This window comes from Argiope bruennichi, chromosome 4 (assembly GCF_947563725.1).
Source record: "Argiope bruennichi chromosome 4, qqArgBrue1.1, whole genome shotgun sequence".
Classification (NCBI taxonomy): Eukaryota; Metazoa; Arthropoda; class Arachnida; order Araneae; family Araneidae; genus Argiope; species Argiope bruennichi.
In genome coordinates, this window is record NC_079154.1 from 77,456,601 (window position 1) to 77,744,958 (window position 288,358).

At 29.0% G+C, this 288,358-nt stretch overlaps 1 protein-coding gene across 1 annotated transcript; it reads right to left on the reverse strand.

Moving 5' to 3' along the window:
• Positions 1–55,178: 55,178 nt before the first annotated feature.
• Positions 55,179–196,738, reverse strand: LOC129967074 (uncharacterized). Its single transcript, XM_056081736.1, has 3 exons — positions 195,147–196,738; positions 101,801–102,099; positions 55,179–57,622 (listed from the first exon to the last, which is right to left on the reverse strand). Exons 1-3 carry the CDS (start codon positions 195,913–195,915, stop codon positions 56,834–56,836), a joined length of 1,857 nt encoding a protein of 618 aa, XP_055937711.1. The 5' UTR covers positions 195,916–196,738; the 3' UTR covers positions 55,179–56,833.
• Between the last annotated feature and the right edge of the window lie 91,620 nt (positions 196,739–288,358).

Below are 288,358 nucleotides of genomic sequence, written 5' to 3' on the forward strand. Positions count from 1 at the left end.
CCTTTCTATCTCACACGATGGCATAACTGGATAAAGCTTCTTTTAGAGCTTTCTATTCCACACCTAATCCGATACACCGTGAGCTCTTAAAGCCCCTAGAGTGAGCGAAGAGGGGCAGGGAGGGAATAGATCGTCTGCTAAAGAGGGAAACCCGACCGAAGTGCCTTTTCTGCCGATTTTTCTCATCCATCATTGATTATTGACCTTCTGGGAGGCAGACAACCCCCCGAAATGGCTATTATCTCCTCTTTTGCCGTAGAACAGGAGATTGGATGTAAAAACTATTTCCTATCATCACGAGTAGCAGTTTTTCATGCTACGCAGAAGCCTTGTTCCAGTCGACGTTTCAGGGAAAAACTATTAAGATGTCAATGTTCTGAGATCAAGTGCTGCTAACCTATATGTAGCCATTATGAGAATGATGTGTGCGCGGTTGATTGGAATGCGTCCGGAAACACGGAAAATCGCTTCCTTATATCTTCGTATAGGTATTTTCGGTGAGATTAAGTAATGGCGTTTAGAAATGAAACAATACAATGGTCAAATTGGGTCATCTTTTTTCATAAAAGCTACATGCTTTCGTCTTAATGGAAGATTAAAAATAGTTTGATTGATGGTTAGGTGCTTTTTTGATATGGATCTAAAAGTCGCCAGAAATGTAAATGAAATTTTATGTGCTGCATATTCGGAACTAAACACACTGTTGTAATAACTTTTCAATTTTTTTCCCTTGGTATCTCGCTTCTTAAAAAGACAAAGAAATTTTTGAGGTGGTAAGGAATGCCCGTAAAAATGTAATAAACAACTAAAATCAAATTTGCATAATGAAGTCCATTCATATTAAGCACGTCAAATATAGCTAGACCAGAGGTTCCCAAACTTTTTTTTCTTGTGGACCACTTTCAAAGTTTTGCTATTTTCGGTAGGCCCCCTGCTGCTACATTTCTACTGTATTCCCCAAACTCCTAAAAAATATCACCCTAAATTGGGGGTGTTAAGAAGAAAAAAAAAGTAGCACATTTTCTTGTCTCCTATTTATTAAAATAATACTTGTGTTTATACAAAATTATAAACATTTATTATTACAAACAATCAACAATTGCCAAAAAATCAACAATGAACTCTGAAATGTAAATCAAGAATAAAAAATAGTCATACTTTTAATGAGACGGATGTACTTGATGAATTGACAGCAAATTATCAATATTTGGCTTCAGTTTTGTAAGAAGTAATCTCAAATCTCCCCGTTCTGTGATGTTCAATCTGCTCCTTTTTTTTGTTAACAGGTTGGTAACGGTTAACTTCTTTCGACAAGATATGACGAGGGAAACGCTATCAAAAATTTTCTCGCAATTTCTTTGCAAGTCTCGACATGTGGTGTACACTTGTACTATTATCTATTGTTCTATTCAATTCTGTGTTTGAACTGAGTCGCGAATATTTTTGAGTACCTACCTAGTGAATGATTCTACCTGCCTAAGTTGATAGGTAAATCCAAGCCAAAATTTATGTTCTTTATTATGAAAACCAGAAAAATTTTCGTGCACCCCCACTTACAACTTGTGAACCCCTGTTTTCTTTTCACGTCTACGTGGACCCCCGTGTGGTCTCCTATGGACCCCTTTGGGAACCTATGAGCTAGACAGTTTGATTTTTGGACCAAGAGCATATCTGTGAGTTTTATTTTGTCCAATTATATTAGCATCCTATTTTGAAACTATTCTAGGATGAACTGATGACATCACCACACAACATTTAATAAGTTTATATATTATTTTGCTGCCAAAGAAGGCTTGTTTATAAAGATTTGAATATCACTATTTTAGATGGTTTTAGAACACTTCAGTGGTCGCATCTAGGAAGATATGCCAACCAGTTCAGGGCATTTGCCCGAGGTGGCCGTTAAACGGCATAAAGAAATTCAAAGCCTTATAAATTGGTCAATTTTGGTCTAAGAGAAATGGTTCATGCGTTTTATTTAAGGAAGTTGGTGAAGATTATTTTACTAAGAATAAATAATAAGATCAGGGATTATATAAACATTTGGACATCAAAATTTTTTCAGCAGTCTATTTATTGGCGTATACAGTATCAAATATAATTATTTAATATTATCATTAGCAAATCATCTTCCTAAGCTTCAATTGAAAGTATATCCTGTTTTTAACGGTTTAGAAACCAACCATTAGATTCACGATTTGAGCGGATGTTCTGTTTTTATGAGTATCGTATGGAACCTTAAATTTCACATAAGGTTCTGAAAATACTTCTCTACTTAGTCTACTATAAAATAAGCACAACCCAAGCTTTAGAAAAACCACCCAGAAATATCATGATTGACAATAAAACTCATACCTTTTTGCTCATGATTATCTAATATTTTATTTAATATTCTTTATTAAAATTCTTTACATTTAACTTTTAAATAATTATGACTAATGTTATGCGTTTATGAAGAATTTTTTTTAATATAAGGAGCTTGAAATGGTATGAAAAAAAAAAGAATTATTGTAGAGATGCAACAAAAGAATGTATTTTTCAAATGGGAAAAAGTTTTAAGTTATGTAAGAATTTGCCTTAGATCAACATTTCGATTCGATACGATTTCGGCAAAAAAAATTTGATATTCATTTAAACGTACTGCTTTTAGCGACTAGCTCTTCGTCCATCATATTGATAACAATACTTTAGTAATGCCAACTTACTTTAATGAACTACAGAGCTAGTAGATGAACTATTTGATGAACTATTATCATACCAAATAAAAGTTCAATTTTAATTTATACTTGCATAATGAAGATGAAGCCTTTTAATTGGCTAGCTATGAAAGCAAAGCGACGAAATTAATTGGCGAAATTGGTTCAAATACTGAGCTTAGGTGTTGTGATTGGATGTTTTAATTTTGAGATATCTCTCTAAATGGAAAGTAAAGGAATAAGGAGGGAGCAAGGAATCGTTACTGTATTTAGATATTCTGAGGTTTCCAATAAATTGAAAATTGATGTTGGAGCTGGGAAATTCTGTCATGATCCCCACCCCATAGAGATTGCGCTATGAAATAGAGTTTATGAGATTTCTCTTGAAAACAATGAGTTATATGGAATTGTTGACCATTGATGATATATCTAACTACCATAAACTTTCATATGAAATAAAAATTAGGGAAATCGGACCAGTGACTTGAGCTGGGAGTTGATATTTCTTTTAATTTTATAAAATATTTTTCTGCAGATTCTTAATAATTATACCTTTAGGCAGATTCCAGAATCTAAGACTTAATATGAAATAATTATGCTAAATTTTACAAAATTATTGAAGAATAATTTCTTGAAATTGGAAACAAGATATTGCTTTGCAAAATTTCCATTTTTGTGTATTCATTCCTATATTACTTATAATAAAATTTAAAAGTTAAAGATACAACAAAAGTATTATGGAAAAGGGCTGATTTAGCTAGTAAGTAATGTACACAATTATTAAACAGCTTTACAGCTTTGGGGGTAGAGAACTCGGGATGATTTTCTATAATCCCATAAATAAATTTTGTGCACTTATTTATTAAACAAGGTCCATGAGTTCTAACATTTAAATTGAAATCAAGCATCGTTAAAATTTCAGAACTGTTTATTGCTAGGAGTTTATTTCTTCTTATTTTTAAATTGGCTTGCAGCTCAGTGCCAATTTTTGTGAGGTTGGTTGATGATTTATAAATTAATATTTTTGGTAAACTTTGTTTTAAAAGTATTTATATTTTGTTAGAACATATTCAAATGTTTTTGCTATTTTGTTTAAATTAAATTTTAACTTTGATTTGTTTTGTTAGAGAGATGCTAAAATAGCTTGATGATAACGTGTAATTAACAATTTTTTAAATTTAATTTACTTTATTTGCAACTCTAAAAATTGCTTTTAAGATATATATTAATTTTAATACAAATAACTGTTTTTGGAAATTGAAGAGGAGACTCATTTTGAAACTTGACTACCTACCTTACAGACCTGAATTCGGTCTTATTAAGGAGATGTTTCACAATCAACTGTTATATAAAGAAAAAAAATTGCAATGCAAATGCACTGCAGGATGAAATCCAAACTAACTTCATCTTACGGCAACACTCTTTTGCATCCGCCAAAATATTCTTAACTCTATTTATTTGTTTGTGCCAGTAACTTATACTGCAATAACCTTAAACTTGTTTTCCAGCAACACTTTATGTGCACGCTTCCTCCAACTGATTGGTATTCACTAAGGGAGAGGGGGGCATGTACTTCATCGACGTGTGAATGCCTACAAGCTGAAATTCAGTTTAATCAGCTATTTCAAAAAAATATAAAGCTATCAGCTATTTCAAACCAAATTGTTCTGTTTACTAATGGAATGCCACAAATTTTCCTATGAAGCCCTTTTTAATTCAAATTACATTATATTTCCCATAATATGCAACAAGGTATCCCTTATTCATGAATTGTTACTGTCAGTTATGTAACTGTGCATTTTTTACATTAAAAAATACCCCTTATGTTGCTGCTTCAAAATAGGATATTTATGTATCTAAATTAAATATCATAATCAAAAGGTGTATTATTTCTTCAACTTTTTCGTGTATTTTTAAATAAATAAGAATCTTCTTTTCGATTCTCCTCGTAAAAGGATGCATCCTCTGAATGTATCGGGGGGGGGGGGGGAGGGTTAGGGATAAGGAGAGAAGCTGCAAACAAACCCTCCAAGCTCATGGTAAATCCTGAAGAGGGAATATTCTTTCTCTACCTGTCTTACGTGTGCTGAATCATTACATAGAGTTTTGTGTTCCGTAGGATTAAAAAAAAAAAAAAGAAGAAGAAAGAAAAGAAAAGAAAAGAAAAAAAGAATTTCAATAATTTTTCTTTCCGCTGAATGCGTCCAGATTTTTATACATATCGATAATTTTTGTCATAAAACATCATGTCCGACTTTATTACCCTAAACCAGTACATATTTGAGCTATTCTGTGCATGTACATGCGAGCAAATAGTCAGAACGAATGTTATCCTTTTAACAGATTGAACTAACGTAAGATTTAATATACATCTATTATTTTGACGGTAAAATTATGTACCAAATTTTATTTATTTAGCTTCTTGTGTTTTTGAATTATTACATTCACATACACATGGGCAGACGGACGCTTTTCTACAGTGTATTTTTTTCAAAGTTTGACAGAAAGTTTCGAATTTGGCATTGATACCACATTCGAAATTTCTTGCCTTTAGCTTAATACATCTGCTTATTTATTTTTTCCAAATTGAAGTATGACATAACTATAAAAATGTGTTCTTTTGGGTTTAGGGAGGTCTAAAACGAGATGATTCATCAAAATTTCGAAGAAGATTTTTTTTTACCATTACAATATTTTATTTTTGGGTACTTCATATGAGAAAAATTTTTTTTTTAAGTGATTAAAATTTTTAAGCGAAAATTCTAGAATCATCAAGTGAAATAATTGTCCCTCTATGTTGCTGTTATTTTAAATTTTAATTGGTTTCATTAATCAAAATAATAATAGATTTCTAAAATTAGAATGAATATAGAAATATTAAAACAAAAACTATTCTTTCGGTATCTGTTCATCCTGGATGCATAGCACTGAACCCCGAATAAGGCAGTCATTTGAGATTCCCGATGCACATGGGTAATTGGGACAATAAAAAGGCAGAAATGCTTATCTGGAGGCTTTCTCAATTAAACTCTATTCATATAGCATATTGGTACAAGAAGGAAACAGTTTCCATTTTTCCCAAATTTCTCCTTTTTTAAATAATTAATACACAAAAATTAATTCACACATCATCAAGAATTGAACACTAGATATCTAAAATATATTTTGAAATTACAAAAGCTCCACTTCTGCTTGAACGTAAAGAAGAAAATTTTGCCATCGAAATCGAAAAAATGTAACTTTTCCGGAGCACAAAATTTACTCAAACCACCTGCAAATACCACTCTCACACACTACACTGTGACATTTGCAGCCTCGAGAGTGGAAATGGAGAGAAAGAGACCGAGGAAGAGAAAAAAAAAGATAAAAACATAAAGAAGGGGCCCCTCCTGAAATCAAGTAAAACCTTCTCCTCCAATATAAATCCGCATGAAGCATATAAATAAGAGAGCGGGCAGGCGAATGATCAGAGAATCCTCCGGCGACCGGCTTCTCAAATGGCGAAAATAGAGCGGGCTCTCTCCCCCAATTTCACCTGTCGCCCTCCCTCGCCTTAAATGGCTCTATTTCTGCCGAAGATGAAGTAGAAAATGGAGCATCATTTCCCGCGGGCCCATCACTCGCTGGCAGAAGCTTGACTCGGCACAAAACAAGCAAATATAAACACGCCGCCCTGATCCGTTGACAGAGCAAACGTTTTACCTGAGGAGCCCGCTTATCATCTCCCCCTTCAATGGATATGGCGTGTAGATGTATTTCTATCTGTGTGGAGAAGAGTCATTTGTCTGCTGCCGGGCTTCTTTCTTTCACGGAAGTGGTTTAGAGGAATCCGAATGCGTTTTGTCTGAGGGATCCAGTGCAAATCTTCACCAGAAGTCCCCGTCCTGCAGCATGCACAGCAAGAATTCAGGTTATCCATTTAGAACCAGTCTTAATTAGAGTTTATCTGAATTAAAGAATTTCACAGTGGATTTGATAGCAGTGTATTTAAGTGGTTTAGAAGAATCAGAATATGTTTTGTCTGAGGGATCCGTTGCAAATCTTCATCAGAAGTCCCCGTCCTGCAGCATACACAGCAAGAATTCAGGTTATCCAGTTAGAACCAGCCCTAATTAGAATTTATCTGAATTAAAGAGTTTCGCAGTGGATTTGATAACAGTATATTTAAGTGGTTTAGAGGAATCCGAATGTGTTTGGTCTAAGGGATCAGGTGCAAATCATGTCTTGGAACAAACACAACAAGAATCCAAGTTATCCAGTTAGCAACAGTCCTAATTTGAGGTTATCTGAATTAAAGAATTGATAAGTATAGTGTATTTAAGTGATTTAGAAGAATCCGAATGCGTTTAGTCCGAGGGATCCGGTGCAAATATTCACGAGCAGCCCTCGTCCTGGAGTATACACAGAAAGAGTTCAAGTTATCCAGTTAGAACCAATCCTAATTAGAATTTTACCTGAATTAAAGAGTTTCGAAGTGGATTTGATAACAGTATATTTAAGTGGTTTAGAGGAATCCGAATGTGTTTGGTCTAAGGGATCAGGTGCAAATCATGTCTTGGAACATACACAACAAGAATCCAAGTTATCCAGTTAGCAACAGTCCTAATTAGAGGTCATCTGAATTGTAGAATTGATAAGTACAGCGTATTTAAGTGATTTAGAAGAATCCGAATGCGTTTAGTCCGAGGTATCCGGTGCAAATATTCACGAGCAGCCCTCGTCCTGGAGTATACACAGAAAGAGTTCAAGTTATCCAGTTAGAACCAATCCTAATTAGAATTTTACCTGAATTAAAGAGTTTCGAAGTGGATTTGATAACAGTATATTTAAGTGGTTTAGAGGAATCCGAATGTGTTTGGTCTAAGGGATCAGGTGCAAATCATGTCTTGGAACATACACAACAAGAATCCAAGTTATCCAGTTAGCAACAGTCCTAATTAGAGGTCATCTGAATTGTAGAATTGATAAGTACAGCGTATTTAAGTGATTTAGAAGAATCCGAATGCGTTTAGTCCAAGGGATCCGGTTCAAATCTTCACGAGCAGCCCTCGTCTTGGAATATACACAGCAAGAATTCAGGTTATCCAGTTAGAACCAGTCCTAATTACCGTTAATATGAATTAAAAAGTTTCATAATGGATTTGATAATTATAGCTTATTTAAGTGGTTTAGAGAAATCCGAAGCGTTTTGTCTGAGGGACCCAGTGCAGATCTTCAGAGAAGTCCTCTTCCTGGAATATACACAGCAAGAATTTAACCCTAATTAGAATTTATCTGAATTAAAAAGTTTCATAATGAATTTGATAACTGCTGAGCATTTAAGTGGTGTAGAGGAATCCGAATGCCTTGTCTTTAAATGATCCAATGCAAATCTTCACTAACAGTCTTCGTCCTAGAGCATACACAGCAAGAATTTAGGTTATCCAGTTAGAACCAGTCCAATTTGAATTAAAGAGTTGAATAAAGAGTTTATTTGAATTAAAGAGTTTCATAATGGATTTAATGACTATATAGCATTTATGTGGTTTAGAGGAATCCAATTCGCTTTGTTTGAGGGATCCATCACAAATTTTAGCAAACATCCCTGTTCTTGAACGTGCACAGTAGGACATTGGGTTATTCCGTCAATACATGCGATAATTAGGACTTATCTGAGCTAAAGAGTTTGAATGAACTTGATGTCTGCAGCTTGTTTGAATGGTTTAGAGAAATCCGAATCTATTCTGCCTAATCGATAGGATGCAGGGCTTCTGAAGCAGGTTTACTTGCATAGCATGTACTTACATGGTTCTTGAACATGCATTGCGGGATTCGGATTATCCTGTTAATACTAGTCTTAATCAGGATTTATCCCAATTCAAGAGTTTCATAGCTAATTTGATGTTTATAGCATATTTGAATGGTTTAGAAGAATCCGATTGAGTTTTTATTTGAAGAGAGTGGTATACATCTTTACATGCAGTATTTGTCCCGGGAAATGCTAAGCATGAATACTGATGTATATGATTATATTGTTGATTATAGTATTCCTAATTAGAGTACATCTGGATTCAAAAATTTCATAGCTGAGAGGATTTACGCAGATAAAAAAAATTCAGTATGAAGATAAAAAAAAAAATGCATGGTATTACGGAGCATGCATAATCTTTAAATAATTTTAGTAAAAAAAATTAATCGAATATAAATCAAAGTTTAGAGGCATTATTAATTTATAAGATGAAGAGTTTTGTCAATCAATGAAAGCTTTATAATTCGAAGTAAATAAACATGTAATTTTTCAGTATTTTTCAAGTGTGATATTTGCTGCTTCAAAAACTAAGGGTTTTTTTAAACTACTAAATATTATTTGGACAATAACATCCTATAGTTAGAGCACATCTAATAACTGATAAGATGCATTAATTAGTTTCAGCTACCAAGCTTTGATATATTTTACAAAAAATTAATTTAATAATAATTTAGAATGCATTGAATGCATGAATATCTTTGTCATTCATTACAAAATTATTATTTATGTAATAGTTATTTTGTGGCATCTTTACAATTAACTGCAAAATTACAAGCAAACAATTTTTACAGGAACTAATTTAAGAATAATTCAGTGTGACAGTGTTAATATAACTAAGACGGAAATTATAAATATGGAAACAGTGCTGATAAAAAACAGCAAAATTAATTTATTGTGATGTACTATGAATTATTAATTAAAATAATTATTTATGTCTGTATTTGCGAGATCAGCAAATTAAAAGATAACAAGCATTCACACAGAAAATTTTTTGATTAACGTCTTGGACAAGCTAGACTTATATTTTTACATGTACAACAAACATAGTGGTTTTTATACATGGAAAAAAACTGACTTGGTTAAAAAATATAGTAATTTTAGACAGCCCGGATAATAGACTATTGAAATAAAGGCACTATATCATAACAATATACTACTCACTATAATTGATACATTTTCAAACCTATTGAAGTGAAAATCGAATAATATGATCAAAATCCTTCATGAATAAAAAGTGATATATTTTTTCTGAACTCAATTATTTACGTGGTTTTCAATAAATTAACCCAAGAAGAAATTAATTAATTAATAAAAGAAAAATTATCTTTCAATGAATTAACATTCTTTGAAATCACCTTTACAAAATTTACGAAATTTTCACACAAAAAGGTTATTACGTTCATGTATTATTTTAAAACATTTCCATTAACCATTTTCATAATAAGTTATCAATATGATAAATTTGATTCAAAAATAATTGCCGTCAATTTAACTTTCAATGTTGAAATGACTCGATGAAAACCAATTCCAATAGAATTGATGTTAAGAAAAATCAAAAATATACTTATAATATACATACAAAAATATACATTTGTAATACACAGACAATCAATTTAATAACTGATATTTGCATAAAGTTGTCTTTTACATGCTCACATAAATGGGATAACTAAATATTGACAAGTTGTACATTTTGCATGGCATTTTTTTGTATGTACAAAATATAATTTTGTTTTATTGTGTCATAATTATTGACTGAAACGAACAATTATAATAATGATACATTACTATGATTTATTAATGCTTATTTGGTACAAATATATGAAATTATTTAAATTTAAATGACAATAACATTAAACTAATTTAAGTGGATCGTTTTTAAATAATTTACATATCTTATATGGATTTTATATGTAGAGAAAATCGAAATTACAAGAAATTTAAAACTGAATTTTTTTATATTTGATACGTCTATATTTGAAAATTCAGAATTTTGGCTACTAATTTACTGATTAGTTTTGAAATTGAAATGAAAGCAATAAATTTACAAGAACACAACCCATCAATTCACTAAAACATTAATATATCCTGAAAGACCTGATCGCCCCAGATAGTTATATTCAAACTGGAAAATACGCTAAATAGAACAAATCACTTATGCGTTGAATCTCAAAGAAAGTGCTTTCTGTCATTGGTAATGCTATCGTTAACATACACACCATCATTAGTGTTTTGCTATAAGAATTAAGAGCTTTCTTACTTATTCAGCATCTTTTAGTATCTACTTGAAGTATCTTTCCGAAAGCTCTTGATTTTAGTTTTCCTCTTAATTATACAAATTACTAAAATTATCCGATTATATCTCGAGTTAGAAAAATTGTGGCAGATCATGAAGTTTATAACAATAATGAAATGTTATTTTTTCTGTCATATACAGGAATTTTAAAATATTAAAGGCTCATTGTTCCTGAAAGGCTCATTAGTTCCTGAATAATGATTATTGTAATAATTACCCTCTTATGCGACATTATTGTAATTTTTATCATAATCTTCATGATTCATTTAGTACTATATTAGTATCAAAATAGTATGCATCATTATCCAATGTTTATACATTCAGCTAAGAATAACCAACCAAGATATTAGGAATGATAGATCCAGATATTAGAATTTTTTTCTCTTAAAAACAATCGATATAAATTTTTCATAACAGTATTAACTATTCAAGAATGGATACATACTTTCATTTCAGAAATGACCTTCATTTATGACCTTCAGAAATGACATACCTTCATTTCAGAAATCCTTATCCAATATTCATAAACACCGCAAATAATTACCATTCCAGATATAAAGAAATGATGGACTCAAGTATTAGTATTTTCTTCTTAAGTGATAGTCCTTGTAGATTTTTTAAAACTATAATATACATTATTCATGAAAAATTGCATTCTTTTTAACTATAAAAGAAACTAAAAACTATAAAAAATCATTTCAAAATTATTTTTGAAAATTGAATTTATTCGTAAGACATGGAGCAACTTCTGATTCCATCAGAAACATACATAAATTCAACAAAACTACATATACATTTCAACTTGATATTCATATTATATGATCAAAAAAAGAACACCATAAGGTCTTTTGATATATTTTAACCCCAATTTTACATGAAAGTACCTCAAAAAAGTACCGTTTTCTACAAAGTACAGAATTACTCTGACTTTCAAATCTACAATATTAATCTAGTATCAAAATAGCATTTAATTTTCAACCAAATGTTTCATTAAAGAAATGAAAGCAAGAGAATTAACTGTAGTAACTAGAAACTACAGAATTTTAAAGAGAAATAGATTCACGATTAATTCTGCAGAATATTAAAAAAAATTAAAAATTGTCTGTCATATTTTATTCTAAACTAGACATAAATGATATATTAGTTACTTGGAAGGAAATCTCATCTTTACACAAGTTTCATAAAGCAGTTATATAAATTAACACTATTTGTTTAATTCTAATTTGAAGGAATTTTCATTTTCCTGTTTATTCTGTTGGAATTTTGAGACTCTTAAATTATCCTGATAAAAATTTCAGTGAAGATAGATTTATTTTTACTTTTTAATATTTGAAATTTTAGAATCTGGATCAGGTTTCTGTATTGCAGAATTAGATTTATTTTTATTCACATTTATTAAGAATTGAATCTATATCTGGTTTTCCGAGCTAGATAATGATTAAAATTGATATATTTGATACTTTACCTATTAAATAGGTAATTGATCGCTTTCCCATATAAATTAAACAAAGTCTGTTAAGTGATTTTAACTTTGCTGATTATTATCTATGCCAGATTATTTTGTTATTTGTAGATTTAGTTGTTAATTTTAATTTTACCCTTTTTTTAAGCGTTGTTAGAAAGCAAGTACATTTGTTGTAAATTTTTTTTTGTACGTTGTTAGAAAGTAAGGACATTTTATAGCTTATAAAACTTAGAGTCTAGTTTCAGATTTTTAAAAACGTTTTTTTTTTTCATAAATTTATATTTAAAAACGTAAATATTTTCTTTTTAAGAGTATTTTTAATCGTTAAACTCTAAAACTTCTATTCATATTATTATAAACTGTGCGATGCCCCGACCTAGCCAGAGGCCATGCGGGAAACTTGATAGAGCCACCGAAGGGCAAACCCACCTAGCACGAAGGAACAAACGACACCTGACGACACAGGACCCTTGCAAGCAATTTTATTTGTATCCCGTTGCTAATATTTACTTGTTCTTTGATTAATATGTTTATTTCAAATAAAAAAATGTTTAATGCAAAATTAATTTATTTATTGATAGAAAATCCTATAAATCATGTATACTTGATAAATACAGAAAAATGTTAAAAAACGCACGGGTTAGATGTAATTTCATTCTTGGTGATAGTAAGAGATAATATATAAATATATAGGTAGTTAAAAAAATACAATGCTTGCTAATAGAACCACCGAGGCAGAACAGTTGATTAAAGATGGCTATTACAGCATCCACCGATACTTTGTATCAAGTTATAGTATCACCAGACCAAAAGATAAGATACGAGATAATTTAGCGACATCTATCGAGTATTAGAATTGACGCCAAATATCTGATACTTTTCACCTGTATCAGTTTTGTGTACCTGATACTTTTGCGTACTACGCACAAAATATTATCCAATCTTAGATTTATTCATAAAATTATTAATTTTCTTTACTCAAAGATAGATGAAATTAGACATGATAGAGGATCAAATATTACTTAATTGCAGGATTAACAGTAAGAGAAGTGTATATCATTTCAACTGACGAGTGATAGCGACTTTAAGTACTCTAAATGTTTGTTGTTGATTCTACATTCTACTTTTTGATTATCGTATCGGTCAAACTTGTAATGATATTATTCGTGAAATTGGGTTATAGTCCTACTGTAAATAGTGATCCATTAAATCTGGATTGCATATTTAATGAACCATTGAGTATTTGTATTTTACTACTTGTTTTATATAATGTATTCTTTTTTAACTTAATTTACAAACAAAGTGTTTCTTGTTGTAAACATCTTTTGCATTTTAATCTTTGCTCTTTAGAAAAAACGATTTATTTCTGTTGGTCTAATCTACTCAAAATTTGTTAATTACATTTCAGGATCTCCTGTGTATATGTTATTCTTGTGATACTTGGGAATTTGAATTTCTGTAGAAGCATATCTTTTTTCTTTCATATTCCATGCATTCTATACATGGATTATAATAAGTTTTATTGCGAACAAGGATTAAAGCATCTAAAAACATTCTTAAACTGATAACAAAAAATTCACAATTCATCTTTGATGTACACAAATACTAACTTGCTAATTTTCATAACCATAAAATAATATGTCATAGGAAAAATAATGAAAAGACACAAGAAAACTCGAGAGAATAGCTATTACCAAACTGAGTCATAGGGTTTTTTTTATCCATTTTTTTTAAATATATCGACAATTTCCGCCTCAAGTAATGGCAAAAATAATAATAATAATAATAAAGGAGGAAAATCAGTTTTCTACTGATGAAAACAAAAATTCAGCATGGAACATTAAAAATGAAGCATAATTTTTCTACAAATTCAGCAAAACTTTTTTATAAGAAGGAAAAAAAATTTTTTTTTTTTAAATAAGAAAGAGTAGAGAATAGAAGAAGGGGCGAAAATATGACACCATTTACAAGAAAAAAAATGTAAAAAATAGGCGGTACTATTTTTCACTCTATTAATAATAGAAAGGCCTTTATTTATTTTGTGAAAACAAATTTTTAATAAAAATTTCTTCAATTACTGATTTAATATGCTTCATATCTTCCGAATAAATTATTTACAAATTCATTTCATTTGTTGATGCTACAAATTCATTTTATTTCTTAATAGATTGTACGTTTTTTCTGAAACAATATATGAATTACCTTCATTTGTCACAAAATAGAATCTAAATTATTTTTGCTTAGAATTTCTGATTTCCTTAGCAGATTGAATCAAATCATGACGTTGCATGCACATGATACATTCATTTACGGCATGAAAGTAACGATGGCATATTTACGTCATATCATTTAAAAATTGCTATTTTGAAAGATTAAAAAAAAGAGATGAAGAGGTAAGTGAAAAACAAGATAACGTGCAGTAAACCAAGAGCTGACAAACATCAATGCTAGTTTTTCTAATTATCTTTTTTGTTTATCGAATAGATTTTTATTAAAAACAATATTACAGTTGGACGGAATCTCATCAAAAATGCAGTCGAATTTCGACATGTTCTTTTGGGTGGTAAGCTCAGAAAAATCTTATTTCATACTAAAAAAGTGGAACATAAAACACCAGAAGCAATAATCGGCTGTTCTACGACCGAAGAAACAAAATCTAATGCTCTTTCTGTCACTTTTTCAACGACCCCTTGCAAGTTAACCGTCTGTGTTCTCAATGTGTCTCCCATCGAATATTATGACAGAGTCATTTCTTTGCACACGCGATAAAAGGGGGACTAATCCCCTCCGGACCACCTTCCCTTTCCAACCCCCACCCCTAGACCAATTTCTAGGCTTTCACTCCTTGCGACGGCCCCAAACTCGGAGGAGATAGCGTTCAATTCATTTTAGAAATGCGATGCAGGAAAGCTTCGAGTGTATACGGGGTGAAGTATGTGGGAGAGATGATTTTCCCAATTTCTGTTTCGAATCTTCTGTGACAAGCTCTTAAAGTCACGCGGAATGGAAAGGATAACGATTGCGGTGATATAAAAAGAAAGTAGGTTCTCTGATCTGATGGCGCAAAAGAAGATTTAATTGAAACCTCGTTTGTGTGACGCCCGAAGTGATATTTGTTTAAATGTGTTGGTTGTTTAGTTTTGCTGGTTGTTTTTTCGATCATTATAGGGGACATGTTCCAGATGAATATTTAATACTTTTTGTTTGGTTGTCAAGCATTTTTTTGAATTTCTTCCGTTTTAAAATAATTATTAAAAAATCTTAAAAAAATTATATACTTATTTATCGTTTTTTAGAAATCATACTATTAAAGGAAATCTTGTGTATTTAAAACTCGGTAAATTAGTAGATAGTTTTTCAACAGCCTCTGTATGATGATAATTAGATTTTATTTGATGTTACAGCTATTTGATTTCTTTATCCAAATATTAAATGACGAATCTTGCAAAATTTGGCATGATTTTGTTGTAATGAATAAGTTATTCAATACCATCAGATATTAAAAAAATTTGCATTTTTGTTATACCTTCATATATAAATTAAGAATGTTGAAAATTCACCTAAATATCAAATGACCAAATGTTTCATTAATATTTAGAACCAAAATTATTCAGTCGAGTTATTAAGTCGATAGTTATTAAAGCTGCCAAAAAAATTTGCTTGAAGTATTAAAAATCTCTTAAAATTTTAGCTTTCCACTTATCTACATTCTGTGTTATAAATTTTAGATTATATACTACACATACAAATCTTCAATTATGTGTAGTAAATCAAGCGAAAACTCAAAAATATAGTTGTTCAGAATTTGGTATGTTATTTCCACAGTTAATAACCAAAAGAATCACGTCATTGGAAATCATATAAAGTCATTGTCATGATTTGATGCAAAAATTTTTGCTGAAAATTTACGATGATGAATATTTCTTAACAAAATAAGACTTTAACTAACGATAACATGCTCAAAACAAATTTCTGCCAATTTTAATTCTATAATTATTTTAATTTCATGCTATATGTGCATTTTTTCCATTTATTTCTTCAGTTTCCATTTTTATTTTGTCTCTCTTTTATTTAGTATTTTTTAATCTCTATCTCTTTACTCTAACACACACATATAGGCCCATGTACGAAGAATAAAATAAATGAATAAATATAAAAGTATCCAAACTTTCAAATTTTGTTTTTAGACTCATTTCTCCTAAATAATCAACAGTTTAGCTTAAATTTAAAACGAAAATTTAACCCTAATTTACTTACATAATAATGATTAGAGATCAAAGCAGATTTGTGAGCTCTAACCAATGTTGGTTTAGAGCTCCTAAATGTGTTTTAAAAATGTTTAGTGAGTTTTAAAAATATGAAGTGATTATTTTTTTTGAAACTATATATTGTTAAAGAAATAATAATATATACACATTCTAGAAAAAAACACATTCCTTTTCTTTTTTATTTCAGTTTAGATACTAAGGAAGCGTCTCTATCCTTTTTACAAAATCTTGATTTTTTAAAAATAGAAATTTGGGATTATAAGTAAAAATATTAAGAATAATCGAAATATTCTCAGGTTTATTTATATATTTTTTACTTTAGCTTTATTTATATTTGTCATATTTTTTCGGTTTATTTATATTTGTTTAATTATATTATATGCTATAAAGGAATAAAAAAATAGAATAACGCCAGGAATAAAATACATCGCAGATTTATCTTCTATCATTTTCCAAGCCAAAATTTGGTCTATTAAAAGCAAGTACAGTCAGTATTTTCGTCAATTTAAAATGGAAGTTTATATTATTCTTATTATTAGTTATGATACGGTGACAACAGTGCGATTTAATTCCATCTATTTGTTTGTGAAAATTCCATTATAAGCTATCCACTCTTTGCTGAACATTCCGATTTTTATTTATATAACTAGCAATCGGATGAACTTCAATACTTTTTCTGTCTACCACTTTTCTAAACCGTATCAATTAGAAATGTAGCCATAAAATTAGCAAAGAAAAACATCACATATAAAGAAAAATTGATTTGGACAACTTTGAATTTTATAGATTTTTCCACGGAGTCCCATTCTCCTCCTTTGTAATGCCGTCTTAATATCCTTCACAAAATAACGTTGAACCCACTCTTTTAGCCCAACCTAATTGCTCAGATCAGGTTCCATACTACACACTCCCCGTTTCTTGTTCCTTCGAACTAACCCTTCCGAGTGTCCAATACTCTCCTCAGACCTCATCCAACCCTCTCCCCTCTTTAAACCACCCTCTCTTTCTATGTTACCCAATCTATTCGTCGTCCCCCCCCCAAACGGAGCAATATATCCTCAGCCCCCCCACATCCAATCTAAAACGCTTTGCCTGGCCGCCCCCTTTCCCTCCCCACAGCGCGCGAGAGAGAACCCGATGAAGGATTGCCCCATGGATTGCTCACCATCCATTCCCAAGGACAGGGTCATCCAAGTACTGGCTAATGATGCTCCTCTGGGGAGGGGCTTTCAAATGGTCGCCATTAGTCCGGCTTTAAAGAGAATCATAAACGCGTTTTGAGTTATTATTGACTCGGCGGTCATTGATTATGATTACGGACGCTCAAAAGGGACGGCAAAAGGTTCGAAATGTCGCTGCTGCGATTAATATACGGAAGGCCGACTATTAGCCGACGACTTTGTATTAGGTTAGTCGGGAATAAAGGCTTGACCGGGCGCGTTTATTCGTCCTATTGGTTATTGGACGGTTAGGATGGAAATGGTTTGGAGGGCTTTTATGGTAGAGGATGGAATGGGCAATTGATGAAAGGATTAGTTAAGCAATAGAAATGTAGGACAGTTTCCAGGTTGTGGGATTGTATTTTAGTAGCAGTTTGGAAAACGTCGTGGCAAGAAATAAATGAACATAAGACAAGAAAACAATTATCGGTTTAATGTGACAAAAGGAAAACCGATATTGAGAGCAACTGTGAATGATTAAATTTGTTGGAATTTAATTGCCTTGAAAGGCATAAAATCTCTCAGAAAGACAACTACTTTCGAATTCAAGGAATTGGTCTTTGAATTAGGAAATAAAATACAATTTAAGAAAAATTATTGGAATAATTTTTGTGTAAGAAGATTGAATATGCTATTGTTAAAGGATTAGTTAAGCAATAGAAATGTAGGACAGTTTCCAGGTTGTAGGATTGTATTTTAGTAGCAGTTGGAAAACCGTCTTAGCAACTAAACAGTTATTGGTTTAATGTGACAAAAGGAAAACCAATATTGATGGCAACTGTGAATGATTAAATCATTTGTTTGTATTTAATCGCCTTGAATTAATTTGCTTGAATTTAATCGCATAAAATCTCTCAGAAAGACGATTACTTTCGAATTCAAAGAATTGGTCTTTGAATTAGGTAATAAAATGCAATTTAAGAAAAATTATTGGAATAATTTTTGTGTAAGAAGATTGAATATGCTATTCTTAAAGGATTGGATGTGTGATAGAAAAGTAAGATAGTTTTATGTCGTAAGATCATATTTTAATAGAGCTTTAAAAGCTGTTGAGGTAAAAAATAAAACTAAAAAAGAAAGAAATGAGTATGTAAAAAGTTAAAGTTGACTAGAAGAAAAAAAATAAAAGTAAAGAATGAATGAAACAAGATGAATTTGAAGCGATGTATGCATGGATGAGGACAACTACAAACCATTGAATTATTTTACTGGAACTGGGTAACTGGGTGCAATATATGAAATTTTTCAAAAGTACAGTTGCAATCGGATTTAAAATTGATAATTAAATTAGAAAAAATAAAATTTAAGTAAAGTATTTGGCACAATAATGTAAAGATTATCATATCAAGAAATAAAGCAAAGTTTCGACTATAAAAATTAAGGATTACCTTATTGTTCTGAAACGGATTGCTTTGAAATGCATGAAAGTTTCAAAAAGATAATTGCAATCGAATTCATAATTGATAGTTGAATTAGAGAATGAAATATTACAAATGTATTTGTTTTAACACTTTAATCAATGGTAAACACACTGTCGTAGCAAAAAATAAATCAAAATCCGTCTAATAGAAATCGGTGAATGATTAATTTCTGTTTTGAAACCGATGGACATGAGATATATCAAATTTTCCAAACAGATGATTATAATTATATCGAAGCATTTATAAATGAATTAAATAAATGGAACGCTTTTAAATAAAGAATTTATCTAGCTTTTATGTTATAAAATTGAAATAACAGTTTATTAAAAAATTATTTAAGCAACAGAAATGCCGGATAGTTCCCACGTCTTGGTAATGGTTAGTAAAAGAATACTTAGAAAATTAATTAGAATCAGTAAAGGCAAAACATTAGAGCACTATAACAGGTAGTTAATTATTTTTATGAAACTGATTTGCTTAAAACGTAATTATAGAATTAAAAAGAAAATTATAACATAATTCAAAAAAACCATACCATAATTAAAAATTAATTTATTTAAAGTATTATACAAAATTCATTAAGAAACCTAATAACATAAGGTCTTTGTCAAGATGTTCTGTTTCGTTCTTGAAAGTTTGTTCAATACGTTTCAAAGACCAAATAATTAAAAAAAAATGGCAAAAAAAATCCACATTAAATAAATCTAAAAAAATATTAAATTAATTTAAATTAAGTGAAATAAATAAATTCCCTCTCTGACAGGATTACTGTTCATCCAGCACTAAGGATTTCTTTTCAATACATCAGAATAAAATGTACTCTGTCATTCTTTACTAGACAGCCCAATGTAATAAATATTGTAATAAATAATGTAATAAAAATAAATATACACACTATTTTCAGTGTTTCAGGATGGTTTTGAAATGTACATGGTAGTATAGTGAAGAAGAGTCTCTCAATGTTAGTTCATCTTCCAATAAAACTTTAAATTTAAAATTAAGTTTTTAAAATTTTTAATTAAGAAGCAAATATAATTATATGAAAATCAAAGGAATACTAAATAGGCGAAATTCAGTAGCAAGGATTTTCTAAGGATATCCCTTTTATTTTACGAGTAGTATAATAAATATATGTATTAATTGATTAAGTATGTATATTATTTGATTAAATATGTATATTAATTGATTTTAAAATATGCCCGGAGAAAAAAATTACCAATAAATTAAGTTGCAAAACAGAGGCATTTGAGGAAAAGTAATTTAAAACACATCAGTATAAAAATAATTATTATTGAAAAGAAAAGTTTATGATTAATTCACATTTCTTTTGCTAAATTACAATACAATGCTAATGGCTGATTAATTTCAAGACATTTTCATTAAATTTGGCGAATTTGAATTAATTAAATTTGGCGAATATTTTGAATTAAGTAAAGAGAGGGAAATAAACTCCTCTATCTTATTTTATGCTAGGTTTTGCAGATTTAAAAAAAAATTCAATTCGAATATTTTTAAAATAATAATATCCCCTACTCATTCATGGAAGAAGTTAAATTCAGAAATATACATTAAATGCAAAATTAAATTCTCCAAAATCAAGACAAATTAAAAATGTTACTTATAGAATTATAATAAAAGAAAAAATAATGAACAATGCAGAATTACTTATTTAATGTGTTTGAAAGCAAATCTTTTATTTCGAACAAACTTTACATAAGAAGTAAAAAAGAATTTATAAAAAAACTGTTCCATTATTATTGTTTGAGGGATTTAAAACTTTCTTGACACATTTCCGAAATCATTGTTTGAAAGTTTTTCAATTTAATGCAATTAGAAGAAGAAAAAAACTTTTTCTTCTATGAAAAGTAATTAAAAAATGTATTTCGCAAACAAATTCGTCTTCCTTCCTTTTCTTCCTTCAAGCTAGTTTTTCATTCTCCCTTTGATACTAGCTAAAAAGACACTTTTACAGAATCAGTGCCGAGACAAAGCCTCTTCTGATCTTTAAGATTTATTTATTTTATTAACGTTTGAACGATCATTTGTCTTATTCAACAGCGATTGGCTGATAAATTTTTAAATTTCTGTTTATGCGCTATAAAAGAATTATTTTTACTTACTGAGTTTCTAAGAGTTGTTATGATGGCGATAGTCAGTTTTTGATATATTTAAACTAAAGTTCCTTAAAGTTTTTCCGCTAGTGATCGCTCTTTGATTTAAAGGGGGAAGGGGGAGATATAAGCTCTAAAAAGTACGTACCCTTGAGGAAATGTAGTCAATAAACTCTTCAAAAATATTAATTAAATATAATTAGTAAATATTTTTATGAAATTCTTTAGATAAAGAAGGGGTTTTGTGGTTTTGTGATCTTTTTATTTATTAAAAAGAGTCTAACAAAGATTGAATCTGATAACCTCGATCGATAAATATTTGGGTTTCGAGGTTTTTTTAAAAACTGATCTCAATGTCTTTATGCTCTAAAAATATATATAATGTTAATTTATGCTTGTATGGCCTTGCCTTGTAAGATATGGCAGCAACGTTATTTACTTTAACCTGTAAAATTAAGTTTAGTGTATAAGCATGAAATTAAAAATCATTTTTCTCATTAAAAAGTTTTCAAAATAATTTAAATAAATGGAAAAGAACAGAAACACTCCTGTGGTCCCTACGATTTCAGTAAATGCCTTTTTTACCTGCTACTGCAATACTGGCATACAGATGTAATGCTATATGATGACTCTTTATATTGGATCGATATAAAGAAAAATTGTGTTCGTATTTCAAAATAAGCATACTAAATATAGTCAAAATAAGTTTAAAAATTATAGGCCTCTGTAATGTTTTGACAATTTTCGTGCTATCCCGACCAAATTCCAGAGTTTAAAGAAGTCCTAATTTAAGCTATCTAATTTGCAAATAAATGCACTCTCATAAGTGTGGAAACATTTTCGGTAAAAATTTTTATATCACTGGAAGTTGAAATCTATAATTTAAGAATTCTTGATACTTAAACCACCGATTTTCAACTGTAAATAAGCTTACTTATAAAATTTATTGATATGTTATAGCTATTGTAAATGACATTGTGTCAGAATCTTCTTTCTTTAATCGAAAAATTTCGAATCTAACTACTCATTCTGTAAAAATTTTATACTATTTAAAAATTATCAGTGACGTAACGAGTGCATTTAAATATGCAGTTAGACCACTTAACAATTGAAAGTAGCCTCTAGATTGTAATATTAATTTTATGATCCTTGATTATGTTTTGTTTTAAAATGTGGCACAAAATTCTTAGTTTTTTACTTCAATAAAATTTCTTAAGATAGATGCCGGAGCTGGCATTTATCCTTCTCTCGCTACGCCACTGAAACATGAAATTCCTTGTTTCTGTAACAAGATGAAAAATTTTCTTTTCATTTGCTAGGTTAAATTTGCGTTTATGTGTTCCTCACCGTGAAACAAATCAGATATGATAAACTAGTACACTGGCTGGTTCTCGCTTTGCGCGTGGATAGATTGAGGTTGTGGAGTGAAATTACCTCCACTTCTATGACGGACTTATCTCCTAGGGAGGCCATTATATACTGTTCCGAAGTATATAGTGGCCGTTAGGGTTCAATTTTAGTTCCAATTTAATAAACGTGGATATTTCTTCGGTTGGGGAAAGACAACTTAGAAATGCTTCGTTGCTTTTTTTGTGTAAATATTCTGTTTTACAAATACATAAATATATTTGGAGCAAACCTTTTTAAATATTTAAAAGGTTTAATATATCACAGATAATATAAACCCATTCATATACACAAGATTTCTTCAATGAAACTGAATATCGGCCAACGGGCAAAATTGAACTTGATGTTGAGTCTTAGCCTTAGTCCTAATTTTATCTAAGCCAATTCAATTACTAAGTTCCTTTTTTTTTTAAATAGTATTCGAAATTTCAAAGATCTAAAGAAATGCATCAAAGCTTGTAAAGATGCAAGCGGTATCTTCCCGTTCCTTTCAAGGATATTAAATAACAAAGCTGTTAAGAAGATGCGAAATTCCGATTTTCTTAAAGAAATTGCATAATTTGAATGTATCTCTACTGAAAGCTTAAAAAGCTTTCAAAAATAAATTATTAGTCTTAAAAGAAAATGCTTTTCCAGCAACAAGTATTTTTAAAAGGAGAAAACAAAAGCGCATTAGAAAAATAAAAGTTTTATTCCACAAAATTGAAGAGATATTGAATAGGAATTTAGCGATTTAAAACCTTCTGATTCAAAAATTGCCGCAAACCATCTGCTTTTCAGGCAGCAACAGCGCGAACAAAAACAGCGAGACTTCAATCGAGACTTTCACAAAATCAAAATATTTGAATAATGTGCCAAAAGAATCGAGTTTGGAGCAAAGTAATTGAAAAGTAAGTAGCGTCTCAGCGTGCGCTTTTATTTACTGTCGTCACTAAAGCCAAATTTTTGCGAAAAAATGCATTGGAAACAAGACGCAAAGAAATCCCCGTATTATAAATATGCATTCGTATTTGAACTTATATCGAGATTTAACGTTTTCTAAGATTATGTTTTAATTAAACGCTCTTCTATTTGTTTATGTGCATTTGAAAGAACTGCGAAAGTATTAGCTAATTAACGAAGGTGGATATACTAATTGCTCTCATTAAGACGGTAAGGCCCCCCAAATCCTTCAGTAAACAATTTTCTAAAACTTACGCAAAGGAACGGTAAATATTTACTAAACTGTATATTTGTTCTGCAGCTGATAATTTAAAGATATACATAATTTCAAAATTATTTTTTTTCTAACACTCCGAATTAGCATGTATGCTTGTATGTTTTTTTTCTCTCCTGAAATCCGCAACTGAAATGTTAGATTTCAATTAGCAAGCTATTTGCTGTAGAATACTGCTGCTGCTTCTACGTTTGTGAGCTTCCTTTGCATTTTTTAAAAAAGGAATTTCGAAACGCTTTGCGTCTTTCTTGAATTGAATAAGGAAGGAAAAAACCTCGCGAGCTGAATATTTATCTCTCAATTAAGGCTTAATTAGTAGGAAGAAATCTTCTCTGTGCCTTTCTAATTTCTAAACGTTATTTTTTTTCTAAAAGCATCCTCCTCCAAACGTATTAATACACACTTCTGGCCCGTCTTTTCCATTAGTATCGAAACGATACATAATATTTTCACTTTATTTCTTTAATTGAACTAGCATCACTGTGGTATGTATGCTAGTGTGAGTATGCTTTGGATTTCCTCTTCTTAATTTTTTTCACCGTTTTTAACATTAAGGTGTAATTAGCAAAAATACAAAAATGCAATTTCCGTTTTATTCTTAGGTGGAGAGAGAGAGAGAGAGAGAGGTTCGTTCGGAAAGCTAAAATTTTGCTATAATTACTTTCAGGGAGGGAATGAAAAAAAAATTATCTCAGGATATGTTATCGAACGTTGCAAAATAATTGTATTATTTTCTTAATAAGGGTATATTTGCAGCAAATTATACCTATGAAGAAGATGGCGTTTTTTGCCTGTTTGGGAAAATTACACGTTATTAAATCAAAGAGTTTCAATGCTTCTTATGTGCCATTTGAAGTCTCAAAGAAACCTTGGAAAATGTCGTTGCAGTTCACTAAGGGCAGGAATATCAAAAGAAGTACTTATAATAAAATGATCGGCTGCTTAGGATAATTAAAAGTCACCGTTAGTAATTGTTAAAAAGGATAAAAAGATCCAGCATCCAACGAAATGTGTGCAATTAATATAAGCAAGTCTAACCGAGTTAGTTTTCTTATACATTTGCTTGATAAATAAGCGGCTTTTTTATTTTGATAATTACATCAGTTACAAATTATGCAAACGCCTACGTTGATTTCGATAGCATTTTATTTTATCAGAATTAATTTAAAGCTTTGAGAATTTCTTTTTTTTTTTTTTGTAGAAATAAAATTAAGATGACTTTTTAATTGAAATTTTTTTTTTTTAACTTTCTGAAAGATGGAGCGATTATGATAGAAATAAGATGATTTTTTTTTTAATAATCCGTGCATTTACTGAAGTGCTCTTTACTAATAATTTAGATTTTGGATTTAATAAATAATTTTGATTTTGGATTTTAAAATCTTACATTTAAAATATAAGATATCGTAGCACTGTGATAAGTTGGTTCTCTGAATAGAAATTTAAAAATTCGTTAAATGTTTGGATGCTGATAAGAGTTAGATATAATAATCTACTAGAGATAAGTCAGCCATCTGACTCTCCGACCCGCCACGAAGGCACACGGATTTAAACCATAAAACTGAATGACCGGACCGCCGCAACAGCAACACTGGAGGGAACTGTGGTTGAGTCCTAATGGCCATCACCGGCCACGGTACAACCTTCCCCGAAGGAAGTACGTTCCGTCATCGATGGGAGGAGTCAGATTCCCCACCTATTTGTGTACCCTCCAGGGTGGCGAGATCCAACCACCATGCCGGAAGCATCTCTTCCTCATTTCGAGGTGTGTTCCCGGGGGTTTATCTACTAGAGATAAATCTAAAATAAATCCATGTTCAAAAAATATTAAAAAGAAACATTAACTTCTTTATTGAAACTTCTGCACCACACCAATGCCAGAGCAATTTATCAGATAAATGTGCATAAATATACATTGATTCCGATTTCCAATGAATCCTGAATTCGAACTTTAAATCCACTGATCTTAGTACAGAGACACAGTTATTTCTATTACAATAACCCATTCTAAAAGCAGGTAAATTTGATGGTTGGCAATTTGAAGCAAACATGAAACTAATTGACAGGAAAAATCGGAATGAGCGATGATAAATATTTCTGATAATAATAATAATACATCAATAATAAAACGTATAATCATCATTTTACTATCATTTACTGACAGAAGTCTTGACTTTTACCAAACTTCAAGTATGTTAGTTATGAAATTTCGAAGCACATTATTTACACAAATTTCATTTCACTACTAAGTTGAGAATTGATTATGAGTCAAAAAGTTAATATTTGAAATTTTTGCATTTTAATATATATTAGACAAAGATGCATGTTATTTTTATTTTATCAACTGCTTCCATCACTTTTTTTTTTGTTACTTTTAAAAGAACGCGAAAATGGGACTTACTTAAAAATAAATAAATGTCCGAATGTTTATTAGGATCAAACCTATGATTCCATCTTCTAAATCAACTTCACTGGGCAAAGAAAAGGAATTTTCATCTCTTGAAATCAGACGATCAATTTTATACTAAGCAAAGAATTTTAAAAAAACACATAAATTTTATAACATACGAAAGCGTATGTTAAGAGGAATAGTAATTGTTAAAAGAAAAGCTAATGATAGTAAACTTCTCTCGATTTTTCATTGACTTTTGGAAGCACCAGGAGAGAGAAATTTCTGGAAGAAGAGTCTTGCTGCTTGTAGAGATAAAATAATGAATTGGGGTCGAGATATCTCTATTCCGATGACAGGACGTACCTCTAGCGAGAGGATTTCACAATAGTCAGTCATATCAGGCAAGATTTTAACTACAATCCTGGTCACTAAACATCTCAAGATTTTGAAATTAATATTTCTATCCTAACCCATGCAACAATACGAATACAATATATAACTATAACTGGAAGTATGCTCTTAAGATATTTGATAAGACACGTCCGATTTTATAATATTTTTGAAACCCATACATTCCATCTCAAATGTGGGAATATTTTTTATTATAGGTAAAATTGGGAATTTCCAAGAAAAATAAATATTTATTTTGTAGTAAGATCAGAACTGAACGATATCAGAAGATTTTAAATTATTTGTCTTTTAATCAATATAAGTAGCTGTTCCTATTTCTCATATACAAAGATATTGACTTCAGAACTTTGGCAACTAAAATTTAAAAAAAAAAGAAATCATTTGCAATGTGTATGTAATTTTCGTAAAAATATTGTATAAACTTATTGATTTCTGAATTAATTAATTCCAATTAAGGTTTACTGGTTTGATTTTCCTGTAAAAGTGACTTCCCAGCATAATAAAGATTTATGCAGAAAAATTTTAAATTTGAATTTTAATTCTTTACTTTTTTCGTGCAAAATAATACAGAAAATTGGTCTTTTCACAATGATGAAAAAAAATCAAAACTGAGCTTACTTAGTAATTAATTCAATATTTGTTTGAACATTTTATAATCTTTAGAAGTGAATCAAAGTATACATAATTTTTACCTTATGATTTCACAAAATTTAAAGTGTTAATATCTAAAAGGAATGTTAAAATATTGTTCAGAAAAACTTCATTCTCAGAAAATACTAAAGTATATGATGGCATCATATTCAACATTTTTTGTACCATTTATACAATTTACATTTTGAAATAGGTTATTTATTGATTATAAACTCGGTACTTTTATTAGAAAACCATGTTAAAGGGATTTTCAGAATTAGACATGGATTTTTAATTAAAATTTCTATATTCGGAGAGTGTTGTCCTTCAGGAAATGAACTGATAAAATATCCTTTTACATATTTTGCTCAAATTTCAAATATTTAGTATATTGTTCAATTTAATAATGATAAAGCGATATTATTTTTAATTTATAAGTTCAAACTGCCAGACGAATCTACATTCGGATGATAACAATTTCGAAATGCATCAAACATTAATTATTTATTACAGAAATTAATATTTTGCGCAATAAAAAATTAACTGTGATTAATTTGCTAAGTGGTTTGTCATTATATTAAATGAATTTCACTTAAAAAAGGAGTTGATTAACGATCATCAAAGTTTAATTATACAAAAGTGAAATTATAGATTTAATAAAGTTTTTAACCACTTTTAAATTTAAATATAGAATTGCAAGAGGATTTATATAAGAGTGAACATGCTAAGGGGTAATTAGCATGTTCTGTTGGTTCTATTGGTCACATCTCATATAAAAAGAAATTAAATTATAATTATAGTAGATAAATTAAGCAGATGAAATTTTAATTTCTGATATCAGTTTATAATAATAAAACCATTTAAATATATGTTTAATTAAATCAATATAAATTCAAATTTATATAATCATATTTCTCAGTTTTTAATCAATATTTGAGACTAAAATATGCTCTGCTGTTTTCATTTTAATTAATTCACCCTTATATATTTTAAGCATTTTTTTTTTTTTTTTTACATTTAAAAGAACTCACTTTCAAGTATTGATGCAAGATTTCATATAATTAAGATTTCTTAAATGTTTCACCATTTAATTATTAATCAATAGCAACTAAACATTCTATCAAATGTTAAACCCACGTCATTGTTAATTTCGATGTAAACAGAAATCCGCTATGAGCCAGCTTCCTACTCAATAGCAATAAACACAAAAGACACATATGTACTCTCCTCCCAACCAAAACCTATAAAACTCTGTAGCATTCAAAATCTGAATGAAACTCAAGGCAATAAAATATATAGATTTTGCAATCTATATATACACCTAACGCAGATTAATGGACATGCAGCAGCCGTATTACTTATCCGAAAACTATTTGCGTGCGTGATCTCTTCACTTCGTTTCAGTGTCCCCTTTTCGGAAACTTCCTAACCGTCCGAACTGACCCTTCAATCTCCCTGCCTCCCCTTCCCTTAAGGGAGGGCACAACAAGGTACAGATGCCATCGCTGATGATGATGATACAACGGCCACTCTCATTAAGATGGACTTGGGCTACTCAATAAGCATCCAGGCTGCCTTTAATTAGGCGAGCGGGTGTGACAATAGACTGTGTATTCTCTTTCTCCCCCAACACTGAACTATTAGGCGGCCGTTATTACAACAATGGTCCTCTTCCCTTCGCCGTGGACTTTATTAATCTAGGCCACCTGCTTTTAATGTAGGCAGATAATCTTCGGGAAAAGGCCGAGGGACGTAGTTGATAAAGGCGTGAAATGCTTTAATTGTGGGCCACCCCCCGAGATGACGGACTTAAAAGCTCGGGCTGGCTTCGGCTGATAGTCTATAGAGGCAGAACCTTTCATTTAAGCATTTACTGAGAGGGCACTGTTTGGTTTGCAGGTGTCTTTGGTGCAGCAATCTGCTCCGTTGACAATCTTAGAAGAGAAGATAGAGACAAAGAATACTTCCGAAATAATGCGACAGGTTATCAATATTTAAAAGGGTAAATATATATTACAGATTCAGAATACCGAGTATATATTAAATACAACATTATAAGCTTTTCACACTTCTGTATTATGAAAAGAAAATTGCTTGTGTATTTAAAAAAATAAACAAAGCTTCCAGAATGTTTCCTTTCTAATTTCGTATTTCAGTGAAAAAATTCGAAAATGTATATTAGACCTTGATAGGTTTAACATACATTTTCGAATCTTTTCATAGATCAGTCGAATCCAAAATATGATAAATTTATTATATTTATATAAAAACCACATATCAGTTTTCGTTTAGTACGTTCCCGTATATGTAGCATAGAAAAAATATAGTAATTGTCAAAACATATTCCAACTCCAGATTTTGAAAAATTTTCACGTTTTAGACCTCTCCGAGTTCGAAAAACACATTTTTGAATAATGTCCGTCCATCTGTTTGTCTGTGATAAAGATAAAACAAACATGCTTTGATGAATAAAATTAGGTATACTTATATATATATATATATATATATATATATATATATATATATATATATATATATATATATATATATATATATATATACCAAATTTATAGATTTCTGTCAAATGTTGAGCAAAATTCTACTTAGAGGATGTCTGTCTGTCCGACTATTCGAAAATAATTTAACGCGATACCTGCAAAACGAAGCTAAATAGATAAAATTCAATGCGCAGAATTAAGATCTATAGTAAACTCTTTTATCAAATTTTGAACCGAATCCAACAAGAGGTTGACCCTCTGTTCGTCTGAACTCCCAGAAGCATGTATACCTGCTAACTCAAAAATGTAATGATTTGAATATATATAATACGGTAATTATTTCTTTTGTCTACAAATTTAGTTTTGTGTCAAATTTTAGTTTCAATCGGTTTGGAGAAACGCATTTAAAACATAGATACGATTTTCGGATTCTATTACCGTATGCCAGAGATGAATCGCCAAATAACTCCTCAAAGATGACACATAGAGTTAGTAAAAATGCTAAATTTACGGGAAAGGTAACTGTTTCGCACTCTGGTGTAACACTTTCATTAAAGTGTAGGCGAAAACGTTTTGAAGGGACCATTCCCTGTGGTCTCGTGACTGTAATTGCAGCCCTAGATCTAAACCTAGGAGAAGGTTATAATTTTGATTTACAAAATGTTTAATAAAATTCACCTTGTTGCTATATTAGCTTTCGCATCCATAAAAACAGAAATGAGTAAACCGACAGTCTGTCAATCTGCAAATGGATTTGTTCAAAAATCCATTTACAAATCGGCGTCTATTTTTCTAGAAAAAAGAAAACTGTATGTAAGTTCATCTTTTAATTGATTACGTTCCTGAATGATCATTTTTTATATACTCATTGGGAAACTGACAGGCAGATTTGAATTTGAGAAATGTTATTTAAAATTTCCAACAGTATTGACGTAAAGACAGGATACCTCATTTCAGCTTTTAGTTTGCTGCAGATTTGAGTTTTGATACCAAATTTCATGCATCCATTTGATTTCATTTCTGAATTGTCATGTTCCCATATCAATTGATGAACAGACTTGCAGACTTTTTCTTTGACAGATTTTGTTCTTTGAAAAATATTTAGTTATGGTGCAAAGGCGGGACATCGAATTTTAATCTCTATCTTGCTATAGGTTTGAGCTATTATACTCATAGGAGAGCAGTAGACAGATAAATATAATTCTAAAGTATTTTTTCTTCCCTTTGGGATTGCCTGAAGCTTAAAGATTCCTTAAAATCTCCAGCCCGAATTCTTACAGCGATTAAAGAACTTTCTTCCCATATGCTACGTATATGAGAAAAATGAAATAATATAAGTACAATATTTCTTGACATAAATTATATATCACGATTTGAAACTCAATAATTTCGCCAATGAGAAGCGGCGAAAGCAATAATTTCGATTTCGATTTAGAATATTAATACATAGTGAAGTTATATTTCACTGTAGAATATATCGCTTGTAGCAAATGAAATTTAATTTCCACAAATATTTAATATATGAAAAGATTATTTAAAAATTTGTTGACAGAAATGAAGTATGCAATATAATCAGAAATGAATCTGAAGAGTATATGATCATTAATAGTTCGGAATAATTGAAAGTTTTTAGACTTTTAAAAAAACTAATAAGGAAATAAAAATAATCATTTGTTGTTGTTTCTAATGGCTCTTGTCTAGACAAGCCCACTGACTTTAAGAAGTCATTTGTGGTTTAAGCCAAGGGTACGTCTCTTGTTTTTTCAGTAACGCCATCTAGGACTAAGAGAGCGAGTTAGCTACACACATGTCACAACCCTTTTTACGGGGCGGACTTCATTCACTCATCTATGGATCGTAATTTAGGCCTGAACCAGAGAGCGATCACCCCTGATCCAGTACCCTCAGTGGTATTACTCTCGACATAGAGGACTTTGTGACCACGACAGATTTATATGCGCCTTAGCCGCCAAGCACGAGGGGAATCTTCGGTTGGCGGGGTTCGAATTCGCAACCTAATTGACGCGAATCCAACGCCCTACCAACCAGGCTATCCCGGCCCGAAATGATCATTTAGTAACACATAATCAAAATTTTTTTCAAAAAAAAAATTACATTTTATTTTAAATTAAAATGAATAAAATTATTTAATTTGAAATTAATTTTAATTTAAAATTGAAATCTTTAATTATAATGACAATGAAGGTGTGTCTGTGTTGTCCCTCTACTGGTTAACCGTTTAATCTACAACTACCGAAATGGCGCATATATACCTTGGGAGGTGGTAATATGCAACTCGTAGTGATTCTTTTTGGAAACTTTAATTAGAATTTTAACTGATTAATGATTAAAATGAATTTTGAAGTTTTCCAACAATAACTTCAGAAAATATTATCGCACAGACATGAATTTTACATCACTTCAAATTTTTTAAAAATGTCTACTTAATAATATCAATTTAAAAGCTAAATTTTGGAAATTTTAAAAATATTTTATTCCCAATTTCTAACAGTAAAATAATTACATTGCTGCTCTGAACTTCAAGCCATTTTCATTGTTTCATAAATTTTCTGATCACGTGATTTTCTTTCATTATTAAGAGTTAAAGAAGAAGGATTCTATTTATTATATGTATAGTTTATAAGACAAATAAAAGTGTAAAGTTAAAATATCATGAAATTTAGAAGATAGATGAACTGGATATTTACGTTTTAATACCACTATGATGTTATGGATTTATCTCCATGAGAAAGGTACATATGCACAGTGAACAGTTTATATACAAGACAATTAAATTAACACGGAATGTCAGACAGTTTGGAGGAATCAAAGTTATAAAAAAAAACGATTTATCTAAAATAAAATTATTTAATATTCCAGCGAATCAGTAAGTTGCCTAAGGCGACTAATTGAAAATAAACTAAAAATTTCTCAAAAATGTGGGACGAGTGAACATTCAAATATGGAAGAATACTACAAAATTCTTAATAGGATGTAGCAAGTTTGAGTTGACTTTTTGTGATCTGAACAATTTCTGTAACCTTAACTATTCCAAAATCAGATTTTAAGTGAAAATCAGATTTTAAGATCAGTGAAATAAATTTATTGCTTGCTTTGATGTTCTAATTTCTTCTTGATTATTTTTTTATAGAGTTACTTGAAACTATTAATGAACCACATCCAGCTTGTATTTTTGTCCACTTATTTCCGTTTCCATCTAAAATAAATCGCATAATTTTGCATAGTATGTAATGTCCAGAGATCAGGTATGTGTTACAGATATCGAATCTCAGCATTGAGGGTAACTCTTAGCACTCAGGAAATTTGTTCTAATTTCGTTCATTAATTTTAATTGCAGATATCTTCAAATTCAGGTAAATTATTTTATGGCTATTTTTTGCATTCAAAGATTTCAACATTTTGTTGAATTTGTTTTCTTCCGCAGATTTTATATTTTGCAAATTTATATTATTAAAACGAATTCTAACAAAATTTTTAAATTGTCTCTAAAATTATTAACATTTGGTGCAACTATTGAAGTGTTACTCTTAAGCGAAACATGGAAAAAAACTTGATATAAGAAATTTCTTAAATTCTTTATCTTATTTTATTATTATTTATCTCCTTTAATTAATTTTCCAAAATTGTTTATCAACTTCTTTTCTATGATAACGTGAAAGATAAAATCACGAGAAAAGTGAATTCTTGCTAAATATTTATTCTAATGATTAGAAAAGAAAATTTTAAAATCTATTCATATTTATGAAACAAATGCCAAGTACATTTGTCCAGTTTGTTTTTAGAATCCATCGCTCATCTTGAAGAAGACAATGGATGATCTACAACACAGTAGTGTAGCCTGGGTTGGTAGGTTATCTCATGTCTTTTTTAAAGCTAAATATGATGAATTACGAAATAGTAATATCATGCCTGAGCATAGTTACATATTTAAGCCAGTGTTATCAGTCAGGGGAAAGAAAATCATATTATGTATCAGGCACCACTTACCTTCACTACGCCACCTTCACAAAACAGTATAAGACAACATATAGTTAGAAATCATGCGTAGTTTCGTTTGCCATACGACTGTGATATCAAATATATTCTTCAAAATAATGTCAACATACTACTTATTCAATTTTCTCTTCGTTGTTCACTTTTAAATATTTCCAAACATCTTAATATGCAATAGATTACATTTGTTTCCTTCAGAGACAAAGATTTGTTACTAGATTTTACAATTTTATCAAAATTCATTAAACTTGATAATTCACTGTTAAGTATCATTTTTCCATTTTCTCTTTATAAAATGAATTTTATTTTAGATAAAACATTCTGAAAGAAAACATTTCTTTTACATTTAATTTCTGTAAATTCTGAATGTTTTTAAATTGTAGATTATTAATAAGAGCACAATATGATTTTTTCATCTTACTAATTAATTAAAAAGCGCTATTTGGATATTCTTACGAATTTGTAATATTGCTTCGCTGTATAGCAATTCTCTTGATAAAGGTATGGTTCTATACATATAGCAATAGCTGCTGATTGAATTGCAAATCAATAATCCTCAGCATTGGCCGGAAATTTTACAAGGATTTGGCGACTTGGCGAATTTAGTAACAAAAATGGAAAACATAGAATTCTTGAGAATCATAGAGATAGTTCCATTAGGACTTGAGTTCCGCATTTTGTTCCAGAACATTCGACGCCCTGTTATGGAAACTATAAAATATCGAGAGTCAGCTGTGTGGAGTCTATTGAGAAGAAACCAAGCGAGTGATTGAGTGAAGTTTCCAGCGTTCTCTCTGAACTGTTTGTATTATTGCGGTGCTTATATTATTTAGTAGAGATTTTCTTCTTGTTTACAGCAAAAGTACTGTTTTTGTGTTCATTTCAGTTAGAGTTTCGTGACCATGTGTTCATATTTTCATATAGAATGAAACGTACGGATGAACTTTGATTTTTCTTTAGCGATATATAAACATACTCCCTTTTTTGTACGAACTCTTGAGTTATTTTAATGAGGATAATGAAAACTATTAAAGTAAATGATAAAAATTTGAGCAAGATATCAATACTTTAGATATTAATAAATTCCACTCTTTTTAATAAATGCAAAAATAATGCACAGCAAAAATATTTTATCATGAATAATAAAATTTGAGCAAATTAAAACATTCTTTCAATGAGGTAATATAAACTCGGCCATTATTTTTTTATTTTTACTGCATTAATTGCAAAATATATCAGATAGATTTCAAACATATTAAGACATTTCAATAAAAGATAATCCTCCGAGCCTTTGTGCATGCTCCTTTCGGTTTTAATTTTGCCAAAATAAGGATGTAATAATGAACAGAGAAAAAGATGTTTATTTTTAAGCAATATTTAGAAATGTTATAGAGTTCCAAGTTCAGAAAAATAACACAATAAAAAAATAATTTAATTAATTAATAAAAATTAACAGCGGAAAAAAAAGCAAAAAGATTAACTACAGCTAATTCCTTTTGAGGATGGATTTCATTACCAATTTTCATAATAATTTGATAGAGAAATTCCATTAACGTATATGAATACTTCAAATTCATTAATACAACTAAACACATTCAAATTTCTAAGCATTCAGACGTATTAACAAATGTTTGTGAATTTGAGTAAATAAATTTGAGTGCCTGGTAGAAAATATTGTTCAGAATTAATAAGCATATTATTATGTATCTGTCCCGCTGGTGTGATGTGGTGTGGTGTGGAGAGGGGGGGGGGGTGTCAGCTCAGGTGTCATCCTTTTCATCTGACCGCGGTTCAAAATTACGAGATCTGTACCAAAATAACGCTTGTGTTGCTTTAAAACGGGACGTTAATATAACTAAACTATTATGTATCTGTAATAAAGTTTCCTTATGAAGTAAGTCATTTTGTAAGAAAGCGAGTTTTACAGATAGTTCTAACGGATGTTAGATCAATAATTCCCGGCCTTGGCGATAATCTTGGTAAGGAATTAGACGTCAGGAACGAAGATTGCCAAAATTACTACTTTGGCAGTGTTTGGATTAGGCAACATCTGTATTTTGTTTTAATAAGTTTCATATCATTGAGTGACCAATATATACAATGGCAATTCACTATAATGCATTGGTATGTATTTAACGAACATATTGACTAGATAAGGAATTTATAAAATGTACCAAAATGTCTGATGCATTTTAAAATTAAATACAAAACTAATTAATTGATGCAGAAAAGCATGATTTGCAAAAATCTTCTCATTCTTCTACGAAAATATAAGAAAAATATTATTTAAAGGTATTCCAAACTTAAATTTTGTGAAATCAACTGCTTTATTTCAATGCGAACGTCTGTATGGATAAATTGCATTTAAATAGTAGATTCAATCCATCTACCCACTAGCATTGATTCTAAAAGAGAATTGAATGTCGCTTGAGAATGTTAGAATCTGAAAATCCAAAAAAACCTCATACGTAAACATACGTAAGATGTGTCAAGGACCTTTGGCATTCTGAAGTCGACATTAACAATGCTTAGGTGAATTCTTTCATTTGATATATAATATTCTTTTAACTCAAAATTCCGATTTCTGATATTAAAAATAAATGAGTCATTAAATTATACCTTTAAATAAGGCTTAAAGGCAATAAGTAGCCGACCCCTCGTCTCCTCGATAGAGCCACATCCGAAATCCGTCCTGAAATTAGGATGCGGCTCAGCTGTCAGGTTGTCAGCGCCCCCCTTTCAACGAAGAAGGGGGGAGGTGTTGATGAAGGCGGGATGCCTGGAAAGGATATATATATATATTTATATATATATATATATCCCCTACGAACAGAAGGGGGGGAGAGGAGTGGCCTTGGCTAGTGGTCAGTCGAGCGGAACAGAAACTGGCCGTTAGTTCTCTGTCGCGGAGGGAGGGAGCTGGAGTGTCCGAGAGAGGGGGGAGGGGATCTCTACAAGAGGCAGTAATTACTGCAGTGCCGGGGCTTTTGGTAAGGGGCACGGATTTATATTATTGGAATCGTTTGGAATTTCGTGATAGCATCGCGAAGGAGGGAAAATATGTTTTTTAGAGGTTTTTTTTCCTTTGCTTTGCTGAAACTTCGGCAATTTTCGCTTTTTCTTTTTAATCTTGTTGTTTGGTATCCATCGTATGGCTTCGCGTCTGATTCTGATTCTTAGAAAAGTGGGAAAGAGGGAACGGCTAATAAGTGAGAAGAGAGAAAACTTGTAAGTTGTTTTCGAAGTGCGCTAATCAATCAATCATTCCCACTGGAGAGTGGGTAATGCCGAATTAGTATTAATAGAATTGCAATTCCGGGTTTTCCTTTTTCTTTCAAAGAAGTAGTGAAAGCTCTGGCTTGTCATAAGTGAGATACTTATTCGATTGAATCTGCAAGAAACATTCCATCTTCCAAGGACAAAAACTCATAAACGTATGAAAAATTAAATTCATTTTAAGACTACTTAAAAAGTGCAATTTCTGTGTTTTTTTTTTTTTTTTTTAAATATTAAGTATTTCATTGTCACTTGTCGATTAGTTTGGAAAAAGAAAAGATTAAAAATTATTATTCTGAAAGTTTAAAGAATTCTTTTACACTAAAAAAATAAAGCCTAAAGAATTTTTGATTTAATGAAAAGCAAAAATGGTTCCAGATTATATGTAATAAAATTTATAGATTATTATGTACTAAAATTGATAGATTTTTCTGTCACTTTAACGTTATCGAACAGATGAAAAACAACACATTTACTTTACACGGATTTCATTCAACCATTGATAAATTTTATTATTGTATAAAACCAGAATTTTCCCTGAAATAACATGTACAAAACTCCATCTATCTAGTTTATTATCTTCATCTATATAGTTGTTGTTTTCACAAACAAACAAATATACTTATTTTTAAGTCAAAGAAGTCTTAAACGTGGAAATCGATATTGAATGGCATTACTTTTTTATATTTCGTATATGAAAAGGTAAGAATTTAAACAATGATAAAAATTCTAAAGATTCAAACTCACGCAAGTAAAAATTCGCTATATTTCTTTTTACCGAAACGTTTGTTCTCTAATCCATTCAAAAGAACCCTTTGACCAGATGTTGCAACTCTTGTATCACAAAAAATACTTTTGATAAAAACGAACATCGTATGTTACTTTATATATGCCGTCGTTATATAATGCCCCTCGTTTTACACAATGTACCCGAATGCAATAACGCGGAAGTCGTTCCCGTGTTTGCTCTGGATTTTAGAAACATCCATAGTAATCTTTCTATTTGTTTAAATCTACATTTCCCCTTACCTTTGGCTATTTGATTACATAAAATAAAGCAAAGAAATCTTTGAATGTCGTATACAGGTAAGACGGAAAATGTGCTTTCCTTTTCCAGTTGCTGTTTTTTCTTTTAAATTTTCGATGGTCTTTAAATGCGGATTATATTTTTAAAACTTTTATAAGACTTTTCAAAGCATTTTTTTTCTATCCCAAGACGTTTGTGTGTGAGTGTATGTGTGTGAATATAGCTTTGCATTTGACCTACCTACCACATTATATAATCATTTCATAATATTTCAGCAACTGGTTTAAAATATATCTGAAAAAAGCAATTTTTAACTCACAGGAATAATATTCTTGAAATAGTTATCAAATAGTTGAACATAATATAGTTAAGGACAACTCAAGTTAAAACTATACACCGCATTTATCATGAAAGCATCATGAAAACCACAGTATTTTTCTTTAATTAAAAATTTATCTTGTTCCTTCGCATATGAAAATATAAAATTTTAATAAATCAAATAATCAATGGGTATTTAGAAATAAAATGAATAAAATATAAAGTAAAGAAAATAACATAATAAATAAATAAAATGAATAAATAAATAAATAAAACGTAATTGAACCACTTCGATTTACCCGGAGGCGTACGATTTCACTGCATGACCAGAAATCCGTGACAGCATAGACTGGAAATATGGTTGAGTCCTAATGGCCATTATCGACTACAGCACACCTCCGCCTGTAAGAGTCACGTCCCGTCATCGACAAGAGGTGATTCGAACCTACACTGTTATTATACCCACTAGGATGGCTAGAACAAATTCCCATAAGGAAGATTCTCATTTCCGTTCTTGAAATGCTCCCGTTTATATAACTTATAGTCCCGTTGCGACTATAAGTTACATAAGTAAATACATAAGTAATACATAAGTAAATGCATAAGCAATACATAAGTAACATACATTAGAAATACATGATACATAAATAACACATACATGAACAAGCTTGAACAATATAAGAAACAGGTGGGAGATAATATATTATAATCAGTGATAATTCGAAGTTCATACCGCTTCTCTTGCAGTCTAATAGACGAATTCATAACATTTTTAATGAATATAATCAAATAGACGCACAATACAGTCAGTGGCAATTCAGCTTAAAACTCATCCTGCATTGACGGTGAATGAATGCAGGCAAGTAAAGAAGCACTGTGTTAGTCAGCGACAATTCAATTTGACAGTATTTATTGCATCACCAGGAATGATGTAATATATATTTTATGTTACGTCTTTACGCTTACAAGCTCGTAAGCGTCTTAGAATCCCAATGAAATTAAGTATACTTTATTATTATTCTCAAACAAACGATCATGTTCATGGTATGATCATATATTGCTATTAACCTGAATTAGGACTGGCTATTAACTGTATACAAAATCAACATCGTTTTTTATTAATGGCAAGATTTGTTAAAAAGTTAAAAGCACAAAATTATATATATATATATATATATATATATATATATATATATAAGTTTAGTAGTTGATTATAGGATTTAATCTTGTTTTAAGTCTAGAAATCATTCCCAAATGTAAAGGATAAATTTCAATATCATTAAGCAAAACGTAAGAATGCATTACATATATTCATTCTACAGTTCTATCCATTTGGATTGTCATTGACTATAAACTGTACACAAAATTAACATCATTTGTAATCAATGACGAATTAAATTGTGAGGTAACCTGATGCATATTTCATCTTGTTCGAAAATTATCAATCTGGACAATCAGTAACGATAAAAGATTTATAATCAAATACCAAATATTAAGATAAATCAATTTCTTCACAATTTCGTCTTAACTTGTTAATAATTGCAATTAATTATATTACGGTTTTGCTTAAATATTTAATTTCATGAAATGTTTAGAGTTCGTATCAAAGATAAATTATGGAAATAGGCTATAATAAACGTTAACTGTAACAGTTCTTTTAAAATTAAATTCACAACTTTAGCCTTGCATCGCTTGATTTCTATGTTTTAAATAAATAAAAAGGAAGGGGAAAAAAAGAAAGTAAGAAATACTTGAACATTTCAAATTATCCATTGATTCAAATGATTCGAGAGTATCGGTTGTACATCCGATTTTAACAAAAAGAATATTAAATGAAAAATTGATTGATTTTATTTTTCATTTTCAGATTGATTTTATTTTTTATATGTCGTAAATTATTATTCATAATTTAGCTCTTAGTACGACAAAATTTAAAAAAAATCCACATCAATATTTTTCTTCAAAATGCGAATTTCCAAATCTGTTTAAGTAAAAACTAAAATTTAAAAAAAGTACTTACTAGTCAACTGGCAAAATTCCTTTCATGCAAAAGTGTAAGACTATATGAAAAGAAGCCAGCTAGAATAATCTTATTTATTACAACAAAACATTTATCGACGGATTTCTCATAGTTGTAGTTCTATTTAATTTTTTAACCTCAAGTCAATAAAGCAAACGATATTTAATGTATTGAGCAAACGATATAAAAGCAAACGATATTTTAATGTATTGAGAAATCATTTAAAGAATCGCTTGCACTTTTTCATTTAATGATAAATACTTATTATGACACCGGGTTTACACTCGGCCAGTTATAAGACGGCAAGTAGGCAGCACATGCATATAAAGAGACTAATTTATGTTTGCCACAATTTTATAAGATAGATTCAAGCATTCTATACTTGACTTTAAATTGCCGTTTTGACGTCCCTGAATTTTTCTTTTTCACTACGTATCGTATTAAAATAAAGATATTTATACAAAAAACATGGTAAAATAAAGAAAAAGGTTAACATATCTAAATTTGGAACACTGTAAAAAAATATATCAAATAAAATGAAAAAAAAACATAACCTCGCATCAGAAAGAATAAATAGCAAAAAATGACAGAATGAATTTATAATAAGTTATCAATTTTTTCACGCCAAAAAAAAAACAACAATACAGTGGCTTGTAGTCGTCCTGTTGGGACAATTACTGGCCATCAACGGAACAGCATTTTTCAGCCTTTCTACGCATGCGCTGCCTACTTGCCGTCTTATAACTGTCCGAATGTAAACCCAGCATGAGAGTACGTGGAAAAAAAGTAACTTCTTACATTAATTATATATCGGCCATTCTGAATCTTGAATAACGGTAACCAAAAACATTATTCATAAGCTGTTTCACTGGATTACTGAGAATCTGGCACCACCACATCAGAATTAAGCAAATTTACTTTTAATTGATAATTTTGCTTTAAAAAGAGAAAAAAATAGATTTAATTTTTTGGTTCGAGAAACTGCAGTTAGTAAAAAGGAATTTCGATAAAAAGATAAATATTTTATCTTGAAATATAAAGTATAAATGTTTGAAATTAAAAAAAAAAGGAAAGGATGCGCGTCACCATATCATAAAGACATCTCGTGTTTAAGAAAAAACTATTGGACAATCGGTAATAAATTAACAGTTGCAGGTAAAAAAAATATTATTAGTGTATATTACATAATAGAATAGACGTTGCAGATTCAAGAAATAAATGTGAAAGTTCTGCTGAATGTAACTTTATAATTTAAAAAAATAAGCATTTTAAAGAGAAATCCTAATTTATGCTTTATTAAAACTTGAAATTAATAATGTATAGTCAGAAGATAAATATTTAATAAAACTTAATAAGAAACAACCACATACTTTAATAAATATTCATAGAATATATGTAAATAACTTTAATTATAATAGCGTTCTAACGTATCGCTTACATGCTTAAATTTACTAATACGTATTTGCTATGCTATGAAATATATAAAGAAATAATATATTTATTTCGTTTCAATTGTTAAGCTGCTCAGAAAATTTTTAAAGACTTATTAAAGCATGTCAAAAATTAAAGAATCCAATTAGCCACTTGGAATACTCCAAAGGACGTTTTTTATTTCATTTAAAAAAAGGCTTTATTTAATAAGTCGAGATATAAAAAAAAATTCTTAAAGCAAGTTACACTTTGTGTTTCTAATTACTTTCATAATCCTAATAGCATCATTTATTCGTAAACTATTCGAGTTTTGTCTCATAAAAAAAATGCCGAATGTTCCAAAAAAATCCAGCAAAGTCGACTTATATGTTTGTTATCTTTTAATTGTTGGAAGATTTCAGAAAAATATTTGCTTATGTATTGCAGCATGCTTTGGATTCTTTTTGTGGGAATCACAACGTCCATCATCCTTACAATCTAGTTTTGTTAATGCGTAAAACAGAAGCATTGAAAAAGTTCTGTAAGATTAGCAATCGACTGTTCTCTCCATTTGATGGCACGTTAAAGAATAATTCTTTTCCATTTCAATAAGAAGAACAAGACAGATATTCTACAAGCGACAACGCCTGTTCGAAAATCGTTATTGCTGAAATTCCGCGATAATTCACTTCTTCTTAAGCCATGAGAAGTAATACTGCGAAAACTTAAAATAGCATAAAGGAATAAGCAGCAAAGGGTGAGAGAGAGAAAAAAAAATGGCGCAAAAAAGTGTAACAGCAGCAGCAGCAGCGTTCTTGAGATAACCCACGTCAATTTGTCGCATTGCATGCTTAATAAATTTTTATCCGCGCCTTATCAAGCATGTCAAATCATTTATTTTTCCATTTGCGCCATGATGTACCGGAATTGTTTCTTTAAGCGCTATAATACAAAAGCAATGAGGCTCGAAATCGTTTATTTATGAGAAACAAAGAAGAAGGCGGGAAAAAAGTTGCGCAGAAGTGCTTCGACGAGAAAAAAATGGCGCAGATTTTAACTTTATTAAGTGATCGTAAGATGACATCTTTTAGACGGAGTGCTCTGAAGTCGCTGCTATAATGACTGCGCTCGATTCTTTTTATTCGAAGCTTTTTATCCTTTATGAGCTGGTGCTTTCGTGAAAGAGGTATCTGAAAAATGTCTATCGAATGGAGTTTTTTTGTAAACGACCACTTCATGTCTCTATCTAGCCACTTTTTAAATTACATCTATTTTCCTTTATATTTGCTGAGTGGAGGGCTTTTGGAAGAATGTTGTATATATGGGAAAGATGTATAGAAATTCTTTAACTGAGTTCTAAGAATAACATAGATGTAACAAAAAAATAACATTCACTTTTAAAGTTTTGTTACTCGGCAAAGAGTATTTTAAAAACTGATTCAACACTCTTCATTGATTTTGAACACTGTATTAAGTTTCAATAGTTTAAGGTTTCATGTCTTAAATTTTTAATCGAACTTTATTGCAAAAACTGCAGGTTTCTCCTTTATTTTATTACTTAGAATAGCAGTTTAAAGACACATTTCGTTGGGTTTTTTTTTCTTTTAAAAACATCTTGAAGATAGATATGAACTATGAATGAATAGGATTTATTTGACTGCTCCACCCATATCGAGAAATCTTTTAGAATTATTGATACCAGATGTTACTTAAATTATTTGGATGAATAAATTTTGGCTTTAAAATATAAGCAATCTGTAATTATTAAACAACATTAAAAAAAATTTCAAGTGGAAATTTTTTTTCAAATGCTTTTAATTTTACGATTATTGTTCCAAAATGAAATAATCAAATTGTTTTTTTTTTAGTTCTTTCCCTTAATTATATTTCCCTGAATTGTTATTTACTTCTAGTGAAAATAATTGCTTTTAATTTATTTACATTATCTTTATGCGATCCTTAATTATGAGTTAAATTATTGCAAATTTTGTTTTTTAATCACTTAATCAGTTACTACTCGAAAAAAGATTTTGATGCAATAATAAATAATATTTTATTACTACCGGAATCATAAAACGACTATTTTTCAATTTATTTTACCCTTTTCATACATCTCTATGTCATCATCTGTACTTTTCATTTGGTATCTATATTATGTCACTAGTTTTGTATCACACACAAATAGCGCAGTGCTAAATGACACAAATAGTGTTCAGAGCTAAATCACACATAAATAGCGCATTTATTCCTAGTGTCATTCATATACAATCATATCTTGAGCACTAAAATGAAAAGGATTGGCATTCTAGCTCTGAGATGATTATAAATACAAAACAAAACTTTATATAGACTCAATGTTACGCATAAAATAATAAAAAAAATGGCAGAAACAAATTGGAAAACCGTAGACTTTTAATTTCAGTAATAGAATATTATTTTAATTGTATTTGAACAAACGATTAAAAAACAAATTTAATCTTTAAAATTAAGATATCCAGTAATAGAAAAATTTTGTGTTAACTTTAAATTACTTACTGAAAAAACTGTAAAATATTTTAGTACAGCACGATATATTTTTTAAATACGCCATTTGGTAATATTGAACTCAAAATTCGGATAGATATATTATAAAATAAAATTTATAAAAAATCTTTTATAACGTATTTTTATATAAACCTATAAAAAAACTTTAATATGTAGATTTTACATATTAGTCATTAAGAGGCTTCAAAGTTTCATTATTGAAAAACTACATATAGTTAGAGATTTTCCTCTAATTTATTTCTTTTTCAGTGATATATCTGGATAACCATCTCATGTAAGATTTCATATGTTTAAGCCATTGCTTTTTTAAATTATTTTTCTGTTTATGCTGGTGAAAATACAGAGTGACAGAGGATCAATCAATACCTGCATTCATTCACATTTGAAACTTATCTAGATTTCGGATGAGGTATCTATATCCTCAATTTTATCTATCTATTTCTCTTCTTTTTGTAATTACCATGTTAACTTACATTCGGACAGCCAAACTAACAGACTTTCTCTGCATGAATTTTATCCAATATTTTATAGAAATCTACAAACTTGTTTTTTCATTCATGTAGCTTAAAGCATTTTTTAATTATCATGTTAATGGACAGACATCATGGACAGAGAGATAGACATAATTCCAGAAATACGGTCCAGACTGATTTGAAAATGCAGAAATTCATTAAAATTTCGAAGTCAAATTTTTACAATAGTTATAATACTTTCTCTTTGTATGCTTTGTTACGAGAAAATATATATATATATATATATATATATATATATATATATACTAAGGAACAAGTGATTACCCTTTTATAAAGTCAAATAGTTCATTCCTTAACTATCTTAACATGGTCGAGACGTTTTAAAACGATTTACGATGTGGCCAAAAGCGAAAACAGAACGAGCGCGAAAATTACCAGCGGTTCGCTGCTGAAACAAACCCATTTTTTGACAATTCCCATTCCCGGCAGTCCATTCATTGTCGAGGAGAACAATAAATTGACAGTTTAACGTCGCCTCGCACTGTCCCTCCTGTTTATCGACGGTAGCGATTCAATTATCAACGGTGTCTCGTATATTCAACGAGCATCATCACGTTGTCTCCAGGTGTCCTTGTCAAGGATAACGAATAAGGGAATGGTCCGGGCACACCAACGATGGACAGTGTGGATGGAGCACTTTTTTTCTTATTCTTACCTCTCTGGCTTCATATATATACTATCTCTCTCCGTTTACCGAAATTCCTTTTATTGGTGGGTACAAGGAATGGGCGGAATTGGCACTGAGAATCCTTCTTGGTGCCTTGGTAGAAACAAAAAACAGAATAAAAAGAACGGAAGAATGAAAAAGTTATATATATAAAAGGAATCACTGTCAGGGCCAGGAAGAATATAAGACTGAGTTTGAGTTCAATTTTTATTTGAGGGAGGGTTTCCTTTTCTTTTTTTATTATTATTAGTATACGGTCCGAGGGAAAAATATCTTTCGTTTACGAAGTGACCTTTTATTCTTGGCCGCTAGCAGGTGTGAGGGACAACAGACTTGATTGGATAAAAACCGACCGTGTCCGAGAAAATAAAACGAAATAAGTGGACAAAGTAAAAAATAAAAAGGAAAGAAAGAAAGACAGAGAGTGATAGAAGGGGGGGGGGGATCGAATATAAAACTCGGTAGAGATGGAGTTCTCGAAATGGTTGAGAGTGGGAACGGGGAATGAATTTGAAACTTATCACTTCGTTGGCCGAGGAGAAACGCTTTGGGGATGAAACTGATTTTATAAGATGGTGAGAATTGCTAAAGTAAAGCCGTATAAAATGTTTTTTCCATCCTTTGAAGCCGTTTTCCCATCTCTAGGTGTTATTTTATGCTTCTAAAGACCAAAAATACTTATACTCCGCAACTGCTTATGGGCGTAATGTAGCTTTCATTATTTCACTTATTCTTTAAATGGTCTGATTATCCAAAAAGAAGACGACGCTCAAAAGCTTTTTTAAAATCCAAAGAATGAAATTTAAGTTTTAAAATTTTAAATTAATTAATTATAGAAAGTAAATGTTGCACAATTTTTATTGAAAGTAATATTAAAATAAAATATATTTTAAGGATTTAAATATAATAAAATATATTTTAAGGATTTAAATATAATAAAATATATTTTAAGGATTTAAATATAATAAAATATATTTTAAGGATTTAAATATAATAAAATAAATTTAAATTCTTAAAATATTTAAACTAGGGTTTAAATTTTTTTTTTTCATGTATGATTTCTTAGTGCCAGAGAAGTAAGGATTCTATTAAGCTAAAAAGAAAAGCTATGACGATTGCATAACAACACATGAAAATAAAGTAGCAAAGGAAAAAAAAATTCTAAATACGATTAATTTAATCTAATAATTTATACAAACTTTCATAGATTTTGCAGTTATAAAATTTTTTACATGTGGGCTTTTTAAAAATCTGCGTTATAAATTTTTACTATCAAAATACACACATTATTCATATTTTATTATCCAAATTCCCACATCAAAGATTCATACTTTAAGAAATCCTTTTTAGATTATGTCATACCACATAGGAACTATCCCACTCTGCCAAAGCATCTGAATCTGAACGACAGCTACCGCAACTTTAAGGAAGGAGGGAATCGGGAGTTGAGTCTTAAGGACCATTGCGATCCAACCTGTCGTCTAATGGAGGGGAAGTATTCTACTTCAAAATAGTACTATAACTTTCAGGGAAGCGAGAACTTGCTTATTTATACGACAGTTTCATTTGTGTATTTGTGATAAACATCTGACGTGAGTTAGATTATTAGTAATTATATTTCTTAATTACCGAAAACAATTTATTTTCAGTCTTAATTTTTTTTAGTTTTTATTATGATTTTTTTGCAAAAATATATATTTGTTAAAGTTAACAAAAAATCATAAAGATGTATGTTTTAAGTATCATGATTATGTAATGATGTTAAAAACAAAATGAGTTAAAAAAATTACATTAATTTTTAAAAAAAATCTGTGTTAGAAGTTTGTACTATCGAAACTGACTCATAGTTAAAGGAATTTTTTTTTAATATTTTGTGATACCTCACAGGAGCTCCCCCATTCCGCTGAAGCATCTAGATTAAACTTAACGACAGCTACAGCAACTATAAGATGGGATCGAAGCCCTAAGGACCATCATGATCCAAACCCTCCTCTAGTGGAGTTCAGGTATTCTAACCCTCCAAAAGTACTATAACCTTTAGGGCAGTGAGAACTTTTTTACTTATACAGTAGCTTCATCTGCATATTAGTGACAGCCCTCCGATAGGGTAAAATTATTAATAACAGATATTTCAGTAATTGGTGTAAACAATTAACTTTTATTCTTATTTCACTTAGTTTTTATTGTGATTTTTTTTTTTTTTGCAAAAATACATATTTGTTAAAGTTAACAAAAAAAAAACAAAAACTTTAAAAATGTATAAGGTGAATAAGTAAGGATGTCAAAAAACAAAATGGGTGAAATTTCGGTTAGAATATGAACCATTTCAACGAATTTCAAAACATATAAGGAAAAAAAACTGGAATTAGCATTTAATTTTTTTAATGCTTTATGAATATCCAATTCTTGTTTTATTTTACAATATATTAAAGAGTTATTTGTATCAATGTTTGCTTTCTAATCTTTATTTTTATCTTTACTTATAATAAAAGTCAACGTGTGTCGATATCTGTTTTGGCAGACCATTTAGCAGACCTACAGGCTAAACCATTTTACCTAGTTAAATCTCGGCACTTATATACTTTAGAGAACGAAAATGTGCACTACGGAATTATTTTTTTAAAATTTTATTTAGAATTTCTATTAACAGAAAATGAAGCAATATTTTGACTTTTTTTTCTACAATAACTTTCGGAAAATATGCAGGACAAAAATAATTTTTACATCCTCTTAAAATTAGAAAAATATCTTTTAAATTATACGAATTTTTTAATATATATATAAATTAAGTTTTTTTAATCAATTTTTGTTAAATTTGAATTTTATTTTTCGAATTCTTATATTACAATCCGAATTACTATTGATATTAATAAACAAAAAATAATGAAACTTGCAAAATATTGAAATTAATATTCTGTCCATAACACAAATCATTAATAAGAAAGCAGATTTCAAGAAAGCAAGCAATGTATTTACTTAATTCTGAGAAGAATTAATAAGGAATTTAATTTATATTTTAAATTAAGCATGAAAAAAAATGCCAAATTATGTAATACATTGCTTTAGAAATTTTTTAAGTCACATCGTTTAGCAATATATCGAAAAAAAGTTAGATTCTTTAAAGGCTAGCAACAGCAAAGTACATCCACTTTTTAAAGAATTTTAGAGGAAATGACAGAAAATAAGGTAATGCATTATGAAATGAACCAAATGGTGAGAAGTTTCTAGAATAGTATGGATTATTTATCCAACAAAATTTTAAGCTTAAAAATATTTTGTTGAAGATGCCATTAAGACAAAGTTACACAAAATATTTATTGGAAATTTTAACGACCATTGATTCCAACGGACCAGATAGTCACCTTAAACTCTTTAATGGCTAGTGTTGAATAATTATATTGATAGCCTTCCATTTTTGTGCAGGAACTAAAACATTTTTCCCGTCCTTTCATTATAAATTACTACGAAAGAAATTATTGAAGTGTAGCAAGTTTTCCAAAAAGTCTTTTATAGAAATAAAATTTTATTAAATGTGTACATATATTGATTTATTAGAAGGTACCATGAATGTGGGGATTTTCGAAACATGTGCGTCTTTATATTGATGTGGTGTCGAAGTTTGGTGAGTAGAGTCATTTTTGCCACCAACAGTTATAACTCTCCATCTTCAGAAACGGACGCTTTTATGACTTTGTTGACCAAAGGTGACTTTGTTTTTACTAAAAGTAGATATTATATGAAATATAGGAGAAGTGGTACAGAGTTTCTACTAAGCAATGTACAGAAATATAATTTTTTCGTTTATTTATTTCATTTATTTTATATAGAATATTTTATAATTATTAGAAATAATTTTTTCTGTATATTGATATTTGTATTTGGATATCTAAGAAATGCACTTCTTTCTCACTGCGTATCACTTCTCTGAGGTGTAAAATCATCCAAAAGTGATAGATGCGTTTCTCTGAAGTAAATAATACTTTAGAAGATCAGTAAAAAAATATCCTTCTTGGAACTTAAAAAACAAAGATAAATAATGTAACCGAACTCAAAATGTATTGACATTTGATTAACATAGATATTAAAAAATGTAATAAATACGTATTTTCTTCTCATTAAAAATAAATATAAATTAATTTTATAAATATACGTAAATCTAACTTAAGTACAAATAATAAAATCACCTTATTTTCGCCATATCTAATTAACTGCTTGTGAAACAATTGTTTGTAATTATTTCCAAGTTATCTTTGCAATAATCAGCGCTTATTTTTTCATAATATTTTACGTTGGAAATATATTTGTTTGGAAATGATGGTGATAATCGACTAGAATATTAAAGCTAATTAGAAAAACACGCATTGAATTTGTGTTTCGATTAGTTTAAACAAAATCTGTTGAGATGAAAACCACGATAATGTTCAAAATCTTTGCCCACGAATTGGATGATGAAGTATTATAATAAGAAGTTGGAATCTTAGATTATTTACTGAAGGATTACAAGGGATTAAAACGAGGAAAATAATTTATGGAAATTGAGTAAAATCGGATATCTAAAGATTATATTTTAATTTATTTTAAGAGCTATGAAAATCTACTCATTTCACTTAAATTAGACATAATCAGGGAAAATGAATTCTGCATTAGTATTATTCATGTATTAGCATCCGTAATTAAAGTAAGAAATGTATTCTATTTTTATTGTATTTAAAATATGAGATATATCGTGATTAAAGGAACAAAATCAATATTTTTAAGAGAATTTCATAAACTGTAAGACAAACATTAAAAAAGATGTGTGAATTTTTGAATTCAGTAAAATTCATATTTACTTTGACATTTAGAAACTTTTTGAGTTTCTTTTAACCTATTCCAGACTTTTTTGATGAAAAAGTAAAGATGCAACTGTAGACAAATTAAAAAAAAAACAATAAAGTGCCTTTAGATAATCTTTAAAAATTTTTTACTTACTGAAAAGTTGTGAGAATATTAACATAATTTTTTACAAAACTTTGCAGAAAAAAGAAACATATATTAAAAGTGCTAGGCCTTAAATGAAATTGTCTCTGAAATTTATAGAACAAATCACAATTAAAAAAAATACTAGTAAAACTTGACAGTATTGAAAAGTTTCATTTCTTCCAGGAAAAGAATTTAGAACAGTGGTTTCCCAATGGAGCCTGGCATTCCTTTTTTTAAAATAACAAAAACAATTTGCTTATTAAAAACATTGATGAATATGATTTTTACACATGTGAACATATACTTTATGTTTGTTGCCTTTTTCCGATTCACAGTTATAAACTTAAATTCTTCAAAACTCTCAATGATTGTTTTTTATCTAGTCTCCAAAAATATTTTAGCCTTATCGCTTCATTATTGTTACATATTTTAATAGATCTTGTCATAGAAGTTGAGCATTCAATCTAATGGTTGAATAACTTTAAGAAATTTCTTAATATTGCGAAAGAAAATTTATGTTTGGTGCAGAGATAGAAAGCAGAATAATGTAATATTTATTATTTTATTGAAAAATAATGACATTCTGTTTTTAAACTGATCGAGAAGAATCCCATATTTCCACCTAGTATTGTGGACGAATATATTTGCCTCAGATGCTTCTTATACTAAAAGTTTTCGTGTAAGTCTAAATAATTTAATTAAGAAAATGACTATCGGTAAACAAGTGCCATTTAATCGTTGATATTCAACATTAGTTACACATATGAGTGTATATATGTGTGAATAATTTGAGTTTAATTTTTGATTTTATCAATTTTTAAAAAAAATATATGCTCTTTTAATTACTTATTTTTGTTATGAACATCAAATAAAAATGTCTAAAAAAATAAAATTCTTTAGAAAATTAATCAAAATTATTATTTAATGATTTCTTTTTTTACAAATAAAGGCATTTAGTTATTATAATGTAAGGAAATAATGAACTTTAAACATGTATAGCTGTAAAAATCATTCTGTTACAGGAACTTCAAGGGAAATCTAGCATAACCGGTGAAATTATTAATCCAATAAGTTATGAATAAGTAATTATTTTTAGATTAATTTATTTAATAACGAATTTAACAATTAAATTAATTGTACATTGTAGTTTGATATTTCATAACTCATAGAATTTGCATTTTTTTGCGAATAAATTTTTTTGGCCACTGGACTAATGATATTTTATAATAACTCTGCTCGAACTTCACCCCCTTAGCGAATGCCCCTTTGCAGCTGCCTATCCCCCACTGGTTTCACTCAAAATGAAAGTTTTTTCGCATGTTTGTATAATAGAGAGTGGAAACACAAATTTTCCAAGAGTTTCAATTTTTTTATTGGCTTTGAAATTAAAATTCTACTGAAGTTCACCGTCTTAAAATATGCCAGAAAATTTAATTTTTCTACTGTAGAAAAGCCTTCCCGTAATTTAATGTATATTCATGTGAGAAAATAAATGATCGAGTAAAAGTTCTAAATTTTTTTTTTTTTTTTTTTTTTTTTTTTTTTTGCAAATTTAAATTGCATGCAGAAATAAAATTTTTGTTTTCTATTATTTAAAAGAGAATATTAGTGCTCAAAAAGATAGAGTATTTTGATTTTTTTTTTTAATTTCTATTTTTAAATTATTTGCTTTTTGCATTTATTTTTGATATTGATACCTTTGTTAGCTTTTGTAAGATTTTTGCTGTGTATAAAAATGGCACACTTCAAAATATTACCCACCTTAGTTTTTCGGATTTAAAAGAGACAGAGAAAGAGAGGCTCAATTAACTACTTCATGAAAATATAAGCCAAATGATGAAAGTAATTTTTTTTAATTAATTTGAAAAGTGCCTTCTTTTTCTCAAATTAATAACAGAAAGACTTTAATAATAATTTTGTAGAAATTTTCACACAATTTCTAAGAAAATCACTTGGTACTTCGAAATAGCTTCTAGAACTCTCTTAAGTATTGCTTCGCTGTGTCGTAAATGAAATGAAACGTGCTTATGTGAGAAGATCATAGATTTGCTTCAAACACATCTGTTCTTTCAGATTATCTTGCTTCAAATGATGTCGCATTTATTTCTAGAGCAGCTAAAACAATGGTAGCATTGTGAATAACCGCTTCACGCTTTATTATTAGCTGAAGGTTAAATGTTCTAGTTGTGCAAGCTAATAAATGATTATGAATGCCAATTTTTGTATTTTTCAGAAATTTACTGGACGAAGGTTCTGTATCATGCTTGATCTTATTTGAAACATGAATACGTAATCGTCACCAATGTAAGGAATTTATTTAATGTTTAAAGTGAAGTGGTGTGGCTATCACAAGTTCATTATTCACCGAAACAATAAGATACAACTTTTATATATATTATATTTAAGAGTGAAATAAAAAAGGTTAACGAATATTAATGACAACAAAATTCATAGAACAAAAACTTTGTCTATACAGCTCGCAAAACATGTGACGAGATATCTTCGTTTGCAGTTCATATACCTTCATATTCAACAGCGAAGTTAAATTGCTTGTATGCTCTGGAGTGAAGGCTATTACCACAAGCATATATTAATAAAGTAAACAACCACAAAGGACTACTCTGTCCGCCATAAGGAATTTGAAAGTGAAATTCACTGGCCAAACCGGAACTCAGGACAGCATTGGCGGAAACTAAGGTTGAATCCTAAGGGCCATCATCGATCATGGTACAACCTCTCCCGAAGCATCCTGTCATCTTTAGAGGATCTCCATCCCCACACCATTTCTGCACCAAACAGGGCGGCGAGAACCAATCACAATTCTGTAAGCTTCTCATCCTCATACTAAGATGCCCCACCCCCCGTTGGAAGACGTATATGTTAATAAAGCAATCATGGTTGTTGTTGAATTGACTTGAATACTTTGAGCTATTTGATTTGCTCGTATATTTAGGACCTATGAATTCGTCACAATAACTTTGGAAAATATGGAGAAAGATTGTAAAGCAATATTTATCATCTCTGAATAGTTTTTAGATAATTTGTATATCTTTTTAGAAAAGCAATCATTAATATTACAGGAATCCAGTGTAATTATGTAATGCCATATGGAAATTAAATAGCTGTTGAATACCCACACAATGTTGCCTTTTTTAACAGCATATGATGGCTGCTGTAGAATACAGAAAAACTGTGCCAAGTGGAGTGATATTACACCGAAATGTTTATTTATTTTCAAATCTATGCATTCTAAAGACTAGCAGTTGAAATGAGAAATTCACAACCATGATACTAAATAGCATTAATTTGATTAATTGAATGTCTGTTCGAAATATTAAGTCTAATTTTGACTTTTTTTTTAACATTACGAAATGAGTACCGCAGTACAGGGAAGTCATTATTTCGGGCGGACAAGTTATCAAACAAAGCTACTGAACATGTATTTTTTTTTTTTTTTTTACTTCTTCTTCTAAAAAATTTCAAAAAAAAAAAAGCCTTAAAAATTGAAGCTAAAAATGTCAATCGCTTTAATACATCTATTTTAATATCTATTGCAGGTGCTGAAATATATATACGAACAACTTAATATTTTAATGATAACAAAAAAATTCTTTAAAATATAATAGAAATCCTTTATAATTAACAAAAAACATTTATAGTTAATAAGCAAAATCGAAGATTTATAATTAAAAAAAAACGCGATGGTCTGGAAACATAATTTAAGCTTTTAGAAAAGTATTAAAGATGTATTTAGAATAATTTAACATTCATTGTTCATTTCAATATCTTGAATTCGGATGATTTTACCTCGCTAAGGAGGGTGACGAGGAAGGATGAATGCATTTCCGGAATTCTTTGTCATTCTTTAACCTTGATTTCTGCACCATTAGATATTTTTTCGCTCAGTTTTTGTTTTTCCTACCTTCTTACGTGTATGTGAATGTCTTGACACTTCTGATCATATTATTATATTTTAATTCAAAATTGCAAATTGATAGCTTATATGGCTAGTTCAAGTGGAAAAAGTAATGGCACAAAGAATATTTTATATAATATCATTAAATGAGACTGAAATCATCTACCGTTGTTCATTTCAAAATGTATAAAAAATTCAGTGACGAATAAAAAATTGTTTTAATATTATTTTGTAAAAAAATAAATTATCAAATTTTAAGAACAGGAATCTTCTATTTATTCTTCATAATTTAATGCTTAGTCATTTTACAGTAAATAAAAATTGTTCTAAAGTATTTTATTGCGAATTAGAATCTTTTTCCTATAATACTTCTAATTAATTGCAATTTTTTTGGCTTTTAAATCAGAAAATAACCCGAATAACAATCCTCTCATCCCTATTTTGACTAAGTAAACGAATCCTGAAGCATGCATAAAAGCGGGTTTTTCGAATCCATGAATGAACAGCACAAGATCATATATCACTATTATAAAAATAAAATTTCGATTACGAATAACAAATAAAAAAATATATAAATGAATAAATTAAAAATAAAATGGACAAATTAAAATCAGAACAACAGGGATTCATATTGCACAAAATGAATTTTATTTTCATGAATGTGTATTTATGAGACATAAACAGATGATTCAGGGAAAAACTGTGACACTTTTTACATAATTCACAATTGAGATTTATCGTTCAAGAATCATACTAAGAAGAAAGCAAGAACCGACTTGTGTCTCTGATGAAGATCATAGTACTATGAAGCTAAGAAGCTCGTTATTTATAATAACTCTGAAGCACAAAATGTATGCAGGACAAAAAACGATTTAAAAAAATCAAGTTTATTTTGATGATTTTTACTACGGCAGTATAGTAGTTGAAGTTAGTAGTCAATTTAAAAAATCAGTATATTTCCAATAGCTCGACAGTAATTGTTGCCAAGCATACAGATTGGCGAGAAATGTAATTTTTCTATTAGCGCTGAAGAAGCCGAAATGTAAGCCCGGTTGCAATATCCGCAATGGGTTAGAAGAAAAATTGCACCAGTGTATAATTGCTAAATTTGGCTTATTTTAGATACTGTCAATCTAGTGAAAATATGCAAAAAATTCTGTAATAGAATGAATGAGATTGAGTAGAATGAAAGAATTACTTAGTAAAATTCTAATCAGGTTTTAACGAATCAAAATATTATCATTCACAAGCTATATAAATCAGAATGTAAGAGTCGGGGAGCAATGTAAATTTTGTACCCATTTCACTTTTGAAATTTATTTTTAGGAAAATGCGTAATGAAAAAGGTATAAACAGCTATCTATTAATCAAATTTGATCTTAATATAACGAGAAGTAATCAGATTTTATCAATTTTATATTAAGAGCCATTTGTTGTATTGAAATTACTATTTCAGTGAGAAAGCTTTTGAATACATTATTAACTAGGTATATCAATTCTCTGCTTTAATATAAAGCTACATTAAAGATTTGATTCCTCACATTCTATAAATTGTTTCATGGAGTAGTATTTGCAAATAAAATTTATTGGCATAACATGAAAGAACCATTCAACAAATAAGCAGAAAAGGGATTTAAATAATTATTTGTGCTTCATGGATATTTTACTAAAAAGTAGTGAGTTTCTTAAAGCACAATTCATGCGAGAGACATTAAAGTTAAATCACATTATAAGTAAAATTTTATCAACATTAAGAGGCATTTCTAACAGTACTATAATCTCTGAAGTGGCTTTATGGCAAGAAACATACAGACTTCACAACCTCTAGAGTAATCAGAAGATCAGAATTTGTAAATACCAGACAATAAATTCAGTTTCACTTCGATTTACAAAGTCATGTTTGGATTCATACCATTATCCAGAAATGTCATAGATATATTTTACTCTGAAGCATTAAAGACACTTTGTCACAATCGTCTTTTTTTCCAGTTTGAATGATTTATAACGAAATTAACATCCAGGTGTCTTTGCTTCATTTAATAAATAAATTACCCTGTATTTTTGAAGGAAGACTCCAGATAGTCTTAAAGTGATATTTACAATTTAGTCACCGGTGGTTTGGCGAAGTGAAATGTGAAACAGTTTCACACACCTGAAATATTACAGTATGAAAGAAACCACTCTCTGTTCACTTTAAAGCATACAACTGATTAATTTGAAGACTTTTTGCTCATTTTCTAGAACAGTTAGATATCTCCATGCTTCCGTTCTAAGAAAGCTCAGGTTAGAGCGATTAATGTTTTCTCCTAGAAACGGAAAACAAACCGTCAGTGATTGCTGGACAGTTCCGGTTCCGTTCCTTCTTGACTGTTCATTGGACATCCTTGCATGTGCAAAGATGTTTCAACATCGAGTGTTTTGACGTTAGATCTCATATCGGATTCTGGATATGATGACGAAGTATTGATGGCAGCATCGACACTAACCACACTGTTGGAATAGCATGGGCCATTATATTGAGAATGCTGAATGTGGTTAGATTCAGTGTTATCCACTGAACTGTCACCTGCAACGCCATTTTCCATTGAAGATGGAGACGAAGACCTTCCCCAGCAAAACACATCTGAAGCTCGACTATCAGAATCGACGCCATTTTCAACAATCGACAAAGGAGGCGTCATGGTATTGATGGGTACCATACCAGCAGACGTCGGTGGAGTTGAAGAGGATATGTCTGAAGACGTATTGCTGCAAGCAACATCACCAGATGTAGGTGATATTTTTGAAACAAGTCCAGGAGATACTGGTAGCACAGACTGATCTGTGTTAGGTATATTATTGTTGTGCTCGGTCACTACAGGTTTCGGGACTAAATCGCCATTGGCTGTATATACAGATGCAGGGCCGTTGAGGACTTGTCGCTGCGGTTGAGGTACAGCTCCAACTGTGGCTCCTGGGGCAGCACCATTAACGGTTGTTACTGTAGCTTTACTCTTGGATGATTTTTTCGCTGTTTGGGATTTTTCACCGCTCGATTTCAGTTCCGCAGCCTCAGCATTCGATACATTGTCCTGCTTCTTCCACTTCGTCCTTCGATTTTGGAACCATATTTTTACCTGAAACAAGAAAGAAATTTTACAGTTACGTAACCATCAAAAGTCAATTTTAAGAAAGCTTGATCGTTTCCTATACAATATATGAAATAATTCTACAATTATCGCCAAATAAAATTTCAAAACAATGGTAAATCTTACAGTTACCAATACTGCAAATTTCTATAATAATACAAGTTACTACAATTACTGCATATTTTTTTTTTGCCAAATATATCAGCCATTTCCAAGATATATTTAAATTTGGAAAAGACACTCTTCTTAGAAAGAATTTGGAAAAAAACACTTTTATGAAATATAAGTTGCCATGCTTAGAAATCCTCACTGCATAATATGAGCTCCAGAAAAGTGGCGAAAGATAACTTGTTTGATAGAAAAAAAAACCAATAAAAAAAATGCCTGAATGCTTTTTATATTTTTAACTTAATATTTAAATTCAGGAGCCGTTTTTAACAAACTAATTAATATGAAACTATACGGTAACTTATTGTCTGATGAATTCGATTTTTATAAGTGAGTAAGGTTCGTAACAATGAATTGAAACAACATAACTTCCTACCCGAAATGGTATGAAAAATTAATATGCATTTCTATCTATGAATTACCGAAATGTTTATTGGCTTCACAGAATGAAATGTTTAATCCCTTAACTGTCTTTTGTCCCTGCTATCTAATTAGATTACACCTTCCGTTTCGGAATTGTGCTGTCCTACTGATTCAACTAAGAATCCATACAGGTGTGTGTGTGTGTGTAATTTTTGCATCAGATTATAGCAAAGCTGAATGATTTAATTGTCACTTTCAGTTAGAGAAGCAATAATTTGATCCACATATAAAACACAAGCGGGCGGCACTTAAGCATATTTTAAAACTAATATAGGATGATAGATATGTTTTACTAATCGCTAGTTTACTATTAGTTTTAATAACTTTCAGATATGAAAGATCAGAAATGGGGAAAAATCTACCAGTTCATACATTTTCCATATTTATAAAATCTCAATAAACAATAGAAATGTATTAATGTTATTTTTTGTTAAAATAATTGTTTGTACACCCAAGTCAATGCGAAAGATTTTTCCAAGTTTAAACTAAACTCCAGAGTTTTTTTAAAATACGACCTTGATGCATTCTCTTTCTTAATAGTTTACAATAAAGAGTAATCATAAGGAAATATTGAATCTAGAAGCAGTGAAGAACTTCCGGGAGTTCCATTACTAAATCTTGATATAACTGGAAAATAACCAACTTTTTATCAGAATATAATGTCACTCACGAAAAATAATATATTGTAACGTTTCAACTTGCAGCACATAATAATATATTCAGTTATAATATCAAACATATTCACAGTGCATAACAGATGATAATTGTAATGTCACTCAAATGACGGTAAAACGTTTATGAATATCTAACCCAGAAGTAAGAGAAATTATGTCGAAACTGGATGTCTGACGTAGTGTTGATAATATTATTTCAAAAGATTTTGATGATAATAATTCAAAAACATAGAACAACATTAGAGAGTTGTAAAATTTCATATGCTACCCTCAAAGCGAAACGTAAATTAAAAGTTGTTGACAGAATTTAAATTCACAATCGTGCTTAACACTTGAAATCCATGATCCTGCTGGTGATTTAATTGCATTCTTTTTGTCATAGAAGACTACTACAATCCCTTGCGTTGATGCATACTGCTCTCTTACTTATATAGTTTTTCAACCTTTTATTACCTTCGATTCTAGAATGAAAATTATTCGCTTACCCGAATCTGAGTATAATATACTGAATAATGTTATACAATGTTCAGAAAAATTCTTTCTGAACATTGTATAACATTATTCAGGGGATAATATCATCGGAGCAAATTTTACATTTTTACGATTTTAAGCCGATCATATTTAAACGGTAGATTTCGCGTGATCATTATATGAGAGTCTAATTACCAAACTCGAAATTTATTTCCGTGAAACGTGAAATTTCAACGTTTCGCGCTACTCCAGAACACTTTCCAACTTTATTATTATAACATGATTTTCCAGGTGCGAAAATTAAACAGGTTGAAAAGCTAATTACAGAAAATTTAAAACTCCACCGTTGTAACATAAGCACATCTATAATCATTTACGACAGCTAAAATTCGAACATCGAAAACAATTTAGGAGGCACGTGTTTGAAATATGAGACGTCCGGGTTTTGTTTCGAAGCGAACACTTAAACTCCATTAATGAGCGGGAACGTTTGGCGGGTTCAAAAAGGTCGATTTCCAGCGCCACCCATCGGTAATCGTGTAAAACGCCTTCTAATATCCCGCCCGCCATTAATCAAGAAATGGAAGATAATAAACTGCCTTCATAACGTCACTTTCAACGCTAAATGGGGAGCGGGAATTGCTTCAAATGGTAGATTAAAACTTACTTAGGCAGCAGGATAGTTTAGCTGATGTAATGAACTCACATTGCTCTTTTAATATGCTCGTTTACCGCCGAACGATCGACGTGGTAGGCGCCATGTTAGGCCCAAATTAAAATGGCGTATCAATTTTATTTATACTTTGTAATTTCCTTATCGAGCTAGTCAGCAGAATGTAAGAGGCAAGGAAAACGTTATTAAACGTGAAGTGGCCGCAGATATGGGTACAGTTATGTACTTTTTTCCTCTTTTGCACTGAAGGAGCCAATGACGCCACGTCAAGCTATTAAGGTACTTCTCAATCTTCGACACGGGATGAACGATGAATTCGGTTACCCCCACTCCGAGGCTTTTAACGTTTCGCTAATTAAACGTCTATTTTTAAATTAAGAGGGCGTTACATTTATTTTAAAATGGTTGATTTTGTTGAAAGAAACTGTTTTTAACGGTAAAAACCTTCAATAAATATTCTTAAATTCAATTTACTACTTTGGCATGATGATTTGTAGACACAATGCTTCAGAAATTTGGAAAATTGTTTAAACGAACGAAGATGTAAAGATGCTGTTTGCACCGGACGTATAGAAATAAAAACAGATTTTTTTTCTTCCTAAACCATGAAATCTCCATTTATTTGAAGCGTAGTTCAACAATTCAAACCATCAAATAAGTTTGCAACTGCCAGCAATATTGGATAAGAAACTGGGACCGAGTTTAAATGTTTAAAGTTACGTTCTGATTCCATGAGTTTAGCTGTAGTAAGGAACTACATTATTAGTAGTATTAAAGCGAATGCACACATACACTAAAAAAAAGCAGAAATAAAAATGAATTTTTTAAGTCACAGAGCCTCTACTCATTTATAGCATAGTTTATGGTTCATTCTGATGTTTTTGCAGTTGTGAGCAATAATGGAAAAGAAATTGGTCTAGAGCCATATTTGCGGAAGTAATGTAACATTATATTATTGCAAAAAATGGGGAAAAAAATCTTGCAACAAAAACGTATCAGTCGTTGTTGGTCATTTATGGTGATTATACCCCTTCGAATAAAATAATGATAAACGATAAAACAAATACAAAAAAATAAATCTGGAAACAATGAAAACATCAAAAGTGAACGATTCAATTTGAAGATAAAAATGGTGACCGATACAAACAACAACTGCTCCATTTGAATGAAGCACTGACGGAAAACCGTCCATAATACGGCAAAAGACATCATATGGTTGTTTTCCAACACGACAATGCTCATCAACATGTTGCCAAATCACTGAAAGAAACTTTAGAATAACTTCGCTGAGATGTGCTGCCCCACCCACCGCATTCATCAAATGCTGCTTCTTCAGACTGCTATCAGTTTCGCTCCACGTTAAGTGCCCTTTCTGAAAAGAAGGTTCCATTTCCACCTAGATATCACACACTGGCTTGATAACTGGATTGCATCTAAACAACCAGACATCTTTCTTCGCGGAAAATGTTGGTTGCCCGAAAGATGGGTAATTGTTGAAATTTCTGAGGGAAAATGGTTTGAACAAATAGGCCTTTAGTATAACAAACAAGTGTATCTTTCAAATTATAGAAGGAAGGTGTCATATTTAGAACGCTATAAGTATCCTATCAGATCTGCTTTCATTGGACATTCACCATGGGCCAATTTTGAAAGTTGTCATTACAAATAAGATATTCCCCGAAGTGGGAAAGATAACAAAAAGGAAAAGGTGTTCAACAGCAATAGGAATATATATATATATATATATATATATTATTCTGATATATATTTACTCTCTTTTATCCTCTGTTTTCGAAATCAAGGGTCAATTTTTTTACCCATAGCAATATTTTGCAAAGAGAAATGAAATTTAAAGATTGAAATAATAATAAATTTTTTCTCTATCAATATGCGTTTTAACAACTACTTTTGGGCAAAAGTTTCTATGGAACAGAAATATTTGAAGAATGTGCTCAAGACAAATGAAGTTTATTTAAAATAATTTTATTGATTTCTTTTCAAAATTCTCGTATTTAGAATTTTAAATGCGTGAATCGTATGTAGCCCAATTTCATAACAAGCTATATAAGCCATGCTAAAAGGCGCCACAGTAAAAATAACTGTACATATCACTGTAGACATTCAACTGTATTTGTCAGATGGTATAATCATGACGTGTGACGTGTGATGTAATCATTTCTTTCTTTCACAAAATAAATTTTAAGATTGCAAAATTAAATAGACTAGGTGCAATTTGGAGCTAATTTTTTATCATGAATTTATTTCATTTTTGAATACCACCTGAAATGAACTGAAAAAGAGATATTTCCCAAGAATGTTTTAAAATAAATGAAATTATTTTTTTATAAAGATAAAGTAATATTACAGGTAATGAAAAAGAATTCAATAAATTATTAAATCATACAATTGAAAAAAAAAGACTTTTTTTTGAAGAACAAAATCATAGTTTAGAATAAATAATTTACGTGTAGAAACAAATTAAGCTAAAATTAAAAATAAGTTCTTTAACTTTAAAGAAAGCTGCGGTATTATATCAATATAAGTTGTTGGATTAAAAAAAAAGAAAAGAGGAGACTTAGTATGAAGGAAAAACGGAATATGAAAACGCAGAACTAAAAACATTATATCACCAAGAAAAAACTGACTTTAAAACCCAACATAATATTTATCTTTTCTTTTTTTAATCCGTGATTAAACATGGAAAAAAAATTTGTTCTTTCTACGATAAATCCTCATTTAAGTTTGAAAAAAAAATAAGTAAATATTAGCAGAATAACTTAAGGGCGAATAAAAAAAATGTGTTATTAAGAGATGATTAGAAGTAAAGCCAAAAAAAAAAAAAAAGTAAAAAATAATAATTATCAGCGATATTCAGGTCTGTAATCTGGCAACAGAATATTGAACGCTATGACATTTAAAAGGAAAACTTTCCGAAAAGAAAGTTAAGCAGAAATGTTAATCAACTTGAAATGAAATAAACTTAATAGAAATTCACTTAAAACTGTTCAAATGTTCATGAATGTTCTATAAATGTTGGTTTGATATATAGTATATAAACCTACTTTATTCTGCTTTCTGTAGAATGAATAAAATTAATTCTTTTCTGATGAAAATGGCGAATTTTGGAACACATTTCTCTAGCTTATACTTATATCTGTTTATTCATTTTTAAGTTTTCAGAGATCAGCAATTCAGAATGAAAAAACAACGTATGCAAAATCCGCACTACTCAAAACTTTTGGAAATAACCCACTAAAATACATTTATAAATAGGAACCAGCAGGAATGGTTTTATCCAAACTTTCACGTGTACTCTCTAATAAAGGTGCTATTCCAGAGAACGCCTTGCATAGCTGTGGCATACAATAGTTACGAATTAAGCGTGAATTTAGCATTTTTATAAATGTAACATGTAATTCTTGGCGAGTTTTTTGGCGAATAATCCTAAGCATACGGTTATGTCCTTCTGAAAATCGAATATGTGTTTTAGGCGCGTTTTTTTTTTTAATTGTTGAACTGAATGAAACAAAAATTTGACACAACATACACTTGCAGTCACAAAATCTCATACCAAATTTGATATATTGAAGTCACAGCATTTTTGAGTTGTCGTGTTTATATGTTTCTGAAAGTACAGTAGAGTTCTATATATTTCTAAAAGCAGAAATGGTTTACAGCTCTATATAATTCTAAAAGTAGAAATTATTTACAGTTCTATACATTTCTAAAAGCAGAAATGGTTTACAGTTCTATATATTTCTAAAAGCAGAAATGGTTTACAGTTCTATATAATTTTAAAAGCTGAAATGGTTTGCAGTTCTATACACTTTTAAAAGCAGAAATGGTTTATAGTTCTAAATAATTCTAAAAGCAGAAATGGTTTACAATTCTATACATTTCTAAAAGCAGAAATGGTTTACAGTTCTATACATTTCTAAAAGCAGAAATGCTTTACAATTCTATACATTTCTAAAAGCAGAAATGGTTTACAGTTTTATATATTTCTAAAAGTACAGTAATGTCAGTCAACCAAATGTTAGATTTGGCTCAAAATTTGATAGATATCTACACTGTATATATAAATTCCTTGTACTGAATTTTATCAGTCTATCTCTCTTCGTTTTGTAGTTTATTAAATTATATTCGAATAAATAAACAGACAGACTTCCTCTAAACGGATTTTTTTTTCAAAATTTGATAGAAATCAGTAAATTATTACAAAGATCGTATTATAGATTTAATCAGTCCTAATCCAAAGCGCTTATGAGTTATCTTTGTCATTGACAAATAGGTAGACTAATGGACATTTTCCAAAAATGTGTTTTCCGAAATCAGGAAGGTCTCAAAAGTGGAGATTTGTTAAAAACTCGAGTTCGTCTTTTTTGACAATTACAATACTTTCTCTATATGTATTACGAATGCGAGGAAGTAAAAAGGTAAATTATCATAATATCACTAATTTAGTAATTATTAATCAATGGCGGATTTAGGCAGTGGCCCTAGGCAGAGCACATTATGAGACTTCTATTTAAAAAAGACGATTAATTTTTATTTTCGAATAATATTTTTTTAATTTTATCAACTTTATGTACATGTATTTTTTAGTTAGCTATTATAAATCAAAAATTCCAGGCCTTCATGTTTGTGCAGGACAATAATGAAAAAGATTTTTAGTTTTATAAATATTCTAAGTGATTTTAAGGAAATATAAAGGAATCAACAATTAAACGTGATAAAGTGTTGATATTATCCTAATATTTTATCATATACAGACTTTATATTTTTTTTACAAACTTATTTATTTGGTAGCTAGGAAAATATTGTGTAGCTCTTCCCAGCCTAGCAGATTTAGACAGATATCTATTTTGCCTAGGTGGAAATCCATCACTAGTACTAATCACTCATTATTTATATGCTTAAGTTAATCTCTCCAGTTAAGAAAAAATAAACAAGTTAATAAAAATTCAATAAAAAGTTAAATTACAAGTTAATAAAAGAAAAATCTTTATGATTTAAACGACAATAATAGTTCACAAATACACAATGAAATTAAATTCCTTCCGTTTGAGCTATAGTAAAATTCATAATTATTAATATATAAAGAGTGTATAAAATGCATCAAGTTCGAAGAAATCAGCATTTGTTCGCCGGCTTCCTGGCACAAGAGTAGCGTGTCTTCCCCGTGATCTGGGCGTCCTGGTTTGGGTATGGTTGTAATTCTTCTGTATTCTGTCTGTGAGGTGAGGCTTGTAAAGTGCCATAAGTTACAACAACACAATAACAGCATTTGTTCAGGCACTACTTGAATGAGCAAAAATATTTTTTGCAGAATAAACTTTGGTATAAATACAAGGCAATAGACAAAATACTTTGGTGAAAAACTCTAAAATACATTGAGAAACATAAATCTGGGAATTGGAGAATTACCGTCTAAATATTGTTTGAGAAATTTAACAAATGATACCACAGTTAGAATTTGCCGTTTCTCAGTTAAATTAGTAAAAAAAAAAGATCGTAAAATAATGTTCATTAAGTAAAGTTGTTATTAATTGTGTGATAATAATTAATTCTACCGAATCTTTTTGAGTATTTAAAATAAAATGATGTATTTCAAGATTACAAATACATATGAGGATTCATGTATGGTGACAATAAAAAAAGTCTCTGGTAAAGAAAAAAAATCTCAAAAATCTAAATAAATATTACTTTTTATATTTACGAATAAAGATAAACAAGAGATCTATTACATTTTAATTAATGAAATCTATATTTACTACTACACATTTATACATATAGTTCGTTCAACACAAGCTGAATTTATTCTTTCATTACTATTATTCCATTTAAGTGAAAACTTTTAGATAGGTGATAACGTTTAGCAGTCGCGTTTTTAATTTCTAGTATAGAAAGTATAGTATCCGGAAAAAAAATTCGAACTCGAGATTTTGACCAATCTTCACTTTTTAAATATCCCTGAGTTTGAAAAACACATTTTTGTAAAATGTCCGATACCTATCAAATTTTGCGCCAAATCTAACAGTGGTTTGACCGTCTGTCTCTCTGTACCTTCAGAAATATGTAAACGCGGTTATTCAAAAACGTAGTGACTTAAATACAACAAATTTGGTAGGGAATTTTGTAGCTACAAGTGTAATTTTATGTCAAATTTTTATTTCAATCGGTTAGGAAACATGTGCCTAAAACACAAATTAGGTACTATTTACGTATTCCAGAGATTAATCACTAAATAACTCGTCATGGATGGCATGACAGATTCAGTAAAAATGCTAAATTCCTGCCAAAAGTTAAAATTTCGTAACTATTGTAAGTCAATGCGATGTAAGCTGTTCTCTGAGATAATATCTTTATTATAGAAAATTCGAGAAAGTTTTGAGAAAACCACTCCCGCTGATTTACAGGCACTTATTAGCATAAGAAAAAGAGCACTGTAATTAAAAATAAAAAGCAAAATCACGATGCTATAAATTAGGAAAGAAAAAAAATTATGTACTCATTAAACTGCAGCAAATATGCTTTTATGTTTTATCCCTATACTTGAACTTACATTGAAGGCAAATACTGATTTCTGAATTACAAAAAACACACCAAATAGCATTCCTTTCCCTTTTTTTTTTATTGCCATCGATAAACTACTAACCAAAACAACATCGTGTCTGGATACAATAATTAAAACATTCCAGAAAGAAGAAGTAAATCGAAAGGCTTAAAACCAGCGTACGTGCGTTAAAACATGCTTTAATTCTAAAAGACGATATGTTTATCACTTAAAACATCACCATACACTATATATATCTCAGTGTCTCTACAGCAGAAACCTCAACGTTTATTTACCCAAGTGTATCAGCGTGAAAATTATTTTACCCATCATTTCTACTGCGAGCTTTAAACTTCTCATCTTAAACCACGTTCCAAAAGTGCTAATGTCCGAAACGGACATATTTAGAACATCATATTTCGTTGGTAAGTAAAAATACGAATGAGAGAGCGAAACCGAGATATTCCCTCTCTTATTTATAGAAGCTTTCGACGGAGAAAATATCGCGATTCTTCAGTCCTTGGCAGAAATCGCGGCGAGGAGACCCCATTTGTTATTGTGTCTTGTCACAAGCCGTCAATAGAACAAGGCTTGACGCTAACTGCAATTAATGCGCGAACAGACATAGCGGAGCAAGTGGTCCATGCACGTCACACTCAGTCTTCCCTTTAGTGCTTTTTAACTCCAGTATTTATAGCCCGCTAGTTACCTAAAAGACGGTGTTTTGCTCTTTGCACAGCTTCAGTCTTTGTGTCGACGCTTTTGATAGCCAGCTAAATGGATGAGGATAGTCTTTTTTCTTCTGGTTCCCCCCCAAGTCTTCATACTAGCTCTGTTCTTCAATCTCTTCATTTTTTCGACTCGTATTTCTTCTTCTTCTTCTCCGACTCAAACGTTTTCGTCTTCCTTGCCATGTTTTTTTTATTTATTTCTTTTTATTTTATTTTATTTCTTCTGCTTTTGCGCGTTAATTTCTTACGGTAGCTCTTCTGAAATGTTTTCGCTTCACGGTTAGTTGATAGTCAGGCAGGCCAAGCGAGGGAGGAAGAAGTATCAGAAGGGAAACATTAATTAGGGTTCATTTACGTCGAGAGAGAAGCCGAAGAAATGCGATTCTGTTTTACTTCGTCGAGCTTTTTTGAAACGCTTTGACAAGACGGTTAGCTGCATCGCGATTTTGGCCTGGAATTAAGTGGGGGGTTATTTATACTCAATGCCGTCCAAAAGACATTATAAATAGGTCAGGAATGCCGAATACGCTTCGCATTCTCTCTCTGGAACACTATCAGGATATATTAATAACATTTATACTCTTTTTATTGTTGATTATTAGATAAAAATCTTTATAAATTGTGCCAAGATATTGTTTTACTTAACGATATAAAGGTTTTTTTTTCTCTCCTATGGTTACTTTTTATTCGATAGTCTGGCTAAAAATATGTGTTCAAAGCTTGAAAATCTTCTACTAAATTCTGAATTATTCCAGAGAAAAAAAAGAATAGAAATGCTTAAAATTATACGTAATGTTATTTAGCAGAATAGTTCGATGGAGATTGATTTTCATTTGTTATTACAATTTCGGGTTTTTTTGAAAACATCACTTCAGGAAAGATAAAAATCTTTTCAAATTGGGCCATGATATTGCTTTACTTAACGTATTAAAAGTTTTTTTTTCTATAGTTACTTTTTATTCGATAGTTAGGCTAAAAATATGTGTTCAAAGCTTGAAAATATTTTATTAAATTATGAATTATTCCATAAAAAATAGAATAGGAAGGCTTAAAATGAACCTTAGTGTTATTTAGCAGAATAGTCGATGGAGATTTATTTTCATTTGTTATTACAGTTTCGGGTTTTTTTAAAACTCACTTCAGTAAGGATAAAAATCTTTTCATATTGTGCCAAGATATCGTTTTACTTAACGTGTTAAAAGTTTTTTTTATGGTTACTTTTTTTTCTATAGTTTGGCTAAAAATATGTGTTCAGAGCTTGAAAGTCCTTTATTAAAATTTGATTGATTAAAGATTATTTTAGCAGAACAGTACACGATCAGATTGGGATTTATTTTCTTTCATTATTACAATTTTGATTTTTTTTATCACTTTAGGAAAGTAGCTTTAGAAATCTAACTGAAATGATGTAATAAGTTCCAGTAAAAAAAATTAAATCTAGAAACACATATTAAAATTTTGAATTTCGGTCACAAAGTACAAAAGCAAATAAATAAATAAAATAAAAATAATCTCTAAGGATTACAAGCGGAGGCTTTGTTATCTTTGAATTAGTTGAGTTGTGCAAAATAAAGAAATCACCACAAGTTTACTAAATAGTTAAAGAATGCTTTGAAATAGAATCTATATTAGAATCTTTAATTATAGACAAGATACAAAGGATGGATGCAACTTTTGTCTATAAGAATCTATGCTTTGGGTTTCTATAGTTACTGGAGAATATGAGGAAAGTTTTCGTAATAACTTCCTGTTTTGATTTATTTTCTACTCTTAAGGTTGTAAATTTACATATTTTTTAGGATTCAAAAATTGCTTTTTTTTCTAATATAACAAAAATAAATAATAAAATTTGTAAATAACAAAATTGCTTTTAGACTGCTTTTTTGCTTTTTTCCCCCATGGATTATGAATTCCATGGATTTTCATGAATTTTTTTATGGATTAGAAAAAGATATAATCGAGCTTTCAGATTTAAGTATTCAGAAATAAAATCATTCTTTTTTCTAGATTAAATATTAATTAGTACCAATTAGGAATTTGCAAAAATATTTTCAAATGTTGCATGAAAAAATATCAAGAATTGTAGAATTTTTCTCTTAAACTGGACAATGATGTCATCTGTTTCTTTTGAAAGAAAATCTCTTAATTGTCCCTAGCAAAAAACAGAAAAAAAAAAATTATCAATTAAATAAATTGTTTTGTAAAAATTAAAATGTTCTAACCCATTTTAAATTCAATAATAAATAAACTATAGCGTAGTTAAATACAGAATACGGATATATATATATTTTACAATACATTAAATTTTACTAAGGCTGGAGTATTTATTTCTAATTATCTTGGAATAAATTCTTTCTGAATGTTTGATATGAATTTTGAATATCAAGGAAATACAACTAATAGCTTTGATGCATGAAATATGAACTGCGTTTTCACAAATTATATTAAAGTAATATACAATGCTATAAACTCAGCAAAGTACATAAATCTAATTAATACAATATATAAAAATTCAATATTTAAATTAAATGTTTATCTCTGTATGTGTGTGCGTGCGTGCGCGTATGAAACGAATTTCGAGCAAAATTGCAATTTGGATATCGTGCTGATTGTATGTAAGTATCCAAGGGAGTTTTTGATCACAATTTTTAGTAATAAAATTTTTGTATCTTATAGAGAATAAAGGTGATCACACAATAAAAAAAATATTTCATAATAAATTATTTATTTCACATGTGTACAGTTAAATATCGTCTATTAAACAAAACAAAATAAAAAAAAAAGATAAATTTAAAAAATACTTTTAAAAGTCTATGTTATTCAACACGTTGTTTTTCAGGAATATAAATATTTGAATTATAGTTTTAAAAAACAAGTTTTATTCAGAGTATATAATTATTGCAAAATTTGCTCGTCTCAATCATTTAAATGAGAATCAAATATACCGTCTATAAAATGTATTATTGCCTTCGAGATATTGATTAAAAAGAAAAATTCAGCCGCCAGTTTTATTCAGAGAACATATACGCAAAAATAATTCATGAATTATTTAATTTTTAAATAAAACAAAACCTTTTTACATAAAAAAAAAACTAACAGGTTTACATTTTTAGACCTTTCACCTTTTTAGATGTTGTACAGACAAGAATATTAGACCATCAAGCGAATTCTGAAACGGCCCACGCATAATACGTTGGGATAATTAGCTTGTCTTGCATTAAAATGCATACGAAAGTATGAAATGGATTATCAGTTATATACTGATTGAAAAGGAACAAGCAGCTACCATTTTCATTAAGAGAGTACATATATACAGAAAAGAAATCGGTTATTCAATTATTAAATAAGCCAGAGGGAGTTCTCACCCAAAATCTTTCAGGTATACTACCTAATATACAAGTATATTATTAAATCATATGCTATTGATTAAAAATAGTTATGGAAATACTTGTCATAGTGCAATCTTGGAGATTACTCGTTGGGATGTGGTAAATACAAAAGTAGCAGAAAATCGAATGCCCATTTTTATCTTTTTTTTTCCTGGCCGACATTATAACTAAAATTTGGTAAAGAACTACAGTTGCGGTTATAAAGTCTATATCAGATGTAAATAGTTGCATTTTTGAGTTATCGTATTTACAAGCTCGTGAAAATTCAGATCGACACAAATGACCAACTTCTTAGCGGATTTGGCACTAAATTGGGTAATATCTATACTTTAAATATCTTCGGTTTGTAGTTATCATTTGTACTCAAACAACCAAACAGAGACAGACTTCCTCTGAAAAAGCTTAGTTCAAATTTTATCAGAAAACAGCAAACTAAATGGAGTAGAGACGATATGCTGATTGGTTTACAGATAGACATACGGGGGCTAGTTTAAATGATGTGCTTTTCGGACGCGGGGGAAATCTATAGAACGTCGGAATTCATCAAAGTATCAAACTCCAAATTTTTGACGATTGTAATATCTTTTCTTTGTATGCTTCGTATACAAGAAAGAAAAAACAAATGAAACATAATTTTTTTTAAAAATTCCAACAGTTCCACGTGATATTTTTCGGAAAAAACTGGCCTTTTAGAAGCTGCAAAGAAACTAATTACTAAAAGTGCTTTAGTGTACAAATCATGAAGTAAATTTCTAAATCGCGCAAGAGTAAAAGCATGCATTAATCTGCATACAAAAGTATGAAATGGATATGGAAGATAAATTAATTGAAAGAAGAAGAAAAAGGTCAACCACTAATTCACTGCAGAGAATACACGCAAAATTAATCAAACATTTAATGATTGAATAAAACAAATCGAATTTTTTAAAAAACTTAATAGTTTTCAATCTAATTTTTAGAATCAAAAACATGCGATAAACTATTCTAGTTTCTGCACTGAAACGAACAGCTAAAAGTGCTTTGGTGCATAAACCATGTAACAAATTTCGAAACCATAAATAAGTTGTTACAATAATTGCCACGGAATACATTAATCTGCATACAAAAGTATGAAATAGATATCGATTATGTATTAATTGAATAAAGAAGAAAAAACCAAACACTAATTCTCTACAGAGATACACAAGAAATTAATCTCACATTTAATGATTAAATAAAACAAATCGAATATAACAAAAAAAATCCAAAAATTTCTCATCTTTTAGAATCAAAAACGTGGCAACACACCATTCCAGACTCCACACTGAAACGAACAGCTAAAAGTGCTTTAGTACATAAACCACGGAGAAAATTTCGAAACCACGAATAAGATGTTGAGATAATTGCCACAGAATGCATTAATCTGCATACAAAAGTATGAAATGGGTATCAATGATATATTAATTGAATAAAAAGAAAACAGTCAGCCATTAATTCTCTACAGAGAATGTACATAAAATTAATCACACATTTAATAATTAAATAAAATAAATTGGATATAAAAAAAATCCAACAGTTTCCCATCATATTTTTTGAATCAAAAACGTACTATGTACCATTCTAGACTCTGCACTGAAACGAACAGCTAAAAGTGCTTTGGTACATAAACCACGGAGAAAATTTCGAAACCATGAATAAAATGTTGAGATAATTGCCACGGAATGCATTTATCTGCATACAAAAGTATGAAATGGGTATCAATGATATATTAATTGAATAAAAAGAAAACAGTCAGCCATTAATTCTCTACAGAGAATGTACATAAAATTAATCACACATTTAATAATTAAATAAAATAAATTGGATATAAAAAAAATCCAGCAGTTTCCCATCATATTTTTAGAATCAAAAACGTACTAGGTACCATTCTAGACTCTGCACTGAAACGAACAGCTAAAAGTGCTTTGGTAGATAAACAAATTTTGAAACCACGAATAAGATGTTGAGATAATTGCCACGGAATGCATTAATCTGCATACGAAAGTATGAAATGGAATATCGACGAAATCTCTACTCTCCAAGCGCTTGTGCTGACATTTTTGACGATCGCCAGACGAATATGAATGTTCACCGCTCCCTTTTATCGTTTGCGCTCCCTCAAACATACCCTGTCCGTGCCTGGAGCGGCGTTTCCCCGGAGCGTCTTTCAGTGGGGAGAACCAAATGGAGCACGATCGAATAATTCTGGTCAAACATTTATTCGACATGATAAATACAAATCATTTTATATAAATGTATGTTTCCGCCATTTGCGCTTTTAAAACCCTCCCCCCCCCATCGTACTTAAAATGGATAGCTGGAAGATTGATTATTTAGCATTTAGCCGGTGAGAATTTGATTCAAAGTGGTACATGGCGAAATCGGAATGAAATATACCATGATTAAAAAAGAAATAAATATTTTGTATATGTGGTAAAAGAAGTAAAAACCATCAACATTCAGCGGTTTATCTATAACATAACGCAAAAAATTTGGTACAGAACTTTAAAAATAAAATTGTCCTCTTAAACTAAAGTGATAATTTTTTTTTTATATATTTAACATAGAATATTCTAAATTAGAGGTAAAAGTGATTTAAACCTTCTACGGGTTTTTATCCAATGGAAATCTGGTGGACTCTTTTCTCCTTCAAACTTTCACAATCAGATATGTTTTTATATCGATCTTAATTTAATAAGTAATAATAAGGAATTAATTATATAAGTAATTTCAAAGCAGCAAATTTTGACAAAATAAAACAGAAAAATGCTTAATTGCCAGTTTCTTTCTAAAATATTGGTTTCAGTTTATGGTGTGTAAGACATGTACAAATGAAATTCAAAAGTAATCTTGTGCAGAATTAGTAAAAGAAATGATAAAACTTTTCTTAACACAATTTAAATCATAATTAATAATTGGATCGGACATCTTTTAAAGTTATAAAACATCACATTTTTTAGAATTATAATATAACGTAATATAAAACCTGGATTTGGTAATTAATTATGAATATTTCTATATAATGCTCCAAAATCTACTTAAACAATATTTGGTTTTAATTTGAATAAGTTCACTTGCACGATCTTTATAATTAAATAAAAGCATAAATTAAATAACTTTCAAAATACTTCAAAAAGTCTCAAGTGTTTGGGGGCTCTATGAATTTACCTATTTTGCCTATTTAAATAAGCCCGTTCTGGCTCTAGTTCCCATAACCTATAGTATACGCACGCTTGGAATAGGCGAAACTATGGTTCTTAATGCTGGAAAATTCAAATTAGTTTATAATGCAAAAATTTATAATATTTTGACAGAGAACTTGTGGAATGAGCATACTCATATTATGCATGACAAAGAGTGTGGTAAGTTTACCGCAGTTCCAATAACGAAATTACAATAATCTTCACTTCAATAAAAATTTATAAAACTAAGCACCATGAAGCAATGTTATGAATCACATTGGAACTGCAATCAGTTTGAATAGATGAATAGTTAACTCAATGAATAATTATTAGCTTTAATCATAAATTAATACGAAATTATTTCAGGGCTGTTTTTTATTTATTTTGACTTAAATAAATATTGTTATAAATTGTAAAATCAAAAATAAAACTACCAAGTGATATTATGATTATTCGAAGCAGTGAACACTTAAACTAAGTTTTCCATTTTATTAATAAAAGTTTCTCGAACAGAGGAATGGTTAAGGTAGAAGAGGAGGTGATGCGGCAGTAAGGGATACTCAAAAATAAAAAAAAATAAAAGTCAAGAAGAAATGGAGGCAAAAGAATCGGAACTATTGATCTAGATAGAGGATGGACAAAGGCAAGTTGTGAAAAAGACAAAAAAATCAAATCCGCCTCGGTTAATTCAAAGCATTGGGTAATTTTTGCTGTACAATATAATTAGCAACCCGCATTAGCATCACACATTATTAATAAATTTAATTTTAAATAAGAAGTAAGACATGCGATTGAAATGGATTGATAATGTCTTTGAAATCTTTGGTAATCAACTTCACTTTCACTAAATCAATGCGAAAGTGAAGGATGAAGACTTAGTATAATTTCATAAGCATGTAGTAATAAATTTATAAGGTAATATAATCAAAACCAGACTTTACGCGAAAAGAAACTAGACTAGACGTGAAAACCTAGATATTTTTATTTCTTTTTAAGCAATACAAAGGTGAAGGAAAATTATATTTATATTTACTAGTAATAAAGTTATATAGCAAATTATAAGAAGACTCGAAATCTTATTCATATTTTGGTAAAATCTAAACATTTTCGATAGTTTCATAACTGAATGAAGAAGATTATATTTCATTTTCTTGGAAGATTAAACTCATAAAGCTCTGAGCCAGAAATCTAACGACTTTATAAAGACTTCGTAAAAATATGCAGAAAGCTACTTTAATTCAAGTTTTGTCAGAAAACAAAGGTCCATGACCATAAATATCAAGTGCATTCAGTGAGAAGACAAAAAATATCTGCAGTTCATTTTTTTATTCAGAAGAATAAAACAGATATAAATATTTACTATAATAAATTCTTAAAGTTTTGTAATTGCATTATGAATAAGTTATTTCTTCTGTAGGTGCTTAAAATTTGATATTACAATGAAAGTGCTTTATTGAAAAAATAAGAAGAACATCTGAACACGATTTGACGAACTACACAGAGAATAACAAAACACATTTATAATTTTTCTGTATCATTACGTCGACTTTATATTCTGGATTTCGGAAATCGCAAGACTTACGATACTCATTTTCAGCTTGCCTTGGAATCGATAATTTCATGATAATTTTCTTCGAAACACTAATAATTATCAATAGTAAACAATAATGCCATAATAAAACGTATTATATTTGTAAAATTAAAGTAACAGTACTACAGGAATTTTAATCTGATTTCTTGTACCTAAAACCAAAATAAGTTTTATTTATTTTACCCTCTTTTCTTATCACCGAAAGAAATAATTCAGCAACACTAGTAGAATTATATAAGCACATAGTTCATCAATTCATAATTTGAACTTTTATCTTCAGATTAATTTGAACAAATACTTTATAATTTCATAAAGTGCTAAATACAATGATATTTGGTAAAACAGGATAAACACCATATAAATATTATTTTTTATAAATTCATTTTTTGATTATACAATTGATTTTTTGACAATAATAATCTAAATCAATGAGGCATGAATTATAAAAAAAAATCTGTATACATTTGTTTAAGAGACATTAAACAAAATTTTACGATTTTCAATTTCTAAAAACTACGGAGATTAGTACTACTATAGCTACATCGTATAATAAATTTACTTTTTACACAATGCCTTATGAAACTCCTATTTTTTTCTATATTCTTATTATGATATAGATCATCAAAATTCGTTTAATTTTTCTCAGCAGAATAGAAAAATAAATTTCTCTCTGTAGAATAGAATTAAAAAATCATCAACTGATTTTTTTTATTACAAATGGGATATATCGTTAAACACAAAAAAACTAATTATTTACTATTATTACTAACAAACGATGATACCATTTAAATGTACAAAATGCATCTTAAACTTCATTCTAAAAAATTAAACAGCACAGTAAAATTTAGAGGCTAGAATTATTAATTCATAATCTATAAATTCTCGCCATAAAATAATCTTATGAGATTTGTTGACCTTTTGCTAATCATATAGAATAATACACAGTACACAAATAATACATATAAATAATACACAGTTAAATACACAGTAAAGTAATTTTGAGAATAAAAAGAAAATGTTTTAAAAATAGTTTAAGCATATACATGCTTTTTATAAACTTTGAAATCAAATATTTTGGGCAGCATTTGTTAATAAATCAAGCAAAAATAGCCATATTTTCCTATGAGCGGACTATGCTAATAATAGATTCTTTTTATTTTAAAAGTAGTTCTTTTAATAAAGATTCTAATTTTGTATAAATGCTTCGTATTAAAAGAAGTTCTTTTTTAAATATGAGAAATACGAACGAAGTAAATTTATAGAGAAATTCCTCATTTTAAACAAAGCTGCATTGGCTAAAGATTAAAAATAAGTTGTTTTTTTTTAAGTAAAAAAATATTTTTTAGCATTTGTTATAATCTTTGCATCATTTTTAGAGAACTGAAAGACATGCATATTCAAAATATTGAATTTTCATTTTTTAGTTAATAATTAATGATAGTTTTAACTAAGCTGATGTTTAGCAACCAAGTTAACCTATATGGAAATAAGAATACAACATTTTCCATAGTCGATTCAATTACTTAATTGTTCGGCCAATTTATGTATATAAAATGCTAACATGTGTAATATAGTTCTTATTATTTATGGACAAATGGCAACAATCAAATGTAAACAAACGTAATACAACTTCGTAGAATGATTTTAAATTACACTTAATTCAAGGCTTCATTTAACAAACTAAAGAAGCTACAAAATATAATAAGAAATACTTGGAAAAGAACATGCTGAACTCTCTATTTAATCAACGAAAAAAAGATGCGAAAAAAAAAAAAAAGAAAGAAAGAAAAGAAATCGAAATGGTTTAGCAAGAAAGCAGGCTTAACAGGTTACTTCTCGTGTAAGTGAGTATACTAACATATTATCTAATTGTACCGAACCAACTGTCAAATTAGATAACCCTTTCTCTATTTTGGTTACAAGATATCAAAGAGAGAACCATCTAATAATCTAATAAAAATGGTCCGAATATAAGGCATGAGTTGCGGTAGTAAGCATATTTATCGCCGCCAAATAAATAATAGCTATGATAAGCAACGGCTATGCAAACTGATGCTCAGACCCTCAAAAACTATTATGTTACAAAAATAAGTTTTGCTTTATTATATATCATATTAGTTTCAATTCCGTACATCTTTCCCTTCCGAATTTCTTTCTCTATTTTCAATAATTTTTCAAATTTAATTTGATAACACATTTGGTAAAATAATTTCGATATAAAATTCAAACTCATGTACCAAAATATTCAGTTGCATGCTTTTGTTAGTGTTAAAATTGAGGTAAAGAAGAACTTTTTTTTCTACAAACATTAACATTAACTCAACGCAAGTAAGATTTTCATTTCTGCGTTTGTTTCGTAAAATATACATTTTAATTTATATTCACAGTAATTTATAGTAGATATATTCAATTAAATTCCAGTTTCCAGTCTTATCAAAGAACAAAGTTAATTTCTAAAAAATGCGCTTGATATTAATAATTTGACAGCCTAAAACACCCCAATAAACTGCACGAACAAGCTTCTCATCAAAGGCATCTAGTGGTTTTGCCTAGCTAGTGTATTTCCAATTATCAATGAAAGTATATCTTTACTTTCTAATATGAATTGCTTGCGTGAAATTAATAAAAATAAAAATAAAATAAAGGTAATTAAGTTTTTTTTCTATATTAAATCGTAAATTTGTAGGAATATTACTTTTTTTTAAAACCATTGCTCATAAAATATTGGAACAATAGAATGGAAAAAACTAAGTTTTATTTCTTGAATACAGAGTGAGGATTTGAAACTTTTATCTTAAATAAGATAAAAGTTTTCGACCCTTTTTCACTTTAATTAGAATTTTGCTACCGTAACATTAAAATATATTCATTAAACAAAACTTCTTGACTTATTGTAGGGTGGCATGAACAGTTGCTTTAAAATAATGATTTATTACTCAATGTTTATACATGAGTAGTAAATGTATGATTATTATAAGAGAAAGAAACGCACACATGTCCTATCTATTTGATTTTCGCAATTTTGAAAACAATCTATAAGTCTCTTACCAAATATTTATGAGGCATGTGCAGCAATTTTTTTTCTGACTGAAAAAAAGTGAAATAAAAAATTTCATGAAAATACAGTTACCATTTATTTAAATTATTATACGTCTCCATTGTGACTCCAACAGTGTGATAAACTACGAATTGCTTTTCATTCAGATGCGCATTTAAAATACATTCATTCGCAAATTTAGGATAAATATTAATAAAGTTGCATTTTTCAATTAAAATTTCGCGAATTTTGCAGTTATGAAATTGTCCAATTAATTAGCACCCACCTGATAACTAATGCTGGTGACTAATTTATTTTGATGAACTGATTAACGAATGAATTAAATCCAACTAATATAAAAAATTCCAAGATATTTAACCAGTTAATTCATCTTTTTAAAGTCCCACAAAATGCATGACGTACATACATGAACGCATTACAAGTAGTTGCGTAGTAATTTTGCAAAAAATCAAAATGAAGCGAATAAATTAATACAATAAGAATAAAACTTTTACTAGGAAAAAAATGACACATCGACCCCGTCATAGGGAAGATTTTGATTGGCATGCATACATGTCAAACGCACTTAACTAGTTAAAGAGTCTGAATAAATGATTAAAACAATTTCATGAAAATGGCTGTGTTTTCTGAGATAAAAACAAAGCATGAATGATAAAGCTGAAATGGGAGTCCAGAATTAAGAAAAACACAAGCGAATACAGCATATGAAGAATATTTTGAGCCATCTGTAAAAACCTGGGGAGTTGGTCTCCCCAGAACTTTCTCGCATATTCTCTAATAAACTACACCAGAGAACGCCTTATATTGAAAGGGTGTATTATAGTTACAAAATATTAACTTTTGGCTTAAATTTAGCATTTTTACTGAATCTGTCGCTTCATCTTTGACGAGTTTTTTGATGATTCACCACTAGCATGCATAAATAGTATCCAAAAATCGAATTTGTGTTTCAGACACGTTTTTCTAGACCGATTGAAACAAAAGTTTGACGCCAAATGCAGCCACAAATCCCATATCAAATCGATATATTTAAGTTACAGTATTTTTCAATTGTCGGATTTGCTTATTTCTGAAAGTACAGACTGACAAACCATCAAACCACTGTTAGATCTGGCGCAAAATTTGACAGGTGTCTATATTATAGATATTAAATCTGTGCACCGAATTTTATCTATCTAGCTCTCTTTATTTTATGGTTATCGTGTTAACTTGTATTCAAACATATAGATTTCTCCTAAACGGATTTGACACAAAATTTGACAGAAATCTGCAAATTTGATGTAAAGAAGTATGGAATTTTAACCGTATGGCTTAAATCGTTTTTGAATTGTCATAGATAGACAGACGGATATTTTCTAAAAATGTGTTTTTCGAACACGGGTCTAAAATGTGGAGATTTGTCAAAAGCTCGAGTTAGAATTTTTTAACGATTACTATATTTTCTCTATACTACGAATACGAGAAAATAAAGAGATACAAGCCGGTGTCCTGGCATAGGGATAGCGCGTCTCCCCCGCGATCTGGGCGTCGCGGGTTCGAGTCCCGGTTTGGGCATGGTTGTTCTATTTGTGAGAAGTGTGAATATGCCCTTATGTAAAAAGGGGTTGTGCAAGCGAATGAGTGATGCATGAGTAAGTCGTACTCTTGGTCTTAGTTGACGCTACTAAAAAAATAAGAGACGCTCCCCCTCCGGCTTAAATCGTTGCCTTCGTAACAGCGGGTTTGTACATGGCAAGTGCCATAAGAAACCACAACAAAAAGATATAAGGTTTGCCAAAATGAAAAGTGGATAAGATTGAAAATAATACTTTTATTGAAAACAAAATAGAGCTGCCATGGATGTTGTAACAAATTACCTGCCGTTAGAAATACAAAATTTAAAATAGAAATGCAATTTTTTATATGCTTCACGATGATGAGCAGAAAATTTCTGGTAAACTATAAGATCCGTGTTAAATCATAGCTAACAACTGTAAAGGAATGACCTCGCATTTTTTGAATCTCAACTCCCATTCAAATTCTGCGAGACCTCTGTGCAGGGAAAATGTTTAATATCTGCCTTGAATTTTTGAGCCTGAAAGTATCGCGGGATACTTGAGTCAGATTTCCTCAAAACGCTAGCAACCAACTAAGAAGAGACACGACTGATGAGATTTAATTAAAGCGCTTGCGATAGAAAATTTAAATATTTGGCGGAAGAATTATTTACGGAGCCGCTACTAGAAGTCTCGCGAATTTAAGTGATTCGCAATTGCAACCGAAAACTGTTTGAATAAGTTGGCTAATTATACACAAGGCAAATAAATAAATAAATAATTTACTGCCATTTCGGAGTTGCTGATACGTTCATATTTTCATTTAGAGGACCGAGGACTGAAAGACTAATGAGAAAAACAGAAACGGAGCGATGAATTGCTGCAAGAAGTGGATGCCGATGGGATAGTCCGATGTTTGGATGATACGCCAGAACAATAGAAAACTAAATCTCAATCGGAAACGAATGTGAACAGAAAAATAGTCATGGATGAATGGCATTTGTTGATTTTTGTAACGGGGTGAAAGCTCTTTTCAAGATACAGAAATTTAAATGAATCATTTTAAAGTATCGTCGGTGGCATTATTTTAATAGTTGGAACACAAACGTAAATTAAACGAAGCTGAAGTTTATCCACAAAAATTCGGGCGGTATGGATGTTCCAAATATCGGGTTCGATTCAGGTAATCATTTATGCTCCCGATGGACAGCAAAAATAAATAAATACCAAGAAAAATAATGTGTCGTATTATTGAAATTTAGCTATGTCCTCGCCCTGAATTCTTATGTAATTTCATTTAAATTTTTGTTCGTTATATGTTTTAATGATCATATTTATGTATCAATCAGACACAAAAATAAATGAAAATATATATGACAAGTAGGTGAGTGTGAGATTTATTATCGAACGTGGTTCAAATATGAAGAAATTTAAAAATGTATTTCTTTTGGAAATTGACATTTTTCTTTGAGAGTGTTTTAATCAATAAAATTGAGTTTACTTGCCTTAAAATTGAGTTGCTTTTAAAATATCTTCGAAATTGTTTATACAGGGTGCGGCAGAAAAACCCACACAAACAAATTTTAATATAACTTGATTAAAAATAAATAAATTAACAAAATATAACAAATAATAATAAGATTAGACATTTACTGATAAATAAATTTAATTAGTTCCAAAGTGGACGGCTATTGCAGTGATGCAGAGTCGCAAAAGCTTATTGAAATTTTCAGCAATGGGCTGCAAGTCTTCTAACTTTAATCTATCCCAGTCCCGCAGAAGCCATTGCTTTAGAGAGTCCAAACGTTTATGCCGTTTAGTGCAAGCCTTAGACTCCAAAATGGACCATACACTTTAACCATGGGATTGAGATTCGGCGAGTATTGTGCCCATTCTCCAGATGATATCACGTTCAGAAAATTTTCCTTCCACCACTCTTCTGTATTTTTAGCCTTGTGAACTGATGCAGAGTCTTGTTGAAACTCCCACTTTACATTGCCGAAGTGTGTTTTGACCCACGGAAATATAAAAGCTTCTAAAATGTCCCACTGGTACACTTTTTGAATTATTTTAGCTCCCTCATCCACAAAAAACAGAGATGCTTTGCAGCTTTCGCAAATTCCACCCCAGACACTGACCGACTTTGTATTTTTGTAATGATCAACAACAGCTGAAGTGCTTAGTGCATTTACAGAACAGAACCTATAATTCTAGGAGTAACGAGCTTTTGGACGGTAAAAAGCTTCTCATTAGTGAAAAGGAATCTCTCTCAATGCTGACATGCGGCCCGTTTCAAAAGTTTTTGGTGTCTTTGTGAGCCGTACGAGTTTCTTTTCTTCAGTGAGAGGCTGAAATTACTGGATCTTGTAAGGCTTCAATCGAACTCTGATTTTGCCATTCGTTGCATGATAGGTCCCTTATTTCCAGTTCATCAGCGATCTTTCTCATGGAAACCTTCTAATTTCATTGAACTTGCCTTTTGAAAACCTTACGGCTATTGAAAGACACCATACGTTTTACTCCACTTCCTGGATTTTGACCATCATTGCCAAGCTCTTTGAAACGATAGATTGCTTCAGACACTATTTGCCGAGGCAGATTAAGCAAACGAACGACTTCATACTCTTCGTTTTCCAACTTTAAAATAACATATCTTTTGCTTGGCATTGTAAAAAGGTCAAAATTCAGTACAGAAACCAAAAGATGTATTATAAAATATGTTATAATTGAAGTCGTAAACAAAAAGAAATGAACAAAAATAAAAAAAAGAAATCAATTAACTTTTATTCGATGATGTAATAACTTTGTCTGAGTTTTTGTACCTCACCCTGTATAGTTATAATAATAAAACTATTTTCAAATTGCTAAATCCAAGGATAAAATTATATTGTAGGAGATAAATAAGAAAATATTTCCAAATCTCACAATGTAGAAAATAATAATAGATTTGAAAATTATAGATCATGAATTTATATGGTACATAAAGTTGGGATGCTTTTGAAATATCTTCTTCGAAATGGTTTATACACTTATAATAACATTATATATATAAATAGACAATGTCTGTATCTCCTCACAGAAAAAATCCCTTTCTTTGAATCCCTGCCTGAGGGTGACCCTTGAAAAAGTCTTCAGGCCGGATTCTTTTTTTATATATTTTATAATTTTTTTGGTTTAATTTTTATTTGATTTTTTGTTTTTCCTATTAACTTGATTCTAATACTTTTGTGTATATATATATATATATATATATATATATATATATATATATATATATATATATATATATATATACATATATATATTTCTTCTAATTTGTTGTTTTATATTTCCTTTCTGTTAAAATGGTATATCTCTTGAGCATAATTTCAGGGGATTTTCGGGTCACGAGGAATAATTATTAGACAATGTCTGTATTTCCTCACAGAAAAAATCCCTTTCTTTGAATCCCTGCCTGAGGGTGACCCTTGAAAAAGTCTTCAGGCCGGATTCTTTTTTTATATTTTTTAATAATTTTTTTGGTTTAATTTTTATTTGATTTTTTGTTTTTCCTATTAACTTGATTCTAATACTTTTGTATCAATTCATCTGTGTTTTAGAAGTAGCTGCAATTGCGCTCTCTAAATACTATGAAGTTCTTTTTTGGTTTTAGTTTAAATAGGTTATAAATTTTAGTTGTGATTTCGAAACTGTTTTGTTTCGTTTTCAAACTTTTTCTTACTTAAGATTGGTTACTTATATATATATATATATATATACTAAATCCGAGAAAAAAATTATATTAAACAATGTATCCAAATCTCAAATGAAAAAAATAATAAATGGAACATTATAGATCATGAATTTATAAGGAACAGCTAGAGATGGGTGGGGTCATTCTTCTGTCCATTTATGACAGCCCAAACACCACTACGGATAAATGCTGTTTCGTGCCATTCGGTGATTTTGTTACTTGCTAAATAAAATGGTTCATATAATACAGAGAGAGAAATGAAATTAATAACTCTGATTCCACTGTTATTTTTAGATCGCTATATTAAAAAATCATAAAATTTTGAAATTCCACCATTGATTATGAAAATTCTGAGAAGAATAATGCCAGATAAATGAACGTAGTGCTTAATCGATCATGGATCATAAATTTTGATATAGATAAGAAAAGTTTTTCCTAGATTACGAATTTCACGATAAAGATTACAATACATTAATATTTAGGATTTCATGCAAAATTGAGAGAAAATGGAAGATTCAGAATCTCATTGTCAGAAAGCATTCTATAAATAGAAAATGTGGCGCTTCTGTCATATTCTTTTTTGATAGTTTGAAGGAGCCGAGACTTCATTACTTGTTTTAATTTCACCAATTCTAGTTCTCATAAGTTACATTATTTTAAAAACATGAAGAACTTGTACTGACTCTATATACAAAGAGAGATTCGTATATATATAAATGCATAGCATGTACTGACTTAATTTACTGTCTAATAAAATTTTAAAAAAACCCACACCGCCCTATTCTTAATCGTTGTATATCCACAATTTTCTTGCATTGGCATCATTCTTTCGTCATCACATTTTGAATAAAGATGCTTTGAAATAGATGAATTAGAATTCATAAAAATGTTAAGGCGATAAAAAAATATTTTGAATTTATGAAATTAAAATTTTAGCTTCTACATCATTATTCCTCATATACAGTTTGAATTGGGAGTTCTTTTTTCATAAAGAACACATCCCCCCCTATTTCGAATTCATGAATCATAACAGTTTTTAGTTATATTTATATTAAATCTATAATATATTGGTCCTTCTTTTTTCTACTCTTATTAACCTTATGGAGTTAATCTTCATATTATGAACAGGTATCATATATTTTATTTATTACTAACAGGTACCCAGCGCGCTGCTGCCGAAGAAGAAATAATTTTGGAAATACCGCTTGAAATTTGAAATAGCTGTCTTGCTTAATTAAGAATGATAGAAAGAATGATATTTATTTTCTTATCGGCAATGTACACATTTAGTGAAATTGAATGATGTATCATGGAGAAATATAAATAATATTTATTCTACTTTTTTTACGTTATTATTCAAGTACTTTAGGGTAGACAAGATCTTTTGTTTTTCTTTTTTCAACAAAAGCAAGTTAATTTCATGGTTGTCTGACTCTTGAGCATACAACGGATCATGTGAAAAACATGGATTTTCTAGATTCAAAACAATCAGTTGGCAAAGTTTTATCACCATCAGATGAACAGTACGGCAGAGTAAAAAATACGAACAAACAAAAAATTCATTTTTATATGTTAGATATAATGATTCTACTATGCCTATAACCTTCGCGCTAGTACAAGCAATAAGTTGGCAATTGACTTTTCTCCAAAGTAAGTGGTTTAAAAAACGAATTAAATAAAATCCACCAAATCAAGTACTATTTTATTGAATATTTAATATACATTTGACAAAGGAAACGGCTGCTTCTAACAAAATATAATTTCCAGATAATGTTCCAGGTAGTATTTTTAATTTTCCGGTTTCTGAAAATACTTGTGAATGCAATACGTTTCAGCAGCGTGAAATCTAAGTGACCTAATGCGTTTACAGTTCCCATAATGAAATGAGTAAATTCCGCACAGCTTGGAGAATAGTCAGCATACCTTCTCGTAAACCATGAATCAAAATCTTGAATCTTCAAGGAAAGGGAGGGATGTTAATGAGACGCATTTCTGGAGAAGTCATAAATTAAAACTTCATTTGAGCTGACGCAAGAATTAAGGGTTGAATTAACTGTATTGCAGGTGCTGTTCTGATTATGTGCAACAGTTTCGTCATTTCGTTCGTTTGAAACGGTATTAAATTCAAATAAAATGTATTTTGAAAATAGATGAAATGGAACTGAATTCGCCGGATTAGATTACAAGTTGAAGGGCATTTTAAATGTGTGTTTGTTTTTAGTAATTTCTTAAAAGGGTTACGATAGCTGATAAAATTGCTTCTAATATTCACTGTAACTGAATGAATCAGGACATTATGTTTTTCTGTTCAGGGTCTACGAATACTTATCACTTTAATTTTTATTTGGTCGATGATGGTTTTTGAAAAATCTAAATGAATATTTAGAAGACGGGAAGAAACCCCTTAAATAATGTGTTTTTAAAAAAGTTCTGGAAGGTAATCACAAAAAAGAAAAAAGAAAACGAAGAGTATTTTCCATAATTTAAATGAAATAAAATTCACAATTTTTACAGAGGTAATCGCACACTATAAATCACTTTTGTTAATTTTATATATTTATCTTTGAAATAAGTCTTCCTTTCAATATTAGATTAGTTTTTAATAGTTAATGCAAATATTTAAAGAAACATGAACTGTTTTTCGGATAAATATTAATTCAGTATCACCGATTATCATGATTAGGGTAGAAAAAGAATTTAATTATTATATTAAAGAAGAAATACAATAACAATAAAAAGAAATCTGAACCACTGTTAAAGCAGTAATAAAAAATTTTAAAGAATATAATAATTTTTGTAAAATAAATCAAATAAATAAGAAACTTTCTTGTAGTTAATTATAACTTTTTGAAATGGCAGAACTATTATTATCCTAATGAGAAATATGAAATTATTTTGTAACAGTATGAGAAAAAAAAGTGTTTCAATAAAATGGAAAGAAAAATATTTCTAATATTTAAAAGAATATGATTAAAATAAAATAAAAAATCTAAAAAAAATCAATATTGCAAGTAAATAAAAATGAAAATGAAAAGAATTTTTATATAGCTACTTTAACAGAAATTACAAAAATTTTTCAAAGGCAGCGAATTTGGGTCATAAAATTAAACCCTTAAATGAAGAATTCAAATTAATTACTGAAATAAAAGTTAAAGCAAATGTATCTTAAATTTGTGCATTACATCCTTATTCATAAAAAGCATCCGAAACAGTTAAATGTCTCTTAGTTTCAACTAAATTTACAATTTATAAATTGTTTTTAATGACTCTACAACTTGGTTTGAAATAACTTCTCAGATAGTTTCACTAGATGCCATCACGAATGCGTGAAATGAGAGAGAGAGAGAGAGCAAAAAGGAGATTGTTTAACTTCATTTCTACACTTTTTCATTGTCTTTTTAATTTTTTTATAATAAATCGAAGAGAGTATTTTTAGAGTAAAAAATTAATATTTATGCAGCAAAGGTGCAGTATTATTTCTATAGAAGATGTCTTGGCCTTTAAAAATGTCTTGGCCTGACGCCTAAGTATTTTAAAATGAAATATCTGAAAAGGAAAGTTTGGAACTTTGGTTAAGTTAAGATAACATCAAGTGCTCCCTCCCTTCCTCTTCTAGATTGCGTTATAGTGTTATCTGAAAGTTTTGGCTTAGAAAATATTATTCATTAAATTCGATTTTCTGTTGTTTTTAATAAAAAAGTGCTATCTGCCATGACTGGAAAGCTATTATGTTTGAAGCTATATAGGTTGAGTAATACTTATACTGTAATAATTTTTAATATGATAAATTAACAGAAACATTATGCATGTTTTTGGATACTTTAAGTTGTTTATTAACAGCATAGAAAATTAATTCATAGACTTTTTTTTAAAGGAATGTTTTGATTTTTTTTTAATTTCATGAACTAGCTATTCGATTCTGATTCTGTATAAATTATTTTAACACTGCCATCATGTGACATACTGTTATAAATAATTCGAACGCTCATAAAATTCAAAACAAATATCGAAGTCCTTTTTAAATTAATATTACAGCAAAGTAACCAATCTTTCCATGGACATTAGTGCATTTGTTCAAAAAATAGATGGCATCGATTGTGGATTTGAAGATCACTACAGTGAAACTAGTGTGAACTGGTAAGTGTTAAGCCTTATGGAAACAGGAAAAAATATTTCTGCGTGTTATCTAATACATGTTAAATAAAGCATAAAGTTAAATACTAACATAAAAATAATACACGTTTTGTGTATGGTTACTACAATGAGCTAATCAACAGCTTCAAAGTATTTCTTAATTCTTAAACTTTATGGAACATTTTGGAATATGATTGAAGTACAAGGCATAAATGTCACATTCCTTTCACAACAGCTTTTTCATCTTATTATTAATATTTTGAAAATTTAATAAAAAAATGCGGATTTAATATTTGCGATAAAAGATCAAAGCATTTGGTATTTTCGTCATTTCGTCGGATTTTAAAATGTTGAGTTATTAAGGGTTAAAATATTGATTTTTTTTGTTTGTAACGATGCTTCATAGTTTCTGATATAAAAAAAATGAGAAAATACAGTCGCATTATGACGCTTTCCCCGAAAAAAAAATTATACATGAAAAGCATTTTTTTTTCTTAAATTCTTCAAACTTTTTGCGAAATGATAATTTGTTTTTTATTAAATAAAATACATTCTGAAGCGGAGATTTACAATAAACACGGCGAATAAAAAATGAAATTACTTACGACGAATAGAAAGTAGTACCTTAAAATATTAAATGAATTCAATATTTTAAATTTTAGTATTTCATTTCATATAAAAAAAATTGTATCACTAAAATATAACTCAATTTCATTTGTTCGTAAAAAACTGAAAAAGAAATTTTATATAAAAAAATTAATAAATAAAAAATATTCAAAGAAATAATCTTTGAGGAAGAAAAAAACTTAAAGAGATTAGTTTTAGCATTTAGCGGGGAAAAAATATATCTAAATAAAATCAACCAATTTTGCATAAATCAGCATTCATTTTTCGAATGGCTCTATTATTGCAGAGATCATATTTTCTATTACTTTCAGAAACTTATTGTGGGACTTCGGGGAAAAACTCATGTAATTCAAATTATTCTAAAAAGGAGTGGGGGGGGGGTGGTTACAAAATAGAAATATACACTTTAACTTCAAAACAATTCTTCCTAAATCTCAAGAGTGGTGCAATTTTAAGTAGATAAACATAAAAAGGAGCATTACATTCTTCTTGGATTTATTTTCATCCCAAAATGGACAAATTTTTCCAACCTTAATGCACTTAAATGGCGAGGTCTGCAAATTACATTTTCCTTCATTTGTTTCAATCCGAGCGGAAGAGATGTTCCCATTACTACATGGGATATTGCACCTCCGCCTCTTCCTTATTATTAAAACGAAAACACCACACGCGAAAACCTTATATTCATTTAAGAATCATTTTGCAAGATCGTAACCAATTTTCTACGAAGCCTGATTGAAATGATTAAAGAACATAAAACCGGTAAATTGAACCACCTCCTTTCGCTTAAGCATTTCGCGTTCATTGTTTTCCCCTCCGGAAATAAAATTTTCGAAGAGCCCTAAATGGTTCCAAATAAACTCTAAAAGCTTTAGCATAATAGAACAGCCCAATTGAACAATTCGCGCCTTTTAAAATCACATCCCCAAAGGCAATACTCTCTATTTTTTTTTTTTTTACCTTAGTAATTTTTTTGTACGTTTCACACGCCCGATAACGTTTTACTTCATTGAAAAAGAAAAAAAAAGAAGCATAAAAAAAGAAAGCTAGAATAAAAGAAAGTCCAGAAAAAAATCGTTACGACAACTTAATCGCCGTTTAAAAGTCTCCTGAATGGACCTAGGGAGACAGCTACAGTAATAAAGTGATTTTTAAGCTACTGTTCTCTTTTTCATGATTCGGTTTTTTAATAGTATGCCGTACGTCTTTCTTCCTTTTTACTCCATTTTTTTTACCCGGGTAATTTATTCTTTAATAGGATCAGGGTTTTCTTTATTATTTCAGCCTTTTTAATCTTTTTTTAATCGTACGGAATTTTTTTTTCTTTCTTCCGTAGAAATTTATTTATGCTGAGCAAAGAATCAAGAAACCAAAAGGTAAAGAAGAGGAAAAGAGTAAAAAATACCAGGAGGATGAGAATGATGGAAATTCATCCTTTGGGGATAATTTTCTTTTTTTCTTTTTTTTTCTTCTTTCCAGCTATTTTTTAGCTTCTGTGTGTGCATGTGTGAGTAACATAATGTCTTTTGAGGAGGATAAAGAACCGTTTTGCTGTGATACTGTAAATTGTGTTTTGCGAGACTAGAGGGAGTTTCTGCATATTTATCTTACTGTTTGTAGGATATGTCAAAGGCTCGATTTTCAAATTTAAAAAAAAAATTGACATTACATTAATGAATTTTCAGAGTATGATTGTTCAGAAACCAATATTATAAAATTTTTCATTTCTTTTTAACTTTATAATATTTGTAAACTAGATCATAGGTAGGAATTGTTCAAAACTCTTTATGAAGAAGACCTTTAGGCATAGAACTATTAAATTTAATATGTAGTTACTTGCATAAATTGAATTTACTGAGACAGGGCATTTTAAAATTTTAATTGTATTTCTAAAAAAATGTTAACCACTGTTTTAACCTTTTTCTTTAATAATTTAGACAGAGGATTTAATTTCATAAAAACGATGTTTACCTCAATTTAAAATAAATAAAAAATATAATAATTAGCCTTTTATTGACCCAATTATATATCCATACAATTTTTTTTTATTTATAAGCTTCTGTATGTGCATGAGTGAATACCTTCAGAGAAGAAGAAAAAAGAAATTTTGTTTTGGAGTGAATTGTGTTTTACGAGATCATAGTAAGTTTCTGTAAATTTATTTCACTGTTTGTAAGATGTATGAGAGATATTACTTAAAAAAGACATTAGATTTGAGATTTTTGAAGATAATAGTTAGGAAACTGTTATTATAAAAAGGACGAGACTTTACGTACCTTTATTCAATATGATAATATTTATAGGACGAATATCATCTGCTAACTGCACTATACATGCTATAAAAAAAATCGAAACGCTTCACAGAGCAGATTTTTGAACCTAGATAATTTCAGTACAAAACCGACAGACAGTTATATCTCGGATAGTAAATGCTCACTATAAAAAGGCTCTTTTATTTTTAATTTTTAAAATATATATATGTGTTTTAACGTTTTTTCTTAATAATCTCGGAGCATATTGTTGCACAAAAATTATTTTTATATCACTTTAAAGTTTTTTTTTAAAAAAAAAGAAGAAGAAGAAGAAACAGTTTTCTGCTCATCCCAAATGTATTCGTTCACAATCCTGTTTTAATTCTTATAAATTTAAAAAAATAATTATAAATATATTTATCGTATTTCATTGTCCGCTTCGCCACAAAATCTTTAAAAAACTTAAGATTAAAACCATGAAATCAATCATTGTTTCTTGAATAGAAGCTGTTCAGTAAGGAAACACGTTATCAGCAATACAAAAATTTTCAAAAATTAATTTAGATTTTTAATTAGTTAAAAATAATTTTCCATCACAATAGCTTCGTAGCATATTGCCAGCTAAAGCCGATTTTTAAGCCATTACAAATTTTTTTTAAGTAATCAGTATTCAGTGATACGAATGCTATTTCTTCATAAGTTCTTTCTTATTTTAAAAAGTTTTAATAGATTTAAAATTTAATGCATTTTTCATTGTTTTACTGACTGGATTTGTATTTATGCACATTGCAACGATGTTTTTAAAAAATTCTTTTTTTCTTTACATTAGCATGATTACAAATAGGATAATTTAAAAAAATAATATAAAGCCTGATAATATTGTTATGATGCATCAGACTAGGAAAAAATCTTAATATATATGCATATATATATTTACTTTATTCTATTATTCAAAGCAAAAGTACTAAAATCGTTAGAAAAAAAATTTAGAAAACTCCAGATTTTCTTTATTTTCAAGTTTTTGATTTCGAGGGGGGGGGATATTATCTCTATCTGTCTTGCGCTTGCGGGTTTGCTTATATGATAAAAAGAAACGCTGCAAAGGAAATATGAAACTCTGTATGTAGTTTTTATAAGGAATTTCTATATTTAAATTATGTATTGACTGAGTAAGAAATAACTTGCTTTCGTTTCTAAATCCATGTTTTTTTAAACTTTTCACTACAAGATTCGAAACATTCTATCGAAAATGACGCAACTATATATATATATATATATATATATATATATATATATATTCTTCAAAATATATATATAGTTATATTCTTTCTAATAAATATTATTTTTTAATAAACTCATACATCATCTTTGATGCAATTGGATTATACTATCATTCGTTAAAATTGCAAGCAAGGGTCAGGAAGTTATAGCCTATCATCCAGTTGCAATTCTATCAAAACCAAAATTATAAGTCAAGCTGCCTATCTCAAATATAAAGGTTATGGCCGTTTTGGATCCAATAGAATGTTTGGCCAGCTATTTTCCTTATGAAATACTTATGGGCGGTAGCACCAAGGGAAGAGAAAAATTGGAGTAGACTTCATGCCTATGATTCCAGACCATTTTAATTACTAATTATAGAAAAAGAATTTTAATCTTTAATGCTTTTTGATTCAGAATATGTTGGATGAATACATTTTATGCAAGAAGGAACTGCCTCTCTAAAGGAGAGAAAAAAAACCCCATTTTTTCAGTTCGAGTCCAGGGTAGATAAGGGAAATGTCTGTTTTTTTTTTGTTTTTTTTATTTAAGGATATTTCGTTTTACTCGTAATAAATGAGGCCGACCATGTCTTGAGCCCTGTTTTTACATTTATTTTCGCTGAATGAAACGAACACATTTTCATTACATCAGCAAAATTGCATTGAACAACTACAAATTAGATTTTTTTCCAACAATAAATGAGACGACTGAATAACTGGAAAAAAACACATCTACCTTCTGTTCAAATTGTACAGCATGTTATATTGTACAATGTTCAAGCCCTCTATTCATGTTACAGAAGAATATTGTATAATATTATGCGATATTATAATTAATATTCCACAAATATTATACAAATAATATATGTAAATAATATTATTTAATGTCATAATATATACATGTGTGTGTGTGTACTTGCGAATACGATAAAAATGAAACACGATATTTCATATAATGTATATGTTTTAATGGGGTAATTAATCGCCAAAGTCATAATTGAAACGGTAGGGAAAGGGCTCTGATGGGGTTGGTTGTACCCGTATAGCAATATTCTTTCCAAGACCCGACTCGGTTTCGAATGGCCAGAAAAACGTACATTTATTAAGAACTAAGCAAATCAAACACTGAAACTAAATATCGAAGGCGCATTTTGAGGACGACACTTAAAATTAATTGCCTAATCAGAATTTAAGAATCCGTCAATAATGTCTATGTTTTTGACAACATCAGAAGGGGAAAATGTTAAAAGTAGAATAATTCTGAATAAACCTGTGTTAAAAAATAGATTTTTGGGATAAATGAATATGCAAAGAATTCCTTAAGTAAAAAAAAGGTTAAAGAAACTCCGTATGCCAAACATGAGTATTATTATTTGTGAAAATTTTCTTTGGTAAATTTAGACATCGAACATGTATTTTTGTGAAGGCGTGAATCTTCTGGCTCGATTTCATTGATTGGTTAAGATTGATATTGATTGGTTAAGAATTGAAAGTTTTGAGAATACCTTTTAATTTTAAAATTAACTTCTGATATTTCATGGATTAGATTTTGGTCAGAAGAAAGGCATGGATTCTATAATCCCGTTTGAAATCAAATACGATATCTTACAAAGGAATATTTTGAATCATATGCAATGAATAAACATAGGAAGAACGATACATTTGCTCACATGTTTTAACTTTAGAACTAAATGATAACGTATTATTCTGATCGTTGTTGTTGTCTATGCTTTGACTCATCTGAATTTAGGGCACTAAATTCAGATGATGTGACATACAGTTTGACAGAAGTGGATGATGGATTTTTTTTATTTCTCATTCTTTTACATCAAATAGTTAATTAATGCGTAAATTTTTTGTTATATCAGTTAATAAAATTATTTCTGCACAAATTCTTAATTCTAATTATTATTACGATATTCTAACATTGATATAGAATCTTTAAACAAATTACATAATCACATTATATGTGCACATCAACAGATAGTGAAAAATGTTATTTTCTTCAATTCTTTTAGTTTTATATTAAATAAATTCTTATATTAATAATACTTCAAGATGATTAAATCAACTGCAGATTTTAATAGTTAACTGCACTACAATTTCACAATAAATATGTCACCACCTTTGTAGATTTCAGGACAACCAATGTATGATTCGAATTTAGAATGTATTTCATAAGAATCATTTACTTTATTAGCTTCAACTGACGATATAAAACACATCATCCAGATTAATGTTTTTTAGCTAATTCCTTTTAAAATGAATAAATATACTAAAAATAAACCATATTATAATTAAAAAAAACATAAAAGAACTACCAATCTTCTACCAAGTGACTTTCATTCGTCTACAATCTTAATTTAGGATTAAATGATGGTTAACGTTATAGCAAAATGGTTTTTCTTGCAATATATACGCGTTGTTTTAATATTATTTGAAACCACTTTACAAATAACTAATAAAGCAGCTAATTTTTTTTAAAAAAAGATAGAAATTTAAACTATTATTTATTATTATTTGGAGGTACTCCTAATATAAAATGAATAAAGCAATAAATTAGAAAAATAATTAGTAAAAATGGGAACTATCATTTAAAAAATCGTTTTCAGATGGTTACTAAAAGTTACAATTAATTAAAAGGCGAATAGTCTATTAATAATTCTAGTCATGTTTTTTTCTGCCAAAGTTGAATTCTTCAATACACAGATAAGTTCCTCAATTTCTTATCTGATTCGCAAAGCAGTGCCGTCTTACCAAAAAACCAACTTATCATCGAGCTAAAAAGTTCCGCCTCTTTCAAATCTTCTTATATTTTGATATCTTTTCAGCAAGGCGAATTTCTCATAACCTTCTTCTAATTAGGAAGAAAGACAAACAGCAGTTACCAGAAACCCCTTCAAATGAATATAATAATTTCTTTGATTCAGTAAACTTTTATCAATCCAGTGATGTATAATGTTATCTCTTAAAAGTGGATGAACATTATAAAATGTCTTGGGATTCTTTTTAGTCAATTAATTACAAATGAGATGACAGTTTAGAGAAAACAGTTCTTGTATTCATATGTCGTCATACATTCTAAACATAATTCGGATGTTTTGAAATTAATTGGTATATTTGAACAAAATTTAGTTCCACGTTTTCTTTATTTTAACTCAGTAATCGATACTATGTAGCATAAAACGATATTTAACATGAAAGTTATTTGACTTTATGTAGTTCTTTCTATGATTATAAGAGGGTGACGTCATTTAACGGTAGAGTGGTATGACTGAAAAAATCCCCGCCAATTTATAAATGCAAATTAAAATACTAAGATGCTATTAAAAATTTTTCAAAATAAGATTAAAATTTTCTAAAGTCTTTCTAAATCATTTATTTTATGTAATTCGATATTTCGAATCAAACCATGTTTTCTTTATAAACTTATTTGAATTCTAAAAAAGAAAGTTATCAGTAATATAAGAAACATCTTAATTCAAAATTTTTATCCATGAAATAAATAATAAAATGTAAAAATATTTAATTTTTGAACTATTAATACAAAAAACATAATTAATTGTATAAGTAAGAATGTATTTCAACAATAACAAAAAATAAGTTTCCTGATACGTTCAAAGATATTTTATAGAAACTGTTTTATTGTTATTTAGAATAGATTTTCTTGGAATCAAAAAATGTCTCTTCTCACATTTCAAAAAAAAAAAAAAATGGGGATAGGGCTTTAAAAATGTAATATAATTTCTGAGTTAGCTATATTTCTATAAGTATTAATAAAAATTCTCCTCGTATTTTATCGCTGAAATAAAGATAGAAATTTCTAACAGAAATCTCTTATCACTTTTTTCGATATGGTATTTTAAAACTTTCTTCTCAGAATTGAAATCCAAAATTTAATTAATAATCTGGTAGAGCACAAATATCATGAACAAAAAATATATTTAAATATTGTTCAGAATCATATTTAGCATCTAATCACAGAAAGTGAATGCTAAAATGATATTCATTTTTCATTAATTACAAATTAACAACTGTTAATCTTTCAAAATTACTTTTTGCTTTCAATTTGTTTTTCAATAAAATATACCCTGTATTTTCGAATATAGATGTATAAATATTCGTCAACCCTGTTTTTGAAAAACTTAACACTGTCAATTTTTCTTTTTAGGAGGCATATTAATTTCTGCTTCGAAATTAATCCTTTGGAAGCTTTATTTCAAGAGTTCAGAGCAACGTTCTGCCATTTGGAAAAAAAGAATATAAATTAATCATATAAAAGTTACAGAACTAAAAAAGTTTGATTTCAGGTAAACTTAAAGAAATTAACATATTCTAGACAGCAAAAAAAAAAAAAAAAAAAAAAAAAGGAAATTAAAGGGAACTTTTTCTACCAGGATAATTTAATTTAATTTTCTAATTTTACTACATTGAATCTTCTTATCTCAATTATCAAAAACAAAAGAAATCAGAATGAAATTTTAGTAACAACGATGGAAATTCTTTCGATTTCACTTCAACAATGAATAAATCGTTGCAAAATATATATTAAATATTAGTTAAAAATTCATTAAAAAGAGAAGAAAAATTATAAAGCATAAAAACTGGCATAATTGAAAAGATAATTTTTTGGGTCTTAAGGTGTAACAAAAATCCAATTAGGTATTTAATATTTTCGTAAATCATAGAGGTAAAAAGCCAAATAAAGAACCTAATTTTAAATTAATTCAAATTCCAAAATAAAAAAATTTTTAAGTTGTTCAGAGATGCATATTTTTACCCTCTAAAACATATTTATGGCAAATTTGGTAGCTAGGTCAAACAGTCAGGCCTGTTTAGTGCCAACACACAGACATTCATTTTTATTATTAGAAGCGATAGGAATAATTTTAAATGAAGGTAAGATTTTTCTGTACGGCAGATACTTAAAATCCCGTACAGAAATATTGTTACTTATTTAATAAAGAAATAACTTGGCTATCTTATTTATCAAAATCTATAATTTTATATTAAAGCATCTTATCGTTTTTTTTTGGGTAATATTCAGCTAATATACTATCACAATAACTAAGATATGTTAAAAAAATAAATCTCAATTGAAATGACGCTGCTAAACTTTTAGAAACATAAACTTTTTTTTTATATAATTTATTTAACTTTCAATACGTTGTCAACTGTCTATTCAAAAACTGCACAGCTCAGAATTCAAATTTTTCATTTATTTATACAATTCCAGCAAGAATGAAAATTAATTCAACGATCACAAAAATGCAAGTAGACATTCCCTCGCTAAATCAAATGTTGAATTCAATTTAAACAAACATGACAGATGTAACAGAAAAAAAATGTGTATTTCCAAAGCGACATGAACAATGAAACGTCAATCTGATTCAGATATTTTCGTCAATAAAAAGCCTTTAAAAGAATAAGAGACATTGATCTTTCTTTTAAAATACATTCTGCATAATAATTTTTCATCTTGGTATAAATCAAACGGCAATTAAAAAATCTAGAGTGCATAAAAGACATCTTTTATGAATATATCAAATATTTTTTTATAAAAAAAATAAGATAGAATGTTACGCTTTTTCAGTTCTGCATTCAGATTGAAATTCCTTTTAAATATTTTTAAAATGCATCTCAACAATAGCATTCTGTGATGATTATGCATAAAACAATACATTTATGTTTACATAATTCAACTAGCGTCGAATTAACTCAAAAACCACAAACAAGGGGGGGGGAAATATATTTAAAACAAACCAAAAATCTCTTTGACTTTTATAATAATTAATGCGTTAGCGTCTTTATTTATATTTAATAATTTTTTTTCTTGACCCGTAAATGTGCTTTGCATTCCAAAATGCGATAATTCCCTGGCATTTGATTAGGTTTCGAGGAATTAAAAACAGCAAAATCGAGTTTGGGATATTATCCACACAATGTTTTTACAATTTTTCCTCATGCAAAAAACATAATGTTCTTATACAAATGTGGACAGGGAATGAATGCTCACGGCGAAAAGATAGTGTAAATACAGAGAATAAAAATAATTAATAATTTAGTTCCGAAATGAAAATTTTATGCAGTCTTTTCAACGAGCGATCTACTGGGAAATGCGAGAAGCGTGGACTTTACGTTTGCACATTCTCCTCAAAAACACGATTTCGCTGAGAAAAAATTCTGGCGGGAGAAATAACAAACATTCTAAAATTCTTTAGACGACACAGAACCTATTTATTCATCCTAATTTTTTTGTAAAAACCTTCGTTTTTGCTCGTACCAAGAGGATTATCTTCTTCAGCTTCATACGCGCACATCGTCTATTAGACGACAGTGTTTTATGTCACACAGCATAACAAAGTTTGCGCAAAAGCAACCGTTTTTCAAAAAGTCTCTCTGAATAGATAATGGGGTGAGTTCTTCTTTCAAAAAATGCAAAAAGAGATTATATTGCTTTTTTATTTATTTTTTTCTTCTAAAAACGGCGAAAAATGAAACATGGTATGGATTATATTTTAATGTTAGGGGCTTTGTTTTCAGCCTAATTCTCTAAGGGGATTCCTATCGTTGCATTATAATGTCCGGGTTATTACGTGGGGCAGTTAAAATCTATTTTGTTTCAACGACAGGTTCAGCCTAAATTTTGTTATCCAGCCTCTTCTTGGAGCGGGCTTTAAATATTTGGCGATTTATCGCCAATTAACGTCGTTTCGCCCTGAATGCTATAACTCTTCATAAAGCTGTGTAGATTCATTACTTAAAATACTGCGCTTATCGAAGAATCAGAAGAGGTTCTAATGATGAGAATTTTCAGTCATAAAATGTAAAAATATAAATCATATAGAACGATATACATTTTTCTTAGTCATAAAAATTGAAATATGATAGAAGTATTTATGGGACAACTTTACAAGAGTTTGGAATTTTTATGTCATAGTGTTCGAATTGAATAATAATGTGCTTAATGAATAATATAATTACACTAAAAACAAATTGATTAATTTATAGCATTACAATTTATTAAATGTTAATAAAATGATATGATATAAAAATTTAAGAACTCCAAAACAAATTTATAATTTATCATAGACTTAAAACCAAACATATAATCAGAAGACGATATTTGAGAAAAATTTTTGTACAATTTTAAAAGGCACTAAATTTGAATAAAAAATATTACTTATGAAATATTTAAATAATATTCACTTTTGCATTGTAAACTATTTAACTAATGTTAAATTTAATCATAATTTATCGTTATTGAATATAAATTAATTTAAAAAAAATCTTTCGATATTGATTAATTATTATTATATACAAATAAAAAAAATTAATACGCTGCATTCAGAATGTGAAAGCATGAATTTTTTCTATTAATTTCGATATATTGAAATTGTTTACGAAAATATATATATAATTAATTTATTCAACATCATAACTGAAATTGTGAAATTTTATACCACAATTATATTAATTAAATGATTTACTATGTTTTTATTGAGTAGAATAAATTTCTCTCTACAGTTTTGAAATACTGTATAGGTAAGAAAGAAATATGCATTCTGATATTTTCGCTAACACATAATTTTATTCAAAAAAAAAATCTGATTAGAGTTAGAGTTGGACATTTGGTTTTAATTCATTTTTCTTTTTTAATTTGCACACAAAGAAAGTGTAGAAATTAATTTAATTTTAAAGATTTTTACATTAGCTGATTATTAATTTTTAAAAAAAAAAAAACTTAGAGAAAAGACATGCATAATATTTTATACAATTTACAAATTAGTAAAAATATTTTGAAACATTCCCTGTCAAAAACTTATGTTTTTCTATCAACAGAATATAATTTTACAATAAATGCAGATGTTTAAGCATGAAATTTTTATTTCAGTTATTCAGTTTCAACGCAGTTTTGATTTCTTTTACGTGGTTTGTTTTGTTGTGCCAATAAAACATAAGCCAGAATCTGAAAAACTATATGATTCACTATATAGGCATTTGGGTTGGTGGGTGGGAGAGGGACGCTTCGAGGGATGGGTGTTTTATGAAAATTTCATACCAAATAATACTTTTTTAAAAAACAAATTATGTATTTTATCTTTTTTATAATACCAGAAATGATAGATTTGGAACAAAATCTTCATAAATAAAAAAACTTCATAAGTAATGAAATGAGCTAAACATAAACAATGGGAAGCAAATTAAGTATGATTTATTAAAGAATAAATTTAATAAATTTGTACAAAAAAATGCTTGAGTTGTGCTGTAAGAATACTAACAGATCTCAAGAATGATAAAATTAGATTCCGGAAAAATTAAAGATCGCGTTTCTGAGGAAATATGTCATGTTTAAAGCAGCTGTAACATGGCAATGATTACGAATCAAGAGCATTCTTTTTTTCAATGAAATCACACTAAATGAAATGACAGCAATCAAGCATAAGTTAAATCAAGAAAGGTACTATTAAATTAAAGATAATACATATTTTTCCACACATTCGCATCTGTTAAAAATTTACTGTAATTTTAATATTCGTTATAAAAGGCAATATGCTACAAACATTTCTATAAAGAAGTAAGAATAAAATTAAAAAAATAGTAAGTAAATACTTGTATTATCTTTGAAAATAAGGTGTTGCAGATTCTACTGGTACCATTTCGGCTTCGGGATTAAAATATCACATGCTTGAGATCTCATAAAAAATTTTTTTGACTATATTAGTGCTTGATTCAGGTGACATATATTATAGTTTTTCAAATACCAAAAAGTGCAGACCCAGATGTCATTTTTGTCTTGAGATATCGCGGTTTATTAAGGCCTCTACACAAATCAATTCACCCATAAATCGAAAATAGACATTCAGTGCTGCTTCGAAAATAACATTTTAAGCAGGTAGATTGAATCTGAAATTAATTTACACCACATTTGCAGTGTAAGCTGCTGCCAAAAGTACATACCGCCCAATTTACATATAAAATACTCTGTTAGCCATGTGCAATTCAAAATAGTTGTAACTTTGCAGGCAGATCTGACAAGGGATAAAAAAAGACGGATTTATATATCTCTTTCTTTAAAAAATTCACGTTTAAAAATTTAGCTTAAAAACTACTTATTTTTCAGAATTACTATTAATATTTAGCTCCATTGAAAGACAGGTAAAATGAAATTTTTTGTTGTCTGAATTAAAGTTTATAATTGTACAATTAAAGAAAGAAACATCACTCAGAAAATCCATATCTAAAAATATGAATAAGTTTAATTAACCCGGTTCTGCCAATAATAAACGAATGTTTGGTTGGCCACTTTTTAAAAATTATAGTACACCTATTAGAAATTTACTTTGCAAATGTAAGCAGAAAAATAAAAACGTGTTACCTCCTTCTAATCCTTCCTGCAGATATTCTCTACCAAACACATTTGCCAGTTAAGCCATAAACTGCCTTAATAGACGCTATGTATATCCATGAAAAACAAACAAGACTAATCTACAGAGGATATGGGGAAACTATCAACGCCTACTCAGTCGAAACAAGAAAGCAGGCACAGCGGTGGTTTCCAAACCCATCAACTCTTAGAATAAGCTTTTTAGACTCACTAAAACGATTATAACACTTTTGCTGTTAAAACCAGTCATCTTTTTTTCAAAGATGTTTTAGCGAAACTCCCTGAAGGGGTTGGTTCTTACCTGCGTTTCGGTGACGTTGAGCAGTTTCGCCATTTCAGCTCTCTCGCTGGAAGAAAGATACTTCTTAATCTCGAACTGCTTTTCCAGTTCGAAAATCTGTCTTCCTGTAAAAGTGGTTCGAGCTTTCTTTTTCTTGTTCTTCTCGCTCTCCGGATCACTGCCGCTGTCCTGAGGGGCCTGGGGCGGCTGCGGTGGTTGCGGAGCCCCCGATGGGGCGCTGGGAGCAGCCTGGGCCGTCACGTTGAGAGCTTCCACTTTCTTGTCCTTCTTTCTCTTGGTGGTGTTTTTCGGAGGTTTCACTGCAACAGAAAGAAACATCTTTCAAGAGATTGTGCGATAGCTTATTTGATGAAAAAGTTGCAAAACGTTAATTATAGTTTGAAATGTGGGGTTTCATAAAGGAAAATAAAACAACAATCTGCAATTAGATGTCTACTCAAATATACAAATCAATTATTTTTGCATCCCTCTCTTCCCCCCAAAATCGAATGCTACATCTTTCAACATTAATTCCTGCATTGTAACGGAATGGGTACGATTAAATAATGAGAAAAAAAACTGACACTTCGATGCAACATATAGTAAAGAAATCGAAATCAGAAGAATGATGATTAGTAGCGGATGATATAGTACTTTTAATTGCTTTTAGAAAGAAATTGTTCTATATTTATCGATTTTTACACCATAATATTCAGTGAAGTCAATTAAAAAATCGTTATCGGCAAAATTAAAAAAAAAAGTATTGTTGCTCGAATTAGAAACGCCTGAAAATAAAATTAATAGAGACTGTAAGAAAACAAGATTAAATATCTTATGAAATTGCTAATATATTGACCCCCTTTTTGGCTGAGATTATTATTTCTAATAATAAAAAAAAAGAAAAGTGTGAGTGAGTACTTGCATGGGATTGGTTCATTTACAAATGCCACATTTGGAACAAATATATTTTGGGGAATAAAAATGTATATTACTGAATAATTTCATATTTTTCATATTATATATATATATATATATACACCTTTTAATTCGATGTATCATTACTTCATTAAATCCCGTGATAATCTTCCATTTTTGAAAGTAAAGAAAGATACATCGTTCAATTTCAGGGCAGAAATAAGAAAGGAAAGTTACAGTACCACAAAAAGATGCTAGAAAATAGTTAGATTTTTAATTGCACTATAATGTCATAAGACTTGACACAAGTAAGGAGAACAAAGACAATTAAAGTTTCCATTAAGGGTTTAATGCTAAGCTTTTTAAAACGATTAGGTCACAAGCAGAATTATGGACGAACAAAGTCGTTATGGCTGCAGCTATCTTGGATAGTACATATTCATTAATTAATAGATTTTTCTTCTTATAATCACCCATATATCTTTAAAAATATTATAACATTGTATATTAAAGTAAATTTTATAATATGAACAATTTCACACTCTAATACTTTCTTATTTACTGTTCCACTAACAAAATGCAACTGCGAATGATCAACAAAAACAGGCGCGTTTCATTTTTGAATCACTTATGTTTCTTCAAGTCTACTTAACTGTTTTTGATCTCGGATCCATCATATTTAACCGCCAATCCATCATATTTATAATCAAATGACTCACATCAATGAAATAAAATTTGTATTTTGCCACCAAAAATTTAAAATATAATTTTCCTCTTTTTAAAAATCAAGACCATGCTAGACTCCTCAATAGAACTCCGAATAAAAAAATTCTTTTATAGAATTTGGACAACTCGCCAATGTTTCTAGTTGAGAAAATCAGAGTTGGATGAATGATTACAAATGCAATTCTATTTATGTTGTCTATCATTAGTTAGTAACTTAGAGACTTGTACAAAGGAATAATTTTTTATAAAAATCCATGGATCCTCATTTTACGGTTAAAACATGATTTTTACATGAAATAAATCTTTGAGAGTTCTGAATATTTTTTCTCCAAATGATGAAAAGGAAAGTTTATTTTTAAATGACTTTTAATTAATTCGATTCCAAATTCACACACGCACGTACACACACACACACACACGCACACACACACACAAATATATATATATATATATATATATATATATATATATATATATAGAGAGAGAGAGAGAGAGAGAGAGAGAGAAGAGTTATAAATAAAAGAGTTCAAATAAAATAGAAGAGTTCAAGAATTCAATAGAAGAGTTCAAAATAAAATTCTTTTTCAGGTTTGTAAGAAATATCAGAAGGCTAACAATACCATAAATTTCGGTAATACCAAATGCTATAAAATGGCTACCCTTTTTTTCGCATCATTTAAATATGAAGCGATATAAACAATACTATTATCCTTCTTAAAAATTCGACTACACGAGTATTTCGCAATATTTAAAGATACCCAGAAAATGCACTGTTTATTTAATATTTTAATAATATCTAATTATTTTATTCATTTATCAAGGAAGAATCAAAGCAAACACTCTCCGTATTTAACAATGTTTGTTTACTATGTAATTATTGTTTGATAAACAATCCATGAAATGTTTTATTATTAATTCAGTATAAACATGAAATAGACATTTAATTAAATATTGACTTCTGTGCTAAATAACGGTGTATTTAAATGCGTTTCATGAAATAAAAGCAAGATTTAATAGAGTTCTAACGTTGCTGAACTCTATTTACAATAGAAAGAACAGACAAATAATATAACTGAAATTAAATGGCCGGCAAGTAGCATAAAAATTTAACATCTTTTCAATATTGGGATAGGGTATTGCTAAAATAGTTGCCACTAAATCGGAGTATTGATTATTTGCTTATATTGTTAAAAATACTTCTCAAGAAAAGAAATGATTAGAATTTCTTATTAATAATATTTTCTATTTCTATACAGCATATTACATTTGCTTAATGTTTTCTCTTTTTTTAGAAATTTAATTTAATTCGCACCAGTGCAAGAAACTAGTTATTTAAATCTGCATAAAATATTATCAGTTCATATTTTAAAACATTAGAGAATTATTACTGTTTGTTATAATATACGATAAAAAATTTTTTAACTCCATATCAACTTGTCTATACTTGTAACATTGTGTTTTTACCTTTTTTTCCAATTAATTTTAAATAACTTAATAGCTAACTGATAAAATTATTTATTTTAATAAGAAAAATCACAAATAAAAAAATGTAATAAAATAATTCATGCTCTTAATTAAGTAATAAATTAAAATATGCAGGTTTTTTTTTATCATTTATTGCAATCATTTACCTAGATCTACACGATTTTTGTTGTATATATATATATATACATACACAATAAGAATTGTGTAAATTTAGGTAAATGATTGCAATGAATGACAGAAAAATAACTATAATTTAATTTTATAAGAGATTAACACTATCAAGTCTTATGCTTGATAAATCTAACTTAATATTTTTTTTTACAATTTACTCTTAATCATATAGTTGTGTTAACGAGGATACACATACAAAAAATGATATTTAATATCGTGGGAATGTGCGTGAGTATAAAACATGTATTTCAAGAAATGGAAAGTACTGTTCAAAAATATATATTCACATTACTTTAAAAAATAATTTAAATTAGATGAGATTACTAGAAAATAACATACATATCATTATGTATATGTTAACTTTCACATAGTCTAAAAAGGGATTTGGGAAGACAATATGTTTCGAAGTCATTGCTAAAAAAATGTTGAACTTTCAATTATTTTTAATTAATTAAAAATCCAATTAAAATTTTGAAAATCTTTTTTTAGTGAACACGTAGTACCTAAGAATTAACAGCGTGCCAACTTTGGTAGCTGTTGCATCGTAGATCGTTTTGAACGATTTTTTTTTAAATTATTTTTTCATCACATACATTTTATTGATAGTGTGCAAACCTTGAAGTGTTAGGTTTAGAATTTCTTGAAAATATTCAAATAAGAAGGGAATTTTTATATGAAGAAAAGTGCAGGATATTCATATTAGATTTCATATTATATCCTTTTAATAGAAAAACCAGACAAGTACTGGGCAACATGAATATTCTCGCGTTCAATAATCCGTAAGTAAACAGGAAAAAAAATCTTCTCTGCTATGAAAGATGTTCAGTACCTAAGCATGATGAATAAATCATTAAAAAAATATCATATATTAGGGTTACTGAATGACAGGTGGTAATACTTAAGTGACATCTATGCTATCAGCTTAACTAATACTTTTTCTGAATCATGGACAGATATCATTTATACGCATTTATGGTATACATCAATAAAGGGAGCAATGGAAACAATAAATTTAATTAAAAAAACAATATATAAAACGTATTAAAATTAAATTTTTTTGTTTCAATTATGTCCAACTTTTAGTCTCTTTAATTTAAATTAAATAATCTTAAAATGTGGGCTAGCAAATCTGATTTATTTTTCTAAATTCACATTTAACTGCGTCACTTACATGGAATTAAATTTTAATCCCTTTAAATGATAAACTGATTATTAAGTTCTGGAAATTTTAAAATAGAGCATACATCAGAAATACAAAAGGGTATAAAATTTAAAAATTCTAACATATAAAACTTATACAATTCCATATTCACAGATGTGAAACAAATTTTAAATGCGCATGATAATAAAAACAAATCATGCATCGTACATCTCACTAAATAATATTGTTTAAATCAACTCAAATCTTTTGCTATAACTTTCGTCATCTTTGATAACTCGAAGTCAATCAGAAATGATTTGCTTCGAAATATTATTAAAATTTGCTTTGAACTTATATTTTTCATTCATATTAAAGAGTAGAAAAATGCAAAATGTTTATTTCTCGGTCTTTTGCTAGCTAGCAAAGCTATATAAGTGTTCATAGTTTCACAACAAATTATGACGTTATTTTAGAACAAAATTTGCTGAGAACGAAAGGAATAAATAATAAATTATTAATTTACTAACAGAATTCTAATTCTTTTTTAGAATCATTAATAACTAATTTTGTCACTATTGCATCCTAATCAGTACTTTAAATATATTGAATGTAAAAGTGAATATATTGAGGTAAATCATTTTAAAACTTTTTTCGTTTGGAGTTCATTCGCGTTGTTGTATTGATAAAATTTCGGTTCCCGGGCAAAGGTTTGAAGATGCGATTTCGTCGAAGATCTACCATCTGCATCACTATAGGTGGTTTTGACAGCGTGTAAATCTGCCATTTTGAGTTGAAAATTTTGATGTTGGTGAGGTAGGAAAATTCGGATTAAAATTATCACGATTTTTCGCTTCATAACAATAAACTATCGTATCTTGATTCAAAATACTGTTATCTACTTTTATAAAACAATATAAAGTCATAGATACATTTTTTGGAAATTTCATAATCATATAAATATATTATATTGTGAATGATTTTAGACATTTTCAGTATAAACTAAAAACTTTAATTTTAAGAATTTTTATTTTCAGCTTAAATAATTTATACAGCAGATATTAATTTTCTTTTACAATAACTTATCTACCACACCTATATATTTCTTTCTACATCTACCATACACAAATATTTCTTTCTACATCTACCATACACAGATATTTCTTTCTACATCTATCATATACAAATATTTCTTTCTAAAATTTTTTATCACAAAATACGGAACAAAAATGTAATTTCTATCATTGGATGTATTGAAATGATCTCAGACTATTTTTACTACAAAAGATAAATATTAAAACAATTTTTTTTCCATAGTAATAATTTTCTTTGTTCTTTTCTCCTCTGTTTTCACAAAAATTTGCAAGGTAATGCTGAAATGTAATTTTTTTCCACTAAAATTTTTGTTGTTGTTAATTTCTATTGTAATCTAGCGAGCTCCATTTTGGATTCTATTAGGTGAATAACAAGTTTTTAGAATAATAACGGCAAATACATCTGACTGAGATAAATAACGTGTGCTACTAACATCTATTTTTGATATATTCTGGGATATCAAAAGAATTTTATGTGAAAAAATCTTATGTTCCTCTTTTAAAATTTGCCCAGTGTGAAAAAGAATATTGAAAATAATTGAGATACCCCACCTATCTGTCCGTTTTCAGATACGAAAACCGTCCTCACTTCATGCGCCAGCCAGTTTTGATTTCACCAAATTAGATGAAAAATGAATAATTGTGATAAACCGCAACTAAACAATGTGCAGAAAAATTACTCAACCTTCGTGTTTAAACAAATGCCAGGATATTTTCTGACTTAATATTACAAAAAAATAAATAAAAGGGAAGCGCATTCAAATAAGTTCGAAAAACGCCCTCTATTAAATCACTGCGTATCATCATTCTTTAGGATAAAACCAACCAAAAGTGAAAGATACGGGATTTCGAAATATAGATAATCTGGCAAAGGCCGTTGAATGCTTTAAATTCAATGTTACAAAGACACTTTGACAAGGATATACATACATGGCAATATGTATAGTATTTTAACTAATGTTGTGATTTTTTTTGATTTTTTTGAAACAGCAAAAGTCAATATATTATGCAATTTTAAATGGCATTTTTCAAAGTATTTTTATGAAAATTTTGAATTGCAATCCAATGAAATTTGTATTTCTATGGGAATAATAGAACAGAATATTTTCACAACAGAATATTTTCACAACAGAATATTTCAATTTTTTAATTTATTTCGTTAGTTTATTGTACTAGTATTTAAAATAAGAAAAGTGGACTATTAAATTAATGGAGTATGTAATTCATGATTACAACATAAATTTTCAAAACTCTCCTATGCATATATGGAAAATTTTTAGGAAAAAATATAATTGAATCAGGCAATAATATTAATGTTAAAACAGAAATATTAAAACAGAATATTAAACAGAAATATTAAACTTTATTTATATTAAAACAGAAATTGAGCATCTGTTGGCGCTCCACAAACTAATGGTAACTAAACTTATAACTACTACGGCACAAATATACTTTAGAGGAAAAGAGGGGCATTTGGAAATTTTTTTTCTTTGAAATATCCTTTAAATTTTAATTAATTAAAATTAACTGAAATTTCGGCATTTTTTCGAAATAACTTCTGGAAATATTATAAAATGGTTTTAAATGAATAATGAGTGTCACAAAATGAGTAGTCATGTTAAAATTCAAAATGCTATTTTTTAAAATAATTTTGATCAATTTTGACATTTTTTAAAAATATCTATTTATATAATTTTCAATTGTACATTTAAATATTGAAAGGAAATTTTAACTATTTTTATTTAGCTGTTTTATTCCATTGTCGAAAACTAAAGATTCCGTTTATTACTTGCTCAGTTAACATGCAGAATCTTTTCCTCAGCTGTTTCAAAACCTATTAAGGTTGCACTTGTGCTTTTCCTTCCGTAAGCTGGCAATTATCTCTATTGTTTCGAAATTTTATGGTCCTTAGCCCATTTATTGATATAAATTTTAGTGTTTATTGCTTAGTCTTGAAGAATCTGATTTCCTTTCAGTCTACATTAAAAAAAAAAAGTTGGTTTTTTAGTAAATTTGCTTTAAATTAAACAGAATTGGAAATATTTTCAAACATTCATTTTAATTTTAATTTTAAAATTTCGTATCCTTGCATTGAGTACATAATACCACTTAAATAATTAATGGAATTTGTATAACGATTAACATGTTCATTTTAATTTTTTTCTTTAATTAAAATATTTCAATCCTGAATTTCTCAGAAACGAAAGTGAACTTTTCCCCCACAATAATAAGAATACCTTAAATTAGGCCTAAATAAATCAGATGAAATTTTTTATTGCATAATGCCTAAAAGAATGTCGTTTCAAAACCAATTATTGTAATTGTTCGTGGAATTCAGATATATTTTTTTTTTTAAATTTCATCTTCATCCGAACATGATCTTTCTAATCAATTAGAAAATTTTATTCTAAGTAAACAGAACATTCCGAAATTAATCTTCGACGAAAGAAAATAAAAAAATCGAATGAAGGCATTAAAAACAACGTATTTTAACCTTCTCTGCTCCTTTATTTTTTTCCCCCTTGTAATAATTGCAAGGAGAAAATGATATCATCCCCTTTCAAAATAAACTCTGTATTTTCCATGAAATTATATTCAATCGAATCTATAGAAATATTTAACTCTTTATAAGAAGCCAAAGTAATTTTCCTTGAATTGATAATTTTACCCACTTAGTGTAAAAGAAGATAAAAAAACAAAACAAGAAAAAGTAACACTGTTGAAGCATAAAAACTCTGCTATAATTATCTTCTTCAATAAACTTAATTAAAAGTGTTTTTCTCTTTTTTCTGGGGTATAATACCTTTCACTTAATGTGATAAATACCTTTATATTTATCTTAATTAAAAGAGGATGCTTCCATTTTTTTTCGTTCCGCTCAAGAAACAAATACTTGTTTTTAAGAAGCATCTAGTTTCAAACTGTTACACGTAGAGTAGTAGATTACTTATTCTTTTGCGGAGAACCTTTAAATTAAAGATCACGATTTTTATGAAAATTATTTTAAGTGACCCGAGTAACAAAATTTCATCGCGAAAGAATAAAGTTATGTTTTTCTATTTCGTTAATCCTTTCAAGTACATGGGATACAGCAAACCTCTTTAATACCTTTTGGTCTCACTTCATTCCTATTCATTTGAATGTTATGAAAATCTTTATTAAGTGGTGGGTATTTGACAGTTAGTGGAATTCTAAATTTATAAGTCAGGCGCTTAGAATTATAATGGCATATCTTAATCGAAATTTCATTTTTCTTAGGGGGGGAGGGGAGAATAGGAAAAGACTTTATTTGTTTCATTTCGGAACCCAAAATAAGTTTTGACGTTAGCACCTGGTTTGTTTTGTGTCTTTTAAATGCATTTTTTTTTCGTTTTTTCTTGCAATTTTAAAATCGAAATAGGTTGGTTGAATTTAGATAATTTGATGAGAAAATATGAGATAAACCTTATCAATTGAATTTATGTTTATACAGAATGTGAACTGATTATTAATCTAGCTTCAATTTCAAAATTTTCATCTATTGAGTTTATGTTTATACAGCATGTGAACTGATTATTAATCTAGCTTCAATTTCAAAACTTTCATCAACTGAGTTTATGTTTATATAGCATGTGAATTGATTATTAATCTAGCTTCAATTTCAGATTTTTCATCAATGAGTTTATGTTTATATAGCATGTGGATTGATAATTAATCTAGCTTCATTTTGACATCTTTCAGGTTCCTGTTGAATATCAACAACAAGATTTCTATAAAATCCATTATAGATTTTTCAGCTTTTCATTTGATACCTGCATTTAGCTTTCTGTATTTTTATCTGGTTGTTGTACTTATGCTGTAAATTATGAAGCATTAAAATTTTTATTTTCCTTTCTAAAAGTCAACTATTTTATATTCTTCATTATCAGAAAATAGTATAAATTGAATATTTCAATATAGGGTTTATTATGGTTCAAAGTAATGGATCATGATAATACATAAAGATCATGATTTTTCATAATAATACATAATAGATCATGATTTTACATAAGGCTACATCTATAGTAATAAATGCAGCCTATGTAAAACAGAGCATGCAGATAATTTTGCAGAGAAACACAAACAACATTTTATTTTTCTCGAAACAAAATTTGATTTAATTACTTTGTTGACATCAGAAAATCTTCTCTGGTCATTTTATTATTCATAAAATGATTATTTAATTGAAAAAGATGTGAATTTCAACTAAAATAATTTGAAAATTGGACATCATCAATTATGATGTGAAAAGTTGATTCCAGAAAATAAAAGATTAAGAACTCTTTAATTAAGCCATAGTGTATGCTTAAAATGTTTCTGAACTCCATTGTAGAGTTATAAAAAGATTAGAAAGGAGTATTTTAAGCTAGAAAAAAATCTAAAAGATACTTAGTAACTTGTAATTTACAGTTAACAACTTAGAGTCATTTATTATAATAAACAGAAGGCACACCATCACCTTGCATTACCAAAAGGTTAAGAGCCGTTGACATAAGCCATAGTGTATGCTTAAAATGTTTCCGAACTCCATTGTAAAGCTATAAAAAGATCGGAAAAGATTATTTTTAGTTAAAAATCTAAAAGAAAATTTTCAATTTGTAATTTACAGTAAACAACTTGTAGTCATTTATTATAATAAACAGAATGCACACCATCGTCTGCTCTGCTGTGAATCAGACAGAAATAATTAGCAAAATAATCTAAAATGAATCCAGATATTTTATTGTAAACATGTGCTCCAGGACGTGATGATTCAACCAACTAAAGCGATCCTTTTCCAAAACCAACAAAAGAAGACCCACTGATGCATTCCAACCCGAAAAACAAAGACGGTGTCATTTAAAAGTCTGTTCGGCCTGTCTTTAAATAATGCTACCGCTCGGAAAATTAAGCGTTTTTCCAGCGAACAAACGGCGAACTGTAGAAGTGATGACTCTTTTAAGTGAACTCTTTAAGGATCCTGAACGGGTCTTCAGATTCGCGTCGTGACAGCTCAAGTAAGACGGAACACAAGGCTTGGAAGGGAGCAAAGAAAAGAGGAGATCGCGAAAACTCTGCCAGAACACCCTTCCTTGATTAATGATCGCACAGAACCCGATGTCGGAAATATATAAAGCACTAAGTGGTACGGGTTTCTATTTTGGATTTTCCCTTTTCAACAGCTGTTGGTTCGGCTCTGAATAATTGTCGTTCCGAAGATACTTCATGCTCGAATCAGTTGACGTACATCTTTATCATTTGGGTGAAGCTCGGGTCGCTGCATTTGTCTGTCACTGAGAGTATACAGTTACCATCTTATCAGGTGTTTAGTAATTCATACTGCAGAGATAGTAGGTGAACGGAGGTATGACAGTTCTCGCTGTCTTAGAGGTGCGTTTCAGCAAACGAAATTACAGTGATTCTAAACATGCTATGCAATGAAAATGAATATAAGTGAGGCGATTGGATGTTCCAAAGTAGCGAAAACAATCGGGAATTTTGATTTTTTGCCCTTAATGCAAAACAAAACTCCAGATTCGTTTAAGAATTTTAATTAATTGCCCAAACTGTTTAAATGTTGAGTATATAAATTTTGATAATATGTCCTTAATGAAAAAAAATCTAGATTCATGTCAAAATTTGAAAACTGTCCCAACATCTCCAAATGTTGAGTAATCTGAAGGAATCAGATTTTCTGAATTAGCCACTACAGTCACGAATAAGTTGTACAAGATGGACAAAGTGTCCCAAATTCGTAATAGAGCTTGAATTAAATGTCTCAGACAGTTTGGAATTTTATTTACAAGAATGTATTAAAAATTAAGCATATTTAAAGTTTAAAAAAGTCAATTTGAAATAAAAATAAAGTAGCAATAAATCCTCTAACCCAAATTTTGTTAGACACAGAGAGTGATTAAAGTACGTAGCTGCTATTACCCAAGTAACAAGTAGTAAAATATCATTTATGCTCCTTCATATTGCTCCTTCATATGCTCCTCATATTTTTCTGATGTTTTTATTTAATAATAACGTCTATAATATATAAAAATTTATCCCATTTTATTTTTATATATATTATGGGTTCTGTCCATATTCTCTCATTGGCATCACTGACTGAAAAACTTGATTGAAATTCTCGCCATTTTTAGTACGTGGGATACATTGATTTTAAATTAAATAGAACAAATGAATACTTTCTTTTCTGATCAAATCATAAATTCTTTTTGTGAGTGGATAATTTCTTCTTTCATTACAAAATGTAAGTGTAAATCAAAATGGAATCTCTTTTCCTTTTCACAGTTCGTAAACCTATAGTTGTATACTTTCCATTAAATATTCTAGTAAGCTTTAACACTTTTTTCCGTTTACTGTTTTGATTGAATAAGAATGCCACGATTACATAGAGGAGGGCTCTGGATACTTATTTTAAATTTAAATGAAACTACTTTAATTTTGGATATAAAATTTAACAGAAAATATCGGTGCATTTCTTCCTATGTGCATTCCACTCAAACATACATGCTGAAATATTAATGTTTGAATCATTATTTATTTGTAGCATCATTTTTAAAATTCTTATGGGGAAATAAATTTCAACAATACAACACAAGAAATAATGACTGTCCAATAATTATTCGTTCTATAATAATCACTCGTAAATAATAGCTGCTGTTTTTTCCATGGTTTTTTAATGATATCATGAATTTTTTTAATAACTTAACACAAGATTATTTACAATTTATCTTACGTTTTTCACATGCTTATAAAAAAAGACATTTTTCTTCTTATAAAAGTATTAAGTTATTTCAATTTTGAAAGGCTTATAAACTTTTTCATCTCCATTATCATTTTAATACAAAGAATACTACAATTAAATTCAACAAAAACCTTTAAAAATTAAAATCATAATTTCATTTTTAAAAATTAAATCATAAATTCATAAATCATAATTTCATTTTTAAAAATTAAATCATAAATTCATAAATCATAATTTTATTTAATCATAATTTCCTATAACACCTTTCAAATTTTTGGCTCAAAACTATGTATAAAATTGCATATACAATTTTTGAGAAGCATTCGCAACTCATAGGATTTAATATCATGAATATATCAGTTAATTCTATATTTATTAATACTTCAACTCACAAAAAAAGATAGATAGAATGTTTTCAAAGAATAATCTTTTTAATAAATTTTGAAAGATAGAAATTTTTAAATCACATATTAATATTTATATATATATATATGATGAAATGTTAGGAATTTGCAAAAGGAAATTCAGAAAACTTATTGAAAGTTCAGAGAAAACTAACATTTCCCACTTTGGATGAACACGCATGCTTTGACAAAGATATTAGATTCAGATATCAGACACTAAAAAGGTTATTTATTTATTTATCATTACACAAAATTATTTTCAAACGTTTAAATTTACAAATTAATCGCACTTTAAAATAATCAAAAATATATGTTATTTAATGACTGCCGAAAAAAATTGATAAAACATTCATTCAAATTCATTTTTTTATTGATATCTCTATTAGATATTTTCCTTTTCTCGAAAAAAAATTATCAATGAATGTCCCTTGTCATTAAAAGAAACTGAAGCAACCTGTATTTGAATCTTTAAAATATTATATTTTGTTACAAATGAATATTTTCGGGTGACCTAATGACATTTAAAAATAATTAGACTCAAAAACATAACATAAAAAAACCTATATCTGGAAAATAAAAAATAGCATATTTTAAGGGGAAAATGAAATTGTTTTTCTATAGTAGCATAAAATTAATCAAAGAAATAATGATATTTTACTTCAAAATTTTACAAATGCAAAATAAATTTTAAATATATTCCAAAAACTTAACAATCAAGATGAACGAAATCTGTCCTGTGGTTTTAACATCAACAATTTAGATCTGCATCGAAATTTTGCTAAGTCTGTCTTTGAGAAAAAATATTGTTCCAAATTACATATTTTATACTAAAAATCCAAATACAAAAAATAATATTTGCGAAGATGCTTGTGACGTGCACAAATGTTGTCACTGACTCCCAAGTAAAATCTTATTTATATTTTCAATATACAAAGTGATTGGTAAAGTCCTTTTAAGCCTTTTAATTTCAAAATGGCGTCTCGTATAGCCAGGAAAGTAACGTATACCTATAGTAAAGGGACTATAGTGAATGTATTAAGACAAGTGAATTTGAAAATAAATAAATAAAAAAATAAAGGAATTTTTATTCGAACAAAAAATGTACGATATAATTAGTAGTAAAGTACTAAAATGAAAGCACAGAAAAATGCTACGTGATTTGTAAAGTTGACAGATATATCTGCACTTAAAATTAAGTGACTTCAAAAAGGATTTGCTCTTAAAATGAGAATTGTATTTCGAGGTATTATCATACAGTATTTCCGAATTAAGCAAAGGAGACGTTAAAGAAAAATAATAAAAACTAAATATGAAAAAAACACTGTTGGGGGGGGATCTGAGGTTATTGAGGGAATCCTTTAGAACAAACTCTTTTTCTAGCTCAGGAAAGGTGATTATTTTATTCGTAAATATCTCCACCAATTTTGTAGATAACTCCAAAAAACTGTATAAAATGTTGTTTTGAATTCTTAGAGCTTAAAAGGACTTTACTGATCACCCCGTGTATTAAATTGTATACGCGTTTAAACTTATATTCAATGAAAGCTTTTTATATATTTTCCACTCTGTTTAGCGAACATATTAAACATATTTATTTATTTCAATGTTATCATGATATTTGTTAAAAATATTTTTAATTGGTTCAGTCGCAAGTGAAAAAAAAACCAGTATTCAAAACTGTTGAGTTGAAAAGATAGGTTCAGAAATTGGAGACAAAGAATTTCAAAATTAGGAACAATAATCAAAAAAGGGAAATAGACGTAAGTCCACTTTTAAAGTATGTTTAAAGGTAAAACAAAAACAATTTTGGTTATTTTAAAAATATATTTAAAGAATTTCGATAATATCTTAGAACGCTTGATTGTATACAAGGCGCTCCTTTTTAACTTTGAGGATTTTTTTTATTGTAAAAGTATTTATACAAGACACAATAAAGCGAACACATTAAATTTCTTTATGAATGATATTTCAAAAAATTTCTAATTTTAAACTTTTAAAATTTAAAAGCTAGTTTTCAATTTCACAATATGTAATGAAAAAATTGCAGAAAACATATAAATAAATTTTAGAGTTCATAAAATGTGAAGCTCAAAAATACATTAAAAAATGTAGTGTAAAAAAACTACGCAGACATCTATCAATGTAGATATAATATATCAAGAATAATACTAATGTAGCAATCAGAACAATTTTAAGTAAGGTTATGCCTAAAAATGCAATTTGAGTTAATTTCACTAGTAATGGATAATGAAATAAAATATATGTTTATTAGATCATTCATTACGTTACTTTCTGGATAATTATTTAATATGTTTTCTATGAAATTATCTAATAAAAACATAACTAGCATAGTAAATGCGCAAAAATAAATAAAACAATAACAAGGATTAAAAAATAAAAGTCATAGCTAATTTTGCACCTATTTAAATCGATTTAAATTGCCATTATTATTGGAACATAATAAATGCGTGGAACATAATGAATTGGAACACAATGAATTGGTCAAATCTTTGTCAGATAAATTAAGTTTCGCAAGAGTTTATTATACTAATAAATAACAAAATTTTAAAAAATAAACATTCCTTGTAGCATTATCATTGTGTTAATTTTACAGTTGCAAAAAATGAACTGCAATATTAGAAATTCCCTAATTAAAAAATTTCATCATATATAATGTAAAATTATATATTTAAATTTTATAGAAGTATTGCTGTCTGGTTATTAATTTATTAAAACGCTTATCCCTGATAGTTCTGCGAAAATAATATATAAGTGAATGATTTGAAAAAGCGTTAAGTCATTTGCAAGAAGTTGAAATATTTAGTTCGTTACATGAGAAAATCATTGACTATATAAATTGTTCGAATTCCAATCTCTTATCAAAACACTGATCATGAACTTACAATTACGTATAAATAAAAAATTTTAAAAAGTCCGGAATCAGAATCATGCTTCATGCAAAACGAGCACTTGTAGCCGCTTCGATATTATTTCAAATACAGAATGCAATAAAACATGGTTGGATGCCTAAAGTGCTTTCAAATGTCTGTCGCTAGTCTCGTAGTAATAACGGAGAACACTTCACTCATTGTTGTACAGATTCACAAATAATTTCACGAAAGATTACACAAAGATACGAAATAATATCCGTTACAATGCCGATTTGAAGATGGGAAAAGGGGAAAAAATACGACCGAAAAACATTAACAGAAGAAGAAAAAAAAGGAGCACTTTTCGAAAAAGGAATAAATAAAATAAAATAAAAAATCCCCCGGAAAACGACAAACGAACATCAGGAGAAAGGAGAAAAAATTACTTTAAGGATTTGTACATTTAACCTGCTAGGTTATCAATTCGCTATTCTGGAAAGGCGCAAGGTAACTTGTTCACGCAATCGCTTTAAGCAGCCATTTTTTTTCGCCACATTTTTTTCCCGCCTTTTTTTTCTTCCTTTCTCATTCTTTGTTCCTTTGTGTAACCAATGAAGGATAAAAGCGAAAAGAAAATAATAATAAAAAAAGGAAAGCTAGAAAAAGGAGAATAGTAAAAAAGGATTTCGACTGAATCATTTTGTTGAAGCTTCGACTCATCGTCTAAATGTTGCTTTATGGGCTACTGACTCACAAACTGTCTATGATTGGCCCAAGCTTAAATAGCCTCAGACCGGGATTTTATTTAATGCTCGTCCAATTGGATGTTAATGTCCTTTTTTTCACCATTCTTTTTTTTCCCCCGATTCTTTTTGCTTAAAATTTCCCTACTTTTTTTTTCTGCAGACGATGTCAAAAAATATTTCCTTTTATTTTTTATTTTGTTTTGTTTTTCCCATCATAATTTTTTCCCCCGCATGTTTACCTTTCGAATGCTCAGATTATTTTTTCCCGCTCTTTTGAAAATACATTCCCTTTGCTTTGAGACAACTCATTTGTTTCTAAATTGTGCTCAATTTAAATCGGTTTAGATGTATTCAGAAAAGGAGTATTTCCTTTCCCTTTTTCATTTTTATATTCGTAGGTGGAATTTTAGATGTCTTTTTTCCCCTAACGATGATGATGTGACTTTAAAGATATTTTTCATATCATGCATCATTACATTTAAAAGTAGGCGATAGTTGTTATTTTCAGTCCAGGTATGAAATTGCCATGGTACAAATTATTTTCTTCGTCTAATATTGCCAAGAAAAAGCAACGGAGTGAATACACTTGGAAATGTAAATAAAAACTACGATAAAGTTTTCAGTCTTAAATTTATGTCTGAAGTTCTCAAATGCATGGAGATACATCCATATGTATTTTAGATAAACGAATACGATTGGACAATTTTTTAAAATTAATTTTACAAAAAATTATATTCACTGAAATATTATTTCATTCTTTCTCTGCTAAATTAATGACTGCAATAATACTTTCCACATTTCAATATATCCTGAAAATAAATAAACGTTATAGACCGAAAATGAGAACTATAGTTTAGAACTTCATTGTTTTTAACATTTTCATCAATCTTAAATTTAATGTTCATCAAATCTAAAATTTAGCAAGAATCCATCTAAAAATTACTTACAAAATAATGTCTAAACTAAATTAAGTAAGAATAATTAATACTTATATTTTTTGAAAGATCTTTTGCGAATTTTTAATATATAAATTATTTATTAACTCACACAAAAATATTCATTCAAATATGACTCGAAAATATAGAAGTTCCAAATAGTATGTTAGTTATTTGAAACTACTTTTATTAACAGAATTCTTTATTATAAATTATTATTATTATTTATTTAACCAAATTCTTTAAAGCAATCACTATTTTGATCAAAAATGTGATCGCACAAGTTAGAAAACACCCTATTGATAATTCTTTATTAATTGTATTGTAAAATATTAAACGAAGCTAAAAAACATACCCAAAAACGCCTAGTATGTTAAAACTTATTTTAACGATCACAAGTAAATTAAAATTTTTGAAGAAATTTCAGAAAAGGAAAATTTTACAGCACAAATTGCACTTTTTAAAAACTAATTTTTGAACTGTAAAAAGTTTGTAGTGCGAAAAATTCAATATTTCGCACTAAACCATAACCATTTAAATATATTTTACAATAGTTAATAATAGTGGATTTTGAATTATGTGACTTAACCCAGTGAAATTGATATTTCTTTATTAATTGTATTGTAAAATATTAAAAGCAACGAAAAAATATACAGAAAAATGCTAATATGCTAAACTTATTTTATCAATCACAAGTAAAGTAAAATGTTTCAAGGAATTTCAGGAAAGGGAAATATTACAGCAAAAAGTGCATTTTTCTGAAACTAGTTTTTGAACTATACAATGTTTGCTATGCGAAAAATTCAATTTTTCACTTTAAACCATTTCCATTAGCCATTTCAATATAGTCTTCAATAGTTAATAATAATGGATTTTGAATTATGTAACTTAACACAATGTTTGAATTATGTAACTTATACAATGTTTGCTATGCGAAAAATTCAATTTTTCACTTTAAACCATTTCCATTAGCCATTTCAATATAGTTTTCAATAGTTAATGATAATGGATTTTGAATTATGTAACTTAACACATTGAAATCACATGATGTTGTTGCAACATAACATTATAATCCCACACATTATTTAACACCTGCGTATTACGTTCGCCTTTCTTCACTCAAAATATAATATGGATTCTAAAATTAAATTGATACGTCGCGTTTGACTTGCATAAACATAATGATTCCATTATAATTAGTTACTTGCTGCACTTAAAAATATAAAAATTCCTCTGAATTGAGTTTTATTATAAGATAACATTAATTCATTAAAGCAAAAAGAAAGGGGAAAAAAGGAGGCAGTTATATTCATCTTCAGAACGTCATTTATCCATTTATCAGCACAAGTTACTAATAAGCCTTGATATAAAGGGGCGTTTATTTGAGACATAGTCTAAATTAAGATAAATAATGATAATGGTAATGAAACAATGGATTTCTTTTAAATTCCTAGTTCTTCCTTGATGGCATTAATGACATTTGAGAATATTAATTCAATGAATACGCAAAACACTTTTTAAACACCAAATATCGATACTATACTTTTTTACATTTTGGGGTGAAAAATAAAATAAGAGAAGCTGCAACAATGGTAATGAAACAAATGCTTTCAGTTACGGTTTCCGTTCTTCTTTGATAAGTGTCAATTTAATGAACAAAAATTGATACTTTAAAACATTTTTTCAAACTCAACAAGCTAGAGTTAAAGTATTCTTTAGACAGAAGAGCACATTTTAAGGTGTAGAGTAAAATAAGAAAAAATATTAAGAGTGGTGATGCAACTATGTTTTTCCATTAGTTTTTAATTTCTTCCTCATATTTTGATAAATCTCAACTTAATAAATATACAAAACATTTTCAAAAACTCAACAAACTACAATTAAAATATTCTTTAGATAGATGAGCACATTTTAAGGTGCAGAGTAAAGTCAGAGGAAATATTAAACGTGGTAATGAAGCAATTTTTCTGTTACGTTTATATTCTCATATTTTTATAGGTATTACTTTAGTGAATACTTAAAACAGTTTTCAAACTCTATAAACAACAGATAAAATACTCTTTAGACAGCTGGGCATATTTTGAAGTGGAGAGTAAAATAAGAAAAGCCATTAACAGTGGCGGTGGAGCAATATTTTTCTGTTAGATTTCCGATTCTTCCACATATTTTTACAGACATCAATTTAGTAAATACTCAAAACATTTTTCAAACTCAACAAACTACAGATAAAACATATTTTAGACAGCTGAGCATATCTTGAAGAAGAAAATAAAATAAGAGAAACCATCAACAATGATGATGAAGCAATGTTCTTCTATTAGGTTTCCGGTTCTACCTCATATTTTGACAAGAATCAATTTAGTGAATATTCAAAACACTTCTCAAACTCAAGAAACTACAGATAAAATACATTTTAGACAGCTGAGCATATCTTGAAGAATAAAATAAAATAAGAGAAACCATCAACAATGATGATGAAGCAGTGTTCTTCTATTAGGTTTTCGGTTCTACCTCATATTTTGACAAGAATCAATTTAGTGAATATTCAAAACACTTCTCAAACTCAACAAACTACAGATAAAGTACTCTTTAGACATCTGAGCATATTTTGAAGTAGAAAATAAAATAAAAGAATTCATTAATAATGGCGATGGAGCAATGTTTTTCTCTTAAATTTTCAGTTCTTCTTCATATTTTGATAAGTGATAATTTAGAGAAGACTCGAAACATTTTTCAAACTCAACAAACTTCAGATAAAATACTCTTTAGACATCTGAGCATATTTTGACGTGGAAAGTAAAATAAGAGAAAGTATTAACATTGATGATGGAATAATGTTTTTCTGTTAGGTTTTCAGTTCTACCTCATATTTTGATAAAAATCAATTTAGCGAACACTCAAAACATTTTCCTAACTCAACAAACTACAGATAAAATACTCTTTAGACAGCTCAGCACATTTTGAAGTAGAAAGTGAAATAGGAGAAATCATTAATAACGGTGATGGAGCAATGTTTTCCTCTTAAATTTTCAGTTCTTCCTAATATTTTGATAAGTGATAATTTAGAGAAGACTCAAAACATTTGTCTTTATAAACTCAGCACAAAAATACCTTGCTAACTAGAAGTAAAACGTCTTCTCGACAGACGAATATAATTTGAAGCGTGGTAAAAAAAATAAAAGAAAAAAAAAGAAAGAAAGAAAGGAACAATAACACTGGTAATGCGTAGTAAATTAGTCAATGAAGATGAACCAAGGCTGCTTTTTTGCTCTTAAGTTTTAAATAAAGATGCATAAACAAAACCGGCTCTAACCCTTGAAATATGGGTTAAGAGATGGTGGCAAGACAAGAACTTGTGCAATTTGTTTTCAAGCAGGGCGCAATCAAAGCAAGTCTTCATGCTGAAAAAATATAAAAGAAAACACTGAATGAGTGAAAGTTAACAGGATTCCAAAATATGCTTGAGTCTGTACAATCCAATCAAGTTAGAGGAAAAAAAATGGTCTTGTTCAAAAGCCAAGGAATTTTGAGCTCGTTTCGCAAAAAAGCAAGCATCGAAGCTGTTCAAGAGAAAGGCTGGGGGGAAAAAAAGAAAGAGAGAGGAATATTTTTCCCCTATTGCCTGAAAGGTCAGAATGAGTGCTGGTAAAAATGCTTAGGATAAATTGAGGCCTATTTTTAGCAATCTCATCCCTGTTTCACCAGCTGTTGATGTCTTTCACAAACATCAATGAACTTGTTACAAGTGATCTCTGAAAAATGGTTTCGCTTTTTCACAGAGGAAACAGAAGACGTAGAAAGCATTTTTCTTTATCATCTTTTCTGCTTTCGTTTAATTGGGTATCCTTTTTCGTTTTTGAAGAGCCAAATGCGATTGCTTCAATTTTCGGGACAAAAAAGAAAACTTTTTTTTTTAAGTGACGGTAACAAAACCGTTGAACTCTGGATTCTTTTGGAGCAACGTTTATTTCAAAAGAGATCTTATTTATGAATTTATATAGAATGATTTGTGCAACTTCAACAGTTAATAGTGGCAACTTGTGATTGTAGTTTCTACATTAAAGGGATGGTTACTAAAAGATTTAAGTTACCATTAAATGATGCGAAGATTACATAAGTTTTTAGAAAAGTAAAAAAATGCATTGGTAATAAACAGAGCAATTTAAAGAATTTTATACTAATAGCAATTTTTTTTTAATCTTCTATTTATAAATTTTTCAAAAATAATTCCTCTCCATTTTAATTTAAAAGAGGAAATTTCTATTATATATTAAAAGTAAAAATATTATAAAATTTAAATTTTTCTTGGATTATTAGAACATTATTTTAAAATTAACTTGTAAGAGAAGAAGTAAGTATCCGTTTCAAAAAAAAAATTCTTATTTATACATCTGTGTAGAGACTTCTATTTTCAAATTTATACGAGCAAATTTTAAGGCATGTCTCTACATTAAAGGAAGAGTCAATATAAAATGTTAATCAAGTTTAGTTATTAAATTAGTGTTATAGATTTATATAATGAGTTTCAAAATTTAATATAAAATCAAAATCAAAACATGCATAACAATAAAAACATTGCTACTCAAATCTTCGATTAATTATTTTAAGAAGAGTTTTATTCATATACATGGAAGAATTTTAAGTGATGAAGTAATTTTTTTATAGGATTCGCAATTACATTCCCAAATAAATCTTCTGAAATACAAAGGTTTCTTAGAGTTCGCGCTTTTGCATGGACAGAAGAGTCCCTTACAAATACAATACCTTTTTATTCAAACAATAGTTCGTGCTTAAAATTAAATTATGTAAATTCGACAAAAGTATAAAACATTTTAAATACTTCTGATATTCATCATTTTCATGCATTATATTTATTATATAATCATAAATTGTTTGACAAAATACAGAAAATGTCACAAAATGGAGAGCTGATTAGTAAAATATTCTCACATTCGAAGTGAAATGATTAAAATTATAAAAAATAAAAATTAAAAAAGAATACATTTTACTTTAAAAAGTGTAATAAGAGACAGTTACTGATAAAATAAGAGATAATTAAGAGTTTTCCCAGCCACTCAGACTGAGGAATAAGCAGAAAATAAGCTTTTTTCAATAGCAAACTTAAATCAACCCTTTCTTTAACTGGCACCAAAGATTTTCAATTATTTCCTTACAGAGTATATATTTTTAATATATCGCCCAACAGCACGCCTTTTTTGTTTTGCTTCTGATTCATTTTGAAGTTTAAAAAATATTTAATATCGAAAGAAATGAATTATGAATAGAAATAAATATTGACGCCTATAAACATAGCAGAAATTTTTTTGATGATATTAATTAAACAGACAGTGAATTAATCAGAATATATTCAAAATAAAAAAAAAATTTCAAAGCAAAAATTACACTTTGATAAATTTCCTCGTAAAGTCTTCGGAACGAAAACAACACAAAACAAGAATTGTTGTTGTATTCGTTTTAATACCCATTTAATAAAGAATTGTTGTTTTTATTTCAATAATAAAATGGCATAAAATATCAATAATGAGAATTTGTAATTAAATTTTAAAAAGAAAAAGAAATGTGCATATATAGTTACTCTAAAAGTGTTACTGTAGTGAAAGTCCTGTTATTATAATTACATGTTTCTCAATAATTTAAAGAAAAAAATCGGAAATTTAAAATATTCCTGATGTTATTATGTTTTAATCGGTTTATAAACTTAGAAATGTACCCAATTGGTTACGAAATCTTACTAAACAATAAAACTAAACATTTTACTGTATATGCTGTACTGTCAATAAAACATTTTACTGTATGTGCTGTACTGAACGCAATTTGAATTATAATTCGCTATTATGTATCTTTCGAGAGGCTCCTTGGATTGTGTTTAAAACATAACAGTACTTACTAAGGAACATTTTTTACTGAAAAAATATTTAATTAAAATTACAAGGAGAAAAAAAATATTTAACAGTTTTAAAAAATTATATTCTTAACTGAAACATTAAAAATACTTTAATGTCTCATCAACTGGCATTTGCCCACGTGTATTCGAAAATAAATAACAAAAAGGGAGGCAAACACCGTGGAAACGTCAACTGAAACAAATTAGATAAATAATCTACTCTTCAAGAATACCCCTTCTGAAACTCTGTTTATAAACGAATCTCTTACATCTTTCCGGTTTTCAGTACAGTTCGAAATGTAAGCTGTCAACATTTCGTATATGTGACACGACATGATTTTCTGAATGCATTCGCCTTCTTCTTACACTGTCAGCTCATGAAAGAGACACTTACCTTTCTAATAAAGTAATACCGTGAAAAGATATAAATACATTTGGCATATATCCTTAGTCCCTGTAATTTATGAGTTTGGATTTAAATAAAACTGCTTCAGAATTTTGACTCTCCTCCTTATAATTCTTATTTTTTTAAAAATAAATCAACTGTCCATCATTTTGGAAGTTTTGTTTAACAAATTTATGCTAAGATTATGTAGAAATGTCTCAGTTATTTATATATTTATAAAAAAATGATTTCTGCCAGTTGTACAAGGTGTATATCTTTAGTGACTAATAAAACAGTGAATTACCTATTTTTAGTGAGAATAAGATGAGTTGAATGATTAATGGAAAAGTCATCAGTATATATATAAATAAAATATGAATGACTTTGTATACGGTATGAATGAACTACAATGTATTTCTTTTAAGACTATTCGAAAACTCATAAATATATATATCTTTAGCAACAATGCAATATGTGTCTTTAAGAACTAACAGAAAACTCCCCTAAAAGTTAAAGCGGTATTTTTATTAACAATATAATGCGAATGTTTAGTAACAACAAAAAATTCACCAATGTATTAGTGATAGCTCAATGTATATCTTTACTGACTAATACAAAAAATCATTAGTGCATTTTTAATGACAATAAAACATGTATCTTTATTTACTGATAAAAAAGTTGCCAAAATTTTTTTAGTGATAATACAGTGTTTTTTTTATCTTTAAAGACTAATAGAAAACTTATTGGTCTATACTTATGTATTTTTTTCCTTGCTGACCGAAATAGAAATGACCGAAAAAATTTAGCATTTTCTTAACGTTGCAAATAAACTTGAACATAAAATACAATAAAGCATGCAGCTAGATACAAAGGCATCCTGAAAGCATGGGCTAGGTACAAGGACAGGGTTTGTGCCGCGTCGTAAAACTGGGCTCCTTCCTTATTGAAAAATAGAATCGATTACAGCAATTTTTAGAGTTAATACGTTTCTCGTTTTCACATTTTAGAACAAAGAAAATCTAATAAAAACTATTATCCTTGGAAGAGTTCAAACCGATTTAATTATCTTCAACCTACAGAAACTGGGAATTTAAGGGTGTGTTTATTTCCTTCATATTTTTTTGTGAGATTTAATATAATTGACTGAAAATCAGATATATTTAACAATTCTTCAAATTTCATCCGCTTTCTGCAACAAAACGAGGAATTTTGATACTATGACATCGGTTTTAATATTACATTTGACAGGGAGAATTTTATCATCTGTGTTTTGAGCCACCCCACCTTCACTTATTGAGAGTTTAATTTAGAGCACTATGAATTTGAAAGATATAATGAAAATTTTGTAAGTTAACATGATTTTGGTTTGTTTAAGTTAATATCTTTTTTTTTATTTGAAATTAACTCTTTTTATTTCCTCTCTTATTTTCATTTTCTTAATAACTGTGATTTTTCTTAATAACTGTGATTTTCTTAATAACTGTGATTTCTTAATAACTATGATTTTCTTAATAACTGTGATTTCTTAATAACTGTGATTTTCTTAATAACTGTGATTCAAGATTCGTTAGGATGTAAAGATAAAGCAACTAACTAAAAATTGGCTTAGTACAATTACGGTACTAAGTACAAAAAAATACTGTAATGTCAGCAAACTGTTATCTGGTAGTTTTTACCAAAGTTTAAATAATGATATATCCCAATATTAAAGTCATTAATTATGTGAAAAAAAATCAGGCTATATAGTGAGATGCAATGTCATACAACGATATAGCAACGTGAGGAGATAAATTTTAAATCAAATAAAGCATCAACGTTCCAAATATTTATCAACTGAGATCTTTTATTAACCCTTTAACTACTAAATTTTTTCTTAATTTTTGGCCGGATAAATTATGCACATGCACAGAAAGTTGTGTAACAGTATCATAATTTTTAATTATTAAATATTTGATATTTTTGAAAAAGGTTAAAAATAATTAATCTATAAAATCATTTCAATAAAAAAAAACTGTGTAAATAATAGATCGTTATTATAACCTTTAAATTACATTTTTTTGCACGGTATCTCAGTATAATATAAAAAAAATCAAACCCTCAAAAAATAATGCTTCAAATATGACAATTTTCTTCCATTTAGCTTACGGACGAATTTCAAAAATTGTTTTTGTTGTTGCATGTTTTAAAGAAATAATGCTCAGAATACACACTTTCAGAAACACGCATTATTGATTTATATATATAAAATGAAACTAAACTGTATCAAATACATTTTTAGTACCGAGTAATGTACATAAAATTCCAAAATTCCCAAATGGGATAGAGGCAGCTAATGTGTTAACATACTTTTGTAGAAGTTATGGTTATTTTTAGTAACATCTTGTTTCAATAAAATATATTTTTATTAATGCTTTATAATAAATTGTTTATTAATACAAAATTGTCTGTAAAGATCAAAAATCAAAGTTTTTGCCATTTAATAGCTTATTAAAATAAAAAATTAAAATAAAAAGTTCCCGTGTTTTCTTACAAATTTATGTATTTTTACCGTACGAACCTGTGGTCTATGCAATATGATCTATCGAACAATTTTTGAAATTTCATCCACCTTCTGCTATATTTGTTGCTTCACCGATTTGTTCAATAACTCGCTCTAATTATTGCTTTAAATACATAGATAAAAAAAAAGGTGAAAATCTGATGAATAATGCTCGAAACGCTGCATTTAGGTCTGAAAAGAACAATAATAACTTAATTTTTGCTTTAAGTGTATCGAAACAGTTCTTAAAAGATTTGACGAATAATGCTTTTAATAATTGCATGCAGGTCTAAAAAATTAGGAATAGGATATCAAAATTTCTTTTAAATGCATTGAAATGGTATTCAAAATAAAAGATTTCACAAACAACATTCGAATAGCCAACATGCAGGCAAAAATTACGAATAGATTACTTAAATTCTTCCATTTAAGTAGATTGAAATAGTGCTCAAAGTAAATTATGCATGAGCAGTCCTTAAAACAGATACTTTATCAAGAAGTTACCACATCTGTGAACTATGAATAACAAAGTTACGTTTTTATTTATGAGTTACTGCTTAGTAGCTTCTAAGGAGTGGCAGCTATCAAAAAGCTTTTTATACATAAATTTCCGATCATAATGAGAGGAATATTTGCTTAGTTTAAATAATTTTTCCATCCCTAATTCTTATCCCCCCCCCCTCCACTTCCACCCTCGAGCAGGACAGCTCGGAAAAATTTTTCCACGAACTCGGTCAAGTTTGATTTTAAACCTTCTCTATAAAATATCTCTAGCATATACATTATATAAATATACAAACAGAGACACAGTATTAGCCGGCTTTTACACTTATCAATATATCACCGGAGTGGCGTAAACCGGAGGAAAAAGCAAATCATGGGAAATATCTTACAGTAATTACTATTTAACATAATGTTATGAGAGTCACTGCATTAGATAGACTTCCTAAAAGAGTCTACCGAAAATATTTTTATTTACTTTTGTGCTCATTGCTTTGGATTCCCAATTTAAAATTTAAATCGTGTACTTCTAGCTTGTGTTGCTAGAAATATATGAAGCGAAAATAAAATAAACCTGCAATAAAATCTTAGGATCAAGACATGGATTACAAAGCAAACCGAAATGTACAAGGAAATAAATCACAGATTTTTGTAACTTCTATGCTCTTCTTGAAAAGAAATAATTTATGTGTTTCTATTTACTAAGATTTTCTGCAGTTTCTTCCGCCTAGGTTGCAAATCCAGGAAAGGACTCACCTTAATTCTGTAAAAGAGCATTCAAGCCGGAACTGCAGTAGAATACTAAATTTCTTGGAGAAAGAAAAAGAAAAAAAAACCCTAGTAAAACGAAAGTTGGCCAAGTTGATCGATTATTTAACAAAGAAAATTTCAGCAGAGTTATTAAAATAATTAATTTAAAAGTATTCAGCTTTCCTATGATTTTAATACTTTTTTAATAAGCACATATTTTTGCCTATATAGCTTTGTCTCTGATTTTTAGAAATGTCAGATCTGAAAATTTAAAACGTTTTTTTTTTTCAATGTCAAAGACCGATTTTATATTTTTTTGACTAAAAATTTACATTTTTTTAACTTGAAAAAACTATTTAAACTATTTTTTAACTTGAAAAAACTATTTAAACTATTTTTTAACTTGAAAAAACTATTTAGTTTAATAAATACACAAATAATAAAGAACAAAGAACCAATTGTCCACCTCTAATTACAGGTCCGATTTAAACTTAACCCTTTAAAGGGCTATTTTTTTTCTAGTCATATTATGTTAAAATATTTTTAGACTTGAAATTAGAATAAAAAAAGGGATTCATTTAACTTAAGATAAATTTAATTTGATTAATTAATTAATTTGGTTAATTAATAATTAAGTAACAAATCAAGGCACATCATTTTGTGTAAGATAAAGAACTGAAGCATCTAAGTTTCTGTCTTTCTAAAACAATTTCTCAGAACTGATGCCAACCTACATAATTTCATACAAAGATTGATAAATTTGGAGGGAAGCATACTTCCCACGGCCCTAGAAAGGATTAATTGCTTTTAAATTTAAAATTTATTTCGATAAGTTCATTTGTGTTTTAGCTGTAGCAGCATTAGCTAAATAAAACATATCGCTTTTTTAATAATTTCAACAGGAAATATTTACTTTTAAGTTCGTTTCATTAAAATTGCTTTAACTTTTGGTTGTTAGTTTGCTTGTAAGAAAAGCAAGCTAACAACCAACTACCTGCACGTCCTTTGTCCCCGGCTTAAAATTTTTTATTTCATTGTTTGGATATTTATATACTTTTATTCCTCGACTGGTACTCACGGTTTATTTTTGGCATTCACGCTGTCTTTCATTTTTTAATTTCAATTACATAATTATATTTTAACTATTAATTTTGAGGAGGAAATGGCACAAATTCCGATTTTAATTTTTTCACAATTTGAAAATACAAATTTCTCGGAGAAGTTTTTCATATGTTGATGATTGTTTATTAACACAAAAACAACTTTTGGCAAAGCAAAGGCAAAATAAAAGTTACATGAAATTCTATAAAGTCAAAGCTTTTGGCATCTTTTACAGGTAAAAACAACCTACATTTATCACAGGATTTAGTGTTCAAAAATCAATAAGTTTTCTCATAAAAGATAAAAAAAAACTTTAGTAAGAATAAAAAAAATGAAACCATTATAGGTAAAAACTATAATCAATTTTTTTCTCGCTTTCTCATCGGAATTCAGAAATGCATGTAGAATGTTAAAATACCACGTATCACAATTTCTTTTATGGACTCGGAAACAGCGTACAAAATTGCACCATCATCCACTGCGACTGAAGCTGCCGCATTTTTTCCTCAATAACTTGACGTTGTATGAAACTGCTACGAATAGGAATAGCATCATAAACAAACTCCAACGTTTTTGATTATCTTTTTCTCCTACGCTGGGAGAGGAGTTCTCTAAAAGATATTTTAACAAGAACGAGATCAGAATCTCTCTCTCTCTCTTTATAGATATAGATATATACAGAGATAAATAGATAGACAGATAAATAGATAGATAGATAAATAGATAGCGATAGAAAGTCATCTTTATATGAGATTTTTTTTTATAAATCAACAGTTTTTGGCAGATTTTGATAAAATTTAGCATTTTGATTTTTCAGCACTTGAGGAAGATCACTTTTAGCTTTTAAAGTCTAGAATTTAATAAAAATGAAAATTTAAAATAACTCAAGTTTTGAGCGTTTTGGGGCTATATCTTTAGAAAATATTATGTCTTAAAAAATTTCCAAAACTGTTTTATAATTCAAACAATAATCTTTTTAATTATATCAATTGCATTTTTTAAAAATTTTTAATAAATGTTTCGGTGTAATTTGATATACAACGTGTAGCAATATTTTCAAAGATTACTTTTAACTTTTTAAGTCCAGAATTTAATAGAAATGCAAATAAAAAATGAAGGAAATTGTTAGCGTTTTTAGGCTATATCTTTAGAAAATATTATATCTTAAAATTCAAAAAGTATTCTTTCTAAAGATATCAATTTCATTCATTAATGTCAACTTCATTTTTTAAATTTTCAGAAATGTTTAAATTTAATTTGATATACAACATGTAATAAAGTTTTTATTGTCATTCAAACTGATTTCATTGTTACCATCAGCCTCTAAATCAAGTGCTTTTAGTAATGTTAAAATTAAGATCAACCAGCTGGAGTCGTCTTCCCAAAATTTTCTCGCATACTCTGTAATAAATTTGCAATGCCAGAGAATACCTTAAATGGCATTGGCGTACAATAATTATATAATATCACCTTTTGGCGTTAATTTAACATTTTTATTCAACCTATCGTATCATCCTTGGCGAGAGTTATGGCGATTAAACCTTGGCACGCGTTAATAGCATCCAAAAATCGTAATTTAGATACGTTTTTCTCAACCGACTAAAATAAAAATTTGACTCAAACATGCACTTGTAGTCACAAAATAACATACCAAATTTGATACATTTAAGTCAAGCGTTTACGTATTTTTGAAAGCACAGATCGAACGACAGTCAACCCTTAGTTAGATTTGGCTCAGAACTAGACAGATGTTTACACTACAGATGTTAGATCTATGTAACAAATTTCGCTTTTCTATTTTTATTTATTTAGTAATTATCGTAACTTATATTCGAACAGCCGAATTTCCCCCGAACAGATTTTACTCATAATTTGATAGAAATCGGCAAATTTGGTGTAGAGACTCCAAATTTCACTCCTTTAGATCAAAGTGTTTTTGAGTTATCTTTGTCATAGACAGACGGACATTTTCAAAAACGTGTTTTTCGAACTCAAGGAGGTCTAAAACTTAGAGATTCGTCAAAATCTGGAATTCGAATTTTTTGACAATTATATTTTCTCTATACTACGTATACAAGAAAGTAAAAATTGTTTTCTTGGACATGAACACCGAAGTAGAACTTTCGTTTCGAAGCATGTAGACCTTTAATTTACATTCCCAGTAATTTTTAACAGACTGATTCCAATAAATTTATACTTTCCATTGTTGCCAAATAACATGATAAAATTTGAAATAATTCTTCCCGTATTAATAGTTAAATAGCTTAAGATCTAAATTTCCACACAAACGAGCTAGCTTCTTCCCAAAAGCGGCTAGCAAGATTATAAAATGTAAAAAGCTTACAAGATTATACTGCTTTCGTTTCTATTTCGAAATATATAGACCCAGTAATTTGTAATAGACAGATTCCATTACATTCATATTTTTCATTCTTCTCAAAGAAAAAGGAAATGAAAATTTAAATAAATGCAACCATTATAAATAGTTTTATAGGCAAGGAAACCAATTATCCGGGCGAATAAGCGGGTCTCCAAAGAAAGCTAGCAATATTATAAAATGTTATTTCTACACATTTCCTAATTTAAAATCACTGATATCGATAAATAACATATATAACATAACATATAATATCAATAAAGTTAACATATATGATTATTAATACTAATTGCTGATTCTAAAGACTTTATTTAGATAAAAAGCATGAGGTCAGTGATTCAAATATTAAATTACATTTATCAGATTTTAAGTTCTTCCTTATTTATATATTATTTTATATGGTGATCAAAATTTAATTTTTCATTTCAAAAAATTTTTAAGGCGAAATTCATACATTCAAAATCAGTCAATTCATACTTATAATATGTCACTAAGGGTTGTTAAAAAAAAGGGGCAGAGGAGTAATTGTAATTTTTAAGCATGTGTAACATCATTTATATTATCAGTTGAACGGTTTATATGGAAAAGAAGAAAAGGACATTTAAAATTAAAGTACAATTTTTAATCAACGTAACAAAGTATTTAGTTTTAAATATAAAAATATTTTCTAAAAAAAGATAATTATTCCCTCCCCTTAGACAAATGTTGAAAATGTTGAAATATAAATTACATAGCATTATAATCAAATGCAAAAAGCGAATGCATGAAATTCCAAACCTACTTTAATTGATAGTGTTTTTATTCTTTAAGCACTTTTATTTGCTCATACCTGAAGTATAAAGAAAATACTGCGATCGTGAAAAAATTCAAATTCGTGATTTTAATGAATCTCCACGTTTTAAACCTCCCTGCTTCCGAAAAACACATTTTTAGAAAATGTCCATCCGTCTATCTGTCTGTGACAGCTCGACGGATGAAACTTTGTATATGGAGTTACGACCAAATTTGTGCATTTTTATCAAATTTTGGGCGAAATCTATTCTCGGGAATTCTATTTGTCAGTTCAAGTATAAGTAAATTCTATTTACAAAATCTAACAGATAGATAGACAAATAACAATAATACCAAAAAGCGTTTTTCGAATTTGGGAAGTTATAAAGAGTGGAGATCTGTGAAAATTTCGAATTCGAATTTTTCGAAAAGTTTGAACAATTATAATACTTTCTCTATAATTCGTACACAAGAAAGTAAACAAACAGCAATAACTCAGATAGGCAGATATACAAATAGCAATAACACCAGAAGCATTTTTCGAACTTGGGAAGATCTACAGAGTGGTGATCACGTCAAAATTTCGAATTCGAATTCTTTAATAATCATAATATTTTCTTTATAATTCGCTTACAAGAAAGTAAAAACGTAAAGAGCTAAGTACATAAAAGTTGGTACAAAGGTTTAGCATCTATAATATAAATTCTTATTAAATTTTGAATCAAATCTATCAAAGGTTTGATTGTTTATCTTTATTTTCGCATGCATACAATGGCTTAAATCAACAAACTTCTGTATGTGGTCTTATGGGTACAATTGCAGTTCCAAGTCAAATTTCGATTTCACTCAGTTGGCAAAAAGGTGCACAAAATAAATATTCGAACTACACATTCAGCAAAAACGCTAAATTTAAGCCAAAGATCTGCATTTCGTAGCTACTGTACGCCAATGCCAATATGCGTGTGTGCCATGAGCATATCGAATGCGACGAAAATTTTGGCAATTTGGTTCTACCTAATTCCACAGCGACAACGCAAAAACTCAATTTCGCAGTTCGAAAGAAAAACATAGAGGGAATGCATTATTGAGTCTAATTCGCTGCTTCAATTAATTATCAGAATGGTTTTATTAACGTGTTGTCAATGTAGCAAAAGTTAATAAGAAAGAGGAAAACTGAAATTGAATCGCAGTTAATTTAACTATTCAAAAGCTACTTCCACAAAAATCATCATCATTTACAAATAAATATAGGTATTATTTCGTATTTTAAAAAAAGAAAATATTTCTTTTGAAGCATGTATTGGTGAAGCACAGAAATATTGCCCAGTATAGAAAATTGTCACACTATTATATAATATTGTACCATGTTGTATACTATTGTGTAATATCAACCAATATTATACAGCATGTAGCCAGGGATATTTGTACTTATTAATTAATATGTGATTTAAAAAAATGCAAAAATATTGTTTTGTTTTTTAAATATAAATGTTGAAATTGATTGTAAGGGAAGTTTAAAATAAATATTTCTTACCTAATTTTTATTACAAAAAAATCTATTATGAAATAGCCACATAAAGTTTTGTAACCCACTTTTTTTATTAAATTTTAAGCATAAAATTAATTAACTGCACAAAAAGAACGAAAACACACACAAAAAAGAATCTTACGCGATTAAAACTCGCTCCCTAGTAAGCTGAAGAAGTAACAAAATATTACCCCCGGAGCTTAAACGCCGAACTAAAATCTACAGTGCGGTTTAGCCGGTGCAAATGAGTTTATAAAACTCCTCGAATTAATTGCTGCAAAGTAACTCGCGACTTGCTCTTTATAATCCTTGTTCAACTAAAGAGAGAATGAGAGAGACACCTACTTAACTTTAATGCCTTGAAAAAAAAATTGTGAAAAAAAATGCTCGAGGGGGAAAAAACAGCGGAAGCTATCATTATTTTTATGAAAGCGACTAATGTTTTTACATACATAGCTTATTATTGGTTTTTCTTGAAAAGCGAGGCACCGTATGACAACATTGTGTATTTTAATCGCCACTCCATTGATCTTTCGTCCTTGTGAAGGGAGGTAAAAAAATAATTAACCAGCACTTTAATGACTCATGAAACAGTGATTAAATAATTGACATTTTATTACCGTGCGATTAAAATTTGAGCAGGAAAATAAATTGTCGCTGAATCGGGTCGGGTAAAAAAAAAGGAGGAAGATAAAAAAAAAAAGAAAGGGGGGAAAAAAAAGATCGTTTTTATGCGTTTTTTACAGCGCTGTTTGAAATGAAGGTGATTTTTTTCTTTCTATTTTTTTATATTTTATAATTTGTCTGGCCTGAGGCGATAAATCGTTGACTACGAAAGTGGTTCATAATTTTTATAGAGGATTTATGATTTCGAAATATTAATAAAAAAATCACCTATGGCTATGAAGGGAGTATAAAATGAATATTAAAATTGTTTTCAACAATTATGGTAATTGGGACACAAAAAGTTTAAAAGATGTTATAAAGTTCTTATAAAATTCTCGATTTGCTATATCTCTTTTAAAGTTTCACATTAAGTAAGATTCATAAATATTACTTTTTAAAAAATAAAATTTTTTAAAGTTAATTTTTTTTCTCATAATTTTAGATAGTGCCATAAAAACATTGTTGGTAATAGAAAAAAATGTTGTTGTCTAGACTTAAAAACTTTATGGAGTCAAACCATTTACTCTGAACAAATGTTTAATTTTATTAGATAAACTATTAAACCTCCCATTTTTCTAACTTTTCAACTTGACTGGAATAAAAGACAAAGTATGAAAGCATTTCAGAGTTAAACTAGCTCTTTTTTTTAAATTTTAGACTTTTGAAAGCATCGCATTAAGTGAGATTTATAAGAATTATTTATTTAAAAAAATGGGATTTTAAAAAGTAACACTTTTTTCATCTGATTTTAAAAAGTAACATTAAAAAATGATAAGTGAAAATTTGGTTCTAAATAAAAAATGCCCTTTAATTTCATGCCCACTGATTATGGAGATCAGCCCAATTAGTTAATTTTATAGATTCAAAACTATTTAGGTAGAACAAATGCTTGATTTTAATTGATAAACCTCTTTTTTTCTAATTTATCAGATTGATTAGTATTAATTACAAGTTATAAAGATATTTTAAAGTTAAACTATTTATTTTTTGTGAGTGCATGTTTGAAATGAGGAAGAGTTGCACAAATTATACATGAATAATTGTTTAGTTGGCACTATACAAGACCACTACAAAATGAGACTTTAATTTATGAAATATTATTTAATCAAATGATTTTATGAAATATTATACAAAATTGTTTATATAAAGAAAGTGCAGTAAATTATCATAAATAATAATTAAATAAAAAAATTAAAATGCATGTTTTTCTTGTTGTTTTCTGAACTCAATTTACAATATATATATATATATATATATATATATATATATATATATATATATATATATATATATATATATATATATATATATATATATATATATATATATTTAAGCCGTAAAATAGTTTTCGAACAATATATTCATAAAAATATTCTTTGTAATTAAACAAAATTTTCTACTTAGAAACAGAAAAAATTCTCTATATTGACCTGTATTTTCCTATATTGACTAAATCAGTTTTTCCAGGATTCTACATAAAATTGCATGCTCTAGAGAAGCAAGAAAAAATCCATGGTTTCGGCAGAAATCTAGCTTTATTGAGAATTTAATTGAATAAAGAATAATACACAAGAATTAAAAAAACTTAATCAATGTTAAAATTAAGACATTAAGAAAGTTTTAATGATTAAGAATGTATAAATTTAATTCTTCCATAGATTTAGATAAATTTTATTTTAAAAAAATTCATTCTGCCCTAGAAAGTTTGTTATTTTTTGGCAAAATACAACTGACATGCACGAATTTTAATCATTTAATAATATAAAAAATACATATTATATATTTTTGATTGATGTGATGTAATTATATTAATAAAATTGTCTTGCTTGTAAATTATACTCTAAGAATTCTTAATCAACAATTTCAAAAACTTTAAAGAATTTGATTGCTCTTAATCACAAAAACCAGAGCAAAAAAGTATTTCATTGTTCTTGATGCAATAGAACTCTTAATTATTTGGATTAATTAGGACCTTATTGGACATGGATATTTGAATAATTATCTAAAACAAAATCATTTATATCTATTTATAAAGAAACGAAATTTTCTTGATACCTTGTATGAGTACAAATAAATAAATAAATAAATTTTTTTATATTTTAAGCACTTAAATACAGTATTAAAATATGCTTTTGATTTTGACAACACATGTCCCCGTATCTAAAATCCCCGTATGATTTCGCTTCATTTGAAGTGGTATAATACTATTTGGGCACTTCTATCAAATTTGTTTGCCAACTTTACTTGTTTTGATTCAAGATTTTATTCATGATTCTGGATAACTAGAGCTTGATTAATTAGATCTTTTATATTTTTATGCTTCAAAGGTAGTTTAACAAATAATAGCTGAAATATGAATGATTAACAGCTCAAATGTATTTCCATAAGGTTAATAAACTTTGAGCACATAATTTTAAAAAAAAAATCCTCTATTTTGTTTGCCTTTCTATAATGTTTGCCATATTTTAAAACCCAGGAGGCTGTCTTTTATTTCGATATTCTTTTTTTTTAACTTTCTATTCTTTAAAATATTTTAACATTCAAGATTTCCTTTAAAATACAGAAAATGTATATAACTGTACTCAACCTCCACTAAATATATGACTAAAGGACAAAAAAAGGGAAGATATCTTTAAGTTAATAGAGCAGGTATCCGATGTGTGACTACATTTTATCGCAGCAAAAATCGCTGGCCGACATATTCCAGCCTTGCAAACTGCCTCTTTAAGTCAAGAAGAGCTTTATATTCAGAGAGTTTTATATTCATCCTACTGAAAGAAAGTTCCTGGCGTTGACGAATTCCCACTTCGCAAGAATCCTCACCTTCGCGGCGCATATATATTCAAGGAAGAAAAGCGGTGAAAATTTTCCTTCCAAATCTCTTGCCAAAGCTCAATACCTACAGCAAGAACAAAAAAACGCTTTAAAAAAAAAGAGGGACGCCATTGAGAGAAGGAAGGAAGGCTATGCATTTGACACCCGTCTTCATATCAAGCGGAAAAGTTGTTGAATACATTTCCTCCCACCAATGATCCGCCAGCACGCAGTAATCCGCAGTTTTGAAACATTTTTTGGAGAGTTTTGAATACAAAACCCATCCATCTATCCCTTGTTCTTTGTGTCCATAAAGTGGCGCAAAAGAAGAAATGCTGATTCAGTGGCGGTGTAAATCAATCCCCTCTTCTTTTGAATATCCGTAGAGATGTAAAGTAAGTGGTTATAGGAAAAACCAAGAGAAGAAGAACCCAGACTTTGCGGCCTGATCAGCATTCCGGAAAGGAAAGGTAAGGAAGATGTCAATGTCTCCTATGAGTTGGTTGCTTGTTCAGATGAATTCCTTGTGGGTTGGCTTTCTCAACAAGGTAGAAAGTAAAGGTGGGTTTCGACTCCCTTTTTATCTCTTTTGCTTGGAAAGGTACTTTCGGGCGTTTCGCATCCATATATTCCGGGTTTAACTTTTTCTGCATCATTGATACGGAATTCGGGAAGTTATCGGATGTAGCCGGCGGTGGCAATGGCCCAGCTGAATACCACGCAGTGAAATTTCCATTAGTTTAAAGACGGAAAAGTGTGAAATTGACACGGGAAGTCGGAAACATGATTTTTCCAGGAACAAAGAATTGTATTTTCGGCTGCGTAGCACGGAAGTGGTTTGTTGTATTTGGCATGCAATTTTGTATTCCTTGCCAAGAAGCAGCAATCGGCTTAGACTGCTTCAAAAGATCCGTTACACAAAAATCCACCTCGCGTATAGATAAATGCTGGAAGTTTGAAAAATAAATACACGCGTAGCGAATTCTACTATGAAAAACGAAATTTTCAATTTAATTGATAAAAATAGCTGAAACAAATTTTTAATTGCTAAGAAATACTAAGTTTAGGAACTTGGTATCATTGAAGAATATGGGGAACATTTCTGAAATTTCTAGAAGTATTTGGAATTAAAATTCAGAGGAGGGTTGAGTAAAAAGTCGCTGCTCCGGATTTTTTTTTCTATCATGTTTTGTTTCCTGCTTTATTTATTTAGGTCTCAGCTTCTGGTAACTTTTTTGTGGAACGAATTCAATTTTATAACATTTTTGTATTTTGTATTCCTGAAGGAGTTATTTTTTCACTAACTTAACTGCTTTTATTGCATTTGGAATCTTAAATTGATTGTTTCTTTCATCAATGTACGTCCATTGTCCCAGGCTTTAAATTTTTTATTTCGTTGTTTGGATATTTCATCCTTCGATTGGTACTCGCGATTATTTTTGGTGCTCACGCTGTCTTTCTCTCTCTGTCTTAATTTTCTTAATTTTAATTATATTTTAACTATTATTTTTTTGTTATTTGATGTTGCTGTACAGTATACTTTATCTGCGACCGTTTAGAAACGTGAATTTATTATTGTGTCTATGCGTATTTCTTGCTTTTTTATGTAAGTTTTGAATTTATATCTTTTCTTTCCATAGTAAACGTTAAATCAAGTTAATTTATTTTTATCAAACGAATTATAATGCTTACACACTTTATTACTACCCATGCGCTGGCGATGTCTGTAAGCCTTTCTTTGAATAAATAATGGTTCACTCCCCAAAGACCTTCAGGGTCCTACACCCCCATAGTTTAGAAAGGTCGTCATGGATTAGACCACTATCAGATAGAGACAATTTAAATTTACTTTTTTGCAGTGCGAAGTTAGCTTTTTTGACGAGATTATTAAGAATAGAATTTATTATTTAAGAATAGAATGATAGATGATTTTTATAGAAATCATAAACTTTATACATATCATATTTAAAGCAAATCAACCTTTTGGGCATTTAAATGAACAAATTAATACTTTTGAAAGTAAATTAAAGACATTCAAAAGGCTTTATCACGCATTCTATTTACAATTACATAATAAAAAATCTTTAGCTTGAGCAAATATATTAACCAGAAAATATTAGATAGAAAACTTGATTCAATCAGTAGCTCAAATATTGATTAATTATTATTTTGAAGTATATATAAAAAAAATTTAAAATATTTTTTTTTCATAAATTATTTGTAAATACTAGTACAAAACTGTTAAAATGCTAATAATTTGTTTAGGATTGCTCAATTTTTAATACCTATTTTTTAATTTTACAGTTAGTAGCCTTATATAACAAGGTAAATGAAAGAAAATTACAATTTTTTTGTGTATTTAAACAGGTAATATTTAAAAGATCTGCAAGTCAAAATTTCTCTTATTATAGATTTAGTATTCTGATTTTTTTAATTCATCATTTTGTCTGCGTTATCAAATGCATGCAATCAAACTTTATAATTATAAAATATTTAAATTACAGCTAATAAGAACTAATTTGGTATTAATGTAAATAACTTATTTATATAATTATTAATGTTATAACTTTAAATACCTTAATATTATTAGTAATTTTAGATAATTTGAAAATTCTTCTGAATTTATCTATTATACTCAATTTTTCGTCAGCAAAATTCTTATTAACAAAAATGATAAATTTCTTCTTGAAAGTCAGAACATTTCTATAATACGTGTATTCTGTAAATATAACCACAATAAAACGTTTGAAATCAAAAATAGGCCTCTTAAAACATTCCCTTCGATTAGTTTAGTCCGTTACTTTTTTTTCAGAGAAAAGAAAACATGAAAGAAGAACATAAAAGGAGAATAAACATTTTATTATAATAAAAGACATTCTAATATTATTTTTTAAATTAAAATTTTAATCTTTACTGAATTGGGAAAGCCTTATTTTACTGATCTCAAAAATGAGAAGCGTTTTCCATTAGATGAGATGGCTTGAATATTTACAGTGAAAAATGTCACAGAACTGCCCAAGTCTTAAATAAGATATTTTGTCCATTTTTTTTTCTTTGCTTGTGATTAATAAAGTTCATAACAAATTTTATTCAAAATTAATTAAGATTAAATTTTTAAAAACTATTTTCCAAAGAAAGCCCCTTTATAAATTTTGCTGCATGCAATTTCTTCGAATATTATAAATATCTTATAAACTCCTTCTGTCAATTATCAGAAGTACCGGATTCACTAAGGCAATCCAGTGTTATGGTCTTTGCCTTGCCTGAATATATATTACCATTCTTTTATGTGTAGAGCATTTTCTAAGGGAGTAGAATAATTAAATAAAACTGTTACCTCGAGATAAGCGAGAGAGATTTTTGTCGATTTTTGGTGAAAATATCGGATATTTTTTATTCAATATTCTAAATATATGAATATTTCCTTTAATAAAAACCTTTAAAATCACTTTTCTGCGTTCTTCCATTCGAAAATTCTATTAAACTGCATATTTACGTTATTTACATTTTATTGCCACTTACATTTATAAATATAATTTTCTCAAATTCTAAACATTCCTAAAGTTTCTTATGAGAAATTTCATAATTTAAAATTCGATGTATACATTTTTTCTCTATTTAGTATAATAATTTTTAAGTTCCTGAAAATTATTATACTAAATTGTAATAATAGTTCCTGAGCAACAGAAAAGATTTTCGTTTTAAAGATTTTATAGTTGTGTATAATGAGAAGAAAATTGAAAATTTCAAGTTTATCAGTCGAAAACCAGTATTTAGAGGTTGGATAAAAATCTACCTTATTTCTTATTTTAGGAATAAGGTAATATATATTTTTTACGTTATCTGAAATATTTTGAATGAATTAGTTGATAAATTTCTAAACTAAAAGATTTTTGCTTATATTATTTTTTCCCACCAAAATAATAATTAAAACAATTTCTTACAATTAGTAAAATAATTTTTTCTTTTAATTTATATATTATGTTTTTTTTTAAATTCATTGCCTGAAGAAATTCAAAAAATATAAATATTTTCTCACAGTTTTTAAAATATTCATCCCATACATACTCGAATGGAAGTTGATATGAAATCTGAAAAAATAAAAAGACTATTAATTGCTAATATTTCATAATATAAAGAAAATTGAAAATTTTAGTCGAACACCAGCATTTAGCGGTTGGGTAGAAATAAAGCTTATTTCTTATTTTAGGAACAAGGTAATATACATTTTTTTAAAGTTATCTAAAATATTTTGAAGGAATCAATTGATAAATTTCTAAACTAAAAGATTTTTGCTTTACATCTCCCCCACCCCCCGCCAAAGTAATAATAACAACGATTTCTTATAATTATTAAAACAATTTTGGCTTTTAATTTATATATTTTTGTTTCATATGTTTTTTTTAATTTATTGCTTGCAGAAATTCTAATACAGTACACTCCAGAATATCCGGCCTAATGTGGCGGAAGGACTACCGGATAACAAAAAAGCCGGATAGCCGTTGTTCTATGAATTCATTTCTTTCAATTCATTGTCCACCAATACCAGAAGACAAAGTTTTTATTCCAAAACTCACTGTTACAATGCGCATTTTCTCATTTCTTATTGAGTATTAAGCCCTCCATTCATCTTAATGTAAACGCAGCAACGGCCCGGTGAATCATAGAAGCAGTTGCGGTAACATGTCGAATTAAAATAAATGGCTCAGTACTGGTAGTTAGTATATTTATATATTTTGCACTGCGCGTTTCAAGAATTTATTGGCGAAAAAGTAAATTAAAGGATATAAACTGTTCACATTTCAACATAAATTCTGTAATGCGCAGCTTAAAAGCATGAAACCCAAACAAATCATTAACGTAAATCGTAGGCCTAGTTCTTAAGAAAAATAGCCCAGGCAGGCTGATTTTATTTTTTCACCGATTAATGATTACACATATTATGAAAAGGTAACCCTAAGATAACAGTCAAAACTTACAGTTTTTAAGTTTTAAAAGTCCTTAATATATGCCTTGCTTTTCCCATTTAATTACGATAAAAGAAAACTAGGCCGGATAGTACGGAAGCCGGGTAGCTGCGAACCGGATATTTGGGAGTGTACTGTATATATTTTTTTCTATCATTTTTCAAAATATTCTTCCCGTATGTACTCGAGTACAAGTTATTTGATTTGAAATTTGAAAAAAGAAAAAAAAACTATTAGTAGGTGCAAATATGAACATACATAAAAATCTTATATATATATATATATTATATTGATTATACGGACAATTGTAATAAACGTTAAACCATAAAATGTACATTCAGTTACTAATTTTCATCGAAAATCCTTCAATTAATTTATATATTTTTTTTTCATTTTTTTTTCAATTTAATGCTTGCAGTAATTCAAAAATATAATGTTTTCTTAACGTTTTATCCGTACATACATTCACTCCATACATACTAGAATACATACTAGAATTTGATATGAAATTTGAAAAAATAAAATTAAATAAAAACACTATTAACATGTGCTGAATTGCATGTAGATAACATACATGAAAAACTCTATATATATATATACAGAAAAAAATTCTTTTTTAATTATACGGATATTACATGACAATTATGATAAACGTAAAGCCATCAGATATACATACAATCACTCATTTTCATCTAAAATCCTTCAAACGAATAAAAACTTTTGTCAGAAACTGAACGATGTGGATAAAAAATCATCTTCATGTAACTTACTTCAAAAATGACTACCACTGCAAAAGACAGAAGAAGCAATAAAAATATTTTGTAGATAAAAACACATTTTTCAAACGGTGCCTGCTTTTACCCGAAACTACGCAATTACTCACCCTGCAACTTTCGGTGCCGAAAGGCTGTTTTAATGTGCAGGAGAGAGACGAAAGGAACAAAAAGTAAAAAAAAAAAAAAGTTTCAGTACTATGTCTCTGTTTTTTTTTTATTTTATTTTTGCAGCGGTAGCAACTACGATGAACTTTGGACATAGTTCTGTAAACTGATCATTAAGCCTAGACACTTTTTTTTTCTTTCTATTTTTTTCTACGCAACAGAGCTGGAGTAATATTTTTGCCTTTTTCCTTTTCTCGTCTGTATAAAGTTAGATTAATGAGTTTGTAATTACTAGGTTATTAGTAAAAATATAAAGAAAAAAAAAAGAAAAAAACTCGCGGACACAAAAAAAATGCCTGGCTCTGGCCTTACGCCAGTCGTGTGCAGAGATTTCATCAGCAGTTAAAAACAACGTAATACGCCGGGTAAAGGGTGATATATGTGCTTGTCAATCGTTGCGGGAAGAGAGTCAAATACTTCAGAATTAAGTGCTCCCAAACTGCATTTATTTTCAGTCAAATCAAATTGTGGCTATTATCTGACTCTTTAAAGATCTGTATTTGCTAGTAAGGAACCCATTACCATACTTATTACTCCTAGGAGGACTTGCCGATACTTAAGGTTGCATCGAATCTTGTCTAATTTTCGAAGAATTTAATTGTTCAGAAATGTCTGTGGAGTCAAAAATAGATAATTACGTTTTGTATGATATTGAATTAATTATCGATGAGCAAAATTTTAAAAGTCGATTAGGAAAACGATCATTGGGCAAAGAAGATTTAATGGTGCTATTAAGGTATAATAGTGGTTCTGCTTTGTAAAGATGTTGAATGGTTGTTTGAGATTACAATATATGAATCTTGAATAATTAAATTTTTAGTTTGTTAAGCTTTATTAGATGAAATAAATTTTCTTCCGAATTATTTAGAAATAACAAAATTGTGTTTTTGAAATTTTTAAGTAATATAAAGTTATCGATATTTATTAAATGCAGCATCAGATAGAATCGAATAATAAGTTAATGCACAATATTTTTTTTTCTTCAAAAAAAGAATAATTTCCATCTTTAACAAGAACACATCATCATCAACAACAATAAAATCTTTTGGAAAAGCAGATTTGTTCTTCATTGCCAAAGGCCATTTAATTCCAATTAAATACTATTAAAATGTAATAGTAATTATCTTCTATGGATAGTTGTTTAAGGAGATAAGCATATTGGAACTTTAAAATAAATCACATTTTATCTTCGAATACTTTCCTGGGTGAAATAATTAGTTATTTGGATTATTTACCAAGAATGGAGTGACATTTTTAAAACTTTTTTTCGGGAATTTCGAACTAAAAAAATAAAAATACTAGACATGAAATCTTTGTATATTATGTGTGTATGTGTGTGGGGGGGGGGCATAAACAATTTTTTTTTCAAAAGAGAAAATTTCTATTTTAATAAGAATATAATTATGATAAAGATTGCATTACTTTAGCGTTAGCAGTACATCTTATTTAAAATCCAGATTTTGCTCTAAGCCTCGAAATAATAAAAATATTACATAATAATATTTACATTGAAAACTTAAATCCTATGCTTACCCATATAAAAACAGGTTTCCCTTTTGTTCTTTTATGAACCATTCCGGCTGTCTAAATATTAACAAATTAAAATATTTCAAGGTTTTTGCTTCGATGCTACAAAATTACTAAATAAAAATGATAATATTTCTTTATCACGGAAATTTTAAGTCATGCAAAAGAACATATTAAATTTAAAAAAAATGGAAAAAAGTCAAATAAATAAATACTGTAATTACAGATGCAAAGAAAAACAACATATTTAAGATCAAAAAGTTGCAAATAACAAACCAAAAAAGATTGTTTAATTTAATTTCAAGCAGTGAAGTAAATCAATGAAATAAAGCTGGTCATCTGAATAAATGCAAATTAACAAGTGGATTGAAGATGATTGTATATTAAGCAATAGAATGTTTTAAATGTGAATGATAAAGTGCTGTTTAACATCACACTATGCATTCAATTTTTATATATAATATAAGTTAATTTTTAACTAATCACTTCAGTACTTTGTCGCTTTAACTGAACTGAAATTTTGTTATTTGGAAATCAGTTATCTCAATTCTTGAACTTCAATGGTAATTTGAGCATAAATTTTATTCAATGCAATACTTTCATTGCAATATAAAAAAATAATGTCAAATAAACTCCTATGTAAATAACAATGATATTATGTATAGCTATCTTCATGCTGCACTATTTAAAAAATTGTGATCAAATATATCAGCTGAATTCTTGGACGAATCTGATTTCGGAAAGCTGAGTCATTAATTCTTTATTTTAATTTGGAAAGCCCAGTATATTTATTTTTAATCTTCTCATTAACATTGGTCTTTTCATGTCTAACTGTTTTTATTTGAGGCTACGCGGTGATGTCAGCTTTTTTTTTTTTTTTTAATCCTTGCAAAGTGCATTACAGTATTCAAAATTTTGAGAAAGACATTTAATATAGTGTGACACGTGTTATACCAAATTTCATTTATTTTACACATTGCATTTTTGAATAATCATGTTTATATGCGTACAAAGATACAAATCGACAGATGGTCAACCTTTCGACAGCTTTGGTTCATAATTCGGTAAGCATCTGCATTTTAGACGTTAAACCTGTGGACCAAATTGCATCTATTCAGCTCTTTAAGTTTTAAAATTATCGAATTCACTTGCACTCGGACAGTCAGATTATTTCTGCATGGATTTCATTCAAAATTCAACCGAAATATTCAAATTAGCTTTAAAGTTCCATATACCAAATTTTATCCGTTTTACTCAAAGTGTTTTTGAGTTATACTGTTCCAATAATGTGCTTTTCGAACTGGAAAGTCTAAATCATGGAAATTCTCCAAAATTTCGGCAGACAAACAAACATTATTCCAAAAAATGTGTTTTTCAAACTCAGGAAGATCTAAAACGAGGAGATTCGCCAAAATCTCAACACACAGACATAATTGCAAAATTGTGTTTTGCAGACAGAGAGGTCTAAAAAGTGGATATTCGTCGAAATTTCGAGTTGGAATTTTTTGACAATTATATTACTTTCTTTTAGTATGCTTCGTACACTAGGAAGTAAAAATTGTAGTCTTCCCCATGATGTATTTGTTACATAATTAAATACACATCTAAAATTCTGAAGGTAAATCCATATACCAAATCTCATCATTGCATTTTTTAATTATCATGTTCACATGCTCCAGGCAAATAGACAAGAGTTTTCTTCGAAGAATTTCGGCAATAATCAACAAATTCACCTATCACCCTCAAATTTGATTGCTCTATCTCAGTTCATTCTGAGTTATTGGATGCACAAGCAAACAGACCGACAGATATAATACAGATGATGGCCGATAGATTTCATTAATGTGTTTTTTTAGATTTAGGCAGGTTATAATAACATAGGAGATCGAATTTTTTTGACAGTTATAATACTTTCCCTTTTGAAAAGGTATTAAAAATTAGTGCGTTACCGTTGCAATGCTGTAAGAACCAGGTTTCAAATTTAATTTCAGTTATTATACACTTTTATTTTAATTTAACAGCTGCTCACACGACTTTTATTATTAATTTATCAAACCCAAGAATCGTTCGAAAATCACCCTCAGCTCTTCATTACCTTCTGTTAAAATACGTTAACTTTTTATAGCTTCAGCCGGGAACAAAAGCTGCAAAGGTAAAATTGCCTCTCCTCCCCCACCTTGGGAATAAATCGAGCCTAACACCTGCGCTCACGTGACTGGGCAGTCGATAGCAGGGGGGGGAGGGGGAGAACTATTCAGGTAGAGCAATCCTACGATAATCACTGCCCTGTTGTAGGAAGTAATGGAGATATTTGACGACTGAATTAATTTCGCGTTCCCCATACCTGGAAAGCGAAGCTTCCTTTCCCTCGTTAAGTAATGGTCCCTTCACTCATTTTATATCTCTCGTTTGGTAATCGGAATATGAGTGATACAGACATTTCAGTCGATTGGTGACCCGGCCGTAAAGAGATGTAGGGAATCTCTATTAATAGGTAATCTCATTATTTATAAGTTGGGATTCGGTGGTTTTATTTTAGTCGCACTATAAGTTGTGCGTGAAAATTAATATGTATGAAAGTAACGAAATTTCTCTGAAAGGGAACATACGATGAGCTAGTAGGCAATCGTATCTTTACTCATTTTTTTTTCGTGGCTAGAGAAATAATTCAATTTCAATTTATTAAAAGTTTTTTTAAACCAATGACCAATGAACGACGCATTTAGTACAGCAGGCCGATAAAAGGAAAACGGAAGCGTGGAAATATATACAAGGCTTATATAGTATCGAAAGATAATTAATTGAAAATTGATAGTGTAAGAATTTTGATTTTCCCACTTGCAGGATCTGAGAAGAAAATTGCATAAGTTTTGACACAAATTATTCATTTTAAGTATGTGAGTAAATTGAAGTTATTACATTCGTGTCTTTTGAAAAGTCTTGCTTCATGTAATTGCAAGCTGCTTTATTTTTGTCGGAATTTTTTTCCGGATTTTAAAGCTTTTTTTATAAAAAGTTAGTTTTATAAAAAAGTTTTTATAAAAGTTTATACAAAAATTTTTATAAAAAATAAAACTAAAAATTAAAATCTAATATTTGTTAGTTCAAAAAAGGAATTATTACTTTTAAACATTTTTTCCGTAACTGATTAGATACTCTTGAATCATTATAAGAAAAACTACTTCATGAATTTTTAGATAACTTAATGAAAATAAATTTTTAAAAAAACATAAAGAATAACGTTAAATGTTCAAAATATTGATGTAAACATTTAAACAATACAAAAAAGTGAGAAATATTTATTTTTTTCAATAATTAAAAGAAGAATCCAATTTTTGGATTTTGAAAATTAAATAAACAATGTTGAAATAACAGTATCTTTTGTATATTACCATTCAAGCATTAACTATGTACAATGTAATTAAAAAATTTTAAAAAAAACCCGCAAAATATTATAAATCTGTGACTTCTACAATCAAAAGTTACGGTATGATATTGTCTTGAGTTTGGAAAGAAACGCAAAATCTGAGAGTAAAATGATAGCACTTTAAATTGATAATATATTAATTGTAAGTATTTTCTTCTTAATGCTAAAGAATGCTTTTCAATTCTCCACATATAACAAGCGAAGCTTCAGAATTAATTTCGGAAAATGTCCTTTGAAAGAAGAAATTTTGATAAATAATTTTATTGTTTAAAAAATATTCATAAGGATAATAAAATAAATTATCATATTAAGAGATATTGCAATCTGGAATGTTAGAATAATGTTTTCTGGAATGAATTAACAGATATTGCAATCTAATTGCAAATTAGCGATCATTTGAAAATTATCTATTCATGCTGTTTCCATAAGGCTTCTCATATTAGCAGTACACCGTAAATTAAATAAGTAATTCCCAAAAAAATTCGTTCACGAGATTTTGAAGAATTTCTGAATTTTAAAATGCTTATTCCATACGAGATTTAAATTATTTATTTCAAATAAAGATCATGACAATAAATTAAAATTCTTTAGATTTGTAAGTAATGGATAACATAACAGAATAAAAAAAATTATAACAATTTATTTTATCAAAATTCTGATTTTATGAAAAATTCATTCTTGAAATTTACGATGAATTACTGCGTTGCATTCTAGAAAAATTTGTTTCAGAAGAAGCCGTGTCAGTTTAAGAATTAAGGGATACTGCAGTCTGGAATTTTAATATTGTTTTCTGGAAAGAATTAATAGATATTGCAATCTAGTTGCAAATGAGCGATCGTTTAAAAATTATCTAACGATACAGTTTTCACACGACTTATATTAGCAATACACCGTATATTAAGTGCAATACCCCCTTCCCCCCCCCGAAAAAAAATTCAATCGCAAGAGTTTGAAGAATTTCCGATGTTTTAAAATACTTATTCCACAGGAGATATACACTATTTATAACGAATAAAGATTACGAAAATGAATTAAAATTCCATAGATCTGTAAATGATGAATGATTTAAAGAATAAACAAAGCTTTAACAACTTACATCAAAATTTTGGCCATTATGAACAGTTCATTCTCTAAATTTCAGATGTATGATTGCACTGCAATCTAGAAAAATTTGTTTCATCAGAAATCTTGCCATTTTAACCAATTTATTCCTGAAATTTATAATGATCGACTGCTATCGTTCAAATTTTTAATAACTTCCTCAAAATCGTTTTGAACAAAGGAATATAAATTAAAAATCGAACCCTGTTTAATAATATTAGGGATAAAAATTTCCGTTTCCTAGGAATCACTAGATTAATTTCCATGGAAGTAATCTATAAATGAAAAATTAAGCTCGAATCATCATTTATAAAGAAGCACAAGATTAACTATCATTGGGATAATTTATAACTCGATAAAGTAAATTATTTCAAACATTATGAACCATAAACCATTTTAAATCACAACACACGATTCATTATATTAATTTCTAATCACATATTTTATAAATACAATGCCCATTTTGTTCATTTAGTGCTCATTTTTATTGAAGTACATTTAGTCCATCAGATTATTTGCGTGATTCTGGAGTTATCTCTTTAATTGCAAATGAAGTCACGTTTTAATTTCAACTGATCATAATGAATGCTTGCGTGACAACAGGATTTTCTACTCCAATGTAATAAGCATGGAATTGAATGCTTTTTATTGGATCGTAACCGATTCTCTTTCATTTCAATGATCTGTAAAAGTTAAAATTTCCATATCAAAGCTGCTATAAGTACTTGATAGAATCAAACAATTTTTTTTATCAAGATATTACTTATATTGCTTGTTATCAATTTGCTTTTAAGCGCCGTTCTTCAATGTTATTTCTTCATCTGTCAATTCTGTGTTTAATATTTCGCTTGAAATGTGAAGGAAGAGATGCTGGTACAAAGTTATTTAAATATTGATTTATAGAATGACTGCTAAGCTCAAAATATATAATAGCTAAAAAAATAATAAAATCAATAATAATAAATTAAATAATATTGTTGAAATCAAAATATAATATAACTAAAAAGTCTTTAGAAAAAGTAATGAATTCAGACTATTTTTATGTATTTAGAAAAGTTTATTCTAATAAAATTAACAATTAACTTTCTTAAAGATTTTATTCACCTTAGTTTTAAAATAAACATTAAAAACTGTGAAAAGTACTAAAAAAAATACTTCGAAGCCTTTAAAATATAATCCAATGCTTTTTTTTTCCTGTGTTAAAGATTAACGATTCAACGTTAAACAGATATTGTCATTCTCCAATCCCTACATATGGGGAGAAAAAAGAGCAACATCCTGTAAATGAAATTAAGAAATAAAACAAATACAAGAAAGATGTAGAATAAATATAGTTTTAGTAAATACATAAAGCACATTATAATACAAATCCCTTTTATGTAACTTATGTAAAGTGTTTATACATCCGACTAGACATTTTAAAATTTTTAATACATTCTGATCGCCAAAATAATGTACTTTTTTGTTACCTTTAGAAATTATTTGATGTGAAACCTCTATTTACATTATTTACCGCACTAAGTGCATTCTGATCATCGAAATAACGCACATTTCAGTTATTTTTAGAAATTTCATAGCGTGCGGTCAACTCTTACAATTATGACAAATACATTTCGATCACCAAAACAATGCGCATTTCAGCTCCTCTAAAAGGTGATATACGTTTATACATGTTAAAACGTGATAATACTTATTTATACGTGATAATACTTTTTATACATGTCAGAATTCTTTTTTATTCGCACGTAATGCATTTTGAGGAATAAAGCAATGCGCATTTCAGTTATTTTTAGAGATTTTTAAATGTGCGACCATTCTTTAAAATCACAATTTGATTTTTCGCTCATCATGTACATTCTGATTAACAAATTAGCATATATTTTAGCTATCTAGAAGATACAATCATTCATATAATTCTCATTGTCATATAATTCTCATTGTCATATAATTATTGTCATATAATTCTCATTGTCATATAATTATTGTCATATAATTCTCATTGTCACATAATTCTCATTGTCACATAATTCTCATTATCATATAATTATTGTCATATAATTCTCATTGTCATATAATTCTCATTGTCATATAATTATTGTCATATAATTCTCATTGTCATATAATTATTGTCATATAATTCTCATTGTCACATAATTCTCATTGTCACATAATTCTCATTGTCACATAATTCTCATTATCATATAATTATTGTCATATAATTCTCATTGTCATATAATTCTCATTGTCATATAATTATTGTCATATAATTCTCATTGTCACATAATTCTCATTGTCACATAATTCTCATTATCATATAATTATTGTCATATAATTCTCATTGTCATATAATTATTGTCATATAATTCTCATTGTCACATAATTCTCATTGTCACATAATTCTCATTATCATATAATTATTGTCATATAATTCTCATTGTCATATAATTCTCATTGTCATATAATTATTGTCATATAATTCTCATTGTCACATAATTCTCATTATCATATAATTATTGTCATATAATTCTCATTGTCATATAATTCTCATTGTCATATAATTATTGTCATATAATTCTCATTGTCACATAATTCTCATTGTCACATAATTCTCATTATCATATAATTATTGTCATATAATTCTCATTGTCATATAATTATTGTCATATAATTCTCATTGTCACATAATTCTCATTATCATATAATTATTGTCATATAATTCTCATTGTCATATAATTCTCATTGTCATATAATTATTGTCATATAATTCTCATTGTCATATAATTATTGTCATATAATTCTCATTGTCACATAATTCTCATTGTCACATAATTCTCATTATCATATAATTATTGTCATATAATTCTCATTGTCATATAATTCTCATTGTCATATAATTATTGTCATATAATTCTCATTGTCATATAATTATTGTCATATAATTCTCATTGTCACATAATTCTCATTGTCACATAATTCTCATTATCATATAATTATTGTCATATAATTCTCATTGTCATATAATTCTCATTGTCATATAATTATTGTCATATAATTCTCATTGTCATATAATTATTGTCATATAATTCTCATTGTCACATAATTCTCATTGTCACATAATTCTCATTATCATATAATTATTGTCATATAATTCTCATTGTCATATAATTCTCATTGTCATATAATTTTCATTGTCATATAATTCTCATTGTCATATAATTATTGTTATATAATTCTCTGATCCCAGCCAGACAAATTCAGATTACCGAAACAATACACATTTTATTTATCCCTTGCATGTATTTCAAGCGCTTTTTAGATTTCTTTGGGGTATGCTTTCAGCGAAACTCTCCCTTCATTTCACGCAATAATATCCGAGCTTAATCCTTATTTCTTTCAACTTGTTATACTTTTATTTAGTCTCGCTGAAGCTTCCATTCAAGTTATTAGCCAGACGGACGTTGTAATACAAGGGAGAACACTGATTAGCCTTTAAAGACCCTTTCCCAGAAACGTAAGTACTTTAAACCACACCACACGAACAATGTCCAAAAGATTTCCACGCCATTTGTCGTAGCAAAGCCCACACGACTTATCACGTAATGGACTTTGAAAATCAGGTGAAGCCTTTTAGTGTGTGACTGCTCTGCAATTACTGTCTATCTTGGGCAGGGGTTCTCCAACGCGGCATGCAGGAAATAGCCCCAAACGATCCATTCCCGCGCCAAATAGCTCGTCAGTTCACGTGACTTCGATTCTAATTAATGGCCAAAGGGCTAGGAATGCAAATAATTCTGGAGAACGCCACGAGGGGAGTTGATTAACGAGGAATTAAGCCTCTTCACTTCACTTGTCGCTACTAAAACTCTGTCATCCGTTCTGTCATCTTTTATCTACGGATTTTCATTGAACGCATCTTTTGCAGGCAGAGCTCGATGTGTCTATTTAGGGGAAGGGTCTGCCTTCTGCATTTGGTGGATGGAAAAGTGTTCGAACGCCACCAACCCTGGCGGTTCGCTTTGTGTCCGTTCATTAAGCTGGTGTGTTTATTTTGTCGTGTATCGCTAATTATATAATCGCGCGATTTGATCGAATTTGTGGAGATGTGTTGGCGTGGGTCTATTAAAGGAGGTGTGCCCTTTGAGAATAATTGTTCCTTTTCGAATTGTCTCTTTCGTTCTGGTCCATTTACGGTTGTGTTTGTTTTGGATTGGATAAATTCTGTGTGGAGCATTGAAATGTAACAATTGGTAAAAATTTGTCAGATTAGGACTACATTTATGCGATGACAGATATTCTGAGTATTGTACAAGATTTAAATCTGGTTACGTTATGTTAAATTATGTTTTGTCTTATCTGTTACTTTATATTTAGAAATCAAACTTATTTTAAACAATTGAGAGACATAATCGAAAGTGAGTTATTTGAATAAATCTTTCTTTTTTGCTCTGAAATGATAATAAATCTTGTTAAATAACAGCATACAAAATTACTGATTCTTTATAAAGCGTAAAATAATTAATTGAAAAATACATGAATTATACCATTCCAATTGATCATTATAGAATTATTATTACTAGATGTAGAAATAAATCAAAAAATCCAACAAAGAAGTTGAAATAGTATACTGTTATCAATTTTTTTTCTTTAGTTTTGCTGCTGGAATTTTATTTCTGTGAATTTTTCTTACCTACAAATTCTAGAAAAAATCCTAATACTGCTTAACAAACTTAATGCTATATAAATACTCCATTCCAGTCATTAAATTATTTATTATTAGTTTTCGTAATCGTCTATCGCAAAAAAATAGGACTCATAAAAAACGGCGATAACGATCATTTTTAATTTTCCGAATTTTAAGTAAAAAAAAAAAAAAAAACCAAGACGAATTTTAAAAGATTTATATTGTAACATTAAATGTTGTCTAATTTAATTACTATTTAGTAATATTGAAAATAAATCTTTTTGTGCAACTGATCCCTATCTCAAATGGATCGTGGACACAAATTTTCGTATCACAAAATATTAATATTTATATATATATATATTCGCTTCTATCATATTTTTTAATTTTTTGTCCAACCGGAGGGCACTTCAGATTAGGGAAATGAAAAAATTCAAGTATGATGGTTGGCTCTCGCCATCCTGGTGAGTCACTGGTGATGACGGGACGTATCTCTTGTGGGAGAGGTTCTATCGTGACCGGTGATAGCCATTAGGATTCAAACTAAAGTTCGCCTATTTCTATTGCGACGTTCTGATCCTTTAGCTTAACCGTATGCCTTTGGGTAAATCAAGATGGTGCAAATATACATATCTTTAGTTATTATTTATATTTTATTTCCCTATTTTATACTTCTTACAAACCTAATTATTTAAGTGAACGCAAAGAAATGAAATAGAGATGTTTTACTCATAGGTTGCAGTAGAAAATTGTGGGCAGTAGAAATGGAATTGCGCATATGAAAATTCCAAGTAGCCTTGAATTACAAAGACAGAAAAAATGCCAACAAAAGATAGATGAATCATAAGCAAATAATAATAAGACCTCCAAGCAAATGAGAAAAGGCAGTAACCATTTGCAACCGTGGTTAATATGAAATATATAATACAAATTAGAAATGGACGATTTGGCTATCCCAGAAATACGTAGTAAGTAATGCAACTTTACTCGTGAAGCAGTTTCCTTAAAACATGGCGACTGCATGAATTGTGAAGTTATTTAAATTTCAAATATTAGTACAGAAGATATTTTGTTCGAAAGACTTACGCATTGATACATACATTTATGAGAAAACGCACAACTATGTAGTAAGATTAAGTGGTTTAAAGAGCGTAATATGTTTTATGTCTTCAATTATCATGAGTAACATAGCAAAGGGTTGTGTTTTTTTTTTTCGTTTGTTTGTTAATTATTTTGTCGTATTGAGCTACAAAACGTGTCAAATGAGAACTGATATTACTTCCTTGGATTCGTTCCCTAAGATTGACACCTACTAATTTGTAGCTCTTATTATATCTTCCCCCGCATCCTCCCTTCATTAGACAAATTAGAACTCTTATTGAGTTTCAGCTTAAAAGAAGAATAGGAAAGTGAAAAGAGGAATTACATTTATTTTTCAAGGATAGTATAGTAAGTTTTTGTCAAAAATCTCATTGAAATTATGTTGCTTATACACATTGCTGGATCTAGGAAGTGCATATTATGAGGACCCCCTCTTTTAATAAGGTGGTAAATTTAATATTTAATTTCAACTCATTTTTAACACATTAATAAATTAGTTTTTATGCCAATATATTTTCATTTTAATAATTCTGAAATTATATATATATATATATATATATATATATATATATATATATATATATATATATATATATATATATATATATATATATATATATATATATCAATTATTTATTATGATTCCAGACTGTCTAGCATCCAAGTTTGTACGCAACATTATTGAAACAGATGATCAATTTTATAAATATTCTAATAACTAAATTAACGTAATGAAACAAATAAGAAACAATTTTATCAATAACACATAACAAATTGATAATATTATCTTAATATTTTTTTTTCATTTCTAGATTTTTTTTTTTTTTTTTTTTTTTTTTACTTTTTCACATATGTAGTATAGAAAATAGAATAATCGTGGTATAGAAAGTAATCGTCAAACAAATTTTGAACTCAAAATTTTGACAAGCTTCCACGTTTTAGAACTCCCTGAGTTCGAAAAACACATTTTCTAAAAATGTCCGTCTCTCTGTCAGTCAAACACTTTGAAAATCGGTATACGGTCTTTACACAAAATTTGCAGATATCTATCAAATTTTGAGTAAAATTTGCTCAAAGGAAGTCCGTCTGTCTGGTTGTTAGAATATAAATTAACACGATAATTACAAAACAAAGGGAGTGAGATAGATAAAATTCATGTAGACAGCGGTTAATTTTTGAGCCAAATCCAACTTTCACTGCCTGCGGTTCTGTATATTCAGAAAAATGTAATTCAAAAATGCAATGAATTGATATATAATATTTGGTATGGGATTTTGTAACTAATTTTTTTTCCTTCAAACGGTTGAGAAAAAAGCATCTGAAACATAAATTCGATTTTTGATATTATTAACGCATATCAAGGGTTAATCACCAAATAACTCGCCAAGGATGACAAGACAAATTCAGTAAAAATACTTAATTCACGCCAAAAGTTCATATTTCGTAGCTATTGTACATAATGCCATGTAAGGCGTTCTTTGGCAAGTGAGAAAAGTTATGCGAGAAAGTTTCGGGGAGTTCCCCCCCCCTCTGGTGTTTACTAATTTATTTATTTAGAAAATAGGAAAACAAAGTTTTAAAATCCACTTTCTTGAGGCCGCCTTTCTGCCTATTGGCCCTAGATAGCAGCTTAGTTGGAATATTCATGCTAACTTATATTTATTCTTCCCAAAAAGCATTCTTGAGCTCATATTTCATAGTTGTTCAATATTGTTACAAAGGAATATGTTCATCTTGTGTTAGTTATAAATTTACTTGTTTCTGCATCGCCCTCTAAGGGAAATATCAAGATAGTGTCCTCATCGATAGATACCCACCATTACTGCGATCTTCTCCATACCTTGTTCACAGATGAGGCATTTTGGAGGCCCAGCAAACATGGTCAAACTTTGGGTTGGGCCCCGCTTGTCAATTTTCTCACATCCGACAGTGGCAGACCACCCTGGTAGACATTTTCCAAATGGAGGACCCCTGCCGATTCTAGTGGTGGCTTCCTGTGTTTATGCAGTTTTCGGTTCCAGCCACTTCTCCCCTGCCCACGCACCGGCTGCTCCAGTGGCCACTTCAAAAGGGCTGCTACCACGAAGAGAAATTTTCTTTGTTGATGGGACGAATTTTTCCAGTCATTCAATCAGAAGGTCCATCGGAAACGTCAATGAGTTTTCGAGTGTAATTAGAACGGAATTCAAAGTGCTTGACTAGTGATTTGATGCCCAGCAAAAGAGTTCTAAAACTAATATTTTGTTTCGTCTTCTTTCTGATTGTTCTGATTTTCTTATCAAAACGTATATACTTTTTTTATTTGAGTTCAACGAGATATAGGCGATTCAATTTTAAATGCCATTAAATATTTAAAAGTCCATTTCTAGCCATTTCTTCCTAGTAGATAAAGATGAATTCAAATTACCGCTAAGTATTTCAAAGCCCATTTCTACAGAATTCTTGTTTTGGATGGCTTATTTTCAAATATTACCACTTGTTAAATCGTTTATAATTTTATAAGTGCTTAATTTATTGATAAAATTAATCAGAATGTTTCATAAAAATTCAAATAATTTCCGATACAATTTTTAAAATCAAGGTCGACTTTTTTTTTAAAAAAAGTATGTAACAATTGAGAATTAGTTATGTTTATACGAAACAATAGTAATGGTATGTTACATGGTTATTTATTTGACAACTTGAATAACCATGAATTATAAAATTGAATAATCTGCATTATAAAAAAGACAAAAATATGAAATTTTAAAAAAAACTATTTAGAAACTTAGCTATTACAAATCATTTTTACCGAAACCTATTTAGTATAATATGACCTAGCGAAGTAATGCACTTGACTGCTTATTGCAACTTATTGTTGTATTTGAAAGGTTAACGTATAATTTTCCATGATTTAAAACGATGCAATTTTCGATTTATCTTTGGGGAAACATAAGATTAAAAGGAATAAAATCGTTTGCTTAAATGATTAAAGTATAAAATATAACAAATTTATTAATCATATAAAATATTGCAAAAGTGAAAGAAAAAAAAAAGATTTTCTTTAATTCTTTATAAGAAATCCGCATAACATAGTTATAGCATTTACATTCCAGTTTTTGAGCCCATTTGGAATTACTATGCATAGTTGATAGGAAATTAAAGGATTGATGAAAAATATTGAAAATATAGTTATGATTACGTAATATTCAATTTAAGGATACTTATTTCATGTCTGAAAAATTTATATTGCTAATTAAAATTTTATTTGATAGCTAAAATCCCAAGTTTAGACTTTTTGTTTAAATAAAAAAAAAACTGATATTATATCAATTGATAGCTTTTATAAAAGTATCTATGATTTTAAACAGCTAATTAATTGCAATTATTTGAAATTTTTTAAGATGATGGACTCGAATAATTTTTATTAACTATATGAAATATCACAGAATTGCAACAATACTCAACCTCATTAAACACTAGAACATATTTGTTTTTATTCTGAACACAGTGTTATATATTTTGAGGATGGTCAAAGAGGCTCAGGTTATTTCGAATCAAAATATCTGTCGAAGGTATGTAACAAAAACATAAAATAATAATATGCTGATATGGAATAATAATATGCTGGAATGCTGATATACATGTTTTAAAATCGTGCATAAAGTTTTTGATTGGACTTTTAACATAAAATAAATTGAAATGTTAACATTATTTTTTTCCTCAATAACACCAAAGCCTGTTACCGCACAAAAGCCATTCTTATTCCAATGAAATTTTTTTTTTTAAATATATAGATTTTTATAATATCAATTTTTATTCTAATTTTGAAATTCTTTTTAAAATAAATTTAAGTATACCATGCAACAATACTTTTCATTGCTTCAAGCTACTGTGTTCATACATATACGCGTTCTGTTAATATTAAATAAATCTTTTCATTAACTTTTTTATTGTTATAATTTTAAAAAAAGGCTAAACGAGTTAATCCTAAAACTCTATAATGCATGTTGTTTCGGACAAGAAATTTGAATCAACCTTTTCATTTCTAACCACATATTTAATTTTATTAACTGCATCTCTCAAAATAAAACTTCTTTAACTAATTATCATAATCTAAAGATGGTCTCCAAACTCTAACAAGCTTCCTGGACCTCTTTAAAGCTACATTTGCTAGTTTACATGAGCTGCCTTCTGCAATAAGAATATTCCTTTTTTCAAAGTTATAAAAATTCCTTTCACTTTCTACGAGTTCGTATAAGCTTTTTCTTTTATTGTGTTAACTAGTGATAAGCATAATTTATCTTCCAAAAGAGTCATGAAATGGAATTATCAAAATTTTTATTTGAAAGATTATATCGTTTTATACAAAGACTGTAATTCGAAGGACTTTTAATGTTCTTTAGAACTAGTTTTTTTTTCTTTTTTTTTTCTTTTCTTTTTTTTTAAAGAAAAAAATATCGAACTTAGGTTTTTTTTTTTTTTTTTTTTTCACGAATAACAATTTGAAATAACTTTTACTTCGAAATTCACAGGAGTTATAAGTAAAACAATAACAATTCACCAGCAAAAATTTTATCAGAGAAGTAATTGGAATGAAAATTTAAAGGCAATTAAACTATAATTTCAATTAATGTACCCAAAACATAATTAAAAAAAAAGCTTAATTACCAGAAAAAAAAGCATTAAAAATAAAGAATAGAAACATTTTTATTCACCTTTTTTCCCCCTTATTATCACTTTTTTTTTTCTTTCAAATTTCTATCACGATATCATTAATACCAAACCAAACCGACCAGCATAAAATTTGTCGACGTTTACACTTCACATATTTTTTTTACCAACCTACAAATCGATTACAAATGGAACATGGAACAAAACAACATCAAAAAACTACACCCTTTTACTACAAACCTAAACCGAAATAGCGAAAGAGAGGAAAACGGTTTAGAAGAACGCAATGTCGAGTTTATAAATCCATATACAAAAGGAGATATTCAAGGAAAGCACCTCTCTAAAAGATATTGCTGTCATAACTGGGCGACAACGAGCAATATCGTGGCCGCTCGTGAGAGCTCCCCTATAAATCGACAATCTAGAAATAACGGTTTCTGCCCCCCTGCTCCCCACCTTTTTGGGGGAAGGGGAGATGTGAGTAGTGGAAAAAGAAACGTTCTGCATTCCCTGCGGGGAACGGAGTAGGGAATATTTAGTCGCGGGTCTCCCGCCGACAAGTGCGCGTTTCGCGGCACGGTGGAGGGTCCAGGTTCGGGAAAACTCGGGAATCTATCCTTATGGTGTTATTTGACGCCGGGAGGTTGCGAGTGGAGGGTTGGCTAGATTTGGCACGTGTTGGCCACCATTGGCGATGAAATAGGTTGTATAAAGTAGACATACTGAGTAGTTTGAAAAAATAATATTGTTTTGGAGTTCTGGTATGAATAAGTAGAGCAGAATTGATGATTTCGTTTTTTTGGTAACCAATTTAGAGCATATGTGTAGAAATGTTCTTTTTTTTTTCCATTTCATATCTATTAAGATCTGATTTAGAATAGTAAAAATTTGTTTAGTTTTTGATACAAAATAAAATTTTTGACAGAAAAGGAGGATAAGAGTTATGCGTAAGGTTATAAATGTTATCATTTTCTAGTTTTAAAAAGGCAAAGCTACTTATCTCATTTTCTGTTATAAACTTTCAATAACTGAACAGAAACATAATCCCAATACATTTATAATTTTGTTTTTAAAAAAAACGCCAATTGCTTTGGAATGTAGCAAAGTCACAACAAAAGTAGAAAACATGAATGATATGAATAATATAAAGGTTCTTTCTTGTACAAAAAAGCAAGTAAAACAAAGCAAAAAAAAAAACCTATTATAAACCAAAAATAAATAAATAAAAAAATAAAAATGCAGCAACTTTAATCAGAAAGATTTTTTTTTAATTATTTGAAAGAAGAGTATAAATAATTTGTGTAAAAACAAAAATGCAAGAAATTCTTTGCCTTACATTTTTATTTTTTATTTTTTTTTAACATTGAACAGCAGTGATGCTTTCAAATAATCGTTTTTACCAAACGATTCGTTAAATTTTCATAAATATGCCATTTTTCTTTTTATGATTCAAAACCTCAAAAGCTATAATATATCTTTTTCAAGAAAACTCTAAAAATCTGTTAGAAATGTTGTGAAAAAAAAATTTACCCAAAATAAATTAGAAAGCCATAATACCAAATCATTTCAAATATATCTAAGAAATTTAGACCATAAATAATATGTGCTTGGCAATAATCGATTAGAATGCAGGTCATTAACCCCCCCCTCCAAAAAAAAAAAAAAAAAAAAAAAAGAGAAGCGCTCAGAAATATTTTTAAAGCTAAAATGCATCATAATAAAATTTCAGTAAAGTCGAATTGTAGCATTACATTTTAATTTCTAAATAAAGTAAATTAATTGTAAGTTCTATGAAATTGATTATCTTTGAAAGCAAAGTATGACAACCGACATTTTAACACTAATTGTAAACTCGTACCAGATACATGAGTTAATATTCTTTAATCAACAGCAAACTATCAATAATCAATTAATAAATAAAACCTGATTAAAAGAAACAATAATCTCCTTTCCTTTGTTTTACTGCTGAAAATAACACTGCATGAAAAATTTACACATATATACAATGTATTAAAGATTATTAGTACAGAAAATCATATTTAACTTATTTAACTATTCATAATTAACTTTTCATTATTAAATAATACATTGAGTGTAATACGTAAAATCATACTATAACAAATATATTATTTGAAAACAAATTTCAAAATTTGGGCTACATCCAGGCGGATAGCGGTGGCTTGGTGGTAAGGTACCGAAAAGTTCCGGTTCAGAAACCCGATTCTACCAAAGATAACCCAATACATGAGAATTTATTTGATGATGAGAAATCAGACGCCGTAGTCAGACGTCCTGTCGCTCGTGTGAAGCGCAAGTTTAGGGACAGTGGAGTCCTTGTCATAAGACCTTAGTTCAAAAGTACAAGGTCGGTACGAAGGGAAGTCTTGAAAGCATGCATTTTCAAAACGGGACGTTTATATAACTAAATCGATGAAAACTAAATTACTCAATCCCATACCCATACGGAATAGATTTTTGGCCAAATAGTTTTGCGTGCAGTTATCTTGCAATCAGGAAAAGAATTAACAAATGTTTTTTTTTTTGTTTTTTTTTATATTTTTCACAATTTTCAATATTTTTCAACTTTATATGCCAAATGTGCAGCGTCAATTTAATTTTAGAACACACAGAGCATCATAAAAAGACAAGCAATCAAATCTTTGGTGGATTTATTCTAAAATTTAATTCAGATTTAAAATTATGATTAAAAATTACACCATAAATTTTAACTACTGACAGTTTTTAAACATTATTATGTGTACGTGCATAAAGTAATATTACCTGCTCTCCAACACTGTTGTATAGACCGCATATTAAATTTTGTCCTTTTAATTTATTCAGTTACCATTATGAAAGGCATACTAGCAGATAGATAGACATAATGCATAACATTTATTTTTATTCAGGAAGGCCTAAAACGTGGATATTTATCGCAATACCGATTTCATTTATTTATTTATTTGACGATTAAAATAGTATCAACCTACCATATATGGAAAAAGTAAGATATCAGATTTCGAATTTATTAGCATGATCATTTTGTTATATAATGCATGCACAGATGCAAATACGTTCTCATGCTAACTGTATGCTAAGTTTATTTAACATTATCACTCTCGTCTCCATGTTTAAAAAGTCAGATTATTCGAAATGTCATGTCCCCATGTCAATAGAAAATATTGAATTTCAAGATATATATATATATATATATATATATATATTCTGACCGCATCTATATGATTTTAATCTTTAAGATTTTTTTTGCTAAAACTGAGTAAAAATGGCTCCACAGATTTTCAAAAGCTTTCTAACATACTTTTTTTCGCAATTTTCAAATTATCTTTTCTAATTCTTTGGTTAAATAAAAGTTTTTATCCTTTCAATATCATTTGCATCCTAGCTCACTTGATGTATTTCTCATTATCAAAACTTGATCTTAAATATCTGGGTTAATTTTTAATAAAAGTAATACAAAACAGTTTTAAAATCCTTTTATGTATTTTCCTTAGGATTCAGATGGAGAAGCTCTGGCATTCCACAAATGTTTTTCATCATTGGATTTTTTTCAAGTCGTTGGAGCAACATTTTTTTTGCAGTGAAAATTCACTACTACTAACTAAACTATTAATTTCCATATTACCTAACAAATTTCCAACTTAACGAAACTGAAATTTCATCAGTGCTCAAATTTCAACTTATCGTGATCTAAAAATTCTAATCAAACTTTTTGTATGAAAGTTTGAAGACCAACTTGTAAGATGTCAGAATGCTATGTTTAGTATTTGTAAAAAATTCCTTCACCCCCCCCCCTCTTTTGCTGGCTGGTTTTTCTTCTTAAACCAAAGCTGTAAAATATACAGAATTTCAGCATTTTTTAGCATAAGTGTATTTTTTACAATTAATTCTTTCATGCTACCGAATATTCTACAGGCAATAATCGTGGTTTATACAAAATTTACATTATTTTGCAGACAAAAAAACTATTGTATATTAATATCGCTCACCTGAATATAACAATCCAATTAGGAGTCATTTCCAAACTATAGATTTAAAGATGTAACTCTGCACTCAAAATATTACTCTGTTCTATAAATTTAGAGATATAGCACTACTCTCAAAATGGATTCGAAGGATATTACTCTGTTCTATAGATTTGGAGATATTAACTCTACTCTCAAAATGGAATTGAATGATATTACTTTGTTTTATAGATTTAAAGATATAATTGTACTCTCAAAATGGAATTGAATGATATTACTTTGTTTTATAGATTTAAAGATATAATTGTACTCTCAAAGCTGATTCGAAAAATATTACTCTATTCTACAGATTTAAAGATATAACTCTACTCTCAAAATGGATTCGGAGGGCCAGAAAATATTTTGTATTCATTTAAAAAAAGAACCCCCCCCCGGAAATCGATGTTTTTCAATTCATTTTACAATTAATTAATTCTTAAATGAACTCAGTTTTAAAAAGTAATATATATATATGTGTGTGTGTGTATTCAACACATTAACTGAAAAAAATCTCCTGCACAACTGCCAATTACTTGTAAAATAATTAATAAATATAAAACCAAGTTAACATTTTAGGAGTAAATAATATATTATGAATATAATAAGTAAATTTTATTTTACAAAAATGCATAATATTTGTTTCTGAATTTAGAATAATGGCTGTCATTTAGGAGAAAGATTAAAAAAAGACAACTTGATGATTTTAAAATCCGTATAAAACACATAGCAAAATAAGCACTTCTTATTTTTGAAATCTATAAACTTTTCTTGATTTCAAGTTGTTTATTTTTTATTTAAATTTTAAATTTTAAACAACGGAATTTTTATAAAATTTTACATTATATCATCGCTTTGAATTCCTTTACATTACCTGATAAGATTTCCCATTCTTTGCGATAATAAAATTCATAAAACATTAAGAAAAAAAACGGAATTTATTAGAAATAATTTTAAGAAAAGAAGTAGAGTTTTTTTATGAATGATACTATAAAAATGGTTCCTTTTACAGACGTTAAAAAAATAAAAAGCATACAGTTTTGAAAACAAAAAATCGTCTGTCATTATTTCATTAATTCGAAAATTTTCAAGTAAAATTAACTAAAATCTTCAGCTTTATTTTAAAAAAAATAAAAGTAAAATTATTTCTTCTGAAAATCGAAACCTTTCCAGTAAATTTACATTTTATCAAAATCATTTAGAAAAATTGAAAGATATAAAATGAGAAATATAATATTTCGCGTGCCTAAAGTCAACTGCGGCATTTCTAGAAATATGAATTTCTTTAGAAATGTTTCGACTGACGGAATTTCAACAAAATTTCTACCAATGAAAGAATGAAAGAAATCTATGAACTTCGAAACATTTTCAAAGAAATTGGTCTTTCATAAAAAAAGAGATAGAGAGAGAGAAAATTCCTAACATCATTCGGAAAGTCTTTCCTGATACGCTAAATTAATTTTTTTCAAGTTAAGAAACAAAATCCGTAGCTTTAATATTTTTGAAAAAGCATAAAAATATTATACATCCTAAAATGTATGAAACCAATTTCAATATCATTTACAGCATTAAAATAAATTCTTTTTGAGAAATACTAAATATGTGGATTTCATGATAAAATCTTAAAAACATTTAAACTGTAATTCAGGCATATAATTAGTTATTTTATAACAGGACATGAGTTCGATTCTTGCAAGTGGTTCTTTGTCAGCGTATTAAGTAAAAAAAATACACTAGATAAAATGCATAACATGAATGGAATACAAACGCATAATTAACATGCGAAGCGTATATAGCTTTAAATAGTAAATTCTTTGAACATTTAAAATTCTCTGAAAATCTTTTTTGAAATAATTAGACTTTTTTGGATTTACCCATGTTCCAGGTAGAAATTTTAAATTTTCTTTTAACTTTGTTTTAAAGTCCAAATTATATTTGCTTTTACTTCTAGGTTAGCTATTTTAACTTTACCGGTATTTTCAGACTAAAAATTTTCTTTTACTCATGTTTTTCCAGGTAGAAATTTTTATTTATCTTTGATTTTGGGTTAAGAATTTTCATCTACACCTATTTTTCAGGTTAGTACATTTCATTTACTCTGTTTTCTACATTAATTAAGGTTAAATTATTTTCATTTGCTTATGTTTAAATTTATTGAGAACTTTTAAAATCATTGATAATAAACACTAAGAAGACAATAAACTAAGAAACACTACACTTTCTTAAGATCTAAAAACTCAAAAATAAATAAGTAAGTTGAGAAACAGTATATTTGTATATATAATTTTTTGATGTACTTATACAATTCAAAGTTTCTCCCATATCAAAATTAATCATGATTAAACTTTATAATGCCTCTTTAATATATTGATCTAGAAATAAAATCAAAAGAAACTTATACTTAAAACATATAGTATGTTTCCAGAATCCTGAAGCTGGAAGCATACTATATGCTTCGTTAATGCATAAAACGAAAGACTTATCTTGATGATTAGTATATTATAAAATAACCGAAACGTGATCTTGAATAACTTGTAAGGTATGCGATTGCGTCTATAGAATATTATTCTTCGCTTAGGTTAATTGTTTAATAAAGAGGAAATAAAAAAGAATTTAACGGATTATATGAGTACAAAAGTATGAAAATTATTCTACATTTTCTAACGAATAAGAGATTCATTTGCAGCACTAACATATCAGATATTTGTAATGGAATTTTTAAGGATTGTATAAGTTCGATTTAAGTCAAAAAGAGAAAGAGAAAGCTATATCTATTATCAAAGTTCTTTTTAAAAAAAAATGCCAGTGAAAGCGAGATACAATTTGCATTGCAGTTTTTATCATCGTATAAATTTGAAATATCATTTATAATTTCTCTGCGCAGTAGAAAAATATTTATAGAATTTTGCTTCTCCTTTCGTGTGTCAGAGAACACGGTCATTACAGAAAGAAGAATTCAGACGAATGAAATTTGGTGCGTGAGTTTACAGCCAATATTGTACGTTTGTTTAATTTCGAGCAAAATCTATTGCCGGGAAATTTCTTTCTCTGCCCATCGATGTGCAAGAGAATATGAAACAAGAAGAGCTAAATGAATGAAATTTCATATGACTTTATTACTAAAATGCAAAGCTATAATAAATTGCTACCGCATTAATTTACTCTTGGTGGAATCTATCTATTTCTATCTATTCGTGCATTTGAAGACGCTTTAATTCAAAAGCACCTCGAACTAGCAGAGGAAATTTGTTGTGAGAAATCCCACTGAAATTGCAGAACTACTGCTGGAATTTAAAGATAATATATAAATGAATTCTCAAATAGTTTTGTTACACTACGAAGTTAAATACAAAACGCACGCCTCACTTTGCTTGAATTTTCGAATAATCTGACTCTTGAAGAAATTCATCTATCATTTTTTCTTCCTCATTGAAATGGATTGTAAAATTTAAAAAAATTATATCATAAAATTAAGCATTCTATATCTGCCAAGAATTTTTTTGACTGTCAAAATCCACATTTATATATATATATATATATATATATATATATATATATATATAAAGACCTTACTGAACTATATGGAATTAATGAAAGATAAACACGTATAAAAACTCGTTAACTATAAACGAGTAAAATAATTCATTTTAAAGATACGAAACCTTAAAAATACAAGAAATACTGGTGATCAAAAGTAAAAAAGATTTTTCAATGATATTAAACTTTTAAAATAAATAATAAAACTCTGTTTTATTGAACTTCTGGTAATTGTAAAACAGAGATCTTGATCATCAATGGAAACGCTGCAAGCAATTTTATGATCGAGAAAACTTTTACAGTTTTCGATTTTGATAGACTCTTTAATCTTGAAACTGTACTGACTAGCGTCCTCTATGTACGAACTCCAAAAAATACTAACCAGAGCGAGATTAAGCTGTAATGGAGTGACGTGAGGATGAGTGGTGTTATGTGGTAAGACGATGTGTGTATGATGTGTTTCGTGGAATATGGCCTCACAAAACTGTTAACAAACGGCCCATTTAATGCTGAAATAACTTAATATCTTTTATATATATATGTACATGTTATGTGTGCAATTAATTACTTATTAAAACATATTGCACTAAAAGGTTGTTGACTATTATTTTCTCTTAAGAGACGTCACAATACAAATAAAAAATTGTCAGCAAATATCAGCCTGATGTCAGACATTTAAATAAAAATTTTGGAATAAATATTTGAAACAGAAGGATTTTTTTTTATTTATCATGAATTAATCCATTATTCTACAGTTTATTTTCAAAATCTGGCGTCTCAGTCAAATATTTTCGATGGAAATAGGTTTGAAAAGTGTTTTTCAGATTCGAAAAATTGTTGCGAATGAAAAAGATAAAAAACCTCGGAATATAAGCAAAAATTTATACATCATTTTAATCAATAAATGACGAAAGAAAAACGTAACAATTGATGAGAATACCATTCAAAGTGAGAAATGATTCTGATCGAATACATGAAAAGCATAAAGAGAATTAAAAAATAATAATCTAGCAGAAACAGTTGTATGGAATGTTAAGGATTCACCCCTTACTTACTTTACTTAGCAATTTTAATTAATTGAAATCAAAATTTATTTAAATTACTTATTACAATTTCTTGCCGCATTTTTTTAGTCAAAAAGTTAGATTTAAAAGTAAAGATCGTGACTTCATGTATGAAATTTACATCTAAACTGAAGGAATTATCATGAAAGAGACAAATGAAAAAAAATTACCCTGTTAATTAACACTCTGTTAAATTAAGTTGATTGTTTCTTGATTTTTCCCCTAATACCTGTGTGAGATTTGACTTTGGGGCTGTTATCTTAATTTTGAGTCTTTTATAGATGACGGAAACGCCACTTGGGCTGGTATTTTGCAAAACTTTTACATCACTTTAACGGAAAGGCATTTCGGGTTAACATATTTATTCTACGCCAGTCACTTCGATAAGAATACCGAGACTTAAAAACGTAAAGAAAAGATGAAAATATGAGAATAAGTTTTAAAAATATTAAATATACATCCTATTTAATTATTTTTATAACATTAAAAAATTTCCATTGTTTATGACCTAAATAAATCATAAACTAACACTGCTACTGTTTCACAAAGAATAGCTATAAAGCTATAATAGCTAAAAGGGAAAAGAAAATTACAAAAAAATCTAAGGAAAAGATTTTCTTGGAAAAACAACAAATGCTAAGATTTTAACTTTGAATAGCATCTGAATTATTTTTTACATTCAATGATTCCATTACGCTCGAATTAGGTTACTATCCATTTCTTTTGAGTTAGATTATATAAACTCTAAGAGTCATTTCATCAATACGCTAATTTTTCATAGAAGAAACGAATCCAAAAATATACTTTTCAAAAAATGGGTGCATCCATATTTTTAAGTAATACACTATAAAGAAAAAATGCATTAAAATGGTTTTAGCGGACATATATCGCGTTACACCTATCGACGAATTTGCTTCACATTTCTCGAGCTTTAAAAATCTTCCAATAATAACTCCATAGTTCTATGTTAAAATATTCTGATGAATGAAGGATTTTATCACAAAAATTGAAGAACTGAAATCTGTATAGGTAGCCTTTTATTCATGGTAAAAACTAAATCATCAGAATCGTTTGGGAATATCACTGCTTAATCGGAAATGCCGTTGTTTATTTTGAATCTGATATATATTTTTTGTGACAGTGCTAATAGGTTTCATGCCGTTATGTACAGTTATAATAATTCGTTACTTAAAATCAATAGAAACTGTATATGAAAAAAGAACACATTAAGAAGTATTGATAAACACACCCTTAGGATATTCCCAATTGACTAATACAAAGTGATGGTTTATAAGAGTTAATATAATTCATTAAAATAAAGAAGAACAGATGGAAAAATTGTGATGAAAATGAAAATAGGGAAGGGAACTGATTGTAAAGTAAATTGGTTTCATAAAGGAATTCAAAAGCAATGGGACAGATGATAAGATGATTTCTCAGATATGTCATTCGTATACGTATATCCCGTTGGAAGTTATTTAAACCGAAAGTAATGAATGAAACTGGTTTCCCATTTGTTTATTATTGATTTTGGAAAAATATATTATAACATAATTAGAAAAATATAAATAAAATATTTTTATTAACAAAGAATTAATTAAACAAATAATTATTTCTCGATATAATATTGCTTGAAACAACAAAGTAACACTAAAATTGAGACAACAAAATCTCGATTTCGAATAACACAACTTGCAACTCCTGGTGACATTTGATCATGAGAAATTAGACGATATAAAATCGACAAAATTTCTTTCCGTCAATCTAGATGGTTTTGGTATCAAAGAAAGATGTCCTGTGTTAGTGGATGAAGACCGCAGTCCATTTCCTTAACTTGCAACTATTTTTCATAAACATTTTCTTCCTCGTATAACTGTTAGCCTTATTTGAAAATACACAGGATGTAAATTATGGTATTACTAATATACAAAACTCCCAAATGCACACAACAGAACAGAATGTACACCATCTATTTAAAGAAAAAACATTAAAGTGCCGTTTGATATTAAACTTGAAGTGTTTCCATGTAGCCATGCGAGGTTCTAACGGATAAGAATGTTGTAAAATATAATGCAATCCATGTATTACTTTTAAAAACCTCCCTGACAAGAAAAAAAAATGAGAGAGAGTGAGAGAGAAAACATCATGACCATTGGAGTTATCTTCTTAGTATGACAAGACATTTTGTCATACCGGTTAAAAATTTAAAGAATGCATTTATAAGTAACGGAGTTACTCTATGAAAAAAAAAGAAGCATTAAATGATTTTATATGCATGTCATTCACATATTTCTCATTAATTTATACTAGTTTCAGTATTGGAAGATATCAACGTCACTAAGATTCACTGAAGTAAAAACAAAAAAGGACTCATTTGGGATGAGAAAGAAGATAGAGAACTGATTGTTTCAGTAAATTGTTTTCATTAGGGACTTGAAAGGCCAGTCAGTAAAAAAAAAGGAAGCATTAAGATAATTTCACACACATGGCATTCATATTTTCTCCATTAATTTATACTTTCTGTAACAAAAGAAAATAATAGCATTTTAAAAATTCGTTTAACTAGTGTGTTAATATATATGTGTTATGTGTAATGCAATATGTGTTAATGAATATAAAATACTGATTATACCAGTAAACTGATTTTGTAAAGCAATATAATAGATTCGCAAGTAAATTTATCTATTATTACTTACGTATCCATTGGGTGTGCCTGAAACACAGTCTACCCTAGTTTTTCTCCCCCCAAAAAAACAAAGCACATTCCGTGCGGAAGGATTAACCACACACTTTTGATTGAAACTGCGGTTCATTTCCTTTGAAGTTGCAGAAGGGGAAACAGACAGATGATAGGGGGTTCACCCACGCCTGAAAGTCTAGACTTTCGAACAAAGGGGGAGGCTTCCGCAGAGGGGATTTGAATTTGGGGGACCGTCTCTATTAATGGGGAACACTAACAAGCTATTGACAGATGCGTGAATATCACGTAACGAGCTGCTGACTCTGTAGAGTGAAATAGTGCGGAAATCAGGAGAGTCAAAGCAAGGAAAATTAAGATAAAGTTGTTGGATAAAAAAAAGATGTGGAACTGAATTTTACTTTTAAAAAAATGACTGAATTAAATGAAAATGGAGACGATTGTGAATTGAAATTTGTACTTTTTCTCTAAACGTTATTACAATTTTCTTTAAATATTACAATTTCGAATTTTTAAAAAAATTATTATATACTGACGACCAAAGGTGGCCAGTTTGCTCGTCCAGATTACTGCCTGTTTTTGTTGCTAAATAATTAATATGGAAAGCATTTTTTTTTTAAATAAATTTTCATCTTGTTGTATACGACTGCAAAATATGATTTAATTGAATCAGTTTACTACGAATTTAAAAATGTATATATTATTAAAAGTGTATATTATTGATAAAACCGAAATTTAAAATCCTATTACGGAATTAATGGACGGCAAAAACGCACAATTGAATGTTTTATGGATGAATTTGAATTACATCATAGCATTTTATAACATTTTTACAGATAGTGTATTGAAAATATTATTAAGATTGAAGGGAAAAAGAAGCACGGAAATAAAACTGACATCATTATAAGAAAAATTTTTTAAACATAATATAAAGATTATTTTTGTAAGATAATTGTTTTGGAAGATATGAATATCAAATTCCGTAAGCAAGTCTTATGACATAACGATTACACACCTGGAAATGATTCATTTTGCCTCAATTACACTTTCTGCTTGAAACCTATTTTTTGATCTTTTTTATATTCAGTTTCCGCTGACTGAATCTACTTTTTGATGACAGGGCAAACTATCTCCATAAAAATTCTAATAATATTTTTCAACTCCATCAATTAGCTGAGAGAAGCATTAGATTCAATGTAACTATGAAATTCCTATGAGAATTTATTTTCATATGACTGTTGCATAGAGAGAGAGAGAAATAAGATCAACAAGTTAGAATTCCATTTCTCAGTAGAAAAAATGGTCATATTAAATGAAATTGGACATTAATGTGAAGATTTACTTATGTTTTACTTATGGCCATTACTTCAGAAAATCGGTCTTCCTTCATATAAGATTGTTGCAAAAAATTCCTTTGATCTAAATAAATATAAATTAATAAATTTTTGGAATTTCAAAGGTAATATTTAATTATAACTATGTCTGCGGCGGGAAAATAGAAATCCGTCATTAATTTTATCATATGTTTAATTTCAATGATTTCAATGAATCAGAATGATATAAAACTCATTTTTTGAATATAAGACATATTATTTACTATGAGATTTACTATACTTATAATTTCACTTATTATATTGAGTAGTTTTATCAAACCATTTTAAGTTGTTTTTTTCTTTGAAAAAATATTTAGCTACATATCACATACTGATTACATATAAATATTTTTCAATCTTACTTACAATATAAACTGGTCATTTAAATAAAATAAATCATCACTTAGTTTAACATGTTATTCGAATTGGTTAACACAAAAATTGCATTGTTGCTACTGGATGTGACGTATTCATATTCGTCAAATAGCGCCATCTCATAAAATTTTGAGGTACTAGTAGGTTATCGTCCTATGACAACAATGTAAGTATCACAAAAAATTACGAGATGGCGCTATATGACATTATCAGCATGAAAGCAGTTAGAAAAAGGCTCTAATAGTTAAAAAAAATTGTGTGTATGTGTATAAGATCGCGTTTTTTTTCAGGAAAAACACCTATATAGATAAACTAAAAATAAAAGTAAAATTTTATCCAAATCGTCAGAGTCGTTTTCGAAATACGCGAAATAAATGTATATAAATGCAAGCTTGCTCATTTAAAGTTTTAAGATAAGCATGGGTCTGTAGACTTTACTTTCCAATTCCACGTCAGAGTATTTATTATGAATACTTTTCTTAAACTTTTTTAAATTTCAATAATATTTTATACATTACCTCTTCTCTCCTCACCCCCCAAAATGTCACAAAATGATTTCAAATCACAGAGTAGCATTAAATGTCTGCGCTTACACAAAATTTTCGAGTACCGCATGTTTTCAAAAATGTCTGCTCAGTATTATTAACTGATTCAATGATGTTTTTGATTCAGAAATGAGTTAATTTCCATGACTTATATAACAATAAAATCGGTCTGGATGGGAAGATAAAATTGTTTTGTCTGAATTAAACCAAATACTTTTTTTACTGCAAATATTTGAAAATGCACACGATTACGCCTATGCTTCAATCAGTTATGAGCAAATACAAATTTATAATAATCTAAATGAAAATGTATAAATTAAGCATTGTTACAATTTATTTTTTACAAAAAGAAATATTGAATGAATGATTTATAAGACAAAAAAAAAAGCGAGATCAGTAAAATGGAAAATGATTTTATTTTACGAAATTTAACGATGCAGCTTATGAGAAATATAAGAACATTAAACTTATAAGCCTGGAGAAAGACTAAGGCATCTAATGAGAAATAAAACTACATAGGCACATTGATGTGAGTTTTAAATAAGTATTTATTAATAATATGTATTTAATAAAAATAGTTATTTGCTAAAATCAACTTTTCTAATACAAAAATCCTTTTTTGGTTAAAAAGTAAAATATTACGTATCATAAAATATATGCTAAATCATAGGAATAATAAAAAAGATTTAATATCCTGTCGAAATGAATAGATTACTAAATAACACAAATAAATAGTTGCGCTATTTAATCTGATATAATCAATTCAGACCATAAATATACAACATATTACTCATCTATATGATAAAAATCGTCTTTAACTCATTCACAATGTATTTGTCATGTAATAATATTGACAAAATTCGTAAATTATCAATATAATTTATAAAAATGGTCTGCCGATTTCTAAATGCTATATCTGCCTTTCAACTCTCACATTTAATATGATTATATCTTATATTAATATTGATTCTACATATGCATTTTTTCAACTGTTCCACAATAGTCCTCACATCATTCGCAACTTTTCTGCCATTAATTGGCTTTTCTGTCTCTAAATTATCCACAAGTCTCATAAAAGTATTGTGCCATTTCCTGAACATTCATATCTATATTTCTATGATGTTCATCTGTGATGTTTTTGTCATAACTTGGCGACTTGTTTGGCGTCGCTGCGAGAGGATTACCGTGAAGGAACACGCACCGGGAAATCCTGGCGAGCAACCCTACAAATGGGGGCGAATTGATAGGAAAGAATTGAAGGGCTCTAGGGAAACACGGATGGGGAAATGGCAGAGTAAAAAAGGGGAAAACGGGAGCAGGGCAGAATAAATACTCCAAGACCCTATAGATGTCTGAGACGCTTGCCGAATACCAAATAACGTCAAGTGATTTTCTCTACTCTCTAAGTTCTTGTTTGCAGAAAAACCGCTTAATGTTTTTTCAAACTGTAACCTTTTATTTTTTATTCATTCCTACCAACCCCCCCTTCCTCTATTATTTTTTTTTATTATGATCGCTTAGTAGGAGGCAATTTAAGAGAGAGACGAATGGATAAGGCGTGATAAGTGACAATAAGGCCTCTTTAAAGAGGGCTACTCCTTACCAGATCTTAACAAGCGAATTGCTTTTATCAGTTCATACCGGGTTTCGTGTAAATGGATAATTGATAAGTTGCTTTGCGTGTTTCGAGGCGACTCAAAAGACGAGCCGGCGGGGCATTTAAAGGAAAAAGTAAATTGCATCGCTTTTCCTTTATCTGTTTCTTCGAGATTGAAATGTCTTAGTTCAATTACCTTGCTTTATCATTCTTAGAGTCGGTTTTTGATAATAATGTGTCATCGTTGCCAAGGAGTGCATTAAGGATCTCCTTGACATGTTTTTATTGCCTTGTTTGGATCTAACCACCTGTGATTATGACTTTAGGTTTGTGATCAGGCTAATTTTAACAGCATTAAGGTGACGATAGCACACTGACTGAAAATTAAGAAAGATTGCAACCGGGAAACTAATTGATATCAATGCAGTAACAATTTTTTAAAACTTTTAAATGGAAATCTCGGACAACAATGGAGCCTTTGAAATATTTTTAAAAAAAATGTATAATAAGTTTCACTGTATTACTCAATTCACTTTTACATTTTCAAGGGACCATAAGAATAGAGCTATTGAAAAAGTAAATGTTGGAAAAATCTTAATTATCATTTTAACGTTTAATCGTTTGTTTTTGTGTGCGTGGAGACCAATAATAAATGTTGTAAACGAGTGGAAAACGCAAAAGCGGGTCAATACTGCATGTGTTTGATTAAAGTGTTTAATAAAAAATCTACAATAAATAACAATTTTTTAAAGCTTTAAAATGGAAATTTCAGATAACAATGAAGTTTTTGAAATATTATTGAATGAATAATCTGTTACACTGTATAATCTATTTTACCTCTACTTTTCAAGGGACTATAGGAATAGTGGTATAAACAGGGTGAAAACGCAAAAGCGGGTACTATATTACATTATATTACTGATTTCACTTTTACATTTTTAAGCGACAATAGGAATAGTGGTATTAACCGGGTGTAAACGCTAATGACGGGAAAACATTAGTTATCATTTAAACTTTTTCTCTGAAGACTAATAATAAGTGTTGTAAACGAGTGAAAAACGCAAAAGCGGGTTAATATTGCATGTGTTTGATTACATTGTTTAATAAAAAAATGACGATAAATTGTTTGAAGATAAACAACAACTTTTTTTTAAAGCTTTAAAAGGGAAAGTATGAGCAACAATAGTCTTTGAAATATTTTTTAAATAATTAATATGTTAAACGGTCTTAATCATTTCGCTTTCACATTTTCAAGGTACCATAGGAACAGTAGTATTAACCAAGCGAAAAGCATGTGACGGAAAAATATCAGTTACAGTTTAAACTTTTTTCTGTTACGACAAATAATAATTGTTTTAAACGACTGGTAAAAGCAGAAGTGGGTAAATACTGCTTGTGTTTGACTAAATTTTTCAATAAAAAGTTGAATAAATAAAGATGAGAAATGAATAAAAATTAACTATTAGTTTAGACATTTTGGAATAAAATCAATAATAATATACAGTACAAGAAAATGAAACTGGCTTGCGGTTTTTTCCCCCATCTGGTTTGGATTTTATACCATATGAAAATAGCATTAATTTTCGCATCAAAATGAGATGTTTATTTTCATAATATTAGTCGAGATTGGTAATCAAAATGGAACATTTTAACTTTCGATAACAAGTTAATTTTAATAATTTTCATACAAATAAAAATATTGAAAGAAATTATTTTTAATAAAACATACTTTAATTTATACATGAAGACAAGGGAAATGATTTAATATTGCATTTAGAGGAAATACTACATTCTGAAATTTAAAAAAATTGTCTGTTCTATATTATTCTAGCATTGGAACAAGAATTTTGATACATAAATCTTAAATATGAGTTGCAACATTTCCGAACTGTTTGTGATTGCTTGGATTCTATTTTCAAATAAATAATTTCTGGTTGTTTGATGTAATCGTACTCATCATAATTTAACAATGAACTTTTGTAATTTTATGCAATTTGAAACTGTAGGCAACTTCTTTAGTAAAAGATATATCGCATGAAAACTTCGGTGCTCAAAAGTGTAATGGCAAATATCAAGCAAGGTGGAAAGCTACTTTCGAAGTTAAATGAAAACAACAATTAATTTTTTTTTCATTTGGATTTCGCAACAATATAAGCACTGATTTATTTTATGAAAGTCATTCAAAATATCAGTAATTTTAAAAATTTGATAATGTTCAACTCCTTATTAATTTTTGGAAAGTCGAAGTGATGTTTACTTTAAAAAAATGTATCATCTAAAAAAGTTGAAGGAAGTTAGAAAAATTGAAGGACAACTGTTAAAACGCCAACTGCATTTATTTAGATACTCTTTTTTCGAAAAAGTTACCGAAATTAATTGTGAATTAATCTTCCCATTCTGCTAATCTAAATACTGTTTCTTTTTAATTAGAGCTGAATGTGCAGGGATGACTATGATAAATGAGTATTGTTTATACTGAGGAAAGAAAGAACTCCTTTCATTCTAGAAACGTTTTGTCTTAAAGAAGACCTCTTTATAATTTTTTCCCTTCTATTCTGTTTTGGAATGGCTCGTTTCAAAGCAACACGGAAGCCATGAAAAAAAAATCATGTATATCTATTAAATGTATCAGATTATTGAAATAGATGGGGGTTTTTTTTTTCAATTTACAACTGTTTCTTAATTTAGGCTGAACTTGACAGAACATATTAAAGACACCGATTTGTGAATGGATAAGAAAAGAAAGCAAATGTCGAGATAACGGTCTTTCGTTAGATTGCAAAAAGCTTTCACTTCTTAAAAACTATTCAGCTGAATTTAGATTCGAATTTTCATTGTTTGCCTGATACAAAAAGGTATTATATATATATATAATTTATTCGTAATTATTCCTCTTTCTTTAGCTTTCATAATAATGGAAGGAGTCTAAGAAATAGGAAGACAATCATAAAGATAAGAAAATTTGAATGAAAAGAAAATCACTAGTACAATTACAACTTTGAAGTGATAATTAATTTTATATTTTAATTAGATACACATTCAATGTGTGACCTTCATTGTTCTTTCAATTCATTTAAAAGCGCAAAGAACAGTTACGATGTTTGTAAATGCCCAAACGATTCTGATTTTTTGAATTAACTGCTACTTCTATTACAAGTTTAAACTAAAATTGTGAATAATATTCGATATATGAAATCAGATATGTCAACATATGTGGTTAAAGGAAAGATTCCCTAATAATTATTCAGTTGCAACAGCTGAAAGTGGAATAAAGATAAACAGAATAAGCAAAACTTGTTAATCGTGAATTCGTAAAAATCTTTGGCTTTTAACTTTTTAAATACAATCCTTCTTTCAAATTTCAAGAATAAAGCCTTTCGAGGGTTTCGCCGAATTCCTACAAGGTCTTCTTACATTTATTTTTCCGTTTCATTCCATACATAAAAAAAATTAAAGTTACACAATAAGAAATAATAATTCAACACTTACATCCAGCTTGTAATTATTTATCAGAATATAAACTAAATGCTCACCTTAGAAAAGAACTAAGCACCCAAATCTCTTTTTTAACGTTTGAAATCCAATCCTTGTTTTTGAATTTCAAAAAATAAAGCCTCTTCGAATGTTTCGGCGAATTTCTTCAAGGTCTTTCTTATATATTTGTTTTTCATTCTCTTTTCCAATAATAGAAAAAATCTCCATTTTGTCAAGAGCAATTATTGCATTGAGAATCGCTATGGAACAATTACACAAAGAAATAAAAATTCAATTAATGCTTTTAATTCATAACTAATTTATCACATACATTACCTCAAAGAAGAACTAAGCACCTAAACCTCTAACTTTTAACGTTTAAAATTCAATCTTATTTTCGAATTTCAAGAATAAAGCCTTCTCGAGGGCCTCGCCGAATTCCTATTAGGTCTTCTAACATTTATTTTTCTCGTTTCTATCCATATATAAAAATAAAAAGTTCCACAATAAGAAAGAAGAATTCAGCAGCTGCATTTAGCTTATAATTAATTTATCAGACTATAAACTAAATGCTCACTTTAAAGAAGAACAAATCACCTAAATCTCTTTTTCAACGTTTGAAATCCAATCCTTGTTTTCGAATTTCAAAAAATAAAGCCTCTTTCAATGCTTCGGCGAATTCCTTCAAGGTCTTATACATTTGTTTTTCCTTTCCTTCTCCAATAATAGAAAAATTCTCCGTTTTGGCAAGAACAATTATTGCGTTGAGAATCACTATGGAACAAATACAGTAAGAAATAAGAATTCGAAGATGAGAAACAAGAATTCAATTAATACTTTTAATTTATAACTAACTTATCACATACACTACCTCAAAGAACTACTGACCGCCTAAGCTTCTAACTTTTAATATTTAAAATACAATTTTTATTTTCGAATTAAAAGAATAAAGCGTTCTCGGGGGTTTCGCTGAATTCCTACCAAGTCTTCTTAAATTTATTTTTTCTGTTCCCTTCCATACATATAAAGAAAAAAAAATTTCACAAAAAGAATTCAATAACTGTATTTAATTTACAATTAGTTTTTCAAATATAAACTAAATGCTCACCTCAAAGACGAATTAACCACCTAAATCGCTTTTTAACGTTAGAAATCCAATCCTTGTTTTCGAATTTCAGAAAAAATAAAGCCTCTTCGAATGCTTCGACGAATTCCTTCAAGGTTCTTTCCAATAATAGAAAAATCTTCCATTTTTGTACGAAAAATTATTGTTTGAAAATCGCTATAAAACAATTGCAGTAAAAAATAAAAATTCGAAGATGAGAAATAAGCATTCAGTTACTACTTTTAATTTATCACATAATACCTCAAAGAAGAACTAACCTCCTAAGCCTCCAACTTTTAACGTTTAAAATCTAATCCTTATTTTCAAATTTCAAAAATAAAGCCTTTTGGAATGCTTCGTGGAATTTCTTCCAGATCTTTTACACTTGCTTTTTCTAGTTCCCTTCCACCCACTGAATAAGCCGTTCATTTTAGTGAAAACAATTATTGCATTGAGATTCACTATTAAACAATTACAGTAAGAAATAAAAATTCGAAAATGAGATCTAAGAATTGCATTAATGCTTTTAATTTATCACATATACACCTCAAAGAAAAACTAACCTCTAAGCCGCTATCTTTCAGCTTTTAAAATCCAATCCTTATTTTCGAATTTCAAAAATAAAGCCTTTCGGAACGCTTCGAGGAATTTCTTCCTGGTCTTTTACACTTGCTTTCCCAGTTGCCTTCCACCCACTGAATAAGTCCTCCATTTTGGAGGAACAACTGCTGCCTGGAGAACCACTACGGACCAATTACAATCCTGACATGAGAAAAGGGATTCTATTCTCTGAGGATTCTTACAAGCCCGTGGGAATAGATGGACCACAGCAGAAATAAAAAATATATATCTGATTCTTTCTTTGTAATCAGATACCCCACAGCCTCCCTCAGAGAGTGTATCTTCCTACGGTTTTGCTACCGAAGACAGAACAGATCTTCTAAGTCCTCTCTTCTTCCTACATGGTGCCGTGGAAAGGAAGAATGGAAGAAATTCTGGGTGGGTCGGGGGAATAAGAAAAAGCAGAAAGAAGGGTGGGGGGTATTAATAGGGGAGGAGGAGTCAGAGGGGAGGGGGTAGTCTACGAAAGAAGCAGGTGTATTATTTATTTTTCTTGATTGCTATTATGGTGGAAATCTTTTTAGAAGTGCTGTTAAGCTGGCGAAGTGGACAAGAGTTTTGAAATGTGTTTGGTTTAAGGGAGCCTTAAATCACTAATAAGTGGCACTGGGTGGAATCTGTGATGCTTTTGATTTTGAGAAATTCTACAAAACGATCCATGTATGGATTATCACACGTTTTCGGCGAAGGAAAAATGACGAAAATGAGGATTATTTTTCCCATAAACGAAATTTGATACATTTTCACATTTTAGATTTTCCTGAAGTTTGAAAAAAAATATTTTGGGAATTATTTTGTTTATTAATATCTCGTGAGCATAATAGTTAAGAAACAGAATTAACTAGATTAATGAACTATTTTAATAATAGGTTACATTTAACTACAAGAATTATTGACTTTGATCGAATATTAGACATTTGTTTGTGTTTGTATGAATGTGAACACTAACTTAAAAACGCAAGAAATAAGATGCAAAAAAAGAAAAAAAAATGGTATAAAAATGACAAATATAAATCTGGTCAGAATTTCAGATTTGTATCAAGTTCTCAACTGAAATACACTAAATTTTTTTTTACAAGAATCCATTCAGATATTATTTCTGACTCAATACTCTGAAAATCAAATTACTAATCACAGTGCATATTACTATCACTCTGATAATAGAATTCTCAACTGAAATTTACTAAATATAAGCTATCTTTTCATTTTCTTTATACGTGCTGTAAATGAATGTGATAAAAAAAGAAATGCAAGATACCACATAAATTCCGACTGGTTTCACTAAAGTGTTAGCTGTCTTGTCACTCTCTCTATACGTGTGTAAACGAATAAGATAGCATAACAAGAAGCTACATAAATGAATTTGACACCAAGATCGTATATTAGTATTACATTTTGAATGTAACCGGATTTAAGGAAACCCAAAATGTATAATCTTTTTTCTTCAATATAATATGAAATTTAATGCAAACGCATATGCTTTCACGTCAACGGAAACAAAGAGCAGTCCAGCTAATTTTATAATTTCAGATAAATATTTAGTCCATTCATCTAATTCTGATAAGTAAGTTCATACTATGTAATCCCACAATTTTGAAGTATAATAATTACAATGATGGCAGCATATAACTGATGCTTATTGAAATTGTATACTAATCAAGTTGAAATTATTTAGATAACAATAGTTTTTTTCTAAAGATTATTACAGAAAATTTGATATTATAACGATTGAAGAGTATAGGGAAAGATTTGGAAGCAGGCGAAAGGTTTCCCCCAAAAGATTTAAGCAATTATTTAAAAAAAGGGAGATTATAAGGTATTAAGTGATCGCATGTTTTCTAAATAATGGAATATTTCTAAGAATTGAAAGTAGAAACTGAAATTTTTATTCTCAAAAGGTTTAAATTATTTTAAATTAGGACTTATTTCCGACCAGACGGATAATTATTACCATATATTAGAAGGAAAATATCCTCTTCGTGACTCCCCACCCTCGTCCTCTAAAAAGTATTTAAATGTCGTGGGAAAAATATTTCGGCGCTACTTGGAGAGCGATTCTGGGTATTTAAAAAGAATTACTAATTTGATCCTCTTTTACATTCGCCTCAGTGTCCTTATAATTTTAACAATTAATAAACTGAGAATAAGATTTATTCTTTATTAATTTAAAAATTAAATTTATGTATTTAAGATAATTAGAAAAATCAAAGAACTAATCTCCTAGCCCCAACCAGTGTATCAATTTCATCAAATTTTAATTCGCATGAGAACTCAAAACTCTTAGATATGTCATCAATATTGGTCACTTGTCTCCAGTCACTTCCCCATTTTGGGTTAACATCTCAAAAACACTACTTCATTATACAATCTCAATTACGGGAGAGAAAAAATCAGAATCTTCCAGTGCAAATCACTGTATCGATTTGACCAAATCAAGTTCTTGACCCCCTAGATATGTCATTTATGGTTGCTTGCCCTCCCCTCCACACAAATTTTCTTTAAAAATATTCACAAAAAAAAACAAAAAAACACCAAACACGAGAACTGGCTTATTTTGCCACACTGTATACATTACAAATCAATCAGAATGCTCTGTGTTTATCGTTCAAATATAACTAAAAATAGTATTTTCTTTTGGTGTGATAAGATCTAGCCCCTCAAAATTGATTGATATTATTAAACTAATACTATTAATATCGTAGGGGAGCAGCTGGTCGCTGAAGTAAGTAATAACTTTATAATTATAAATGGCCACAATGGTACAATCAACTAAGTAGTTTCACTAAAAAAGTACATGAATAAAATAAGAAATTATCTTAAAACATCGATTCAAAATAAATTTATAAAAAGCTCAGGAAAAACTAATTTAGTGACTTTTTAACATATTTTGTGATGTTCCAATTTTGTAGTTAATAAGTATGCTTACCTACGTTTTTGGAAAAAGGTATAACGGGACCTCAAAAACATGAGATTCAAATGAATTAAATGTCTCAAGTTTTGGTTCACAGGTATAAAGAAATAAAAAGAGCTTTTTTTAATTTTGGTGATACCACTTTATATTGATATAAATGAGATTAAATTCTGATTTGATAAAAATCTTATTAATGAATACTTGAAGAGTCCCAAATATTCTAATGAAAACTTTAGATTAACAGAACAATCAAGAAAAGATGTTTAATTTGGCATTTAAAATATTTTATATACTAGAAAATATATTAAAATATTTCATGTACATATTTAGTATACTTTCTAATTTGAATCCATAAAATTTCATCATGGTGAAGATAATTATTAAATGAGAACTGTATCAGAAAAAGAATGTTGAGAATAATAGTTAAAAATGTTTTATAGATAAAGTTTGAATAGCTGAAATGATTACTATTTTTGGAATAATATGATAAATAATAGTTCATGAAGACATTCTATTTGCTATTATTGTAATATTAAATAAAACATGCTTTAAAATTCAATATCAAATGTTAACATGAAGATGATGTTGATTAAGACTTAAAGGTTTCAATTGTTGGAATATACGCTATTCTTGGAATAAATTTAAGAATTAAGATACATTAATAAAATTTCATAATGTTTAACTGATCTATTAATTTAAAATTATAAAAATAAAAACGGTTTGCAAATGATCTACAAAAGAGTTTCATCTTTTTATAGTTAGTATTTGTAATTTTGTTATTTTTGAATAATTTAATAGTTAACAGCTTCTTAAAAAAACAGTCTAGTTATCATTATTTTACATACATAAGTCTTAAAACAACATGTTTCGAAAATTTAAAATGAAGTGTTTATTGAAAATAAAAGAGTTGTGTTGCCCATGATTTTATTGTTCCAGTAGTCTAAATATATACTATTCTTGGAATAATTTCAGTATCTGGTAGATAATATCTTCTAGGAATAATTCGATGATTAATAATTTACAGTTTATTTGTAATTATTTTACCAATATAAAGTTTCATAAAACATTCTACAAAGCTTTAAAAGGAAATATTCACTTAAAACAAAGTGGATGCTATTACTTAAGGTTATTTCTTGCTTTAAAGCAAATATATAAATATTTAAAGCCTTTTTTACAGTCAATTGATTGCTTAGTTGTCAAGACAGAAGTGGAAGCGACAGTCACTTTTCCACTTCGTGACAACAAAGCGTTTAGTATGACGGTTCCAACTCTTTTATAAGGTTTCAGGTTTCAGAAGATCGCTCTTTGCTACGACTTCCAAAGACTATTTTTTTCTCTCTCTCGTTACTATTTTCTTTCAACCTTTGAAGGAAGAAAGTTTGGCAAAAATTTTCGCTTCCTATACAAACAGTCGGTTCCAATATAAGAAGGGGGAGACGCTTTTATTGGTTTATCATTCCTTCTTTATGTTGAATGTTCCCAAATTTGAAAAGATGCGATTCTGTGGGCGCAATAACGAATGAATGTAAGTTCTGGAACGAGAAAGAGTAATATTTCGAATGGAACGTTTCATTGCTTCAGTAGAACCTTTTTCTTCACTACATAAGAAATTCGAATCCATGGAGTCTACTCGCATGACTAAAATATGAATTGAAGCACAGTAAGAGAAGATACATTATTTTCTTTACTAACTTTTGAAGATTCATATTAAACTCCAAACTACTAAATTTAACTAAAAACATATAGGAATAAACTTTATGGAAAAATTATTAATATAAGCAATTGAAAAGATATTTTAACCCTTTTTTTCTGAAAGATAATTCGATACTTAATTATTCACTTAATACAGAGATTTTTTTTATTATACTAAATATAAATACATGCAACTGTTTTAAGTTGAATTTCCCTGAAAAATAAATCTACATCTTCTTAATAATTAAAATTAAATAAATAAATAAATAAAATGTCCAAATGATGCACCATCTTGAATGGCGATTGACAGAAAACATTCGAGTGCAAAGGGTTAAAATAATTTTATCAGTTGGTATCAGTTGGTTTATCAGTTACACTATATTTTCATATTTTAGGGGATATTGCTGTATTAGTATTAGGGGATATTGCTGTATTGGTATTAGAAGATACTGATGTATTGGTATTAGGGGATATTGCTGTATTGGTATTAGGGGATATTGCTGTATTAGTATTAGGGGATATTGCTGTATTGGTATTAGAAGATATTGCTGTATTGGTATTAGAAGATATTGATGTATTGGTATTAGGGGATATTGCTGTATTCATTTGATGGATTAATGACTGTTTATAAGCTTATGAAAGCTGATTTTGGCCATATCTCACAACTATGATCGATGTTAAAAATTTTATTAAATTTCCATAATTCAAGCAAAATTGCCCAATTTATTTAATTCATATTTTTTTAAAAATTTATTTCATCCACGATTATTTTAAAGTTATACGAGGAGTTTTTTTGGTCAATCACCTTCTAGATTTAGTAATTTTGAACTGCGTTTAGATATCGAGCACGACAAATAAGTTGAAATTTTTTTCCTTAACATTTATGCCTTACTAGTAGCACGAGGACTTTAAAACCACAAAACAAATTTTAAATTATTAAATTACATACTCAAAAAGATTGAAATTTAAACAAAAATTATGTGAATATTTATAAAATTCAATCAAAAATTCCTCGTAGCACTAATTCTTTCTAATTCTTAATAATATATATATATTATATTTAAATTTGATTAAAAGAAGAGTATTTTGAAAACTAAAATATTCCTTGCATAAAGAAAAAGACTTCTTATTCAAGATTAGATCATAGGAAAAACCATTGTTTCATATATCTAAGTTTTTTTTTTAATAAAATATCTTTTTTTTTTTTTTTTTTTTCGTTTACATTGTAAAATTTAATATTTCGTAAACATGAAAGCTAATAATGAATTTTCAATAAAATAAAATGCTCAATTTCAACGATTCAATGATATTTATAAAAGTACATAAGCATTCTTTTAAACATTCAAAAGAATGCATAAGTATTCTTTTTAACATTCATAAGAATACATTAGTATTCTTATTAAAATTTCTCAAGAGAAACTGTTTCAACTAAGTTTTTCAAAGTTGATTATATCCATGATAACTTTTTTACAAAAATAAATATTCAGCTTCTCAATTTTGTATAAAATACTACATAAATAAGAATACAGCAATCACATAGTTAATTTGTAATTGCTTCTTTTAACTAAAAGAAATTTTTTACTTTCAAACATTTTTACCGTAAAGAACTCTACTCTTAATTTAAATAAAAAGTCTTAGTTGAAACAGTTTTAAAAAAATGAACAAATTAGTATTTGTTTGGATTCAATCTAGCCAAAAATTTAAAACTTTTATACATAGTAGAAAAAAGTATTCAACACTAAAAATAAAAAATAAAAATAAATAAAAACACCACTGTTTCATTCAATCGATTGATCACTAATTGAACTGCTATAATGTTGGATAACAAACTTTTTTATAACATTTTGTCGAACCATGTCAACGTGAAATAAATTTTTTGTGCCGAGACAACAACAGTATCATTTAGAATAATGTACTATTACTTCAGACTCCATGTTGGAAACAATAACATTAGCAGCAGCCGAATTGAGTTTATATGTAAATTTGATTCACATGATCTAATGACGAAGAAGTCGTCTTAAGCTTTCTAAAACCCCTTAAAAAATAGAGCGGCGAATTAATTACTCGTCCTGACAGTGATGAATTATCCGAGAATACAGCTCTTTGTCGTAGTTGTCTATTCTTCAAAGGCGTCTTTTATAGAAGGACATTTATGACGATATAGACCTTATAAAAGAAGAAACGGATTATTCTTCTGCCGAGCGACTTTGATTAATGCTGGAGTTTAATGAGGGGTGATGATTATACCCTCTGTGTGGTTTCACTTCCGACTTCATTTATTCGGCCAAGAAAATCGTTTGGTCTAATTCTAATCCCCACTTGATTTTTAGAACAGTTTGGGTGTTTATTCAACTACAAATAAAAATAACAGTTTATGAATATTTTTAGTTATAATAATTTAAATAATTTTGCATGTACTTCATGCATTTATCATTACTTTTCTTTAAATATAATAGTTTAATCTGAGTTTTATCCAATTTGATTTATTCATTTAAAAGAAGATCTTTGGTCTAATTATTATTTTCACTTGGTTTTTATTATGATTTGAGCGTTCGTTCAAAAAAAGAAATAAAAATAATTATTTATAAATGGATCTTTAATTCTTTACTTAAATATGCCCGAATATTAAACTTTTATAAGTTTAACTTAAACTGGTTTAGTTAATATCGTTTGATCTGAGTTTGAGGCGATGTGATTTGTCTAAGTAATTCGTTTGCTCTAATTGTAATTTTTATTTGATTTTTTAAATAATTTATATGCTGTTATACTAAACAAAAAATAAAAGTAACGGTTTATAAATATTCTTTTAATTTCATTTTTATCTTTATTATATATCCAGTTCATTGTGCATCAACAGCGTGTTTTGATCAAGTTATTTAAAGTTTCTTTTATAAAAATCGTTTGGTCTGACTTTTATCTGGCTTCTTTTATTCATTTTAGAAAATCGTCTGGTACAATTTTGATTTGAGCTTTGACTTTTTTAGCAAGCCTACTATATGCTCTGTAAATACGAAATTACAAATTTATTTATTGATTAGGAAAAAAATCACCCTGTTTCATTCGACTTGACATTGAGAACAATTTATGCAAAACATTTATTTTAAGCAACGTTTCCGAATTAAAATACTCATTAATTAAAAATCATTTGATCTATTTCGGACATCGATTTGGTTTTTTTATTCAATTCACGAACAACTTGCTGCAAGTATGCTAATTCACAAATGTAAGTATTTTTCAGGAAATTCGCTATGTCTAATTCTTACTGCAATTTTATTTTATTTTTAAAGTATATCTTTTTTAAAAGAACGTTAAATTCTGTGATTGATTCTTGATAAATTTATATATTTGTGTCATACTTAAAAATTATTTTTATCTAAATTTGATGACAAGTTGGCATTGACAGTTTTCACAAACAGTGTTCTCCTTTTTTCTTCATTTCATTTATCGAATTATGATTTAGTAAATTTATATAATTATATAACTACTTTTATATAACCATTAGTGTAGAATTGAAATCAAAGAAGTGGTCAAAATAAAACCTTAAATTTCAGATGAGAGCTAAATTAAGATGAAAGAATGTTAAGATATTAAAAACTGAAGAAGAGAAGAAAGAATATTTTAAATTGTTCTAGTGTAATTTTATTATTTTTGAAACCTATTTTAATGCTCAAAATACAACGAAATGAAACCGCCAACTTTTATCAAAACCTTTTTATTTATTTGAATAATTTAAAATACATCTGTAGTTGAATGTCTTTATAAGCAACCAGATAAAAAATTTCTCCCCAATGGGTAGTAAATTTTAATGAGTTCAAAAAACCGAACCAATGCATTTTGTAACATCTCAGTTTCTTTCTTCTCTCTCTTTTCCAAAAATCTGATAAATTAAATCATGCCATCGAAGGATCATGAATATCAATTTCAGAATTACAAATACAAAATAATCATTATATGTTTCAGTGTAATGTGTCTTACTTCGAAATCTTGTTTAATTTTTAAAAATGGAATGACATTTCAAATTAGCTCGGATGATAACATTTTTAATAGTTGAATTGGTTGTGGATATCAATCTTTCCATGACTTCGTCAAGTCCAATTTGTAAATAGATATCTGTAATCTGCTGTAATTTGCTTAGAACATTGGGTCTTTAATTGTAATAATAGATGCTTTGCATGGAACGATGACAATATGCATGATAAGCATATTATAACTCTGAATATGAGTGTGTATCATCATTCATTTCAAATTCGGACGTGTATGTATATATATGTATACATAACACCAATTAGCTTCCTGTCATTAAGCAGCTGATTGCCCATTATATGATAGCCGAAATATATAGAATATGATTTTATTTTCACATAACTCAAAATAAAAGTACTCTGAACAACTTGAAATATATTTTATTCCTCTAAATATTCTATTTCGAAATCTTCGTTATGGGGTTAGTAATATTTTGATTTTTTACGAACTGTTAGATAAATGAATATGTAAGAAAAGCTAGTTAGTTGGGATTTCAAAAATAAAAACTTTATATCGTCAGTTAGCAATTATTTTGAGATTTTTATTTATTTATTTCACTAAAACTAGGATTGAAAACATTTAATTTTAAATTATTATGAAGTGAAATGATGAAAATGACGTTCGAAATTTTCTACCATCGAGATAAATAAGTTAATTTTTATATTTTTAAGTGAACATGAACTTATTTATCTTGCTTTAATTTAAAATATTTTTGACCAATAGTAGGTAATTTGAATATTGATCTTGTATTTACTTAAAAGTTTCAAATTAATAAACTGCCTTCAAAAATTTCAGATATCAACCAATCATTTGAAAAGTTAAATATTAAATAAACACAACTATATGCTAATTCACGATGTTAATAGAGGTATAAAGTTCTATTTCATGATAAGAAATATGGGAAAAATTTAAATATAACTTTCCCATTTTTTACAGACTTGATTAGATTCTTAGAGCAGTTTTACAAATCCTAGAGCAATTTTTGAATTTTAGAGAAACTCTACGCAACCGTTTTATGCAATATTCAAATAAGCATATCCAATATAGTCGTAATTTCTAAGATAGAACTTCTCTAAATAAAGGAAAGTGTATTATAGTGAATTCGAATGCAGTTTCGGTTTCGTAACATTATTTGAACACTTAAAAAAATACATGAAACAAAAAGTAACTCGTGCGAAACTAGTTTTAGCGAATTATCTTTTCCAATTTACTTTTTTTTAAAATGAAGTTCAATTAATATACATGAACGTTTCGCAAAGGCCAACTAAACATGAATTTATTGTTTTTTAAATGAAATTTTATCGACATAACTAGAAATGAATCTCAAAGAACTATTGAACTCAGGATCTAAAAATCGAAACTTTAAAATCAACTAATAGAGTTCAAGGAAGGATTGAATTTCCCGGTAAAATGTTATTAAATCAATTTGGTGGATTCAAAAGAATGGCAGCCCGTGCGAACCTTAAGGTAATCACCCTCCCTGCACTCCCCAAAAAATATTTATTGATTTTTTTAAAAAAAATGTTTTTGAGTTGCAACTTTATCAAAAAAAGTGTGGGCAGCAATTATGATGGCTCAATGACTTGTTATGGTTTATGATGGCTCAACGTCTATGTCTTAATTTTCTTTTAATTTAAATTTCAATCATTCAATGAATTGATGTACGCTGAGTACTCTATGACAGAAACCGCTGTAAATTTGGTATTAGTTGAGGAAAAATATAATAAGGCAAACAGACAATATTCTAGGAATCGAAGAGTCGACGAAACAGACTATTTTAGAACCAGAAAAAATAGAATAGTTCTCAAATGTCTTTTTAACTTTCGATAAAGTTTTTTGAATACACAAAGCTGATACCCATAAAATTCATAGAATTAATATATATATATCCTGGTATGTTTCCAGACATTAATTTTTTTCTTCTCATTTTTCCTGTCTGCTTCTTCATAATTCTGTAATAGTTTTTTTAAAAATTGGAATGAGACATTTCGTAGATTCTTTCAGGCTTTTTTTTTTCATGCTTTCTTTAGTTTTTTTGTTTTTATGATGGTTTTTTTAATTATATATTTTTTTATTTATTATATTTATTTATGCAGATGTTTAAATATTAGAAAAAAAAAGAAAATTAAAAAAAGACAATTTGTAAAACAATTCCATCAGATATTATTCTTAATAACTATAATTACATCCGACATATTCTTAATTATTCATCAGTTTTGCTAATTTGAGTAATTTTAATTCGAAAAAGTGTGCTTATTTGAACTAGAGCTTATTGTGTCAAAAATAAATAGGAATTATACGTATAATTAATATAAAAGAAAGTTTCGTTTGATTTAAATATCCAAGAAATTAACATAAAAATTCTATAATTCTCCGGGCTAAATGCGTTCTATCATCGAATTGGTATTAAGAGACGCTTTAATCTGCGCTTTGTTGATTGATTTCACATTCAATGAATTCCTACAGCAAGTTAATTGACTTGTTACAAAATAGAACATAGAGCAACCGGGATTGCCATTTTATGCATAAACGAAATAAAACGGCGTTTCATTTACAGAAGCATAAAAGATGGAAATGATGTGAATAGCAGAACATGAAAATTCTTTTAATCTGAATTCAGTCGCAATTCAAATTAGCAGTACCGGAAAGTCAGGACCTGAATGTGCACCTAAAAGTCAGGGTCGGATTTAGGCATTTTGCCGCCCTAGGCAGTGCAAATTATGAGACCTATATTTTAACAAATTGGCTAGTACAATTTTACATTTCAATACATTTTAAACTTGATCAGTTATTAATGGTTTATGCTGATTTTCTTTGATTTTATATTCATGTATATGTCTTCGTTGATTTATTATGGCTTAAAAAATAGTCGGCATCCATATTTGTACTTAATATTTTTTTTCAAGCAGGTATTCAGCGCTAGTAAATATTGTAATAAAAAATTAACGTAATGGGACATATAGGAATCAGCCCAATTATACTTGGCTTATCTTAACATTTTATAATTCGTGGATTAAAAAGCTTTTATAAATTTATTTATTTGGCAATTAGGATAATATTTTTTTAAATCAATCTATTTTCTAATCTACTTTAATCCAGTGTCCAAGACATCAATCTGCTAAATCGAAAATCCATCAATGCTTATATTTAATAAAAAGAATAAACTTAAATATACCATTTCCATTGATCTATCTTTTTTGTAAGTAAAGAAATAATTGTTCTAGTGCTTGCTTAAGGCTACAATGATCGTTATGGTTTTTATTGTTATTATTATTATTTCTCTATATGAAGCCATATATTTACTATAAAATTACTTATTTATAATTAAAATTTATATAAATTACTTTCTTATTTGTTCTTTTTCTTCTTTTTTGCTGCTGCTGCATTTTATTTGTGAATTGCCCATTGAAGGATGATTTTCCTCTGATGAATAACTTCGTTAAGGAATTAAATTTAAAAAATTGAAATTTCTAAAAAAATTCTTAAAAACATGTATAGATATTATATATTTTATTGATATAAAGTTTTTTTAGAATATTTTATAAAACAACAAAGAAGAAGACAACATGGGAGATAGTGTGTGAAATTTCCCAACCAAATTATGTATAGTGCATATGTGGGTAAATCGCTCTGAAAAAACATCATGTAGATATTCCCGCCTTTCCCTTTTTTAGGTTGTTAATAGCAGATTTTTACGCTGTTGTAAAAGCCATCATCTGCATTCCAACAAAGTTAAACAGTTTAATAGAAATCTCAATAGACAAAGAGCTAAAAGGAAGTGAGAATATTTGGGGGTTGTTATGAAGGAACGGTTCTAAGTTAATTAAATATCTTTATTCTAATTTTTAACGAAAATAGTAATTGCATTTAGGAGTTTTATGCATTTAAGATATTTAGCAATTAGATCAAAGATAATTTTGACTTAATTTCTGCGACTTTGATTTTTCAAATATCTATTCAAATTCTGTAAAACTGACAGAAAAGCAACCAGTCTGCAAAACATAGGATATAACAAATATTTTTTTTAACTTTTCGTTAATATCATTTTAACTCTTGTAAGTTAGTAGATCATTTCTTTCATAAATTGAAAAGCTTTTTTTTTTCAACTGAAAATCATAAAAACTAAAATAATCTAACTTTTTAATAAAAAAAGAACGACAGCTTAAAAGGTTCTTCTTCTAGAATCAAGTGAATCAACAAAGTAATTTGCAAACTGAGCAAACAGTATTTCTTCGACCTAATCATATATTTAATTTTTCTTGTTCATACAATAATTTTTATTAATTCAAACGGCTTCCATTATGCTCTGATCTACTCTTTACTTCATAAATGAGAAAGAAAAAAATTTCGAATAACTAAAGAAGGAAAGTTTTTTTAAAAAATCCCAATCCACATGAGTATTTAATAAATTAATAGATAGCTTTTATTGTTTCATCAAATTTTATGAATAAATCGTTTTAAGCGTAATACACCGGTTTTGAATGAATCATAATGCAGAAAATACCAGCTTTCCCATAATTTCTTTTCCGTTACCTTAATTTTGAATCAAAATCTCTCTTCTGAATTAAAACGCATTAAATACTTAATTTTTACTGAATAACCCACAACATATCGTATTCTTAGTAGGTGTATATATCAAATCCAAATAACTTTCTAATAATTTATTTTCCTAGTTTTATGATTCCACATTAACCTTCCAATCGAGTAAAAGTGACACTCAATTCTAAGTTATTTGTCTAAATCTTTGACACTCAATTATCTGCTTAAATCAAGTCAGAGATCAGGCGTATCGCATGGAGAAAATAAGCGAATCACTTTTAAACCCATCGCAAGTAAGTAATTTATGTTTTCCGACGGATTCGTAGAAATCAGCTCACGTATAGAGGTCAAACATCTACCCGCATAGTACAAATAATAATTCTGCAGCTAATATTCAACCTTTTTATACTAAATGCTGCTTAATCTTATCTATTTGGACTATTAATCTACTTTTAAAGCTATTACCATTAATCACGAAGAGCAAAGAATGTTAGTAATAATATGGGATGCTACTTGCAATACAGGAAATAAGAGGTAATATGATATGTAGCTCGAGAAATAGCTAATCATTCTATGCAATTATAGTTGATAAGATATCATATTACTAAATCTGCTTCTCTGTGATTCGAAATAGTTTACTTTTGTATCTTTATACTTCTTAGAATGCAGATTAATATATAAGTTACTTTCCATTTTTAAAAAAAATCTTTTTATTTTTTTATTTTTTGAGTCTGACTACAAACTATTCCCTATATGGGAAACCATCATTTAGCACACAGCTAGGAACTTATAACTAATGCTTTGTGATCATTAACATGACTTACCTTTCAATGGTACTTGATTATTATCTGAGATGGCCAGAGGATTAGTGATTCCAGCCGTTGTTCCAGTCATCTGAACCCCATCTTTCTGGCAGTTATTATTAACTAAGTTTTCATCGTTTCTCAAAATAGGTCTAATACATAAATTGCTATTCACAGGAGATGTCCTGATTGGATTGCAATTCGGTGGAGTACCTGGCTTTTGTGCCAGATCAAGTCTAAGTTTGCACACTACATTCGGAACGACGATAGAGTCTGAAGCAGATGCACTGTTTGGCATAGGAGATGCTTCATAGTCCGCTGTGGCTATTGTTGGAGAACAGGAGCTAGACACAGGTGTATTTGAGAACGGCGAAGATTTTTTACTGTCTGGACATGATAAGTTCAATGGTTGTTCGACTGGTGCCCTGAGTTCAGCAGTATGGTGATGTATCAGTGGCTGCTTTGGTAAGCATGTTCCATTCAACATGGGCATCGTCATGAGAGGCTCTTGAGAAGGTGGTGGAGTGACAGTCACAGAACAGTAGCTAGTGGTCGTTCTTTCTGGAGAGTGTTCTCGAAATCCGAGAATGTCTGCTATGAAATGAGGGGTTGGATGTCTAGGTGGTTTGGCATATACATGCGGATGCCACGTTCTGAGTGCTGTTCCGGCTGGCAGTTGTATAGGAGGTGAGGCCAACTGCTGTTGGTGCAGTTGGTGGTGGTTTTGAAAAGGTGATGGAGAATTAGACCCACAGCCGTTGGCCTGTTGCATCATGTAGTATTCTTGCATCAGAAAGCCTTAGAAATATGCAATTTGATTTGAATTCACTGTTAGAGAATAATTGTAAGAATTTCAGAAAAGTCGATATTTTTGTTCCTCGAGAACTAATAACAGACCCAACTGAAAACAGCAGCTTTTAAAGCCATTGAATAATAAGATGATTAAGACATTTATTAGTGAATAATAACATTGTTTTCATAGTCTCTTCATCCAAGAAAACTTGGAAAATTAGAACTCAGTCATATTAAAGATGATTTTCATTTAATCAGTCCTCACTTTCTTTTCAAAATTTTATTTTCGAAACATCTTAATAAATCTTTTACGCATGTGTTAATCTTGCTATAGATTCTTCTAATTGCATATGCAAAACTTTCAAACTTCCTTAAAAACGTGAATTCAGAGAAATGTTCCCTTGAAATAATTTATCCTCGTTTCATCAATATTATTCTAACTAATTATTCAAGTAGAAATTGCGCGTTTTAATTATTTCAGTGATCATCAATCTTTCTTTTCACATTATTTCAGGAAAGAGTGACAATAGCATAATATCTGTTCGAGAAAAGTTATTGATGCATTAAGATAATGAAAAAGACTCGAAACTTTCTCAGAGAAAAGTTTTCTTACAACATTAAAAGTCTTGAGTACAGTCCATGCTATACAAAACGACAATTTTTTCTCCAAAACAGTCCAACTTCGAAGCTCACTGGGACTCGCAGCAAACGATAATAACCAAAATAGAAAATAAAAAGCGAACCCAATAACAGCAACACGCTGTTCCACGCAGACGAGAACTGAAGTCGACCGCCTTCTCTTACGACCGGTGTTTTCGAACTCTCTGACGCAACTGGGAAGAGCACGCGGCGGTAGCGTCGGGATCGTGGAAGGTGGTAGGGTGAGGGGGAACGAGAGGGTGGAGCAAGATACAATATAAGAGCCTGAGAGAGGGGCACCTCTGAGGGGGGAAGTTTAATCCTTGCGCCCAATCAATAGTGAGGGGGCTGGTTTCCAGCGGCACTCCGGGAAAATGTCTTAATTTAAATGCGGCGCAATTAATACTGAATCACTTGATGCCCAAAATACTGCGCTTTCCAGTCGAGCCGAAATATAGGCTGTTTGTGTGTATATCGAGATTGAAAAGATCGCCTCGTTTTCTCCGAATCGGCTCAAAGTACTTGGCGGGAAAGGTATTGGCGATATCTTGCCAATTGTAGCAAAAGCGGACTCAAGTCTGTATCATTTGACGTATTATCGATATCGCTTGGAGAGAATGTCTCGCAGAGTAGGGCGAAAGAGGAAAAAAAGTTATATGCGCCGAAACGGGCATCATAAAAAATTTTCTTCCAAGTATTATACCGCTGCATTACCGCCTATCAATTTCCTGAGCTGTTCTGGAAGTGGATGGGGGTGGGGGATGAAGGGCCTGTTTAAGAACTTGTGGATTTCCATTTTTGGGGAATTAATAGAGGAGAAAGGAGTTTAGGGTTAATCGTGATGAGAGTTAAGGGGGGTTTTACAGTTTGGGAAGCTGTGAAAAGATGAATGGAACTCAGTGGTGAAATAGACGTATTAATTCGAAATCTTCGGCGTTGTTGAAGGATTTAATGTTGCTGACACCCATTTAAGGAAATTATCAGTCGTAAATTGCCAATTCTTTTTTTTTTATTATTAGATCGAAAACCGAGTGAAACTTGCCGATGTACTTTGCTAAAGGAAAATATTAATTGGTATGATACTATTAAGAAAATAATATTGTAGCTTATTAAATTTAGGTATTGCAGTTGTATTATTATTTATTTAACCGTTAGTAGCTACTGTATTTCCATGATTTTATTATTGTAATTTTATTAAAAATAAAATTAATTTAGGTTTCGGTAGGAGAATTAATTTGCTAGATTAATTTAAGGGCCAAGCAGATTTTTTTCTTTTCATGCGTGCTAATACAACTATTGTACCTCTAACCTATAATATTATCTTCCTCCCTAACTTTTTTTCTCTGTCATTTTGTTGATGGTTTTACTATCCAATTCTTTTGTATCACCTACAGGTTGCTTGTATTTTTAATAACAGTAATAATTAAGAAATTTCTTTAAACAAAGTGATATTTTAATCATAACAGTTTGGGTGTTTAATTACGATGAGATATAAAACATTATAATTCTTGGAAATTACGAATAATTCTTATTTAAATCATGAAGATTGAAAAAAAAAAGAATATGCTAAGTACGTATATAAACTGCTGCTTCAAAAAAAAAAATGACATTTGAATCTTCGAGCAATGTACTCTGGCAGCTCAACGATGAAATAAGTGTGCAATTTAATGCGTTTAAATATTACGTTAAATGTATTTTTATTTCATCAATTTATATTTCTTCAAATAATTGTTCAAACAATGTGTAATTTTTTTTTTTATTTTTTTTTTACATTTCAGTTATATCGCGTTATTATTAGAGATATTAAAAAATCACCTGCAATACAGATATTGCTCCATGCGATTTTTGATTTAGCAAAATGTTAAAGAAAGAACTACTTGATCTTCAATCCCCAACGGATCCGGGGCTGTCTTTATTTAAAAGTATATCTGAAGAAGAATTTCAGAATTTTAATTTCGCTTATCGAATAGCAAGATAGGATATGATCTCTTGTCAAATATATACTCGATACTTCAATAAGAAACAGAAAATTATTATTTATAGTATAAAAAAAATAGTAAATTTGCATGTAAAACGAATTTGTAATGTTAAATCTCTGTATATTTTACTAGAATAATTTTAACCTCGTTGTATTGTTAACTGAGCAGAAATATAACATGAATCATTGCTAGGCTGTTAGATAGCACCTCTTAGACATGTGCATATCACCAGTAACTATTTTGAGATGCTTACTGAATTCAAAAACCACAAACTGTTATCATTATTATTTAAATTACATAAAATATTACCACACTATGGTTACTTCAAATATAATAGAATTTTTTGCTGGTTTATCTATAGCAAATGCCCTAATGATGCAAATGGTTCGTGCTGGCATTGCAGAGCTTCAAGATCCCAACAGTTTTCTCTGTATAAATATTATTTCTAACTCATCTAATTTTTGACTGATGTCTAACGTCCTAAACAATCTCACTTCATTGTCTTTAAAACTTTAAATCTGAAAACCAAACAAAGAGGGGAAAAAATTATCTTTGCAGAGACAGAAAACTTCAATAATTAACTAAGTGTGGTTCGGAGTAATGCAGATACCTTCTGTTGTACATAAGCAAAAAAAAAAAAAAAAAAAAAAAAAAAAAGCGTTTTCTTTTTGCTGCACATTCGCTCCGCTGCTGTTAAAGAAAAAGGATGTGTTTATAGACGGCATTTCTTCGCTTTTACGGACTTTAGAAATGAAGTTTAAAGCATTTTCTGCTGCAAAAGAACTTTTTTACTGGTTTTAAAATTTTTTAAAAAATTACTAATGAAAAAGCATTATTAGTTATTTTTGTAAGTAAATTCGAAAATAACTTGTTAATAATGATGTTTATTGTAACCTTATTATTATTCTGTTATTCTGCTTCAAATTTAACATTTTTCAACTATCGACCGAAACACAATCAACATTTAAAAATGAATGGAATAATTACAAAAATTATTCGCTCACAAACCAATATCCATCCATAGATTTGTTGAGTTAATATACTTTTACTTTTCTCTGTTTAGTTACTATACTTCTTCTCTTTTTCCATTCGGTTTTCTTATTCTTCAGTTTAAATGTATCTTTTCTTGAAATAAATAAACTTCTACTTTTGATGACCCATTTTCTTCAAATGATTACGAGTAAATTCATTTTAAAGGACAATTTCAAAATGGGCAGCATTGATAAGGTTTAGAGCTCCGAAGATTTTAAAGATGATTTCTTTCATTTAAGATTCCGTTTTTTAACCCTTTCTAGGGCCGTGGGAAATAGGCTTTACACCAAATTCATCAATCTCTGCATGAAGTTATGTAGGTTGGAATAGGTTTTGACAAATTTTTCAGTAGGAAAGAAACTTAGATGCTTCAGTTTCTTATCTTATAGAAAATTGTGTATCTTGAGTTGTTACTTAATTGTTAATTCAGTAAATTAATTAATTAATCAAATTAAATTTATCTAATATGTTCAATGAATCACTTTTCTAAAGCTAGTCTCAATCCTAAAAATATTGTAATTTATCATAACTAGAAAAAGAAATGACCTTTTAAAGGATTAAACAACTCAGAAAATCCATCATATTTTAAAAATTTGCATATTTTGTTTATGAAAGTCATAAACACGAAACTAAATTCACTTTTTTTCTTTCACCTCATAATGCGATCTTCATAATATGTGTTATTTAGAGTAGCAAATTCCACTTCTAATTATTTGGCACAATATACCCTCTGCCAAAAAAAAAAAAAAAAAAAAAAAATAACACTTTTCAAGAATAAAAGACTTCTAATGCGTGTGAATTGAATGTATAATTGTGTTTACCTATTTCACTGCCTTTTCATTTTCATTAATCTCCTCATTATTTTCTAGAGAAAAGAACTACCCATCTCCTTTTACAAAGAGTTTCGTATTTATTAGAAAATTTAATTTTCCGTAATTAAATTTGATTGCAAATTACCAGAAAATCTTATTAGACAAATTTAATGACTGTAATCAATGCCATGGAAATGTAACATGAGGAATCCATTACAAGTTGGGTGTTGACGCAAAAATTTCTCCTTTTTTTTTTTTTCCCACCTGCTTTTATCCCCAACTGTGCGCATTCGTGATACCCAAACTACAGCTTTCACGCGACCAACCGAACAATAGCCTGCGACGCAAACAACTCTCTTTGGAATTAAAATGTACCGCTTTTCGAAAAAGGGCCGCATCTTTCGCGACATGAAATAGTTTTCAGTTATATTAGTATCTTGAACAATTTAGGTTATACTTTTAAGCATTTATAGAGAAAAGTACTTTAATTGTAAGCATGAAAAGCATTGATGGCATGATCTTTATGAAAAGACAATATCAAATGCTTGCTACAAATCGGTTCATATTGTTCCTATTAAAATGTTTCAAGTATTAAAGTGAATCGTAAAAAACATGTTATTGCATTTAATTCTCTAGCTGGCATTCATTTTATGTTTTTGTAATGTCTTGAATCAAGAAAAATTATCTTTTGTTGGAAAAATTATAAAATGATATGACAAAAGGAAAACATTATTTTTTAAAGCACCTAGTTTCACTCAAGTACTTTTTCATTTATGTCCTGATATGATGATATTATACTACATATCAGGATATTAAATTGTCCAATCATGATCCGTTTATAAAATCATTACGTGTCTTGAAACAAAATGAATTTTTTTTGGTAGCATGTTTGACGGAAAATTCATTTAAATATATTGTTGAAATAATTTTTTTTTCATATAAAACGATTTAATAATCTTCACATTTAGTTGTTCAGTTCCAATTTTTATATCAATTCAAAGAAATATGAAGATTAACCTTTGAATCTAACCTTTTAGGACATTGTATGAAAAGTATCAGCCTTCATAGGAAAAACAAATATTGGAGGCATCTATTTCAGAATGTGACAGAAAAAATGTCGCAAACATGTTACAAACTAGCGGTAGTAGTCTCCCCTAAACTTTTGCTCATGCACTGTGATAAAAGTATATGAATGCCCTTTTAGGACATTGCATGAACAGCATCAGCCATCATAGGAAAAACAAATATTGGAGGCATCTATTTCAGAATGTGACAGAAAAAATGACGCAAACATGTTACAAACTAGCGGTAGTAGTCTCCCCAAAATCTTTGCTCATGCACTGTAATAAAACTATATGAATGCCCTTTCCCCACCCATGCAGCGGATAAAATTGTGGATATTGGATAAGGCCATAAATGCTTTGTATGTTATGGCGAACAATGCTTACGAAATGTAGTACTTTGCTTTAATGTAGTATTTTTATTTAATTTAGTGCGCTATCTTTGATGATTACTTACGAAATGTAGTACTTCGCTTTAATCTAGTATTTTTATTGAATTTAATGAGCTATCTTTGATGATTAATTCCTACATGCGGTTAAGTCCCGAAAATCAAATATGTGTTTTAGTTGTCTTTATTCCAATAAATTAAAATCAAAATTTGACATAGAACTACAATTGTTATCATCATCAAATCATATATCAAATTTATTTATTTCAGTCATTTTGCTTACATGAATGCGAAAATACAGCCCAATAAGTGGTCAACCCTTTGACAGATTTGCCTTACAATTTGATATAAATCTGTATTTATAAATGTTAAAATTTTTAAACAAATTCTGTTTACCTAAATGTTACATTTTTGAATAAAATATGCAAAAATATAGAACGATAGGTCAAAGGTCAACTCCTTGACAGATATCGTTGAAAATCTGATATGGATCTACAATTTAGATGGTGGATAAAAGTGTGTATCAAATTACTATTTATCTAAATTTTTACATTTTTGTAGCTATCGTGTTCTCTTCTACTCAAACAGCCGAACAGACAGACTTTCTTTTAAAGGATTTCGGTTAGACACAGAAATAAAATAACTTACTTCAGACAACTTGGACAGATAGGTAAACATAATGCTAAAAATGTGTTTTTCAGACTTAGATAGGTTTGAAACGTGGAAATTTATCAAAAATTTTTTTTGACGATTACAAAAAAAAAAAAAAAAAAAAAAAAGTTAGAATTTTTTGACGATTACATAAAAAAAAGAATAGTTAGAATTTTTGAACGATTACAATTCTTTCTGTTTATATAATACTTAGCATATGAAGGGAAAAAATTATAAAGTAGACGAAAGCGAATTATACTAAGTAGAAGAATGTTTTAATTATCATTATTTGTGTTCGAACATTATCGAGATACGTATTAATTATGTATTACAAATGGGATAAGATTGCAATAAATATTAATAATAGTAAAAAAATTAAAAATTTATGGATTTAATCTGCATAAACATTTTTTTATCTAGAAATAACATCTTTTCTTGATATATAAAAACCGCCTGGAAATTTGATGGCATCTTTTAGCATCTGGAAGTTTGATGGAGTAATGAAGCTTGAGTGAATTTCATCATAATAATTAAACCAATGCTTTAGATTATGTATGAAATTAAATTTTAAAAAATCGAAATTAGAGAAAAAAAATGTATGGAAATGAAGTTTGTAAAATCGAACTTAGAGAAAAAAAAATGTATGGAAATGAAGTTTGTAAAATCGAAATTAGAGAAAAAGATGTATGGAAATGAAGTTTGTAAAATCGAAATTAGAGAAAAAAAATGTATGGAAATGAAGTTTGTAAAATCGAAATTAGAGAAAAAGATGTATGGAAATGAAGTTTGTAAAATCGAAATTAGAGAAAAAAAAATGTATGGAAATAAAGTTTGTAAAATCGAAATTAGAGAAAAAAAATGTATGGAAATGAAGTTTGTAAAATCGAAATTAGAGAAAAAAAAATGTATGGAAATGAAGTTTGTAAAATCGAAATTAGAGAAAAAAAAATGTATGGAAATAAAGTTTGTAAAATCGAAATTAGAGAAAAAAAAATGTATGGAAATGAAGTTTGTAAAATCGAAATTAGAGAAAAAAAATGTATGGAAATGAAGTTTGTAAAATCGAAATTAGAGAAAAAAAATGTATGGAAATGAAGTTTGTAAAATCGAAATTAGAGAAAAAAAATGTATGGAAATGAAGTTTGTAAAATCGAAATTAGAGAAAAAAAAATGTATGGAAATAAAGTTTGTAAACTCGAAATTAGAGAAAAAAAAAATTTATCGAAATGAAGTTTGTATCACTAAAAATTATTTTTTTGCAGATGATGTAAAATTTATATTTGTGAAACCATATTTTAGTTAGATATAACTCAAAAACAGCAAGAACTTACTTATTCTTTAATTAGATTAGAAAAAATTGACGGTGATTTTTATCTTATTTTGAATACTATGTATATCAAATTTCATATGTCGTCATTTATATTAAAGATTTTTACAAGCATAAGGATAAATAAATTCGAAAAAAGTATTTCTTTTAATTATAAAATATTACGATGATATTAACACTGTCAATCATAATTGGTCAGATTTCTGTCTGTTTCATTGCATTCATTTAGTTCTTCTCTAATAAACACCAAGCATTTGTCTAAATATTTGTGTACAAACATGTTTGCCGCGCAGTCATGACATAATAAATTATAAATAAATTTAAATATATAATTTTTAAAAAATATTAAATTAAAAAATGAACTTAAAATAAATATTAAAGTGTCGATTAAATTAAAAATTTATTGAAATGTGAAACTAAACTGACTAATTTTGTTTGGAAAAAGACCCCATCATGTCTTGGACAAAAAGAGACCGAAATCCATCATTGCATCCATCACTGCAAGCCATCACATTTCTAAAGCCACATTTGCCAACTACCGTCTATTCTCATATATGAAAACCTTCTCTACTTTTGCGCATGCGCCAGGAGTCATTGATTTTCCCTAAGAGTTGAGAAAAAAGGTGGAAGGGGATATGTTTATATTTTATTTAGCAATAGATGAAACTCGATTATCAACGAAATTAAATTTCATGGCAACTATGGATAATCTACAAAATTGAACTAGTTATTTGAACAATAAATGCGCAAGATTAAAATAAAATTATATGGTTTAAAATGGCAAACTTTAAAAAAATTGAAAGAAATCTCATTTAACGGAAATGTGAAAACCAAACAAAAACTTTGGAAATGTTCACCTCTTACTCTCTGTTCATCGTCCCTCTGAGGAGTAAAATCGTTTAAAAGAAAAAGTCTCGGATTCCGGGAACAAAGTATTTTTTCCTTATGTTTGCTTTATTGTTGAAAATCTTAATTTAACTAAAAAGAAATAATTATGAAATGATAAATTTATAAAAAGAAAGAAAAAGTTTATTTTTCTTCTAATAGCATAGCACGGTTTTGATCAGTCTTCGATCTAACTTTCTAAACAGATACCATATTGAAATTGCAAAATAAAAAATAAAACATTATAAATCTGGGGAAATTCTTCAGATATCTTACGTAATGACCATTCTGTAACATTCACTTATCAAACAAAATCTCCAACAAAGAAGACGCTTTGCTTTTCAGTTGCTAAAACAAGATAATTTCTTTTTCTTTTTAGAACTTATTGCAAAGACCAGCTGTAAATAAAAGGTTGAAATGAACCTTTTTTAGTTTTTATATTGATGAAAAGAAGCCGGGCTCTCGGTATGTTTTTACAAGCCTCTCAGCATACAGGAAGTAATAAAAATCTGTGTCATTCCGTTGAAGTTTTTCAACCAAAAACTCATATTTTTCTGTCCAGTGTTTATCGCCAATTATTAACATAACTATGATTTCAGTAAAAGAGACAGAGAAGTACGATCTTCGTGTTGAGAAATCAATTATAAACGGACTTAAAAAGAATAAAAATTATTGAGATGACAGGAAATGATAATTGAACTTTTGCTGCTTTATATTATTACAGTTGTGTTGCTGAATTTTTATTTGTTGCACTTTATAAATAATGAAAACTGCATTATCTCATGTATTATAATATTTAGATTACTTTTATACATAGATTTTAATTTTTATTCAATAAGTGTGATATATCTTAATTATTTATTTCTTTTCGATAGTTTTTGAGTCAAACTGTCACAAATCAATTTTATGACACAGGGTGAATATTTATTTTTGAAAAAAAAAATGTACATATCTTCGATAAAGATCAGCGCTACAAATTAAGGAATTACAGTTTTTTTTAATTTTTGAAAAGTTTTTATAGAGTTGTATAATAAAATTGTCTTGTAATTTTAATTAATTGAGAATTTCCTTGAGTTTGCTAATTATAATCATCATCTGCAAAATGATATTTTAAATTATTCATGTGCTCTATCGATTTACATTCTTCCTGAATCTGATATTCGGAAGATTCAAATTCTCCTCTGCTTCTTGTGGATGATAAATTTCAACCGGTCACTTCCAATCTTTTAGTATTTTTATTTACGAATAAAGGAGTTCTGAATTTCTACAGAGTTCCCATTGCTAATTCTCAGAAGCAATCGTTCTCAGCTTTCCGGTGTCTGGGGATTGCTTCCAGAAGGAAATGAATTTGGCCATGCTTAACTAGGATAATGGATAAACAAATGCTCTGTTTATTAAAGCACATTTGTTTGGAACTAAAATCAATCGCATTAATATTATTCGTTGTAATGCTGCATTTTGTGACTCTGTGACATACAATTTAACATTTATACTAAATTACATGTCACAAAATCTATCATATTAATTTTAAATTATAGTGTTAAAAAGGAATGCCCTAATGATAGAATTTAACCTTTCTCTATATAGGGAAAATATATTGTTAAAGAAAAATTTTCTTTACTTCTAATTGATACAAATGTTATATTACTAAATCATAAGAAATCGCTGCCCTCTGAGGATTAATCTGCCTGTCATCTAATCACTATGCAAACAGATATACTTCCCTCTGCTAATGGAATATTTTCTATTGCTAGTACGCCTAAGTAATCTGCCGCGGTTGATAAACATGAATTAAAGGACTAAAATTCTGGATTCTATTCTTTAGCTGTGTTTTTAAAATCTGTTGAATCGAAATGGATTTTAGCAATGAATCGTTTATTGCTATCGAGTCAGCTGACAGGAAATAATAATAGTAATAATAATAAATAAAAAAAATGATTTTTCTTTAACTGAGAAATAAATTTTGGCTGATGTTCTCTAAAAGTGTCCCCGCAAGGCAATCTACCCAGATATACTGGTAAGAATTAATTACAAAATATTTCTTTAGCCATTTATGTATTTTAAGCTTAAAAGTTTATTTCCCTTAAAGAGTGAATTGCCAAATGTCACTTGGATTGTCACTAGAAATTGAAGACAAGATGTCATTGCAGCTAGAATTATTATCAAAATGATAATAACACCAGGATTTTAGACTTGTTTCCAACTGTAAAATATCCCCCCCCTGCCAAGAGTAAATAGCGTCAATGACATTGCTCATATCTTACTGTCTTGCAAAAAATGTTTTTTTCTTCAGAAACAGACTTTGATCGAAACATCTTCGCAATATACAGGGTAACATTTCATTTAAAGTACTAATGGCCAAAATCACAGTCAACAAATCCAAAATTTGTTTTTGGCGTCTTCTAACTGTAACTGCATAGGGAAATAGGGAATTATGGCTTTTATTGCTATTTCCCATTTACTAATCAATTCAAGATGCTACATGGGCGGATGGTCTATAAGTTTTACTAATAACAAGCCAGTTCTGTCCGTGATATATCATATACAGGGTCGAACTATACATAATCTTTTGATATACACACACACACAAAAATATGAGTGTTCTTGAAAAAATGACATTTGGATGTATGAATAAAAACAGTATTTGAAAAAAAAGTCTGTTATTGATTGAAAGGCCGAGAATTTAATTATGATTTGCGTTATGATCATCATGATGTATAGGAGCATTGTCTTCTGTAAAAATAACAGAATTTGTAATAGAAATGTGTTTCTCTAAGACTGAAGCGAGTGCCAGAACAACCAACAAATCAATCGAACACTTAACCGATTGTAATTTATCGCTATTCAGCAGATCTGAACTTTCCGTCAAAGTTATTAATTGTACGATTTCGAAACAACACTGGCGAAAGCAGACATCCAGTCATACTATACAAGGTCTTAAATGTTAAAGTTATATTATAGTTTCAAAAGACCAATTCATTTAAAACTTTAGCGAGACTCCAAAATGGAAAAAAATGGTTAAGAATTTCATTCTGATGTCTTGTCTTGAGATATTGATCTCTGACAAATAAACGGTTTATTTTGTTGCATAGCATTTCACTTTTTTTTTTTAATATTTTGCAAACGTCACATTCATGAAAGATCAATCGCGAAGCTAACACAAATATTTCTTATCGTAAATTTACACCTGATTTTTGAATAGATAATGAAAATAAGCAGTATGAAATTTTAAAAAGTAAAATACCTTTATTCAGGATCAAAGTATGTTGCGAAACTTCAAGAAAAATATGTAATTAAAATATTTTCCGAGGCCTGAATTTTAGTTTATACAACATGATTTGATTGTCCGATGCTCTGTAAATGTTTTCAGTGTTGTTTTTTTTCTTTCTGAATTATCTTTTTTACTATACTAAATTTTATTTTATTCTAATATCTGCTCCTATGTTTTTGTAGTTTATATATTTTTTCTAAACTTTATCGGATTTTATGAGTCTGATACCCCAGAACCAAGTTAGTCCAAATATGAATTTAATGCACTATTATATGATGCATGATGAGTATTTTAAAATTTTTATTGATAAATCGAATTTTTGCAATTGTTCCTTCAGCTTCAAATTAATCAAGATTCACTGCGTTAGTGTTGCAGAAGATCAGTTCCAAATGTCGTTCGATTTTAAAATCCTTTTGTGTCTCCAAAGAATATGAACTGCTATGCCTTTTTTAGCAAATTCATCGAATTACTGTCATTAAAACTACTAAATTTGAAAAATAAATCTTTACTGTCATTTTCAATTTAAATGTTGCAATTTCCTATTAATAAATTTTCAGATCCTTTTTATTTTTTTTATTTCGAAAATTTTGATAAATCTAATTCTTACCGTAGCTCCTTCAGTTTCGAATTAACCATGTTCCGTTACTTTAGAGTTGCAAACGATCCATTCCATGCCTGGCCGAGGATTTTAAAATCCTTGGATGTCGCCAAAGAATATGAGCATTCATGCCTTGTAGCAAACCCAACAAATCAAGTTACAGACTCCTTGTCACGCGACAAAGGTTTCCGCCAGGGACTTTGCAGGGAAAAGGGATCCAGCAGGTCACGAGGGAATCCCATAAAACGTTAGTCGTAATAGCGCCAACGGTTCTGGGAACGGGAGTGACATTTGGGAATAGCTGTGTGCGGGATCCATTGTTCGCTGGATAAAAAGTGGAAACGTTTCAGAAATGATATCATGAGTTAAGTGGATTACATTTGAAGAGAACGGTCGTCTGATGACTGAAATCTCATCTCATTCCGCTCTATAACTGGAACCTGCTCTTGGATTACAAGACTTTTAAGTTTAAATGCGACTCTCTACGAGGGCTTATTCGATTTCCAGTCGAAGCTCTTGCAAGTTGAAGCAATTTCAGGCTTTTGTGCTGGAGATAGGAAATATAGTTCCGCGAACCAGTATTAAATGCTGAAGGAGGGGTCTTTTAGAAAAATTAATGTGTTCGAATAAATATTTAATTGTTTACTTAGAATGCTTTTTTTTAAGGTTTAGTGGGTTAATGAGTCATTTGACTCTTTTTTTTTTTCAGCGTTAGATTCTCAATTAAGATTTCTCACTTGAAATAAAAATCTTTCGTTTTTGTGTTTATAGGAAATAGGTAAGGAAATTAAGTCATGAAAGTTGAAATATTTTCATACAAAGACACCATGCTATAAAATATCATTCCATTTTGGAGACATCGGAACAGAAAAAAAAGGAAGAAAGAAAGAAAAAAAATTCTAATGAACGAATAAAACCAAATTTCATGTACTAAATGTGGAGAGGAATTCCATAAAATAAGATTAAAAAGATAAATTGCACACACACACACACACACACACACACACACACACACACACACACACACAAAAAAAAAAAAAAAAAAAAAAAATGGTGACAAAAGTTACCGATAAAAAAGAGATCTTGTTGCTATCGGAATAAAAATGGATTATATCGAAAATGGATTATGCGGAACTTCAATTTACGTCCGAATGATAAAAAAATACAATTTCAGAAATCATATTATATCAATTTAACATATTACTAAGAATGCTATATAACATAACATAGACATATAGCATGAAACGCATAGAAAATATTCTTTTGCTATTCTATTCCACGGTTCTTTAGCCCACTTGTAACATTTTCAATGTGCTAATTTTCTCTGTGTGCAGAATATTGTCTCGTCGACTTTAGTACACTAGCCTGCCTCTTTTTATAGAATTCATCTTCGCATGCCTTACACAATCCTCATATGAAATTTGGTTTCATTTTATTCATTAATTTAGTTGTAAATACCTTCACACATGGAAAATTATTTTATAGTCATCTTATATTCTTCTTATTTAAAGTGACAGAATTTTCGAATTAGCTCTATTTTTTTCTCCATGAGTTTGGGGTTGAGCATCAAAATTTTAGATCATTTGCCGATGAACTATTATCAATGTTTAAGATTCACATTTCTGACGAACTTCCAAGACATGTCACTTCTTCGGACACAGCGATTTCGTCTTTATAACATCAATTTGTCAGGTTTTTTAACACTTTTTTTCAATAAATAGAAAACTTTCACATTTTGTATAAATTCACAGATTCTTTTTAACAATAATCATATTGCTTTTTAGAAGCTATAATTGTTTTTATCAGTTTTCAATGTCTAGGTAATAAAAATTGATACTGAAAATTATTTTTACAAAAATTGACTTATGCTTTGTTTAAGCCAAGTTTTGCTAACTTTTGTTTCACGGAGTTGATTTTAAAACGATTTCCTTGAATTGTATGACTCTTTCAAAATAAAAAGAAGAGAAATTATGAAAAGATGTAATTATAGGCGAGAGGAAAAATACTTTCATTAATTTCGATTTTATAATTCTTATTATTTTTTGTGCTGATATAAATATTTTTCACAAGCAATAATAAATTACTTGATGAATGAAAAAATTTTCTATTATGCAAATTGATTTTTATCAACTTCTTGATTCAAAATATCTATTTAATTAGTATTGAAAAACCAGTAATTATTTGATATTCTAATCTCATGAAACTCGAAGTATATTTGCGTTGGGTTGTAGTATAGATTCATGATATCATTAGTTTCTATGAATTAATGAAATAAATTCTCGAATTTTTTATTTGTTAAAATTGTTTTCTACACTATTTTATAATGTTTTTTTTCTCCATGAATTATGTTTAATATAGTTTGTAATAAAAATGACTTAACGCAGAATCAGCTAAGTTTTGTAGCACAAATTTCATTCTATTTACTACACTGCAATTATGAACATGCACTGAAACAAAGTTAATGCATCTATAAAGATTCCATAAACTCAGCCCATAAAGAAGCCCTGCGGTAACCACCTGCTGGATTCCCATTCATGGTTAAGTCACCACCATGTTCCTGCTTTGTTCGCTTGACCACTCGACAACTGGTAGCATCCCGCACTTGTGAATGAAGCCCCATCATAATAAAGGCTGCTGGACAAGCTGACCTGGTGACTGTGAGCCCCTATCGTATCGCTCCATCACACGGCGTTTACCAAAACGTGCATCTCACCGACCGAGGGCCTTTATTATATTCCGCTTATGCAAGCGCGAGAGCCCGGCCCGTTACAACAAGGAGCGTACAATCTTCGTTGCCATGGCCCGTTAGGTCCACAGTCACTGGAACTAGTCCGTTAATTAACTTAGTTTTGGGGTTGAGGCCCTAATAAGGCAGATTTCCATTGGACGGACCAAGCATTGGAGGGGTTCAACGGGGTGTGACGTAACGGAGTGACGTTGAATGGGCTGAGTTTAGCTGGCGTTATGAGCGGGGACAAAGATCGGGTGGAGGGAGAAGGGGGGAGGAGGAAGAACGCGATGACCAGCGTCGAGTTTGATGCGGAGGGGCATTTAGGGTGCATCCTCTAATTGCGAAGCGCATTGTTACCGATGGAAGTGGGAGTAAAAGGGAAAGCGGGATTAGAACGGCTGGAACAGTGGCGCCATATCTGAACACTGCTCTCTGTTATGAAGTGATTTTAAGTTCAGGTATGAAAGGTGAATTTTTACGTTAGAGCGTTTAAAATCGCTTTTTTAAAAGTAAAATTTTAATCTCGAACCCAGTTTTTGAGTGAAAAAAAAAAAAACATTCTGCGCCCCTAAATGTTTGAGAAACTTCTTTCATAATTTTAAAAATGGAAAACAAATGAAGAAAACCCTGTTTTAGCGGACGAAGATTGAAAATAAATAAATTTGAAACATTTATATGACAGATTTTGAAGGGATGTTTTGAAATATGACTATTTTTTCAACAAACTTTGCTCGAAAATGCTAGAAACTGAAAGAAGAGGACGCAATGGAAGTTTTTGTTACGTCGATATTATTTATATGTCTTCTTTCGGAGTTACTACAGAGTCGGCGCCTTCTCTTGGAAATAAACTCGATTAAGTTATCTTATTTTTGTAATCAAATACCAATATTTTATTGTTGAAAAGGCTAGTATCATTATTAAAATATTATATCACCCCTAAGTGAGATAAAATCGTCCAAAAATGATAGTTAAGGAATCTGTTAATTAACAGTACAAGGTTGCTAATACAAAGTACTAGAAGGAAACATTTTATTTGTAACTTTTTAGCTACAATGTCCAATTTAAAGAAATGGTTTGAATTTTTAAATTCTATATTTGTTGAATTAAGCTAAATTTGAAGCTCACGAGGCCACAATAAATCCGTAATAATAGAAAAATAAATACATTGTAAAACAAAATAACATTTTTAAATATATAAAGGCAACAATGCTTTGCTTGTAATATTTAACCGTTTTTATAAATAAAAAATTTATAAATAAATAAGATTTAAAATGTTCAATAATATCATGTTATCATCAATGTTTAAAATAATATCAATAAATAAGATAATTTAATAAATAAATAATATACAATATTCTGAATAAAACTGTTTGCGCACTAAAACTTCAGAAAGGATAATTTTACATCAATCGTATTTTTGCTGAATCCAGTGTATACTAGGGAAATCCTTGAGTGAATTAAGGCGATGAAGGACCTTCAAAATTATTATTATTATTTTTTATTTTCAACATTTTATTTTGAAATTTCGTAGGTATTAAGAGGAACACCATAAAAAAATAGCATATAGAATTTCATTAGAATATGTTTGTTTATTTCTGCTTTATGGACACAATTATGATATACAAGAACAATTAATATTTTTATGATAATTGTTCCAGCCCCTTTAAATTATTCGAAAGCCGTCTAATTATTTCCTACCAGTTACTCTAACCATTTTTCAAGCAGAAGTTCGCATTACATTTTGTGTTTGAGAATCGAACTTCAAAACAATTCATATAATAATAGAAAACTATTGATTTTGAGGGAAAATATGCCCAATATTTGATATAAACGTAAATATATACAACTTATTTTCAAAATAATTTTTATAAGCTTGCCAAAATTTCCACTCACAAGATTTTATGTATTTATATAAGTTTGAAAAAATCTTCATTTTTCTTATTATGAGATAGCAAGCTTTTTAATAAATAATCGTTTATAAGTTTGAATTTAGTCAATAAAATACCTTATTTATATATTTCAACATTTTACATGCATACTTTTGCAGTTTTATCCATGAAAGATATAATTTTAATAGATTAAAAAAAAATTGAAACTTATTTCATTCATTTAGCTGCAAGCCACAAAAAATGTGAAAATATTTTAATCAAAATTATAAAAAAAATTGAGTAATATACATTTATTAAAATAATATACCTATATATATAATATACTTGTGTAAGTAATGTACCTATATGTATAATAATAATACACCTATATGTATAATATATATCTATTTGAAAATAACACATTTTGAATATATATCTATTTATATCTATATCATTATATTATTAAAGATATTTTTAAAATAATGAACCATCAAAAGAAAAATACTTTTTTAGCTGTCAAAAAGTTGATGTGATGCTTGGTTTCTCTAAAATAATCAAAATTCGATTTTTTAAAAAAATATTTGACTACTGGTGTTTTTTAGCACTTAATGTAGACATCGAATATTTTTTTTAAATCCAAAGATGATCTAGGGAAGTTTCCGGTTCGCCTTAAAAAGTTGTTCCCATAAATAGCTGAGGAGATTAGTTACTATTTTATCTTACTATCTAAACTAATTCTTATTTCAGATTATTCAAAATGAATACGAAACTATTAACGATGTTTTCAATATTAAAAGAAAATTCAAAAACCCTGAGAAAACAATTTAGAATAAAAAAAAATTACGATTAGTCAAGTTCGCCAAAATCGCCACACAGCATTCTTCCACGGAGAAACTTAATCGTCTTCGTAGCTCAGGAAAACGAAATACTTCTTTCAGCAATCAGGTAAAAAGGTGATATACAAACGCACGCTTGAATGGAATTGGTGTTTTTTATCTTCGAAGGACCTTTTTTTCAGCGTAGCAGTGCCTGAGCCAGGCCAACCGACAGCAAGGCACGCGAAGCTAATCAATCTCCCCACCACCCCAAGATAATAGATAGACGAAGCGAAATTCCTCTAAGATCGTATTTCAAATAGATAACACACAGCCAAGTGGGTTCATGTGCTTTGTTTCTTTGCTTGGTCGAGTCTTCAACGGTGGTGCTGTAGACTGTTCTGGGGTACTTTCAGGGGAATTGATGCCGTGGAATTAGACCTCGCCTGTTTGAAGAAGAATGAATTATTATGGGAGTTTTACAGTTGTTTACACGGTGTGGTTTTATTTGGCGCTAACCCTTGTTAGCCGAGGATAATGTGCCAGCAAATGATGTAACGTATGGCTGTTCCATTTTAAATCAAAACGATGATATATTTATACTGTTTACACGTTTGGCCAGAGATAGAGCTCCGTGATTATAACTCTTTCTTTTTTTAAGAAACGCTTATTTCATTTGTTAGAGTTTTAGATTCTGGTACTTTTTAAGACACAAACACGTACCGAGAATGTTTGTGGGTAGTTTCATATTTCCTGGGTAAATTTATCACATTACTTATATTTCATTATAAAGCATTGTGAACAGAGGATCCAAGATAGTGGAAGTTGTCATCATTAAGCGAAAAGCCAAATATTATTATGCAAATGAATTATTAATTATTAGATTGTTTTTCTGGTAATTATGATTGTAATTCTTTAGAAATAGTAATTTCTGATTATAATGTTTTCAGAGATTACGAATTTTTTTCTGTCTATAATAATATGCAAAGATTTATAAGAACATATAATTCATTGCTAATATCATTGATTTTTACAAAATGAAGTTAAAAAAAATAATTTACGATTTTTTGAGAAGTTTTACTTAAAAAAAATTAGAATGAATAATAAATTTTATTTGTAAATCAAAAGTATGAGTTTGATTCAAACATTGCAAAAGATACAACTTATTTCCAATGTTTATGTCCAAGTAAAATATGTTTTTGTTAAAAGTATTTACATAGCAAACAATAGCAAATTTAATCTTTTTGTGGCTCTACGCAGTATACATTATAATTCTCTTTATAATAAACTGGTTAGATTTTCAGTATGACAATGATTTATTTTGCAGACTGAAATTTTAGTAAATTTGTGGAAATTCATATATTTTATTAAAGCTCGTGATTCTGAGGATTCCGTGTTTGTACTCAATATCATTTAAATAAACTGTTTTTCCTTTTAATATTGTGAAAATATAGTGAACTTTCTAAAATAGAGAAACCTGATCACTCATATTGGAGCAAATGTTAATATTTTATAATTGATAAAATGTGTATTTTTGCAAATTTTTTTAGCTGCTACTTAGGCTAATAACATTTGTAAAACCGACGTACATGCGATCTACCTTGGCTCAATGGTACTAGGCAGACGTCTAATTTAAAATCTGCCACTGGAAACAAACGCAGATCTTTATAAAACAGAGAGCTGACATTAAATAGTTACAATTTAATCGGACTTGGCATGCAATATTTTAAATTTGTAATGAAACAAGGAATATTTTTGTTTTATCTGATTAAATCGTTATGTATATTTCAGAGGGTTATAGGCAAGTAGTTTTATGCAAGTAGCTACAAATGACAAGAGGCGATGCTTCAAATAATTGAAAATTCGTTAAAAGTCGCCTAAAAGAAACATTTCCAAGTCTGAATTTAGGTTGTCATTCCGTCACTGAATAACCTATGTCAATCCTGCATTCAGTTGTAGCCCTCCTTGTATTATTTTGTTGTTTGACATACTATGTAGAATAAGGCACATGAAGGAGCTGACAAGGTAACAAAATTTCTGTTATTTTCCCTATCTAACTGCTCTTGAATATAAAGTTTGAGAAAAAAATATTGAAGTTAATTAAAACTCGAAAACACATTTGATATAAAAAAAACCCAGCTTCTTACAATTTGTGATACAAAACTGATATTCCTTGAGTCATATTACCTATTTTCTATACTGGAATGAAATACATGATTTAATACTCAACTCTTCTACACTTCTTTCAAATATTTTCAATTACAATCTTTATTGATAACATTCGATACCTTCGATTGTTTGTTTTTTTCATTTTTAAAGTTTGTAGAATTTTATTATTTTGTATTTTCAATAAATCGTAAGGCATTTACAATAATTTATCACTTAAACGATCTTTATTTGATGGTACACACAAAATATTAAACTTTTATTCCATTTTAAAGAAATTCTATTATATAAACAAGTTTGATGTAGTTAATGTAATTAAAATATTGACTTTTCAAAAATAAATTACTAAAAAAATACGCCAATAAATGCAAATGTGCCTTTTAAGCAAACGAAGTTGCTTCAAAATAATTCCTTTTACAACATTAAAACAATATAATAGATAAAGTTTTATTAAACTGCAAAATCTATTGAAAATTATTGAAAGTGAATACAAAATTATTCACTTTCAATAATTAAAAATTATTTAACAAAAATTACTGAAAAGAAAAACAAGACAATTGAAAGTGAATGCATCTATCATTCATACCAACACTCAAAAATAATTTTGGAACTTATCTTATTTAGTAATATTTAATTGAAATTTAGTTAATAAATTTATTTAATATTATTAAGTAGTGTTCCATTTTCCCTAATTCTTTTTCTAATTACGACTTTAAAAGAAAAAAAAAATTATCAATGATGTGTGATGTCGGGGAATTTTTTTTTTTAAAAATCTGAAATAATTTACGAATTACAAATATTTTAAATGTTTTGCCCTATATATTATTAATTTTGTCATATGTATGATAAAATTAAATATTTCGTCATACATATATTTCTTAATTTAATTCAAATTTAGTTTTTTTGATTTGATAATTAAATACTCTTCATAGAACAGAACGTATTTCCATGCAACCATAAACACACATCAAGAAAAATAAACACATTTTGAGACGAAATTAAATCAATTTATGAATTTATTTAAAGATAGCTAGATATCACTAAATACGGTTGTCAGATGCGATTAAAATCAGGGCAAAAGTTTTCGCGTGCCCATTTTATTAGAGTGGCCGTCTGCTGCTGTAATGTCATGGCAAGTCTTTTCTGGCAAAGAGCCTCTCGAAGAAACACACCCAAGTGTGTGACACGGAGCGTCAAGCCTTCCCACAAAACGTTCACTTTATGCGCCGTCGTCAAAGGGTCCCCTTCCACCTTCCTTGCTGCAGATTGCCATACGCACACACACAAAATTAAAGCGTTAATTTAATTACCGCTGCGACGTTCTCGGCGGGGGGTTTTGACACGTCGTTTCGGCAGTGAAAGTTATTTCCATAATGGGCTCTCTTATGTCCTCTTCTAATTAATGTAGTCGGTCTTTTACGAGCGAGCCAGTTAGAAAAGACTTTATGGTCTCTGCCTGGACGTCGACTTCAAGAAAAGCGGGTTCAAATCATTTCTCCTGCCGCCGCCGTTTCTGCTGTTGTATGGGACAGGGAAAAAGGGTGTGAGGTTCGGCTATTTCAAGGTTGCGATCCTCGAACAGACAGGGCGACTAGATTGCTATCAAAGCTGTAGAGTAGTGGAATTTTCTTATCTTAGAGCAAAGTTCATACTCTTTAATTTTTAAAGTCCAGTTTTTTTTTTATTCAGGTCTAATCGTTTGTCTTTTTTAATTGAGTTTTGTTGAATTACACTCGAATTTGATGATTAATATCAAACACCGTTTGTTTAATATAATCCATATAGTTCCCGACGTTTTCTAACAGAAGTGCAAATATTTCAGCGAACATAAGACATTTTTTTTTGGTAAATTTGTTATATTTTTTAAAAATTAATATAGTAAGGGATTTCATCAAGGTGTCGCTTATTTAGTTCTCGCTAAATTTTATTCCAAGAACTGATTTACTTTTAGCAAAAAGCACGGACTTTCTTTGAGAAAAAACAACAACAGATTGTTAGTATTTTCTTCTCTGTAATCCTTTTTTGCAACTCTTAAAAGCAACATCTCTTTTTTGTTGCCATTCCATTTTAGCAAAACTTTATAAAATCAAGCCATGAACTCCAAGACAAAATAAACCAGACAGATTTAATCTCTTCAATCAGAATTTAGCTGATTTCAGCCTTCATTACGAAATAATGGATGAAACTACTCGCTGTCTTCTGTTTACGGTGTGCTAAGATTTATAGTGTCTAAGGCGTAGGTGGCGCTGTGTGGATTCATTTTCATTTGTATGTGTTATATACTCTTTCTTGTACATCGCTGACTTCTGTAAATAATTCGTGCAATAAACGTGTGTTTGAGAGCTCTAAGTTTTCTCTTAACAAGCAGTAATATGATATAATGGCGAGCTGCAGAGAGTGAATCCCCTAAACGGTAAATCGTATAAAGAGTGCGTCGTATTAGTGACTTGACGATTTATAACTTCAAAATGAATTCCTATATTCGAAGATGCAGTGCAGAAGAATTCTCTGATTCATTGTGAGGGGTAATGAAGCTTATTGGAAATAACCCACTGAATTAAGATAGTGAATAGTTGAGAAATCAAAATTTTAAAGATGAGATTAAAAAAAGAATTATTATATGCATCTTTCTTTTCGAAGAGAGAAATTTTAAATTTTATGTTAACATAAATTCAACGTGTTTCAATTTGCTCACAGTAATTCGTTTGTATTTCTACCGATTTTTGATTAAAAATAGCATATAGTTCCTACATGCCTTTTTTTTTTTTTAATTTTGCTCTGATTTTATTACATATTTTTAATTTTATTTGTAATAATTACTTTTTTAGAATATTTTTCGTTGTGGTCTTTTTTTTTTCTTCCTTCCGCTTTTAGTAATAGAGATCCTTGACAGAACAAATTATTTTCATTCTTTTACAATTACAATCTTTTATCAATAAAAAGCTATTTTTCATCAATATTGACTTAGTCATCATAATCACAACTATTCGTCAACTGACAATACTCGAATACCATATGTGCTTATTAGGTGTTAATTTTATAGATAAGAAATAATTAGTCTATGAATATCATGATTAATCATTTATTTGGACTTGCATCAAGAATGTTTGTATTATGTCGCATATACAAAAAATGTTTGAAAATGAAAACCATTTTCGACAAGTTGGAGCAACTCCTACCTTATTATCGTTTCTTGATAGTTCTATAGAATTTTGGTCACCAAATAGTTAGAAAAGATAGATAACACCGAGTAGATCTTTACTGGAGTGGAATTAGGTTGAGATGATACTTAAAACGTAATGTTCATAGTTTATGACCAATTGTAACCAAGGGGTTATATCCAAAAGTTAGTTGACTTACTTAGTGCCTTTTGAAGTTCCGTGCATCGATTTTATCAGATTTGTTTGTACAACAAAGGTAAGTGGGATATTTCTGGCAACTAACAAAATTCTAAATTTGTTAAGATAAGTTTCAGTTTCGACACTTTGATGCGTATAAATAATTCTTTATTCGAAATTCGTATCCTTTTTTCTGTGACATCCTATATACGTTAAATCAAAAAAGAATGTCCATTCTTTGCTTCATTTTTTAGATGATTAGTAAAAATTCGTTCTTATTTCATTAAAACATTTTAATGCACACGATTCTATATCTCAAGAAAAGGAATCTTCTTTTAAGAGTTTTTTTTTTTTTTTTTTTTTTAATTCCTAGAGTTAAGTAAGATGTGATAGAAAAAACATGGAAACTGAAATGGTTGGTCCGTTCGGTTAGGTCTTTGGCACAAAACATATATCTTGCCATATATTTTATTTAAGTACAAATGGTAAAAGTATGGCTTTAACAATTTTCAAAGGCATTTATAGTTATGGCACTTTTCATATTTTCTATTTTGACTTGAAATAATGAAATTAATAACAGCATAATTGAAAATACTTTTCAGCGCAGCTTCTGCTGTAATAAAAAAATCAACACCCGACTGAAAGATGAAAGGACGAAAATATGCTGTAAACAGTGTTTTTTTTCTTCAGTTTAATTTTAGTGTTGGTGAGCAGCTTTTATTTAATGTTCATTCAGTGATGTAAAGGGTCGGTTTCTTTTATTACTCTACTCTTTGATTAAGATAAAATACACTGATTGCGAAATCACCATAAGTAAGTACAAATCTTAAACATTCTAATAATTAATAACCTATTTAAAACACAGAAATTAACAGTTATGATATTGATACCAATCGATTGTCTTTGAATCAATTTAATTTAGTTTAATTAATATCTCTTTTGAAGTTATTTCAAGATTATTTTGGGTTTAAAAACTGTTGGTTCGGATGACGACAATAACACTTGAATCTGCAAACGGTTCTTGTCACTTTCATCGGATTGTTTTAATGTGAGCCGCGTCCGTGTACATGGTATATATGTATATTTTGATGAAACAGTCTCGAATTGCAAGCCTCTTTTGATCAAGCAGAAAATTTTTGATCAAAACATTATAACCATCTGATGTCTTTGAGTTCTTACGTAGTACGATTGCTCTAACATAGAAAATGCGATGAGTTTAATTTTTTTATGCATATCTGTTATGTTGTGTGCTCATCAAGAATTTTGATTGTGTTTCATATCAATAGAATCTATTATTCTGTTTTTCCTTCTTCAATCTAAAGCAGATGTATGCTATGAAATGAAAAAAAAAACTATATTTCTTTAATAAAAGATGCAATTTTTATCATAACTGATAAAACATGAAATTAAATAATTTGATGGGACATTCAAATTAATTTTTATTCCAGTGGAGTAATGCAAAGCATAATTTTTAATTAATCTATGAAATGTTTAAAAAATTATTTAAATTAAGGAGAAAAAAAAACCTGAACGAAAATTAAAATGGTATGGTTGGAAATATAATTTTTTTTTTTAAATTTTAAAAAGATGTAAGAATTATTAATGAGAGATCAGAAGATTTAATAGGAAATCAACAAAACTTTTGCTAAATTATTAATTAAAATATCATAAAAAAATCACTTCGAATCGCACATTCTTCGCATTTAGAGCATGTTTATGCCAACTTTGGTTGTTCTGAAAAGGAGCAACTGACAAATATATATAAACTAATGATGTGAACATAATTAGAGAAAATTTTTAATGTAAAAAATATATTTAATATTTATACTGATACAAAACTAATCACAAAACAATAAATTATTTTTAATGCATCGATTTTTAATAATTTCATTGCAATTTATTTATTATAAAATAAAATCTCTGGCTATGCATTTACTGTCTCTGATTCCAAATTCGTCAGTGAAGGTTTTCTTTACTTTTTCCTTCCATTGTCTCTTTCTTTTTTTCCCCCTCCTTCCGGTAAATGAAAAAAAACTCCCCATCTGTTTGCTTTAAGTGTTTTTTAAATAGAAGTGGTTTCGTAAAAAGCTGCTGACCTTCAAAAAGAATCCTTTTGTGAAGTATTATGACTAAATAATCCTATTTGGAATTGCAATTAAAAAAAAACTACTAGTTGAATCAACGACGATTAAAAGAAGCGGAAAAGAAATATGTATTAAATGTTTATTTTTGAAGAAATATATATATATACATAAGATAGTGATACCTGTCATGTGTATAATATATTATAGTAAGCTGTTCATTCTTATTTATTCATTTATTGAGCATAGGATTTCCGGTAGTGGGACAAATGCGTACAACCATTTGTGTACGGATCATAAAAGGCCAATAAATCATGCGTAGCTCTTTGAAAAAAAAGGGGTAGGGAATGATTAGTCTAGGTTTACTAAAACATATGTTTTCTGTTGGCAAAAGTATTTGGCGAAAAAATGTATTGATATTTTAACTAAATTTTGATACTTAAACACAAGGAAAAAACTTTTGTCTCTATGTGTATATACTGGCTTTGTACACACCAGGTCGTCTGCCTATCAAATTTGGCAAATATATACTTTGAATGGTAGGAAAGTGATTTTTTTTTGAATTTTTAATTAGAATTTTAATTAATAAAAAATTAAGAAAAATATTGACTTTTTTCCGTGATAACTTTCTGAAAATTTACAGTAAAAAATAGTTTTTACTTGCAAATCATATCAATTCTCTGCATTATTCATTCACAGTCAAAGTATGCTAAATATAGTTCTCAAATGAAAATCAATAAAGTTTAAAAGAAAATCTGAAACAGAAACACCTGAACTTAATTATTACCATCACAAGCTATTCCAATTGTTTTAAGATAAGTTGATTATTTAAATGTGCATTTCAGCTAATTAATAACACACAAGTCAATAAGAGAACTTAACAGTTGATGAATTTGCTACTATTTGAAATTAAATCTGTTCAAAGCTTTTGATAAATCTGGTAATCAAATAAATAATTCATATACACATGAAATAAATAACTTAAGAAGCCTGATATAGTTATAAAAATACATTTTATCTTATATTTAAAAATCTAGTATTCTCGTTTATATGAAAACTTTATCTTTTCATACGTAAATATAAACGGAAGATCTTGACTATAAAACATACATGCTATCTAAGATCTGTATTCTTTTTACAGAATAAAAATACGCAAGGACTGATAAACCAATAAAATGAATGTTGTTTTAAAAATTTTAAGATAATTTACATTAGAGATTACATTATTTTTTGTATTAATATTTTTAAATGCACTGAATTGCATATTTCTTTCTCCCAAATATACGTGTGTTAAATTTAGTATCTCTACATCCAATGGTCGATATTTTAAATAGATTGATAAACGCATATATATACATTCACTTTTATTCTTGGCAGAAAATCTTATTTTGTTAATTAAAACTTCTAGATTAAAGTCTGAATATTCCACATTTTAATTTTTGAATAATTTTAAACGAAAAATTTGGAAATACCTGTGAAATAAAGTATATGCTTCCGTGTTTAAAGTCAATTTTTTCCATTCCCTCTCCTCCCCCCTCCTTTGTGTGTGTGTGTGTGTGTGTGTGCGTGTGCGCTCGTATGTTATCAGGTATTTTGTTATTTAAGTTCCTAAATCAGTCCTTATTTTATTTTATGAATTAAAATCTTAACAAAGAGTGATTAGTTAAAAAAAGCAACAACGAAAACTACCCTCAGCTATTGATAATTTTTAGTAGTTATAGAAAGGTATTTAGTTTTATACTTTCATTTATGACAGACGGCCCTGCAGTCATAATCAAGTATTTATTAAATTAATTTTGGAATTTTATTCTAGTAATATTCCTAATTACCATTTACAAGTTATTCGTTATTCTGTTTTATAATTCTAAAAAATTTGGAGCTTTACAGTTTAAAAAATATATTTCCTCCTTTTACAATATTGTTTAGAGTGTTATAGAAAGTTGTCTTTGGTTTTCGATATTTTGCTTAAAATTAATTTTACGTTTTGACTGTGAACTTTTTTTATTTGTACAATATTGAAATGGACTTTTTAGAAAGGGACATAATATTGTGACTTCAGTTTTCAAAATTTACTACTTAAAATTGCTAAATAAAAATAAAATTAAAATCAATTAAAAAATTTGGAGAGAAAAAGGGCTTTGAGATTTGCATTATCTCAGGGCCCGTGGAAGGTTTAAAACGGCCAGGAATTCTTCTGAAATAAGAAATAATTACATTGATTAAAATATGGAAAAAACGCATAGCTAATCAGTAAACATTTAATTAAGGTGTAGATGTATATTGTTGAAGAGTGTATTACCAGAACTTCATTCAAAACTATTTTTAATGATTTATTGTAAATATAAGAACGATCTTCAATAAAATTAAAGTTACTGAAGAACATATACTACATATATTAATGTAAAAATCATTTTTCTTAATTCTATTTTATTTTTTAACAGTAGATTTGGATTATGGTTTAATAAATAGTGCAACTAGAAGAAAATTAAATTTGAATTCAGCTAATATCTCCTACAAATTTTCGCAGATACAAATGATCAGTTAGCAAAATATTAATATACTTCTGATTTAGTAAGTTGCTTATTTTATGCACCGTATACTTACAATATTTCATATACAAAATGCCAAGTCATACAATGAACAAATAATTTATCTTTATCAGAGTACAGATTTAAAAAAGAAAATGTAACAATATTTAAATTATATCTACGATGACAAACAGAAAATTTTAAATTTGGCTTTCTACTCTGGAAACTGATTTAAAAAAAAAAATGATATAGCATGGAAACTTAACATCAGTAATTGGAAGCTTTTCTTACTACTTACGGAATTTCAAAAATTGCTTTTGCATGTTTTCCCTCCTTACAAATCATTCCAATACCACTAACCTCATTTAATTGTACTTTAAATTTAAGAAACAACTTTTTTAAGTGCCTATATTTAAATAACATATTTTAATGTTCGAAATTATTGAATTAAATAAACGAATGAAGAAGAAATAAATCAAAAATTAATGAAACGCAAACTCTTTCGTTTAATGCAAAACGTTATATTTATGTAAAGTAATGCATTTATATCTGAAATCTAGAAAAAATTATTATTATTTCGAAGTGGGTACACTATTTATATGAGCAGAAATATCATTCCTCAATATTTTTATCTTACATTTTTAAATAAATACATTGAAAAGCAATCCATCTTTCATAAAAAGCAAAGTGGAAATTACTCCTATAGTATTAAAACACATGAAATTATATTAATGAACGTATCTTTAAGTATTCGAAATTGTGTCAAACATCAGGCTAACTCTCGCCAAATATGACACTTTTAGATAACGTTTAAGATGTAACCTCTTATAGAACTGACCCTTATCAGTAACACAACCGCATTGTAAACGAGACAACTGATTGACAGTTTTATGATTCGTACGCAAAGTGTATTGTACGCAAAAGTCATACAACCAGGATTTCCGCATCGTACTGAAGAGCAATGAGAGCTTTATGTTTGTGCAATAGTGTATCCAAAGCCTTATTTTGGCAATACAGTACCAGGGAGATCAAGTTTAACTCGACAGTTTTTTTTTTTTTTTTTGAGAATATATTTAGATACGAATCACATATTGGTTACATGTGAATATTTTTCAATCTTACTTACTTCTTATAAACTGGTTATTTAAATTAAAAAAAAAAAAATCATGAATGCGCTTAGTGTAACAAGTTGCTCGAAACAATCTGCTATATTACAGTATTCATTTTACAGTTTCTGTGGCATTACTTATATTTTTGAACTACACTCAGTTTTACGATGGTGAAATCGAGGAGGAGGCCAGATGGCGTTATTTGACAATGTCACAGCATGAGGGCAAATAGAAAAAGGCTCTAATAGTTAATTATGTATAATGTTTTTTTGTGTGTGTGTGTGTGTAAAATCGCGTTTTCTGGAAAGACATCAGTACAGGTAAACTTAAAAAGCAAAAATATTAAATATAAATACACAAGTAAAAAATAAAGCAAAAAAAAAAAAAAAAACCATGCGCAATACACATGTTAGCTATGTTGTTCTGACCACTATACTGCACTGCCAGCACTTCGAAGCGGAAATTAAATAAACTTTATTTTAATGGTTAGTTATAATTTTTTTGTGTGTTTAAAATCAAATTTTGGCAGGAAAGACAGCTGCCTGGATAAATTTGAAAACCTAAAGCTTATCTAAATACGAAATTTGATCCAAATCGTTAGAGCCGTTTCAGAGATACACGAAATAAATATATATACAAGAATTGTTCATTTAAAGTTATCAGGTAAATCAATTATATGGACTAACATAACTACGAAACATTGATAAGAAATATTTAAGATAAAATAATAAAACATGGAAAAAGTGGCTTTTAACTCATTTTGATTTAAACAATCTGATAAAAAGAACAGGTGGAAATAATAATAATAATAAAAGGTGCAAGTTTAATTCTTTTTAACCCAATCATATTTCAAAGCTGATTTTTTTCTTAATTATATAATTTTCTTTTCCCTCATACTTATAAAATTCGACGCAAGTCATTTAAAAATTATAATGATAAATCAAAATTTCTTCAATAATTTCCACTGACAACCTATTTTCTTCACCAGATCATTTAACTGATTTAAGGTAAAATATTCTTTTTGCATTTGCATTGTGGCCTAACATGGCAAACACATTTTCTCATAACTTTATTAGATATATTTTATAACTGAAAGAAATTAAAACATCAGTTATTTTTCTTCCATGTTCTATTTAATATCTGCTTTGTAATTTTGCCATAATTTTTCACTCAATAATGTTGTTAGTATGCAGTCTGGTTGAATTAAATCTCAGTACAGACATTTTTTTATTTGTAAATATGCAGTAGTACGTTCTATGTTTTCTCCTTCAGAAACTTGATTGTCACTCAATAAAATGTTTGGAAAGATTATGGCCAGAAAACGAGCAAATGGTAACATGATGGAATAATGGATTCCTATACTAGAAGTGTGATAGCTGTGTTAATGAGCTTTTGCTAGTTCACAATTTTTAAGTTCTTCTAATATACAGTAAATAAAATGAATACTTAGAGTACCTAATCAATTTAATTTTTATATAAAAAAATCTCACCAATGGGATCACTTTTCTGCGCACCTTTAAACAATCTTTATTTAAATCGATTTACTTCATGTTTACAAAGATGAAGTATTGAAAATCTATTTTATTTCATATTTCGGCTTGCTAGAGATTTGAAATTTTGTAACATTGAATTATTTATGGCAATATATTATTTCAATATTCCCTTATCTTGTTGTGACTTATGGCACTTCGGCACGTTTTTTCTATTTTTTAGCATTTAATTTATTTCATATCTTTAGTGCAATTATTATGGAATATTATAATCAATTTTTCCAAGTTCACCCCAGATGATTTCTATTATAAGGAGTGAACATTAAATAAATATTAAGTAAATGCTTAATAATGTAGTTCTGTAGATATTAAAATATTGCACGCTCTCTGGCAGCATAGAATTATATAAAATTTCAGAACTCTAGTGCCGGCGTCCTGGCATAGGGGTAGCACGTCTTCCCCGTGATCTGGGCGTCCCGGGTTCGAGTCCCGGTTTGGGCATGGTTGTTCTTCTGTTGTTCTATCTGTGAGATGTGTTAATGTGCCCTCCTGTAAAAAGGGGTTGTGCAAGCGAATGAGTGATGCGTGAGTGGCAAAGTCGTACTCTTGGCCCTAGTTGGCGCTGCTATAAAAAATAAGAGACGTCCCCCTCAGGCTTAAATCGCTGTCTTCGTAACAGTGGGCTTGTCAGTGGCAAGTGCCATAAGAAACAAACAAACAAACAAACAAACAGAACTCTAGTATATCAAGAAACAATGTAAAAAATCGATTGCAAAATTCTATCTTCATAAATATGGTAGAAATCATGATAAATGTTAATTATTCAATAAAAAAATATTATCGTTCTATATAGCGTACAATTTAATTTTTATTTTCTACATTTTTAATCTTGAGATCTATTATTTGTCAAACTTTATACCAAGAGGTGACAATCAAAATTTATTTTAATTGATGATCAAAATTTAATTTAATTGATATTTATCTGATAATTAAGATAAGGGAAAGCCGGCGTCCTAGCATAGGGGTACCACGTCTTCCCCGTGATCTGGGTGTCCCGATTTTGAGCATGGTTTTCTTGTGTGTTCTATCTGTGAAGTGTGTGAATGTGCCTCCCCCCCCCGTAATAAGGGGTTGTGCAAGCGAATGTGACGCATGAAGTAGCTATGTCGTACTCTTGGCCTTAGCTGGCACTACTGAAAAAGAAATGTATTTTTATTAACATATTAGAAGATGTGTCGTCTAGATGGATTGTTATACTATTAACAATATCTCAGATTTGATTCTCGTAGATTAACTAATAAATGCTGTGGCAGAAAATACCATGTATATAACGAAATTTTTAAAAATTGTCATATACTTTTGATATAAATACATAAAATTTTTATTTCTCTCAGTGGGATCATCTCTATCCATAAAGTTCATGGACACTCAAGTCAAAATTAATTGCTAAAATAGGTGTGAAGCAAATAGTTATCCACTGCAGAAAGAAGTCGGGTATTATATAGGCTTAAAAAAAAGAAAAAGAAACTGAACTTTATAAAATAATAAATTTTGTCAAATCTAATAAGTAGAAGTAAATTGATTTAAATGAAAATAAAATGTATAAATTTAAACAAAAAGTGCCCAAGATATTAAAAATGGTAAAGTTATTACATAAAAAAATAATCATTCTGAAAAATGAAAAAAATTTATTCCAAAAATACTGAAATCTGCTTTTTCGTCGGAATGCAACGCCAAATAAAAAATAAATCTAACAGTGAAAAAAATAGACAATATATACAGGTAATAGATTTAGGCAATCTGTCTCGTTCTTTATATATTTTTAAAAAGTGCCAGTATGGGGTCGTTAAGGGGTTCAGTAAAAAGTCCGAATTAGTATAACAATTATTTATTTACGGGTTACATTACATACGGACAACACAATTTACATACAAAATTTTGCAGCACAAAGCCTGCAGTACATGCCTTCGCCGGACTTGACTTCAGTCATAGCGTCACAAGTCTTCAGAGGGCGCTGTCCCTGTCGTCATCAATTAGTTATGGTTAGTATTACAAAAGTGCTTACAACCGAAAATTATATGACATATGATCGACACTAGAAAACAAATTACACAGCAAATTAATTGCTTCATTATAATTTTTCGGTTCCAAAAATGGTGTAAAAGCCATTTTTTGGCAATATTTTCGGAAATTATCGCCGAAAAGTACTAAGATCACGCATTCCTTTTAATTATTGAAGTTATTCAGTTAAAATTTAAAAACCGCTCCGAGCTATACATTCTCATCCTTTAAGGTATATTTCTGCCGAATCTGATACCTTAAGGTCGAATAGTCTGAGATGTAGAGCGCCAACAAACACTTTCTCCTTTATTATCAGCAGAGAAAGATTCATGCGCTTAATAAATTTGTGAGATGTAAACCTGCCAAGATTTTCATTGTTGCAATTTTGTTACGTGTATATTCCAGTTTTATTTGTTGAATTGTTTAGTCTTGGGCTCCACTAAACGTTGGCGTGTTCATGGTATTATAATGATGATTAGGTGTGTGCCAAAAGTGGCGTTACATCGGTAAAAGGCTCATATATAAAATAAAGAAAAATGTAATTTAAATAGCTGCAAAGGACTAGCTATACAAAAAAAAATCTTTTATACGCATGTGTACTAAATTTGTAAGTAGCTAAAGACAGCCAAAGAAAATAAAAAAGCCTAACAAAAAATAAAGGAGCAGGCATAAAAAGAAAACGTGGATAAGGTCTAAATGGCTCAAGCAGAAGAATCTACACAATATTCAACAGTAACAGTATCATTTAAACATAATTAGTAAATAAAAAGTTCTTCGTATTATTGTGATATAAGTTCATGGCATGTTACAACATGACTATACGTCCATCCCGGTTGGCATGGAATGTAGAATGCACCTGCGCATGCATTATCCTAGTCATCCGATTGTCGTCTGGAATTGCGCCCCTAGATAATATTCCTACAACTGCAAAATGGAATGTCAATCGAGTAAGCTAAATCAACACTTTGAATAATCTCACTTTAATTGCATTTGATAAATACTTTATTTGAAATGCAAAACTACCTATGAGGAAATAAAACGTATCTTCTCTCTTACTTCCACCATAAATAAATAAATAATAATTCTCTCTCAAGGCAGAGAACCTTCTTAAAAAGACAGAAAGAACTGAAAAGAAAATAAAAAAAAAATAATAAATAAAATGACTCTTTATCAGTTTGATATTTACAGGAAGTGTCATAGATAAATCGCTGGTGTTTTTCTGTTGGAATAAACAAATAAGAGAGAGAAAGCAGCCCCCTACCAAGAGAAAGGGAAGGGTGGAGAGAAAAGAAATTCGGTTGCTCCGGTAATCCTCTTCACTTAATACCAGTCTCCAAAGGGTGCTTGAGACATGTTGGTGACGGTTTCCGTTGGCTGGCCTCTAATGGCACTCTGATGGCTAATTCGGTTGCAAGGAACTGCAGGATCTATATGCGTATAAATATATCCAAGAAATAGACTCCTCTGCGTTGTTTGGATGAAAGACGATTGTGTTATTGTTGGAGACGGAATAGAAATTGAAACGAGGAGGTCGGGCTTGTGTGGGAAGACGCCAAGAGGATGGAATTTTCTTTTTTTTTTTTCTTCTCTTTTCTTCTGTTGGTTGTGGTAAAGAGTTAACGATTGTTGATTTAACAATCTTGAAATCAAATGATCTTTAAATCTTGATGTTATTTAAGTCTTGTTGTTAACTTCTTTATATAAAGCTACTGAATATTGTTCTGTTGCTTAGATGGATGGCTAAATAATTTTATGGATATCAAGAAACGATGATTTTACTATTTACTATTAACTTTACCCTTCTTTGCATGATTTTTTTTCTTTTTTAGGGAAATAAATCAGGGTGATATAATTCATGCTGTAGATTAAAGGAAAAATATTTTAAAAATATCCTAGAATAAATATATAATAAAAAAAACAATTAAAAATAGTATGATGGAAATATTTATCATCATTCAAATTTACATGTTAAACTCAGTACAAAATCTCCAATGTCCCTCTCTTCTAAATTTCTCTACTCATTATAGCTTTTATTAGGAAAAAAAATCCCTCAGATTAGTTATCTATACTTATAATAAAGCTCAGTGTGTGTGTGTGTATTGGCGCTCTACAGGCCAGACCATTCAACCTACAGCTACCAAATTTGGCACGTGTATACCTTGGAGGCCGGGAATGTGCACCTCGGGGTTATTTTTTCGAATTTTTAATTATAATTTTATTTATTTCAAAATAAAGCGAAATTTTGGCATGTTTCTACTATAACTTCCGAAAATATTACCGCACAAAAAAGATTTTTACATCAAGTTAAAGATCAAAAATTTATCTTTTAAATGATACCAATATTTTAATCTTAAAATTAAGTTTCTATTTTTAATGAATTTTTAAATAAATATTTTAACTATATTTTTCAACAATTTTTTCGTACAAAATAAAAATAAAATTTAAGCTCCACGAGCACGCTTCGCATTCAATGGGAAAAAATTAGCTTTTTTCAAAGTGTTGCCATCACATTGATTAAAGATCCAATTAAAAATAAATTAAATCTTTTTGGAAATGAAATCTGCAAAAATATAATTTTCAGCACGTGTCTGTAGGAAATGAAACAAATATAAAATATTTTTTTTCTAAGAAATAAATTTAAGAAAAATTATTTTATGATCTTTTACTCTCTCTATATTATTAATCCAATAAATTAGTTTTATTTTAAGGCAAGTTTTGTTTAATATTAGCCACACAGCTAATTTGTAAACCTTTAGTAATAGACACAGATCTGCTAAATGGTCTAAATGGAAAATGATTATATTTTATGTAAATGGATTCAATAAATGCTCTAATAAATAACGAATTTTTGATTTTACATAAAGCTTCTGCTGAGGAAATCACGTTTTACAAAATGTTCTTCAAACACTAATATTTTAAATAAGAGTTAATTTCCAATCAACTAAATCAATTAAACTGACTGATTTATGAAAATTTGAATATCACTATTCAATAAAAAAAGATAATTTTAGATTTTCCATCGACCGTTTCAAAGAAAATACGCCAATCAGCGCACAGGTTTCTCAAGATTAATTGACCTAAGATTATGAAAATGTTGAGTTTTTCTAAATTTTTAACATTTAAAGTTTCATAAATCAGTCTTAGTTGATCGTGGAAAATAGAAACATTCATTCATTTATTTCAAATTTGGTGTATCCAGAATATTTCTCAGAATATACCTTACTGCATTAAATTTAGACTTCATAATTTTTGTAAATATATTTATAGGTCGAAACAAAATATTAATATTGATTTCATTTCAATCCTTTTGAAAGCAAAACTAAAAACTGAATTTTATGCTGAATCTGAGAAATTTTTTGTTGAATTATTCTTTGAGATATTACATAAATTATGAAAAATATTTTGTAGTTCACATAAGACTTAAATACCAAACGATTTCGTTTGCAGTACTCATATTCAATATTAATAATAATAAATAAATAACAATAAAGATGATACATAAAATAAAACGCTTGGTTTCATTAAAAAATATCTTTACATTAATTGCAATTTCATCATTTCCACTTTAAATTAAAGTTGAAATTTTACCGGAAATGACAACACATTAGGAAAATATATATAGTAAATTGAACGAAACGATCAAAACAACAGTATAAGTTTGGTATGACTATCAAAATTTGAAGATTAAAAATGTTTTGTTTGAGAAGAAGATATTAAGAGACAAGTTATTTGAAAAATTTAATTGAAAATTGCAGTGGATAAATTTAATTGAGCGGTAATACTGGCGAACCGGCTGGTCGCCAAAGGCGGCTAGTAAAAAATATTCAAGAAATCGCACTTTTCTTCCAACCACAACTAACAGTGGAATCACAAGTTCAAACCTGCTATTATGATTGTGACATTTGACTTTTTTTTGACGGCTGCGTTCCTTATTACGTAATAGTCGTGAAAAAAGTTGCCAGCAACAACCAATTTACAGTATAATGATTGTGACATTTGACTTTTTTTTTGACAGCTGCATTTCTTATTACATAATAGTCGTGAAAAAAGTTGAAAACAACAATCAATTTACAGTACACCTATTTTGAGCACAATTTTTTGTTCATTAAATATTATAAGAGAAATTTCCATCATCATACAAATAAGGGTTAATATGAAGAAATGGCGATTTATTTAATATCTTAATATTAATAAAAATATTATTATTATTCTATTATCACTGCTGACAGAATTAAAATTATAAAAAAGAAGATACTTGTTTCTTTCTTATATGCGGTTTTCTTTGTTTTATGAAAGAATTTACAAATTTTTGTTACCAGTCTTTAAATCAAGTAGAATTAACGATTTTTTCATTAAAAATGACATCGTTTAATCATTTTTGTTTACTTTCATTAATTTTTGTTGACAAGACTATTAAATACTGTTTCTTTTAAAAGATAAAATAAGGAAGTTTGAATCAGTTATTACTGATGTTCAAATCGAGTAACGAAAAAAATGATAAATAAATAAGACAATGATAGAGTTAGTGATTGTGGATTTAACAGTTTTGAAATCAAGTCGAATTATGAAGAGAAATGAACTTTTTATATTGGGCTATTAAATATCGTCTGGTTGATCAGATGGATAACAATTATTAAAGGAATCTTAAGAAATGATAAATCTATTATCGTTCTGCTAAGAAATGTCGATGCATTTAATATCATTTTACTAAGAAACGATGATTCTCTTGATATCTTTCTATAAGGGAATGATGATTCATTTAATATCCTACTATTAAGAAACAATGACTCCATTATTATTAGAGATGAAAAAGAAATTGAAAAGACGATGTCCGTCTTCTGAGAGGATACCGAGAGTATGTGTGAGTGCGTATTTCCTGTTGATTTCGTAAAAGAATCAATGAATTTTTGTTATCAATTTTTAAGTCAAGTAGAACTATCGAATTACATAAAAAATATGGCATCTCTTGCACATTTTTATTTGCTTCCGTTAATTTTTATTAACAAGCTATTAAGTAATGGCCTTTTGAACAGACGGTACAAAAAAAAAATGACAGTTCAGTTATTATTGAAGTTCATATCAAATTAAGAAGAAAAAACTGATAAATAAATAAAAATCGAAGCCGTTGAGGCCAGAACTATTTCGTTCCTTATTGCTAACATCTCCCCCCTCCCCTATTAAATAGACCAATAATAATACTCCGTTGATTAAATGAATGCCTGAACTGTTACAGGGATATTAAAGAGTGCTGACTTTGATGTTATTCTAAAATCAAGAAACAATGATTTTACTATTATCGGAATCGGAATAGAAATTTGAAAGACAAGGTTCGCTTTCGAGCGAAGAAACGCCAAGAGGCTGTTTCCGCAATCTATTAATTTTATTTAACAGTTGGTGAATTGTTACTTCGCAATCGTTTATTTCATTGACCGTTTTAATGAGTTGTTAAATAACGAACTATTGATTAAATTGCACAAGGGGTGATTGTTCGAAGATTCCAAGAAAAAAATACATTTTAATTCCGTATGATTTGTTAGATTTCAAGAATAATGATTTAACAATATTGAAATTGAATTGAATTGCAGAAACGTTAAAAAAAACAATAATATTATTTAGTCTCCTTTTTAATTTTTGTTAGCTTTTTTTAGTTCGTTATTGAATAAATGTTATAAAAACGATGGTTAAGTTATTATTGGAAATTGAACACAAATTGAAACGATCGCATTTTCTGTGGTGTTGTTATAAGAGATATTTTATCGCTTTTTTACTATTAAAGATTTAATGGATAATGGATTGTTCTGTAAAAAATTAGAAATGAAATGGAATTGTGAAAAAGAATCTCAGTTTTTGGATCTGAACTTTTTTATTCATTTTTTAACAAATTGTTAAATAATCTGTATGCAAGAAATAATAATTTAGGTTTTATGGAATACGAAACAGGAATAAGAAAGACGATTTTTCTCGGGTGAGTTTTATTATAAACAGATGTTAAAATAATATTTATTATTGTTTGGAGAATTTACAATTTGTCGATTTAATAGTCTTGAACTAAAATCTATTTTCGAATAAAGGACAGATGTTTAGGTTAGAAATGGTTTTTATTTCCTTTTATTGATTTTTAATTTTTATTTAAAAATTCTTTGAGTTTTTATACTGAATTGGAGCTTGAATGAATAAGAAAGACGAGAAAAAAGAAATTTAACGTCTTGTAATGTAAAAATAAGTAACGTAAAAATTCGTCACTTAAGTCTTATTGAAAAGTCCAACAATTACAATAACAGTCAACGGTAGTTTAGATAAAAAAAAAAGCGCGAGAATGCAAGTAAAAAAATGCTGTAGAAGTGTACACACAAGCAGAATTTACAGAAGTAAATAATATGAAAATAATAAAAATCGCTATTAAACAACCGCAACAGAACAAAAAGCTCAAAGAGAACTCGTTGGATATCAACACTCCAAAAAGAGAATTCATTATTGACAGTCTCGAGTCGACTACTACTCTCGTCAGTGTGATTTCACTTTTGTAGTTCGTCGCAAGATGTGAATGTTCTAGGGAGCTCGAGTACTAATGGAGATACTGCCAAGATTCTCGAATATTCGGGATCCTTCATTTTTGTCCCAAAACGATCGCCAAACCAGGGAGTCACTGACCAAGTATTTGTTAGCTATCTAATAAAGTTCTCTACCTTACTAGAGATTTACTGCACAGAGAAACAATATTACAGACGTAACAATATCATCTTAAAATATAAATATTCTGAGATGGAGGAAAAGAAAAGAAGTTTTTGGAATTTCTGTTTGAAGCCTACTTTAATAGAAAATTTATTAAGTTTCCTTTGGGATACTATGAGAAATGCAGGTATACATTGTTTGACACAAGCAATTATAGAAGTTTCGCATATTTTTTCTAGGTTGCTATTAATTCTATTCTTTTCGTTTCGTAATCTAATGCGTAAAAATTATTTTAGTTATAAAAAGGTAATTTTTTTAACCATTTCTAACCTAATCTCTAATGAAACACAAATAATTGATTTTTCTTCTTATTATTATTATAATAATAATAAATGCTTGATACAATGCAGCTAAATACCATTGATATATAAAAGTTAAAACCGTTGAGCTTTCAAAAACTATATAAGTGTATTTAAGCACTTGAAACAATGCTGAGACTTATTTTAATGACTAGTTGCTTTTAACGATTAGTCATTCAAATAAGTTACATTAGTTACATTTGATTTCAATGAAATCATTTAGAAATATTGTCATGCCCTTGTTTTCGTCAAATATTAAAGCTGTGCCATTTTAATTGTCTTGTATGTGTTCTATTCATTGTGTACAGGAATCTATCTAATTGAAATATCTCCTTGAAACGTTTGCGTTTTAACAAAACGCAAACGTCCATCTTCTAATTTTTACTGTATAGTAATCCCTCTTTTTTATTTTCCTTGTAGCACAGATATTAAACAGAATGCTTCTTTACTATCTTGGAATAACAATGGAAGAAAATCACGTAATGAAACCTTTACTGAAACAATATAAGAGTTTGAATCTTAGGGTAACAATGTAATCTAATGTTAAAAATAACAACAACAACAAAAAATAAATAAATAAAAATAAAAAAAAATTTCGCGAATATTAAATTAGTATAGTTTTAATACTTTAAAAATTTTGAAATATATAAATGTTTTTTTGTTCAATATCGATTTCGGAAGTTATCGCAGAAAAATGATAACATTCAACTTCAGTTTTAAATAAGTAAAATTAAAAAAAGAAAAAAATCACACTGATGTGCACATTTCCGCCCTCCTAGGAATGTTCATATGTTTGATAATTAAATACAAATTTGATAATTGTAGGGCAAATGGTAGAGCTTGAAGAGAACCAATACACACGCGCGCGCTCATTCATCTTTAATTATCTTTCATATATAAAAAGCCAAGCTTCGCTCGGCAGTTTTTTTTTTTTTTTTTTTGTGTGTGTGTAAAATTGTGATTTTTTTTGGAGAAAACATTTTGATACTCATCACACACTGATTACATATGAATATTTTTTAGTCTTATCTTCATATGAACTGGTCATTTAAATAAAAAGAAATTCGTGAATGTATTTAAGTTTAACATGTTATTCGAAACAATCTGCTATATTACAATTATTACAATATTCATTTTACAGTTTATCGATCATTACTTATAATTTTGAACTTAAATTCAGTTTTACAATTGTGAAATCGAGTCCGAGATGGCGCTATATGATATTGAGTATGAGAGCAGATAAATTTTCTAATATTAGTAATATACTTTCTAATCTAGTAATATACTAATATAAAAGCATATACTTTAATAATAAATTTGGAGCTTCTTAAAGTATTGGTGTCTGTTCCGAATGAGGTGGGGCGGAGAAAAATTTTCCAATTTCTTTTCTGTCCCATTTTTTTTTTTTTTTTTTTTTTTAGGATTTACAAAGTTTATGAGCAAAACTAGTGCTGAAAAGAATAATTATAAAGACTATTTATTAAAGTTGTTTTCATGAACATTTACTATCTAATTTCCTTTCATTCATCGTCAATTCAAGATTCATTTTTTATTTGTTTATTTTGGGAATTCGATCGGTTGACAGTTCTTGCAAATATGAAGTTACGAAAGCCTTTTCTGTACAATAAGGAATCCCGAATGCAACAAGTTCAAGAACTGAATTAAATGAGTTATTCGGCTAAGTATTAAATAAAGTGCAATATACAGTCACACCGCGCTTAATAAACCCCTCCCATAACGAGAAAAAAAAAAAACAAAAAAAACAAGGAAACCAGACTTTTTAATGAGCGATGTTTAACGGAACAAGTGATGAGATTACATCACGAACACATGCACTCATCCCGACAACACATGTAGGATTGGTCTTCATCTCGAATATCAGTCTGTGATGAGTGCGTGTTTCAAAAGAATTCTTATTCCTGGCTGGAAGTAGCTTTGACTGGATAACGTTGTCGAACACGTCTCTCAGGGATTTGATGTAGTATCAGTGAAGCTTTAATGGACGAAATTGTATCTCTGTCCAGGATTATGGGTCTAAAAGGGGATAACAATAACATCGTTGAACCGATGGAAAAACATAGCCGGAACTGCCGAAGATCTTATAGAGTTCATTCTGTGTCACAGGAAGAAGTTGCGGGTGATATTTGGTCAGGAAAGATGGAAATAATGATCTCAGGAGAACAACAATCTTCCAATAAAATAAAGAGGATGCTGAAAGAATGGGAATGATTCCATCATACTTTGAGAAGGACTGCACTAATGAGTTAGTAGCTAAGCATACTATAAATTTATAAATTCAGGGCCTTAATTTATAAATTTGTGGCTTGACCTTGAAATGTAGTCAAAAATAAATGTCTTAAGATAACTTTTTTGTAAAAAATAATCATTCTTTATAAATAATAAATCACTTTATTATTAATTTATCTGAGTATTTTTTCGAAATAGAAAGCATTATTCTGTGTTACATGGATTTGTATGGAAAGAAATTGTTCGCCTTACGCGTATTATTGGAGAACCAATTATTCTCATTAATTAAGGTTGAATTATATTGTGAAAAATTAATGTAAATTATTTAAAATTCCTAAAGTAATAAAATGGAGTCCTCATCTGTAAAACCTAAATTGTAATGAAATTTAATTTCATATTTAAAATCATGCATTTCAATTAAGAAAATAAAAATAAATAATTTACTTTATCATTGAAGCACGTTTTAGAAGGGGGATGTATCATTTCCATTTCTGATAAAAAATAAATGAAATATTTTCTTTAATCTTGCAAACCAAATCATTAAATATAGGACATTTCATTTGATAAGGCTTTATTCTTTCAAAAATATCAAGAAGCGATTGATTGACTGATTCGTAATAACTCATCTCCACAATCTCAAACCAAAACGAAATCGTCACCCCCAATAAACGCAGATATCAAAATTACCCGATGCTGGAATAGTCGCAATTATTCAAATTGCTCCCTCCAGATATGTATACACAAAACTTCAGCAGCTAAAATCCGTCATCATCAGCAGCCTGCCTTCACTGACGTCACGGTCAGGTGGATTGGCATCGACCAATGGGAAAGAGATAAGTGTCGCTCCGGCACGGCAACTAATTGATTAACGATTTATACCTGATAGTGATATTCATTAGCGTTTCCCAACTGGTTGAAATTGTCGCTCTATAATGAATGTGAAATTTATATGCCGTATAATTACGTGAACCTACGATGGAGATTGCAGAATTATCGTTTGCTTCGAACTTTTGGCGGGCTTTAAGTGATAAGCCTCACTTTTTTTTTTCGCTCTCTCTCTCTCTCCTACTTCTTTTAATTTTGTGCAATCCGTGTTTTTTTATTTTTAATTTTTATTTTACATTTTTTTAGAAAGTGGATGATGATTTTATTCCATTTAGCTCTTTTTTTTTCTTTCTCTCTTCATTCGGAATGAACGCGCGCGGTTTTCTTTAAATATCGTTTGCTGTTACAGTGATTGGAAATGAAAATTTATTAAAGCATTTGGAGTTGTGTTGAAACATTTATCATTCGTTCTGGCTGTTTTTCCTTTTGCAATGATGGGAAGTGTTTTGCACTCAGCTTAGATTTTTTTTTTCATTTTTTTTTTTTAACTCGAAGCAAATCTAAAAATCGGAAAACGATATTTGCTGAGATGAATTAGGAGGAAAAAATAAGATTTAATGCATGCATTTCATTTTTCTTCGGGTAATCACAAGGTAATAGTGCGGACTAACAAAAAAGTGTAAATTTTGGATCAGAGTTAAATTTCTTCCTTCCTTTATTTGTTCAACCATTAATGATTGAAAACTCTTCTGGAAACATATCTATTAAGTTCAGTAATCCATTAGGTTTCAAAATTTATTAGCAACATTTTTATTTATAGCAAAAGAAAAGTAATATAGTTGCTACAATGAATGTGTAATTATATGTAACATCTCAAATTAATATTAAATAAAAAATTAATTTTTTTCTAGAGTAGAATACTATTTAAAAAATCTAATTTTCCGCCATCAATTTCTGTATTATTGTAATAATAAAAGTATTAATATGTGTTTTTATTTGCATATGTACACATTCTAATAATATGTTCATATTCTGTAAATATGTAATATGTTCTGATTCTATATGGCCATTTAGCTACCTAAGTTATAATTTTGACCTAAAACTATTTACTTTAGTTGTTGTTGATACTTATGGCATTTTACAAACCCGCTGACAGATCTGCCAGCGATTTAAGCCGAGTGAGCGTCTCTTGTTTTTTCAGTAGCTTCAATTAGGGCCAAAAGTACGATTTAGCTACTTCAAGCGTCACATTCACTTGTACAACCCCTTTTTACAGGGCAGCGCATTCACACACCTCACAGATAGAAGAATAACCACGCCTGACCGCCCAGATTACAGGGAAGTCCCCAATGCTACCCCTATGCCAGGAAGTCGGCATCTACTTTAGTACAAATATACTTCGGAAGATGGAAATGTGCATCTTTCAACAATTTTTTTAAATATTTCAAGATAACTTTCGAAAATATCATTGCACAAAATTAATTTTTGCATCCTTTTAAAATTAAAAAAAAATACTTTTTTATTATACCAAATTAATTGTTTCGTAATTATTTAAATTATTTTTTGGATAATTATGAATGATAGTTTTCATTCTTACAATGAAATTCTAACTAGTTGTGAATGCAATTAAATGTTTCGAATGTTTATTCGCTCGATTCTTCTTTTATAGCTGACAGATAAAAAAAAAAAAAAAAAAGAGTCTGTTCATAATCTGCATTCATTCATTTATACAATAAAAAAACAAATGTAAGATTATGAAAGTAAAATTCTCTAATATATGGCACAATTTAATGTTTAAAAAGACTTTTTTTAAGGAAATAATTAACATCAAAGTTATGCACAAAAAATTTAGTGGAAATTTAATATGATCCATATAATAAAATGAAAGCTGCACAAAATTATCATGAAGCAATACCGGGTAATGAATGATTTATCTAATTCCCTAATTTCGATTCAATCTGTTGCAGTTGTTTTCTCGGCTTTTGCGGTTACATCTGTGTATACTTATTTTGGAAGTACCAAAATGGTATCAGATTGTAATACTATACTGTCTGATTCGCGAGGCTTCTTCAAGAAATACTGCAAAGACATCACATAAATAAAAAAAAGGGTATTTGTTTAGTGTGCGTTGATACGACGATATTTTGAGACTTAATTTTAACGATTGTCTCACTCTTCCATCTAATTTGAATCACTGAATAATGAAATGTATATATTACTGTTATCAAATGCTATTTGCGATGTTGGAAAAGAAACTAGATCTCATAAAACAACAACAAGCAATATATTGAAAGGAATGGAAAAGAATATTTTATCTGTCTTAATATTTCTATCAAAAGTTACACCTAGGATATACCCAGTTCTTTTATTTGGCATTATTTATTATTATCTTTTTTGTTTTAGAAAATCCAAGAAATTATTTAAAATAAAGAAAATAGATCTATGTCATAGTTCTCATAGTTAGTCGTCAATATTGATGTTTCCACTTTACGAGTTTTTCATACTATTAATTAGAAGTTTAATTTCAAAATTATTTTAAATATGACTTTCTCTGAATTCTTTACCCTTACTTATAATATTTATAAGTTCTATTAAAGAATTTTAATTTTTTAAAGCTAATTCGTATGAAGTTTGTAAAAGATCGTCAGATAAAATTAAAAGGATTATTTGAACAACAGAATACTATTCAAAATAAAAGTTCTATCTTAGGAAATAAGGTATACTTATGTTTCAAATACAAATTTATCGATTGATGTTAATGAAATAAATTAATATGTGTACGAAAATATTTTTTTTTAGTATTTTTTATTAGATATTTTGACAGGTCTTCTGCTACTGAACATGATATTGGAATTTTCTGCTTATTGTTGTTTTTATAATTCCTTTTATGACATAATCCAACCTTATATAAATTCTAATGTCTAGACTGTAGTGTAAATATTGGTAGAATTTGTTTAATTTGTTAACAATTCACTTTTATTCGACTCGTAAATTTGGTAGCCAAATAGAAACAGACCAGGTGATGAAATTGTTTTATCTTCTGATAGTTATAGATATTGTTTTATTCGGACAGTAAAGGGAATAAATTATTTTAATACAAATCTCAATAATGCTTCTGTAAACAAGTAAATGACGACGATGACTATAAGAACATGTATCCTCGCCATCCAAAATACTGTGAAAATACCAGCTAAAATGAATGGAAGAAAAAATAGACAATGATTGTCTACTATTAATCTAACAAAAGATACACGCATGAAAATTTGTGATAAAATATACATAACTGAACATACAGTGGACAAAAATCTGAAATGAACTGAACGTGATGTATTGATTTTAAAAGCATTTTTGCAAAAAAATGGAGTGTTTTAATTTTTTTAAACATTACTTCATATTTTTGTTGATATAAAAATAAATATCATAAATTTCTTCTTTAGAATATACAACAAATATAAGAAAAACTTATTAAAATTTTTAAAGGCGAGATTCCATTATTTTAATGTACCTATAACACAGTTTTTAAATCAGATTTAATTCATAATTGAAATAATGGAAAATAAAAGAAAGGAGATATTATTTAATATTTAAAATATTTATTTTAAAGAAATTTTTAGACAATTTTTATGATTTCATAAAGATTTGTAGAAACTTCTTTAGAGAATTGCAGAAATAACGTGGAGAATATCTAATTCCAAAATATCTTGATTTAATATATTTATTTTAAATGAAGATCTTTTCCCCTTTATTTGTTGCTTTAAAATATTGAAGAATCTACAAAGACAAGGCTCTGTGAAATTTCTGCGTGCAACCTTGTTTGCCACATTGTGTTATAATTCAAGATTTTCTATAATAAATATGAATTAAAATTATCTCCTTATACAGATATACTGATGGATTTAAAAAAAAAATATTTTCTCCAAGTGGATTTTTGCGATTTCTTTAAAAAAAAGTTATTAGTCGTTGAAACTTTGTATCTGTAATTTTGTACCATATTTTGATCAAAAACCCAACTAAGCGATATTTTGTTGCAAATCATTGTAAATAAGTATTTGTAAAATACCAAACTCACACAGTGGAAATTAAGTTGCTTAAAGAATATAATTCGTTCCAGAATTTTATACGTAATGCGAAATAATATTTTTTCTATAGGAATCTATGTTAAATAAACGATTTTACATAGATAAATAATAGTAAAAAATATGACAATTATGTTAAATAAGACAATTTTACATAGATAGATTTACATAATCCCTTCAGAAAGAAATACTTAAATTTATAATTTTTTTCATCATGCATGCTTTTTTTTACAAGAAAATTGTTTAAAACCCTTTATCTTTGGCTATGCTTCATAATTTGACGAAAATGAGATAAAGCAATATCGTTAAATGAATTTGTAACTAGCGTAGCTACGACCTCATCAGAGTGATGCTTTTCAGTATATAATGCAATAATTTCCCACTTTTAAATAAATCTCCCTTATTTCACTGAAGGTTTTTTTCTTTGTTGTGTTTATTATTTCTTCCTCTCCTTCCCAAATCTCCACTGCAGCCTTTTTCTGTGATACAAAATGCAGCTTATGTTCTCTTATCCTTATGTTCTCTCTGCTCTTTTGTAGTTTTGATTGTTTAAACTTTTGGTAGGTCTTCCAGCACCTTATTGATGCCTTGCTACCCACTTCTAACCCCATAAGTTTACTCAGAAATAAAATCTCGTCGATTAAGGCTCTCCACATATACTTCCTCAAATCTTTCAGAGTCTTGTTCGACAACGCTGTCTTGCCAAATATTCTTCCATGAATATATAAGGATTCTCTTCAAATAAGCATTCAGTGCATACTAATATTCGCCAATCTAGTATGTGACCTCACAATATCTCCTCGTTACTCATTTTGCGAAACATCGTTAGTTAAGTGTCAATTTTTTATATTTTACTTGTTAGCGGGACTTGACTGTATTATCTCATTTTGCTCGTTTAAATCAATGAGTATTTTTGAAATAATATATTTCCAGGAACTTTTATATTAAAGTTCTCTTGTGAAACAAAATAAACAACGAATAAATAATTCATAGTAAGAAATAATAATATTTTCTTTGAATTAAAAGAATGAATAATTTTTTTTTGTGATTAACGATAAAGTTAAAGTCGTTAGCATTACCAGATCAATTGGATAGATATCTGGAATATTTCCATGTATTCATTGTATATTTCGAAAGTATATTTTTAATTTATAATTCTTAATGAATGAAAATTTTTAAAAACATTAAAAATGTATTTGCATTGAAATAATTTGGATTCAGACAGAAATTGTTAATCGCCTGCTTTAAATTTTTTCTTCTGGCATTCTTTCAGAATTTTTAAAATTTATTCTGGAAATTATTTCTTCATCTATATTCTTGTTCGTGCATATATGAAAATTACATGCAGAAATAAATTGTATGAACGACTGAATTTTGTTATAAAACGTGATTTAAATGTAATGACATTCAACATTTTTCTTGCGTTAATGAACGAAGAAAAGAATGCTATTCGTTTCTTTTCTATTTACAAAATGTTAAAACATATACAATCTAGATATGTTAAGTTTGAAATCTGTCACTGCTGTCATAGATAAGGGAGAAAACATGTTAGAGGACAAAAGAAAAAAAAATGTTGTCCTTATTGGAAAAATCAACTACTAACTCTTTTTTCCTAAAAAGACGAGAACTGCATTCTAAAACTTTTTTGTTTTTTCTCATATTTACAGATTTAAGTATTTAAAGCTTGCGTGTGCTTAGTTTTTTTAATCCGTTTTCCAATACTTCATACAAACTTACATAAAGAAAACGTGACGTTCTGTAAAGGAATTAAACTATTTTTTAAAAGTATACTACAAACTCTTTGATGTGGTATTTAATCACCTACATTGTTAAATATGGTTGGAGTATCCTACAAAAGTCTCTTGAATAATGAAAACCACTCCGAATTTTCTTGCTTTCATTGATTTTAGCAATAAAATAAATTTTGTTTTGTCTTAAAATACAGGATTGAAGAGACTTGTTTACCTTAGAGATTTTAAGTGAAAAACCATTTTCGTAATTAAGATTTTTATCATATCTTTTTGCTTTTAAACTTTTTAACATATGATACAGTAAAAAACAATACAAAGGCAATTATAGTGTGTATCCTAATATACAGTTAAATATTTCTGAATATAATCCTATTACATATAAAAAAATACTTCATTTGATTTGAAACAGCATTTGAGATTTTAAATATTAGTTTACATTATGTGCAATTAACTCTAAAATTAAGATATAAAAATTTTATGACCACAGAATTTTTTTAGAGGCGAAGAATACGTTCTTTTTTCTATTTTAAACAACCTATTTCTGAACTCAATAATAACAACTATCATCATCATCCACAATAAAAAAAAAAAAATAAAAAAAAAAAAAAAAAAAAAACTCTTCCAAATACGGCAGTGTATGCTTATGAAAATAAAAAAGCAATGAAAAAAAAAAATAAGAAATACTTTTTAAAATCACAATTCAACCAATGAAATAACCTGATTCATCCTTTAAATTTTTAATTGCTCTATAAGTTAATGTAGACAATAATTCCTGTCTGTTGTAATTAAAACATGACAAAACGAATTTGTACACTGATTTTTATACGCTATATTTCAATGCATAATTTTTCATTCAAGTAATGTAAAACTCTGTTGATTTTAAAATACAGCACAACGATTAATAGGAAACAAATTTTTTTATGTAATGATTTCAATAAAAGTCAGTAGCATAGAACAGCATCAGTATTTCATCAATAGTTACAGGCATTCCAAACTATTGCGGAAATTCCCCAAAAATCCGTTCGGTGAGAGTATGATGAAAAGTATTATAACTGATAAGGATGCTCAGAAGACGGGGACACAAAACAGCTCTTATAGTAATCGGTATTACGCAAATAGCATATCGGTAATAATCAACTATAGCAAGTTAAGAAAATTCGCTTAACTTGCCACTTGAACTCATTCAACTGACTACAGCTCTGCTTCTTGGCTTTTTATAGTTTCCGTCACAGGTCTAAGAAACTTCTGGAAAGATATCGTATACTCGCTCCTTATCGGGATATCTCCATAATTCTCGAATATTCTAGGTTCTACATTTATGTAGTCAAGTAATGTTTGCCAAGGCCACGAATCATTTACCTGGCTTCCATTCAGCATCTTTAGAGCTATCTTTAAAAGTATCTTCCTTACCATGAAGGTGACTGTGCAATATTAAAAATTCGTAACAGTACCTTACTTAGAGTGTGTTCTAAAAGATATCCAGTAACACTTTTTTCTTTGACTAATGATCCATTCTTCTTTCATCCTGAAATTTTTTTTTATCCCCAATGAAAAAGAATTGAGAGTAATCTCTCGTAATTTTGTTTTTTTCCCCCAATTATCAAAATAACAGTTAAGAGTAATCTGTCGTTGATCATATTTAGATAAATGATTAAAAATGAGCTTTAAGCTGTTTGCCATCACATGACTTGTTGAATATCTATTGCACTTTTTTCATTAAAATACTATATAACTTTCGGATGTATATTTATATCTAACATTCTTTAAAATTTAGTAGAATTATAGACACAGTAAATAATAAAAGCATGAAATAATTTCATTTTTACTTCTTTATTTAACTGCATTTCAGCATGTATTAATTTGTTCAAATAAAAAAAATATCTTTTGACTTAAAAATCTCAATGATGTATTATCAGATAAGAATCGAAGTATTTATGTATAAAGAATTTTGTTAAACTCTTTTAAATCTGCAACTGGCGCTAAAGTTGTTATTTCAATTAGCCGTGCAAATATGCAAGTGAATGAAGAAAAAGGCACTCGTGCTTATATATCATGTTGTTTAACACTTGTTGATTTGTTATCCCATTTTCATCCTGAAATTCAAGGACGACCCATTTTAGTTCACCCCCTTTATGAATGTTCTCTCTAATCTAGTCAAGACTATTACCTAATGCGGGGTTTATATAGTGTATCAAATTGACATTCCTCGCTACTCACTGTACATTGAATTTTTTATTGTGCAAATATGACCCGCCTCTCTAGTTCATATCTATAACTAATGGTCTAAAGAAATTTTATAAATTCTGGAGTGATAAATTTTAATTATAAAATTAGTAATTAATTTAACCTTTTTTTTCTAAATTGCTGTATTTCATTATTGATTAATTGATTTTTTTTGCGATCCTTTTTTGTCATATTCTCTCACCGATCGACACTTTTATTAATGTTACCACATATAAAATAAATTATTCTTCACAATAGTTTCAGTAAAATCATTAATATGGAAATTGCACCTGTAGATCCATACATACATCTAAGACAACAATAAAGAAAAAGAAGAAGTATACATCCGATTATCTTTCACCTTTCAAATAATGACCAATTCTCTAGTTTATTTTGGAACTCTAAAGAAGGGTCTTTATGACTCATATGCATATAAGAATAAGAGATCTGCCTCTAACTGATAAAATAAATGCCCATAAATCGGTCCACATGCCCATAAAACGGTTTATAGGTTGTATTACACTGAATAACATCGGTGATAAATATCCACTGTGTCATTCAGTGTCACACAACCTATAAACTTATTATTTCATTAAAACGCGATATATGTATCTCTTAGACCAACAATCAGCAGAATTAGCTTGTTATAGTATATTTAGAGACAAATTAAAACATTTCACTTTTTTTAAGCCTAAACATTGCATGGGAATCGATTATTCAAAGTTTAAGATCTCTATTGAATTTATACTTTTCTATTAGACAAAATATCCTAACACCAATTTTACCAAAGTTTATGAAATTCTGCAATAGAGGTCTCATTCTAAATGCTTCATGCAAACATACCTAATTGAGGTGACAGAAAAAAATGAACGGTCGCTTATCTTTTAGTCTTTAAATGATGATGATGAATTCTTCTCTTCATGCTTTGAAGAAGACTTTCTTTATTCCATAATTTTTAAAGAATAGTCTTATTCTTTTTATATAAGGTCAAAAATGTATCTATAAAATGACTTAAAGGCTAGATTCCTTTGAACAATTCCTTATGCGGTTATATTTTGTCATCGAAACAGTTGCACCTCTTAAATAGAATTCAAAAGAAATGTGGAGTAGTATTAGAACAATAAACATGTAATAGTAAAATTAGTTACTAATTTCATTATTCTAACATTACTTGATTTCAATATAGATTGACTTAATCCTAGCAAATGGCATGAACAATTACTTTTATACAACAATTTAAGCAAAATTCTGGTTAACTTCCTTTAATCTAGTAACATGGATGCGACTCCAATTGCTTCATATACACACATCCATCCATGTTGTAAAAAAAAGCATGCTTTCGCTTATCTTTCACCCTTTGACTAATGACCGATCCTCCTTTCCATCCACCGAATCCGAGGAGGACCCCTTTTGGTTCTCGCCCCTCTAAGAGTAATAGCCCCTCTCTCGCGGGTCAAATCAAGACTAATGTCTTCTTTATAAAGTGGTTTATAGGCTGGATCCCATTGTGCGACGCCACGGATCAATACCCATTGTGTCCGGGATGGCCAGCGGAGAGGAGGAATCCGCTATCTATGGACGAGTTTAGGCCGGATTCTTCCGGACAGCAATGGACTAACTTTGATTTATTAGGTCCACGTTCCGGTGCCGAAAGCTCCCGGTTATCTCTGGTTTAACTGTTGTCGCGTGTTGAAGGATTTCCAATTCGAAGAACTAAATCTCGCTCGCCGTAATTGCCTGCAGTGGATTTTGTTCGAGGGATTAGGGTTGAAGCATTGGTTTGCTTAAATGGAAGGCCTTTCTCTCCCTTCTTTTGGAATGAAAAGAGAAGCGTGTTTTTGAGGACAAAGAATGATGCTTGGTGACTTTTTTTTGTTATGTTTAGGGAAAAAAATATCAACAGTAGCTTTATTCTTTTCCATATGGACAATACAAGTGCCATAGAGTTTTCTTAGCAAAATTGTTTCCTAATATAAGATCTGATGCAGCTACTGTAAAGCTAACCGATTCAAATTTTACTATTGAAGCATTGGTTTGTTTAAATGGAAGGCGTTTCTCTCCCTTCTTTTGGAATGAAAAAAAGGAGTGTGTTTTTGAGGACAAAGAATGATGCTTGGTGAATTTTTTTTGTAATGTTTATGAAAAAAAAAGTAAAATATCAGTAGTAGCTTTATTCTTTTCCATATGGCAGTACAAATGACTTAGTCTTCTTAATATCAGAGCTGGTACAACTGTTGTAAAGCTAACTAATTAAAATTCCACTATTGCATTTCCTCTTCCTCGTGACACTAATTTAGCTCATTTATAATCACTTGGCAGATATTTTGTTCTTCTCTTTTTTTGTATCGTTCCACATGTGTTTGGTAGAATTGTTTTTAATGAGAAGAGACAAGAAGCTTCAACTTCGAATACAGGTCGTCAGATTTTTTTTTTTTGATTTATAAATTTATAATTACATAATATTTTTTAATATTTTGAAACTTGAATGTTTATATATATATATATATATATATATATATATATATATATATATATATATATATATATATATATATATGTATGTAATGATATTTTAATTCTAATTTCAATTTAATTAATTTCCAAGATTTTATCTTAATTTAGCCCATAGTAACTTCATTCTAAAATATTCTCTTATTTCGTGATCCAATTCCACTTTCGGTTTAATTAATCCCTTTGTAAAAATAATGCGCCAACTACGTTTCAAATGAGAGTGATACTTCGGTACCCTTGAACAGGTGTCAAAGGTCATTCCCTCGGCGCGTGGACGGAAATCCTATGTTATTTAAGGCAAGTCATAATCTGTTCGTCCTTTTTTCGCTCTTCTTATTTCTGCTTTGTGCCACGCTGCGTTTTCTTGTATATAATCATGCCTGCCACTCGGAATAGAATAAAACGTAATTCAAAATACCAAGTCTCTTCACTATTTCGAACCTGCATTCTACTTCAATCAAAATATGTTACATATATATGTATGTTTGATACGTAATTTTTATTGAATTTAAATTTTGTCGTTGTAAGTTGTGATTTGTCTGTGTTTGTGTCATCATTTTTTTTTCTTTTTCTGATACATTCAAGAAAGTTCTTCCCACTTAGCAGAATTAAAATTCCCCTAAAAGCAATTAATTTTTTATAGAATTAGACTATTGAAACTATCTATTGATAGTTAAATTATTATTATATTTATTTTTTGTCATTATATTTTTTTACATGTTAATGAAATTCCACGTACACTTTTATTATTTAAACATTTTAAAACTTACCCTATTAACTTTGCATATTTATTGAAAAGTGTCTTGAATTATTGTAATTTATTTAATGTGACATTTGCATATCTTACTTCCATTTCTGCCACTCTGGTGTTCTTTTTCGTACAAGGGTGTTCTTACCCCGGTTTAATACTAATTTATCTTCTGATTCCTACGAGTCCAGGAGTTCTGGTATCTCAATACTGAAAATCTACCTCTGTTAAGAATTTTAAAAAAAAAATCCTTATCACTTCCCAGCTTCTTTATACAATGACAGTTTATATTCTCAAAAAATTGATATAAAAAAACTGTTGTTTGCTTATGCTATGACTATAAGTTTAGTTTAATTATTAACGTCCCGTTTAAAGCAACACAAGGGCTATTATGGGACGGACCTCGTAATTTTGAACCGCGGTCAGATGACGAGGACGACACCTGAGCTGGCACCCCCTCTCCACACCACACCACACCAACGGGAGGACGTTTGGCCCTGACGGATTTATCGTGCAACAAAACCCTTTACATCTCGGTTCTTCGGTGGAATGGAGTCTCGAATCTGAAATCCTTCGGCTCACAAGCCGAGACCTGACCACCAGGCTACCACGGCCGCTATGATTATAAAAAAATAATTGACATGGCAAATGACCAAACCCCACACTCTACAGGGCATGTCGCTGTTGAACGAAGTCCAAAAAAAGCGCATGTCGAACAAAGCAGTTTCACTGAATATTAAATCAATCACAATTGATGAATTTCGGGTGGAAATTTTTAAGAGATTTTTCAGACGATAGTCTAACTCTGCTTCAACGGGAGTTTCATGCGTTACAATACGTAAAGAGTTAATGCTTTTAAAACAGAAGAATGAATTTACTCTTCTAATTGTTGGATAAATGCATGACACTGGTGGTTAGAAAGGATCAAATAATTTATCTTTCTTTTAGATTAAAGAAAGAGATAAGAGCAATTCTGCTTCTTTGTCTTTCTTGCTTAAAATCTTAAGATTAAGTCTGTATTCGATTCTAAATTTTACAAACATTTTTTTATCTCTTTCTTATTAAAGATAGAGTTAGATAAGATAAAATTATGTTCTTTTGTTTTTAAGAATATTTTTCTGTCACTAAAGCATTATATTATTATAAAGCATTATTTATATAAATAAGAATAAGTTACAAAATAAATAATAATGATTTTTGAAAGAACTATTATTTTACCTATGATCAATACCTTATGATAATAATTTTGATCAGTATCTTATAATATTTTCTCATCATTTTACTGTATTATTTGATTATTTAAAAAAGATATTATTTTCCTCATCAAATTCCGAAAAATAAAGAAAAATCGCAAATTTTTTGTGTGATTTTCTAAAAACAGTATAACAATAAAATAAAACGACGAGGAAAATTCAAGAAGGAAAAAAATGCAAACTATTTACTGAAAATTAAAATGTACTAAGGATGTAATTAAAATTCCAATTTGCAAAGAATATTTCTAGAAGCATTTAAAAATTTAAATATTTTTGTTTTGATTTTCGATAAGAAAAATTATTATCAAATCAAATAAAAGCAAACAAATGTAAGTATCTTTTCTATTTGTTTAGGATGTTTTCCTTTTACCTTTCATTTATTATTTAAAAAAAACTGACATCGAAAAATATAAATAAAATTGCAAGAAAAAACTGAAACTCATGAAATTAGAATGAATGCAGTTTATTATGCAGATGCATACGGTCACTGAAAACGAGCAATGCAATGAGCAAACTAAGCAAACGAGTAATAACTGATTGGCAAAGCTTAAGACATTTACATTTCCCGATAGTTTCTTAAACAATGAATAATGAAGATAAGAACAAACTAAATCTATATGCAGTTAAAAATGATTCTTAAAAAATAATTTCGAAAATCAGTTACCTATTTTCATAAATAACTGCAGATTTTGAAATTCAACTCATAAGTTTTAAAACTGAGTTACTGAGTTTGAATGGGTATTTCAATAACTTAATAACAATAAATAAATAATAAAAAAAAACCTGAATGACTTCACAGACAAAATGTTTCAGTATTCATCAAATGTCAACAAGCTCAGGAAGCTCTCCAAATATTACGACATCTTATTACAGAAATTTGATGTCTTTAAGCGAACCAATTCAGCAAATCTTCATAAGAAAATTTAAATTATTTTTTTATTCTTGCCTTGAAAATAGAGCAGAATAGCTTAAATCAAACACATTTTGAAGTCGAATGCAAGAAATTTAGCTTCCTAAACACTCATGACAACTCAGGAAGCTCTACAAATATTTCCACATCTCATTTCAGAAACGTGATGGCTATAAGCAAAACAAGTCAGCAAGTGTTCATAAAAAAATTCTCATTATTTTTTTATTTTCGCCATGAAAATAGAGAAGGAAAGGTTATGTCAAACACGTTTTGATATCGAATGCTAGAAATTTATCTTCCTAAACACTCATGAAGTCAGGAAGCTCTACAAAAAAAATGCCACATCCTATTACAGAAATTTTATGCCCATAAGCAAACCAAGTCAGCAAATGCTAATAAAAATAATCGAATTAATTTTTTTATCCCTCCATGAAAAAAAAGCAGAACAAATTTTGTTATAAATGTTTTGAGGCCCAATATCCCAAATATCCATGAGAACACAGGAAGCTCTATAAATATTGCCACCTCTCATTACAGAATCGTGGTATCTAAAAAGTTCATATGAAAATTCGAATTAATTTTTTTATCCCCTCCATGAAAATATAGTTGAATACGTTTTATCAAACATGATTTGAAGCGAAATGCAAAAAAAATCTGATCCCCATCTTCTCCTGACAACTCAGGAAACTCTATAAATATTGCCATATCCGATTACAGAAATCTGAGTATAATGTTGGACACTTACAGCTCCATTACAAACGCCGCCCCCCAAATCCTTATTTACGCATTTGTACTCTTTCTCCCCAAAGAAAGCGGATCGCTTTAAAAGCTTCCATAAGAGAGGATTAGATAGCAGGGAGAGAGTTATTGCACGAAACTAAAAGATGTTTTCGCAATTACAAAATTACGAATCTCCGAAAATTCTCCCAGGGATTCGCTTTCGACGGCGGGCGATTTTGCAACCGTATTAACTGGAAAGCTAATCTCTTTTGTTCTCTGTTGGAAACGCATCTCCACCCCCTCAGCCCTTCCCAATAATATTCTTCTCCCCAAACCATCTCTGCCCATTGAGGACTGAGAGACAAATTAACACTTGTCAACTCTTTCGCAATGTTGCTGTAAATGGCTATAAGCGTTTATCTCGCCAAAACATGCGAAGCGTAATTATTATTAATTCGCGGCAATCTAAAACTTTTCTCGCTCTCCCCTTTCGATATCATTTAGCTCTGGAGAGAGAGGGGGGCGCAGTAGTTCGATAACCAGTTTGGAGCCAGATTAGGTTGTCTTCGCGTAAACTCTCGCCGTGGCTAATTTGGCGCTAATAGAGAGAAAAGGGGGCGGCGGTTCCGTTCGGAACGAAGTGAGGTGTCAAGGAAACGTCAGAGTTGTGGAGAGTTTGCGAATGCTTGCTGGTGCTCCGATATCGGAAAAGCCGGTATTACTTCATTATCAGATATTTCGGCAGGGAAGTCCACGCAGATTGTGGAGAGATGTGTCGACGTCTCGTTGAGGTTAACGATTTGATGAAGTCTGCCGACGGTGCCCTCTCGACTGCCGCATTCGATTATTTTGGATTTAGTTTCGCCTATCACGCAATTATTACGCCCGGTCAGGGAGAGATGACCAGCAAAACAGAAATCGGGGGGCTTCGCTATCTTGCTTCTTCCCCGATCAGGGTGAATTGATTCCTTTGTACGGAGGCTTTGTTTGGAATCATTACTTGTCTTTTCGCTAAATCCGTATAGCACATAATTATATATATAGATAGAACCACCACATGTTAGATAAAATGCTGCGAACTTTTGAAATTATTGTAAGTCTATAAATGTATCCATTAGCATAAGGAAAATTGACAGTGATAATATAGGCTCTTTTTATTTAAATTTTTAACATTAGAATATGATTTAAAAATTAATTAATTTTGGATTCAAAAATCAGAAAGAGAGATGGCTAACTAAACCGAAATCACAGAGGCCTCGCTATTTAAGGTCTTTCTCGATCAGGGGGAATCGGATTCTTTTGTATAGTGGATTTGTTAGTGATCATTTCTTGTCTTTTCGTTAGATCCGTATAACACATATTGTTTGACATCGGATTCTAAAACCCTTCACGCTTTTACGCATGCGTTAGGATGGGTTTAATTCGCCAAAATAAGGGTGAGAGGAATGATGACAGGAGGGAATGTTTACATTTAACAATAAAATAAACTGGGACTACTCGCAATTAAAATAATACGATCAGAAACGACACGATATTCAGATACCCGTGAAAAAACATTTAACAAAAAAGTATCTAATACGGCGAAAATCAAGGTCAAAGAATGACGAAGAATTCCGGATTGAGCTCATCTTTCCGCGTCTTTTCCCTCAATGAGATAGAATCGTCGAAAAGTGGTCGTTTCAGAATACTGAAACGAACAGTGACTATATATAGATAGTACCGCCACATAATGGATAAAATGTTGCAAACTTTGTGACATTATTGTTAAGTCTATAAATATATCCACTCTCATAGCAAGGGTATTGACACTGATAATAGAGTTCCCTTTTTTTTAAAATCTGAGCCTTCTTCGCCGCATTTAAATTTAAGAAGATGGTGGATTTAGAAGTACGCAAAAAAAATGTTGTAAATATAAAACTTCCAGTTTAACATTTTTGTCCTCGAATTATATGCTAATTAAGTAGCGTTAAAATATTATTTTTAAAAAATAATTAATTATGGGTTCAAAAATCAGGGTGAGAGAGATAGCAGCAAACCAGAAATCAGAGAGGACTCGTTATCTAAGGTCTTTCTCGATTAGAGGAAATTTATTCTTTTGTATGGAGGATTTGTTTGTGATCATTTTTTGTCTTTTCGTTCGAGTCATATAAAACAATTATATATGGATAGTACCACCATATAATAAATAAAATGTTGGGAACTTTTTGAAATAATTGTATCAATTGCATAGCAAAAGTAATCGACATTGATAATATAGTTCCTTTTTTTTATTAATTTTAGCCTTCTCGCCACATTTAAATTTAAGAGGATGGTGGATTTAAAAGTTTGTAAAAAAATGTTGCAAGTATAAAACTTTCATTTTTACATTTTGTCTTCAAAGTATATGCTAATAAAGTAGCATTAAAATATTATTTTTTAAAAAAATTAATTAATTATGGGTTCAAAAACTAGAGAGAGACGACAGCATAACAGAAATAAGAGGGAAGATCTATCTAAGGTCTTTCTCGATCAGGGCGAATTGATTCTTTTGTATAAAAGATTTGTTTGTGATTATTTCTTGTCTTTCCATTAGATCCATATAACACATAATTATATATAGATGATAGTACTGTCATATGTTAGATAAAATATTTGAAATATTTTTGTAAATATTGTAGGTCTTTGAATATATCTACTGCCGCAACAAGGATGACACATGAAGTTTAATATTTTCTTTAATCTTTCTTTGTCATAATTAATATTAAGGGAATTTTTTTTTTACTTTAACCCTTTCTACGGCCGTGGGAAGTATGCTTCCCACCAAATTTATCAATCTTTGTATGAAATTATGTAGGTTGGCATAAGTTCTGACAATTTTTTTTAGTAAGTCAGAAACTTAGATGCTTCAGTTCTTTATCTCAGACAAAATGATGTGTCTTGATTTGTTACTTAATTATTAATTAACCAAATTAATTAATTAATCAAATGAAATTTATCTAATAAGCTAAATGAATCCCTTTTCTTATTTTAATTTCAAGTCTAAAAATATTTTAACGCAATATGACTAGAAAAAAATGGCTCTTTAAAGGGTTAAAGTGAGAAAAAAAAGTCCTATGTATGAAATCAGCATGATGATAGTACATACAAATAAACTATAGTAAAAAATTTATTTTTTAGATAAAATGAATTCTTAATGCGTTCAGAGATTAGAGGCAGATGATAGAAAGGGAGATAAATAGAATAAATAGATAATAGATAGAAAACCTCTCTATCAAAATGTTTCTTGATTAGAGGATTCTAAATTAACGGAATCGATTCGTTTCCGTGAATGTTTTGCTTAAGATCATTAGTTGCCATTTAGTTAGTTCTGCAAAATTATATGGAGGCATTATATCCACTTTTAAAGTAAAGTTCCAAATTTTTGAAACTATAAAAAGCGTATAAATATACCGACTGTTGTAGAAAAAAGCAAATGATTCTTGGAACAAAATATTTCTTTACCCGCTCATTTATTATATTTAACTAAAAAAAAGTGTTAAAAAATGAGCTATGCTTCTACTTTGACTGTCGAAGATTACTTTGGGAAAGTCCAAAATCTTTATTATCTTCCAAAATAATATTTCAAGGTATATCGATGAAGTTATGGTTCAAGATATATTTAAAAAATTAGATGTTGTATTATAAACATAAACTTGAATAATTTCGAACTTTTTTCTTCTACTGTGCATAAACATCCTCCTTCATTCATTTACTGGATTGTTTTGTAAAATTTCTAACCCTTAAAGGAAGAATCTTCAATGGTTTAAACATAGGATTAAATCTTGGAAGAATCGTATTTTCGTGGTTTAATCCTTTAATTGATAAAAGCTGCGAAGCCTTGGGACTTCAAAGTGCTGAGTTTCTCGTTTAAAGGTAGAAGAAGTTCTCTACTTCTGAAACAGCAATGACAGCTTGCATTCTTAAAGTGTTAATGGATAAAAGAGCATCTAATTAGTCGATGATGTTAGGAGGATTTACATGATGAAATGGATTTGGCTGGTCGTTCTTTCAAGTTGAGCCATTCTAATGAACAAAACATGCACTTCAGGTTCACGATAATTACATTTATTGCAGGTATATTTGGATAATTTCTATACTTTGCTTGAATAGGTGTTCCGGGCTTTTCAACATTTATAGACTTTATTTATGCCAATCAATATTATCAAACAATTGCAGTAAAAGGGGGAAACGATTGCAGTTTTGGTTGTTTATTATATCTAAAAAATAGCTGTAGTAGATGAGTATTTAATTGATTATCCAAATGTTTTCCTAATTTGATCCTAAACGATTGGAATTATTTAGTGATAGTAATTCCATACCAGATGCTCGAATAATAGTCAGTCTAATGACGATGCAAAGGGTTTCAGGTTCGAGACTCCATTCCACCGAAGAACAGACATGTAAGGGGATTTGTTGCACGATAAATCCGTCAGGGCCAAACGTCCTCCCGTTGGTGTGGTGTGGTGTGGAGAGGAGGTGCCCGCTGAGGTGTCTTCTTCATCATCTGACCGAGGTTCAAAATTACGAGATCCGTCTTAAAATAGCCCTAGTGTTGCTTTAAACAGGGCGTTAATATAGCTAACTAACTATTTGTTTTCTTTAATCAAGAAAAAAGATTATACGAATAAAGTACTTCGATGATTACATAATATTGCGTATTGTAAACCCATGAAATTATTTGCATTTTAATTATCATGCTTTGACTTCGTATCTTCAAATTAGCAACATCTTACTATTTAGCTGTCCATGACTTTTTTTACGTTCTCGTATTATTTTCTTTGTATATTTCATGCACAATAAAAAAGCATTCTGTCAAAAAATTCGAACTTAGAATTTTGATGAGTCTCAAATCTCCCTGGATTCGAAGAAAAAAATTTTGAACTTATATTTGGCTATGAGCATGAGAATTCAAAAATACTTGAAATGAAATTTGATACACGCATTTGAAACTAAATTTGTAAATGTTTGTGAAATTTCCAACGAAACCCATTTAGAGGAAGTCTGTCTGTAGTGCTATCCAAATATAAGTTAACACGATAAGTGCAAAATAAACAAAGCCAGTTGGATAAAATTTGGCACGAAAATTTAACATAAAAAATGTAGATATATGTGAAATTTCGACCCAGATCCGTCAAAATTAGCCCAACAACTGGCCTGATTTTGCCAATTTTTATTTCCAATAGGAACTTATAACTTCCGGATATTTCATTATTGGCCACTTTCTCTTCAATAACTTTCCTTTTCGGGAGGAAACTGTAAACCTCAAAAACTCTATTTCCCTATGCATTCTCCAAAAAAAGAAAAAAAAAAAATTTATATGATCCCTAGAGGAGTGTTGTCCTTGATACCTCTGCTACCCTAATCTCACTACTGAGAGATATTGCAAACTAGAATCTTGAAGCAGTGCATAATCTCAACAGCTTGGCAAATCTTGCCTGTCTTATTCATCAGCTAATTTCGTTACTTCATCTAACCAAACTGTTCATGTTTTTTTTAGAGATAAGTATTTTTTTTTTTTCATTTTTTATAAGTATTTTTTAGAGATAAGTATTTTTTTTCATTTTTCATAAGTATTTTTTAGAGATAAGTATTTTTTTTTCATTTTTTATAAGTATTTTTTAGAGATAAGTATTTTTAAGTAATATTTATTTTCTGCCTCTGAGTTGATTTTGTCAGTCTATAGCATGTAAACGCGAAAACCCAAAAACTTAATGATCTCAAATATGAAAATTGGTTTGTTTATCATGTGATTACATTTGCAGTTCTGTGTCAAATTATGGTTTTAATCCATTGGAAATAAAAGGAATCCAAAATATACAATCAGTTTCATGATGCTTGTGTGTTAATCGCTTCTCAACGATTAATCGCTAAAAGAATCCTCAAAGAGTGCAATTTGAAACAAATTTTCATTTGATGTGCTAAGTTGAAATACATCGATATTGGTTGACAGAATTAAATTAATATTATTAAAAAGATGGGCGAATAGCTGGTCATCGAAAGCGATTGGTTTATTTTTGTCAAGAATTTCCTTTAAAAAATTCCGCAGAATAATAGGCCCGGTTAATGGGTTTTCCATATATCGGATAGAAGTAGTGCCTTAAATAGGTTATATGCTAAAATTTTCATTATTTTGTTTAAATGGTGCTGATTCTATCAAATGTTTAACTTCACTGATAACGCTATCATGCGCTTTAGATGTTTTTATCAAAAAAGTAAAAAAATCTGTTTATTTATAGCTATTTCATCACTGCACGAAGAGTATATATACATTTATCACAAGGAACAACAAATAGTACAGATGAAAAAACTAGATCCGTTCTTGATATTAATTTTAAAAGCACTCGAAACAGAAACAGTTATTTAAAAGGAAGAGAAATTCAAAACAACGATTGCGAATGCAAACGATATTAAGACTGTTTATTACGATATTAACTGTTTTTAATTAAAATAACATAAATAAAAATGTTCATAAAAAGGATTTTATTTGTTTACTATCAAATATAAATATATTATATATTTTTTTTCAAAATTATGAAAGATAAAGACAAAACAGTTAAAAATGTGACACTTATAGAAATATTATAAATAAAATTTGAATCACGCCTATAGAGAATGTTTAAATTAACATTTCGGATTTTCATTCTTATTACATTTATTTGATTAACATAGTTTTAAGGGTCCTCGGGATGTCAGTATTTCTGAAAAAAAAGTTTTCTTTTTCTTTTTCTTTTTTTGCTATTTCAAGTTTCTGGGATTCAGTGGATTTCTTTATATCATTTTTAAAAATTATTATAGAGTCCTACAATAATTTTTCGTAAAATTAAGTACAAGATGGTTATATGGATTCGAATAAATGAAAGTTAAGTTCTGAATCCTCATCAAATATTTCTTATCATTACAGAAACATTATTGTTCAAAATTTCTGATTAAGTGGGAGAAAATTTATTACAAAGTATCACTTTTATCAAGTCATGGTTGAAAAAATCTGTGTAATCAAAAAAATCACATTGATAATTACTTTTACTGATTGAAATTGATTTGAGTCAAGCGATTGCTCTCCGTTAAGAAAATTTCTACATATAATTTTTAATATAAAGTTTAATTCTGTATAATTTTTAAATTTGCGTTTAATGAAATAAGTATTAAAAAACACACGTTTAAAATCGTTGTTTCCTTTTCACATAAATACGTACTTGTATACCCGAAAGTATAAAGAGCAAGCAGAAATGCAGAATGTATGTATTTTACTTTGAAAGACCAGATATTATGGCCAAGCAGAGATTATTTTTAGTAATGAAATACAATGCTGGGAAACGGTCTTAATTCTTTTTGCAAGATTTGTAGAACAAATATGTAATATAAAAGAACATTATTTTACAACAAGTTATGTTGCAAAATTTTATGTTGTTATAATGTTGCAAAATGTATTATGTTACCTTATGTTGCAAAACCTTATAATTGACAAATTTTTATTTCTATTTTATTTCAAAACTTTTTGTAGCTCTTAGAATCACATGGGTCTATGAACAGTATTTACCCTTATTCTGCCCTGTTACAAATATTTGTCTTTGAGGAATGTCTTCAGGGCATTTCATTTGCATTTATAACATTTAAAATTGATTTATACAAAAAAGAGAGAGATTGAGAGGTCTCGTTCATAATAAATATCCTTTCCCAATTAGTAGCGATGGTTCTATGATACATATGTAGCAAGTCGTTGGTGAGGAAAATTAAAATTACGAAGTGCAAGAAAATGTATTTGAAATAGTTGTTGTTGCTTCTTATGGCATTTGCCATGGACAAGCCCGCTGTTACGAAGACAGCGATTTAAGCCGGTGGGGGGAGCGTCTCTTGTTTTTATAGTAGCGCCAACTAGGGCCAAAAGTACGACTTTGCTACTCACGCATCACTCATTCGCTTGCACTATCCCTTTTTACAGGAGGGCATATTCACACATAGAACAACGAAAAAACAATCATGCCCAAACCGGGAATCGAGCCCAGGACGCCCACGTCACGGGAAGACGCGCTACCCCTATGCCAGAACGCCGGCAATTGAAATAGTTCTCGAAACAATCATAATCCTGCCGCTGAATTACCTATTGCATATGAAGCACCAAAAGATGTATTCAGATGTCCTTGATGAGTAAAGGCTCCCCATTTGGTTTGTATTCAGGAGTTAAAGGAGGTTGAATAGATATTTTCTTGCCTCACATTCAATCTCTCATTATTTGCATTCATTTGACAGCAATATTCTTTTACTTTCAGTTGTTTAGATGAAATTGAGACTTGCTTGATAAAATCCATTTTTCATCTAACAACCATTTTATTGTCCACTTCGGAAGATACTTCAAAATTTTTACTTGTGTTTATTCCTTCTTACTCATTCATACAAACTTAATTGACAGTTCCCTAATCACATTTAAAATTTAACATCGCATCTGAGCGAAAACTTCCGTTGGATTTCAAACATTTAATTAACTGTATGACAGTTTAATGATGTCCAAGCTTCCAGTCTACTTTGCTCCAGAACTCATATAACGAAGGGTGCGTTTTTGATATCTTTTATGGGGTAGAATAGAGAGGGGATTGCATATCCCCATTTCTATTCACCCCAGCTGTATTTCTCTCCCCCCATATTCTCCCCTAGAAGACACAATGCCGCCCCTACCTGCTTCTTCAGTTTCTGAACCACTTTCCTCACCCAAAGAGAGGGTCTTTCAGAGCAATTTCAGATCCCCACCGTCTGCCGACTCTCGTAATATAGTAACCGGATGAAGAGGGGGTGTTGTAAGAACACTATGATCCCCCTTTCCACATATCCTTCATTTTAATGGTATCCTAATAGCTTAGTCTGCCATTTATATGCTAGAATCTTATTGAAGCCTTAAAGCTTCACACTTCTCGGAGAGGATCATTTTTACCTTTTTATCTGCGTTGTCAAATGGAAATGTGGAATAGAAAAGAGTACTCAGAGTATGTATGCATATAAGTGTTTATTACAGCTGATATTTTTGAGGCTGAAATCTGTTGCGTATGAATTATAGATCAAAGCTGTGATGAATACAGAGCAAAAGAATAGAGATTGAGCTGTTGATCAAAAATGAATTCCACTTCTAAAACGTTTTATGTATCACTCGAATTCTATATTTTTGTTCCCTATAACGGAAGAAAGAACCTATCCAGAACAGAGTACCTGAAAAATATTATTTCTTTTGATGAACCAAAGGAAAGGTCGATTTTAATGAGTAACTTATTTACTTGTGTGTTGATTATGCTTATTTTGATTAAACTTCCTACACATTGCAAATAAAATACACCGCATTTGATTCTTGCAACGTATTTATTCCAGTGTGTGATCTTAAAAGTTTATCAAAAACATTCTCTAACAAGTGGGAGTGGTTTCTCCAAAACTTTCTCGCATACTCTCTAATAAAGGTGTTATTCCAGATAACACCTGGGGCCGCGGTGGTCTCGGTTTCGAAACCGGAGGGTTTCAGGTTCGTGACCCGATTCCACCGAAGAACCGTCGAGTAAGGGGGTCTGTTGCACGTTAAAACCGTCATGACCAAACGTCCTCCCGCTTTTGTGGTGTGGTGTGGTGAGGGGGACAGCTCAGGTGTCGTCCTTGTCATCTGACCGCAGTTCAAAATTACGAGGTTCGTCCCAAAATAGCCCTAGTGTTGCTTCAAACGGGACGTTAATAGAACCAAACCAGATAACACCTTTCATGGCCCAATGATTAAGAAATATTAACCTTTCAGTGAATTTGCTATTTTTATTGACTCTATCATGTCACTCTTTGTGAGTATTTTGGCGATTTATCCCTGGTATGAGGCCAAAATATCCAAAAATCGAATTTGGGTTTCAGACAAGTTCTTCCCAACAGGTAGAAACAAAAATTTTGCATAAAATTACACATAAAGTAACAATATAACGTTCCAAATTTAACGTGTTTAAGCCATTACGTTTTCGAGTTATCGTGTTTACGTGTTTTTGAAAGTACAGACCGACAGATGATCCATCCATTGTTGGCTTTAACTCAAAATTTAGTAGGCTTCTATACTAAAGATGATATATGTGGGCATAATTTCATCTATCTAGCTCTTTTCATTTTGTAGTTATCGTGCTAACTGATATTCGAGCAGCCGGATAGATGCACTTTCTCTGAGTGGGTTTTGCTCAACATTTGATAGAAATCTGCAAATTTGGTTTTAAACCTGGATACCGAATTTCATTAGTCTAACTTAAAGAATTTTTTGAGAAATCTTTGTCACAGACGGACAGACATTTTCCAAAAATGTGTTTTTCGAAATAGGGGAGGTCTAAAACGTGGAGATTCGTCAAAACCTCGAGTGAGAATTTTTTGACGAATTGTTACACTTTCTATATATTTTGTTTCGAGGAAGTATATACAGTGAGAAAAACGCAATAAAATTTTAAAAGACAAAATAAATAACGCTCAGTTAAATCAGTTATGCAAAATTGATCTTCCTTAAAAAGTTTTAAAATCCATATCATTTTCAACTTTTTGCATATTGTTAAAAGGAGTATCTTCAACACACTAACATTGTTGTTGCTCCATGATACATCGTTGTTTATAATCTAGTACGGCCTTCAATAATTAACGTTTATATTACTTTAAAAATATTTCACTCGCTCGACACTTTTTCACTTTTAGAATCTACAGAAAATTATTTTCCAATTTAAAGAAAATTCTTAACTCTTACCATAATTTTACTTTAGATACAACTTAAGACATTATTACTTGGCCATTTTAAGAGGTTTTTTTTTTTTTTTTTTTTTTTTTTTTTTTTTTTTTTTAACTGTATCTTCATTTTTACGATTATTTTATTTTGACAAATGTATATTTTTAACTGTAATCTTGTTCACTATGATAAAAAGTGGTTCATGCGTTAAAACACAATAATTAAAGAGAAGCAAATATATAAAATGATTATCATGGTTTTTAGAATAAGTTATTTTTAAATTTCAAATTATTAAATATATTTTATCGGAGTTATTTAAAGAGCCCTATGTTTAATTCTCACTCTTTTTTTCTTCTTGTCTGTGTTAAGAGAGATCAGGCCATGTTGTCTATGTCAACGGTTGATCATTTTTGATGAATTCAATTTTAAAGTAAATTGGTTTTTCCTTTGCACATATTGTTAGAAGGATCGTTTCTTGAATTGTATTTTGTTAGATCAATTTTTATTTTATATAATAAGCTTTAATTTGCAATGGTACTCTTGCCATGGTATTGGGGCATGATAACAGTTCTGATAAAAGATGATTACATTTTTTATGCTTAGAAGATATCAGGCAGCACATTAATTAATTAAGCATAATTAAGCATTTTTTTCTTTAATAATATATAATGAAAAGATTACTGTGTTTGAAACTTTAGCTCATAGCAAATTAGTATAGCTCAAAATTTGTGATTCTTTTTTTTAAATCAAAATTTAAACATAAATTTTGTCTAAATTTGTGCCTTCCCTATCTACCATTTGCAGCTTTTACTACATTCTATGCTTGATTCCTAATGGGAATTCAGAATAAACTTTACAACATGCTGGAACTACTCTGCATTTTCAACTCTTATCATGAGTCTCAGGAAATTAATTTCAATTTTTCAATAAAAACCACCCCTTTTTTTTTATTCCGGACCTTTTAAATTTTTTTTGCTTTAAATGCTCTTGTTCTTTTATTCTTTAAATGCTCTTGTCTTCTAGATATCTATTTGACTTATAGTATGATTTTAAACATTATGACTTAAAGTATGGCTTGTGGATCACGCTGAACCAAGAAAATCAAATAAATAATAATTGTATGTAAATTCCAAATAGAAAAAGATAAGAAGCATTTGAGACAAGCTGATAAGACTCCAGTCAGCTTGCACCGATTAAAAATGTTAAAAATCTTTGATTGGCTGAATTAACAACAATAAATTATTAAAAAAATAGTGCGTATAAAAAGAATATTGTCTAAGATAGTATTAAAAAGAATAACCTAATATATTCATTGATTATTAGCTAGATCTTATTTTGAAAACTCTGAAAATTATAAGACATTAGTCAAAATACATTAAAATCATCTAACAAATAATGAAATGGAGGCTGAGATTTCACTGCTCGAATTTTAGAATTCAGCAATACACACTACTATCAAACTCTGTAAGATGATGATGTTTAAGTAATTTGAATATAAACAAAGTCATTCCTTATTTCATTCCTTTTGTCAACTTGCCACGATCTTTTTTATTACTTATTGTTCAGTTCTTAAAATTTGAGTTTTGATATAATGGCGGACGTGATGAATAATTCAACAAATATTGGAGCTAGTTAAAATTGGAACATGCTCTGAAAAATTATAACACTGGTGTGAAAAATAGCATCACTGGTGTGTTTGAAATGGATATTTTTCTGAATTAAGTTAGAAACTTAGAAGAATTTTATTAAGAGATACAAATACAACTAAAATATCAATACATTCTCCAATTAACAAAGTAAAGCATTAGGATGAAAGATTTTTTTTTTATAACACAAGATTATATAGCAATAAGGAATAGTAATGTTAAGGAGTAAAATCATCAAACAAACATCTCATCATTTTTCTTTTTTGAAATTAAATCTTGCCCGAAAGTATTTCAAATTGAAAAATTACAAAATTTTAATAAAAACCTCATTTTAGTGAATCAGCAAATGATACACTGCTTTTTAATTTATTCAAAGGAAAGAAATGCATGTTATCACATGTCTTAAAAAGGAATTAAATATCAATTTCATTGACACAATAAAAAAATATTTTTTGAAACTTAGCAAAAAAAAAAAAAAAAAAAAAAAAACGAGTATTTGAACAGCAATTAAAAAAGTTAAAAATTAAAAACTTTTTAACTTTTTAATTTTGAAAAAGTAAAAAATCAATTAATAACATATCTTTAAAATTTTCTCAAAAATCTTTACATACATTATCAAAAATATTTTTGAGTCATATTTGAAGCACATTTAAATACTATCATCTGAACTATAAAGAGCCAACAGATTCAATTCATCACATTACATTTTTTTATTAAAAATCTGAAAAATATACATTTTTTATAAATCAGGAATTAATCTATTTTGCTTTTAACCAATGTTCTAAATCATTTTTCTAAAATATACTTCCTAACTTAAAATATTAAGTAAAATATATGAAAGCATAAAATGTCCAATATTTAGTTTTGTATAGAATGAAACCATTAGATATAACTTGCAATTTCATCATAATCATAGTTATTAAACCTAATTCAAGTCAAGATCTAACTTTCAGAATCAATATCTATGAGTAATTTTAAGCGTTTATATTAATTTTATACTTGAAGGCATTATAAATGTCCAACTCATAGAATTAAATTAACTTTGAAATACATTCCATGTGAGTTTTAAGTATAAAGTTTAAAATTTAGAATAAAACAAAAATTTTATGTAAAAGAGTATGAGTAAAAACTATTGAACTCTAACCCCAAATTCAATTTAAATAATTTCAAAAATTTATTAAACTTTTATTATTTTTATTTGCAATTTTAAAGAAGTCTCTGGACATAAATAATAATTTTTGAAGTAAAAGATTCAGATTATAATATACTTAACAAAAGGTTCACACTCAAAGGAGAAGGAGTGTTCAAAAGGAAAATACCATTAAAATTCAAGAATTGCGAAGTAGCTCCAAAATAGCTTTCGAGTAATCTGAACACTGGATATTAATCTCATCAAACAAAACTAAAGGAACTCATTTTATTTTAAATATAATATTATTGTATTCTAAACGACCTCAATACATCAGCTATTTTAAAGCTTTTAAAAGGCGGTTACCACTTGTACAAAACTTTATCACTCGCAGTCATACCTTTTACGAAATTTACTTCCGCGTAGGCCATTACTCAAGAATTCACCGTTTCCTCTAACCGAAAACAATTGTGAATTCCATTCTTTCCGGTTTCATTAGAAAGCATCTCTTAAGGAATTCTTCTTTAAACTTTTACGGTCCGTTTTTAAAATTTATTATGCGCGTTGTCATGTGACCACCACAATGGAATTATTCACTTAATCAACTGTCCTCTAATCCTACATATTGGGCCTCTTTGAGGGAGCGTTTAAGCATTGAAGTCTTGTGCAACGAGATTGTATTTTCGGTATCGTCTTCGTCTGAACTCATTAAGAGAAGACGAGACATCAAACGGCCAGCCGCGTGCCCGTTTTAGAGGGGGTCGAATGGGAGGGGGGGGGAGCTGAATTAGATGCTTTCTGCAGAATTTACATTCGGTGAATAGGGAGCAAAGTGTTCTCTTTTCTGCTCTTGGAAACGCTTACTGAAAATGGTTTTTGACGCACGGGGGATTTGGTATAAATTTCCTCAAGTAACATTCAGTTTACCTTATTTATTTATATGTTTCGGAATTGCGAATTGGTTTCTCATTAATTTTGTAGAAACAGGGAGTTGACAGTGGAACTTGTCTTTTCCGAATTCATCGATAATTCGAATTGTTCGCCACTTTTTACAATAATGGTGAAAAAAAATTCTATGAGTCCAATATATTTCGACTCATTTTAAAAAATTGTGAAGATTTTTAAGAATAAACTAATGTTTAAGAAGTATGAGGTTGAAGAAGTACGCTTGGTAAATTGGAAATGGATCGATTAATTTTTCCCCTATTTCTATTCAAAGTCTTGTAATAAAATAGTTTAAAAAAAACCCATAGCTTTACATAATTCTATAGAATTATATAGATCTATATAAATTTTAGTATAGTTCTATAAAATTATATAATTTGTTTGAATTTACTCTAAAAAAGTTATATTTATTTTTTAAGAATAAGTTAAGAATTCGAATTCTCCGAAATTTTAAACTACTTTAAATTTCCTATAAGTTAGCGATAAAGAAAATCCATGCATATTCGAATTAATTTAAGTTTCTTCTTTAAAATTATAAAGAATTTTTAAAAATAAATTGTAGCTTAAAGATAGTGAATAAACTATTATTATTAAACTTTACTATCGATTATTAAAAATGAACAAAAATAAACCTAGTTTAAGTATAGTGTACCGATTTTTCTCTGTTTTATGAAATCAAAGATATAAATAAGACAATTTTGTAGTGGAAAGTATACAGTTGAAAATTTAAATTCATTAATAACTAGAATGTTTCCATTACTACTTTATATTTCTTGCAAACAAAATGTTTTAAAAAGTTTATAATTCAAATTTATCTTCATTTATTTGAAGTCGGAGAATTATTTTTGTTCGTTAAATATTTTTGTGCTTAATGTTCATCATGTCTGTTTTATATGACATTGTAAGTCAAATGGCTCGTAGTTTTTTTAACGAACAGATCTTATATTCTCTTTAATACAATGATCTTACTGTTTAAATAATATATTTGATCAGAAAAATCAATAAAACAATTTCTCACTTTTTTAAAAAAAGATTTAAACACTTTAAATGTGGATAAAATTGATTATTTTAAGATTTTTTTTTTCTTTGCAGCTGTTGCATTTAAAGTACTGTACATTGGTTCATTTATAAAAAATATTGCTTATTGTTTAAAATTTATTGTTTTAAACTCTTTGAGTATTGTTTTATTTAAAAATAATTATGTTTTTAAATATTAAAATATTTTTAATTGTAATAATTGTCATTTAATTGAAAAATATTTATTATTTATGAGCCATACATTAAAATTCTTAAATACTGAAAAAAATATCTACTACACTTTTTAATTTAAAAAATTGTCGTTTTCACTTGCTGTATTCAATTTTTTGGACTCTTCGAATTTTTATTAGGAATTCATTAGTATAAAGACATGTAGTAGGTTTAGCAATTTTTTTTTTGTTGAAGGGGAGAAAAAAAAAAAAAAGCTACTGCATTATGATATTTTTTGGTAAAGCACAGCTTTTAAAACAAATTTTTTTTAACGATATTTTACTCTCAAAGGGGTTTCACAACCTCATGTATTAAACGCACCACGAAATCAAAGCTTTGGAACCCCATTAAATAAAAAAGAAGAAGAAATAAAATCGCATATGTTTTTTGTTAAGTTGATTAATTGGTATAAAAAGAAGAAATGAAATCGTATACTTTTTCCATAAATTTTTCTAATTAATAAAAGGAAAGAAATAAAATCGCGTACGTTTTCGTAAAATTTTAATGAAATATACCTGATTAATAAGGTAATCTGAATAAATTTTGCGTTATCAGTTTAAAGATTTTCACAAGTGATTAAATTTAGAAATTTAGCATTATCGGTGTGTTGAAGAAACCCTACTATAAAACTAAACAGATCAAGCTTCACGTTTTATACTAGGAAACTAATGCTAGGAGGCTTAGTCGACAGAGTAGCAGATATTTTTTATTTTTAAATATAACGATTTTTTTTTTATTTTGGCAACAGTAATTTGTCTGTGAATGGTATCATGCATGTTATTGGAAGACGTTATAGTAGATCCTAGAAACTGTTCTTGCTTCTAGCTGCATTAATTAGTGAGGATGTTAAGTATCAATATCTAATAATTAGAACTTAAAATCAGATTATGATTGACTTATTTTTGGATTTTTTTTATTAAAAATGTTTGCTTTAATTTCTGAGTTGTTTATTTAACATGGAATAACATTTCATATTTGTTTTAATTTAGTTTTGATTCATTTCGAATTTATGCTATTTTATTTTTTAATTAAGTCGAGTTTTTTAAAGATTTTTTAGATTTGATTTTTAAGCATATAATAAGCAATATTTCTAATCTGTTAGATTATGAAAAGAAAATTTTTTTATTTATCAATATATCATTATTTTTATATTAAATAAAAAATATAATCTATTTTGTTAACAACTTCTTTTGAGATATTAATTTTAATTTTCATTCTAATATATATAATTCCCCAGAAATATAATACACATTTATTACCTTTTTAAAGTACATCTCAGTGTGATTCTATTCCGTTGTAACTTTTATTTCCTTAAGAAAAACATTTTCTATTAGATTATAATAAATTTGCAGCAAAATTAAATTGAGAGTTATATTTTAGAAAACCTTTCAAGATTGGGTTCATTTAGAAAAAAAATTGCAAAACATATAATAAGTTAAATAAATTACATTTTTCAAATTTAATTAAATCTAAAGATTTAATTATTTTCGAAAGAATACAATAAGGAGTTAAATTATTTTTATAGTACAGAAATCTTGACTTAATTTTAGAGGTAATAATTTTTTAAAGTCTGATAGATTGAATGCGAAAAGTAGAAAAATATATAATTTTTTTAAAATGTCGTAGAAATGATTAATTTTAGTTTTAATGCAGGTTTCAGGGAACTTTGAAATTAATACTACTTTCTAAAAGAATATAACATCTGAGGTTAATTGCAAATACAGCAATTGCAATTATTGAATGTATCTATTTCTTCTTCTTTTTAAGAGGTGATAATTACACGATTCAAAACTAATTTATATAATTTTTGTAATTCAGCTTTCCAAGTATCTTTTTGTTGTTGTTTCCAAACAAGTTTGTTGATTATAAAAAAACTATTTTATTTGTTTATGTTTGTTTATAAAAGGAAAGTTAAAGGCATAGAAACGTAAGATTGCGTATGTTTTTTCCCAATATTCGAAACCGCGAGATTAAACAATTGGCTAAATGTAGTTAATAAAAAATTAAGAGTAAATTCCCAATTCAATGAAATTTCAAAAGGCATCATATAAAGATTTTTCTGAGGTAAGATTTAATATAATTTCACTTCTTCGTTACAAAAAAATCAAATAGAATTTTATGTATAAAACGAATTGTGAAAATTTAAATACCGTAAAAAGATACTCATAATAGAGGGATCTATCTGAATTTCTTGCCATGACTTTTAAATTTAATTTGTTGTTTGCCTACAGAATATTTGTATTGTTGTTGTTTCTTATGGCACTTGTCATAGACAAGCCCACTGTGTCACGAAGCCCACGAAGTCAGCGATTTTAAACCGAGAGAGCGTCTCTTGTTTTTAGTAGTGCCTTTTAGGGCTAAGAATGCGTCTTAGCTACTCATGAGTCACATTCGTTTGCACAATCCCTTTTTACAGGGGGAGGGGGATATTCACACACCTCACAGATAGAGCACAGATGAAAAACAACCATGCTCCAACCGTGGCCATCGAAAGCCACACTCCAACCCGGGACGCCCAGATCACGGGGAAGACGCGCTACCCCTATACCAGAATGCCGGCACTGAATATTTGTGCAGGTAATTTTTTATTTCCTATATTATCTTTTGTTTTTATTTCCTATATTATCTAGATGTCGCGATACCAAAAGGGTCTCTACTCTAGTTTAATTCTTGTAGACCAAGAGTGACATATTCAAATAACAGTACGGACCAAACAAACCTAGTTGTAGTTTATGTGCCCTCTGAAACAGCTTATATTTTTTTTAGAAAGAAGTTTATTACTAGTATAATGTTATGAATTTGTAATATTGTTTCTCATCCAGTAAATTCCTGGAAGACAAAATAGTTTTACAGATAGTTATGATAGATGCTGAATGGATGTCGGGTCAATAATTTTACGATTTTGGCGACAAACTTGCAATCATTTGGTAACAAAACCGAAGATTCTAGAAACTACGAGAATCTTGTCTACCAATAGGTCTCGATTTAAACTGTTCTTTCTAAAATCTTCGTTTCCCTGTGACGTTAACTATAAAATGCTAAGAGACAGAGCTGAACTGAATTAGTTGAAGAGTAGCAGGCGATTAGAGAGATTCGAGTAGTTGAATCGTTCTTTCTCTTGCGAGCTCTTTTTGAGTGTTTTGTTCTGTTTCGATTATCTGTAACTGATTTGCTGCTTGTTTACTGCAAGTGTGGTATTGTGTGCCTTTCAGCTGTGTTTTGTTACTTTTGTGCTCTTGCTTTCATGTCAACTAAAGCTCTGTTATGAATCTGCTCAGTCTATACCTATTGAACTGGATCTTGAATTTCGGAAAATTTTCAATCAATACAATATAAAAAAGGAACTCGAACAATGATAAAGTTAATGTTTTCTTTATAACATTTGACATTTTTCCTAACAATCTATATTTGTAACATGTTCTATTTGTTAAAAAGAAAGACACTTTCTTCAGCGATCTTAACTTTTGATGCCATTTTCTACAAATGGATGACTGTCCTCATTAAAAATGAATCCTAAAAGACTACCTGTTCACTTAACTAAAGACTCAGAGACTCATTCAAAAATTGTTTCTTTTATTACAAACAGTTTTCTTTTACGTTCATTAATTAATATTTTTTTCAACCTCGTCTCGAACATTCTGCAGCTGCATATAGATTTTTCCTTGAATAGTTCTAGATTCACTCTTAAGAAATATTTTTTAATGTTATTTTCCATTTATGTCGACACTTTGTCTCTGGTTACCGTATTTTTTTTTCCATGTGCGTTTTTGTTTTATCATTGTTAACTTTTTCTAAAAAACAATTTTAGTATTAAGTTCTTTCGATTTTAAAGATCTGTATTTATTTTTTTTTCTTTGCAAAGTCTCAATGCGAACTTGTGTTTCTGTTATTTACTGTCTGAAATTGTAGATCTAATCTCCCTTTTTGAAAAAAAAAAAAAAAAAAAAACCACGTCAGATGTTGATTTCTCATCTAATATTTTCACAAAGGGACACAATTCACATTTCCTCCTGCCTTTAATCCCCGGGGGGGGGAACTTAAAATGAGGATGAGATGCTTCCGGTATGGTGGTTGGATCTCGCCACCATGGAGGGTACACAAAAAGGTGGGGGATCTGGCTCTTTTCATCGATGACGGAACTTACTTCCTTCAGGATGGGTTGTACCATGACCGGTAATATCTGGTTAGGACTCAACCACAGTTCCCGCCAGTGTTGCTGTTACTGTGGTTCGGTCATTCAGTATTACTTATCCGTGTGCATTCGGGCGGGTCGGGGAGTCAGTGATATGACTTCCCCCGCCTTTGCCTATCCCCATTTATTGAGAACTCTCAAAATTCTAGATGCAGAGGTGTTGAAGTTAAAAAAAGTGGCTACTTACAAAATTGACCCAAAGTGAATGTCTATAATCAAGATCTGGCAAGAGACTTATTTTTTCCCCTCATACGTGAAAATTATTGCTCACCGTAAAGTGTGAGAGGAAATAATTTCTTATGTCAATTTTCGAATGTTTGGTAGTAAATACGTGCAAAATCCAGTCATTTCTCAGCAGTAATAGATGTCTATTATCTTGAAAAAAGTGCTATTTTATCACTATCTTCTAAAATATTCTCTTGGAGGAGGCAAATTCGGATTATTAAACAGTCAAACTGCCTAGGGACTTCGAAAATTTTCGGTATTTTCAGACTATCCGCAGTTCAGTAATTGAGCATATTCAAAATTCAAATCAATTATTGTTGAAATTTTGCAATATTCCTTCTTAAGATTTTTTTTTTTCATATTTAAATTATAAATCAACTGATTGATTACAGAATAGCTTTGGTAAACTTAATATTTCATAATTTAGAACACGATAAAAAAGTTTTACACCTTTTTTCTTGCGATTTTGTTTAAAAAATTTAAATTAAAAATTATAACTAAAATTTCCTTTTACTTATAATATATATATTACTTATAAGAATTGAAACCAATTCTTTGCAAGACACCTTCAATTAAATGTTACTTCAATATATATATATATATATATTTATGCGTGTGTATGTGTGTGTGTGTGTAACATTTTTATATTTATTATATATTCATTTATACAAGTATATTCAATATATATATATATATATTGTTATTTGTGGTAAAATGTGGGACTTAAAAGATTGTTTTCTCGGAAATTAAAATAAAATCAATAATTTTTTTTTTTTTTAAATTTAATGAAAAAAGTTGACGAGTTTTGCCTGGCCACAAAGACTCTTATAGAACTTAATCCGGTCCTGAGTGAAGAGAAATGGTGCATAAATATCACAATGTGTCATTTAACACTTGCGAGCAGATCCTTATTGAAAATATTATCAGAGAAAACAGTGAAGAGTACTTTCATATTTCATGAAAGTTTTCACTTCCGTAAATACAACATATTTTTTTTGATACTACAATCCAATATGATTCTTTGTGACGTGCTAAATTTCAACAATAAAAAAACACAACTTACTATTGAAACTCATTTGTTGGTAATTTTATAGATTTTTGCATGCTAATGATGTGTACACGAGGGTCACCCTTTGGAACCTTGTCTGGAGGAATCAAGTTTGTGCCCCTTTGAGTCACTAGAAATGAGATACCAAAAGTGTGACATATATCAGAAATCAATTGCAGCATAATTGGATAAGGATATCAGTATTTGGATGGACAGTCTGGGTGTTCCGCCTATAATTTCTATTAAGAAATCAGTAAAACGTGACCATAAATGGCACTTGTGCCATAAAATAAACGAAATCACATAAATAAATTGTACATGTATAATATGTTCAAAGAAGTTTGAAATTATAGTTTTGCACAGACAAACTACTTTTACTCGCGCTTCCGATTGCAATTTCAGCAATATATTCTTTTTCTGGCAACACCACCAAAGTACCTTACAGATATAAATACTCTGTGCGCAAGTATCATTCGTTAAAAATCTGCACGTAAATGGTGACAACTTTGTGCTTTGAATCATTAAATAGGAGGCATTTATTTACCAGCGTAGTTTATTTTTAAGAAAATGACTCCATTTAGTCAAAAATGACTTTGACATCACAAAATCGAATTAAACTAACCATATTGAAACTTTAATTCCGAAATGATAATTTTCTACCAGCTATTTTGCTGACTATCGATCCGTTTGCTGTTAATATTGCCAGCACACATATGTGAATTATTTAAATATAAACAATCCTCATCTATTAAAAGCTTATATCAAGGTATCAAATTTTTTGCTTTAATTCACTACTACGAGATGTTAGTATTGCAGTAGCAGGAGGAATTTACGGTATAATTGGTCTTTCTGTAATCAGCAAAACATGGCCAAAAATGGCATTTTTGATATCTAATCTAGCGATTAAGATATAAGGTGAGACTCTATTTGTGAGTTTCAACTTATATCTTATATATAAGTTGAGACTTTATAAGTGAGACTACTCATAATACACAGTTGATAGCCACTAACTCACATGGCTATCAACTGATTCGCTGGTAATTCTGCCAGCATGCATATTCTAATTATCTATATATAAGCAATCCTCATCTATTAAAAACTTACATCCAGGTATCAAATTTTTTGCTTTAATTCATTATTATGAAATGTCAATACTACAGTAACAGGAGGAACTTATGGCATAATTGGTCTTGCAGCAATCGGTAAAACATGACCAAAAATGGCCCTAGCGTCATAAAAGACATCGAAACTAAATTATTCAACACTAAAGATATAAGTTGAGAGTCTATTTGTGAAACGATGGTTTTCCACAAGCAGTCATTTTAACTCACGTGGCCATCAACCCATTCGCCGGTAATTCTACCAGCGTATCGAAAAATAAGAAAGTGGAACACCAGCTTCTTCCCTTTCCTTGAAACCTGTCAGAAGCACGTTTGATAACCACTTACATTTGGGGGTAGACTGCTGGCGTGCTATTGATAGTATCTCGCTCCCTCCCCTCTTGATCTCTTCCCCAAATGATGCAGCTCCCCATTTCGCGTAATAAAAGCACGATTATAGTGCATTTTATTATTCCCCCTTTGTATGGCCGTAAAAATGTTGGAAAGAAAAGACTGCCTGCCTGCCAAACAACATGTGCAGTTCGGGTTGCTTGAGTTATGGAATGCCAATCGCTTAATAGAGGGGAGACTTGGTTTTTATTCTGTCAAACGTTTCAGATAGCCCGCTCGATACATTTGTGTTTGTTGTTGTCGCATACATACATTGTTTGATGGTTGACTGCAAACAAAAGAAAGAAGGTCCGTGTTTAAACTCTCCTCTGATGTTACAGGCTCTGTTTATTATTATCGTCGTGCTGTTGCATGATGGTTCGTTTTTCTTTTTGGAGACGGAAATGTTATCTGCGTTTGAAGGCAGGAAGGGAATATTTGTTTTTGACTGCGAGTGTTTGCAGTCTGTGATTGTTTGTGATGATTTTGATAAATTTCGAAAGGCATCGTTCTTTGGCTCGATGTTTCTTCGACAAATAGGAAAAGGTTAAAGAGAGTAAACCAGACATGTATTTCTGGATTTCTTTATGGTTCGAAGAAACCTTTCGTTCTTAAGAAGGTATATTTAAATAATTTAAGAAGTAATAATTTGTTAACAAATATTTTCTTCCTCATATGACTTCACACCAAGTTATCATTTTTAAGACTTACTTTCTCTGATGGAACAGTCATTAAATGTAACAGTAAAAATAAATGCCATGTTTCTTTTTTGGATTTTAATGACAAAATCAAGTAGTTGCATGTTATAGATTAGATTACTAAATGTCATCTTAAAGTAAAAAGAATCTAAATATATAAAATTGAATATTCGTTTGTTTGAATCTAATATAATTTTACGTCTCATGATGAATTCGAACAAAATTTAGCCCACAACTTTCTTAGCATCTAACAAAATTAATGGCACCATTAAAATTTTTTGAAATTTTCAGGGAAGGGGGAAATAGGAATAAAAAATAATTTTCTTTTCTCTATCAAAACTGCGAAAAGTGTCATCCTTAAAAATTATTTTTATATCATCTTGAAATTAAAAAAAGAATCTTTTTAGTAATTTTAAATTGAAGACGATGGATTTTTTTCTTTAATCTTCAAAGCATTTTTTTTTCGAAATATCGGACGTATTCCTCTGTTTACTTAAATACATTTCTTGCCCTTCTTCTTAATTATATTTTATTCTTCTTAAATTATATTTTATTAGCTCCATGATGTCTTTGTGTTTATTTACAAAATTTGAGACTAAAAATATCGTTTAACTGAAATTAATTAATTATAATTTGTAATTAATTATAGTTTAGGGCCCTAAAACTTCTTAAGGGCTTGAATATAAAAATTAAATAGCATTAAAGTACATGTGTTTTTCCTGTTAACTGTACATTATTGATTATATCTCTAAGATTAATTTAATCGATTAAGTTATAAAAAGTAAAATTTGTAAATGAAAGCTTATGAAAAATTTACTTAACTATATTTCAGTCAGATAATGTATGACAAAAAAAAATTCGATTTGCATTTTGAAAATGTGTTATTTTTTCAAGGAATGATTCAAAGAAATGCACAATTTAGAAATCTTTTATCATATTATTTTAAAAAATCTTAGAAACATATTTTAATATATTAATAAAATTGTTTTTTTCAAAATATAAACATAAATTTTTTTATCGAAAAATAATTACATGTTTGGTTTAGAAATAGCAAACTTCATAAATGTTTAACAGAATGTCTAAAGGATATATTAAAATTAATAATCATGTTTTAAATCTATAACAGAATGGCGATTTTAATGACTGAGCTTTTGACAAAACTGATTTAAAAAAAACAAGTATAAAGTTATTTTTCGATCCTTATATTTCATTTTTTTCCCCTTCTCTTTTAAATTTAGTTTACCACAATCTAAATACTTTGAATAAAGGTACTGAAATCAATGATTGCATAATTTTTTTAAAAAAAAAGACTTCGGAGCCTATTTTTATCTTATTGTTGTTAAATCTTGAGTTTCAAAGTAATTTTTTAAGATAGCCTTAAATAATTAAAAAAAAAATTCTTCTTCAAGATTTTACATTAAAAGAAAAATGAAAAAAAAAAAAAAAGTCTTCAAAAAAATTGTCAACTATCACATCTCTCAATTATTGAATTTTAGAAAAAAAAAGTTGATATAGTAATTAAATTAAGAAATCCCTTTTTGGGAAACACAGCAATTTTTTTAAATTATTGAAATATATTTATAGAATGCATTTATTTTAGATAAATTATAATGGAGGCTACTTTATAACAGTTATTTCAATATTAAATTCAAAATTAAAATTTATTTTAAGGTTTTATATTAGTGAATGATTTAAAAAAATATTTTTACATCGATAACAAAAAATTATTACTTCAGGATATTTTAATAAACACCTTAAAGACACAATAAATATTGCGATTCGTTCTGCAATCATTAAAATTTTTCATCGCAAATTTTGTAAAGAAATTTACATGAAAATTTATTATTTATAACCTCCATTTCATAATAAGGTAACTGAAATAATAATTTTTATATCTTGTTTTAAATTAGAAATTAGCACGATTTTAATATTAATCAAACATTATTAGATTAAAATTTTTGATTTTTATTTCGAGAATGCTATAAAATTATCTTATTCGCAATCATCATTATCATTCCAAGTTCCTATTTCTATACGTGTACGGAATTATATTTCCAAAAATCGATTTTTCTACATAGAGAAAAAAAAAAGTATAGATTTTTTTAACCATTTTTCAGTTTGTAGAAGTAGCGTGTTTTACTTCTGAATGGACGTGTTTTATGTAATTTGATTGATCATAAATATAGTCTTTAATGCTGTCAATTTAACTAACAAGGAGGAAAAAAGTTAAAGAGTCTTGTATTAGATATATTTTTCTTTTTGTTTGTTATCTTATATCAGCTGTTTTTATCATTAAATCTGCTTTTAATGCTACAAATAAAAGGATTTCTTATATATGAAACAAATTAAAAATCGAAACGTCTGAAGATCAGTTCTTCAATTACTTTTATAACCATTTTGAAGATTAAGATTTCTTAAAAATATAATTTTTAAGCGAATATCATTTCAAATTTCTATTCAAAAATTGATAATAAGGTATTTTTTTCAGATGGTAGAATTCTTCATTCAGTTCCTAATTTGCATTTTTCAAAAATAGTTCATAATTAATAGAGGTTTTTTTTTTTCAAATAATTCTAAAATTTCAATTAAATGGAAAACTTTCTGTTTCATGCGATCACCCATCGACCACTGCCAGCCTATTATTTTATAATTCGGCACAGCCTTTGGATTTAGAAATGTATCATAAATGAAAATGGAGTATTCGTAGAGAGTCCCTTTGTTCTTGAAACTTTTGAAGCAAATATGTTTATAAATGTAATTTTCAATAAAATTTTTTTGATTCGGTTGCGATATCCATCTAACCTTAATAGATTCGTAATTACCTTCTTTTCTCTGTTCCACGAAACGCTACCGTGAAACAAAACGGAGCAATCTTACCGGGTCCCCTTCCTCCTCCTAAACCTTTCACAGATTCGTCAGACTTTAAAAGATGTTTCATAACCGCTGACGTTCCCCTTCTCTGAATTGCACCTTCTCTCTCTTCCTCTACAATTGATGTCTCTGCTCTTTCTCTCTCTCTCCTCTTTCTCATCCCCCGCATCCCCATCCTTGCTCTCCATCCTCCTTGTTAAAGCTAAGCCCGAAGAGTTTGTGCCAGGAATTAGGCACGTGATAGCGTCGTCGGGGGGATTCTCAGAGGCTGAAGGGGGGAGGGGAAAGATGGGGATGAAGGAACGGAAAAGAGACGGAGACTATTAGGGACCTAGAGGAGGTGGGATGGAGAAGATTCTCGTCTGCGCCTGGACTCCAGAACACCGGTCACGAAGCTTCAAAAGACGCCGAAGGGAACCATTAAAATATATCGGCGCTAGGGAGATAGCAGGAGCGATTAAAGACTCAAGTTTCGACGTTTCACTCCCTCCTGCGGAGCCCCGGTCCCACGACAGCGCGCGAGAGGCGGAGGGATATAGTTCCAGCAGAAAACTTGCAGCAGCACTTTAAAAGGGGCTTCTATTCGATACGAACGATGTTGTTACAGGGGATGCAGATTTATTTCCTAAATAGAAGCAGAATCTTTGCATATTTAAGTTTTCTGGAGAAGTTGAGGGGGGGGGGGTAGTGTAATACTTTAACGTTTATTGAGGAGAAGCGTTTAGTCTCATATGATAAACAATCTGCATCCGAATGCTGGGTCGTGAATTATAGAGTGAAAATTAAAGCGGCCCGCGTCGATTTTAAAAGCAGGACTACTTTAAGGGGCTGCTTGTTTTGGAGTTGGGTCACTTGGGACGCATTATCCGAAGATGGCTTACGAGTTGATTATGGTAGACAATTAACTGGAGGTTAGCATTTCCGATGCGAACCTAAAATGATTAGTGCTTTTGTAATAGCGGCGCGCGATTCTTGCTTTTGGTTTGGCCGAGGACGGCAAACTATCTTTGTGAGAAGGAATACCGCTAAAACTTTTTGTTATTTTAGGCTTCTGTGGATAAAACAGTTCCCATAAATCATTCTTTCAATACATTTGTAAAAATGTGAAAAAGAAAAATGTTTATATTTAGCCCTCACTTTTTATAAAACAAAATAATCCGATTTCAGCTATATATATCACATTTTTTTGAAATTCGTAGAATTAGGTAATCAGAACCATCTTATCCAATAAGCTTATTGTCTTGCAGTCTAAGGCTTCCATTGATCCAAAGGGACCTATAAATTTATTATACTACTTTTATTTTGATTTTGAGGGGCAAAATTTTAAGGAATTGATAAGAAAATGAGTCTTTTTTCCTTCTCAATTATCTTTAACAGGGAAGAATTTTTATTAAGCCATATTCATTCAAATTTCTAATTAAGGCTATGATGGATTGCCAATTTATCTAACTGAATTCAATAAATTTTTTTAATGTGACACTGATATGAATATACAATGAAAAGGAAAAATTATGTGAATAAGTATCTGTCATTATATGTTAATCTTTTGTTACTTAAAGAGTTCATCAATATATCAAGGTAGGCGAAACAGCCTACCTTGATACCGCACTGCGAATCAAGGTATTTCGAGATTGTCTGGTAAATTGTTTATTATGAAAATAGTAAATTCAATAATAAAAAATACATTAGGTTTTTGCAAGGACAGCCGAACATTTTTTTTTTTTTTTTTAGAAAATGAAGATGGCTAAGATTTTATCTGTGTATTTTAGTATAAGTTATAATACCAATTTTTACAAGACGTTGATTACATTTTCTCCACATGAGAAATTTATGGTAAATACAGTAGACACGCTGCAATCTGACAGAATTGTTGGATTCACAGAGGTTTTAGAGTAGTACAAGTTTATTTAAAAATTAATTTAAAAAAACCTAAGTTAATATCATAAAATATCACAAATTATACCGAAAATTGTATTATTAAGCATAATTTAAATCCCTATAAATTAGGTTCATCTAAAGTCACTGAAATCTTCATTTAGCGACTTGTTTTCCTTTTGATTATCCCCTTTTTTGCTTCTGAAAACGCCGAACTATAAGAGGTTACGAATTAATGCTGAGTCGCATTACTAAAAATCTAGCAAGAAATTAAAAAAAAAAATTCCTTTAATAGCGTATGTTATATTTTTAATACTCATCAATATGTTATTTAAATATTTATTCAAATTTCTGTCAAATATTTATTGCATTTGAATTGCTTTATCACATTTCTAGAAAGTCTAAGCACATTTGCATTTCTTCAGATTACCTGAAACACTAAAAAAATAATAAAAAGCTTATATAAAACAAAATATTTTTATTTATTTTGAAACATATGCATTAACATAGCATTTAGCATAACTTTGTAAAACAATTAGGTGTTCATAAAAGTGTTGCAACATTTTCAGGTACTAATTAGGATTAATTTTCATAATATATATTAATCTATTATTTTTAGATCTTTTAGACCATTTCGATTGTCACCTCAAGACGATCTTTATTTAGCTTAAAATAATAAAATTCTAATTCTTATTGTAGAAGAGTGAGGTATTTGTGTTCAAAATTTTAGTGTCTGAAGAATATATTTGATTAATAAGAAATGAAAGATGCATAAAAATTTAGACTTTCTAATTTTTTGAAATATATTTTTTAATTAAAATAACATAGAATTTAATTCTTTATGCCATTTAAAACACTTTTCCAACAAGAAAAATGAGCTTATTTCTAAAAATCATTCACTTCATTTAGAAATTAACTATTGGGTCACGAATAGATTTGATACCTTGTGTACAATTAGATCAAATAGTTATACCAAATTCCATTTATTAATGATCATTTTTAAAAGTTTTGAAGTTTCGGACAAGAAAATGATTTAGATAAAAAAAAAAAAATCAATGTATCAAAAAATATATTTTTTCTTTTAATACAATATTTTCAATCACGCATATTTATTAGAGGATATTTAAAAAGTGCGATTCATATGTAACAATAAGATATATTTTATTGAAAAGTTCCTCGATAATAAAGTAAAGTCTTTAATCCACAGTGCCGACGTTTTAACTACGCCCAAGCAGCATGCGCAACATCGAAAATGCAACAAACATTAAATCAAGACTCAATTTTATTTCGTTGCGCGTGGTGGCAGAAATTAGTTGTTATACGATTTCAGTTTTACTTTTTGATGCTTAGCTTGTATTTAAAATTAAATATAAAAGGATTCCTTTGCGTTTCTGCTAGACAGATTTAACTTAAATTTTTTCAATAAAAAAACAGACGCTGAAAGTGAAGTTCGTAATAGTAACGTATTAACCTTGAACCAGAAGCACAAAATAGAAAAACGCAACAAAAGCTGAACCGAGACTGAATTTTGTTTTTTTCTGTGTAATGGAGAAAATTAGCAGTTAAATGGTTTCAGTTTTTCCTTGTAATGTTTGACAAGTATTTCAAAATTGCACAAAAAACAATTTTTTTTTTCGCCGCTGCCAGACAAATTAGTTTTTTCAATATAAAAGGTACTCTGAAAGTGAAATTTTTACTCCGTAATAGTGACATATAAACTTTGCGACAACAATTTGCGTGAAGTAAGAAAAAGGGGAGGGGGGGGCACTGAAAAGAGACATAGTTTTATTTCATTGCGCTTAAGTTAAAGAAATATTTTTAAAACTCAGTTTTTCATTTTGATGCTTAACTAGTATTTAAAAATTCTTTATAAAATTATTTTTTTGCTCTTCCGCTGGGTCAATCTCATGTAAATATTTTTCAATATAAAACAGACGCTGCAAGTGGAGTTCATAATAGTAGTGTATTGACCATAAACCAGAAACTTGGACAAAAAAAAAAAAAAAAAAAAATACTGAACCGAGATTGAATTTTGTTTTATTCTGCGTAATGGGAGGAAATTAGTTGTTAAATGGTTTCGTTTTTTCCTTTTGATGTTTGACAAGTATTTAAAAATTGAACAAGGATTTTTTTTTTTTGCACCTCTGCCAGACAAATTCCATGTTAATTTTTTAAATACAAAACAGAACTCTAAAATTGAAATTCTCGTAGTAGTGACATATTAATGCTGTAACAGCAACTTGAGCAAAGTAGGAAAAAAGGAGAGAGAAAAAAAAAACTGAAACTGACTTTTATTTTATTGCGCTTAATGAGAGGGATTAATTTTTAAACTATTTCAGTTTTTCCTTTTGATGCTTAGCTAATATTTAAAAATTGCACATAAAATGAATTTTTTTCGCCTAGCCCTTGTTAATTCTTCCACTACAAAACAGTCAGCGAAAGCAATAAAAGCTTGTCATTTGTGCGAAAGAGAAAAACCTCGGAAAGTGCGAAATTGAAGTTCTAAATGAGTCACTCGCTTCCTGCTCCTCCTTCCAAATCCTCGACACATTTCGTTTCTTGTGCCGGTTATCCTGTGGGATCGTGAGTCACTACTCACTGACTCTTCGTTTTATAAGCCCATCGCACCAACCGTGCTTGCCTGTCAATTGCTTCGCTGTCGTGACTGTCTATTCCCACATCAGTTGGGGATGGGGAAGAGCTGAGGAATTTCAAACTGTATGTATTATACTGAAAGAAGAGTTTCTATAGAATTAATGCGTTTGATTTTTGAAATTAAACCCTTCTCCATTACCTTGTTGTGAATTGATTTAGTAGGCTCTAATTATTTATTAAACTCTCTGCCATGCAAAAGTTTAATAAATAATTTGTAAACTTGTGAAATTATAATTAACCCGTTAGTATATGCAGAAGATGTATTTAAGATGACAGAAGATGACATCTATAAGAAGTATCTATCTATCTATCAGATGATAAATACTTCTTATAAATGTATGACATCTTATAGAACTTTCTTATAGATGTATGACATCTATAAGAAAGGCATACATTTCAAATTATACTTCTTAAATGTTTTGTATTAAATTTTACTATTAGTAACATATTTTACTATTGAACAATTATTATGATTTAAAATAACGATATTATTATTATTAAAATAATAGTATAATTATACAATGGAATGAAAATAATATTTAAAATAAAGGAAAGAAAAACCATTTCTTTTATTTTAAATGAAAGACATTTTCTTATTTTTATTACTTATAAAAATATTATTTTAATATTGATTTTTTAATCTAATAATTAAATCTTACCTTACATAATCTAAATCTTACCAATCTAAAATTTTATTTATAAGGTATTTTTAAATATATATCTTTGAGAGTATTCTGCTGATTGCGATTTTTTTCAATTTCTAGCACAAAGGGATTTTTAAGTACAACTTAATTGTCTTGAGAAATTCATGAATGTGTAAAATTATTAACAATATTTATGAAAATAATCAGTTTTTTCCTCTTTTTATGCCATTGTTAAAATAATCATAAATTTTGAATTATCAAAAGAAAATTGAGTCCCAATATGAATGCACTATGTTTGTTCAACAAGTACTATCAGAGTGCTTAAAATTTAATTCCCAAAATTAATATTTATTTTTTCAAAATAATTTCAGTTTTACTATTTATATGTTTAACTTTCTGCATTCCTGAAAGCCATAGTATTTCATTCTACTTTTTGGGCAATATTCGGTTATTCAGTTTTTTTTATATTGATTTTAAAAATTTTGAAATTTTAAACTTTTATTTTTGTAAACTTTTACCATTTTATCTTGGACAGTAAGCCAACATAATGGGTTTTGTACTTCAAAAAAGAATCTATATTTAAATATATTTAAAATATTTTCAATCTTCTGAAAAGATAAATCATTTCAAACTCGTGACTTTCTGTATTGTTCTTAAATGAATTGTTCTTTTAACAATCAGTTATTATGTTTCAGGTAACAATCATTGATTACAGATTCATATTTTAATGTTTAATCTATTTTTAATTTCCTACAATTTTTTAATTATCATTTTCTACTGTTAATCAACAACAGTTTATCCATAGCTTTTCTGCCTTTCTTTAAATCAATTTATTTGCAATTTCTGTATAAATATCACTATTTCTTATCATATTTAAAAAAAGCAAGATTCCGAATATTTTATGTAACATTAACATCAATATCAACATATATTAGACCTTAGAAGAACATCTGTTAGAAAAAAAAATATTTTAAAAAAATATTTCATATTTTTTCTCTATCGTTTTCAAATTGGTTGAATACACCTGGTAAACATTTCTAACACATTTTATAGAAAAGAAAAAGGATATATTTATTATTGCACAAATTCTAGGATGGATTTAAATTCTCAACAGAAGTGACCTTTTTGGTTGAAATGAGCTGTTACTGAATGTACCTAACCTCTTGAGAACTACTTTACAATCAATCTAATGGAATTAAATGTATGATTTATTCCTTATTTATCTCAAATTGTTCTCAAATTAAAGAGACTATTTAAGTTCCTGTTGAGATGCCTTTCTAACTGTTTACCGTTAAAACTTCAAAGCATCCAATTAGTTGATGGCAATCTGAAGACTAATACCAATCGAGTATCGTAGGTTGTTACTGATTACTTGAGAATGACATATAATTTCAAAGATAATTACAAATGAAAAAATTTTAATGATGGAATTAAATGTATAACATAATTATTATTGACCCTAAATAGAAGAATTGATCCAATTTAAGAAAAAAAAAACATTTCAAGTTCCATTCGAGGTGTTTTTCTCTTGACTGAGCTCCATCAATTGAAGTCTAAAAACTTCCAACCATTTAATAGCATTTGAAAGCTAATATCGAAAGAAACGTATACCAGACATCTCAGTAGTAGAAAGAACTATTATTTTTTTCCTTGCTTCTTCCATCTTCACGACTCGGAATCCAATACATCAGATATCATTTCTCACTCTGATACCCAATTGCAAGAGGAGAAAAGGATCCATTTAGGACACAAATACTAGGAAGGGCCGGACCACGTCACCCGAAATGCGTGTCATGGCTGCAATTAATTGTCACTCACTGCAACCGGCCGCCTGAGGACATTTTACTCCAAATACGTGACTGGGAACAAAGGCAGGGCTAGATCATCATTGGATACAGGCAATCGATTGCCAACCCCCCCTGTCAGCCCCACAGAGCTATCTACTTTAGGGTAGCTGCTGGATGGAGAATGGCGAGAGGGGGGGGGGGTAGGTCTGGCACAGAGAATAGGCTGGCCACACCACCAAGCACCTATCTAAGTTAAGTGCTGTTCAAGCTGACATCAGGATATTGACCAGAGGGAGGCTTGTGAGGGTGGGAATGGAGGTTCTGTCTATCGGAGGATAGCCCGTAGCTCAGGAATGGGGGATTTGTTAGTCATTGAACGGTATTCCCTGGTCGCAGGACGGAAAAGGAACTGCTACATTTGGCACATCATCGCTGGAATGGAAGCACTATTATTACATCTAAGGGGCTGAGTCTGGGGCAGTGAAACTCTCCCATTTGAAGAGCAAATAAATCCCTGCGCTTTTGAAAAATCTAGGTTTAGTGTATTGGAAGCACATCTGGATGGAATTCATAAATGAATCGTTTATTGTTCGGAGGGATATATGAGTCGTGAGAGTTTTGGTTTGCGTGTGGATCCTTTTCATTAGGCTATTAATGATAATGGTTATTGTGACAATCAGATTCAAAATTTTGACAATTTAAATTTTCTTTAAATCATTATAAAGTTTCTTAAAGTCCTTTCTTTAAATCCTCGTGAAGTTAATTAAATTCCTTTCTTTAAATCCTCATGAAATTTCATAAATTACTTTCTTTAAATCCTCATGAAGTTTCTTAAAATTCCTTTCTTTAAATCCTGTTGAAGTTAATTAAATTCCTTTCTTTAAATCCTCATGAAGTTTCTTAATTTCCTTTCTTTAAATCCTTATAAAGTTTCTTAAATTTCTTTCTTTAAATCCTCATGAAGTTTCTTAAATTTCTTATGAAGTAATCTGTAAAGGATTTAGTTCAATGTTTCTAACCTTGGGACCTCTGAAGATTATTTAATACATTTGTGAAGCATTTATTTCTTGCTTACTGTAGACACGTTGTGAATAATTTTTTAGGCATTAATTATATATATCGTTGATATGTAGGTATGTCTCTAACAAGATATCTTGCATTAATTAGGTCAAAACAGGATTGCTATCTTTTTCCCATGAGCGATTGTATTGCGATTTTTTTTATGGCAGAATTAAGAGCAATCTTTTCAAAAAATTGTGACTTAAAGAGTTTCAGAAAATTATAAATTTCTTTTTTGACTGATAATTTTATAATTTACAAGAAATATTACGTAAAATGATTATGCGTTCATTTAATATAATTCTTCAATTATATATTTCTCAATTTGTAAAATTTTGTTATGCGTTCATTTAATATAATTCTTCAATTATATATTTCTCAATTTGTACAATTTGTAAAAAATAGTAAGTATATGCATGTTTCAAGAAAATAGTTATTATTATTTGGGAAATAAAATAAGATGCCTTTTGTATCCATATTTTCATATGAAAAAAAATACAGACATATTTTACATATTTATGCAATAAATATTTTCAGCATATGAAAATATGGATTTAAAATGCTTTATATTTTATATCCTCATATAATAAAAACTATTTTTTTGAAAAAATGTGCAGCTTTTTATTTTTAACTTAAACATGAGATGGTCTAACTGAAATATTCAATAAATATAAATCCTTATGCATAAAATACTAAAATAAATGGTATAAAAGTTGGTCTTATTAGTTATTGTTAAATGGCAACAGTCAAACAAACCGTACAAACGTTTTAGACTTCTTGACTCAGTGCTTTTACAGCTGCACTTATTTGATTCAATGCTTCGCGTAGTTAATTAATGAAACTGTAAAATATTAGAAATGCTCAGAAAAGGGTTCATCTAGTTACCAAAATCTCCATTTATTCTCTTTAAAAAAATGTCACCGAAATCAAGATTTTGGCGTTAGGCAAACTTTAATCCAGTACAAAATTAATTGATATTTGATGTCATGAACTTACTAATTCTGTATCTGTTTATAAATTTGGTTCTGCTCAGTTGTCTCGCACAAATAAATGCTTAAATTTAAGATAATTTTTTTT

Bases quoted from the DNA above. Each gene is read 5' to 3' on its own strand.
- LOC129967074 (XM_056081736.1), bottom strand. From the start codon at position 195,915: ATGCAAGAATACTACATGATGCAACAGGCCAACGGCTGTGGGTCTAAT. The intron at 102,100-195,146 runs GTAAGTCATGTT...TTTCTGTTGCAG, and splicing joins TAATCAAGTACCATTGAAAG to TGAAACCTCCGAAAAACACC. The intron at 57,623-101,800 runs GTAAGAACCAAC...TTCTTGTTTCAG, and splicing joins TCAACGTCACCGAAACGCAG to GTAAAAATATGGTTCCAAAA.